Source organism: Dermacentor andersoni, chromosome 5, assembly GCF_023375885.2.
Source record: "Dermacentor andersoni chromosome 5, qqDerAnde1_hic_scaffold, whole genome shotgun sequence".
Classification (NCBI taxonomy): domain Eukaryota; kingdom Metazoa; phylum Arthropoda; class Arachnida; order Ixodida; family Ixodidae; genus Dermacentor; species Dermacentor andersoni.
In genome coordinates, this window is record NC_092818.1 from 205,383,011 (window position 1) to 205,671,368 (window position 288,358).

Genomic DNA, 288,358 nt, shown 5'->3' on the forward strand with positions numbered 1-288,358 from the left:
ACCCACGAAAACGAATATAAGTGCAAATGTAGAAGAAATAAATGGATGCAAACTACAACCTTTTCTTTTTTTACTTGATGAAAATCTTTATTTGAACTTTGCAACTGTTGTTGTTACATCACGTGCCCTAAATAATTTACAATAACCAGCTTTTCTATGGCCAGTTTCGATGTCCTTTTCCCAGGATCTGTATATGTGTCCTGACGTCATGACGCTGAAGGTGTGGTCACATGAAAGCAGGCCATCGTTACGTTTTTGCAATTACTCCGGCTCATTCGGGCATCCACAATGCTGCCACTCATTGCATGGCCCGATAGAGTAGCATGATGGGCGGCCGCGCAGGTGCCATAACGTCACACCGTGCTGCTCTCACGTGACGACCATCTGTGTTATGACGTCACAACACATACATCACCTAACCGAGCCTGGCCATAGAAAAGCTGTTATAGTATATTTAGGGAATTCTGAGGCCTGCATACTTTTTCTAGGGTTTTGAGTTGCAGAACTGTCACACAATGCAAAAAATTAAGATACTGTCAGCACCCCTTTAAGTTATAGCAAGTTGAGCAGAGTATTTACGTACAGAGCAAAATAGTTACATACAAGCCTGCCACTGTGTGACATGCTTGACATTTTTGAAGAGATGGCTCTTTTACCTAATACAAGGAAAGGAGAAGCTGCACTACGAGGAGCAGGATCTTCAACTGGTGTAGAAGCCTGGATTCTCTGGCAAAAGCCTGGATATAAAAACTAGGAATGTGCACAAACTGAATATAGTTCCTGCAATTCGATTTGAACTCCATGAACGATTTAATATTTAACAGCTTTTGATATTCCAAGTTTACAAGGCAAGCACAGATACAAATGATAACTGTGTGGTAGGTCTAAGAGTCTGCTGTTAATCTTTATCTCAACTTAGCTGGTAGTGCTTACCCATTTGTGCAAGTTGTTTCAGAGATGGTTAATTTTTCAAGTGCTTCCCATTCATATGAGCTATGAAAGTCCGTTGTATTCAATTGAAATCAACAGTTTCATGATATTGGAGCATCTGGCCCTAGGAAAAACTGATATAACGAGAGTGTTGGTCTGCTGCCACTTCTCAGTGAAGCTACACAACAGATTTCGTAAAAGGCAGTCAAAGCTATGGATGAGTGAGCATGTGTCTTCCAAGACCCACTATCATCATCTTCTTGCCTGCAGTACATTGACAACGAAAATTACATTTCCACATGCTACTCATTTGAAGTCCTTTCCTTAAGTAATCTAGCTGTTCTGCACCTCAAAAGTTTAGCAGCGAGCAATGCACTGTTTGAGCAGTATCAGTTTAAAATTATGCACCGACACTACACAGAGTTTACGTCTATTGCTTCTTTTATTTCACTTAGTATTTCCAGCTTCATTGTAATGTCAATCTATTAGCGATGTGTTAATGCACATGACGCACTTTTCAGGTGCATCCGAAATTGTCGCGGACCAGTGCTGTCTGGTGTGCCTTGAGCCCACCGTCAACTTCACGACAGGAGAGACCCAGGTCGTCGCACAGCATCTGCACATATGCCAGTTCCTCCTTGCTGAAGTCGTCAACGAACGGTAGCTCGGTGCCAGGTTCTGCAGCAGCCAGTGCCTCGACTGCCTTGCGGATCATGTGACGGGTGAGTGGCTCCACAGCCTGTTCAGTGGTCAGGCGCAGGCGCCTCCGGTTGGCCTTGCGCTCCTCACAGGCTCTGCCGTCAGTCCCCAGTGCACGCATCATGTCGCTGCTCGAAAAGGACGGATCACGTGATCACCTTTTCATCCAAAAATGTGTCTTGGTGCGTGACATGCCTCAAAGCATTTCCTAAAGCAGAAATGGCACTCAAAAATTGAAGGCACCTGGCGGTGTGACATCTCCATAGTGAAATTACCGCATGCACCAACAGCCCTCTTTAAACGCAGTACCAGTTTCAGAATGACCAAAAGGCCCCTATTTTTCATGACTCGGCATGTGCATTAGAGATTCTCGTCTCCTACAGGTAAAAAGAAAGTATGATGCATCATGTCCCCAAAACTACGCCTGGATTGGGAGCCAACATGCTGCTAACAAATGCAGTATTGAGAAAGCATGTCCCACACAGCCTTTCCCCTTTTTCTTTCATCAACAGCTTTCTTTACGATCAGCTAACAATTCTCATTTGGCTGATTTAGCTTCTTGTTAACCCTCTGCGGCACTCTGTCCACAGCTGTGCATACTAAGTCGATATATCAGAATCATATGTACTAATGTCAACGATGACTTCTATGAAGGGGGTGTTCAAATACTGATTCCCCAATCGAATTGAATACAGTAGATTTCTGTTATTTGACTTTGTTCAATTTGATTTATCAGTTAATTCAACCCTGACTGAAGGTCCTGGCTTGGCACCCAGGCATTTCTATGGACCCAAAGTTTCGTTATTTCGATCCTAAAATTTGACTTCGCTGGATAATTTAAACTTGACCAGTCAGCATGCATGCACCTGACCCATACGGTGACCCCGATAGTGACTCCTTTAGTGGCAGTGTCTGTCTCGGTGGACCTTAGAGGACAGTGAATGCATTGAACATACGTAATCTCCCTTCGAAAATATTTATTTCCAGCCTGCCCCAGGAAGATTTTCAAGCAATAACCATAGCTCATTTACCAGATTTTAATGCACACTTTTCTTTCTTTTCCTTTCAAGAAAATTTGGCCGGAAACTGCCCCGCTTGGTGCAATCAAATACAAAACCAAAACAACAGTCGTGGTGTCTGTATGCTTTACTGCATAACAAAAATTTACTGCAGTGAAACTAACCTTAAAATCTAGGCAGCCAAGCTGACTTTTGCAAACTGGCCACCATTCTTCAAAACATTAATAATTAGACTCTCACCCATATGTCTTGCTAAAAAATTGGGTGCACGTTAGATTTCTACTTTGTTTAGTAGCGTAATATCATTTCTATGTTAGTTTTCTACTTCAGACACATAGAAAGTGGGCGGGCATTTGAGTTGAGGGCATGTTAGACTCGACCAAATATACTGCCAAATGAATCGGCAGCGTGTTCTGGGTTTTCTTTTTCAGCATCTTGTTTAATTCGAGCCACCGGATAATTAATCAATTCCATTGGTTCCGTCAGGGTCATATTAACAGAAGTTGACTGTACGAATATTCGAGAAGAACTGCCATTGAACACCAAATATTTTCTCATTTCTAAACAAGGCAAAGTATAAAGTCAGCATGGGGTTCATTTTATGTGAAAGGCTTGTTCACAATATTTGATACATACATGTAATGTCATTCACAACTGAACATTGGTTCAACTGAGGAGCTTATACAACTGCATTCAGTTATATCATGCACCATAACAACAGTAATCTGATGCATGGCAAGCACAATGTTCATTGAAGGAGATAATTGTGCACTACTACAGCACTGTGGTATAGGGAGTTAACAGGTCCTGCCCCCTGGTGGGTGAACTTGATCATTTGAGAGCTGTGATGCAGCTTGGTGTAAGTAGACGGAGATTAAATAAACATCATTGTAGGTACATGTGCAAATACATTCTGATATAGTAGAGACAGACTATTATATAGCATACGACAAGCACCACATTGTTCTAATGGTATGCACACATAGCAACTACCCAAGTAATGAATTGTTTCACTTGAATCAAGACAGCAGATTCAAAGATTGCTTATAAGCAAGGCATTGTTATTGAGTGAAGGAATGCAGGCCAATTGGTATTGGGGGTGAGCTCCACCACTGGAAAAGCTTGCACCATCGTCGGCGTGTAGTGGCATGAGGGATCACGTGGACACAGCAGCCGCGTCGGCTGCTTCGGAAGTGCCAAAGCGAGCTGAAAATGGAAGTTGAAAGTCACACCTGCACTGCAGTTCTGATTAAGCAGTGAGGCTTTGCCGCCTTGAGTATCTGCTTGACAACATTTGAAAGCACTATATAATAGGTAGTGGCTGCCTTTGGAGGCATGCAGCATGGTAGACTGCTGCTCGGTGCCACGGTGCCAGACGTACGCAACGAAGCCCGGTGTCAGCCTTATTCCCACGTAGTTGTAGGGCAAGAAGCTGTGTGTAGTTTGGCTCGCCTAACTTAGAACCGGCAAACAGCCATCAGCTACAACACGGGTATGCAGCAAGCACAGATGCAAGGAAGATTTCTGCTACGGCGTCGGGACTGTGATGTTCGGTGAATAGCATAAGACGCGCACTGAGACACTTGTCCGCGCCCACTGTCCAGCTAATGTTGTGACGCTTTGGTCTATGAACTTGTTGATGCTAGATAGTGGCAAGTTCACTGGAATGGAAAGGGAGCGGTAAGAAGCACATTAAAAAAAGGCATGGTATATGGTCGTGTTTGTGTTAAGAATTAATGTACTGTATTACAAAAAAGAAGCAGTTGTAAATCGCACACTGAGAAGACCAACACACATACAGTGTGACGCAACTTGAGAACTAATATTGAAATGTCCAAAAATTTAGAAGAAAAAAAAAATGATTGAATCGTTGCGACGGCACATCACAGTTGTCGTAGGTGTCGAAGTCTCTATAACGAAATTATTTTTGAACAGCTCTGACAGTGCCTATGCAGCAATGGTTGCTTGTGTACTGTCAAATGCTCTGCTTGGGAGCACTTCGGCGCCAGTTCTGTGCCAATACGGAGGAAGAAGTTGGCGTTCGTGTGTGTCTCACTCTGTTGGTTTTTCGGGCTGTGGCAGCCTTGTGTTAGTGGCCCTTTTCCAGAGGCCGTGCCCATGCTGCTGAGATGAACACGTCTGTTACAGCTCATACTCTGTGGCCTAAAGCTCACAGCATGGTGTGAAACGGACATGCATGCAGATGTGCAGTCGGCTGCTGCGAACCCATGCGATCGCTGCATTGAGGCTTCATTCTGTTATGCTCCATTCGGTTACACAGACAGCCCACTATAAGAACATATTTCACATAGTTTGCTCTCAGCATTTGCCTACCTTTCACGCAAGAAGCAGATTTGGGAGACTCCATCGCGGCGACCGCACGCAGTGGCGTTCACTGTACGTATTCGGTAAATAGATAGTGTCTGTAAAGGATATTGTGCTTTCAGTTTGCCCAAGATTATTATTTTGACAGTAAAAAACTTCCCTCGTTTTGGGAGTACTTACAGAACCGTCCAGGAGGGCTGCCGTGTGGTGTTTTCATTGAGTGCCGTAAGACAAATCTATGAGGAGCGCACCACATTATCCCTCCTACTACACAAGCGAGGCGCTTCCGACAGACGGCGACTCCACAAGTCCTTGCCCCCAATAGCATTGTCAGGTACAAAATAGCGCAACAAAAAGGACAGACAGCAAGACGAAACAACACAAGCGTTAATTTGCAACCAAATTAATGTACAATGGGAAACATTGGCTTTGTCAAACCATCATACACACATACATCAAGCCTTCTGGCAGATTTCCTTTTTTTTTCTGTCTAGTAGTAGAAGTCACTGCTGCAGTGATATCAGCAGATTATTTTCAGTAACACAATTTCACCGAAAGGGGAATAAAATATACACTTTTATTGCACTTCCCTCCCCCTTTTCCCCCCCAGTGATAACATCTAACAGGCAGCTGATTGAACGTGAGAGCTAGGTCATACCACAGAATCAGGGTCCTTACCACCTCAGATGATAGAGACATCCTTTTTACATCAAAACCACGGAAGGTGCACTTACACAAATACCACAACCTAGCTTTTCTATTTCAGCTGCCTCCAATATTTCCCATTGCCATCTTTTATCAGCACAATGTAAAACATTGAGTCTCGTGGTATGGGGGGCGACAGCCCCAAAAATTGCAGTGCGAGGCCAAATGGTGCTCCTCAAGTTATGGTCTAGGAGACGGCCTGTTTCCTTAGCTCGTCATTCAGGCAAGCTGGCAAGCAGGCTGACATACACACGTCCATAGATGATTAGGTATTTTTCAGCCAGACAGAGCATTGCCTGAACAACAGTTTAAGAGAACATGCTGCCTCCTTGACGTATTGTTTAATTCAACCAATTTCGTCAGTCCTGTTACGGTCAAATTAACAGAAGTAGACTATTTATATACAATTTAACCCAATTATACGGCTTTCATAGATTATGAAAATTCACTTGATTCAGTAGGAATACCAGCAGTAATATAGGCATTACCTAATCAAGGAGCACAGCAGGCATACATGAATATCTTCAGAAATATCTACAGATTCCACAGTTACCTTGGTTCTCCACAAGAAAACTAGAAAGTTACCTATCAAGAAAGGGGTCAGGCAAGGACGCACAATCTCTCCAATGCTATTCACTGCATCCTTTGAAGAAGTACTATATTCAAGTTATTAAACTGGGAAAGCTTAGGAGTGAGGATCAACAGCAAATATTTCAGCAACCTTCAGTTCGCAGATGACATTGTCCTGTTCAGCAACACTGCAGACGAATTACAACAAATGATTGAGGACCTTAACAGAGAGAGTGCAACAGTGGGGTCGAATATTAATATGCAGACGACAAAGATAATGTTGAATAGCCTGGCAAGGGAACAAGAGTTCAGGAACACCAGTCAGCCTCTAACGTCTATAAAGGAGGACATTTATCTAGGTAAATTACTCACAGGGTACCCTGATCATGAGAAGGAAATTTACAGAAGAATAAAAATGGGTTGGAGTACATACGGCAGGCATTACCATATTCTGCCTGGGAGCTTACCACTACTATCATTGAGAAGAAAGGTGTACAATCACTGCATTCTACCGGTGCTAACATATGGGGCAGAAACTTGGAGGTTGACAAAGAAGCTCGAGAACAAATTAAGGGCCGTGCAGGGAGCGATGGAACGAAAAATGTTGGGGGTAATGTCAAGAGATAAGATGAGAGGGCTGTGGGTCAGAGAGCAAACGGGGATAGCCAATATTGTAATTGGCCTTAAGAGAAAAAAATGGAGCTGGGCAGGCCATGTAATACGTAGGACGGATAACCGGTGAACCATTAGAATTGCAGAATGAGTGCCAAGAGAAGGAAAGCACAGTCGAGGACAGCAGAAATCTAGGTAGGGTGATGAAATTAGGAAATCTGCAGGCTCAAGTTGGAATCAGTTGACACAGGATAGGGGTAATTGGAGATCACAGGGAGAGGCCTTCGTCCTGCAGTGGACATAAAGATAGGCTGAGGGTCATGATGATGATGATAATAATGAAAAAGCTTATGTGCTAAAAATAGTTCAATTACTATATCAGATAATTCGATATACTCAAGTTCACCTATAATGAACTAAAATTAGCTGTTATGATGAGTGTTTCGCTCCTTACTGTGAATGGCGTCGTTAATTGACCGCGCCTCGAATGCTGCGTTGCAGGAGATTTATTACCTAACAATGAAGTCTTCCAGTGCATTATTGTATATCAGCATTTGGTCGCCATGTTGGAATGGCGGCTGCTCTGCGGCAAGACTTGGTGCTTGTTTTCCCGCATCGCTTCAGTGTAGCGGCGGTGTAGCGCGCTGCGGCTGTAGCAAACCGTGCGTGTTGCCATGCTACGCAATGCGTGGATGGTAAAGATCTTTGTTTAAACTCCAGTCTTTATGTTTATCTTTATGTCACTCATGTTCGGTTGCGGGTCTTTTTTAGGGATCAGAAGGGTGATTAGTTGCTATCCTGAAATTGCCGCGAGTATCGAGATGATGATCGTCACTGCGTGCTGCCGTTTTCCAGGTTATTTTGATGAGCTCTAAACTAAGATAAGTGCATTCGTCATCGCATTTGTAAATCTTGCCTTGTGTTTATAATGCTTAACAGAATAATTAACTAGATCTATTCTGCGCATATATATTTCTTTTGCAGTGTTGATGTTCAAATGCATTGCTTAAAAAGAGCACAATGTTTGCATTGCTGGGCACAGCGTCGAACTGAATATATAGTAAGCCTCAGCAGCCGAGGCTAGGCGACTGCAGACAGCGTTTTTGATTATAAGCGCCTAAGGGCTCCATGCAAGGAACAATCATGACGCAGTATTAGCATTCATACATGTCTATTTAAACTTGCTGTTTAACACCAGAATGGCTGAAGGTGTAAGGGAATGGCACATTTGAAATTTAAACTAGAGGTGCAGAATACTTGTTCATGAACAGTGACTGTAATGAGGCACATGGTTATCATATTGATAATGATGCTAAAGAACGTGACCTTTTCGGTAATGGAGAGGAAGACATTCTTAGAAGACTGCTTAACCATTACTGCAGCCTTCTGGACATGCTGAGAAAAATACGGACTGTGTGCAGAGGTGCACCCACAAAGTCAACTGGATTGCACAGTTGGCAAATGCTTTATCAATTGACAGAAGTATACAAAAATACTTCAGCCTGCAGCAGTAGCTCAGTGGTGACAACAGCCTTTTGCTGCTAACATAACTGAGTCAAACAGCCGAATAGATGCAAATTAGATAAAATGGAACATTTACCACCGGGATATTGCCTTTCTGTAGTTACAGCAGATACTTTTGAAGCGTAACCTAAGAAGTAGCCAATATGCTCAACTGAAATATTACTTAAGCAAGGTGCAGAAAATGCCCAAGTCTGGTCCCCTTTCTTCTTTTTCTCTTTTATTCCTGTCTCCTTTTTCTTTCACTCTTTCTCCCCTTTATTATAATGTGCTGTTAGTGCAAAATAGGTGCCACTGGAGCAACTGTAGCATCCAGCATCACTGCTGTTGTACCATTTCGTAGTGCAGTGATTACATAGATTTTGTTGGTGGGTAGGTACTTGTAGAGGTAGGATGAGCATCCGCCTCGCATGCAAGAGGACCGTGGTTCAAATCTCGGTGCTGCACAATTTTCCACCGGATTAAAAAAAAATCCACGTGTTGATAAAATTGCATAAACAGGCCTGGAGTGCAGCCTGATCCCAGTGACCAGAACCGGTAATGCACTCCCTCACCAGAGCAGCATTGGCCACCCTGGTGCAGTACTTGGCCACAACCTCCTATAGAACTATGTACAACAATCAAACCCCGGCCCTCAGTCCCCAGCAGCTGCGAAGCAACTGACCACGGCGGCGGTCAGACCTGCGATGCTACGCAGCAGAGAGTGCTGAGAATCTCTGGATCTAGAAAAGCCGCCATTGGAGTCCGAACCTGGCAACGTTTAATGCTAGAACGTTATCTAGTGAGGCGGATCTAGCAGTGCTATTGGAGGAATTAGCGGGCACTAAATGGGACATAATAGGGCTAAGTGAGGTTAGGAGGACAAAGGAAGCGTATACATTGCTAAAAAGCGGGCACTTCCTGTGCTACCGGGGCTTAGTGGAGAGACAAGAACTAGGAGTCGGATTCCTGATTAATAAGGATATAGCTGGTAACATGCAGGAATTCTATAGCATTAACGAGAGGGTGGCAGGTCTTGTTGTGAAACTTAGCAAGAGGTACAAATTGAAGGTCATACACGTCTACGCACCTACATCCAGTCATGATGACCAGCAAGCCGAAAGATTTTCTGAAGATGTGAAATTGGCAATGGGTAAAGTCAAAACAAAATACACTATACTGATGGGCGACTTCAATGCCAGGGTAGGCAAGAAGCAGGCTGGAGACAAGTCAGTGGGGGAATATGGCATAAGTTATAGGAATAGCAGGGGAGAGTTATTAGTAGAGTTTGCAGAACGGAATAATTTACGGATAGTTGCAGTGAAGCAAGCATTTTATTTCAGTTCAATAAACAATTAGGCTTTCAACGTTCCACTATAATAAACTAATGAAAACGTACAAAGTTACGCGCTTATAATTTTATTTTTGTCGTTGCTGCCTTATTTAGGTAACAGGGAAAGTTTGAAGTACGAACTATTTGCAGTGTTGCGGAGGAACAGTGGCTGGCGGTTATGAGGGCGTGGGCAGGGCTTCATTGCAGACTTGAGTTGTATCCGACTATAGCTGATTCCAACTTGCATCAGCGAATTTCCTAATTTCATCACTGCACCTAATATTCTTCCATCCTCAATTGTGTTTTCCTTCCCTTGCAACTCATTCTTTAACTCTAATGGTCCACCAGTTATTTGCCCTACGCATTACATGGCTCGCCCAGCTCTACTCTTCAAATGGGTAAGCATTTCTATGCTTACCCGACAAGAAAACTGGATGGTTTTCTTGTCGGGTAAGCATAGAAATGCCAATGAAGCAGCAGAAACAGCGCTCATGGAGCTCTCAGCACACACCTCACTCTGTCACTTTCACAGATGGCTTTCAAGATACAGGCATGCACATCCTCTCTTCAACACTAAGTAAGTGACAACAACACAGTGCCCGAAGCTATGAGCAGTCGACACTCTTTGTCGGCATCGCAGATCACTTCCAAGGTGCAGCCGACGCAATGGTGCCATACTAAGCCGCCGCTTGAGTATGTTTGGTTACGGTTCATATGGTTTGACAAGAATTGATAAGGTGCTAAAGAGTCATAACGGCTTACATTGGTCGGAATATCATCAGTGCACCTGGTACCTCCACCTGCAGTACTTTGCTTGCGTCAGCAATGCTCCTTGCGCTGCCGTCGGCACCAGTTCATGTCACCACTGCGCTGCTATTAGTACTGGCCTCATTAAGTTTCATAACATAGATAATGACATCGGGCTGCATGGAAATGAGCAAGTGGCAACATTCTTACCCATACTTAGACAACTCCCAAAGCAGCTTCTGCATGAATTTGTTCTCTTAATCTCAACTAGAATATCGGCTATCCCCATTTGCTCTCCGATCCACACCGCTCTTTCCCTGTCTCTTAACGTAAGGCCTAACATTTTTTATTTTATAATACATTGTGTGGTCCTTTCCTTGTTCTCGAGCTTCTTTTGTTAATTAACCTCCATGTTTCCGCCCCGTATGTTGGCACTGGTAGAATGCAATGATTATACACTTTTCTTTTCAACGACAGTGGTAAGCTCCTAGTCATAATTTGGTAATGCCTGCCATATGCTCTCCAACTCATTTTTCTTCTGTAAATTTCCTTCTCATACTCAACATACTCCTGCACAGAAAGGCTGACTGGTGATCCTGAACTCTCCTCCCCTTGCCAGGCTATTGACCATTGCCTTTGCCTCCTGCATATTAGTCTTCAACCCCCTTCTTACACTTTCTCTGTTAAGGTCCTCAATCATTTGTTGCTATTCATCCCCAGTGTTGCTGAACAGGACAATGTCATCTGCAAACCGAAGGTTGCCGAGATATTAGGCATTAATTCTCACTCCTAAGCCTTTCCAGTTCGAAATATTCGAATTCACCACCTCCAAAGAAAGCAAAGGCCGTGAATAGCATTGGAGACATTGTCTCCTTGCCTGACCCTTTTCTTGGTAGGTAATTTTCTACTTTTCTTGTGGAGATCCAAGGTAGTTGTGAAATCTTTGTATTTACTTCCCAAAATATTCACGTGTGCCTCCTGTTCCCTTTGATTACGCAATGCCTCTGTGACCAGAGGCATAGCTAGGGGGGGGGGGGGGGAGAGGGGGCTTATGGGGCTTCAGCCCCTCCCCCCTCCCCGAAATTTTTCCGTGCTGTCATGCACCGCTGACAAAAACAACCCCCGGCGCCGGAAATCCTTCTGGATTATGTCTAGATTGTCATTTTCACGCTCAAAAGAAGATGTCAGTGTGAAAATTGTGAACTTGGGCCGGATTTCACGGCGACACCCATGCATCGGGAGTCGCATGACGCAAGAAGCCCCCTCCGAGCACCAAGATTCAAGGGCGTTTTGATGGCGAGCGGGCTCGTCGCGGCATCTCGCAAAGGCCACAGAATCTACGGAGCGCATGGATTTAAATTCCTAAACTTTATGGGTACATATAAAGTTCTCATAAAGTTTTGATGCGAAAGGTGCATTGACGTTTCCAAAATCGTGCTTTAGATTTTCTATTCCAGAACTTTGTGGGTTTAATGTTGTTGTAAACATTTCACGCCAAAGGTGCACTGACTTTTCTAAGGTCGTACATCGGACCATACAACGAGACAAGCCAAATCAACACACTATTAAGCAAATTGACAAAGCACGCAGCAAGGTCCGATGAGACGAAGCGTTGTGGTGGTTCATTTGTGCTGTCATGTCACAGAAAAGAATATTGTGACGCAGCAGTAATCACGGCTTTTATTCCGCGTCACAAGATTAGGCGAACCGACCACGCCCACAGCACGGAGCACACTCGAGAGCCAGCCCCACAAGCGATGATGAAGAAGAACCCCATATAAACCCCATATGATGATGATCGTGTACAGATGACAAAGAATAGCTTATAAATTCCCACACTAATGTCCCCTCGCACGAGAGCGGCCATCCTGGCCGCAATTCAAAGGGGCGGTGAACGTCTCGTGAAAGGCTTCATACGGGAAACGTGGACAATCTCAGCGGCGCGGCAGCGGCGGTCATTAGGAACAATAACTGGTTCCACGCGATAGTTCACTGGAGAAGTCTGCTCCAAGACTTTGTAGGGGCCGATGAACCGAAGCTGAAACTTGTCACACAAGCCAGGAGTACGAACTGGTGTCCGGAGTAGCACTTCCTCGCCAGGGCGGAAGCACACGACGCGATGAGAGGCGTCGTAATGCTGCTTGCGGTCCTGTTGCCGTGCTTCGGTGTTGATGCGGGCGAGCTGGCGACAACGCAGAATGCGGGACACATATTCTTCGCAGGAGGAAGGACATTGATGGACAGTTGGCGCGAAGAAAGAGACGTCAAGACAGGAAGAGGGCGAACGACCATAGACAAGGTAGAATGGCGAGTAACCGGTCGTGCGTTGAACGGCGGTATTATATGCAAAGGTCACGAATGGTAAAATTGCGTCCCAGTTTCTGTGATCCGGGTCAATGTACATGGCTAACATGTCTGACAGCGTGCGATGAAATCGCTCTGTGAGGCCGTTGCTTTGCGGATGGTAACTGGAGGTAGTCTTGTGGGTGGTTCCGGAGGCTCTGAGTACTTCGTCTAGTAGTTGCGAGAGGAATGCTTTTCCACGGTCGCTCAGGAGGACGCGAGGAGCACCATGACGCAGTATTAAGGATTGAAATATGAATGCAGCAACTTCAGAGGCTGAGGCAGAACTCACACAAGTTGTTTCGGCGTAGCGTGTCAAGTGATCAACGGCTGTCACAATCCATCGTTTACCGGTGAGAGTCACAGGAAGTGGGCCATATAGGTCAACTCCAACGACCTCAAATGGTTGTGATGGACAAGGAACCGGTTGCAGTTGTCCGCTTGGAGCTGATGTAGGGAGCTTTCGACGCTGACATAGAGCGCAGGAAGCGACATACCTCGCTACACTGGCGGACAATCCAGGCCAGTAAAGCGCCCTTTGATGCGGTCATAGGTTTTCTGGAAACCAAGGTGACCAGCAGTCATGTCGTCGTGAGAAGCCCGCAGGACATAAGCACGTAGAGAGCGTGGCAGAACAGGAACCCAGCGTTGACCGTCAGGGTGATAGACATGACGGTATAGGACGCGGTTGTCAATCTTAAATTGCGTCAGCTGCCGACGAAGGCGGGCGTTAGGCGGGCGCGAAGCTCCTTGAAGGTGGTCGATGATGCGCCGACAGTAAGAGTCGGCAAGTTGATGAAATTGAAAGGATTTGTTGTCGTGTGGAGGCATCTCGTCGACAGTGGCCAACAAGAAAGCATCTGAGGAGGGATCGAGCGAAAGCTTGTCACGGATGGTAGTTGGAGCTCCATTGCATGGTGTCGTAGGAAGCGGACAGCGAGAAAGTGCGTCTGCATCTTGGTGTTTTTTTCCGCACTTGTAGGTAATGGTAAAGTCGTATTCTTGCAAACGAAGAATCCACCGACCAAGTCGTCCAGACAAGTTCTTCAGCGTCGAAAGCCAGCATAATGCATGATGGTCTGTAACGATCGTAAAGTGGTGGCCGTGAAGATAAGGTCGAAACTTCTGCACAGACCAAATGATAGCTAGACATTCCTGCTCCGTGATGGTGTAATTCTTTTCGGCGTTTGTCAGAACGCGACTTGCGTATGCGACGACCCTCTCACCTAAAGTGTCGTCTCGCTGTAGGAGAATGCCACCAATTTCGTGACCACTAGCATCCGTATGCAGGAGGGTAGGAGCAGCTTCATCAAAATGGCGTAGTACTGGTTCAGATGTGAGAGCGCGCTTCAGATGGGTGAACGCAGATTCACATTCGGGAGACCACACAAAGGGAACATTAGAACCCAGTAATTTGTGCAGAGGTGACGCTATTGAGGCGAAGCCCTGTATGAATCGCCGAAAATAGGAAGCGAGGCCTAAGAAACTACGCAAATCTTTGGTCTTTTCGGGACGAGGGAAGTGCTGAACTGCGGAAACCTTGTCAGGATCAGGACGAATGCCATCTTTGCTCACAATGTGACCTAGAACTTTGATTGTCTTGCTCACAAAATGGCATTTCTTAGTGTTTAGCTGAAGTCCAGCGTTGGCAAGGCACGTGAGAACTTCATCCAGACGTTGCAGGTGCTGAGAGAAGGTTGACGAGAAAACAACAATATCGTCGAGATAGCACAGGCAAGTCTTCCACTTTAGGCCACGAAGAACGGTGTCAATCATGCGCTCGAACGTTGCGGGCGCATTGCAAAGGCCGAATGGCATGACATTAAACTCGTAGAGCCCATCGGGTGTTGAAAACGCTGTTTTCTCCTTATCGTCCTCATGCATAGGTATCTGCCAGTAGCCGGAACGCAGATCGATGCTGGAGAAGTACTCGGCACCCTGCAGGGAATCCAAGGCATCGTCTATTCGCGGCATAGGGTATACATCCTTGCGTGTGATCTTGTTAAGTGCTCGGTAGTCGACACAAAATCGAACAGAGCCGTCTTTTTTGCGAACCAAAACAACGGGGGAAGACCAAGGGCTAGCAGAGGGGCGTATTATGTTTCGTTGGAGCATGTCGGTGACGTTCTCGTCAATGACTTTCCTCTCGGCTAGCGATACGCGATATGGTCTACGGCGCACGATGGATGTACCATCTGTCTCTATCCGATGCGTCGTAATCGAAGTCTTTCCCAACGAAGATGAATGCGCGTCAAAGGAAGCTTCATGTTTTCGGAGCAAAGCAAGCAATTGTTGTGACTGCGAAGCTGTCAGGTTGGAACTGATGGCAGCTGCAAGAGCTGAAGGAGATGCGGCCCGTCCGGTACAAGGACCTTCAGAGGAAGCTGGTTTAAAGGAAATAACAGATATAGACTCTGATGCAGTGGCGCAAGCCAATGTAGTGCCTTTAGGGATGAGAATCTTTTCGGATGTCGGGTTTGTAGCGTAGAGAAGTGCAGCGCCATGATCAAACCTAACGAGCCCTGATGCAAAGGCTATCCCTCTTGCAAGACAGCGTGCAGATGGTAAGACGAGCACGTCGCCGCAGTCAATCACATCAGACGTGATAGTAACGATGCTTTGATGGCGAGGAGGTAACGCGGTATCTTCTGCAGCAACGAAGTGAAGGGGTGTGTCATCTGCATGAAGTGAATAGGTCGTGTCGGTCATGTGGAGAACGCGTTGTCCACAGCAGATGGAGGCGGAGGCCGTAGAAAGAAAATCCCATCCCAATATGAGCTGCTGGGCACACGAACTTAGCACTGCAAATTGTACGTGATGTAGAAGTCCATCGATGGAAATACGAGCTGTGCACATAGCGATAGGTCGAATGGAGGCCCCTTGAGCAGCGAGTAGCGTAGGTCCATCATAGGGGGTCGTAACTTTCCTAAGTCGCGAACACAAATCACGGTGAATGACGGAAACACTAGCACCAGTGTCTATTAAAGCTTCTACTTGTACACCTTCTACTACAACCAATATCACATTGTACGGACGCGATGGAGGAATTTCTGTCCTGTCGTTCGATGCAGCTTTTCCTCCAAAAGCTGCATAATTCAGTTTTCCGGACGACGCTCGGCGAATTGAGAAGCAGGTCTCAGTGGGGACGTAGAGCGGCGAAGGGGTGACGGCGAGCGGCGTCTCGCAGGACGGTAAGCTGTCTCGGATGCTACAGTAGGCGATGGAGAGCGTCCGCGCGGTGGACCATAAGGACGGCATTGGTCATGGAAGCTCCCTAGACGTTGGAAAGTAGCTCCGGGCGAAAAGTCATCCCGTTCGTATACGTCATATCCGCGACGCTCGTCTTGCTGGCGCTTGCGGCAAAAACGCGCTATGTGGCCACAATAGCCGCAGTAGTAGCAGATGGGACGAGGAGGACGCCACTGCGGATAGCTGGTTTGGGTAGGTGCGCTGGTAGTCATGGAAGCGATGTGAGCCGGTGTTGGTTTTGGAGGCATCGGTGGGACGATGACTGGAGTAGCTGCAGCTACTTGTGCGTACGTCGATGGGGCCCTAGGTGTTAGAGGGTCCGTGTACGCTGCACCAGCCATGGATGCCAATTCCTCCTTGATGACATCTCGCAGATTGGTATCGGAGGCATGAGAAGGCATAGGTCCTGCTGCTAAGCCAAGATACTGGAGCTCTTCTCGAATTATTGCGCGTATCATTGCTCGTAACGTAGGGTCGTCGGCGCTAGTGTTTGCAGTGGTGTCCGGCTGCAACCGTACTGATTCGAGTTCGTCAAGGCGCTGGCAAGTAGCGACGATATCAGCGACGGTAGCGGGGTTCTGGATGGCTAAAGCATTGAAAGCAATAGCTCCGATGCCTTTGAGGATGTGGCGAACCCTGTCTGATTCGGTCATGGCCGTGTTCACGTGTCGACAAAGAGCAAGCACATCCTCGATGTACGACGTATAAGATTCACCGGGTTGTTGCTTGCGAGTGTCGAGCGTCTTTTTTGCGAGGGCAGAACGAACAGCCGGTGTACCGAAGATTTGGCGGAGCTGCTGTTTGAAAGCGCCCCAGTTCGTGAAATCAACCTCATGGTTGAAAAACCAAGTCTTCGCTACGCCTGTCAGATAAAAGGCGACGTGACGTAGCTTGGACGCATCGTCCCAACGGTTAGCCGAACTCACTCGGTCATAGTCGTCCAGCCAATCCTCGACGTCTTCACCGCGAAGTCCAGAAAACAGATGGGGATCACGCTGGTGCCCACTGACAACCCAATACGGAGAGGCTGGGGTAGTCGAGGCCGAGATGGCGGAAGTAGAAGTGCCTGTTGGCTCGTCCTGCGACATGTTGGCGGACAGCTGGCACAATCGGCGACCCGATCGAAGCTCCAGGAGGTTGAGCGGGGAGTCAGAGGACGGGGGACCGAAGAGCACACTCCACCACTTGTGACGCAGCAGTAATCACGGCTTTTATTCCGCGTCACAAGATTAGGCGAACCGACCACGCCCACAGCACGGAGCACACTCGAGAGCCAGCCCCACAAGCGATGATGAAGAAGAACCCCATATAAACCCCATATGATGATGATCGTGTACAGATGACAAAGAATAGCTTATAAATTCCCACAATATCAACATTTTTTCACCTATGCCAAAGCATCCATGTCAAGACATTAAAGCCAGCAAAGGTAACTACATTCTTATTTATTTTTCTACTTAGACTTTTATTCACGAGGACACATTGAGCCTTTTCAATTTTCTTGTTCTCGCTACCCGCAGGCTGCCAGAGCCAGCCGAAGCGTATGCGTTTTTCTCGTGTTGCCCCGGCCACTGCACAGAGAACTTCGGTGCGCATTCGTTTTTCTCTGGCCGAGTGGATTTTCGCCTGGCAGTTTTGGACGCTTTCTGGTTAGCAGATGAGAAAAAGAAACAATAACGATGGTACGTCGCTCGCCAACATCACTGTGGTGACTCGACAGATTGCAACGCATCCGCTTGAGAGCAACCTCTCCGGAAAGTGTTGTCTCGCCGGTGTAGGATAGCGAGCAGTATGCGCATGGCTCTCGGTGGACCAAGCGTCTCACGTTTTCTTTAATATTCCTTCCGTAGCCACATTAGATGCCCAAAGTAGGCCCTCGATTGTGGCCAACATGCTTTCCTTTACGTATCTTCTTTTTGTTCATTTCGGTGCCTCCGCCCCACAAAATAAAAGGATATTTTGAGCGGCGCAGTGAATTGTTGCAAATGAAAGTTCGATTTTGTTACTTCTTTTCCGGGAAGAAATGGGCCACGGGACACTTCAGCTGCTAGATACTCTTATCATATTATTGCGATAGCAATTATATGGACACTTAGGCGAAGTCCCTGCCGTCGCCGTCACCCTTGTGGTCCGTATGAAGTCCAAGGGCGATAACATCAAAACCGCGCACCACATGCTATATGTGCGAGTGAAAGCCTAGGAGGGTGGTGGTGACATGGGTGAGCCGACCATGGTGACACAGTATTGCGTGCTCAAGGAAGAAAAGCGGGGACGAAGCGCGCCACCTTCCGTCACGCACGATACATCAGGGGGAGTGGAGGGAGGGGCGACGGGCCTTAGGATTCTGTAATCTGTGAATCTGTGATTGCGCAACATGTTTATTTGCCTAGTTTGACCCATTATATACCAAGAGTTTTTCTTAGATGCGTAGATTTATTGGATACTTATACGTATATTTAAATATCTTGTTGCAATGTTTTGTGTATACGTGCAGTGAACCTTGTTTCCAGTGAGATTATTCTTTTTTTCGTTTTATCAACTGTATCATCACATTTGTATATTGCATTGTATCTTTGCATTTCGAATGCACGAGGCCGAGTGAAACGAAAGCGAGCCAACCCAGCCCGCACAATAATGGTTCGGCTCATTATCTCTGAGGCATGCGCGTAGCACATAGACATCTCTCATTTACAGAAGTGACACCCAGGTGTGAGGATAAACGTTCTTTAATGCTCTCATACATTGGGCTAAACATGGTTGCGTGACATATTGGATGCTCCAAAGTTCAACAGTGTGGTGTCGTGAGGTTTTTCACAACTGAAGGTGTTTCCCAAAAAGAAATTGGTCATCATATGGCTGCTGTGTACACTGAACACGGCATTTCATTTGCCATTGTGAAGCGTTGGAGCAAACTGTTCAAAGAATGATGTGAAAGTTGCAAAGACGATCCAAGACTGGGCCAAGGCCACCGTGCAATCACCCGCAACACAACTGCATATGTTGATGAGCTGATTAGGCAAGGACGGAGGATAAGCCTTGATGAACTGGCGGAGCATGTGAACATAAGTCACGGTTTGTTTCACACCATAATTCATGAACATCTCGGTTATCTGCTCTTGTGCGCGCAATGAATGCCCAAGGTTTTGAAGCACCGCCAGAAGACGGAGAGGTTCGGCGCTGCCTTGACTCATCTGATCCGGTACCACAATGGAGGTGACGACTTCTTGTATGCAGTTGTATGCACTCCAAGACTAAAACAGGACACAAAGCTTACAGTGGAAACATTCGAATTCACCACTCCAAAAAAAGATTTCCGCCGGAAAGGTGTTGTTGACTTTTTTTTCGATCGTCAGGGGCCGTTACTGATCGAATTTGATAAACCTGGAGAGACTATTAATCGCTTGTGATATTGTGAAACACCGAATCGGCTGCGTGTCGCAATCAACAACAAACGATGTGAAAAATTGAAGAATGGGGTCGTGTTGCTCCACGACAATGTCCGTCCCCACGTCGCTGATGCGGTTAACACAAAGCTGACAAGGTTCAAGTGGCAAACGCTGCAACATCCGCCATACAGCCCAAACCTATCGCCTTGCGACTTCCACATTTTGGGGCAATTGAAAAAAACAGCTCAAGGGAACCAGATTCGTGTTCGACGATGGCGTGAAAGAGTCAGTTACAGACTCTTTGAAGCAGCAACCCATGGAGTTTTATGAGATGGGAATCACACGACTCTTTAGTCAGTGGGACAAATGTCTAACTGCTCATGGAGACTACTTTTAAATAAAGTACCTCGTTTGTCATATATTCACATTTTCTCACTTTCATTTGACTTGCCCTCGTATATTTTACAGAACTGCTGCTTTCTTTATGTGCTTCGCTGCGACTATAATTTCAGTGCAATTACTCACAATACACAACCGGAGACAGCTGCTTCTGCACAACACATTGAAACAAAGGACAGCGTCATTGAGATATTTCCTTGGCGGTTGCATATGTACAAAAATGTAAACAAGGTTTTTGAAAGAGAAAGTTTTAATATATTTGTCCCCAACTTGTTCATTTCATGACCTCTAGATTTATCATATCAGCGGCATGCACTGCTTTGCTGGTTTCGAACTGATATAGTTAGTTCATGTGATATTTTCTTTACCTATTAAATCTTTGCAGCATCTTTGGCAATGAGAAAGCAGTTATTATTCGTGTATTTTATCCATTGACAAATTTTATAAGAAGGAGGCCGGGCTGCAACACCGGTTCACCCTTACCTCCAAGGGTGTTCGACTCCCACCAAAGGTTGAGGGTTTGATTCCCACCAAAGGTAGTAGGTTCAACTCTAAACTTTCATGATGATGATTGGAATCCAATTTGGAGATACGGTCGCTTCGCCCATATCTCCATGTTCAGTTGTGGGTTCGAGTGCCTTGGTCAGCTTCGCTTTAATTAACACCAAAGGTCGTGAGTTCGACTTTCACCAAAAGTCATTCGTTGGACTCTCGACCTTCACAATGCCAATCGGAATCCAACTTGGAGAAATGGCCATTTCACCCATATCTCCAAGCGGGTTTGACTACCATCGAAGGTTGTGGATACGAGATCCTTAACTATCTCCATCTTGATTATCTGCCCTTGATTAACTTTGCCTTAATTAACACCAGAGGCTGTGAGTTCGACTCCCACCAAAAGTCATGGGTTCGAGTGCTTTAATTCAGTTTCAGTTTCAGTTTATTGATGCGCTTGAAATGTTTTACAGAAAAAGTAACTCTAGGAGGTCCCATAGTCAAAGACTGGGGAGGGACCTCCAACAGTACCAATTAAAACCAAAAGCCGCGGATTCGATTGTAAATGGTGGCATGATCAATTTTGGTGCCATTGAATTTTGGTCCCACCAAATGTCGAGGATTTGACTCCAACCAAAGGTCGTGGGCTCGGCTCCCACCAAAGGCCATGGGTTCAACTATCAACGGTGGCACCATCAATGTTGGTGCCATTGACTTTTGGTCCCACCAAAGGTCGTGGGTTTGGGTGCCATAATGAACTCTATCTTAATTAGCTTCGCCTTAATTAGCACCAAAGGTCATAGGTTTGACTACCACCAAAGGTTGTGGGTTCGACCGTCAGTGGTGGCTCTATCAATTTTGGTGCCATTGAATTTTTGTCCCACCAAAGGTCGAGCATTCGACTCCCACCAAAAGTCAAGGGTCTTAAAGGGAAGCTGAAACAGTTTTCAATTTCTATGAATTGCTGGGATTGGGAAGAACAGACCTAATAATTTACGGTTCCGAAATTTTTTTTTTCGTTTTGTTAATATAACGGGCGGAAATCGCTTTCTAAATCACCCGCGCGGACACGCCCCCATCGCTTCCCGGAGCGCCGGGTGAGGACGTTGGCAGAGGAGAGAACCGGCGAGAGTGACGTCATGGGCGGAGACCGAGCCAACCGAGCTGCGGACCGGCGTGCTGACATGTGCTGGCATGCCTCTTTCCGTCCTGCGCTTTACTGAACGACGCTACGAGAGATCTGCCGCCGCCGCCGCCGCTCACGTTAGTTTTGCGATTTTCGTAAACTGTTCTTTCCTTCTGTGCTGCGTGAGTGCCTACAGCCAAGGGCGCCCAACATGCCCTCGTTCTGTGCAGCATTCGGCTGCGCGAACACAGGCGGGCGAGACGATGTGGTGTTTCACAAATTCCCGAAGGAAAAGAAGCTTGCAGCGCAGTGGGTACGTGCGGTGAGGAGAGATAAGTTCGTGCCGTCGAAATCAACTGCGCTGTGCTCGGACCATTTCCGCGACAGTGACTATCATCGGAGCTTGACAACGATGCGGGCAATCGGTATTCTAATTAAATCGGCGCGACTGAAGCCAGAACAACTTCAAGTACACAGCTTGGCAGAATTCGACGGTTCTTCTTTCCCAACTTTTTCCATACTAGCCAGACAAACTGGCGGTATGCTGCATACCTCAACTGCCTGTAAAAAAAAATTGCTTTTGCATCACTCTTTTTCCATTGGCCATATCATTTTCACACCTGTGTGTAAACTTCTTGCCTTGTCCAGCCGGTTCGACTCCTTTCTGGGCAAGTGCCACTTCCAGTACTGCCCTGCTGAGGCACACAGTCCTGAATTGTCTTGAACTTGTTACGCACTGCGTGTGCTTCTGTTTTTTCCTAATCTCTTGCACCTCCTGGCAGCACAAGCAGTTCTCTTCATCTTCCATCAATACGCAGCACATGCAGGTGCACCTAGTTTAATGAAAGCGTGATTAGGCCCACATTGATGCACTGGAGAAATACGAACATTTGCAGCCATTAACGCCTGGTAACAGAGTTTTAGCCTAGCCGGATAGCCTTACGACAAATTCGAAAACGCGTTGTTGCTAGCGTTGCTATACTCCGTTTCATACATCAGGTGCAACGCTGTGGAGGCTTGAGATACTTCTTGCAGTGGCTGCGTTCGCACTTAGAAAACGTTCGGTGTTTCTTGACCCGATTTTTCAGAAAGCTTTCCATATATAAGCTCAGTTCGGAAAGAAAAAAAAAAAGAATTTACCCATAGAAACCATCCGTGTACTTATACGACTGCTAACACGTTCTTTAAAAAAAAAATTCTTTTTGGTATTATTTAATTGCAGCCCGTCGCGGCAGCTTCACGTGCATGCTCGCGCGAGCAAACGCCGCTGGCACGCTGCGAAGCATAGACGGAAACGCGCGCAGTAATAAATTTTGGTGACCGGACTTCGAGCGTAGCTTCCACAGCGATGCACCTGAGGTATCAAATGGAGTGTAGGCTTGCCTAGTGACATTCGACGTTTGGTTCAGTTATCGTGTTTACCACACGGCGGTGCTAAAATTGCCTAATATCTTTATGTCAACACTAGCATGGAGCACGCATACCGATTCTTGATCGAGCCACACTCGCAAAGCCGTCGAACCATAGTATGAATATTGCACATATAATACCTCTGGTCATCTCTGGATGTGTATGATAAGCAACTTCCATGACTGTACCTCACAGCACTGCATGTGCGCGCTTTGAAACGCGGCACTTATGTTCGCGATCGTGTATCAACGCTGAAAAAACCACGGGACTTTAGACAAGCAGCGGCGAGGTGCTTGACATCGCGGAATTGCACCCGTGTAAATCTAACGAGAAGTTAGTGCTTCGGCATTCTTCCAGCAGCATGTTCCCAGTGACACATTAGCGCATTTTTTCTCCCGTCATTGCAACGTGCAGCTACATGAAAAAAAAAAAAAACATACGTGCCAGCTAAGATTTTCAGCGCGCGAGAAGGTGCACACATCGCTCTCGCTGTTGGCACACTCAATATCGTCGTTGACTCTGTTGCCGCCATCGTTTTCCGTATCGGCTGTGGGTTCAAACATGTACGGGGACAATACAAGCTATCGGAGACAGCGAGAACGTTCCATCTTGCAACTCAGCTATGAAGCCAGAACAGCAGAACCACGTGCTACCAGAGAGAAAGGAATGGTGCTACACTCTGAAACGGAGACATGCAGCGGCGCCGACCGGCGACTACCGCCAACGACGTCACAGCGGCCCCGACCAATCACGGGCAAGAGCGGCGTTCGCGCGATGCCCTGAGGCGCTGGTGCGCGTTTTCTTGGAAAAACAGCCGCTTGCGTTTGTTTCCGCCCTTTTTAAACCAGATATTCGTGTTCAGGGGACTCAAAACTGTAGAATGCCGCAGAGAACTCATTTTTTTCGAAAAGTGTTTCAGCTTCCCTTTAATTAAATTTGCCTTAATTAACACCACAAGTAGTTGATTCGACTCCCACCAAAGGTAGAGGGTTCGACTCCCTATGAATTTTGGTGCCATAACGCCAGACGGTGTAACACCGGACATCTGATTTTTTGTCCCATGAATCATCTAAGACTTTCGCTTTAATATGTGTTTGTATGATAACACTTGTACCAACACAAGACATCAGATTTAACTTCATTCCTTACACATACAGCAACCAGCACTGTGGAATAGAACAAAAATTTTGTTGAACGTTACAGACACAACACTGCTTCTGGTGGGTGCTCTTATGTAACAGAAAGCCTCTGCTGACACGCAAAGGGCATGCAGCAAGTGAGCATACCGGCATAGCTGAGCGACCTCCTGCTTCTGGTTGAAGAGGACTCTGTTGAGAGCACAGAGCTCGCGCTCTATCGGCAACGAGTTGGGCATCAGAGCATAGGCTCGCCGCTGCAGCTTAGCCGCCTCCTCAAACTCTCCGAGCATGCGCAACCCTACCGCGCACCGGTACAGCGCCTTGGCAGAATCGGGGTCCAGCTGGAGTGCACGCCGCGCACTGGCCACTGCCTGCAGGCGATTGAGGAACCGTGTGTCTTTCCAGCGTGACAAACACTCAAAGAGTACACGTGGAGCTAACCTGTTGTGCTCTCCATGTTTCTAGTGACAAAGGATGCAGAGCGACTAAATGCCAACAGGTCCTACCGCCAAATGTGTTACCGGCAAGGCCGTCTTCACAGCTGCTTGACCTCAATTGCAAACTTGGCATCGGGCAACGCCGCAGTGTTCAGCGAAATTTTCCATGCCACTGTAATAGTAGCAAGGCAAGGAGCTGCTGGTCCACACAACCCTAACAATCTCTGGCTGTTGTGATCAAGCACTCAATTAACACTCTTGCAATTCAATAGGCTAAAGTGGAGCACCTTGTCTTGTTACTTCGATGGCAGCACTTATTTTCTCTTCGTATTTATTGCTGGGTTGCTCTAAGTTACCTGCACTGTTAGAGACAGCAGCAATTCTATGTGCATGTGTCACAAGAATTCCCAGGCATGCCACTCTGACTGTGGAAATCATTTGCCACATTTAAAGGCAGTACGAGAATGACTTTCAGTTCAGTGTCTTTCAGCCTAAGCACCTCCAGAGTATTATAACCACCTTGGGTGCTGTGCATACTGTTGCACACTTCAAGATGACATTTCAAGACCAGAAGTACCAATAAAGATAACGATGTCTAAAATGCATCGCATACATCTTCTTGTACAAACCTGCATGCATTACATGCTTGCTCACTTATAGAACCACACTGGGTAGCACTAAGCTTATTTCTCAATCTTAGCTGGGCAACTTCTCTGTTTCAGTGCCAGCTTTTTAGCTTTAACCAAAGTGAGAGTTAAAGCAGCCCATGGCAGAGCACAGAATACATGATTATGAGACCAACAGTTTTAAGTGATCAGTTGTGTTTTGCCACGAGAATGTTTGTGTTCTAATTACATGGTAATTAGAAAAGAATATTTGAACAAGTATTACCTAAGTTTAGAAGTTACAGGGCATGACTTCCCATTTTAAAGCCGTTATATTTAAACACCTCTTTCAGTCATTTTCAATATGCTATGTCATATATAATTATTTGTCATATATAATTATATAAATATATAAGTACTTTTGTTCGCTATACTAGAACCGTGTACGCAAAATGTGGAAAGTGCCGCATGATTTAGTGTGCCACGACAGCAGTGGCCCAAAAAGTTGTTTCGACGAGTTAACACCACGCATTGCCTGACTCTGCAATTGTGTGGTCATTGTGTAAACTGCTACTGACATTCAGAGGGCGCAGCTCACAATCAATGGAAGCCAGCACCAACACTGACAACTGCACACTTCAAGGCGACTGCTGAGTCAGGCAATGAGCGGTGTTAGTTCCTTCAAATAACTTTTCAGGCCTTTGATGCTGTAGCTAAGGGCGCTCAAAGATGTGGCACTTTTCATATATTTTGCATGCTACCAGTAAAGCATGGAAAAAAATTGGAGGACGCTTAAGCTTCGCCTTCAAGAGTGGAACGCGACAGCGTTCCCGTCGACCCGCCAAGGGGTGTAAGACAATTGGCTACGGCGCAACGATCACTGACGAGGCGCCCCGCATCGGACGCGGTGAGCGTCGAGCAACGGAGCGTTCGGTGCGGCAACGAAACGTGCGCCTGAGCAAGCGGAACGAACCAAAGAACTCGTTGTCTCGGAGCCCCGGGGAAACGATGCACGCCAGCCAAACGTCGTGATCGGCATGGGCAGAGAGACAGACAGATAGTGATCTAAAGAATGGAAGGACGCTTGATTCTGCAACCCGTGAGGGAGCAAGGAGAAACATCGTCAGGGGAGAGGAGTCCGGGACGCGACGCGCCTCGCACCTGTCCCCGCACAACCCCAATGCGCGCGTGGCGCGCCACCTGTCGGGGCAGCGCCGTACATTGAGAGGAGGGGGTCTTCTGTGTTTGCCGCAAGATGGCTCTGCGTGTGCGGAAAGCGCTGAAGAAATGTAGCGGAAACGCACTTCGCTACTCGTGTAACTGCGACTTCTGTAAGTTACAGGTTCATAATTACCAATATACACCGCAGTATAACTTTCTACGGCTCGTTTCTAAGGCAACACCGCATTCACTAGAGGCGCTTTTGCACCGCTTTGAAGCATCGAACTCGTGGCTGAGTGGTAATGTCTCCGTCTCACACTCCGGGGACCCAGCAGGTTCGATTCCCACCCAGCCCATCTTGCAAGTTGTTTTTTATTCATGAAGTGCCTGCCGGGATTTATCGCTCACGGCCAACGCCGCGGACGCCGACACTGACACCGACGCCGACGACACCGGCTTTTCTGCGACATGAGCTCCTTAACGCTGTCGCGCTAAAATAATTACGCAGGATGCAGTGCAGTGGTGACCACTGAATGGGATGCTTTAAGAAGCAATAACAGCTTTTCGATCAGATAAAAAGAATGAGAAACTTGTTTACATAACCTTTTCTAATTATAAAGGCAATCAGTACACAAATATTATCTTGGTGGCAGAGGAGACCTCCTGAAGAAGCATTATTTATCCCAAAACCGTATACTGTATTAGCCTCTTCAACAACTTCCCAGTGACAACTATGACATCCCATGGATATCCTATGGACCTTCAGTGCTGGGACATAAATATCCTAGGGATGTGTTGAATATGTCCAGCGGGCATCCCTCACAATTGTTTGGCCTGTTGGATTTCTGAAGTTGGAAGTTTCTTCCAGGACACACGGTAGTTTCCCCTGCCCAGGTCGCTGTCCAGAAACCTCCAATGCTCTCCGGACAGAGATGCTGCATACTGAAGAGCGCTGATGCTTGGTGAAGGAAAAATTAACTTGGTTTATTTCACATCTTTGCCGGCATTACGTCAAGAAGGAAAATAAATAGGCAAAGGAATATGAGACGGCAGCAAAACGCACACAGGGCTTAAAAATTTTCAGGAAGTACCTCCTCACACCTTCGCGCTGCAGCTTTTTATGCCCTTTTCTCCCGCCGGAAGGAGAAAGGGCTTTTTCTCTTTGGGGTCTCCACCCACTCCCCCGCACGTGACATCAGCCCAGCAGTCATGGTGGCCTCCAGCTCTCTGGGTGGTTCTTGGAAGGCAAACAACAGAGTGGGGTCGACATTCAGGCCACTTATCCAAGAGCATATGCACTTAGGGGGATGCGAGCCTGACAAACCACACAAGCATAGGTTGCTGATGAACAATGGTGCGCAGTGCGACGTCGAGTCATTCCTGGCCCCGAGCAGTGGTAGTAAGTGCCCAGCTGTCACTTGGCTAGCCATGTCAAATACCTGGGAGTGCGGTTGCGACAGCGGGTGATTCCTGGCCAGAAGCAGTGGAAGCAGATGCTTGGCTGTCCGTATCTAACAGGCCACATTTTCTGTGTCCCATGGACATCCCTAGCATGTCTGCGAGCGACATTGTGGGGACATGATGTGTACTATCGGCCAAAAAAGTAAACAAACCACGGCTTAGGTGACCGGAGCGGCTGCGGGGCCACACTGGGGCACTGCTATCTGCAGCGTCATGCAAGCGTGTCATCAACCGACAGCAGGAAGCATATGTCGTGACGACACCTCGAGCAACATCATACTGCCCATCACCGTGACGTCACCGTAGTAGCATATAAAGATGATGCACGCAAAATAAAAAGGCTTTTTCCGCTTATGTTACCGAGACGTTACCTGGGAGCACAAGAAATCACGGATACAGCAAAACAACGAGCACTGCTGGTGGCCGCTCTGTCCAACACCGCTGTCAAGATACTTCAGGTATGATGCCAACCAAAAGCGTGAACGACCTCACATACAGGGATGTCGTCAAGCATCTACAGGGCCACTATGAGCCACAAGTCAACGAAACAGCAGCCAGTTACCGGTTTTTTTATGCACACACGAGCAGAAGGTGAAAGAGTTTGGAATTTCGTAGCCGCACTTCGTCGCATGGCCGAAGACTGTAATTTGGGCAACATGCTGCACCGCATCATGCTGCGGGACAGCATAGTATAGAAGCATAGACATAAGACGTCTATTGTTGACATGTAGGTCCCTGTTGTTGAAGGAAGCAGAAGACTTCGCAATTTCTGCTGAGGCCACAGCAGGAAATGTGCAGCACATGCAGAGACTACCCTCTCAGGAGGCAGGCATAGCTAATTTTGTTCGGTCGGTCCACTCACGTCCGCAGTCTAGGAAACCAAGCGGGCTACCTCGCAATGAGCACCGGCCTTGCACCCGATGTAGTGCATCCTCGCACCAAGCAGATGATTGCTGTCATCTCAGAACAGTGTGCCATCGGTGCCGGAAATGCAGCCACTTAGCTCGAATGTGCAGAGCGTTGGACAAAGGCATTAAGGGGAGACGACAAGCGTATGCGCTTTCTCAAAGCCCAGAAGATAATTCAGAAAACTGCGAAGCTTTGTACACGCTGATTGCACATCAAGCAACGAACAGCTCACATTTAAGCCTATTCTTCGACAAATAAGTTGGAACGGAGTGCCGCTCACAATGTTGGTAGACAGGGGGTCACCTATGAGTGTGATTCCACGGGCCGTGTTCGAGCAACATCGAGGCAAGTGGGCACATCTGCAGGCAACAACAATGAAGCTGTCGTGTTTCAAGAACCCACTTCCTATCACTGGGAAATTACAACTCAATGCGACCATGGGTGGCGCGACAATTCAAGCAGAACTGGTCTTCGTTGATTCTTTGGGACCGACGCTTTGCGGCCGTGACACTACCCAAAGCTTCAATACAGCAGGTGTACCGGTACTCACTGAAAATGCTGTGGCATGCGTACAAGCAGACAATACAGACCGAAGGTTGGACACCTTGTTATTGCTCTAAGTCGTTGCTCTAGGTCTGGGTTTGCTTCGAGGGCCACCGGTCCACCTGACCATCAGACAAGACGCCAGGGCTCAGTTTTGTAAAGCTCGGATGGTGCCTTACGTGCTCAAGCAAATGGTGTCAGAAAAGATAGATAGGCTAGTCAACGAAGAGGTGTTATCACCGATGAAATCTTCTAAATGGGCCACAGCTGTCGTGCCTGTAGTCAAGAAGGATGGGCGGCTGCGGTTGTGCGATGACTTCCATCTTGCGGTGAATGCTGCGACCCCTATGAACCAATATCCGCTGCCGCGGGTAGACGATATCCTTGCGAATCTCAACGGTGGAGAAGTTTTCAGCACCTCGGATTTGCGGAACGCCTATAATCAGCTGCCCCTAGACGAAGAATCGAAGAAGCTAGCCATTCTGAACACTCACAAGGGTCTATACTGTTTCAACAGACTGGCCTTCGGGGTGTCGTCAGAGCCGGCAATCTTCCAGCGTCGAATGGAAGCCATGCTCAGCGGGATCCCAGGGGTGCAAGTGTATCTAGACGACATTATTGTAGCTGAAAAGGCGAACGACTACATGATCCTGGAGCAAGAGCTACAGCGTCTGAGGGAACACGGCTTGCGTCTAAGGCGTGAGAAGTGCAAGTTCCAGCAAGAGCAAGTTGCGTTTCTTGGGCACTGCACTGATAGCAACGGCCTACGCCCTAAAATCAATAACATCACAGCGCTGCTTGACGCCCCACGACCCACCACAATAAGTGAACTAAAAGCATTTTTGGGCCTTTTAAATTACTATGGCAAGTTCTTGCCACATGTGTCAACTTTACTAGCGCCCTTATACGCATTGTTGGCAAAGGGCGTGAAGTGGTTCTGGGGCAAACAGCAGCAGACTGCTTTCGAAGCAGCCAAGAAGGCAGTGAAGAATGCAAAACTTCTGGTGCATTTTGACCCAAACAAGCCCCTTCGTTTAGAGTGTGACACGTCAGCAGTAGGTCTGGGAGCAGTGTTGTCGTATCGAGTTGGCGGCGTTAACTACCCTATAGGATTTAAGTCATGAACCCTAATGAAAGCTGAGAATAACTATTCCCAGCTAGAGAAGGAGGCCATCGCTCTCGTGTTCAGCGTGACAAGGTTTAGAGACTACCTGTATGGGAACCACTTCGAGCTGATAACAAACCGCAAATCAGAAACGGGACTGTTCAGCCCGGACAAGGTGATTCCGCCAATGGCCGCTACCCGCATTCATCGTTGGGCCTTGCTGTTGGGCGGATATCGGTACAGTCTGGCCTACCATAAGGGATCCGAAAACGTGAATGCCGATGCCTTCAGCCAACTCCCTATTCCCCTGAGGCAGCCCGATAAGGAACAAGAAGATGCACCCGAGTATGTATTCTACGCTGAGACTGTGAATGTGGCACCCATCAGTGCCAAAGAGTTGGCGGCTATAACCCTCCGTGATCCTATGTTACAGCAAGTGTAAAAATTAATCCTGCAGGGTTGGCCAACCTAGCTGACAGAGACAGAGGGGAGGTTCCGGCCTTTCTTTCAGAAAAAGTGTGAGTTGACTGTAAGTCCTGGGGCGCTATATTGTAAAACTATTCCAAACTTTTCTATTCCATTTCTGCAATCGGCCCTCCGCGATTGGTTAAAAACCTTTTTGGACCATCCCCACTTCACCTGTCCATCACGCGGCATCACGAAAACCACAATAGCTCCCCATCTGATATGACGTGTACACACTGATTATCATGATTTGACCGAACCAAAGAAACATAGTTATTTCTGATTCAACACCTTTTCGCCATTAGCCCTCGGCTATTGGTAAAAAGTTTTCAGGCTGCACGCACTTCACCTGCCTGTCATGCGATGTAACAAAACCGCAAGAACTCACTGCGTCAAAGTGACGTGTACGCATTAAAGAAGCATTAATACGCCGAACAAAACTGAATTTTCTTCTGAATAGCCTCAGGTTGCCCCGTTCCAAAAGGAATAAAAGATGGCTGCCGCCGATCGCTCAGGCACTGGCTATTCGCGCCTGCCGGAGAGCATCATTTTATTTTCGTACAATAAATCTTTCTGCATGGCCGTGTAACCTTTTCGAGCACTTTCGGCAAGTTTACGACCTCGCTCTGCCAACTCTTCTTTGCTGAGGATCCGTTTTAGTGTCATTCTTAAGCTTCCGTTGCACGCCGCCGCGATTTTCGACCAGCCACCTCAAGCTCAGTAAGGGAAAGCGGACCAATGCGGATGCCAGCATCACCCTCTTAATCCGGTTATCGATTTTCAGTGCAGTGGCTCGGCCCCATCGAATCCCTCTCCACTTGAGCATGCTCCTCGCCTCTTGTCAGCGAATTAGATAAGACAAGCCGCTCAGTGTAGGCAATCTTATTCATTTTTCAAGGAAACAAAAGTGACCTCCTATGAACGAGGACAGCATTTGATTGGTTTGTTCAGACAACCCTGCGGGTGACTGCCCGATGCTTGCGTTGGCGGTTACGCATATATGACGTCAGGAGATTGGAATAGTTTTACGTTATAGGACCCCTGACCTCATTTACTGGGGACATAGAATAGTAGTGGCGTCAGTGGCTGCTGGAGGTCTTCTGAGGCTCCTTCATGAAATACACCCAGGAATGGCTGTGATGAAAAACCCTGCACAAACAATTTTTTGGTACACAGGGCTGGATGCCAACATCAAGAGGATGGCACGCGAGTGTTAGACATTTGCGCAATCCAGTACGATGCCTCTTGCGCAGATACTAGCACCGTGGCCTGAAACAGGCCAGAAATGGTCTTCGGTACACATTGAATATGAAGGCCCCATCGAGGGACACATGCTGCTGGTGATCGTGGATGCCGAGACCAAGTAACTAGAGGCCATACCACTGCAGAGTACGCCGTCTGAATCCACCGTGGAAGCATTAAGGGCCATATTTGCCAGGTTCGGATTGCCCCATACACTGGTTTCAGATAATGGGCCTCAATTTGTGTCAGCAGAGTTTAAGAAATTCGTAAGAATGAACGGGATCAACCATGTGACGACGGCGCCTTATGATCCGCAGTCCAATGGCCTGGCGGAAAATGCAGTCCGCACAATCAAGGAAGGCCTTCAAAAAGCTCAAGGGGCAGCTTCGTTAACTGCCTCAGTCAGCTTTTATTCCGCTACCGACAGACACCTGTGAAGGCTGGGAAGTCTCCATCCGAAGTGCTGTTGGGTTACCAGCTACCAGGCTGGACTGTTGCCTTCCGAGTGCAGGTGGTGAACCGCACTTTGATGTGCGCTCGTCTACCATGCCGTTCTTTGCAGGACAGCCAGTGTGACTCAGAAGCTTCCACTGCCACTGCCAGCCGAGATGGTTGCCTGAAGTTGTCACAAGCACCCAAAGGGCTCAGATGACGATTGTGTCCTCACCAAACGGCGAGCAACGTCGTCATGTGGACCAGCTGTGACCACACAACCCCAAGGACTCTGACACAAAGCAGCCAGCTTGCACCACAGCAATCACCACCACTGAACAAACCTCACCCAAGCCAGCCGGCATGGTGAACCCCGCTCCGGCAAGATCGCCACCCCCAACCCACCCACTGTAGCTCTGAGCCACAGCCGCTTCGCTGGTCCATCAGGCAACGATGGCGACCTCAAAGGCTTAATTGGTAAAAGGGAGAGATATGCTGCGTCATGCAAGCATGTCATCAACCGACAGCAGTAAGCATATCTCGTGATGACACCTCGAGTGACAACATACTGCCTATCACCGTGACGTCACCGTAGTAGCATATAAAGATGATCCACGCAAATTAAAAGAGGCTTTTTCCGCTTGTGTTACCGAGACATTCCCTCGAAACACAACACTATCTCGCTCCGCATGCTGATGACGAGCCCAAGTGACACCAGACTTCGCCCTCACTCTCACACAGGGCCTCATCATGCTTGATAAATTTCTAGTGCACCGTTCAGTTGCTCTGCTGCTGACGGTCGCGACGAAGGGGACCATGTATCGCCGGTAGTCCTGCACATGGCGCTGTCGTGCAGTAGCAGGTGGCAGCACGGCATCAAACCACGGCACTGAGAAGGAACGAAGACCTGTTCTGATTGTTGTTTTGCTTATATTCACCTTATCTTTCATATTTGTGCATGTCGCCAGCGTCCACTGTTGCTCGGTTTTAAGCTCTCGATGCCAAGGCGAGTAAGCCAAGTCATCGCGATCATGAAAGAGCGCGCATCACCGTAGCCGCCGTCGCAGCTACTTGCGTTATGTTGCCTGAAATCGAGCAGCAGTGGACACTGGCGACATGCACTAATAAGAAACATAAGGTGAATATAAGCAAAACAACAATCAGAACTGGTCTTCGTTCCTTCTCAGTGCCGCGGTTTGATGCCCCGCTGCCGTCCGCTACTGTTGCTACAGCACCACATGCTAGACTACAGGCAATGCATGGCCCCCTTTGTCGCACCAGAGCAACCGAACGACGCGCTAGAAATTTATTAAGCATGACAAGGCCCCACATGAGAGTGAGGGCGAAGTCTGGCGTCACTCGGGGCACTCTCGCCGTCAGTGTGCGGAGCGAGATAGCAGCGCCCTGGTGTAGCCCCACAGCTGCTCCGGCCACCTAAGTCGTGATCCGTTTACTTTTTTGGCCGACAGTACATTTGATGAACATAAGCCAGAAAGTCTTGCATATAGTTTATTATAATGTATATTTCAGTCGCAGCACAGGCTATGTACAGATGCAACAGGCAGAGTGCCCACGCATCTAGAACAGGTATATTGTGCGCACATGTTATGCATGCACACACAAGTGCGGCAGTGCAGTATATTCTTCATTCTTCTAGGCTTTCCACCAAGCGCAAGTGGCTTATTCAATGAACTGAAGTTTCCAAAGTAAATTGCACCAGGCAATTCGTAAAATACAATGTACACACTAGCTATACATGATAGCTTTGGATTGTAATTTGAACATGTGAAAAAACATAATTCTGTAATGAGGAAAAAGTCTCAAAATGTCTCAATTGGAGGATAAACATTCATGTGTGTGGCGAAAAAAGGTGTCTGGGGGATAACGTTCGGACAGGATATCCAAAACAAGTCTATGTGCAATATTCTTGGGACATCCGTGGTAGGATATCCAATTCTAGACGTCTGGCAGATCTCCTATTTGCCTCCGAAATGGTGCACAGGCATTGGGACATGACTTAGATGTCCTATGGACAAAGTGTTTTCAGTGGGTTGCCTAACACTATTTGGTGCACCCTGTATACCTACAATGCACACACATATTCCCACTATCCTGAGTGAATTAATGTTACCGCAACCATCGGAATGAGAAGTTCGAAGGTCATAAAGACTTTTGTCTGCAAGTTCCTCTGGTGTCCACCGAATGATAATCCAATGCAGCACTCCCCTTTTCTTTTATCTCCAAAACACAGCTGGTGTGGCATAGTTTGTTTTGCTAGCACCAGTCAGAGCTAAAACATTGTCGTCCTCTGAACTGTAGATGGTGCGATGTATGCGAGATGTATGCGATGCATTTTAAACATCACTATCTTTATTGGTGCTTCTGGTCTTTAAATACTACCTTGAAGTGTACAACAGCATGTGCAGCACCTGAGGTGGTTATAGTACTCTAGAGATGCACAACACAAACACACAATAGCTGTGCAATTGCTCGCCTGGCTATGACACGTGGCCTTGCTCTGTGGTCATACCGATCCATTGAATTGGTACTTCACTACTACATGCTACAATAAGTAGAATGCCTTGCTTATCTCAGTTGTTAATAGGTATTCCATTCCATTGTAAGCCCCCATCTCCAGAACCTACCAGTTTTGCATTACGCATCCGCAGTGCGCACTGTGCTTGGTTGGTGTAGAGCTTCAAGAGCAGCTCACGCTGGCGGTCCATGCTGTCCGCATTCTCCTGTGTCCACTCCAAAACTTTGGTGGCCGCAGCATAGCAGCGTGCTGCACTTGCATATTCGTCAGCATCATAGAAGCGGTTTCCATTTCGGTGCTTGCGGCAGCACATCTGCACTCAAACAGGGGCAGCAATGGGTGTCCAGTCATTGAACAGGCTCTGTCTAAAATTGCAAGGCGTGCCTGTCAGAGGAGCATGCTTTTTCTGGTTATTTCATCATTACTCTCCCAAGATCGTTCAGATCTCGTTAGTTTTGGTTCATTGCACAGATCAATGTCTCTCCTATGTGGCTGCCAAGCATTTTTTATTATGTTGAGCTAAATTTACGTTACAAGTGCTGGCACGCAACTCACATTTGTCAACAATTTTTGAATAAGGAATTTTCACATTTTTGTACACATTCTGGTATAACACTTCAATTTGCCTAGGAAAACGTGCTCTATAAAGTAGATTATTAATCGTTATTATTACTCTTCTCCAAAAACATTTTCCTGAAGCAGGCATCATATCTTAATTGACATAGACTAACCGATAAATCTTTTCTGCGTCTAAGTGGGGGCAACAGGAACTGTCTTTATTCGTCTGTTCATTGTCTTTACACCAAGTGTTTGATTGTAGAGTGCAGATCTTAGGTGCCCGTTCCTGCGGCAAGCATCAGCGTCGGTCTCAGCATAACTGAGCGAATGAGCACAACAGCTAAGGATAAAAGAGCAAATGCGGAGTGGCAGATGAAGAAAGACGCGAACCACAAATGGCAGACACCAATGAGAGCGGCCCTTCAGTGATGTGGGCACAGGAAACTGGTTTCATGCGGACGCGGCCGACCGCTCGATGCATACTCATATCTGGTCTCAGCTGGACCACTAGTTTAAAACTATCGTCTGCTCAGGTCAGCTCTCGCACAAGCTTGTTTGGTTTGCTTGGTCTGGTCTCGTTCGCGCTTGTTCAACTGTCATGGTTTGTGATTGCTTTGTAATCTGATTGTATGCGCAACGCGAATTGTGTAGAACATTCTGGAACCCAAGCGGCACCAGCATTTACACTGGAACCTTCGACAAATCACGTAGAAAAGCCAACGTGCTTGACCCGAAGATCAGATTTCCGACGATTGCCGGCTCTGCTGCATGTCTCTCTCAAATTCTTTGCCTCAATATATCGCGAAATGAAAACACACATAGAGCTGCACTCAAATTTCGCATTACAGAGTAACATAATCATCAGCAAATTCTTTTACGAATAAGATTAAGCAAATAACACCTGTAGCATGTATATATATATTAAAACTCATTTACTTTCACATGCTGACCACATCATTACAGTATACAGAAAACCTGTTCGTTAAGTGATGTATGATTGGGTTGTAAACCTCTAACTCTTTTTGCTGCCCTTGGAAAATTGTCATCTCTAACACGTAAAACAATACACTGTGTTTTTCTTTGTGGTTGGTGTTATAATTGAATCACACATCTCTTGCAATATGCTTGCTGAAAGTAAAAGTATGCAACTATAAACTATTTGAAACTATCACTGCTAATACAATGAATAAACATTTAGACAAACACAGATGAATCATGTTTAGGGTTCGATTTATTCTGTCGATGTGAATCATTCATGCTTAATTAAAGAGGTGCCACAAATACCTGAGAGAGAATGCTATTACATGTTATCATACATTACAGATGACCTTTTCTTCTTTTCCTTTAGAAAAAGTGAAGGTATGTCAGAGAAGGCTGTTGCCCTTTGCCCCACCCACCCTTAAATCTGCCACTGCCTTGACAGCAGGTCGACATCAGTGGGGGATGTGCCTGAAAGTTGTAGACCATGTACCAATTTAATTTCAGTTTCTTAATTTTTAATAGAATGTATTTTTTAAAGAAACTTTTCTAGGCTAGTACACCAAGCTACAGAGTAAATCAGTATGGCTCTCTCTCTAACCAATACAGAAAGCAGAACCGGGAGCCCTACAAACCCACTCCAATCTGAAACAGGTCAACCTGTACTGTGATGCTTGTGGCTTTGCATGTCCTTGCTTTGCCTCATATTTGTGTACACACGCTTGCTTTTTAAAGCAAGGCTTTCCCAGCCTACCCCACGGCCTATTGCATCTCGGCCAGGTTTTATATCAAAACAGTGCAATACAAGTGTGGCTCAAGCTCAGGATACAGAAAAACACTACTACATGTTTCTAAGCACTACATGCAAGAGTGACTAAAATGCATGGGCAAGAATGTGAAAGGATGTTGCAGGTTGCCAACAGAGAGAAACTCGTGTGCTTTATTTGTTTTTTGGTGCATATGTTTCCAACCACTATGCATAAGAGTTGAAGGGATCTGCAGTTATAGGTGCGGAGGGGCACCAAGTGAGAGAAACGTGCACGCAATTTGTGCTTTGTAGGCTGTAACGTGGATGGTGTGGCTAGGTGAGGGATAGTGCATGGTGACAGGAAGGGCAGCTTTACGTCATGCACACATTCTATAGCCCATACAAAACTATGTGCCTGAGAAGATGCGTCAGATACCTCACACAGATTGGTACCAAATACACATAGCATTGAGCATTCACAAAACAGTCCATTTCATTCACAAGGCAATCTACTGGGCTCCTAAAAGACCATGTAAATGGCTTTGAATGTGACCTCGCATTATCGTTGAGTAAGGACACAGCCATAAACACTGGTTTCCACACTCTTTGTCACCCAAACAAAGCTCTGCTTCACTTAGATTACAACTGCAGCGGATCTGCCTAATATCTTTCTTTTGGCTCCTCCCCTAGAGCACACTCACTTTCTAGTCACAACTCCCTTCTAATTAATAAATACGATGAACAGCTAGCCCCTACAGTTATACAAGAAAGGCCTATTGTGCAGCATGAAAAAGCAGAAAGACAATAATTTTACCTCATACACAACATTAAAGGGAAGCTCCCTGTAGTCTTCACGCTCCAAACCATCCATGTCGCCATCAGACTCGATCTCTATGAAATTAAGCAGCGTCAACTCATAGAGCAGAGTGGCATGTGGCGGGATGCGAGGTCGGCAACCCAGATCACCAAACCCATATTTAGGTGAGATGACTACACGGCACTGTTCACCTCGACGCATACTTCGTACTGCCACTGCCAAACCAGGGACCATCAGCTCTTCGAGACTGTTGCAGAGAGAGAGAGAGAGAAGAGAGAATGGCATGTTTCACGGCTGTGCCAATGATTGATATCAATAACCCAATCCAGCACTTTTACTTAGCAGTAAGCAAATATTCAAAACTTCAAATATTCTATTCGAATCGGTTAGTATATTCGATTCTACAAGGGTCATTTGATGTATGGTAAAAATACAAGAGATGGCGCTACAATTCCGTTTGCTTCTAGGTGGCATGCGAGAAGCACTCTTCATATGACCACAGAGCTTTGCTTACACTCGTACCGACAGTTAGTAAGCTTTTAACAGCCATTGGCACTGCGCTGTGTGGTGGTTCCCGCCATAATGGCAAAAGGTAGATTTTGAGCAGCGATCAAACATTTTTATTTAGAACACTGGACGGCTGCCCAAATTACAGCCGAGTACAGCTTAGTTCACGGAGGCTCTGCGCCATCACTGAAGACCATTTACTACTGGATAAATGAATTCAAACATGGCTGAACTTAGACGCAAGATGAAGCACGTCCTGGGTGTTCAGTGGAGGTCGCCACGGCAGGAATGGTATAAAAAATTCATGTAACTGTCATGGAAGACCGCCGGGTGAAGGTACGTGAGCTGAAATTCTAGGCATCTCAGCAGAGAGAGTTCACAATATTCTTCATAAGATATTGCAGATGAAGAAAATCTGTGCACGTTGGGTGCCGCGAATGCTGACGATTGGCCAAAGGCACATGAGGGCAGACATCTCGAAGCAGTGTTTATCGATGCTTGATTGCAATCCGCAGGACTTTTGGCATTGATTTGTGACAGCTGACGAGATATGGATGCATCATTACACTCCAGAGTCTAAACAGCAGTCAAAGCAGTGGACTGGGCCTGATGAAGGTGCTCCAAAAAAAGGCAAAGACTGTTTGTTCAGCCGGAAAGGTAACGGCGACTGTTTTTTGGGATTTACAAGAATAATCTTTGTAGACTGCTTACAAAATAGCAAAATGATAACAGGACCATATTATTCAACACTCCCAGATCAAGTGAAAAAAGAATTGCGTGCTAAATGACCTGGGTTAGCACGGAAAAAACTTCTCTTTCAACAAGACAATGCACCACCCCACAGATCACTTGTTGCAATGGCCAAATTGCGCGAGTTAGGCTTTGAGATTGTGCCTCATCCACCCTATTCTCCGGATTTGGCTCCATGCAACTTTTTCCTCTTTCCAAACCTGAAGAACTGGCTGGTTGGAAAGACATTTTCTTCAGATGAAGAGGTTATCTCAGTGGCAAATCACTACTTCAAGGGCCTCGAGCCATCCTTTTCTTCTGAAGGGATAAAAAAAATTTTAGCACTGCTGGAAGAAGTGTGTGGAGCTGGAAGGAAACTATGTAGAAAAATAAAATATTGCTTCCTGCAAACATGGTATCTTAATTGCTTTTTACTACACTTATCAAACGACACTCATAAAGACAGTTTTACTATTTGAAATATTTGAACTCCTCAAAATTGCTGATGTCGATTTCTTGTCCGCTTCGCTGCATACAACTATGTTATGCGGCAAAGCATATAAATTGCATTGTGTGAAACATATCTGCCGTACAGTGAAGCATATAAAAAGGTAAGAATGGACACACTCAAGGGTGCTGGTGCTTATGGCTACCTGACACTATCAGCTATCTGCCGTACAGTGAAGCATATAAAAAGGTAAGAATGGACACACTCAAGGGTGCTGGTGCTTATGGCTACCTGACACTATCAGCTTAAGTACGCACACTGTGCTGCCTCTTCATGCATTTGGACAATACCAGCCGCTAAGTAGAAACTTCTGTGTCTGCTACTAATCTGGCTAAGTAGCTAAAAACACAGTTTTCAAACTACAAATTTGACCAAGTAGCAAGCTTGGTGATGTATTTAGACCCTCATTCTAAATTAATTGATTACGCTTAATTGATTAATTGGACGCTTCAGTGGCAAACAGAATTAAAAACCTGGCTTTAGAAGAAGCAAGGAAACTTTCAACAGCAAGGAACCCAGCTATGTCCTCAGCAATGAAAGCTTCTGAAGAGGCTTCTTCCACATCAGCACTTTGGAAAGATATTGATATCAACCAGCAGCAAATTTCACTTGCTTGTAGCATCAGTTTTATCTGCCACAAGCACAGGTTAAAAGATAGCTGCATTATGAAATTTCAGGCCAAAAAGAAGATCCATGTGATTGGTGGTGCAAGCATGGCGCCCACTGTTGGCTTGGCTTGCGAAGAAATACCTGCTGATACCAGACACTACATATTGTCACGTGGTCGTGACGTCAAAGAACACAGTAGCAATACTGTGAAAGGCAAAACTAGCTTTTACTGGGTGAATCTGTGCCCACAAAATAGGCTACACTTAAAGCACAACGAGAGCAGTGAACACAGTCGGCGACCGTCGGAAATCTGATCAACGGGTCAAGCGCGTCGGCTTTTATACATCAATCGTCGAATGTTCCAGACTAATCGCTGGGACCCGCGTGCCTTCCACAAAGTTCTACATTATTCGCATCGTGCACACATGCAAACAGATTACACAAGGTTCGGTCACAGACAGCAGATGGAAGCATCGATAACATTCCAGAAACTTCCGATACACGCAGGCGCCTCCTGCGCTGTGCGATAACATTTGTTAGGGGCTGAAACATGCCGCCCGATATCGACAAACAAATACACGTGTCAATACCCTCCTGTTAAAAAGCATCGACCCAATGCTGCAAACAAACGAAAGTAATAAATAAATGCACTCGTAGCAAAGAAAACAAAAATAAGGAAGTTCGTCAGCGTGCGTAAAAGGGCTTCAGACGCACTACGTCGGCCACTTCAGATCGCGCCCGGCGCCGCTGTGACTGCGAATTGCCGTCTGGCACGACCTCATAGTCCAGTTCGCCAACACGTCGGATGATCTTGTAAGGTCCGAAATAATGTCGCAATAGTTTCTCACTGAGTCCACGTCGACGTATTGGGGTCCAAACCCAAACACGGTCACCGGGCTGGTACTGGACGAAGCGTCGTTGGAGGTTGTAGTGTCGGCAGTCGGTACGCTGTGTGGTTCTTAATCCGTAGGCAGGCGAGCTGTCGGGCTTCTTCGGCGCGCTGGAGATAGGTAGCGACATCAAGATTCTCCTCCTCAGTGATGTGCAGCAGCATGGCGTCGAGCGTCGTCGTCGGGTTCCTGCCGTAAACCAGCTTAAACGGCGTGATCTGTGTTGTTTCTTGCACCGCCATGTTGTAAACGAATGTTACGTACGGCAGGACGGCATCCCAGGTCTTGTGTTCGACGTCGACGTACATTGCTAGCATGTCGGCGAGGGTTTTATTCAGGCGCTCCGTAAGACCATTCATCTGTGGGTGGTAGGCAGTTCTCCTCCTGTGCCTTGTCTGACTGTACTGAAGAATGGCTTGGATGAGCTCCGCTGTAAAGGCCGTTCCTCTGTTGGTGATGAGGACTTCTTGGGCGCCATGTCGCAGCAGAATGCTTTCAACGAAAAATTTTGCCACTTTGGCTGCGCTGCCTTTTGGCAGAGCTTTAGTTTCAGCGAAGTGGGTGAGGTAGTCCGTCGCCACGATTATCCACTTATTTCCAGACGCTGACGTCGGAAACGGTCCCAACAAGTCCATTCGACTCCATTTCTCCTCTGGACTAGAACGGCACCGAGGCCTAGGCTACTGGCGTCAGTATGGATTTCTGTATCGGCGTACTCGTCGAAGTGCGCAAGTACCGGCGGCGACTGCATGCGTCGTTTGAGTTCTTCAAATGCGTCGGCCTGCGGCGTTTCCCATTTGAACTCAACACCACATTTAGTTAGACATGTCAACGGCTCACCGATGCGTGAAAAGTCCTTGACAAAGCGCCTGTAGTAGGCACACATGCCAAGGAATCTACGCACTGCCTTCTTGTTGATGGGTTGCGGGAACTGTGCGATGACAGCTGTCTTTTGCGGGTCTGGACGGACACTACATTTGCTGATTACGTGGCCTAGGAACAGAAGCTCATCGTAAGCGAAGCGGCATTTTTCTGGCTTCAGAGTAAGCCCTGATGACTTGATGGCCTCTAGTACTGCCACAAGCCGCCTGAGGTGATTGTCGAAATATCCGGCAAAGACGACGACGTCTTCCAAGTAAACGAGACAGGTCTGCCACTTCAATCCTGCTAAAACCGTGTCCATCACGCGCTGGAACGTTGCAGGCGCCGAGCACAGTTCGAATGGCATAACCTTGAACTCGTAGAGGCCGTCTGGGGTGATGAAGGCCATCTTTTCGCGATCTCTTTCGTCGACTTCTATTTGCCAATAGCCAGACTTGGCGTCTATCAATGAGAAGTATTTAGCGTTGCAGAGCCAATCCAATGCGTCATCTATTCGTGGGAGGGGGTATACGTCCTTCTTCGTGATCTTGCTCAGACGACGATAATCGATGCAGAAACGTAGGGTTCCGTCCTTTTTCTTCACCAAGACTACAGGAGATGCCCACAGGCTTTTCGACGGCTGGATGATGTCGTCGCGCAGCATTTCATCGACTTGGTGCCTTATAGCCTCACGTTCTCGTGTAGCAACTCGATAAAGGCTCTGGCAGAGTGGTTGAGCACACTCTTCAGTTATTATGCGATGCTTTGCGACTGGCGTTTGTCGAATCCTTGATGACGTCGAAAAGCACTTTTTGTATCATAGAAGTAAGCTTCTCAGCTGTTGTTGCTTAATCATGGGAAGACTTGGATTTATGTCGAAGTCTGGTTCGGGAACTACGGTCGTCGGGGTACGTGGGGCGGAATCCAAGAGGACAAACGCATTGCTGGTTTCCAGAATTTCCTCTATGCATGCGATCATCGTGCCCTTGTTGATGTGCTTGAACTCCTGGCTGAAGTTTGTCAGCAACACTTTCCTGTTTCCTCCATACAGTCGAGTGATTCCTCTAGCGACGCAAATTTCACGGTCAAGCAGTAGACGTTGGTCGCCTTCAATGATGCCTTCTATGTCAGTGGGTATTTCTGTGCCGACCAAAATAACAATGCTCGAGCAAGGCGGGATGCTCACTTGATCTTCGAGCACACTCAAGGCGTGGTGACTACGAGAGCTCTCCGGCGGTATCGCTTGATCTTCCGACAGCGTTATCGATTTTGACTTCAGGTCTATGAATGTGCCGTGTTGTTTCAGGAAGTCGATGCCGAGAATGACGTCTCGTGAACACTGTTGGAGGATAACGAAGGTGGTAGGGTAAGTCCGGTCATGAACGGTAATTCTTGCCGTGCAGATTCCAGTCGGCGTAATGAGGTGTCCTCCAGCGGTTCGAAATTGAGGGCCTTCCCATGCAGTTTTAACTGTCTTCAACTGCGCGGCCATGGGTCTACTCATGACGGAGTAATCGGCTCCTGTGTCCACTAAGGCCGTGACTGCGTGGCCGTCGAGAAGCACATCGAGGTCGGTGGTTCTTTGTCTGGCGTTGCAATTAGGTCTTGGCATCGGATCACGGCTGCGTCGTGTTGAACTGAAGCTGGAACGTCACGTCATCAGGTCGTCTTTCGTCGTCGTATTCTTTGCTTCCAGACTTCGTCGGGACGACGGCGTGTCGTTATGTCGTCGAGGAAGTTTCTTCGATGTCTTTGTCGGCGGCGGAGGATCTTCATCAGTTCGACGAACAGCAACCGCACCTCCATCGGTTGCTGCTTTTAGTTTTCCGGATATGGGCTCGCAGACCGGCCCCGGGCTGGGCCTGTGTATGGTCGGCGCTGCGGCGACAGGTAGTGGCCTGGTGATGGCGAATGCGACGGTCGTCGAGAGCTCCACTGAGTAGCGGCGAGGTAGTCGGCGATATCGCGAGGGCGTTGCTGTGGGCACGGAGTACGGCGAAACCTCGCAGTCCCATCTCCCAGTATGGGCATCGTCGGCTCGGTCGCTGTGCCACGATGCACTCATCTAAGCCGTTCGCCTTCGCTGCGCAGGTGTCTGCCCATCTAATCATCCGGATACTCATCCTGGCCCTGGTTCCCGCCGCTTCTGATGCCACGGCCCCCAGCAAACCACTTCGCTGCGAGTGGCCCGCCAGCCCTTGTCTGCTGTCTGCTACTACAGATAGCCCGGCAGCGCCACCGCTGCCGTGCCTCAACTGCCCCTGGATTCACGGACCGTCATCGACAACAACCGAAGAGCCATCTATAAAAGACCATCACCAACGCGCGGCACTCTGTGGGCTCGGTCGCTGTGCCACAATGCACTCATCTAAGCCGTTCGCCTTCGCTGCGAAGGTGTCTGCCCATCTAATCATCCGGATACTCATCCTGGCCCTGGTTCCCGCTGCTTCTGATGCCACGGCCCCCAGCGAACCACTTCGCTGCGAGTGGCCCGCCAGCCCTTGTCTGCTGTCTGCTACTACAGATAGCCCGGCAGCGCCACCGCTGCCGTGCCTCAACTGCCCCTGGATTCACGCACCGTCATCGACAACAACCGAAGAGCCATCTATAAAAGACCATCACCAACGCGCGGCACTCTGTGGGCTCGGTCGCTGTGCCACGATGCACTCATCTAAGCCGTTCGCCTTCGCTGCGCAGGTCAGTAATCAGTATTGTCTTTTCACAAAAAAATCAAGTAACTACTGTCTCCTGCAGCTACCGAGCCCACAGTGCTGCCTTTCGATTGTTGTTGAATGTTATAATGTAGTACGTACCTTGTTGCTGTTGGCTGGTGATATCGAGTCAAACCCAGGTCCCGACACTGTACTCGCAGAACTAAAGAAGCTGTCTACTGGTCAGTCACAACTACTCGCCGAGGTTCAAGGCCTTAGAAACCAACTAACAACTACTGAACAGGCTATATCTGACCTCAGCAACAGATTATCCAACCTAGAAACTCGCTATCAAGACCTGGTAACACTACGCACCGACATGAATGCGATCTGCACTAACACCACCCAAACAGCCAAAGATATCAGAGGAATAGAAGCCCGCCTGGATGACGCCGAAAATCGCTCGCGACGAAACAATTTAATTTTCTATAATATCACAGATAACAATGCATTGGAAAACTACGCCCAATCTGAAGAAACTGTCCTGCACCTCTGCCGTGATCACTTAGGTCTAACCATTGACCCAAAAGAAATTGAACGGGCTCACCGTCTTGGGCGCCATTCTTCTGGGCGCTCTCGCCCAATAATAGTCAAACTGACATTTTTTAAAACCAAACAGCTAATTCTTTCAAATGGCCGTAAGTTAAAAGGGACTGATTACAGCGTCGGGGAGGATTTTTCACGCCCTGTCCGAGATGCGCGAAAGAATCTAGTTAGATTTGCCAAAACTAAAAACACAATATTTTCCTTGCGCTACAAAACATTATTCATCGGTCCTAAACAGTACGCATTCGACGAATCATCGCAGACAGTAAAAGAAATCTCATAGCATACGGTTCATCGTCGTGTAACTAAACTTCCTGGTAGCAGCCCTCGTGGTAAACTTCCAAATCTTTCTTTTTCTATTATTTTCACAAACATACGCAGTTTCCTCCCCAAACGTGAACACATCTGTAATCTTGTTTCATCATCTTCCAGCAACATACTTGTACTAACTGAAACGTGGCTAACAGATGACGTCACTGATACGGAAGTTCTTGCCAATCTACCTAATTTTAGAGTTTTCCGCAAGGACCGCAAGGGCTCCAGAGGAGGAGGTGTTCTCATTGCCACTAACCAACAATTGCCTTGTTCTGTTATTAATATCCAATCAGAACTTGAAATACTATGGATAATCTGCCGTTCCGCACCTCAAACCGTCATACTAGGTGTCTGCTACAGACCCCCCTACAGCTATCCACAATTTTCTTATTACCTAAATGATAGCCTAAATCAACTTACTACTACACATCCCAACGCGCGCATTCTTCTTTTTGGCGATTTTAACTTCCCGTCTATTGACTGGCAGAACTTCACACCAACAAGCAATGAAGAAATAACTAACTTCCTTGACGTCTGTCTAAATTTTAATCTCACCCAATTAGTAAAAGAACCTACACGCGTCGTACGTGAGTCGTCAAACATCTTGGACCTTATACTAACTAATCACCCTGAAAGTTTAGCGAATCTTACTTATCTCCGCGAAGTTAACGACCACAATATTATACATGCAACTTTCACCTTCGTCGCGGAATCGCGCCAAATGTTCCACAAAACAATTCGCCTTTACGACAAAGGCAATTACAATGAAATGAACAACCAATTGCTTGCTTTTTTTCCAGAATTCGAAAGAGATTTTCACGACCGATCAATTGAGGACAACTGGCTCACTTTTAAAACCAAGCTTGCCGAACTAACATCCAAATTCATTCCCACCATTACATTTCGTGCCAATCATAATAAACCATGGTTCACAAAGTCCTTAAAAACGCTCGAGAACAAGAAAAAACGACTTTTCCGTGCAGCAAAACTAAACCCAAGCAAATGCGCATGGAATAAATACTACGAGGCCGAGTCAACCTATTTGCGGTCCATTTCTAATGCCAAACATGCATTTTTTCATACTGACCTGCCGAAGATCCTAAGCAATAATCCCAGAAAGTTCTGGCAAGTTCTAAACCCTGATTATGCGCCTATCATCACACTTACCGACACGCATGGCGGGGAAGTGAGCGACGTTGAGTGTGCAAATATATTTAACACTGCATTTTCATCTGTCTTCACAAACGAAACTGATATGCCAACATTTGTCCCAACTTCCCAACCAAGATCGCTCATGCCACCAGTCACATTCGCTGCACACGGCATCACCGGTATCATTGAAAATATTAAGATGTCATCTTCTGCAGGTACTGACGAAATCACCAGCAAACTCTTAAAAAACATTCGTCATGCTTCTTCAGTGTACTTATCATTACTGTTCACACAATCACTCTCCACAGGTAGCATACCCAGCGATTGGAAGGTGGGGAAGGTCGTTCCGGTCTTCAAATCAGGTAACAAAGAATCGCCCCTTAATTATCGCCCCATCTCTTTAACAAGTGTGCCATGCAAAATCATGGAACATGTAATCTATTCTTGCATAATGAACTTTCTCGACTCTATTAATTTCTTTCATCCTTCTCAACACGGCTTCCATAAAAACCTATCTTGTGAAACGCAATTAGCTATTTTTGTCCATGACCTGCACATGGCCCTTGATTCTAACCTTCAAACTGACTCAACCTTCCTAGATTTCGCGAAAGCCTTCGACAAGGTTCCCCACGAGCGCTTGCTACTAAAACTTTCTTGGTTAAATTTGCATCATAACATACTGCAGTGGATAAAAGAATTTCTGGCAAACCGTACCCAATTTGTTCACGTTAATAATCAAACCTCTAGGTCTCTTGCAGTAACATCAGGCGTCCCACAAGGATCAGTCCTTGGTCCCCTTCTATTTTTAATATATATTAACGACCTACCAACACAGGTCTCCTGTAACATTCGCATCTTTGCCGATGACTGTGTTATCTATCGCACAATCAGTAACCCCTCTGATCAGCTAACTCTTCAAAGAGATTTAACTTGCGTCCAGGACTGGTGTACCCAATGGCTCATGGAACTAAACCCCGATAAATGCAAACTCACGATAGCATTAACACAGTCTTACAAATACCTAGGCGTAACATTGTCTAACGATCTAACCTGGAACGCGCATGTCACTAGAGTGATATCATCTGCTAACAGAAGCCTTGGTTTCCTAAAACGTCATCTACGTCTAGCGCCACCAAACCTAAGATTGCTTGCATACAAGTCACTCGTACGCTCTAAGCTGGAATATGCCTCTGCCATCTGCAGCCCTAACCAAAAATATCTAACAAACTGTCTAGAATCAATGCAGAATCGTGCCACAAGATTCATCCATTCATGCTATTCATATAATGTCAGTATATCATCGTTAAAAGCAGAATCCGGCTTAACAAGCCTGACTTGTTGGCATCGTATCGCTACTATGTACTTATTTCATAGGTTTTTTTACAGCTCACTTCATCATCCACCCTACATCAGTCCTCCTGCACGCATTTCACTCCGCATTGGTCATCCCTTTCAAGTCGCCCGTCCACGTACGCACACTACCACTTTTGCCACATCATTCTTCCCACGTTCAGCCTCGGACTGGAACGGCCTTCCACACGACATCGCCGCAATCACCTGCCCATCGACGTTCTTGAACTGTATAATTAACATATTTACCAGCGAGCAAACTTGTACCTAAACATCTTTCCCTTGTGTATATAATTTATTTTAATAGCTACCCACCCTTTATGTGATAACCCCAATCCTGGGGGCCTTTAAGGTAATAAAGTGAAGTGAAGTGAAGGTAGACGTGACCCGCTTCTTCACAGTGGTAGCAGAGCGGGCGGTGGTGAGGAGCACGCCAAACGTCTGTCTTCCTCGGGTAGCTGCGCTGGGCGACGGGTGGGCCTGCTGGCGGCGGCGGTGGTGGTCGACGGAATTGCGGCATTACGGGGCCCTGGCACGGTCGTGGAGGGGGACCTTGACGACGGGCGAAGGCGGCGTAGGTCATCGCTTGCGGCAATTCAGGGGCTACTCCGAGTTGTTGTTGGAGCTGCTCACGTACGGCGTCGGCAATCGAAGCCACTTAAGGCTGTGATGATGGGAACAGCTTCTGGAGCTCCTCCCGCACGACCACTCGGATAGCCTCGCGTAGGTCGTCGGTTGCCAGTGACTGAGCTCCGGCGTAGTTTGTCGAGTTCGTGCGGCGGTCGAATTGCCGGTTTTGCATCTCGAGCGTCTTCTCGATGCTGGTGACCTCGCGAAGAAACTCGTCGACGGTCTTCGGTGGGCTTCGTACCATTCCAGCAAAAAGTTCCTCCTTCACACCACGCATGAGTAGGCGGACTTTCTTCTCCTCGGGCATTTCAGGGTCGGCGTGGCGGAATAGATGGCCCATTTCCTCCGTGAAGATCGCGGTTGTCTCATTAGGTAGCTGAACCCTGGTTTCTAATAGCGCTTGGGCTCGTTCTCAGCGCATGACGCTTGCAAATGTCTGCAGGAAGCCGCTTCAAAACAGTTCCCAGGTCGTTAAGGTGGCTTCTCGGTTCTCGAACCACGTCCTGGCTGCGTCTTCCAATGCGAAGAAGACATGTCACAGTTTGTCGTCGCTGTTCAAGTTGTTAAATGTAGCAACTCTCTCATACGTCTCAAGCCAGCTTTCCGGGTCCTCGAACGTTGAACCGCGGAACGTCGGAGGCTCCCTGGGCTGCTGCAGCACGACGGGGGACGCTGGAGCTGCCATTGGGGTGGACTTGGTGGCGATCTTCCTGGTCGTCTCAGGCAAAAGTCCGTGCTCCAGGGGCAGTCCTTGCAGCCGACGGCTACCTCGCTGGTTCTTGCCGACGTTGGTATTGTCTTCCGCGTGAGGGCTTGGATCACGGCTTTGTGGGGGCGTCCAGTACACGAACGCAAAGCACCTCCACCAGATGTCACGTGGTCGTGACGTTAAAGAACACAGTAGCAATACTGTGAAAGCAAAACTAGCTTTTATTGGGCGAACCTGTGCCCACAAAACAGGCTACACTTAAAGCACAACGAGAGTGGCGAACACAGTCGGCGATCGTCGAAAATCTTATCAACAGGTCAAGCACGTCAGCTTTTATACATCAATTGTCGAATGTTCCAGACTAATCGCTGGGACTCGCGCGCCTTCCACAAAGTTCTACATTATTCGCGTCGTGCACACATGCAATCAGATTACACAAGTTTTGGTCACAGACATTGGATGGAACCATCGATAACATTCCAGAAACTTCCCACACATGCAAGCGCGTCCTGCGCTGTGCGATAACATTTGTTAGGCAGTGAAACGTGTCGCCCAATAAAGACAAGTACATGTGTCCATATATAATGTGTCCAGTGAGGGGCTCTTTTTGGTGTCTGAAGGAATTGTGACATGCAGATAGGTGTCGCTGCTCCCCAAACATGTTGACCAGCTATGCTTCCTTCATGACAACATTAAATAATTGCAGTTATGATATTATCAAGCAAAAGTGTTGTACTAGATAATTTTGTTGACCACAAAGCATAATTTTCCTGTACATCATTTACTGTGCAATAAACTTTCTTTTTTTTTTTACAGCGAAGCTGCCTATGGCTAGGATCTAGCGGATTGCGTCTGCGCATGAATCAACCATTTTTCATACGTGAGCTGATCCCAAAGATAGTGCAATACCAGGCCGATCCGCAGCACAGGTGAAGCAGGCGTTAAGCACTCTCCATACATGGGCCGGTCTCGAAGATAGCGCAATACCGGGCCCACCCACGGCAGACGTGTAGTTCGCCATTAAGGAGCCCATATTCTACATAACTTTGCTGGTAATCCTTCTTCACAGAGTGGAAAGGCACTGAGTTTTCTTTTTCTTCTTTTCATACCTCTGGTTGGTGGAAAGTTTTTGCAATATGAATACTGTTCATATTCGAAAAATATTAAATTCAATTCGCACTTGATTTTTGTTATTCAAGTTCACTTCGAAATAGAAGATTTTACATTTGCACACCTACTTTTAACTGATTAGCTGCATGACATTGCATGTTCCACATAATAAATTTCATTTGAAAAAGGCATGAGACTATGCATTTTGCATTGCACAATCATTTTAAGTCAGAGACACAGTGGAGAAGTAAGTGTATCAACAAAAACAAATGCAAATTTGTTTTATCTCTTGTCCAGCAATTTAGATTCATAAGTATTGAATATTACATCCCCTGAAAGTATTGATGCAGGCAGACCATAATTGCACATCTCTGTTACAATGAGAAACCGGGTATTTTCAATGCAGAAACTCTGTTCAGGCATAAATGTATCAATCCTTTCACACAGATGACATGGTTATCACAGCTAGGCCTTCCAAAATGAGAGTGTTGGCATAAAGGCAAAGAGCATTAGCCATAAAGACAAAAGACATGGAAGGAATGACAACAATGATGTTATAGCCTTATTGTGGAAATGTATCACATTGAGAATAACAAACATGTACACATTTAGAATTCATCCATCACTCTAACAGTGGAAGAAATATCATTTACTGAGACATTTAATTCATTTCAATATGTCTAAAGGATGGCTGCAAGTGAATTGATGGTAATGCAGTACTTCCTCTGTTGAAACTTTATTTTTTATGCACCAGTGATAAATGTAACCTACATGTGATGTTCTGTGTCCAGTCAACTGTTCAGTTGTGAGTAAGCATTGGTGCATATTCCTGTATTTTTCTCTCTCCCACCATATTTTTTCTGTATTGTTCTCACTAAGATATCACAACAGCAGTAATCCAACACTTATTAAAACAATGTGAAGTCATCAAAAAAATCTCATCCATCCCATCCCATTTTGCAATGCTAGCTCTGCCATAGCATTAACTTTATACTTAGGATACCATGGTCGCAAAACCATGACCGATGGAAAAGTAAAACGAAAAGAAATGTCCAAAGCACTTATCCTTCCTACAATAACGAATATCAAAGCAGTTAGTTGCAATCAGCTAACAGGGCATGAATGTGAAGAAGAGCAAGAGGTTAGCAACAATAATGTTTGCAATAGTGATACCTTGCATGCACATAACACTTTTCAAGCACAGGCACGCATTGTGTGCAAAATAATCTGTGCAACCGAAAGGAAATCACAACTATGTATTTTCCCCACCTCAGTAACAGTGGCATCACTCAATGCTTTTAGGAGAAAGCCATACTTTAATTTAGCCATTGATTGTCCTTCACTCGCATGAAGCTGTACACAAATGAGATAAGCTTTTCTATCCGTGTGCATTCCATTTAGGCAAACATAACTAGTTCATTTGTCATCGAATATATTACAAAACTGGTGATACAATTGTGCGTATGTAAAACATTTTGAAGCTTTAACAGTGCAAGCAATTATTACCGTATACAAGCATTACCATATTTTCTGGACAATAGTCTGCTCCTGGTGTATACGAAACATTCTATGTTAAAGGCAAACCAGGTGTATTATTACAGGTTGCTGCAATACATTAAACAAAACAAATCGCAGTACATCTTGAATGTACCCACCAATCCGCATTACAGCCTTCGACAACATAACATGAGAACACCAAAAATAAGAACCAATTACGGAAAACAACTAGTCAGTTACCAGGCACCTTCACTACTAAATCGCCTACGTGATTTTGAAGATGCAATTATAGAATATTCGAATAAATCATTAAAAAATTTTCTCATCCTGAACAATATTGAGTTCGTCTGAGTAGAACCCCAATATAAATTGTCAGTCTTTTGTTTTTTTGTTCTCTGGTTGTGGTTGGTCTCAAACAAAATGCATCGTACTTTGATTATCATGTTGGTTTCTCATATTTCTTGTATACATGTTTTGTTTCACTAAAACACTATTGTCTCGCGACTATCCAGTTGATTTCAGTATGTATGTATGATACATGTTGCTGCGTACGGCCTGCGCGCCGTATTGCTGTGGGAGCAGAAGCCTTCGTCAGGCCACATGGCCTTTAGCTTCTGCTTCCTTTCTGTTGTAAACAGGAGAAATAAATTCATTCATTCATTCATATTCCACAGGGACAAATCTGGGTGTAAAGTAAAAAAGTTCTTCAGATAGTTTGCACCTGCTTCCTTCCTGGGCAAGGAGGGCTTTTGTCTGGAAATATGTATACTTTTAAATAGATAGTCAACAACCAGCTATACAGTTAACTTTCCTATGTGTATAGCACATACCAGCAAAATTTTTCAGAAGCAGTTGAGCCTGGGTCTGTTTTAATGCGAAAGCATTATATGCCCACATTACGCGAAAATCCATCGGTGTCTGCGTGACTCAAAGATTGTACCAAAAATGGCCGACGGTGCAAAGGGTAAAAACACGTAAAAAAATACTCGGGTTGAGCTAAACTTTCTCAGGAAAGTTCTAGTAAACAAGGTAAATAAGTGGCTTTGAAAAGAAAATTTGGTACATTACGCTTGCTACAGACACACACCTACCCTAGCCCCGCTATCTTACACCAATGCTATCCGAGTCTGTATCCAACAGACGCGTGTAAAACATGCGGACAAGAGCAACGCTGCGACACATGCTCTGGGAGTGTGCCGGCAACAACGGTAATCAAAGCAGCTCCGTTGGCGACGCGTCCAGAATCGCGGCTGTTGCCAGAGTAGGAGAAGGCTCGAGCTCCGTTCTTCCTGACGCCGCCCCGGATGCGGGAGCCGCCGGGGACCTTCTCCGTAGGCGTCGCCGGCGCTGGGAGGCGGCTATCAGAAGTTCAGAGCTGGCAGACCAGCTCTGGGCCGTCCGGCAAGCCAAAGATGCCGCTCGAGTCCAAGAACTTCGAGCCGTCACCTGAGGCCACCACATCAAGAACTGCCGGACTATTCTTTACTAAAGTTTCTTCTTCTTCTTCTTCTACATTTTGGTCTGGGTGGGAACCGAACCCGGGCATATGAGGTGTGAGATGAGCACATTTCCCCAACGCCATGGCAGCTCCACAGTTCTGGTCGACAAAAGGTGTGCCTAATGCGTGTGTTTATGAGCGCGTTGACACGTGCGATGAGCGTGTTCATGATGTTCCGAGGTCTACAAACGGTCTAATGCTTTCACATTCCCACACATAAGCAGTCTTAAGTGTCTATGCTGAATGTTTTATTCCAAGTGTGTCTATAATCTTAAAAAAAATTAATCAAGTACAGCCTACAGTGAGCAATAGTCTGCATTATGTGAAATTTACACTTGTAAACACATATGTCCACGGACTAGAGTCCAGAAAATATGGTATTATGAGCATTGAAGAATACAGAGGAATGTCTCACTCGGGGGTTAGGTGCAGTCAGCAGGATGTGCTTCCAAGGTTACTTTGAAAAACTTTTATAGCAATCCTCTGATAGTCACAGTTTGCGCATGGTTGCATTATGTACGGATCTTCATGTACGCTATATTGCTGCTGATTGCAAACTTTTATTTACATGCAAGCACCTGCTATTTCTGTGTTTGTGTTATAATGAGGTGTCCACTCGCAAGCCTTCAGTGGTGGATGATAGAATGTGTAAGCACAACTGAACGAGGCCGTAGAAAGAAACCAACACACAGAGACAGCGCTTTCTTCAACTATAGATATTTATTTTCGCCTGAACCGGTAAGTATATACCGACCGAGCAAAAACAAAATAGACAAAAAAGAACATACAGTGGTGCATATCACTGAACCGTACATGTGCCTGATGCATGATCAAAACATACACTGCAATAGCTACAGCGATAAACCAAGGAATCAAATCTCTTCTACAGCAGAGCTGTCTTAGGTTAGTTTCCAGCATTTTGTGATGTGTGTGTGCAAAAGCTATCATCATGTGAGCCACATTTACTGGGGTATGAGCCATGGCTTGAGGGGGTATGAGCCTGTAGGGGGTATGACTCTATAGCGAACAATGGACAGATCATGCACAACTACGACAAGCCATTCGGTTGTCTGCGACAACTGCCTCCGGTCTTTATAGGCCTTCAAGCGGTGATCACAACAAGGTGTTCAGCCCAGAAGTGAAGTGGCATCATCTCTCCTACTTCCAGTTGCAGCAGGTTGTGCATCAAAAGTATGCCGCATTCTCGGCAATCCTCACGAAAATTAGGGATGGGAGGGCCCTCCAACCGGAAGAGGTGCGCGTCATCGAGAGTCGGTTTGTCAGCGCTGATCGAGCCTTGGTAGTTGTGCCCGGTGCTGTGCGAATCTTCTACTCCAATAAGGACGCCGATGCGTTCAACAACGATGTTGCCCTATAGGGTGTGGGAGACGTACACAAGGCTAGAGCAATTGATGTGTACTTCAGATACAGATCCAACGACGAGTGTGTTCGGGCATAGGCCGAGGTGGCCGGTATGACGAATGTCGAAATGGGCAATTTACCCCGTGCGATAGTGCTTGCTCGGGACAAGCCCTACATGGTCACATCCAACATTGACATGAAGGTCAAACTCATGAACGGTGCCATCGGTGTACTTCAAGAGATCAATTACATAGAAGGTGACTCGCGCGATGCAGTGTGCATTTGGGTAAAATTTGATGTGCCACATACTGGCCATCTGGCTTAGATCAAAGCCAAGCCCCTCGCACATGCTGCTCGGGGTGGGGGATCAAGGTCATGACTCACTGGGTGCCCACCGAGTTGCATACCTTCGCCTCACCCTGGATGGAAAGACTGCACTGAGTTGCCGACGAAGGCAGTTTCTGGTCGTTCCAAGCTAGTGCGGTCACCATACATACTGGGGACAGAATCGTTGTTGCCACCGTATACATTCATACCGGAACCTCAAAGAGGGGCCTTGAAGAATTCATGAATGACACAATTGGGTGGATCCTCCCGGTGGACCCCAATCCCAACACCATTGTGGGTGAATTTAACATCAATGTGTCTCCTCCCGACAGAAAGTGGTTCTTGGCGTTTCTCTTGGGAAGATTCAGCCTTCAATGTTACCCCAAGACCAATGTCTCCATAACGCACTATCAGTCGTGCATAAACCTAACATTCGGTAAGATTTTCAATGTTGTCACAGAGCCCACGGCCGTCTATCATAGCGACCATAAAGCAATAATTACTGTGGTCACGAGATAAACGTTAATACAAATAAGCATAAAAGAAGTGCATACTTGTGCAATATTGTTTTATTGTTTTATTTTCTTTTCTTTATAGTTATATAGAGCTCCGCTAGTCATCCACCTTCACATAGTGGAGTGGCTATGAATTTTTTCAGATAGCAACACTGAAGGCTTGCCTACACACCTTTCTTCTAATTTTGCAATTTCATAGGCCTCCATAATCTCCCTTGTCATCCTACTATGGGCTCTATACAAAATGAAAGTACTTTCAAACATGGAATCGTAGCCACAATCTCGGCAATGAATGCCCAAATGGCTCAAGATTACTCTAGTGATGCTATATTGACACTTTTTTAGTCTCTGATCGATGTATCTGCCAGTTTAACCATCACACATTCTTTTGCGTGAAAGCGTAATGGCATAGACAACGTTATGGACGCAGGTTACAAAATGTTTGCAATGTTGTGCAGAACATGTGTTCGTCTTGTTATTCTCTGAATTAACCTGTTTGCATAGCTTCTGTAGACGCTCAGGAGCAGAAGAGAACCATGTCCACTCCAGACTTCCCTGCTATTCTTCTGAGATTAAGTGAAATACAACGAATTCCACAGCAACTTTCCTTGCTCTAGCAGTGCTACTGCTCCCTTTTAATGCGTTTTTATACTTCCTGCTCAAGCCCTCTGCGACCAAGGTGAGCAGATGCAACGGGTAACCAGAATCTGCCAGGTACTTGGCCTAATCCCTGGAACTTGTTTCCACTTCATGGTCACATGACTTCATGAGAAAATTATTGAAACAAGGAGCTACTATCGCACATTTTACAAGTTTTGAGTGAGCTGAAGAAAATGGTAGGACTGGCTTGTTGCCTCTTGGCTGATGACTCCAGCAGACCTTTTGTGGTGAAAAGTACAATTCCAAGTCTAAAAACGTTATGAAATTGCCTACGGGGAGACTTCATGCATCAACGACAAAGGGGAAAACACTTCAGTGAATGAGGTTAGGGCTTTTGAAACCACTGAGTCAAAATTACCCAAATCATTATTCAAAATATAAGGGACGTTCCGAATGTAAATTTCATTGTCTCTTTTTTACAAGAAGATGGTACACCAAGTGAAACAAACAATCGCCATAAGAATCCATGCCCGTTGCTGGTTCAAGGACGGAAGAAGCACCAGCGGAGGAGGAATGACGCATGCACAGAGCGCCAAAGAGAGAGTAGCAGCAGACCAGCGTGCCCAAGGTTATTCGAGCACAAAATACAATGGCAGATAGACGTGTCCTGACAACGTGGTCGCTAATGGAAGTGCGTGCTGTTATCTGGTATGAATGGGCAGGTAGGACTGGTGTGTCCATCATCCATGAATGCCCACAGATCACGTATGATGAAGAGATCAAACCTGACGCCTTGCATCGCAGGGCACCAAGTTTTACCAGAGTGGTTTCTTAAAACTGATTGCATGCTATGACTAATGTCTCAATGTCGGTGGTGACTATGTGGAAAAATAGTGCAAGGGGTATAGTTAATGATGCCATGGTGTATCTTTTTTTTGGCAATAAAGTTTCCAAGTGAAAATAAATTATGAAACTTACTTTCGGAACATCCCTCGTGAATAAAAATATCAAGACATCAGTTGAATACTTTCAGGACATCGGTGTTATTTTTCAGGTGTTCAAGATCACGGTCATGGTTAGCTAGATATAAGTCCCAAGCAGGGAGCAATACATGACATTTGAGTGTTCATTGCTGAGACTGCGGCTGCAATTCCATGTTTGAAAGTACTTCTATTTTGTATAGGGCTCATAGCAGAACGACACGGGAGATTGTGGAGGCCTATGAAATTGCAAAATTAGAAAAAAGATGCATAAGCAAGCCATAAGTGTTACTATCTGAAAAAGAGATACAATTCCTCGGTGTATTGCTGTAACTATTGCAGTGTATGTTTTGATCATGCCTTGGACACATGAACAGTTCTTTGATATGCACCACGTGGTGTGCTTTATTGTTTCCATTCGTTCGGTATATATTTATCGGGTCATGCGAAAATAAATATCTATAGTTGAAAGTAGCACTGCCTCTGTGTGTCTGTTCCATCCTACGTCCTCGTTCAGTCACACTTGCACATTTTATCATGGATTCTAAGCAACTAGCCCACCAACGTGTTTTAACCTTCAGTGGTGCTTTCACATGCAACCCTCAGCACTTGTGCAGATATAAAGTGGGAATCACTTGGCACGCTGTGACCTCCACACAGTACTTATCACGCTGTCTAAAACTTGCTACTTTCAGATTACTGCCAGCTGTTCAATTGAAGCTATCGTAGTTATTCGGATGATTCAATGCAATTGCATCTCTACCTACAGCACAAACAAAATCCCCCTACTATGATGTCCAATGGGCTTTTAGAGGTTGGATTGCGCAACATTTTGACGAGACACACAGAAGAGAAACATGCACCACAGAGCACTACTTGCAACAATAGCTTTATTCCCCTCTGACATGCTATACCAACAAGCCCAGTCTTCAACCTTGGCAAGTCCAATGGGCACTGTAGGTTTTGAATATACATAAATTAATTAAACATACTGGACACTAATAAAGGACAACGCAATGTGAGTGTTGACTCAAGTCAAAGTTTATTGCTAATAAATCCAATATAAACAAAACAACTCACTCGTGCACACAAACGAAATTGAAAGTGGCAAAAAAAAGTACTCGAAATATGATAAAGACACCCCAGAGACACGATTGCAAGTTCACCCTTTATAGGTATCCAGGAAGTGTATTTATTTGCAGTGTAGCACTATCAACACCTCACTTATGTGCTTGTCGCATGTTTTAGATTCGGTATACATCTGCTATGAGGCAGGCTTTTTCGCCTTCCTTCCTCCAAAGCACACAAGTAGAATAAAATACAGGCGAGCAACCAAACACTGAGAAATGCGATGCCAAGGGTGCCTGACCTGCATTCTTCAATCTGGATTCTAAAAGAATGCTCTTACAACCTCTTATGAAACATTGACCCGTTTGGCCGATGTAACACAATCCGTATGACAGCAGAATCTCATCATTAATATTATTGCAGCACAACATAAATCTTTACCTGTCTAATATGACCTGCCCAAATATTAGATGAATCTTAAACAGTAATACGGAGCGACAGTTCAGCTATAACAAACTTCTGATATATGGAACACATTTAGTGCAACGAAGGTGTTATATCTGGGCTCGACTATCAATGCTAATCACTTTTGATAAATGTCGATATGTCAGCTAATTTCAGTAGGTCCCAAATGGAATCCACTGGATAATTAATGCCATGAAACAACAAAATAGTTCATTATAAAACACATAAATAATAATAGCAGAATTATAGTATGAGTCTTCCATTTCATTTCATTTATTATCACCTTGAAGGCCCGAAGGCATTACACAATGGGGGGGGGGACAATACAAACACATGTAAGAGTGGTTACGTACAAAACAACCAGGAAAAGAAACATTGCTGATTTTGTATGACTTTAAACAATCAAAGAAAAATTTCGAATTTAAAGAGATAACACCGCAATACATTCGCAAAAAAAAAAAAAAAAACTAGGTGGAAGGGTTGACAAGAATAGACTATTCCAAGTGGTTTATGATGGGTTCATGAACGATGTACACTGGGAACAGAAAGTTATTCAAAGTGATTTGTTAGGTATTCACAAATTTTTTTTCGGTCAGTACAGGTAACAAAGTTGTCAGGGAGCGCATTCCAATAAGCGATTGCATCAGGAAAGAAGGAAGTGGTCATAAGAGATCTTTGTAGTTTGGCATGATCAGTAATGGGCAGTATTTAGGTTTTTATTAAAGGAGCCTTGAACCCCTTTTTATCGAAGTGGAGAAAGGCATTTGAAGTGAATTAAATAGGCTATGTTAGAAATACCTTGCCGCAAGACGTACTTCAATGCTTTGAGCAGAAGTGGAGTTATTTGCAATCAAACACGGCTTCCGCTGTGCTCCTGTTCCTTCTTCAATGCCTTGCACTGCGAAGGTTACGGTGTGGTGGGGCGTGCCCACAACGCTTCACCTCCTAGATGTCACCGTGGCGAGCAGTTCAAATTTCATTTTGGATGTTAACTAGATGTCACAACTTCTGTCTTTGGTGCCTACAATGCGCTAAACACAAGCCAAACGCGGTTGTCCTCAGCGAGCTGCAGTGCGCTTAGCCAGTGGGCTCATGGTGGCACCCTGTGGCGGCCACGGTATCTACCCATGTAGTCGACTGCAGCTTCATGTAAGCTATCGGCCAATAGCAGCCGTCTAAAGGAATGACGAAATAAAGTGTCTGATGATGAAATAAAGCATATAGAAGAGACTGAGGACGGGGCCTTCTGTTTAAAAGAGAGCGTTTGAGAGAAAGGCGACTTTGCGATCTGCTTGCGATCTCCACGCACCGCGTACGACTGCCAAACTTATATGCAATTGGCCGAGATATTCACAGCAGCGTATGCTACCCGCAGGCTATGTTATTTCACCAAACCCGATGGGGTGGTTCAGGGCTCCTTTAAGTTGAAAATCTGCCATAAAACTTATTTGTCTTGCACCACTGGCAGTACTTGGTGACCAAAATTTAACTTCCATATATAGCATGTGAGAGAGAGTGCACATAGGGAAATGGTGGGTAAGTCGCTGAAGCAAATTGCCATAATGTGTTCATGCATATGAGTATACAAGCATCTCAGATTGGGTGTCAAACATCTGTTGGACCATTTGGGGTCAGTGCGTCCAGTTGTGTTAAGAAAACCAATTATAAATCTCGGTGTTTTCTTTGACTGGGCTATTGACTTTCAACAAGCAAATGGACTATTGGTTCTCCCGTAGCAACTTAGGTTCTCCTTATAACGACTTGTTAGTAAGCTCTTAGTTGTCATTAAACTTAGAGGCTACTAGTATTTCTATTGGAATTTTCACTAGGGTAGAAGATTGCAAGTGTATAACAACATGGTCATCCAAACACTGCTTTTTTTTCATCGCCCTTCAGCTACAATTCATATGTGCACTACCTGTTGGACATGCCCACAGCACTTACTGGATGCGCAAGGTCTCTGAGGACACAACTTTGAATTCCTATAAACATGAACATTTGTGTTCCATCTGCCTAGGTGCTTTACTCCGTCCACACCGTGAAGGAAAGAAACAAAATAGGAGAGGCCCTGACATCACGTTTTTGACGCCGGAAGTGCAGCCATGTTGGTGTGCCATCTCTCTTTTCACCTCCAATCAGCTCGCTGGAGCAGATAGGTATGAGCTTTGAACTTGCATTGCTATGAGCTGTCCGAAGTGTCTGCTGCTGAAGCGCATCAGAAAAAAGCCTACGAAAGTTCTGCAACAATTTTAGTGAAGCAGACGCAACCCCATGTTTTTCCGCAGCACATTGAAGATGATGACGAAGACCCACACTGTGGTTACTTGAGTGTGTGTGTTGCTAGCTGACACTCGCACTCACAGGCCCAAAACACAACGTTCAAGCTTACACACCACACTCCAAAGTCAGTTTGGCTCACGAACAGAGTGTCCTGAGAGAAAGACACAAGCCGGAAAACCTTATCTCACTTTTCAGAGGCTGAGAGCGGCAGCTTCAGGTGCGCTATTGTTATGGCAACGTTGATGTTTGGCACACCAGTCTCAGTGCCCCTTTGCGAAAAACAGCACGTGACTTCTGCCACACTCTCTTCAACTGACCCGTGTTAGCCAGGGCCTCTTCTACGCTTTCTTTCCTCCATGGTCCACACCAACTCCTCTGTCATCTATCTACCACATTTATTCCAGGGTATCAACTTTCAGTCTGATGCTGGAGATGAAGCAATGCATTCCAGTAGCCTCCTTACACACTGACCACGGCGACTTGGAGATTGCGACTTTCTTGAATGTCACAAAGTCCTTTGTTTTTGATGTGAGACAAGAGCTTTAGGTCAATATAATCTGTTAAAAAGACAAATATGCCCTACCACTGGTGAGATTCAATAGCCATACAGGCTACTGAGTTTCTCCAGCAGGTGGAGGTCGTGATGAGTGAGAACCTTGAAGGATCGATTACAGGCATTTCGAAGCGGCTTCAAGTGCCAGAGTCAATATTAAAGCTTCCGATGCACGATTTCATTAGGCGCCACTCCTAAGTAATGGGTTTGCTTTCTCCAACAGTGCCAGCACAATCCAAGGATGTCTGGTTGTGAACTTCCGCGGTCACATCACCCTTCATGTACGTAAGCTTCATACAGTTCCGAATTCCGAATATCTAAATGTGTGCTACTATGTATGCCAGGTATCACTGAAAGGGAGACTAACAAGCAGCCACACAATGATAAAAACTCAAAGAAGGCTGTGATTGCGGAAGCGCTGCCCAACATCAACATGCATTATTTGATGTGGGCATGCAGCTATTATCAAAGCTGAATTGGGTCAGTAATTGAGGCTAAAGATTGTTTTATTTAACAGTCTACTAAAAAAGCAGCAAAAGAAGCACTGTAATATATTTGGAATGAACATATTTAATCTTGCCTGAACTATTGTTGCTAGTCCTAAAGTTGTCATTATGTCCTGAAATAAGTTGTGCATAGAAGAAAAGTAGACTAATATAGTATGTATGCTAAACTAGTAGCTTATTGGCGTCAATAACCCTGACGGGCTATTAGCTTTTGTATTGGAATTATTGCTGGGCTTATTTAATAACATCGTTCTTTGGGACCAAGCTTGAAAACTGACAGTGACAAAAACACTTCCACAATCAATGCACCAACTCAAAACGTTTCCACTCAATAGAAAAAGGATTTTATAGTGACTAATTAATGCAAGATGATTGTGAAGTACTGAAATAGCACAAGCTAAAAGCTCCTGGTTAGTTCCCTGCTAGCAAGTAAAATACAGCCATCGGTACTACAGTCACTATGAATAGTGGGCATCATTTACTGCTGGGACACAAAGCCAATGCAGGGTAAAAATTAATGCCTTTTAAGCGCATGATAAGTAGCCACCAATGCACAAGTTTTGCCGTCTATAGGCAGTGGTTGGCCAGATGTGACATACACAAATGAGCAAGCTAGTGTTTTATGATTAAGGAGATTCTATGTGGAATTATGATGTGCAGCAGGTGTACTGACCTGCATCTCTGAGGCTGGTTCCGCAGCCAGGAAGAGTCGAAGGGCTCACTCTCATTGTCACTTACATAGGCATTGTAGTGGAAGATGATGGTGCAATTTTCAGGGATCAGTAGGCCCACACCAGGTTGAACCACCTGCACAAAAGTATTGCATTTCATTTATCTCTGCCTTAAAGGCCCGGAGGCATTACATATGGGAGGGCTTCATTCCATGTGAAACTGTCAGAACAAATGAACACAACACCAAGAATTGAAAAAGAAAAACAAAACAGAAAAGAAACAATTGCAAAGAGGAATACATTGTGTTGGTAGGGTAATGTTGCAGTAAGGAAGAGGCATGATCTGAGGATTAGGCAAGATGCAGGGGCGTAGCCAGCGGGACAGCTTACGGGGCTTCAGCCCCCACCCTTCCGAAATTTTTTCGTGCTGCCATGCACCGCAGGACAAAACAACCCCCAGTGCTGGAAATCATTCTGGATTTTATCTAGAATGTCTTTCTCGTGCTAGAAAAGACATAGACATTTCAACTCGAACATTGCAAACTTGGGTTGGATTTTGTGGCAATGCCCATGCGCCTGGAGTCACATAATGCAAGGAGCTCCATCAAAGCACAAAGTTTCAAGGGCGTTTTGATGGCAAGCAGGCTCGTCGTGGCATCTCGCAGAGGCCGCGGAATCTACGGAGCGCGAGGATTTAAATTCTGAAACTTAATGGGTATAAAGTTCCCATAAACTTCTGATGTAAAAGGTGCATTGACTTTAGACTTGTGCTTTAGATTTTAATTTCTGGTACATTGGGGGGTTTAATGTTGTTATAAACGTTTCACGCCGAAGGTGCATTGAGTTTTCTAAAGTTGTACGCAGGCCCATACAACGAGACAAGCCAAATCAACACACTATCAGACAACTTGACAAAGCACGCAGTGAGGTCCGATTAGATGAAGCATTGTGGTGGTTCAGTTGTGCCGTCATGTCACAGACAAGAATATCAACATTTTTTTCACGTGCGCCAAAGCATCCATGTCAAGACATTAAAGCCAGCAAAGGTAACTACATTCTTCATTTCTTTTTTTTGTAGTTTGACTTTTATGCGAGAGGACACGTTGAGCTTCCTAATTTTCTGGTTCTCAATACCAGCGGGCTGCCAGAGCCAGCCAGAGCGCATACGTTCTTCTAGTGTTGCCCCAACTACAGCGTGGCCACTTTGGTGCACGTTCGTTTTTGTCTGGCCGAGTGGATTTTCGCCTGGCAAAGCTTTAGATGCTCTCCGGCTAGCAGACGAGAAAAAGAAATAATGGTCGCTCACTGCCATCACTGTGACGGACAGATTGCAACATGCTTTTTTGAGCGCAACCTCTCCGGAAAGTCTTGTCTTGCCGGTGTAGGATACCAAGCAGTATGCATATGGTTCTCTGTGGACCAAGCATCTGACGTTTTCTTCGTTATTCCTTCGGTAATCACATTATGTGCCCAAAGTAGGCATTTGATTGTGACCAACATGCTTTCCTTCAGGTTTTTTTCATTTCGGTGCTCCCGCCCCACAAAAGAAAAAAAGAAAGAAGTCGTTGCACGCAGCGAATTGTCGCATGGTCAAAGTTCAATTTTGTTAATTATTCGAACGACAGAAAGCTGAGCTAGTTGGTAAGGATTCATTATGCAAAAAAGAGGTGAGGCTACAGACAGGACACAAGAGTAGAGAAGTGGACAACACAAACGCCGACTATCAACTGAAGGGAGCACTGAGGCGAAAAAAGAAAAAAGACACAAAACTCATCTGCGCAAGATAGGAATGGTATCACCACGTGTCAGTCGGGTACATGTGCCGGTCTACGTGAGAGAACTGTTAAGGCACTTAATCTCTTCCTTATGTAAAGTAATCGAAGGCTGACTCACGCATGCACTTCCACCATTATAGATATGCCATGCCTCTACCATAAGACGCGTATCTTCATTCTTATGCCATAAGGCATAAGAATGAAGATATCTGCCCTCCCGATATCTGCCCTAGCGGCCAGATATCGAGAGAAAGTACCCCATAAAAAAAAAAATAGAGACACACGGACGCTCACTGCAGAGAACACTTGTGCTGTGTACCGCGTTGAAACTTTACTGGTAGCTCGACGTCAGCGCGGTGCAGAAAACATGCGTAGCGTAAGACTGCAACTCCACTTTAAAACAGAAAAGGGCAAGGGCTTCGTCCAGACTGCACCCTGAAGTACGTAGTTGCCGCCCTGCATTGACGGCTGTCAAATTTATCAATAAATCCCTGCATTATACTTGGGCGACACTTCATAAACATGTTGCTGACACAGCTTTCTTGCAGCGTCAGCACACTCTTGCTGGTGATGGCAGCGCATGCCTGATTGCACATACTCGTTTAAGGCCTGGTAACACTCGGTCGATACGAGGCCGACAAGACGCTGACTGCGACGATTGGATGACTATTCAGCACTGTGTCACAATAGAGAAAGAAATGTAACAAGAGGAGTCACTCGGCAAAAAGCGGCAACAGGAAATATGTCACGCTATAGTACTAACAACGACCGTTTGCTGCCGCGAGCATCGAAAAAAAAGAATGTGAAATGAGATTAACAGAAATTGTTTTATTTTTTTTTTATTGTTTCCTGGCAAAAGTAAAAATATCTGCAATAAATTAAATTAAACTTTGCAGCTTACTTCCGTCGCCTAGCAACAGGCAAATGACTAGACAGGCATAGTGTCACTGAGAGCATCTGATCATAACAGGCCGACAACAACGCAACAGACGGGTGCAAGTTGTCATACAGCGCGACGGGCTTTCTTGTCGATGGCACTGACAAAATCAGCATGCCGACCATATGATAGCTTGACAGAACCCTACGCGATCAGCCGTCGAACCGACAACGCGATAGCTGCAGCACTCATTCCCTTGTATATATAATTATTCGCCCTCAAAATGCGTCGACATGCCTTCGAAGTTGAAATGCACGAGCTTCAGTCCTCTCAAGCCATGCACATGAAGTTTGAGCCAAAGTTGATCCTGTTTAGCGAAGGTTAAGTTAGGCCTCACCCCGTCGAGTTCATGCACTCGCTACCGATGGACCTGAACTTAAAAAATAAGCAGTCAGGATGAAGAAACCACTCTCATAGTTCAGTTGTGGGATTTAACAACTACTCTTCACTTCACACGGCACGCACACAATAAGCGACAAGCGGCGACAATAAAACATCTTGTACTTTGGTCACCGTCCCTGACGTTGCCGGTCGCAGTCGCGCAGATTGTGAGTCTTTGTGTGTTGTTATGCTGACACATTTCTTAATTCCAGAGAAGCACTTTTTACCTCTACGTCAAATGGGAAATAAAAAACGGTGCATTCAGTACAGCGGCATAAACTCGCTCAGTTACCAATGGTGTCAGCGATGGCATCCACGTTTCGGCGAGAGAACTACATGGCCTATAAATGAGGGCTTATGCCGAGCACAGTTTTCTCTAATAAAAGGTTATGGTACTCGCAAACTGTAAGTTTGATGAAGTTAAACAAAAGCGAGAATCAGTATTAACAGCCCGTAACATATATGTGTCCGGATGACAGTTGCAGTTGTTTCAGTGGCCCGGCTGCTCATATTGATTCGTCTCAAGGTGGAACAATACGCCTCATATGCGCAGATATGTATGTTTTGCTATGTTTTGAGAAAGTGGTGCGCCGTTTCTACAACATCCGAAGCTAACAGCGATTTGAAGCTGTAGATCTAAACAAATGCACCGCTTTGGCAAATCCGACGTGGAAGGCTGCGCTCAAAGGCTTCTTGAATATGCAAAATGTTTAGTGAATGTGTAAAAGGAATACAGAAAGCGATGTGCAAGCGCTGACATCAGCAACAATGAACTCTAAGGCAGCCGCGTCGGCAGACGAAACTCAGCGTACCTTTATCGGCCGCACTGTTACCACAACAGTGCACTCGGGCCTGTTCACCCAGTATAGTCGATGGGTGAACGACATGCTGCCCCGGAGAAGCCATGAATAATAAATCGCGATCCACGAAATGCACAACCGACGTACACTCAACATGGGCAAAATCCCCGGCACCCTTCCAAAACGTTTCCAGCGGCGTGCAGCACAGGAACGTGACAGGTAATGAAAGAGGCAGATTGATTACAAATGACTAAAGATGCTTAGTAGTGAGCAGTAATGACTAATAATGACTGAAATGACTTGTAATTACTACTAAATGGCCAATATGTCTAATGACAACTTGTAACGACTACAATTCATTAAAAACAAACTAATTGAAAAAAGATTATGGGGTTTTACGTGCCAGAACCACTTTCTGATTATGAGGCACGCCGTAGTGGAGGATTCTGGAAATTTCAACCACCTGGGGTTCTTTAACATGCACCTAAATCTATGTACACAGGTGTTTTTGCATTTTGCCCCCATCGAAATGCGGCCACTGTGGCCGGGATTAGATCCCGCGACCTCGTGCTCAGCAACCCAACACAATTCATTAGGAATGACTAAATATGTTTAGTGATGACTAGTAATGACTGAAATGACTTGTGATGATTACTAAAATGACTATATATAATGATATGACCAAAATGTCTAATGACGGCTTGTAAGTGATCACAATTGATTACAAATGACTAAAAATGCTTAGTAGTGAGCAGTAATAACTAAATATGACTGAAATGGCTTTTAATGACTTGTAATGGGTATGAAATGACCAATTGTAGTCAAGTACACTCTTAAGAAAAATTACACCCTTTTGCCGCAACAATAATCGTCATCTGTCTTGTCCGCATTTCCTTTCTTTAACGCGGCGAACCCGGTACTTCCCAGTAACGAACGGCATGCGCGTTATCAGCATAACGTATCATTTACCACAGGAAAGTAGCGGGCGCGGCGTTTTCAAGAAAGGAAGCGCAAGCAAGGCAGATGACGATTACCGTTGTGTGGCAGGGATACACCCCAAAGGGTGTAAATTTGCTTAAGAGCGTAGGCTTTCGCCGTTCACCTGTTAAGAGGGATCTTAAAAGACCCTGTAATTATTTTTTTCATTCCGCCAAATTAGATAACTAGTCTAATTAATTAATCAACTTCTCAATTATAATTGGATGAAAAGTGTCAATGAGAAACCTGTGGAACATGAAAAACTCCCGATCCAGCTTTCTGTTGCAAGATATACGCGCTACATGAAAGTGTTCTCCGCATTCTTACACCTGGGTTTTCCGAGCGTGAATGAGGCCCGCGAATACACGCGAGGTGCCTCGAGCCAATGTAAAGGAGGCAGTGCTCGAGCGGCAAGTGGCGCGGCGATTTTGCGTGTATTTGCGATTGCTTCTTTCGCGCTCGGAAAAACACTTTTATGTAGCACGTATTGAGCAACTTAAAGCTGTATCGGGAGTTTTTCATGTTGCTCTGCAATTTTCTCATCGACACTTTTATATAATTATAATATTTGAGAAGTTGATTAATTAAGGCTAATTATATAATTAGGCGGAATGAAAAAGAAATAATCTGAGTATCTCCAAGCTACGGCAAACGACATTCCCTTAGTTATGTCCAGCTACGTGGCATTTGCATATCTTTAGTATTTCGCTCAAGTTACGGGGGACAAGTTACGTGGGGCTGAAACCGTACGGTGACGCGCGCTTTGACTTTGCCGCCTTATGATGGCTTATTGACCATCACTACGTCAACCAACATGGGCAGTCGCTGCAGTTTAAAAATGAAGCAAATATGTGCTCTGGTTGTCGAACCTCGAACGCCGATCGGCGTTTCTCGGGTAAATCCATTTTGTGGAGCGTTGTTTCACAGTTACAGCGTTTAAATGCGACCTAGCTGCAACTACCCCTGCATGATAGTAAAAATTCTCATTTAGTTGTAATAAGATGACATCAATCCTCCTTGCCACATGCATTTAAATCGACTATGTAGAAACCACAGCGAGAAACGCAACCTGAACGTATACGCTACGACCGCGCCGGACCGAGCTGCGTGTATAGTTGTGCACGGCGCGTAACGATAAAAGGACAGCACGTCGGCACCCACCTCCTTCAGCACCCCGCCGTCTTCTGTCAACTGTTCCATTGATTAAGCACCTCCACCACTCGCAGCTACTGTAAAAGCACTTCTTTTGAAGCAGTAAGGACGTAAGTCTCGTCCTTCGCATTCGTTGTCTGTCGGTTCTTTTCGCGAGCGAGGAGGAAAGTGAGAGGTACACGATAGAGGAGGCACTGGCAGGAGCTAGCAGGCGCGCGTAGCTGCCATTGGTCGCCGCTTTCCTCCTCTCACTGGAGTGTGCTGCAGCAGCTGAAGTGCGCTTAGTGGCTACCAAGCGTCCTTCCTTTCTTTAGATCACTATCATCATCGTCTTAGTGCCTAAGCGAGAGCACGGCCGACCGTGCCAACCATGGACTCGACTCTCGAGTCCGTCCGTGCCGAGAGCGGCAGGCGCTTCGTAACCGTCGGGAGATCGTGATCTGGCGTGGCTAAATGCGCGTCGTGGTGGTGGTGGTGAAAAACTTTTATTGCTCTCAGAAGAGAAGCACATGGAGGTATGCATAAGCCGGTCCTTAAGGGCCCGGCCCTTAAGATACTAGGTGGGATACCAGTACGCGACCCCAGTGGCTTCGGCTGCTGCCCGGGTGCGCTTGACCAAGGCCCTTTGGGCCTGCAGGTCATAGCAGCCGAGCAGGGTCGCCTAGAGCCCAGTCCTGCCCAGTGGGCTTGGGGTGAGGGGCAATAACTGCGTTGCATGGGCAGGCCCACAACATGTGGTAGCTGTCCGAAGACTTCTCCGCACAGTGCGGACAACTGCCCGTGAAGGAAGGATCAAAATGTTTGAGTGCTGCCGGGCACATCAGAGTGTTCGTGTAGAGACGGAGTAGAAGCCGCTCCTCCGTCTTCGATAGTCCCTTACTCGGGCGAGGGTAATGGCTATGGCCAGATTGATAATGCAGGACAATGTCTTTAAAAGAATACGCGGGATTGAATTCGAGATCCTGATCTAGGGGGTCGAGAAAGGAGGCCCGGAGAGAGAGCGTGCGGGTGGCGGCATCGGCTGCCTCGTTCCCCTCGAGACCCATATGAGCAGGAGCCCATACTATCCCATACTATGTTCCGGTGAGCGGGGTCCCCGGTGTAGGTGCAACTTTGAAGTAGTCGGTGGGCTAAGTATGGAGCCCAGCCTTGCTCGACGTTCCGACAGGCCCCTCGCGAGTCGGAGATAATTGTTTTGTAATCAGAGTGGGTACCCAAGCAACTCTAGCCGACTGCCGATGCTTGGCCGATTGTTGAGAAATAGTCGGAAGTCGGCTTCACTGGCCGCCCGACTTCCGAAAACAGTCGGCCCGTTGTCTACTTCCAGCTACATCGGCACGCGGCCAGCCACATGGGCCGAGCCCCAGGCCGGGTACAGCGGGGCGTGGCGCTCGACGTTTCTGCGCAGGCGCGAGTAAGAGAGGATGCGAGAGAAAAAATCTGGGGGCCTTTGCTCCTTGAATATGTGACTCTGCCTAGGCACTACGGGGGAGAAGTTTCCTTGCGCATGTAACGTGCGTTTGACCCTACGCGTGCCGACATGGCGGGGAGGGGGGGGGGGGGGGGGGGCGTCGAGTTTCTTTACGCTCCGCCGCTGACTGCCCGCGCGGTGAGGCAGTGGACACGGACGCTCCATTTGGTGATCACTGTTGAAGGGGCAAGGTTCTGACTGTGGTGTATAAGACGCGGGTCACTTTGTTAGTCGCGGACGATAGATTGCATTTCTTTCAAGCACTGCTCCAGGAGGGCACATGTAACCGGCAAACCGAGGCCTCAGGAGAGCACCTGAGGTTATATTAGAGAATTTTTGTACGTCCGGTATCCCGGCAAGCTGGGCGGTTTGCCGGTTACATGAACCACACAAACACAAAGCTAATCACTATATTCTGCTTAGCTGCTGGTGTAAATTTTCGACAGTGGCGTAATCGTGTTCACAATTACGCCGCTGCCAAAAATTTGCACCTGCAGCGCAGCGGAATATGGTGGGTTAATGCGTAGTTTTAGCTCTGTGTTTCTTTGGTTGAACTCTACGCCACCAGGCGGCTGCACCGCTCTGGCCGCTCACGTTTACGCCCCCACAAATCCTGCAATCCTCCGCCCAAACCACCCCTATTTGCCGGAATAGCGGACAGGCTCAATGTCTCTGTTAAAGCAGGCGGCGCAGGATCTCCGGGACACCCAAGCGGTAGCGGGAGGATCAAAGCTGGAAGCAGGGCGGCCCGTGGGTTGGGGCCGCGGAGGCCAAAGCGTGCCAGGGGGTGTTCATAGCGGACAGCCGATCTTATACTCCCCTGGCACGCGCCGGTCTCTGCGAGCCCCAACCCACGGACCAGTCCTGCTTCTATAGCTTTGATGTCCCCGTTGCCGCTTTGGTGTACTGGAGGCGCCGCCAATAATGCGAAATAGTGACACGTTGTTTTAATGAGCAAACAACACGAGTGAATCAATATGACTGCGTCGAGCCGCTAACTTGCGATGCTAGGTTAAGCACTACCGCGCCCCGCGACTTCTGCTGGGGACAAGCGCATACACCACGCGCTAAGAAACTTCTCCGTAGTGCCTAGGCAGAGTCGTATATTCAAAGAGCAAAAGTCCCCACATTTCTTCTCTCGCACCCGCTCATGCTCACGCATGCGCGCAAACGTCCGTCGTCTCCACAAATGCCACGTCCCGCTGTACCTACTAGCAATTGGAAATACGCTGCCGGGCTTCGTCAGAGCACGATGGATGGATGGGTGGAAGGTAGGAGCGCCCCCTTTGAAACGGGGTGATGGCAGTTTCCACCATACTCAGCTTTTTATTTTTGTTTAACTGTGTTTTCAGTTATTAAAATTCTCCATTTTGTTTAAATAGGTCTTCCTACACTTTTAACCTTATGTCACCTCCCTGCTTTTGAGCCACCAGTCCTCCAATCGCTTTTTTCTAATTTCCACCGCATATTTATTTACATGACTATTGTTATCTCTGAACCCTAGGGCCTCAGGAAGCGTGACTGTGCCCGCATCGACATCGGGATGGATACCATCACATTTTAGTATGAGGTGTTCTATTGTTTCTACAGATTTACCACATACAGTACACGTGTCTTCTTCTTCGTTAAATTTCTTTTTATAGCTCCACGTTCTAAGATATCCTGACCTAGCTTCAAAGAGTAGAGCATTGCCTCTTGAGTTATCATAAAACGCTTCCTTCCTGATCTGCTGTTTCAAGTATCGATATATAGTTCAACACTATGCTTCTTTACCATTGAATTTATCCCATTTTTACCTTCCGCATTTTTAACCTGTCGTTTAATGCTCTGTCTTTCTCCGTCCTCGTGTCTGGCATACTTTCTGGTTAGCTTCCTAGTTCTTTTCCGCCATTGTGAGTCAACGCTCTTTCTGTATAGGTACTTAAATACCTTAGCTGCCCACCTGTTATCGTCAAATTTTTTCAGGCGTTTTTCGTATATATGACATTTTGTTCTGAGCTTCCCGTGCTTCGAACGATGCCCAGCACGACTGGACGCTGTTAAGAACGGCCAGCTAGCTGCAGTGCAAGTTTGCCAGCCATTTACGCCAGCGGTGGCAACCTCATCTTGGAACGCCGCCGCCAACCTCTAGCCACGGCGTGATTAAGTCGACTTTGTGTCGGGAACAATACGCGCATCCTCCACTCTCCGTCGCTTCAGCTAGGATGCGTTTGATGAAGCAGGCTTTGTGCTGAAATGGCCACCGTTACGCTCTAGCCTCGTCGCCGTTATGACTGAAGGAGTTCGACGAAGCAAGCTTTGTGCGCAACACGACAACGCGGACCTGATGTGCTATACGGGTGGGGGAGTTGCCGCGGGAAAGCCGACGAAGGCTCCTTCCCACGCGCCGACCACGACGCAAGACAATGTGCTACTCGGGCGCGCTACCCGAAACGGCTCCGAGTTCTACGAAATTCGTGTGGTGTCGATTTCAGACCGTGAACATGTGTGTGTGCTCGAAATGTACTCGTGAGCTGTGTGTTCGTAAGCTGTTTGCTGTATGCTCGTCTTGCGGGCTCCAATTGGGAGTCACGCTAGACTGTCGATGTATCTCATGTTCAACTGTAAATAACATGTAAATAAATCCTGCTCTCCTAAGTCCCGACGAAGAGTCAAGCTCCTTCCTACAGCTACGACTGCCAAATCTTACATCTGAATGGCAGCGGTGAGATCGGCCTACAGCTCGTAGATCGTCCGACAACTCTAACAAATGGTGGCAGCGGCGAGATCGTCCGAAGGTGCAGAAGGCTCTTCTTGGTCACGTTCGGCTAGCGGCAGAAGCCAGTGGAGCCCTGAACTTGGGGCTCCACCCATCAAGCTCCTAATCCCCTATCCCCCTTTCCCCAATTCAATAAAGTTATTCTCTCTCTCTCCGACGAATCTTACAACGCCGAGCGCGCCAAACGCTCGTCGGTGCGACAAACCGGCAATGCATCGGGCCGGCTTTAGTTGCCGACTGAACTTTGGATCCACGCATTTTTTGTTAGACAGCATAAAATATATTGCACTATGCACATAACTGCAATAATAACAATCATTTCGCATGCTGCCACAGCTGATGAAGACTGCAGAAGCACCAGACTGCGACTCTGGACTTCTTTAAATTCTTGTTTAATGACTTTGTTCGTACTGCTGCTTGGTTCAACTCACGTTTCGCTAAAAGGTCGAATTTTTTTGTTTGTTTGCGTTGGTAAAACGCTTTGCATTGCTATTCAACTGGTTCGTACGCAGCTGGTCTGGTTCGACTGGGTAGGAGGTGCCTTTTCGCATGAACCATGGAAAGCAGAAATACTAATTAAACGCTCTGTGAAAAACACAAGAAGAAAGAATACGACTTCATTGCGAAATTCGAGTGCGAACGAACAAGCCAAGCAATGTAAAGGACTATCTTAAAGCTTGTTAGAGCAAACGCGCATGCCTACTTCCAACGACAAGCTGATATACCCTCTGGTGGCTCGGGCTAAGCGAAAATAAAAAAAAGGAAGTAAAGGAAAACAGTCCAGCGGCGGGGAAGAATGCGGGGAAGAATGCGGGCAAGAGGAGAGAACCGAGCCAAGGCCGGGTAGCGTGGCCGGGTAACCGCAGTATGGAGCTAGGAGGGGGAAAAAAAGAATAAGAAAAAAAAAGGTGCGCCACTAGGGAAGGCAGGCGGAGAAGCGCGGGAAACTTTTCTTTCCGGCCGTTTTTCTTTCCCTCCATGTTTTCGACCAGTCTCTGCAGCTGGGTGACATCGCCTGGAATTGTACGCTGCGCTTGCGGCAGAGAAGCCAACGGTGTCTGTCGTCAGTAAATTTTGAACGAACGGTGCGATCTATCTGAGCCCAAGATGAGAAATTCAGAAACACGCCCAAGGCAGCACCACAAAAGCACTTGCACGCGGAAAAATTAACATGGATGCATACGCTATACTGCGTCGCAATAAATGTACAGACGATTTGGAGTATCTTTTTCTATTCAGTATAGTTTTACCTATACAGCTTTACCTAATATTTGTCTCAAAGCATGGAACGGCTTACAATAGGCAATATTATTTAGGTTCCTTTTTTCTTTTTCCTTTTTTCCCGCCCATGCCACCACTCCTCACACACATATTCCTTACGCGCCGCCAAATCTAGGTTGAGACTTGACAGCTTTTCGACGGTCAACAGTTTGCTGCCTATTTCACTCCTTTTGGATGGCGGTAGTTATTGACATCTGCGCTGTGAAGGCCAGTTTCTTCACCGATTCGGTGCCCGAGCGATTAACTCGAGATGCGTTCAGTTGTCACCATCTATTCAACGGTCACGTGCATCGCCGTTGCTTCGTTAGTTCAACCTTCTTTGTTTAGACTGATCCAGAGATTTAGGAAAGGGATTCGGTTCGTGATCAGCTGGTCTGCATGCTTGAGAAACGAGTTGCGGCAGGAGAAAACGCCAGTTGCGTTTACCTTTTGTCAAATACTGATGCAACGCGCGGCTCCCCAGATGATCCCACACAAAATCGACTCCTGGGGCCGAATCTTATAACGGTTCGGTTGGGGAACCGTTCCTTTGGCCTCACCTGATTGGCCGAAATTTTGATACGTCACAGGTCGTCAGAGGCAGCGGGGCGGTATCGCAATTTTTGAATACGTCACGCATGTGTCAATCATCTTCAAAGCGAACCGGTCGTAGGAACCGGCGAAGGGGTAGTCCGCTTTGGGTTCCGTTGCTGTGGCTTGGCTTTGGCTTGTGACCCTGGCCGCGCGCGCCGGTCGCGCGACCCCGGAGACACGCGGGCGTCGCGCGCGCGTGCGTTGGTTGCTTCGGAGGCTATTACTTGCCTTCGTCGTCTGCTTGGCGTTCCTCTTTCGGTGTCAACCACGGCTGGAAGCGCGATACGCGTTCGAAGAAGTGACGGATAATGAGTTGCACCGCCCTTGCTGGCTTTCTAAGTAAACCTTTTGCAGGCTACGCTATCAAATGGAGGGGACTCGGGTGCAAGCGTACGAGTGGCCATTCCACGCAGAGGAAGGAATATTGCGCGCTGCGGTTCATCGCCACCGGCCTGCAGCTCCCAGAGGTCGGTCGGACGTGAAGCATTCATCGGAATGACCTAGATCTCTGCTGCCGACACTGTCCACAAAGCTGCTCTCGCAATTACTGTGTTGGCCGGTTGAAGGGCTGGGTCAGCTTTCCCGTGACCTCAGCTTCAAAGCCAATGCGAAGGAGATATTTGCATGGTGAGATCGAATTCTCAGTGCTATCGCCAGCGTGAATAGCTCGCAGATCGCCGTTCAGCAGTCAGAAGGGTTAAACCTAGGCTGGTTCAGCACTTCCTTCGTTCGGCTGATGAAACTACACAGTCAGGACGGGAAGATATTGTGGAGATCTCTTATTTGGCTGCCTTCTTTTTCTCTGGTTCGGGAGTGCCGCACTTTGTTACTCAATTTTACGGCACAGCGCGCACCGTCAGCACCACACTCTTCGATTTGACTTCGCGCAGGCAATGCAGGGCCCGTGTATCGTAATGTTCGATTTCAAGTTCCATTGCTTTTATCATGCGACGCGCCGTAGGGCTTATCGCAGGGACAGCGGCAGCGCGGCGGCGAGTGAGTCATGTCCGAGCCGATGACGAAGGGCGAAAAAAGAAGGAAAATTGATATGGTCGGCTAGTAAAGGTGTCCCTAAGAACCAGTTCACGGTTTTGTCGCGCTCGCTACTTGAGAAGTGCCGGCAGTGCGTTCCTGTTGCGTGCATCGTGCGAGCTCCTGGTAGCAGACGACATAGCTTTAACTCATTTAGCTTGCGATACCACCTGTGGGCTGAGAATAAAAAACAATGACATTAATAGATTACTTCTGCATTGCGTAAGCGCCCGGCACCACACGTTTATACTTCAGAACTTGGCGTATAATATTTAATTTATATTTTACATTTATTTAGCAAGCAGAAACATTCTGCAATTCCTCGATTAGCTCGTCATATAATGACGTACACTTCAGAGGTGGCACCCTCTCATCTATTGGTCGCGTCCTCCCCTTCTTCCACGGCCGGCTTGGGAGTGGCACATCTAGTGACGTAAGCGGCGAAGCGAACGGTTCGTATTCCGAACCGTTATAAGCATAGAGAAACTCTATGGTTATAAGATTCGGTCCCTGCAACGCACAGAAGTGACGTCACTAAAAGACAACATCGCATGCATGCGTATTTCCGGTTTTTCGAGGGCGCGTGGTTTGATTGAGTGTTCGCACGTGACATTCATTACGCACCCCGTCAGCCGCGCTTGCGGCTTGTGCGTTTCTGCTGCAGCTGGTCCCAAGGCCTGGTTCTGCTGCATCCTCGCAAGCCTTTAACTTTATCCTTCTATATGCGTGACAGGTTGGAATGGTTGGAATATATATGGTTGGTATATAACCAACCATTATATGTAGCTTTCATTGATTATGAGAAAGCATTTGATTCAGTCGAAACCTCAGCAGTCATGGAGGCATTGCGGAATCAGGGTGTAGACGAGCCGTATGTAAAAATACTGAAAGATATCTATAGCGGCTCCACAGCCACTGTACTCCTCCATAAAGAAAGCAACAAAATCCCAATAAAGAAAGGCGTCAGGCAGGGAGATACGATCTCTCCAATGCTATTCACAGCGTGTTTACAGGAGGTATTCAGAGACCTGGATTGGGAAGAATTGGGGATAAGAGTAAATGGAGAATACCTTAGTAACTTGCGCTTCGCTGATGATATTGCCTTGCTTAGTAACTCAGGGGACCAACTGCAATGCATGCTCACTGATCTGGAGAGGCAGAGCAGAAGGGTGGGACTAAAAATGAATCTGCAGAAAACTAAAGTAATGTTTAACAGTCTCGGAAGGGAACAGCAGTTTACGATAGGTAGCGAGGCACTGGAAGTGGTAAGAGAATACATCTACTTAGGACAGGTAGTGACTGCTGATCCAGATCATGAGAGTGAAATAATCAGAAGAATAAGAATGGGCTGGGGTGCGTTTGGCAGGCATTCGCAGATCATGAACAGCAGGTTGCCTTTATCCCTCAAGAGAAAAGTGTATAACAGCTGTGTCTTACCAGTGCTCACGTACGGGGCAGAAACCTGGAGGCTTACGAAAAGGGTTCTACTTAAATTGAGGACGACGCAACGAGCTATGGAAAGAAAAATGATAGGTGTAACGTTAAGGGATAAGAAAAGAGCAGATTGGGTGAGGGAACAAACGCGCGTTAATGACATCTTAGTTGAAATCAAGAAAAAGAAATGGGCATGGGCAGGACATGTAATGAGGAGGGAAGATAACCGATGGTCATTAAGGGTTACGGACTGGATTCCGAGGGAAGGAAAGCGTAGCAGGGGGCGACAGAAAGTTAGGTGGGCAGATGAGATTAGGAAGTTTGGAGGGTCAACATGGCCACAATTAGTACATGACCGGGGTAGTTGGAGAAGTATGGGAGAGGCCTTTGCCCTGCAGTGGGCGTAATCAGGCTGATGATGATGATGATGATGATGCGTGACAGCTCCTTTGCAGGGTTATTGTATATTTGCTAGCGTTATTTATATCTATTCTAATAAGTATTTTGATGGTATTTTGATTGTGTTTGTCGCGTATTTGCCGATCTTGCTGTCCTTGTTCGCGACCGCTTGCTTTGTTCAACCTTAGCGCGGATTTCTCGGATTCAACGTATACAGTGCTGACTAGAAGGTAGCCTCCTTTCGTTTGTGAAAAAGCTCAGATTTATCCGCCGTTGTTGCTCAGTGGCTATGGTGTTGGGCTGCACGAGGTCGCGGGATCGAATCCCGGCCACGGCGGCCGCATTTCGATGGGGGCGAAATGCGAAAACACCCGTGGTACTTAGATTTAGGTGCACGTTAAAGAACCCCAGGTGGTCGAAATTTCCGGAGTCCTCCACTACGGCGTGCCTCATAATCAGAAAGTGGTTTTGATACGTAAAACCCACAATTTAATTAAAAAGCTTAGATTTATTTCCTCGCAGTATTTTCCTTTTTCTTCATTATTTCCTCGAGTGATGGTTCGCCGCGACGCTGGCATATCCTCGGAACCATATACCCGTGATATGAGTTAGACAAGGTGAAAAATAAAATAATGCGAGACATCGTCCATAATCAAACCCTGTAATAACCCTTAAACCCATAAGCAATATGACTGTCACCCATCACCTCGTCTGGTTTTTCCCTTATTGTACAGCACTTTTCGTGCAAAATTGGCAACTGGAGTCGCAAGTAGTTGAGAAATTAAGCGATCTAATAAGGGAGAGAGCCAAGGCAAAAGCCAAACAGGAAGGAAAAGTGAAAATTAACAAATTTAACCGTTATTTATGAAATAATTTATGGATCAACTTCTTTTTATTTAAATAGGATGTAGAGAAAACGCTGCCGGAAGCGGAGAACAATTCCGTGTGTGTTCATAACGCTTCTACAGTTATCAGTCAAGCCGCCTGACGTATCCACTTCTCTGCTGCGCTTATGTAGGTGTTTTTGTAACCTTCTGCGGCGGACGCAGTACGTCTAGAACCGCAGCGTTCTGCCTCTACGCGGTTGTACCGGACTATCGGCCACGCATCGTTACGCAACTTCGCAGATAACAATCGGAGTAGGTTTTGGCACTTGGTAGAGCAGTAAACGAGGGATCCAAAAGAACTGCAATTGTTCCGCAAATACGTATATCTATAATTCTTTCAGAGCCAATTCAAAAAACGCTACTATAGTCGGATACAACTTAAATCTGCAGTGAAGCCCCGCCCACGCCCTCATAACCGTCAGAATCGTTCCTCCCGAAGTTGCAAATAATTCGTACTTCAAACACTTCCTGTTACATAAATAAGGCGGTAACCACAAAAATGGCGGTAACCACAAAAATTAAAATTTTTAACGCGGAATTTTAAACGTTTTCTCTCGTCTATTATAGTCGAATGGCGAAAGCTTAATTTTTTATTGAACTGAAATAAAATGCTCGCTTCTCAGAAACTATATTTATTGTCAAGTTTCACTTGAGTTGGCAGCGAAGTTTCATGAGTGGAACGGGTTAAGCGGTGAAATGAACTGTATATCGCAGACTTTTGAAGGGTGAAGTGCTCAGACTCCATACACTTTGTCCATGTCTGTTGCACACCTCATTGCTTCCGCCGATGAAAAGACTCTTCAAGAACAGCAGACGCTCCGGAGGTGTCAAGTACGGCGCCATTTTCAAAAGGCCGCATGACGACGATTTTGTGTGCTTCTGTCAGTGGCTGGCGGAGTAACACCACCTCGCGCGGTTTGTGCGCCTTGGTTGCAAACTGCTGTTTTCTTTTTTTTTAAGTTGTATTCTACTACAGTAATCTTTATTTTACACTTTCGCTTGTTTACTTGTTGTCGGCAGTGTTCTTTCTGCGCGAGTCCGTTTGATGTGGTTCCTTGTTTGCCAAGTAAAGGAGAGGTGTATCTCACAGGCGTATCTGTGAGATACACCTTATTTCATTTCTCTTTTGCGGGTTAACGCGTCTTCATGGCGAATGATGGGCTCTATTCACATTTGTACTAGTAAAGGTAACCTCCCCTCTTAATTTGCATAAAAAGGTTACCTTTTGTTGCCCCCCCCCCCCCCCCCGAAAAAAAAATCCTGGGTACGTGCCTGCTGCAGGCACTCGTGCTTTCACTGTATTTTGCGACGGCAGTTCGCAGTAACGAGGAACAAATTGCGCCTTGCGAGCACCCGCTTTTACGCGTCATTTCCTGTTTCTTTGCGGCATCACATGGCGTAATATATACACGTAACAATATATATATATATATATATATATATATATATATATATTGTTACGTGTAGAAAGACACAGACGAAAGAGGCTATTTACACTAATTTACACTGGACTGGAGCCAGAGCACCAGGCCGACATTCGCTCGCGCCAAGGGCACAGACCCACTTCATCGTCGTTCTCGCGGAAGCTCGGCTCTTGAGCATAGCTCGATGATATCATAATACTACCCTCCGGCGGCAAAAGCACTGTCACTGAGCATGCATTGCAGTTGGTCCCCTGAGTTACTAAGCAAGGTAATATCACCAGCAAATCGCAAGTTACTAAGGTATTCTCCATTAACTCTTATCCCCAATTGTTCCCTATCCAGGTCTCTGAATACCTCCTGTAAACACGCTGTGAATAGCGATGGAGAGATCGTTTGCAGAAGGGAAGCATCCTATTTGATCAACGAGAAAATCAAGACAAAAGGGTCCCAATAGCTGTCAGAAATAAGCAATAAAAAAGATAAACAGGCAGCTAGGAAATTCTGGCAACATCTGAACTCCTTGGGTAATAGGACAGGCCTAGAGCAGAGGTATATAGTAACAGCTTAAGGTACTCGGTTAGAAGGAGAGGAGGCAATGGAGCATATAGGAACCATGATGAGGGAAAAATTTACAGAACGGTACATGCAGTATGTCGGAGAGGGATAGCCCGGTCAATCCACTGCTTTCGCTTGGACAAAGAGAGTGAGAAAGGGCCGAGAAGAGGGTACCAAGTAGCACATCGGCAGGCCCCGATGGTATTCCAATTATGTTAATAAAGAAATTGGGCCCGAAATCTAAGAAAGCATTAAGGGAAGTGGTGAGCAAAATGCTGATGGATGGTAAAGTACCTGACGAATGGAGGCTAAGTAGGATGAGAATGATATATAAGGGAAAGGGGGACAAAGCTGACATAAATAACTACCGGCCTATACTGCAGTGACGTCAGTGGTTTACAGGGTGGTTATGCAGATTATAAAGGACAGACTGCAGGCATGGGTAGAGAACGAGGGGGTGCTTGGAGAGCTACAAAATGGGTTCCGGAAGCATAGGAGGCTAGAAGACGATCTGCTCTCACTAACACAGTGCATTGACATAGCTGAAAAGGAACACAGGCCCCTATGGCTGGCTTTTTGGATATCAAGGGAGCCTATGACAGTGTACTTCAAGAGCGCTTGTGGGGCATTCTGGAAACTTTAGGAATGCAACATAGAGTAACCAATTTCTTAAAAGAAATCTATAAATGTAACCGGGTGATTATACAATGGGAAAAGCAGGTTTCGGAGCATGTAATGATTCGGCAGGGGCTTAGGCAGGGGTGTCCATTGTCACCTCTGATGTTTATGCTGTACCTACAAGGTTTAGAGGCCAAAATACTGCAAAGCGGACTCGGCTTCAACCTATCATTTTTCAAACAAGGAAAACTGATTGAACAGTCCCAGGACTGATGTATGCGGATGATATTGTATTAATGGCTGACAATACAGAAGATCTGCAGGGATTGATGAACATATGTGGTACAGAAGGAGACAGATTAGGCTTGAAGTTTAGCAAAAAAAAAAAAAAATCAGCAGTCATGATTTTTAGTGATAACATTTGCGGCGAGTATAAGATACAGGAGGCCACGCTGGAGATAGTCGATAAATACAAGTATCTTGGGGTGTGGATAAATAATGGCATTGAGTATCTGACAGAGTACGAAAAATATGTAACGACTAAAGGTAACAGAAGCGCAGCGATTATGAAGAGTAGGGCACTGTGGAACTAAAATATATATGAGGTAGTACGAGGAATATGGATGGGGGTAATGGTTCCGGACCTGACTTTTGCCAATGCAGTTCTACGTATGAGAGCAGAGACCCGGGCACAGTTGGAAACTAGGCAACGTGTTGTGGGTAGGCTCGCTCTGGGAGCACATGGCAAGACACCAAATCATGGGGTGCAGGGGGATCTGAGATGGTCTTCTTTCGAGGGCAGAGAGGCTAGTAGCAAGATACCATTTGAGGAGCGATTGAGAAAAATGGGGGAAATGCGGTGGGCTAGGAAGGTTTTCAGTTACTTATACCCGAGGAATGTTGACACAAGGTGGAGGAAGCGAACTAGAAAATTGTCAAGCAAATACTTGGCCAGCAGTGGGGGGACAGGTAAGGAATCATCCGTCAAGAAAAAGGTTAAGGAGACAGAGAGGGACATGTGGAAAGCAGAGATGCAAACCAAATCAGCATTAGAGACATGCAGGACGTTTAAGCAAGAAATAGCCAAAGAAAATATTTACGATAACTCTAAGGGAAGCTCATTGTTGTTTGAGGCCAGGACAGGTGCACTGCGGACTAAAACGTACGGAGCCAGATACCAGGAGATAGATTTGTTGTGCGGAGCGTGTGGAGAGGAGGAGGAAACGGCTGAACACCTGATGCTTGCTTGCAAGCAACTTCACCCTGCAGTTGAATGTAACGGGGAACTATTCAAAGCTTTGGGTTTTAAAGACAGTGAAAGTAAAATAGACTTTGAACAGGTAGAAATAACTAAACGGAGGCTATCTGATTGGTGGATAATATCAACGCAAAAGTAAAGGAGTAAATACATAGGTATGCATATAGTACCATTCAACGCTAGGTGGCGCGTGCCGCCGCCGCCCGATTCAAAGGGCTGAGCCTCATTTATCCATCCATCCATCCAGATAAAGGGGAAGCGAAATGCAGCCACAATGAAGCACAGAGCGCTATGAGGATACAATAGGTACGAGGTGCTCCGGGGTATGTGGGAGGGTGTAATGGTTTAAGGAATTACTTTTGGAAATGCGGTTGTTTGCTTGAAATCATGGGTACAATCAGACTCGATGTCAACCAACGGTCAGTGGGACGCCTCGCAATGAGCGCTCACGGGAAGACTACAAATGAAGCTGTGCAGGGTGATATGGGCTGGACAAATTTTGAAGTGAGGGAAGCTCACAGTAAAATTGATTATGAACAACGGCTGATGAATATGGAAGAAAGTAACTGGTATGGGAGAGTGTTGAGGTATTTGTACAGAAATTAACATTGATTCACAGTGCAGGAAAATAACTAGGAAGCTTACCAGCAAGTAGGTGACCTGTAGGGTGAGCAACACCGCAACAAAGAACGTCAAGCGGAAAGTCAGAGAGGCTGAAATAATCTCGTGGGTGGCGGTAATGGAAAAGAAACCTACCAAGAGGAAAAAACGAAATCAGGAAAGAAACAATTTATGATAACTCAAAGGGAAGCTCATTATACCTTTCGAAGCGAGATCAGGATGCCTTAGAGAACGTGCACCTATAAAGCGAGATATAAGAAGGAAGAAGAATCATGTGCTTGCTGCGGTAAATCTAGGGAAACGATGGAGCATGTTTTATTAGTATGTAAATATACCTGCCCAGAAGTCGATTTAGGCAGCACTGGACTCCTTGAAGCCCTTGAGTTCAGCGAGAGCAAGGGGAAATTAAACATGTCCGCAATAGAGATTAGTAAGAGGCGGTTGGAAGTTTGGCGGAAGAAAAGTAGGGAGACGACAAAAAACGGAGACGCTAAAAAACAAAGTTCACAATAGGGGGTCAGAAAAATTGGTTATGGGAATTCACCGTGCGTTTTTTCTTCTTCTTTTTCTTTTTTAACCTAAGTAGGACATAAAGCAGTATAATAGCAAGAGCTTGGTGGCACAACCCACCCCCCGTTCCAAAGGGGACGCTCATAACATCCATTCACCCATCCATCCAGCCTGGTTGGCTAAGGAGGCATCCCAAGGGAGCAGCGCGCCGCCGACTCAATGCCAGTTCTCGATTTTTTTTTTTTTTACTGCTCTTTGTGGCGCTAAATATTTAAAGAATAGCCTTTTGCACTGTGCACTCTTTAAAAAGCAGCTAATAGGTGAATGAAGAGAAGAGTGAGGCTTTTCGTTTGTGGCATGCTGTTTTATGTACACATGAAAAAAAGAAACAAAAGAATAGGACCGTTACAACGCCGGATTGATGAATCTATAAGCATGCTGCATTGATATTCACAAAAGACGCGCTTTCTTGGTTGCTACAGCTACCTTGTGACTGCTTTCTAGTTGACAGTTTGTATCCCTGGAGTAAAAAGGCATTCGTATAACAAAATAATGAAGAAATTCAGTACTTCGCACGTGAACGCGAACATATGCTCTGGACAACCAAGAGGGAGATCATCTAGCTAAAACCTTCCAAAATATCTCTCCGTAAAGGCCTCCGTCATCCAGGGAAGCTGACACACTTTTGTTAGCAGCGTTCATAAAGCCCAGCATCTTCGGCGTCGGGTGCTTTAAGGAACCTTGCTTGAGTCTTCTGTACTCAATTAAGTAACTGTCGCAGCCAACTGCTGGGATTTCAGAGCTTATGTCCGCTATGCATAGATCACATGGTGCACCCTTTCTGACTTCATGAATGACATATCCACACAGATAATAACCAACATTGTCCCCTCGAGCAGAAGTGTGCTCATTGCGAGCACATATGGTGAGCTGCTTGGCTCCACGCAACTTATCGACATCGCCTCAATGGCATTTCGAAGACTGTTTTGACTTGCAGGCTTCTCTGGTCTGCTTGAATGTGTCGTTGACGTCGACGAGCACAGGGCCTGGCACACCTTCCACACTCCCACGTAGCGCCGTTTTAACAAGTGTATACAGGCTTAGAAGGCGGGATATCTGCGTGAAGTTGATTATAGTTGGATGGGTCTCATCTCCACCGAAGAAACGCACTAGTCCAAAGTGTCGCTGAAAAAACATAAGAGTGAATTTCCTAGCAAACAGTGCAATGTGAATGCAGTCACAACAAATGTGAACAGTGTACCTTACCTCCAATGGATCTTGATTTAACTTGGCTGTCAAAACACGGAGCGCACCTCGACGCAGCAGATTATCGATAATGTCTAAAGTCGACATCAGAGTTACTCGCGGCAACTCTGTCGTTTGGTGTGATGCAAAAAGCTTCAGGTTCTTTTGAATTGCATTCTGTTCTGTCAAGTTTAGCAGTTCCAAAAAATATTTGATGACCTGGAATGATTATAGTGTAACAAGTTTATAGCCCTTAGGAAATGCGCACGAAGTTCAAAGACGGTGGTCTGGTACACTATTTCGCCGTAGAACGCTCCCAATGTATTATTAACACAAACAAAAAAGCAGGAGTAAAAACAGCCAAAGTGATAGCTATAGGAAGGGCGCTGCACCCTCCCTAGCTATCACTTTGTCTCTTTCTCGTGGTTTTTCTTGTTTCACTGCCGTTTCATTGTTTTATTGCAGACATGTTGGCTCACAAGGCGAGCAGCATTTTCCTGGCACACAAATAAAAAACACGAGCAAAACGTGGCACGCTGCTGCACGCATCGGCGTCTCTGTCCGCCCGCACCATGCCCGCACCATGGAGGGCACCGACAGTGTCGCGCGCGCCGCCCCGCGGGCGCGACAAAAAGGGGCCAGGTGCCGCGGCCGGAGTATGACAACTAAAAATAATAGTAACTTTCGTTCACCCGCTCTCATTGCAGCTCCCGTAGACACTAGCGCCAGAGTTCCCTCTAGTAATTGTTGTATGAAACTCTATGGTTGGACCAGTGCCCACTGGTTGGACCCACTCTCCCAATCTAGTACACTCCATAGAATAAAAGGCTCTGGCGGAGGTACGCGGCTGTGATTGTGTAGGGAGAATGAGCTATAATTCTTGAAGCATTATCGGATAACTTGCGCTGTCCTTCGTGTTGACGTGTTCATGAAAACAAGTTACCCGCCGTGCCAACGGGTTGTGGTGCAAATAGTTGTAAATCACATGACTGACCAACTGCTTTCCGGACGGTTTTTGTGTACAAACCATCCAGCGTGAGGCATACCCCATGGCTGGAGTCGACAGCCAATGACCTGCTATACAACGTAGGGCCTCTGCGTTGTAGCTTGAAGTTAACTTGCACTGTGCGTGTTTGCGTTTGCAGCGTGTTGTCATGAGTAAGCAGCTGTGAGTTGCAGATACTGTGATGGATACCAGCTTACTAGGTAAGTCGGTGGGGACTACTTGTGATGCTTCCTGTAGCTTCCGCATCAGAGAAGTGCTGCGTGCACTTTGCTAACGATCAATGCTTGCTCCCTGCACTGTTAACATGGTGTAGCAGATTAATGCCATTACCGAAAGGGAGGCCAAATTGTGTCGCTATGCTTATAGTTTTATTGGATCCGCATGCTTCTACCATTGCATACTGTTGTGAGTGCTTTTTTGTGCTGTCAGTGTTGCACGTACAGCCTACAGTAACGTTTGCTTTCCTGGGGAATACGTAGTATGTGTAACAACACTGAAACGCTCTTTTTTTTTTCGCCTCACTGGTGTGCCTGTTGAACAGCAGGTGCTGCATAAATGTCATAAAAAGAATTATATTGAATCTAAATGTAGCAACTATGGCAGTAAACTTCGTCGCGAAACAAGGCTTTTGCTTATATGTGTGTGTGTTCGTGGTTCTATGAACCGATATGGAGGTCTAGCCATGTAACGACCATTGTACTGTGTCAACCGCGTTTACAACGCGCTTAGGATAGGGGGGGGGGGGGGGGGGTAAGAAAAAGGCAACGTATAACCGAATTATGGTATTCAGTAAAATTGCGACGTATCGCATCTGAAAGACTTTTCTTATTAGTTATTTTTTTATTTAGTACATACTGCAGACCTTTCGGTCCAAGCAGAGGGGCAATAGAACGTATACAAACAAAAGATAACCAATTAAGAACAAACAAATACAAATTTGTACAAATTTTAGTCACACATTGTCTGTAAACTGTCGTTCCAGTCTGATACTGTTCTGGGAAAAAAAGAAAATTTAAACGTGTCAGTTTGAGCATAATAGGGTGTTTGTGAATCCGGATGATGCTGTCTTGTTTGCCATGTTATTGCAGGCGTTATATAAGTCGATGGTTTAATTTCAAGCCTGTTGTTGAGAAGAAGGGAAAGGAACTCAAGTCTTAGCAGCTTTCGGCGTGATTTAAGAGTAGTTACGGAGTTTTCTGTCATAATTTTAGAGGTAGAGTCCAGTTTTGCGAATTTATTATATATAAATCTGCCTTTCTTTGCATTTTTTCAAGACGCACGATATGTGATTTAGTGTAAGGATCCCATGATATACATGCATACTCTAACTTTGGTCTAATAAATGTAAAATAACACAGTAATTTCACATTAGGAGGGTTTTTGTCTTAGGAAACAGAGTTTGCGGAAAGCAGAAGAAGAAATATCATTAATGTGCATGTTCCATGACAATGTGGAAGTCAAAGTAACACCTAAGTATTTGTAATTGTTAGTTTCACGCAGAGCTGAAGAACCTAGCGTATAAGAAAAAGTTAGTGGGCCTTTTTTACGAGTAACACGAAGAAATACGGATTTATCAGCGTTAATAAGCATACCCCATTCATTACACCACTTTAATATGTTATTTAAATTCTTTTCGAGGACAGTCTGATCATTCTGACAAGTTATACCACTGTACAAAATACAATCATCGGCAAACAGTCTAATTTGCATACCAGGAGTTATGGTTTTAAAAATGTCATTTATATACATTAAAAACAGTAAAGGCCCCAAGACACTACGTTGGGGCACCCCTGATGTGACTGGGAGAGTGGCCGAGCTATGTTCACCTATCGTAACGTACTGAGTGCGTTTGCTCAGGTAAGCAATAATCCAGTTTATGAAAATGTCAGGTATGCCAATAATTCTAAGTTTGAAGATTAATTTGTCGTGCGGAACCTTATTGAAGGCTTTTCTGAAATCTAAAAATATTACATCTATTTGGCCATTATTGTCTAGAGATAAAGCAAATGAATGAATCACTGATACCAATTGCGTTACAGTCGAATAACCCTTTCTGAAGCCATGCTGAAACTCCGTGAGCACATTGTTTTCAGCTAAGAATTCTTTTATATAGTTTGCCACGATGTGCTCCAAGAGCTTGCAGCATTGTGATGTCAGAGAAATGGGACGATAATTTTCTAATCTTAGTCAATCTCCTTTTTTAAATATTGGAACAACTCGGGCCACTCTCCATTCATCGGGCAGTTGTGCCGACAGCACAGGCGCTGAAAAAATTCGTACAAGAAAGCTGGCAATAAGTTCAGGATAACTTTTTAGAAAGGTGTTTGGGATTTCGTCAGGGCCACAAGAAGCTTTGGTTTTTAGGTTTACCAACATGTTGACAATTCCAGCATAAGAAATAGAATCCACATCAAATACCTGTTTCACTGGAAGCATAGTAATGCAATCATCTGACACTGCAAAGACACTTTGAAAATACTCATTAAAATGTTGTGCTACGTCTTCGTCATTAGTTATTGATGTGCCCTCAATTATTATCTGTGAAATCGGTTTCTTTCTTTCCTTCATATGGTTCCAAAATTTTGTAGGATCATTTTTAATAAAGTTAGGCAGAGAGTTGCTATAATAGTAACTCTTTGCAGCAGTCACCTTCTGTTGAAGAGAGTTTTGCACCTTTTATTTTAACAGGATTACCATGCTTTCTTTTTAACCTTTTTACCTTGCGCCTAATATGAATAACATCGCGTGTCATCCAAGGTGTGTGTTTGCGAACTTTCTTTTTTTTACTAGGGATGAATTGGTTCATGCAAAAGTGGCACATAATTTTGAATCGATTCCACAGAGAACAGGCATCAGTGCTGATAAAATCAACAAGACAGTTTTCCATGTGCTCCATGATGGACACATCATCAGCATGAGAATAATCTTTGTAGCTAAGCACTGAGGAATAGTTTTGCGTCATCTGTAGAACTGGTAGGGTAATGCTCACTAGCCGGTGGTCGGAAAGTCCTTCTTCAATACAAACAAAATATTCCGAAAAATCCTGGCCAAGAAATACCAAATCGAGAATGGAACTGCAAATGCCCTGTATGCGTGTCGGCTCGCGTACCACCTGTTTCAAGTTATAACGCAGCATAATATTGAAGACAATGTTGGCGTGCTTGCTGAACGCGTTTCCAGTATTAAGGCGCTCCCAGTCGATGTTCGGTAAATTAAAGTCACCTGCCAATATAATCTTATTCTTTCTGTGCCTGTTCATTTCATCATCTAATTTTTGTAAGTATTCGGGAGAAGTATCTGGTGGTCTGTATATGGTGTAAACAATAAAGCTGTGACCCCAAGAACTTATCTTGACGCGCAAACATTCAATCTCAGGGATATCTTCCAAGAGATGGGCAGAAATGCCATTTTTGATCAGGACGGCAACACCACCCCCCCTGGTGCACCTGTCTTTTCGGAACACTGTATAGGAAGGAGGAAATATATAGTCACTTATTTCATCATGTAGCCAAGTCTCAGTTAAGACAGTAATATGAGGATCATGTTTCAGTAATAAGATTTCCAATGCATCAGTTTTATTTATAATACTGCAGGCATTGACATTAATCAGTCTGAGCTGCTTATGTGGCCCTTGGGGAGTGCGCCAATCCTGCGAGTTTGTGGAATGGTTTAGCTTGTTTGCTGTGGGAGTCCGAAGGGAGCTTTGGGGAATTTGTACGCGTCTGTTTAGGCATTCATCCCAATAAAAAGTATCCCTGCCAATCTTAAGCTTATCATGGATCAATGAAGCTCTTTTTTTAAGCAGCCGGTCTTCTTTACAACTGTCCCAGAGGAGTTTTCTCTTTTTCAGTGTGGAAGGGGAATAATCGTTCTGAATGCAGATGTCAGACCCTATAAGTTTCTTGCAGTTTGCAAAAATTGCTTTCTTTTCTCTGTAATCCTGAAGGGAAATTATGTCGGGTCGGTTTCCTTTGTTTTTTCCTAGCCTATGTATTCGACCAAGAGACTCACATTTCACACCCAGCTTGTCTTGGAATACTTCCTTGACGATCTTTTCCTTCATCATAGATTCGGTTTCGTCGGCTAACTCCTTTATCCCGTAAATAATCACGTTGGAACACCTGCTATGGTCCTCCAAACTAGTCAATTTTTTTGTCTGAAAAGTCATCACTTTCTCTAAGGATTTCAGCGTGGTTTCTACTTGACCGGTCTGAACTAGAGTTGCAAAAGAATCAGGGAGTTTAGTTTGCACGTCCTCCAGAGTACGTTGTAAACTGGCAAGTACACTATTTATGTTGCATAACTGCACTTTCATTTCAGTTACATCTGTGAGGATAGCTTTTTGGCCTTCAAGCAGTTGGTCATACAGTTCCTTTTGTGTCGGTCCAGGATTTGTTTCTATATCACCACAAAGAAGTAACTTGCACACCTGTAAACACTCGTAAGCAAGGCTAATACACTGTTTGGGGCACGGTAGGACCACAATGCAACGATGGTCACTGCTAATTCTGCTAAATGTCACAGAGGGGCCAACCTGCACAACGAAGAGCAGGTGCCTGGTCAGCATCGTTGCAGTGCCGGGTCCCCCGTGCCCACTGAAGTTCAAGCAGCAACAAACGGCAAACGAAAAAGAATAAGCAAACATTCGCAGCTAACTTTAATGCTTTCAGTGTGTTGCATTGCTATGGCATATCAATAACAGTGCAAACTAGCTCTGCCTCTCAGTATTCATGCAATAGTGCAAGCTCAGGGATGACCTTTACATGGTCCTGTTTTACAGGCTCACTCTTTGGTAGGGACATCTGTAATAACTTTAGATGTCTGCAAGGTGTTGCACAGTCTCGCCAAAGTCATAGGTTGTTCACTGTTGCGCCATATGCAGTAAAACTCAGAAATTGGAACAGCTTCATGCGCACAGCTGTTGTCACATGGAGCTACAAGAACATAAAATATTCCTTCGGAGCAGCATGTATACTTCACAACACAGTACCTCGCATAGGGGCTCTGGAAGTCTGGTGTTTTGCTGCCAAACACAAGGTATTGGTTTCTATTTAAGGCCACTGTGGCTGTCTCTTCAAGTGGGATTCACAAACGCCTGAAGCATATGAAATCTATACCCGCCGGGGTGGCAAAGGCGTTGCCCTGCATAGCACAAGGATATGGGATAAAATTCCGGCCGCCACATCCACACTTTGATAGGGGCTTAAATGATGCGCATTCTACGCTGCCTGCCATTATAAAACCGACGCAGTGGGACAATAAACTTAGTTGAAAGTTTGCGCTTGGTGTGTCGTCTTCTCTCACGTCCGTGTCATTTTTTTGTCACGCAATATCATTTAAGTAATGCGAATTCATGTAACATAGTTACGAGTCATGTGATGCCGCGTCCAAGAAACTTAATTCTTTTTCTGTGAGAGCCAGAGATGGGAAGCTAACACACGTATCACCTAATTTCGCGATCATCTGCACTTCAGATATTTCACGGATGAGCTGCGTGCTGCCACGGGAAACAATCGTGCATTGATCCTCAAGAGGTTTGCATCCATGATCGTGACAGTGGATTGCCAAGAAACCACCAGAGCCGTTTTTTACATTGTTGCTGTGTTCGCGGAGCCAATCATTGAGGCAACGCCCAGTTTGTCCGATATATTTCTTCCCACATGAAAGCAGGAGGTTGTACACCACCCGGTGGACACACTCGGCAAACTTTTTGCGGTGATGCTTTCTGCATTTATCGGAAGGGACCGCATTTGGATCCGTCAGCCTGCAAAGCCTGCCGAGCTTGTTGGGAGCAGAAAAAAAACAACTCTTACATTCGCCCTTTGGGCCATCTTTTTCAAGTTGTGGGATATCCCGTGCATGTAAGGTATGACACTTACTTTAGGGTGTATGCCGGGAGAGGCATCGGCAACTGACTTCTGCGTGCTGGATCGTGCTTCTCTTAAAATGCGTTCCGCGACAGACACTAGCACCACCCTAGGATATCCAGCCAAGGACAAACGTAGAGTTTGCGTTTCAAAGCTTACGTCCACAACATGACAGCAAGACTTGCTAAGGGCATTCTTGAAGCACAAACTGATAAAGGCCCGCTTCAAGAATGCCCTTAGCAAGTCTTACTGTCATGTTGTGGACGTAAGCTTTGAAACGCAAACTATGTTACATGAATTCGCACTGCACTTTCTTTTAAGCGCATGCGCGGTCTACGCTGCCTGCCATGTATAAAATCGACGCAGTGGCACAATAAACTTAGTTGAAAGTTTGCGCTTGGTGTGTCGTCTTCTCTCACGTCCATGTGGTTTTTTTTGTCGCGCAATATCATTTAAGCAATGGATTACCAACTTGCGCGGAATGCTGCTCTCATTTGATAGGGGCCTTGCACCATGTGCATTGGGTGCATGTTAAAGAACCCTAAGTGGTCAAAATGAATCTGGAGTCTCCCACTACGGCAGGCCTTATAATCAAATTGGGGTTTCCACCTGTAAAACCCCAGAATTTTTACCTAAATTTATGTGCACATCAAAGAATTACAACTCTTCAAGATTGATCTGGAAACTTCCATTACAGTGTCTATCAGTCAGCCATTATTGTGTAAATTAATGTTGGACTTCATTTTTTCCTGTCCAGAAACTGCAAATCGGTTGAAGCTTGCTTTCTAGAATGTAACTTTTTGTCTGTGCATGCCATAATGACACATTGCGAATGTATCTTTCAGGTTTCGATTCCTTAGACACATTTTCCAGCCACTACACCAGCAATGGCTTCAGAGGAGCAGCTTCAGAGGCCCCTCAGACTTGCTCAAAAAAGTACAGGTATACAATGCACTAAGCCGCAACTTGTAGAAAATGAAGTAAACTTGTAATAAGTTAACCATGTAGTTAATAAAATAAGTGCATTAAAAAGTACAGGGTCCTAGGGTATGACTAAGTAACCAACTAATCATCAAAGCTTTGTGGGGAAAGGGCCAGAAGTGACTGTTTCATAAAGGTGGGAAACCGCTTGTCAGAGCATTACATTAACTGTATCGATGTGTAAAGCATGTGCTTATATAAAAAGCATGTAGCTGAAAGCTCATCAAGAATTAGTGCATGTACAGCTGACTTGCATTGATTATTTAAATCAATGGTTATTGATTATTTAAATCAATTATTTAATCAAAATTGATTATTTAAATCCTTTGGACCACATATGTGTTTGAACTATGAGATTTATGAATTACTTGAAATTGAATGAGATGGTCCAGATCAAAATTATTAGCTACTATACAAAGATATACACACTAAACAGTTTCATACAAAATACAAGAATGAGTGTTTGCCCATTTTCAAGTTACATGGTGAAAAAAAAAAAGATTTTCTCTGCACACAGAGGATATCTTAATAATAAACATGCAACCAGGGCAGTGGCATAACTTTTTACTGCTGCCCATTAGCACAGAGAGTAGCTTGGGCACTAGTAAAGGGTTCTTTTTGGCTGTTAAGATCTAATCAATGTCTTCACATTGGCCATTTATTGCTTTTGACATTCTACCCTCGGAAATAAAAGTTCTTTGATTAACAGTACACCTCATTTGAATGAAGTGGCTTCCGAATGTGTAAAAACTAGTTTGTACTTGCAAACATTTACGATTTTATCATAAGATGCCAGTTTTCTAGTGATTGCTTATGATTGCTGTATTGACACCAATGCAATTTTTCGTTCGCGCCCTATTTAGGGTGAAACTGATCTTGGCAGAATGAAAGTGTAGTTATCAATCAATTTTTCAAAGCTTGATGTTTTGGATCTGCTTGATTATTCAGACCTACTGGCAGCAATGCCACTGGCAGGAGAAATTTCGGCTGCCGTTGCATCAATATTTCATGAATAAATATCACAACTTTTTCTGTTTTTCTGTGACACATCTTTCTTGCTGCAGATATAGAGCAGCATACCCTTACATGGTGTTTCTACAGAACAAAGCAAATCTTTATGAACAGTGTACATCGTGTGTAGAAGATTAATGTTAGTATTTCTCTTTTAATTCTTAGTTTTCTTTTTCTTTTTGGCTTTGACAGTAGCACTTTTTTTCATATTAAGGTTGGCAGGTCTGCATAATAGTTAAACCAAGTTATAATATTTGTTTGCATTAATCAGAAAATTGAATTATTGCAACTCACTTGTTATTTGTTGCTGTTCTGTGTAGCCTTTAAAATTGCCCATCCCTTTTACTTGCATGAGTGTAGAAAAGTTGGTCTATTTCAATTAAGAAACAATCACAATGAAGGCAGCTGGTGACATTAATAAAGGTGCATGTTGGGACAAAAATAGCAAATCTTTGTAGCTGGTCATAACAGTCAAGCACCATGTGTACATCTTGTTTTGGTATCAATGATAGATGATGGTCCTTGCTTTTCCTGTTATAACAGTTTCGATTTTGGTGCTAATTTTCTTTTCCTAATGCTTCAGTGAAGAGTGGTTCTCACTCTTTGAACAAGGGGATATCGCAAGAAGGCTGAAGGAAAAAGCACTACGTCTGGAGCTTGCAGATTGTAGGTTCAGAAGCATATGTTGGAAGGCAAGTGATGACTGCATCTTTACGGTGGTACATGCTGCATGCTCTTCTTGCATGGTGCAAAACAGTTTACTTCAAAGGATTTGCATCTTCTCGAGAGCTTCTGATAAAGTTCTCGAGTTCTCGAGAGCTTTTGATAAAGAGTGCCATCAATTGTTGCTTTACAAATTAATCTTAATCTTGATCCACATGTCTTTAGATGGATTCAATCTTTCCTTCTTAACCGCTGACAGTTTGTTTTCACTAACGGCACAACCTCGCCACTTACTAACAGCCTAACTGGTGTACCACAAGGATCTGTCCTTGGACCACTTCTATATTTAATTTAAATTAATGACCTTCCCTCCACCCTATCTTCTGCCATCCACCTTTTTGCTGACGACTGTGTAATCTTCCGGGAAATTCGTAACCTCAATGACATTAGTACTCTCCAGACCGATATTAATTAGGTCTCTAACTGGTGTGTAACGTGGAAAATGCAATTAAATATTAACAATTGTAAGTTCATTACGTTTCTTGCTTCTCTAACACTTCCCCTTCTTATTTTCTTAATGGCGTTCCGCTTGATTCCATAGCAACATGTAAATATCTAGGCATACATATATCACAAAACTTAACATGGAATGCCCATGCTGAATACGTTACTAATAACGCTAATCGCATGTTAAGATATTTACGTCGCAACTTCTTTGCTGCACCATCGTCCTTAAAACTCCTACTTTATAAATCACTAATACGACCTAAACTTCAATACACGTTATGTATATGGGACCCTGGGCATGAAAATCTTGTATCTTCTCTCAAACTTACCCAAACTAACTCCATTCGCTTCATCTGTTCAAATGACAACCATACCGTAAGTATCACAGTCATGAAAACTAACCTTTCTCTCCCACCTTTAAAACCTCGCCGGAAAATCAGTTGCCTCACTCTAGTCCACAAGATATATCATCACGTCACGCTCCACGACGATTTTATTTCGCCACAGAAATACATCTCCCATCACATTGATCATTGGCACAAGGTTGGCATAAAAAAATGCAATACTAAAACTGGTATAGTGCAACATACAAAGGAAGAAACAAGCCGAGCCGGCCAGATAAAGGAACAGAGGCTCGGCTTGTTTCTTCCTTTGTATGTTGCGCTGTACCAGTTCTAAAATGCAATACCAACTCGCCCAATCCTCAACCCTAGCAATACTAAAGCTTTTTTTCAGAACGATAGAAAGCTGAGCTAGTTGGTAAGGATTCATTATGCAAGAAGAGGCCATACCTCAGTCATACCTTCCCCAGACATCTGTTGAATGGAACCGCCTCCCTCCCTATATTGCAACCATTGAGGATAACCAACGTTATTGTGATGCACTGACAACCTTTGTTTATTTTGGAGAATGTTGAAATAATGTTCTAACAAAATTTACTGTATTGTATTGATTGTCTTTGTAACCTATATTACCCACTCCCCTCTGTAATGCCGTTGGCCCTGAGCGTATAATAAATAAATAAATAAAGAAATAATCAATCAATCAATCTTCAGGCAGCGGCAAGAGATATTGACCAACCTTGATTGCTGGATTTACCATGCTGCGATAGCCGCCACATAATCACAATTCCTGCATGTTCTGTTTTGGGACAGTAACAAGCTGCATTGCCCATGTGCTGTGTCGAATCCTGTACATGACACCAGCTGTTTCTAGTTTGACCAATTCTTGCTTGACTCGCTCGTGCAAAGCGTATGGCACTAGTTGCACGTTCATGAATACAGGGCACGCATCATCCTTCAATTAAATGCTGCATTTGAATCCTTTAATGGCACCAGAACCCACGTCAAACACTTTGGGAAATTTCTCAACAAGCGATGCCTCCTTATCAAACGCCTTTACAGGCAAGACTTTAGGCCAACTTATTTTGATTTTGGAAAGCCAATCTCGGCCAAACAATGTGGGCATTCTTGCCCCCTGCGCTTCTTTCGCTATGACCAGTGGCAGTTCGAAGCATTGGTCTTGGTATTACACCTTCACATCCATGACACCTGCTGCAGGGACTGCCGTGCCATCGTACGTGGCTAATTTGAAATTTGCTTGTGTGCAAGAGGCATTTGGAAAGTGTTTAGCACACTCTACCTCTGACATTATTGACACTGCTGCACCCGTGTCAAGTTCAGTGGGTACCACTTTATCAAGTAAAATGGTAGGCGTGCCTTCCTTCTGGTTCAAGTGACACAAAGTGAATAGATTGTTGTTGCACTCTTCACTCTCTACATTGTAGACAAGCTTGAATTTGCACATTTCGGCAATATGGCTCTTTTTCATACACTTATAACAGGTACTGTTCAGAAATTGGCAACTCGAAGGTGAATGCTGTCCTCTGCATCGATGACACATTAGTTTCGTTTCTTCTTTCGCTGACCCCTTTGCTTTTGCGAGGCTGGACTTGGCCGGCGTTTCTCTCATTGGCGCTTTGCTCTGTTGCGCGACTTTCCGTTTCCAGTGGATGTCTTCTATTTCTGCAGGCGCTCCTTTGTCGTTGGGTTGCAGCATTTCTGTCGTGTCTTGCGTTGCCGCTTCCATGGCTATTGCTATGCTGCACACCCGTTACGATGTAACTTCGTCATCTGGCATTGCCAACAGTCTGCACCATACAGCCCACCACCACCACCTTGGTACATATCCCAGAAACGAGCCGGTCCCGCAGAGCTTCGGTCAAAAAAGTGCGAAATTCACATGTTGCAGCGAGTTTCTTCAATTTGACTGTGAAATCTTCGACTGTCTCATGTGGCTCTTGCTTTTGCTGGGAAAAGCGATACCGTTCCATGACTAAGAAGTGCTTAGGAGTGTAATGCTTCTTCAGAACACCTACAACTTCCGTGAATGACAGCTTAGCTTGTGTTTTAGGCAACAGCAAGCTCTGCAGCATGACGTATGCCTTCTCACCTATAGTCGTTACGAAGACCAAGAGCTTCTTGTCCATGGCTATGTCGTTGGCCATGGCAAATACTTTGAACTGCTCCAGGTACACTTCAAATTTGCCATCATCTGGTTGGAACTCCGGTAGCTTCCCAACAGGGTAGCTATGCTTCCGTTCAGCCTGCTTGTGGTGGGCATCCTAGAAACCTGGCGCAAATCCCATTCTCGTCGCCACTTGTAGCTTGACACCAGGCACTGGTTACAAGATACTTTATTATCAAGGTGCATCCTGGCAGCCTCAACTCAACAACAAGAAGAGATAACATAACAATGCTTGGGTGCATATATAAGCATACTATTTCTCGGCACATGCGCAGCCAGCAGTAGCTTGTGAGCATACAAATATGCCACGAAAATTACTGGTGATGTCGCAACACTTTTCTGCAGCGGTCGCTCTACAATCCGAGCTAACGAGGAGGTTAGCTGATCGCGGAGCGAGAGGGAATTAATCAACAACTTGAGGCATTGGGACACTGAATAATTTGCCCTCGCTCTGCGATCGGCTAGTCTCCTGGTTAGCTCTGATAATAGAACGACCGCTACAGAAAGGCAATGGTCCTGGGTTCGAGTCCCAGACTAGGATAAATTTTTCAACTGCGAGTTTTTCTTTCTGAGAAGCCCATATGGGTTTCCTTTGTAGCTTCATCCTGCAATTTGGGTGAACGCCAATTTTTCTCTTTCATGTACTTTCCTCCACCTTGTGGGCTTCCGCAGAACTGATTTGCCATATTCAGTGTCCCAGCGCCTCAAGTTGTTGATGGCAGCTTTGAGGGACAGCCTGTGGCTTTATGCCTTAGCACGGATGGAACTAGAGTGTGATACAATTCCAGTACACTCTAGATGGAACCAGCCCCAGGTGGACCAATGGGCTTTCTGAGAGAAGGAATCAATGGAATGATTGGATGCTAATATGAACAACAGCATTTCAGTAATTATTTCTGTTTGAATTTGTTGCATAACAGCATTTTGAAGCCTCGAGGGTGAGCGATCGATCCAAGTGAGCACTGTTCCAAATGATTCCGCAACTGGAGAGTCGCGACTCTTGGGGAGGTATGTGTCGTTCCTATAGCAAATTAATGCATGGAGGTTAATAAGTTCTGCTTAACAACTTCCTAGTTGTCATTCAATATAAAGTCCCAGTTTTTGGGCAGCCTGTAAATCAGCCAACTCGATTCAGGCAAGGAAATTAATTTTTTTTTTGACAGTCTTATCATATTTGCATCCCATTAAAACTGAGTGGTGCATGTGGTATCACACTTGTCTCATTGAACAAACACAACAAATCTACATATATCTCTATGTGTATGTGAGGCATGCCATTCCTTTAATTACTTCATTACTGTCATTATGATAGTGTGCTGGATAACTGAAAGCAGCCGTTTACAATTTACAAGCTGCTCAGTTGAACCGGCATGCAGTTGGGAACAGCATTACATGCAGGTATGAAATATAAAATAAGTGTAACCTGTTTCCTTGGGAAATCAGACTGGAGAACAATTTCATTTTGTTTACACCCCTGGAAAAAGTAGGAGGACGCCTCTACCTTGTTTTTTAGATTAAACAAGTTCTGGCGTTATTTGTGGCAATAGCGCAATTTGCTTATGAGGCACCCGGTTTAGTTTTCACCACTTGAGGTTCTTTAATATTCACCTAAATATAAGTACACTGGTGTTTTTCCATTTTGACCCCATTGAATTCTGTGGCCTGAATTGAATCTGCTAGCTTGAGTTTGGCAGCACAATATCATAGCCACTATAGCTACTAATTAAGCTACTGTGCCGTTTTTTCCTTCTTTTCTTTTTTTTCCTTTTAAGCCTGGACTGGAAAAAAAAACATGGCTTACAGGCCAAGGGTTAGCATTTGGAAAGGACAAATAAAAACTATTTTAGGTGCCTGAAGTCCGACCACAATAAAAGACTCCGTAACCCCCATACCAATTATTCAGCATTGTATTGCACGAGGAAAACACAAATGGGAATGGAATATTGCACTCCGTTATTTTTTCTGTCGGATTACTTCAGGTAAAGCTGTCTGGAAGCTGGTTGGGGCAGATAGGTTTTATTTGTTTAAAACTGCAAGCAGCAAGTTTACATATGTTTTTCTGTCTGCGTTTCGCAAGACATAGTGATAGAAAACTGTATGCACAAAAGTACACAAGAGAAACATGCTGCTTGAAGAACAAGGAACATATCTGTTCCTCAAAGGAACGACAATAACATAGCAGAATGAAAGCTGACACTGCGGACGCAATGCATGTAAGATAACCGTGTGGCATTAAAAAAAAGAAAAATAAAGAAAGGCATTTATTTTTAACACATAAATACGTATGATTGATACTGACACGTGTACTTATCTTTATCGGGCGACCACGTTTCGCCGCCTAACAAATGTTATCGCACAGCGCGGGACGCGCCTGCATGCATCCAAAGTTTCTGGAAAGTTATCGATGCTTCTATCCGGCTGTCTGTTGTCGCCGAACCTTGTGTTATCAGATTTCATCACGTGACGCGAATGGTGTAGAACTTTGTGGAAGGCACGCGGGTCCCAACGATTAGTCTGGAACATTCGACGACTGCTGTATAAAAGCCGACGCGCTTGGCCCGCTGATCAGATTTTCGCCGATCGCCGACTGTGTTCGCCGCTATCGTTGTGCTATAAGTGTAGCTTGTTTTGTGGGCACAGGTTCGCCCAATAAAATTTAGTTTAGTCATTCACAGTGTTGCTACTGTGTTCAACGTCACCACCACATGACATTACTATGCGTTTAACCCTTTGAGGGTCGATTTTTTTCACCATATGCGACCGCCTAGGGTTGATTTTTTTTATTGCAGATTTCAATTCTTAGGGGGCTTATTTCGAAAAAATATGTGCCGTAATTTTTTTAGGGTGACCGTAAAGTGAAAAAAAATATATTTTGCGTTGGTATGTATGTACTCTTCATTCATGAATAACAACAATAAAGAAAGGAAATAATCTTATAAGAATTAAAAATTTTATGCATTTTTATACACATAGTTCAAGGCCTTGAAAATGCGCACACGAGAGTATTTTGCAAGACTCAAATGTTCCTGCTCTTACACTGATATCTAATATGTACATCCATAGCATAATCGAACTGCATAGGTGCGCGCACTCAAGAAAACTGTGTGGTTGTGTGCCCGTGAAAAAGCACAACATGTGACAAACTTCCGCTAATATTCACCTTATCGCCAACCAGGGGCAATTAGTTCTCGCGAGTGTCAAAAAAAAAAAAAAAGCAACGTAAACGCATGCACGGCGGCATCCTTCCTATGCGCACCCTCGTGAGCACTAAACAAGTGAGAAAGAGGCAGTAGCTCTTTGAGCGATTAGTAATGAGATAGCCATCAGTTTTGCAAGCGCAAGAAGCCGAAACTGCCCGCGGAACAAACCCCGAACCGCCACTGCTCGCGCGTGCACCAATGTGCGAGCAGTAGTACGTAGACGTGCGGGAGCAAACTAGTTCTAAATCAAACCATGCAACAAAAATTGAGAGAGGGAGGCGTACGACAAAAAATTCCCGGGATTCCCACATAGTGGCAGCACATGACAGAATAGAAAAAGTTAGGAATTTGGTGCGCTTTTTAAACGTACAGACAGCGGCCTAAATATACGGCATCGACCATTTTTGGACTTGTTCCCGGCGCTGTATATTTACGTCATTGACCCTCAAAGGTTTAAGGCTAGATGCGCTTGGCGTTTTATATGAATTCACAGAAAGAGACAATGGCCAAGCGGGACGAGCGCGAGCAACAACAACAACTGTCCTCCTCCTCTTTGTCTTCTGCTGGCACCCGCATTTTTCACTAAAATCACCCCCCGGCGACAAAGGAGCCATCCTGGCGACTTATGGAACCGGCAGCACTGGTGGGTCGTAGTGCGGCTTCAGTCGGTTGACATGAATAGTTGCGTGCCTGCGACGCCGTTGGTCCATAGATGGCGGAATAGGTTCAATGACGTAGTTGACTGGGGACATCTGTTGTAGAACGCAGTAAGGGCCGTCATTCCTTTAACTGAACTCAGTAGAAAGGCCAGGAGTAGAGGAAGGAGCGCGGATCCGTACCAGCTTGCCAGGTGAATGTGATGGAAAAGTCAAGCTTACGTCACGGCCATGTTTCTGGCTGGCCTGGTCTTGCGCGGTATTGTGCCATACCACGTGCCTATCATCGAGCCGACAGGAGCTGCCGTACTACGTACACTACGTGGCTAACATGAGGCGACGGAAGCTGCCATACTACGTGCATCACGTGCATATCAGCGAGGCGACGGGAGCTCTCACTTATCCACGACGAGTCAACAATTCAACACGGGAGGCGACTTCAAGAAGCACCCAGCCTTCTCCGTGACGAATCAAGAATTCATTAGGGGCAACGTCATCACCCTGCCCCGCCTGGTTCCTGCCGACGAGAACTCTCCAAACTGGTTCCTGCCGACGAGGAGTTGCCAGAGGGATTTAAGGAGAGCCAGCCCATTGTGAGAAGACAGAGTCGCTTCCAGCCGCCCAGTCGGTCTGATGCGCTCTTGCAGCTACATGTACTCTGCCATCCACTATCTGTAAATATTGTATAAAGTTTTTCGTTTCTTCTTCGTCTGCGGAAAGAGTCTGTTTTTCGTCCTCCACCCCGAAGTCACAACAGCGGTAAGTGAGCGAGCGATCTGATGACATTCTTCGGCATGAGGGGTGGCTTCAGATAGGGTCGTAGATTTGGAAGTGTCGGAGTGATACAAAATAATTGTGACCATAAACTAGGAAGGTTTGCGACCATAAAGAAGAAAGAAGGGAGAGAATCCAGTGGTAGACTGAGTGGCACTATTGTAAACGTATGTAACAAAGGGGAGGATACGGTCCTAGTTAGTGTGATCAGTGGAGATATACATGGCGAACATGTCCCCGAGAGTATGATTAAAGCGTTCAGTCATACCCCATTGGTTTGCGGATGATAGGCGCTTGCAGTTCTATGGACAATGTTGCATTCGTGAGGGAGGGCTTTTACAGCTTTGGATGGAAATGAACGACCACGGTCACTCAGTAGCTCGCGAGGCGCACTGTGTCAAAAAACAAGGTTGCGAAGGATAAACAAGCCGACTTCACGTGCGGTGGCCGCCAGGAGCGCTCAAGTTTCAGCGTAGCGCGGGAGGTGGCCCACAGCGACGATGACCCAGCGGTTGCCATCTGGGGTGTACGGTAGAGGGCCGTACAAATCAATGCCAATATGGTCGAAAGGCCGGGAGGGACAAGGCAATGGTTGAAACGGCCCTGTTGTCTTGTGAGGTGGGCTCTTTTGGAACTTAGAGCACGAGTAGACGTACTGTTGTCTTGTGAGGTGGGCTCTTTTGGCACTTAGAGCACGAGTAGACGTACTGTTGAATGGAGAGGTGCATTCCTCCCCAGCAGTATCGAAGCTGTAAGCGTGCATACGTATTTAGCACACCGGCATGGGCGCACTGCGTATCCGCATGAGAAGAGGCACATACGTCGGAACGTAAATGGCGAGGAATCACTAGCAACCATTTACGGCCATCAGGTAGGCAATTGCGGTGGTACAGGAGATCTTTGCGGGTGGCAAAGTGGCGAACAGTGTGACGAAGCGAGCGGTCGGTGGTGCATGGTGACGGTTGATATAAATACTCTAGAAGAGAGCCTATCCAAGGATCCCTGCGATGCCCTGCTGGCATGTCAGTGAATGTAAGAGACGAAGAATCGTAGCTGGAGACAGACGGAGTGCCATGCTCATCAGGCAGTAGTGAGCGCAAAAGAGTGTCGGCATCCGAATGCTTTTGGCCTGACTGGTAGACAGCATGGATGTCGTAGTCCTGTAGATGAAGCGCCCAACGAGCTAGGCTGCCAGATGGGTCTTTTAATGACGACAACCAGCACTGGGCATGGTGAGCGGTCACGACGTCAGATGGACGGCCATATACGTAAGGGCGAAATTTGGTGATTGCCCAAACGATTGCAAGACATTCTTTTTTTCGATGACTGAATAGTTAGTTTCTGCTTTGGTGAGAGTGCGGCTGGCGTAAGAGACGACGTACTCTTCGAAGCCAGACTTATGCTGGGCAAGAATAACGCCGAGGCCTACTCCACTAGCATCCCTGTGGATTTCGGTAGGAGCGTCCAGGTCAAAGTGGCGTAGGATAGGTGGGGATATCAAAAGATGGCATAATATGGTGAACACGTCTTCAAAAGCAGTAGACCATGCTGAAATGCCGGGGCTGTTGGCAAGTAGCTGCGTTAATGGGGCGATTATGGATGCGACGTTACGCACGAATCAACAAAAGTATGAACACAGGCCTATAATGCTACAGAGTTCTTTCAGTGTAGATGGTCTGGGGAAGTCGGCAACGATTTGAAGTTTTGCAGGGTTGGGAAGGACACCATCCTTGCTGACAACATAGCCTAAGATGGTAAGCTGACGGGCGACAAAGTGGCACTTCTTCAAGTTAATGTGCAGTCCAGCGTGTGAAAGGCAAGTCGACGCTTGCGAGGCGGGTCAGATGGGAGCCAAAGTCCTTCAAAAAGACTACAACATCGTCCAGGTAGCAAAGACACGTGTGCCATTTGAGGCCTCTTAGAATGTTGTCCATGAGATGTTCGAAGGTGGCAGGCGCATTACAAAGGCCGAACGGCATCACATTAAACTCATATGGACCGTCTGGGGTTACAAACGCAGTCTTCAGATGGTCAGCTTCATTCGTAGGAACCTGCCAGTATCCAGACTAAAGGTCCAAAGAGGAAAAGAACTCCTTGCTCCTTGCGAGGAGTCAAGAGCGTCGTCAATTCTGGGCAGCGGATAGACATCTTTTTCGCGAGATCTTGTTAAGGTGCCTATAATCAACGCAAAATTTGATGCTACCGTCCTTTTTCTTCAACTGGGGTGGCCCAATGGCTGTGTGAGGGCTGAATAACGCCACGATGAAGCATGTCATCAATCAATGTCGCGGTGTTCAGTGTGAGAAACTCTGTATGGATGCTGGCGTAGGGGTGCATGAGTGCCGGTGTCAATGACGAGAACGATGGTGGATGTGTGGCCTAAGGAAAATTGCCTATGATTGAATGACATCCGAAAGTAGTCAAGCAGCTCCAAGAGTTAGGCACGCTGGGCAGGTGGGAGTTTGGAGCCAGTTGGCGGAAGGAAGGCCTCTAAGGAAGACGAATCGGCGCTGGTCACAGAAGTAAGGCTGTCGACGAGATGACTTAACATATCATCAGGCAGTTGAGTAGAGTAGACGAAATCGATATCGTCAAGCCGACCTATACATTCGCCACGGAATAATGTGGCTGTGGGAGAAAATCAATTCGTGACATAAATGGCACTGCAAGAGTTTTCGACTGCGAGAACTGCAAAGGGAGGAGGAAGTTTTTGCGAGACGTGAAGACTTCGAAGGGCGCAAATAGGGCGGTGGAAGAGGGAGCATAGCTGCAAGAAAGTGGTACAAGAACAGAAGACAAAGGAGGTATGTCAGTGTCCGTGGCGACAACCACTCGAGAAGAAGATGGCTTGTCAGATGAGGCGTCACACATCGGCGACAACTCAAATTCGGCATGCGTACAGTCAATGACATGGTTAGTAGCAAGAAAGTCCCAACCCAAAGTAACATCATGCGAACATGGGGAAAAGACGACCAATTTGACTACGTACAATATGTGTTGAATGACAAGGCGAGCTGTGCATGCCACTGAAGGTTGAATGTGGTGCGCAGTTGTCGTACGCAAGGAGACGTCGGAAAGCGGAATTGTGATCTTTTTTAACTTGCGGCACAGTTCTCCACTAAGAACAGACACAGCGGCTCCAGTATCAATGAGTGCTTGCATGGAAACACCTTCGATAATCACGGTTGTTTCGTTCGCAGGTAAAAATTGAGGCTTTGAAGTTGTCGATGCGAGTGCAGTTCTTGCCTCCGGAACTGCGATGGCTAGTTTGCCGCTTGAACGGGTGGGAGGCGATGAAGCATAGGGGACAGTGAATGGCGACGTGGGGAGGGCGACCGATGTGTGCCGTAGCCAAGTCAATTCAGTGAGCAGGTGTCCGTTGTGTGGGAGGAGATCGGGTGGGGTGGCTCAGGATGTAAGTAGCCTTGATGTTCTTCACCCAGACTAGTACGGAAGTCACGACGACGACAGAAACGAGCGACATGGCCAGGTAGGCAACAGAAGTAGCAATAGTCCTGTTGTCTGGGGTGCGCCAAGGATTAGTGGATGGCAGTGCGGGATTGCGAAATGGTGGCAGGTTCAGGTGGACAGGCGCACGCGCAGCGTAGAAGTCGTTTGCGGGTCGACCAGGATCCGTACCGAGCAGCATTGCTGGTGACTGCATGCGTGCGACTTAAGCATAGGTCAGAGGAGCAGAAACAGGCGGATGCTGGTAGGAAGTTGGTAGTGCCTCAGAAATTTGCTCCTCTATGGCTTGCCATATCGTGGGAGCAAGTGCCTGCGCGGAGTCTGGGACGTGGGGAACAAGGGACAATTGACGTGCCACTTCTTCTCGGACAAACTGCTGAATTTGCTGCATTAACATTGAGGTGTCAATAGCAGCAGTGCTGACAGTTAATGCTGACATGTTGGCCATGTCAGAGCTCGGGAGGCGTGTAGAGATTGCTGTTTCCGCAACTCGTCGTAGCTCGGGCGGTACTGAACAATGTCTGACACTTTGAGGGTTTTAGGCAATGAGCATTTGCAAGGCATCGTCCTTGATCCCCTTCTTGATGTGTCATATTTTATCAGGTTCGGACATAGCAGGGTTGATGCTACAGCAGAGGTCAACAATATCCTAAATGTAGGATGTAAAGTTCTTGCTGGATTGCTGGGTGCGACCGTGTCAGCGCTTTTCTGTGCGGAGCTTGCGAACAGCGGGTTAGCCAAAGACTTCCGCAAAGCTCGTTTTAAAGGAAAACTAGTTGGCAATATCAGCTTTGTGGTTGTGGAACCACAGCTGTGCCAAGCCTGCCAGGTAAAAGTTGTCGTTGTTAAGTTTGTTGCCATCATCCCCTTTATTGTGGGTGCTCACCCACTCATATGGAGTGAGCCAGTCCTCAACGTCGTGCCTGTCGGTGTCGTTGAAAATGACAGGGTCTCGCTGTCTTGGTACTCTGGAGCAGGTGACCACCGGTGATGCGGTAGCACCTAGCTGAGGCACGTTGGCAGGCATGGCCAAGACGGGGGGTAGAGTCCAGCTACGGAGTTCCAGATTAAAAAAGGGAACCAGCACGCACCACCATTTGATAGTACGTGTTTAAGGCTAGATGCGCTTGGCGTTTTATAGTGAATGCACAGAACGAGACAACGCTCGAGGGGGGCGAGCACGAGCAACAACAACAACCGCCCTCCTCCTCTTCGTCTTCTGCTGGCACCTGTATTTCTCACTACTAGATATGTAATTAAATAATCCACTTGACTTCACTCGCAAATACCAGCACGGGAAATAGTACAAATGATCTCGCCGAGCATTGTCACCAGCAGTTTCCAATGGCGTGGCCTTGACGTGGCCCAATTCACTTCGATCGCAACGACGGCACAGTATTTTTCAACATCGAGCACCTCGCAGCGAAGGATGTGCCGCCCCTGCTGCTCGTCCCACTTCACTTTATTCTAGTACAGTCTAGTACTTGCACATTTTGAAATAGGAGAGTCCTGCTTTGAGTGGCACTTTGAGTCAACTCTCCACGAAGTTTGAAAGCATGTAGGTAGATAGCTCAGGATTATCAATAAAAAAGGAATACATTGCATTTGAAAGTAAGCAGAGATCAAACATGATAAGTTTTGGCAACTTTCTCCGACCAAAGACGATCCACATGTCATAGAAATGTGATTTGTAATGTCTTAGGTACAATGGTTTGGGTGTGAAATTCAAGAATGAAAGTTGGACCTTTGTTTTCTCTGCCATTGCTAATCAATATACAGTAGACTTCTGTTAATTTAACTCCCGTTAATTATATGTTTCGGTTAGGTTGATTTTGACTGGAGGTCCTGGCCGGCACCCATGCATTTCTATGGGCCCAGGCTTTTGTTATTTCGATCCTTAAGTTGGTTCTGACTGGATAATTCAAACATGACCAGTCAGTGCACTGGTGCCTGACCCCCATGGTGTCCCCAATAGTAAGCCCTTTAGAGTGGCCGCATCTGTCTTGGGAAAGCTTAGAAGACGGCGAATGCGTTGAACGCACATCATCCTCCGTCGAAAACACAATTTTTTTACCTCCAATGGGAAGCTTTTCAAGCAATAATGGTAGCTCACAATGTCTGATCACAGTATTTATTTGATCCTAACGTGCAACTTTCTTTTTCTTTTTTAGAAAGGAATAAATGTGTTTTTATGCTTTGCCGCATAGCATGGCTGTATTGCGGAGAAGCTGATTTTAAGAACCGTATCTCTAATCGTGACTTTAGGAAACTGGCTGTGACTGTGCAACACATATTAAAAAATTGTGTGCATATTAGATTTATGCTTTGTTTACAAGCTTAATGATGTCTGTACAATATTTTTCTACTTTGAACACATAGAAACGGATGCACATTTGATTCATGGGCATGTTCGAATCGGGCAACTACTGCCAAATCTTGTTTAATTTGACCCACCAGATAATTTGATCAATTTCATCACTTTTGTCAAATTTAAACAGAAGTTGACTGTAGCTGCAAATAAAGCTTTGAAAACGTGTTCCAACAGCTTAAGCTGATTTTTATGTTTCCCTCTAGGCGTCTAAAGGGGTAAATACTCAAAATGGCTGTGCAGGTCATGTGGGGATCTGCTCACCACAATTCGAGGCCTTAAAGCATGATCACATTTTGTTCAGGGGGGGGGGAATTAATTGCGTGTTCTTAAGACACACATATTCCTCTCTCCAAACTTTTGCTATTCAGATATTCTTGGAATGCCTGCCAGACTCCAGAAATGATTGGATCATTGCAACCAGAGCAATGAGGCACAAATATGAATCACTGTTGGCTAAGGTAAGTGGACTTATTGTTTATGCCCCCTACAGTTCACTTTCAGTTTACTATAGCTGCCTTGTTACCATCTTGATAGCTTGTTCACTTACTGTGGATAAATAGCACTGCCATTGGTGAGAATAGTATGGCAACTTATTGTACTGGTGGGCTTGAATCTGACATCTTGTGCTATCATGGTAGCATCCTTGTTGCAATTTTTTCTTCTTCAAAGCCACGTAGTACCTTTATATATACTCAAGTTACCATATTTACTTGCATAATGATCACACTTGCGTAATGATCGCACCCCTGAATTTTGTCGTCAAAATTCAATTTGTCTGCTTTCCTGTGTAATGATCGCATCCCGAACTTGCTGCAGCGATATGTCGTGAGCCAAGTCTAGTTAATAATGATCGCACTTAGCATCTGTCGAATGCTACGCAAATGACTCAATACATACCAAGCGATCTGCACACACCCAACATTCTTAAGCAGATGCCCCATTTCATTCCTTCCATCACTTTCTTCCATCTAAAAAAAAGCTACAACCAAACTTGCCTTGGCTTTATTATTTGTAGGCTTTATAATGGCTGTGGTCTACAACAACAACAAAAAAGGCGCCTTTCGATTCTTTTCGTCTGCACTCGTAGGCGCGCAACAAATCGCGAGCAGTAACAATAGCAGCCACGTTTACACCGATACGTTAGAAGTGTACCCTATTCATACGCCAATGCTGTGTCACTCAGCTAAGATATTCACCTACCCTTAGCGGAAACGTGCCATATTATGATAGTAGTGAAGATGAATGCTGCAGTTTCCGCAGCATGCCCGCCATGTGTTTCTATGTCACTGGCAGCTAAGCGCGCTCACCTCCGTTTCTGTCCCCTCAAAGTGGATGGACATGGCTATGTTATTGCCACAAACTTGCCGATATTAATGACATCATTTATTACTGATATGGAAGAAACTGTTTCAATGCGCGTAATGTACTCATGAGAAGAAAAAAAAACAATTGCATTCGCCTCGTTCGGCTTGCTCCGCCAGCCGCCATTTTTGTTTTGGTGTCTCGCAATGTTACAGCAGCAGCCACCTGTTTGTTGACCTGTTGTCATCCTGCAGCAAATGCTGGATGAGCAAAATTTTTTTCTTCTTGTGGAAAATTTAACCCGCGAAATGATCGCACCCCTGAATTTGCATCAGTTTTTTTGCCAAAAAAGTGTGATCATTATGCGAGTAAATGCAGTATTTTGTAGTTATCCTGCAGCCATGTGGTGGGATTTGCTTTTCCTAGGATAAAGGTACCAGAGACAAAGAAAGCAGCCGTAAGAATCAGCCAACACACTGTTGGCATGCTCCACTGTGCATTATGATGCAGAAGAGCAGCACTTAAAATTAGTGGAAAAAGCTGTTGCCTGGTAATTAGTACATTTAGAACGTGGCTCAGCAGTAGGGGGCTTGTTTCATTTTGCCCAGACATGTCATAATCCAAGAATGGAACTGGAAGACCTTGACTTGGCTTACAACAATCCCCTATCACAAGATGAGAAAAGCCCATGGAACCAATACTTTGAGGACAGCGAATTGCGAATAATGATCAAGCAGGATGTGATAAGAACGTAAGTGCTGCTGTTCTCTGCTTTTTTTTCCCGCCCTTACATTAATGTACGCATCATCTGCTATGCTCCTACTCGTAGCGTGGCCCAACGAGCATAGCAAACACCCAAACAAGCTGGAGAGAGTGCAAAATGACATTATGTTCTGCTCCCACACAACCACCTTCTCTCTCACGATGTCACAATGCATACAGGTCCTGCAAAACAAACAACCTAGTTTATAGAAAAGCAATTATACTAAGTTATTCAGGGTCTTCTGAGGCCTGCCAGTATTTCTTCTAGTGTTTTGAGGTCCAGGACCTTTACTTAATGGGGAAAAAAAAGAAAAAGAAGCATTTCGTCACAGAATTCACTTCCTTAAATTGGAATGCTGACAATTGAAACTCTTTGCTGTAACCATACTATGAATTTCAGCTTGCTGCCAGCATTTGGCAGTGAGCAGAAATTCCATTCACTTACTTTTTTCTCCCTGTAATATTATTTCACATGCGTTATTATATGCTTGTTTTAAGTACCTACTTGGCATTGTACAAAAGCACTTAAAATGTAAATCATAGTGCTTATTGGACTGCACTGCTGTTGCAAGCGTGGGGAATATCAGCATTGTTGGTTTGGGATCTTCTTTGGAGAACTACCTTGAAAATAAAGCATCTGGCCATCAGTGTTCCATCTGTTACAAAAATTTAGTCTGCACCACAGGTCAAGATAACTTTTTTAATAGCGGAAAGTTTTCTTTTTCCTCCGGCCACATTATGTCATGAAGATAAGCCATGTCCCATGCTCTGCTGGCTAACGCAGCTGATGTACCACTTGTAGCAGGCATTTAGTAGCTTTATGAGCTCCACCATGGCCTCCACGATAGCACTGAGGTGCACTGCTGCAAGCATTCAGTGGCACACTCTGCACATATGGTTCATACCCATGCAGTGCTTGGTGTACTGCACCACGTGCTGCAGTTAGCATCGGCTAGCGCAAGACGGGGTAATTGGACATTGCCGAGAGATGCCTTTGTCCTGCAGTGGACATAAAAATAGCCATATGATGTTCTGGTATCACTCGTACAGCATTTTCATTTACTTTCTGTATGTGATTAAAAATAAATGCACAGGGTATTATGGGAAAGTCAAGCATTGTTTTGAATCCCTAATTCCAAGAAAGGTCCATTTGCACAACCAAGACTGTGTTATAGGGCAAGCTGTGTTGAAGACGAGCCAAGTCTTTCATGCCCCTATTAGCGCGATGGCAGCCTCTATAGTGGTGGTCCCAAAAAAGCGGGAGGGGGGGGCATCATCATAATCATCATCAGCCTGGCTACACCCAGTTGAGGGAAAAGGCCTCTCCCATACTTCTCCAACTACCCTGGTCATGTGCTAATTGTGGCCATGTTTTCCCTGCAAACTTCTTAGTCTCATTTGCCCACCTAACTTTCTGCCACCCCCTGCTACGCTTCCGTTCTCTTGGAATCCACTCTGTAACCCTTAATGACCATCGGTTATCTTCCCTCCTCATTAGATGCCCAGCCATGCCCATTTATTTTTCTTTATTTTAACTAAGATGTCAATAACACGTTTGTTCCCTCACCGAAGCTGCTCTCTTCTTACCCCCTAATGTTGCACCCATCATTCTTCTTTCCATAGCTCGTTGTGTCGTCCTGAATTTAAGTAGAACCCTTTTCGTAAGCCTCCATGTTTCTGCCCCGTAGGTGAGTACTGGTAAGACACAGCTGTTATACACTTTTCTCTTGAGGAGTAATGGCAACCTGCTGTTCATGATCTGAGAATGCCTGCCAAACGCACCCCAGCCCATTCTTATTCCTCTGATTATTTCAGTCTCATGATCGGGATCCATGGTCACTACCTGCCCTAAGTAGATGCATTCCCTTACCACTTCCGGTGCCTCACTACCTATCGTAAACTGCTGTTCTCTTCTGAGACTGTTAAACATTACTTTAGTTTTCTGCAGATAAATTTTAGTGCAAATGGGTGCAAATAGCCTGCTGCTCTTGGGAAAGAGCAGGTATACAAATGCTCCTCGGCACACAACAAAAGCAGGGGAAAGGTCTGTGGAGTGTGGATGGCCACAGCTTGGGCAGAAAGAACCATTCATGAAGCCGGTGACAGAGACCAGCAGGTAGGGTTGGTGCCTTGCAAAGGCTCCCACCAGGTCACACCTGCCTGAGCAATGTTTGTGTTTGGCAACACAAATGATATTCTATTTAGTGGGTATTACGATTCACCAAAGGACGATGCGTTGATGACGAATGGTGCTATGGGAGGGTATTGATCAACAATATTGTCATGTTGTAGTGGCAGTGAGCAACCACAGAGCAAAACAAGTAAAACTCGGCATAAGGATAGTGGCGAGCACACTCATCAATCGTCGAAATCTGATCAGCGGGTCAAGCACGTCGGTTTTTAGTATGCATGAATTGTCAAAGGTCCCAGCGTAATCACTTGTGCTCGCATACTTTCTAGAAAGTACAACACTATTTGCGTTGCACGTACGCTCTGATTACAAGGTTTGGCAACAACACATGCAACAGATAGAATCGACTGCAATAAATTATAATGTTCTGATACATGCAGGTGGCATCTTACACTGAGCGATAATACTTAACATTTGTTAGCTTGTAAAAAGAGGTCACTGGGAAAAGGAAAACAAAGTACGTGTGTCAATATGCCAAGTCCTTTCGTTGTCCGAGCGCTTCAAGAAGCAAAGAAGGTGCCCTGCCTCTAGCAGCAGAATGTTGCGCTCCCAACTAAGGCACCTCTGTCTTGCATTCCGGATTGTGTTTAACAAGCTGCATTGTGTCAGTCACGAGTTGCCTGTTGGCAGAACTCTGTTAAGTGAATAATTGGAGGCTTTGCGACTCCTCATCAAGCCGTTGTTGCTATTTGTGGCGCAAAAAGTTTTGCACTTTTAACACTTGACCTAATCATTGACCTCGCTGTGGAAGAAAGGATTCTGAAAATATTGTAACTTGCCTGTATAGGGCACTTAGAAACATTCTGGAGGCCTTGAAGTATATAAAGCACCCTCGCTACCATTTATTACTCACTCTTGTGTCTGACATTCATCATGTAAATAAACTTGCTAAGGAGCATCTCGTCACTGCCTGCTCCCTCATCACCAGACGGCTGCGACCAGTCTTCTGTGCTCCTGTTGCCAGGGGTCTATTGCCATAGGCTGTTATTTATAACAGAATGTGGAGTTTCCAAGCTTGACAGGTTTGCAACGCTGTTTTTCAGCAGAAAACTCATTCACAAGCTGCATTTCTCCCCCTCATCCGCAGGAAGGAAGCACGAGTGCAAAGGCTTTTTGAGAACGGCCGAGAAAATTGCACGCCTTCATAGATTTTGCTCTCTCTCTCTTTCACATACACATAAACACACACACACCTTGTTTGCTTCTGCTCCGTCCAATAGCAATGTCCTGGACTGCCACTGATCCTTTATTAAACTCTTGTGGACAGCAGCACTAAATTTTCTTCTGGGTAATATTGTAACAATCTCAATGATGCAAAACAAATTCTATAATATTTTCTTGTGTGCTTTGTTTTGCATTGCTTTTGTGCTTGTTCTGTGCTATCATTGTTACACTTACACTTCTCAAGCTCACAGTGCTATTACACTATTCTTTTGTTGGTGATATTATAGCTACTTCTGGCAAGCCAGACCTATTATATAAAACTGCTGTCTGCCTGTATTAGTCTTTTGAATTGTCAAGATTACAGCCAGTTTAGCTTTAAAAGTATGGCTTCACTTGATATGTAGAGGCCAAATATAAGAAACATTGGTCAATCTGACAGTTTTCTCACTTCTGGGATAAACATTCGCCCTATAAAAAGCTGTCTGGTTTGTCAAGCATTCATGGATGCAGTGCATGTAATTCTTTCTGAGGAGAACTTCCTTTGTTTCTACAGATTTCCAGAAATAGAATTTTTCCAGACATCAGATGTCCAGGCAATGATGGTGAACGTTCTCTTCCACTATGCAAGGCAGCATCCACAGATTTCATACCGTCAGGTTTGTGCTGTTCTCACAATCATCTTTAGTGGTTCACCATGATTTTCTTGGCAATTTCCTCACTAATTTCCTACTACTTTCCTCAGTTAGTCGCAGCTGCAGGTTTAGAGCTGCACCAGTGCATTAGCCTCTGCGATTGGAACATGAACACGCCTAGACATCTTTCGCAACCTGGCGCCGAAATTCTGACTCAAAAGAAAATCATACAGTTATTGTAATGTTCTCCAGAAAACATATTACAACTAAAGAAATCAGTATTTCTATATGTAATTATTGATGAGGGTGAAAGATCACGTGGAGTGTTCATAAATTGTGCGAAGCGTCTCATTGTGCTGGCTTGCACACAGAAAATTCTTAAGAATGTTCTATTCCATTTACCGAGGCATTAATTAGAGGATTTAGCTGTTATGCTAGAGGTACTCGGTTGAAATCCTGCCGTTGGACAATTTCATTTATGTTTATTTATTAAAAGCAGTCTTTCTTACTGACTTTAGCACCGCTTTTCTGTGGTGGGTATTTTTCAAACCTCTTTCGTGGGCTGATCCTGGAGATAGTTTAAAGCCATGCCCGTACAATTACAACACTTTGAGGTTTGAGCTCTGATATTCTTTTGCACTTTTAATAGTCTGAGAACAATTAAGATAAAAGACATGCGCGGTAAGTGTTATGTTTCATGACATTTTCGGCCTGCTATTCTCAAAATTTCGAGAAATAATTTGGTAAAGAATTTAAGACCTGGTATGTTTAACGTTAGTGATAGAATAGAGTAGCAATAAAATCTGCATATGCAGCATGACATGTAGCATGGCATGGCATACAGCATGCATACGAGGGTTGATCCGGAAATAAGGTTCCTAAAGAGGTCCAGCTACACGGGAAGGTGTGAGGTGAAATCTGGCAACACAGCTGTGCATGGCTGTTCCCCCACTCTCGACTCCCCCTGGCCGCGCTTTGCTGCGCCACTCATTCTTGATTCAGCAGACGTCCGATAGGGAGGTTCCCATTGTTGATCCCGCCAAGTGCGAGATTCATTCTGTAATTTAATTTTTGGCACGCCAAAGGGACTCCACCCATGGACATTCATCGTCGGTTGACAGAGGTGTATAGCGACAAGTGTATGTCCATTCAACACGTCCGAAAGTAGTGCAGGGAGTTTAGTGCCGGTCGGAAGAAAGTCCAAAATGAAGAACGCAGTGGAAGACCGTCAGTTTTGGAGGCGGTTATCGAGATGGTCCAACCTGAAGTGCTTCAAAACAGGAGTATCACCGTCCGTGAACTTGTTGCTCAGATTCCTGAGAGTTCTTATGATACAGTGGAGAGCTTTGACTGAAAAATTTGGGTATCACAAGTGTTGTGCTCGATGGGTACCGCGGCTATTGACATCAGACCACAAGGAGGAACGCCTTGGCTGTGCTCGCCAGTTCCTTCAAAAGTGTCAAGAAGATAAGGAAGGATTGTTGGGCGCCATTGTTACGGGACACAAAATGTGGGTGTTTCATTTCACTCCTGAAATGAAACAAAAATCCAAACAGTGGCGCCACCCAGATTCACCAGTCACAAGGAAGTCCAAACAAACTCCTTCTGCTGGCAAAGTCATGGCCAGTGTTTTTTGGGATCGTAAGGGGATACTGCTGATCGATTTCATGGAATGTGGGACAACAATCAATTCAGACAGTTATTGTGCAACACTAAGAAAACTCAGGCGAGCTATCCAGAACTGCCGGCGAGGACGACTGGTAGCCGGTGTAACGGTGCTTCACGACAACCCCCGACCTCACGTCTCCCGTCAAACCCAGGAACTTTTGACAAACTTTGGGTGGACTGTCATGCCCCACCCAACGTACAGTCCGAACCTCGCACCTAGTGATTTATCACATGTTTCCCAAGTTAAAGGAACATTTGAGTGGCCAACACTTCTAGAGTGATGATGAAGTCAAAGAAGAGGGGAAACGCTTCCTCAACAGGCTGGCAGCGGAGTTCTATGACATTGGGATACAGAAATTGGAGCACCTGGAGCACCATCTACAAAAAATGCATAGAAAAATATGCCAATTATGTAAAAAAAAAAAAGAAAGTTTCATCTTTCCAATGATGTAAATTTCTATGAGAATAAACAATGTTGTCTATTTCTAAAATTTGTGGGAACCTTATTTCTGGATCAACCCTCATATATACCTAAATATATGTGGAGCCTCATGGCAACACCAACGACAACGACGAAGATTCACTTGGAATGCCCATATAATTGCTATTGCAATAGAACTACATTGGTATAACCAATCCGGTGCCAAATTTCGAATTTTTTTATTCGTTATACAAGTAAAACTCCCATTGAAACAAAGCATGGACCAGCCAAACTTTGCTTTTATGTCATTTTACCATATACAGTAAACTCTCAGTTGTACGAACGTCGGTTTATCGAATATTTAAGAATAACGAACTTTTTAAAAATCCCCGGCAGTTTTCTTATAGACTCTATGCCAAAATGTTTCACTTAAACGAATTTCGGAACAGTCAATATTTCAGTTTAACGAACTCGCTCAGAGGACCAAGGCCAAGGAACAGCGCGACGAGATGTGGACAGAGATCTGTCATCAGCTGGAGGTCGATAGCAATAGTACTTCGTTTGAAGACTATGCACAGTGTGACAGTGCACTGATTACTTGTGCTGGACAGACGGATCTGAAGATTGTTTTCAGTTTTCATCCTGAAGAAGAAGAAGAGTGCGATGAAGAAGAGGCAACTGCCGAGCCAGTTTCAAGCCCTATAACTCTAGCTGAGGTTGTAGAGTACATTGGAAAGTTGAGAGACTTTGTGTCTCAACAGCAAGCAGTGCCAGAAGAAGTGTACAAAAACGTAGACTCTTTGGACAGTTTTGTTACTTCCTGTGCTTTAAAAGTACAAGTGCAGAAGAAGATTACAGATTTTTTTTCTAAGTGAGAAAGGCAGCATTACAACTGTTATGAACCTTGTACTTGTTGATATGTACAAATTCCATTTCACACATTTCTAACACTATGGATGCCGTGTCTTTTGTTCCATGAAGTGCACTTCAAATTTTTGACTCTGTATGCCATGTCTTATGTTGGTCTAGTGAATATTCAGTTTAGTGAACTTTCAGTTAAGTGAACTATTTCCTTCAGTCCCTTGAAGTTCACTCAAGTGAAAGTTCACTGTATTTCGCTATATTTCTGGACAAGCACAACTTGGTAACTAAGCATCAGTACGTTTTCCAGAAAAATATGTCAACACAGCTAGCTTTGCTTGAACAGAAAGAACTAATTCTAAATAATTTTGAGGAACGTTTGCTAACATTGGGAGTATTTGTCGACTTTTCAAAAGCCTTCGATTCTATAAATCATGATCTCTTGCTTAGTAAGTTAAACCACTGTGGTATACGCGGCATTGCACTTGTCTTGATTAGGCCGTATCTTGGTCATAGACAGCAGTTTGTACAAGTAAATAGCTTTAAATCTGAAGTTCGGTCGGTCAAGGTAGGTGTACCTCCGGGCAGTATATTAAGGCCCCTCCTCTTTAATATCTTTATTAACGAGTTAGTAAACATTGATGTTGATACGCGTTACATAATCTATGCTGATGACACTACGTTACTCTTTTTATCTAACTGCTCTGCCGAATTGATTACAAGAGCTAATGCAGTTTTGAATAAACTATACACATGGTCACTTGACAACGGTTTGACTATTATTTGCAAAAAACTAAGGCGGTGTTATTTCGCGCTAAGAACAGACAAATTACTGTAGAGGAAGATTTGCTAATGAACAATTCTAAAATTGAACTTGTAAATTCGGTAAGATTGCTTGGTATATTTTTTGATCATACTATGACCTGGCATAACCATATAGATTTTCTTGCTAGTAAGCTTTCATAAATCACTGCAATTTTTTATTCTTTGAGCTGTCTTCCTCGCTCTATTAAATGCTTGATATATAATTCACTTTTTCTCAGCCGCTTAAATTATTGTTTCTTGTCTGGGCTACCACTTCTGAAACAAATATCAACAGGCCGTACATACTGCAAAAGAAGGCTCTTCGCGCTATTTGTAATAAACCATACGATTTCCCTTCAGCATATTTATTTCATAAACTTAAGACACTGAAAGTACAGGCCCTTTTAAAGTATCGCTTAGGGCTTGGGTATAAACATGAACAGAAAAAAAAGCAAGAACTACATTACATCTATGGCTAACTTGAAGCTACACGAAACTCCATACAGTACAAGAAAGCCAGAGTATGGCACGTACCAAAATCGCGTGCAAACTATGGATCACAAATGCTGTGCTCCAGGCTACCTCGGTTATTAAATGATCTTATAGTTGATAAAATTGGTATTGCGACTTGTTCTCCTCCTGATATTCTTGATTTTTTCTCTCATATGTGAGTTGTACAGTGCCTATATGCTTATCAAGTGCTGTGAGATCTTGTGCATTTCTTGCTTGCGTGCTCACATCTTGCTTTTGTTGTTTTTTCTTTCTTTTCCTTCCTTGCTTGATTTGCGATGCGTATGCATATGTTGTAGTGCTTGAATTTGTAAGTGCTTGGGAAAACTGTATTTCCGCTCTGCTGCTCCCTTTTCTTTTGTATTAAGGGTATTTTGGTCTGGTCAAGCTGCTACGAGCAGCTTTTTTTCCCCACTATACCCCTGCAAGGCTGTATTTAGTTTTTGTGGAAATAAAGCATACACACATACATATACACGTTCAATTTAATGAGGTTCGGTTGCAATAGTGCGAGTCATAATGAACCTCACTGCCTTGATGACCACTTAATTTAATGCGCTCATCACTGTGAGCACTCTGCCATAGGTAGTAACATTTAGATGACCATCACATTCACTTCACTTTTTTTTTTTTCTGTAGCTTTCTTTACCAGTGGAATATTGTGTGCAGTAAAGTCAAATTGCATTGTCTCTCTATGCATGTAACATTTCATTTTTGTTCATCTAAGGGTATGCATGAGCTTCTTGCTCCAATCATCTTTGTACTGCACAATGATCAGCAGGCATTTCTGCATGCCCTGGAGCTGGACTATATCAGGTGAGTTAATGTCTCGCCTAGGAGCTGACCATGCTGTACAGTTGACTGTTAATTTGTTGAAATTTTAGACATGAGTTTCTTAAAATTGCCATTTTATTTTATTTTATTTAGAAAACACCTGACAGGCCCTGTCGGGCATTGAGTAAGGGGGGCAATGTAACAAAGAACTGTTAAGTACAATGGAAACAACTCAAAAATAAACCTAAGACAACTGTACAGTGGCTGAACTAAAAAAGAAAACAAAGCATAGCATGATCAAGCATAGCAGATATATAAAAGAAAGGAGATTATATAAAAAGCACGCACAGGCGTTCACGAAATATTTTACGATCAGTTATCGTGACGATATCATCAGGAAGACCATTCCAGTGGGATATGGCACGAGGTACAGCAGATAAATTGAAAGCAGTGGTTTTACCGAAAATGTGCTTGAAGCTAAAATGATTATGTAATCTTGAGGACGTACGGCCGGGGGTTTCGAGGGGTAATGTGCATGGTTTATCGGAATGAACATATTTGTGTAATAGACAGAGCAAAGCAATCTTGCGGCGGATGTCTAGGGGCTGTAAAGAAATATCGAGCTTGACCTGCGTTATACTTGACTTCCGATCAAAATACCGAGTTATATATCGGGCAGCTCTGTTCTGGATGCGTTCCAGCATGATTATTAAGTATTCTTGGTGTGGTGACCACACAGCGGATGCAAATTCTAATTGCGGGCGTACGAATGTCAGGTATGCTAATTTATGCACGTCAGCAGATGAATTTTGCAAGTTGCGCCTCAGAAAGCCAAGGGTTTTAGATGCAGTTGCGCAAATTGTAGTGATATGCGGAGACCAAGAAAGGTTACTAGTGAGGTTTACACCAAGGTATTTGTAGGCAGTGGTACGTGACAGATTCGTGTTATTTATGGTGTATGTGAATATGGAGCTAGTGCGCTTGCGTGAGAACGATATATTACTACATTTGGAAGGGTTAAGAGACATTTTCTAAGTATTACACCAGTCGGTAATAATGTGAAGGTCATCCTGCAAGGTGGTATGATCGTTAATGGAATTAATTGGTCGGTAAACAACGCAATCGTCGGCGAACAGTCGTACGCAGGAGGAAATGTTTGAAGGTAGGTCGTTAATAAATATTACGAAAAGCAGAGGCCCCAACACACTCCCCTGTGGTACACCAGAGGTGACCTCAGTGATAGCAGAAGAACAGTCGTTAACAACGGTAAATTGGCGACGAAGCGATAAAAAGTTTCTAAGCCAAGAAAGCCAAGTTCCATCGAAAGATTCGCAGCCATGTGACTAAAGCAGATATACTATAAACATTTCATTAAATTGCAGCTGTAGGAGCTTCTGTAGTGTGGGCTAGGGATATAACTTACAGTACATTATCACTTTTCTGACACTCATATAACTGAGACAGCAATTTCATGTATAAACTACAAATCAGCATGTTACTTTTGCACACTTCAAATACTCTGCTAGGTTCAGTTTACAAAATATCAATACATACTTGCTTTTGTGTGAAATTAGAGCTGTAAACAAATTTAGGTTTTTTTTTTTGTTTCTCCCATTTTCATAATTTTTTTTTAATATTTGAAAGCCTGAATAGAAGGTATTGCCAGAGAGCTCCTAGAAAGTGTTTTCTGTGTGCGTGTGTGTGTGTTTTGTGTATGTAGCAAATTGACATGTTGGGACATATAAGGTTATGCTTCATTTTGTTTGGACGTTAACATACCTCATGCGATTCGACAGTTGCCACTCTTTCAATATTGTCTGAATGAGCAGCCGTGCAGCCAAACACATCTGAATCAGCAAGCAGTTTTTGGTGCTGTAGAATGCTGCATGTGTTTGCCAGAATGAGACAGCAAGTCTGAATTATGATGGGACGGGATGACTGAATTTTTGTAGAACTAATATTTGAACTAACATTCGAACAAACCAGTTTTATGACTCTGGCATATGTGTAATTATTGATGTGAATAATTTTTCTTTCCCTGTTTGTTTTCAGGGAGTTCCAAGATGCACTGAGGTGAGTTCTTTGTTAGGCCTTTTGCATGAAATATTTTCTTGTCGCCTACACCATCCTGTCAAAGTCAGTGGACTTTATTTTTATTTCTGCAGGGATGACATCAGGGAGCTTCTCAATCCGGACTACACTGAGCATGATGCCTTGTAAGAATTGCTCCTGCATTTGTCTTGTTATAGGCAGCGCAAGATGAATAGCTGGTCATAATTTCTGGGTAGCTCATGCTGAGTCCAGCTGTGTTCAAAAAGTAAAATCGTTACTATTTGAACATAGTTTTACTCAGCATCAGCTACCCAGCAATTGTGACCAGCTGTTTGTTTTTGTTCAGATAAAAAAAAAAAGGTCTCATGCTAGAACATTGCTAGAACATGACATTTGGTGAATAAATCTGCTAGCTTCAGCACTGGTAAAAATGACTAGCAATAACATTCATTAAGAGGGGCAGGAAACATTTGTTTGCTTCAAAGGATGGCATGAATTCTTGCCTGCAACCTCACTTCTACTCGATAATTCACAATCAGTACAGCGAATCCTGAAATCCATTCTTGCGTGCCTCATAATTCATAATCATAATTCATATTTCCATTGGTTGACATTTACCACATTGCATTGTCAGCAAAATTGTAAAAATCATCCGTGAGTAATTGTCATCAACATCCAGGGTTGCCATAGGTAGAGCTCTGTCTTTCCCAAGAGTTTCTGTTAACTTCAGATGGTCAGAATAGTCAACATATACTTGAGGCTGGTTACCTGTAACTGTAACATTGTAGCAGGACAGGAAACTGGGTCAGTTAACCTTATAAACTCAGAGGAGGTGTGACTACAGTTGAGTCTTGATATAACAAGCACCGATACACATTAGGCGCTGCAGTAGTGAGCGATGATGAGAGGACTGACGAAGACGACGATTGCTGATAGTCACTTGGACGGGCTCCATCCTGTATGCTTGTCTTCTGCCCGTTGTTATATCTTGTAACTATTGTTATGGGGTGTGTAGAAGACGTTTACAGTCGAACCCGACTATATCGAACCCGTTTACATCGAATTATTCCATATATCGAACAATTTCTGGACACGGTATAGTTACAATGAGTATATATAGCAAAAATTACGCTTACATCGAACAAAACTAGTAGCGACTCCCGATATATCGAATGTCAAGCGGCGGAAAGTGCCCCGGAAGTTGGCTTTCCCTCGCAGTGACGGGAAAACCCGGCGGCGCGGCTCCATCCAACCGCTCTCCCTACGTGACCGCGCTATCTCGGAGCCGCCGACACCCCCCTACAAAAAATGATCCTGGCCCGCCCGCCCGCAGCGCTTGCTCAGACAGCCAATCAGAGGCTCTTGTGCCCTCGTCGTGCAAGATGGCGAAAGCAGCGAAAGTGCGAGTTGTCTCGCTGCTTATCTGATTCATTGTGTGCGCCTTCTCCCGCAATGTTGCCGTGATGAAGCGGCAGAATTCGCCTTTCGTCGTGAAGCTCGAAATCATAAATCGGGTCGAACGCGGTGACAAGTCGGATGTCCTCGCAACGTACAAGGTTCCGAGGTGCACTCTCGGCACGATCTTGAAGGGGGAAATTAGGGCTAAAGCGGCCTAACTCGCGACCCGGTGCCCGTAGTTACGCCCGTGGCGCCCGACGCTTACGCACGGCCGTGTACGAGTGGTTCATCCAAAATAGCTTCAGCCGTACCGACTTCCGCGTGCTCGGTGATGACTGTAAATTCTGATTAATGCGACGAAGCCGTTGCCGTTGTTGCCGAAGTTTGGAGCGAGCTGTCAGAATTTCCGGAAGCTGTTGACGAATCAACGGTGGACGAGTTTGTGAGCGCAAATGATGGTGTCGCGACCACGGGAGAGCCCGGAAACGAAGACTACATTGCTGACATCGCGCCGAGCACAAGTGAAAATGTGCGCAACGAGGAAAGCAACGACCGTCTTTGGCCCACATCCTCCGAAGTGATTGGTGCGCTCGCACTATAGATAGTCCGGTGCTTCTGCGCGAATGCGGAATGTTGCGGCCTCAGCTGCTGAGACTCCTTAAACAAAGTGGAAAAGTGCGTGCCTCGCACGCAGCGAAATTGCCCTAGCAGAAGAAAATGCAGGACTATTTCGTGCGAAACTAATTAAGCTAGTTTCATCAATAAAGTGATTTTATAAATGGTATGTGCTTTTATGACATCCAATTATTTAGCAGGCTTATATCGAATTATGCTCTATATCGAACTGATAGGCGTTTTTTGGCGAGTTCGATATAGCCGGGTTCGACTGTATTTCAGGGAGCCGTAGGGCAAGTGGGTACCAGTACTGCACGTTGTCCTTCTCTTCCTCACTGCCCTCTTAATGTTGCAGTTACTGCTGATGCTGTTGCTCCACTACGTTTGACGCACTATAACATGGCTCCTTTCGCAGACGAAGCCCTCCGGGCGAGAAGTCAGTGGAGCTTTCGTTGAGTAAATGGCTTCAGGCGAGCTACGTGCATGATGTTGGTCTTGGATGACCGTCTTTCACTGGAAGTGAGGCCCACAATTCTATAATTCACCTCGCTGAGCCGTTCAAGCACAATGAATGGTCCAACATAGTTGGCGAGCTGTTTTTGACATAGACCACGTTTACGCACGGGAGTCCATAGCCACACTAGGTCACCCGGATCATAAGTTACTTGCCGGTATCGACTATCGTATCGGGATTTGTACTGCTTTTGTGAAGCTAGCGTACGTAATCGAGCGAGGCACCGAGCCTCCTCCACTCGGCGGAGGGTTTCTGTGATACAAACGTCCTCGGGATTACTAAAAGGAAAGATAGTGTTCAATGTGTACCTCGGCGGACAAGCATAAAGAAGGAAAAACGGACTGCATCCAGTGGTCTCACGTTGCGTGGTGTATGCGTAAGTGACGAACGGCAATACTTCATCCCAGTTCTTGTGCACCGAGCTTACGTACATGGAAATCATGTTCACAAGTGTTCTGTTTGTGCGTTCTGTCAGACCATTGATCTGCAGGTGATAAGGCGTCGAGTGTGGCAGGTTGCAGGCGCATGAACGTAGGAAGTTTTTCAACAACATCAGCTGTGAACTGACGGCCACGGTTGCTAATGATGTCTCGAGGGGGACCATGACGAAGTATAATGCAATGCAGCATAAACTTTGAAACCTCGCCTGCAGTTCCAGAGGGTAGTGCTGCCATCTCACAGAACCGAGTTAGGTAGTCTGTGTGGTGACACAGCATACGAGCGCGATGCGTATGCGTGTCGGAAGGAACAGTCGACAAGCCGCGCTCCAGGTGACGAAAGAAAAAGCCCCCGTCTTTATTCAGCTGGCCGATAATAGATAATAGGGGGTCACGTGTTACAAGTAGCTTGGCATTCGCAGTGGTCGCCCAGCTATCTGTCGTGACGTCACATGCCGTACACAGGCAGGCGATAACAGCACATCCCTCTTTTTCAAGCACAGGAACATTGGCACATACATGGTAGAGAATATGTTATAGTACTAGAAAAAACAAGACAGCAAACCACTCAAAGTCCAGTCTTATGGATTTCTTCACTACACAGGAACATTCGCAAATTCAAGGTAGAGAACATATTTTGTACTAGAAAAACACTAAACACCAAAGCACTACTCATCAATGCCCAGTTGGATGGGTTTCTTCACCACTCTACCAAACCGCGTTACAGTGGGAGTGGGGTCACTATTGGCCACAGCGCGAGTTGGAGGCACCGCTGAATCTGTTGCAGTCGTGCCATCTGGGCTATGAGCCAATTGTGCTGCGCTCGGCTGCTCTGCGTTTTCTGGAAATTCGTAAGTTTCCATGTGCACCCTTTCTTTTGGGAGACGGTTAAGCATTCTCCTGTTTTGGCGGAGGTCAACGCCGTCGTCTGTTCATACTACATATGGCCGCAGTTTCGGTGCTCGTGCGAGGACTGTAGCCTTGGATTGCATGTCTGTCACCCAGACCAGGTCACCTGCTTCTAGCTCGGGAAGCCGTCTGGCACGATGGCGTCGGTTGTAGTAGCGGCATTGCCACCGCCTCACCGTCTGGTCGCTGGCCACGACTTTCGGGCTGCTTTTTCCCGGATTTCGATGACGTGGGTAGCATTGGGACTCTTGTCCTCATTCGCCCACCCATAAGTATTTCCGCAGGACTGCCCCCAAGAATGCCGGGCGTCGCCCTGTAAGCCAACAATGCCAGACAAGAGTCTTATGACTTTAGAAGGAGGTGCTTAACCGTCTGAACCATTCGCTCTACTTCACCGTTGCCCTGCGGGTGCCTCGGACTCACGGTGACATGGCAAAACCCATAGGACATAGCGAACTGTTCAAAAGTTGGAATTTCATCGCAGCGGCAGAGCGGCAGCATCGCTTCCGAATGGCCCGCCTCGACACGTGACCAGTGGAGGACTAGTGCAGGAAAGCCTGCGCATAGGACGATGTTTATTTACTTGCTACACGGGGTACGAACAACATGCCCAGAGAGCTTTTCAACGAATTGTTAATTGCTAAGCGCAGCATATGTATTCATAAAATAAAAATTTGAGAGGCAGGGACAAAGCAATGCTTACGTTGGTAGTCGCAAACTACCGAAACTGGCTGAAAGTCCCGTGTTTTTTGCCAGCAACATTGCTATTCGTAGCGGCGGAAAACGCGCGGCGGCAATGCATGTGAAACGAAAGCTCGCGAAAAGCTTCGCAGCACCGCGCCGCTGTTCGCTCCGTTCGCTCAATCGCTTGCATGTGAAACAGGCTAAACTGGGTTGCCACGAACTGAGGTCCGTTGTCGGTCACCACGCACTCAGGGATTCCATGCCTAGAAAAAAATGCTTTTCAGTCTATCAGTGACCGTTCCCGACTTTGTGGAAGGAAGAATGGCTACCTCAGGGTAACGTGAAAGATAATCCACGGCGACAAGATATGCCGGCCGTTGATTACGCACATATTGTCACATGGTGGTGACGTTGAAGAACACAGTAGCAATACTGTGAAAGACAAAACTAACTTTTATTGGGCGAACCTGTGCCCACAAAAACAGGCTACACTTATAGCACAACGATAGCGGCGACCACAGTCGGCGATCGTCGAAAATCTCATCAGCGGGTCAAGCGCGTCGGCTTTTATGCAGCAGCCATCGAATGTTCGAGACTAATCGTTGGGACCCGCATGCCTTCCAAAAAGTTCTACACCATTCGAGTCATGCGATGAAATCAGATAACACAAGGTTCGGCGACAACAGACAGCGGATAGAAGCATCGATAACGTTCCAGAAACTTCGGATACATGCAGGCGTGTCAAGCGCTGTGCGATAACATTTGTTAGGCAGCGAAACGTGGTCGCTCGATAAATGTAAGTACATGTGTCAATATCTACTCCCACTCTCTCCCAAGGAAACGATGGTGTTGCTGTTGCTATCATGGGCTCGGCTAGTTGCTGGGCATGTTGTGCGCAAACAGTGCACTCATTCACGAACTGTGCCAGTACGGTGCTCAATGTTGGCCACCAGACAGAACCTTTAGCAACATTGCGACAACGCACGATACCCTGGTGCCCATCATGCAGTCTGCACAGCAGTTCTGTTCTTAGAGACTGTGGGATTACAAGCCTTGTTCCTTTCAACAAGAGACCATCAATTATGCTAAGACATGCTCTATCTTGCCAGTAAGGCATGAGAAAAGAAGGAACATTCGGTTTCCTTGGCCAATTGGTTTTGCACAGTCTGCGCAGCTGTTTGCAAACGGATTCATTAATTTGACATTCTTTCACTCTTGATAAAAAATTGTCCCCCATTTCCAAGCCAAGCAAACATGCTTTAGAGTACGCTGTGATATCTGACACACTCAAGCCTTTTTCAGAATCGCTGCCTGCTACAGGGGATCGCGAAAGGGTGTCGGCTGTGACTAGCGATTTGCCGGGAACGTACTGGACCGTGAAAAGATAGCGCATTAGGCATAGCCGGAAGCGTTGAATTCGAGGGGGGATATCATCAATGGCCATCTGGCCCAATAAAGACACTAAAGGCTTGTGATCAGTTTTAAAGGTAACGCTTAGGCCACGGATGTACTCGTCAAATCTTTCGGCTGCCCACGTCGGCGCTAGTGCTTCTTTTTCTATCTGGGAGTATCGCCGTTCTGTGTTCGTGAGAGAACGAGACGCGAAAGCTATTGGTCTACGGTGACCGTCTTTCTGCGTTTGAAAAAGAACAGCTCCCAGTCTGAAAGAGGATGCGTCCGCTGAAAGGATTGTAGGAAGCGTTGCATCGTACATGGCCATACACTGCGCAGAACAAATTAGCCCTTTCAACTTGTTCAGCGCTTTTGCTTGGTCACACCCCCAGACCCATTCGCTATCTTTGTGCAAAAGTGCACGCATCGGAGCGGTAGTTTGCGCCAGGTGAGGCAAAAAGCGACGTAGGTGATTGGCCATGCCAAGCAAACTTCTCAGTTCGGCGACATTTTCCGGTGCGTTTAGATTCTTAATAGCGCTGACCTTCGCTGGATCAGGCTCAATTCCATTCTCATTCAGAATATAGCCCAAAAATCTCAGTTTATTAACGCCAAACAGGCACTTTTCATGTTCAGAGTCACGTCTGCGCTAGCTAGGCGTGACATAACATCAGCTAAATGTTCGTCATGCTGGGCTTTCGTATTACCGAACACTAAAATGTCATCCATGACGTTGACAACACCTGGCAGGCCACATAGGATTTCAGACATCCCTTTCTGGAAATACTCTGGAGCGGACGTAATTCCGAACGGTAGTCTGGTAAAATAGTACCTCCCAAATGGATTCAAGAACGTAGTTAATTCTTCAGAATCCCTACGTAGTCGGACTTGATGGAACCTCGAGAAGACGTCAACAAGCTTCAAAAACCATTTCGCACCGGCCAGTAATGCTTGATCGACCGTAGGTAGCGTGAAGCGCTCACGAACAATGCACATATTTAACTTTGTGAGGTCGACGCATACTCTCAGTTCCCCCGGCTGTTTCGTTACTAGGACTATTCCTGCGCACCAATCCGTGGGGCCGTCTACCTTTCTAATTATTCCCATGCGCACGAGCCTCTCGATTTCATGCTTTAGCCTTTCCATGAGTGGAATCGGTACTCGCCGCGGAACGGTTATGGCATGTGGAATTGCGCCTGGTTGTAGCCTGATAGTGTATTCTCCTGGGATAGTGCCTAGGCTACGACCCATGCGCGGAAAAAGTGTCTCGTACCGTTGCTTGTCTGCAGTAAGCGAGTCTGCAAATTTAACGATACCTAAAGCCTCTAAGGCTGGCAGCCCGAGAAGTACATCGCGAAGAGGGCTAACGACATAGCACGTTTGTCAGGCAGTCCTCTGTTTCCACGCAATCTCAGCGACAAATTTGCCTAGAACGTTGAGCTTGTTCCCGCCAGCCCCCTGTAGTACCTCATCTGCGTTATCTAGGTGGGTGGGCAATCCTGGAAATGTAGAAGGTAGAACTGACACTTCTGCACCCGAATCAACTTTAGCAAGGATAGGCACAGAGTTTATCAGAACCTGCACATAGCGCGGTTTCCCGGCCACGTCAATCGCGCCAATGAAAGTTTCTCCGGTACCATGTTCGACAGCCGAGACGCGTACCTTTCTTTGCGCTGATCCAACTTTCTTGAGGCAGGATTTCGCAAAATGTCCTTTGTTACCACAATAGTGGCACTTGGAAGCTTTGGCTGGGCACGTCGACCTCGGGTGTGCGTCGTCGACGCAGTAGGGGCACCGTCCCTCTTTGTGCTGCGGGCGTTTCTGGTGGCCTACGGCGTCCACGATGGCACCTTGTTCCGGAAGTTCTGGCGGGCTCCCGATGTGGATACCCTCCGGTCGAAGGCTCTGCTGCTGCTGACGCACGATTTCCTTGAGGCGAGCCTTGGCCAGCGCCGTAGCCAATGTCAGCTGCAGATCCATCTGCAAGGCCTCGGATAGTTGCACGTTCCAGAGCCCGACGACAAGCCTGTCCTGGATGAGTCTCTTCTTCATAACCCCAAAGTCGCAGCGGTCTGCCAGCACGTGAAGAGCAGTTGCGAACTGATCCACCGACTCTTCTGGCCGTTGCTGGTGTCTGTGAAAGCAGGCACTTTCATAAACAATGTTCCGCTCTTTGATGAAATGACTGTCGAACTTCTGCTTGATGACATCGTAACTTTTTGCTTCATCGTCGGTCAGCTCAAATGTAGCAAAGACTTCGCGGGCTTGGCGTCCCATTGTCTAAAGTAGCGTGCGTACCTGGGCCTCTCCTGAACGCTCGTTGAGAGCTGTGGCGAAGCAGTAGTCATCGAAGTGGTCGATCCACGCCGGCCACTCTGACGTTTTGTCAAAGTCCAGCGGTGGTGGCTGCTGGAGCCCAGGAATTACCGTTGCGGGCTTGTTTGCCATTTCCTGGAAATGCTGCGGTCCACGGCCTCAGCGAAATAGTTGACCACACCCCACTCCTGACACCATGTGGTGACACGGCATACGAGCGCGACGCGTGTGTCGGAAGGAACAGTCGACAAGCCGCACTCCAGGTGACGAAAGAAAAGCCCCCGGCTTTATTCAGCTGGCCGATAATATACACTAGGGGGGGGTGGGGAGGAGAGGGCGGTCACGTGTTACAGGTAGCTTGGCACTCGCAGTGGTCGCCCAGCTATCTGTCGTGACGTCACACACCGCACCCAGGCAGGCGATAACAGCACAGCCTGCACATACAATCATCCAGCGGTTGCCCTTGGAAGAATGTGGGAATTGGCCTATGAGGTCAATGCCTATTTGCTCAAAGGGGGAACTGGGTGGCACCACAGGCTGTAAGGAACCGGCTGGAGCTGCAGTAGGTCTCTTGTGACTTTGACACTCGGTGCAAGTGGCTACGTATGTCTCTGTTGCCTTGTGCATTTGAGACCAGTAAAATCTTTCTTTGGCACGATGGAGTGTCCGCTTGGACCCTAAATCACCTGAAGTTGGATCATCGTGCACGACACACAAAACAGAAGAGCGGAGGGCTTCTGGCACCACCATAAGAAACCGTGCACCTGTCGCAGAGAAATTCTCCTTGTACAGCAGTCCATCCCGAACACAAAAACTACATGATGTCGACTCTTTGGCAGCAGAGAAAACTGGCTCTAAACTCAGATCATCACATTGCTCTCTTGGTGGTCAAAACTGTCGGCGTTGCATTTCGTTGTACTAAGAGGCATCCGGGAAAGGCAATCAGCATCAGTGTGTCGTCGGCCAGGATACAATGAAGCTGTACTCTTGCAGATGCAGGGCCCATTGTGCAAGGCATCCAGATGGATCGCGAAGATTCACGAGCCAGCACAAAGAATAATGATGGGTGATGATCGTAATATGACGACCATACAGGTATGACCAAAATCGCTACACCGCAAAAATAACAGCAAGACATCCCTGCTCAGTCTCCGTGTAGTTATGCTCGGGTTAGCTTAAACCGACTTGCGTAGGCAATGACTTGTTCTTTGTCATCCAAGCGTTGAACCAGAACAGCACCAAGACCTACACCACTCGCATCTGTGTGGACTTCTGTTGGTGTGAAAGGATTGAAGCGTTGGAGGATCGGTCACGACATCAGCAGAAACTTTAGCTGTTGAAAGGAAGCAGAACAATAAGACGCCCACTCAAAAGCAGCGTCCTTGTGCAGAAGGCTTGTCAAGGGATATGCGACATCAGCAAATTGAGGAATGAACTGCCTAAAATAGCAGCAGAGCCCTTTGAGCAGTGCCGCTCAAAGCCTTCATTTCCGCCAGCGAGCATGGGGTATCTGTCATGATCGTCATATTCCTTGTGCCCTCAATAAGTGGTACCGTACCGCTCCGCCGAATAAGAAGTGTGGTGCTGCTGCTCGTTGTTGAAGCAAGGCCGGTTTGTGGGTTCAGACGGAAGCACGGCTCTATAATCGTCCACGTTCGCTGCATTAATAGAGGGTTTCCATGACACAGGTGATAGTCCGGGCTCGTTGCCTCAAGAGTTGCCGCTACCACAACAGCCGATTTCGTGGCACCAGAGGAGCTCTTCCCAGACTATTTGTCGTATCGCCTACAACAGATCGGATGGTGTGCTCACGTCAACGCAGGCCAGTGTCGGCACATTGGTCAAACGGCCAAATTTTGGTGCCACGCAATGTATCTTCAGTGCTTCAAACATATGGCAATGTTGGATTACATCAGCCACAGATGTCAGGTTTTCTTTGGCTATCAAGAACTGGTATACATCTTCAGCTATGCCCTTAAGATGACCCACCTTATCTTCATTGGACATACTAGAATCCACGAGTCTACATAGCTTGAGGACCTCTTCTATGTACATAGTACAAGTCTCGCTAGACAGTTGGGCCCTTTGGGACAGGGTCTGTTCACCTCTCTTTTTCCTCCTTACGAAGTCACCAAAGCACTTCTTCAGTTCTTGGACAAATGTACCCCGGTTGTAAGCATGTTCTCGTGGTTGTCGTACCACCTGAGAGCAGAATTCGTGAGCGAGAACACAACATTCGATTGGTGAGCGGCGGAATCTCGGCCGTTATGTTTGCTCACCCGTCAGTACTCCTTCAACCACTCATCCACGTCCTCACTGCCAGTCCCGGCAAAGCTTGGTGGCTCCTTGTACAGTTGCGAAGAGCCCGTCGGCCTCGGAGCTTCAGTTTCTCGGGACATGCTTGCTGTTGAGGATGGTGGAAGTCCCGCCAGTCGACGACTGTGACGAGGTTCAGGTGGTAGCGATTCCGTTGTCGGATGCTTAGATACCTAGCGCCTCCACCACTCTGTTGCGGGGTGTGTCGAAGGCGTTTATTTCAGGGAGCCATAGGGCAAGTGGGTACCGGTACTGCACGTCGTCCTTCTCTTCCTCGCTGCCCTCTTAATGTTATTGTTGCTGCTGATGCTGTTGCTCCACTACCTTTGACGCACTGTAACAATGCTGTCACGACTAAAGGACAGCAAAGGAAGAAGAAAACGAATTGAGGGACACGAGCAGCAACCGCGCTCCTTTTTGGAAATAAGACGAAATTGGCGCTTTAGCTCTGGTGATCTTTAAATGTAGAGCTGGTTTTGTTTCCTGCATCCTCGTCCTGCGTCCTGTGTTTTTGACGTCGGGACTCCTCTGCAGAACGGCACTTCCAGTCTGAACCCACAACCAGTTCCGGCTGTGGATACTCCTGTCCACCGCTACAGTCGCCGACAGCAAGGTCTTAGCCCTGAGGTAATTCCCTTGGAACTCCCCCAGCCAAGGAGTCCTTTGTCTGAAGGAATGGCAACGATAAGCGCTTCACAGGTGACTGTTGAGCACCCTCGAATTCCCGAGACCTTCCACGGTGATGATTTTGAGGACGTCGAATATTGGCTCGAACAATATGATAGAGTCACCAAGGCGAATCGTTCGACCTCGTAACAGAAACTCTCGCGCGTGTACTTCACCCTGGCGAACAGCGCTCGTACATGATACGGGAACCGAGAAGGCACACTGTCTTCCTGGGATGAATTTCAGCAGCAACTTTTGGATACCTTCGTCAACAACGATCGTCGCGATTCGGCTCAGCAATTCATCAAATCGTGTATACAAAAGCCGAATGAGAGCGTCGCCATGTTTGCGTCGCCATGTATTTCACGGCCATAGCACGACCACTAATCGAGCTTTTGAAGAAAGATGCCCCTTCCGAGTGAGGCGATAATGAGGCCTCTGCGTTCTCGCATCTAATTGACTTTCTCACAACACCGCCCGTTGTGGCCTTTTGTGATTCTTCTGCACCTACTGAAGACCAGACCAATGTCAGCAGCCACAGAATCGGTGCAGTACTAGCGCAATGCTAGTGCGGCAACGACCGTGTTATCACTTACGCCAGCAGCCTCCTCTCAACCTCCGAGCACATCTATTCCATCACTGAGCGTGAGTGTCTGGCCCTAGTTTGGGCGGTTGTGAAGTTACACTCGTACATCTGTCGCCAACCTTTTTCAGTCATCACAGACCATCACGCGCTCTGCTGGTTGTGCGCGCTCAAAGATCCTACCAGATGACTTGGTTCCTTGGCATTATGCCTACAAGAATATTCGTATTCTGTCATCTACAAATCTGGCCATCTCCACAAGAATGCTGATTGCCTGTCTTGCTACCCAATCGATGACGCTGGTGATGCTGACTGTAGCACCGCCAACTGTATTTTCCCTGTGTCTGCCTTCACTAACATCACCAATGAGCAGTCCCGGTGCCTATTGCTGCGAGTAGTCATTGAGTGTCTGCACTCTTCACCTACCAACTCCTCTGTTGGTAGGTGAAGAGAAGATTTTTCTTCAACTGTGAGGCTTTTCTTTTGAGGAGCCCGTATGGGTTTCCTTTGTAGCAATTGCTACAATTGGGCCGACATCTCATTTTCCCTTTATTAATTACTTCCCTCCACTTTGCGGGTTTGCGCAGAACTATTACGTGAAACTCTTGCCTTTGCTTCGAGTTGTCGATAAATACGACTTCGCCCTGCCATCTGCTAGCCGCCTGGTTAGCTCGGATGGTAGAGCGGCTGCCTCGGAGAGGCGGTGGTCCCGGGTTCGAGTCCCGGAACAGGACGAATTTTTCTTCGACTGCGAGGCTTTTCTTTCGAGGAACCCATATGGTTTTCCTCTGTGGCAATTGCCACTATTGGGCGGATGTCTCATTTTACCTTTATTAATTACTTCTCTCCATCTTGTGGGTTTCCGCAGAACTATTATGTCAAAGATTTAGTGTCAGTGAATAAAAAATGTCACAAAGTTATGTGGTTAAATATTGAGTGAATTTAGTAGCATTAGTACTTTTATTTGATTTAGTGAATCCAAGTGACGTCTACTGTGTGACTGCATTTCTTTTCAGCTTTTTGTTTAACCAAGTCATGGATGCAGTCGAATCTTGGTACTCGTGGAATGAGAATTATGTAAAGGTAAGAGCCAAGGGGCTACCTCAAAGGCTTACAAAGTTTCTCGGCAGAAATGCATGGTTTAATTGTAGCCTGCTAAAGTGGCGGTGGCATTTGACTGCTAAGCACGAGTTTGTGGGTTTGACTACAGGCCATATACTACTGGCCACATTTTAATTGTGGTGGAATGCAGGGAGACATTGTGTTGTGGATTAAAGAACCTCAGGTGGTGCACTGAGAGCTTCCTGGCTATGGCCTTGTCATGACAGGTTTCTCGATTGTGAGTTGTTAAACTGAGGCAGAGCCTTAAATCAAGAAGGATTTTTCCCAAAACAAACTGAATGTTCATTACAACTGTAGCAAGTATGTGAAAAAAAAGCAAGAGAATGCCAAACAGCACACACAAAGCACAGAAAAACAGAAGTACAGCTAGCCCCATTAGTTCATGCGAGAAGTTCATATCCCTCTCAATCTAGAACTAGAGAAAAAAAAACTGTTATCAGAAGTCTTAGTTGCTCAGGTGCCGGTATGTTGACAGCAATGGCACATGCATTGATGGCAGTAGTCGCGTGGCAGGCAGTGGTAATGAGGGATGGGATGCACGGTGGAGCCAACCCTAGATGTTTGAGTCCAAGGCCGAAGTCCAAGTGCAAGACTCTCGGGGTTGAAGGCTGTCAGATTCCAAGGCCATCCAAGTGCGATCGCTACAGCTCAGTGGTACCCATGCTGATTCCTTGGCTTGCAGTTCTGCCGAAACGCCTCTCACCAGTGTTGCTCAAGGCCTGTGGTCGCCCCCAGGCCTGAGACCTACACCTCTACACCAGTGATTTTCGAGCCCTCAGTCTCTGAGCGATGTCTTCTCTCTGCGTTCGACTCTGTCCTCTTCGCTCTGCTGGTCCCATGTACCCCTGGTTTCGTGCCAGCCCCTGATTGGGTGACATTCTTTCGCCCTAGTCTGACAACTCTTGTGGTAGCCCACCAACATCGTCTTCTTTGTTGGCCACTTGGGGGTGTTCAGAGCTGCTGCTCTTCTGCTGTGTTTCGTCACCGCATTTTACAACAGTCCCAACTTAAACCCACCCTCCCGACCATGACACCCTCGACTCACTCATTACAGGCATCTCTCCTAGCTTGTGTGTTACTTCAGGGTGTTAAAATTCCATTTTCTCTAACCCTCTGTGGGTCAATTTCCTTTGCCAAACTAAAGGTAACTTGTCTATGCATATGAGGGGGGGGGGGGGGGAGGTACATTGACTAGTACCTCTACTAGTAAATTCTGAGGAATAACCTTGTAAAGAATGAAAGGCAAGGTATGAACAACTTTGGCGGTAGATGAGTGGTTGGGCATGCGTGGTTTGAAACTTGGTTCTACATTCTTTTGCCGAAGCAACATCCGACGCTCGACGCCAACACTGAGGTAAGGTTTTCTGCAGTGCAGGGGCCTTAACGCTGTCACGTTAAAGGGTGTATCTCACAGGTACGCCTGTGAGATACACCTCTCCTTTACTTGGCAAACAACGAATCACATAAAATGGGCTCGCGCAGAAATGAAGCACATGAAGAACACAACCAATAACAAGTAAACAGGCGAGAGTGTAAAATAAAGATTTCTAGTAGCACTTTTTAAATTAGATCTGGAAAAATTATAGAGAAATATACATTTGCAGAACAATCACAGTTCTTTTCGATCCCTCGTTTGCTGCTCTGCCAAGTGCCAAAACCAACTCATATTGTTATTTGGGAAGTTGCATAACGTTGTGTGGCCGCCGGTCCTGTACAACCGCATAGAGCACTGGACGCTACGGTTCTAGATATTACTGCGCCCACTGCAGAAGGTTAGAAAGACAACCACATTAGCACAGCAGAGAAGTGGCTACGTCGGGCAGCTCAACTGATAATTGCAGAAGCGTCATTCTAAACACGCAGAATCATTCTCCACTTCCGGCGGCGTTTTCTTTATTTTTTCTTTTAAATAAGAAGATGTTGATCTATAAATATTTTCAAAAACGATGGTTAAATTTGTTAATTTTCACTTATCCTTCCTCTTTGGGCATTTCCATGGCTCTCTCCCTTAGTAGATTGCTTAATTTCTGAACTCCTTGAGACTCTTGTTTCTAGTTGCCAATTTGCACGAAAAGTGCAAAATTAGGGAAAAGCCAGACGATGTAACTGGTGACAGTCATATTTCCTATGGGTTTAACAGTTATTGCAGGGTTTGATGATGGACACTGTCTCGCATTATTTTATTTTCCACCTTATGTAACCCATATCGTGGATATATGGTTCCGAGGATCTGCCAGTGTCGTGGCAAGCCATCACTCAAGGAAAGAATGAAGCAAAAGGAAAAGTTAAACGGAACTGGCATTTTCTCCAGCTGCAGCTCGTTTCACGAGCATACAGACCAGCTGACTATGAATCGAATGCCTTTCCTGGTCCCTGGATCAGTCTAAACAAAGAAGGTTGAACTAACAAATCAACAGCGATGCGCGTGATCGTTGAATAGATGGTGACAACTTAATGCATCTCGAGTTGATCATACGGGCACTGAATCGATGAGAAAACTGGTCTTCACACCCCAGGAGATGCTGATAACTATTGCCATACAGAAGGAGTGAAAAAGGCTGCAAAATGTTGACTGCCGATTAGCTGTCAACTCTCAAGGTTGCTTTGGCGGCGCTTTAGGAATGTGTGTGAGGAGTGGTGGCGAGGGAGGGGGGATGGGGGTTCTGCCGCTTAATTTCCGGGGGGGGGGGGGGGGGGGGGCGGACCCTCCCAGGCCCCCCTTGGGTACGTGCCTGGGAACTGTGGTATGTGAGCACACACAAGGGAACTCCATGGTTGTGTGCCCATCAGAAAAAAACCATACAAGTCAGAAACTTGCTGTAATCCTTTGTCCCATTGCTAACAATAAGCAATCGGTGTTCGTGAGTCTCAAGAAAAGCTTTCATAGAACATTCAGTGCTGCCATGCAACCTTTTGGGCCAACTTCACTTCCCTCCAGCTAGTCATTCCCGCTTGTGCGATTCTTCTACTTCATTGTCTTTTCCTCCATGCTTCAAGCCTTGACCATGTTTCTCAGATCATTGTCTTTTCCTCCATGCTTCAAGCCTTGACCATGTTTCTCAGATGTGCACCTTCTCTGCTGCTTTCCTTGTAAACCCAGCATCAGCATTTGACTCTTTTTCTTCTACCAGATTGACCAGTTCAGCTTCATGCCGTTCGCCAAGACCAGCACACTTGGTTTGCACAATGGCCTGGGAGTGAAGCTCTGCAGGATCAACCAGTCCATGCTGAAGGCACATGACTTTGCCATCTACACACACCTGGAGAACATGGAGATCCCACTCCATGTGTTTGGAATGTGCGTTAATTTCTAACATTTAGAATTTATGCTGGCTAAATTCTGGTGTAATTCACTCTGACTTTTTTTTTTGCATTGCAGACGTTGGCTTCGTCTGCTTTTCGGACGTGAATTCATCCTACCTGAACTGCTCATACTATGGGATGCCATCTTTGCTGACAGCTTGGCCTTCAACCTGGTTGATTACATATTTGTGGCCATGCTCATTTGTATTAGAAAGCCATGTGAGTTTGCTCAGCTTCCTTGTTGAATCTCATCCAGAACATAAGAATTTATAAAAATTGAATTCTAGAACAGATGAGTGAATTTGTCTTATCATACTGTAAATGAAAGAACTCTTTGAACATTGCCAAGTTTTTTAAACAGGCCATGACATGGCCAAGACATCACATTCTCAGTTTATCATTGTAACTGAGAGTAGCGGTGCCAATATGCTTATACATGCTTTAAAAAAAAGTTACGCTCTCGACATTCATTCACAGCAGAAATTTCTATTTGAAATCTCTGCCTCTACACTCCTCCCACCAACAGCAACTGCTGTTCGGTAAATGCGAAATGCTTGTATTCTGGCATACTTGATCTCTAATAATTGTTTGCATCTCATTCGTGCAAGCCAACATACCGCAATGAAGAAAATGTTTTATATTGTACAAGAAATGCTGCAACTTGTCAAGTGAAGTTGCATGCTCTCTGATGCTGGCATGTGTATTTAGCACAGATAAATATCTTTGTTTCAGTTATAAATTCATGGGCATCTAGCTATACCCTCACACCTCAAAGGACTTTTCTGCAAAAGTGCTTTGTGCCAGCCGTGCCACAAGTTGCACTGTTTCACGCACAATTTCTGCCAAGAATGCCAGCAATGATTAGAACATCTGAGAGGTCATTTGTGTTCTAAATATTGTTTGTGCCAGGCTTTGGTATGGGATACCTTAGAATATGTTGAAGCAGAGCAGAGTGGAGGAGCTCTTGGAACAAAATTTATCACACCCTCTTTGAGAGGCTTATTGCAGCGTGCGTACATGGGGAAGAAGAAAGATTAGTCAAAACTGAGTGTTAATCGAAATCTCAGCGCTCTTACAGGCAACAACAGCTGCCTGCAGCACACCTCGACCACACCTGGCGACAACTTACTGTGGCAGCACGGCCAATTCAACATAGCCAAAACGCACGTGTTTTACTGCGCCCCAACATGTAGTCCCCCTCAGAAAACATCTGTAGACTATTGAGGCTAAATGAAAATTTACCAGTGACTCTGTGTTTTTGTGCAATTTATTTATTGTAGCAAGTATGTGACGCCCCCTCGGACATAATCTTGGTTCGCCCGCCAAGCTCGGCGGCCTGCTATAGCTCGGCAGGCAACACTGGTCACGGCACCACAATAAACACCGACGAGCACGGCAGCTCGCCGGTCAGTAATCATTCAGCACCACCACGCTGCGGAGCGTCCGTCTATCGGAGGGTGCCAGAAGCCCTCCCTTGTTCACAACCCGGGGTGGATCGTGACATTTATCAATTAATCAATAAAAATGTTGCAGAGTAGACGGAATTTCGTTTAACGCTCTTTCAGGTTTTGTGGTTTTCTGGCATCCATAGCTCCCGTCACCTTCAGACGAAGATGACGTCGCCCGGTTGCAGCTCGTTGACGTCGCCTATGGAGGAAAGTTCACCGTACCTCGCGAGTCCATCAGCTTTGCAGCCGTACCACGAGTTCTCAATCCAAAAGCTGTTCGTACAGGCCAAGAAACTGGTGCACAACGTTTACGTTGTGCCACATGTCGAAAGGCCAGCAAGCTCACCAGTGTTAGCAAACGCAGTGTCTCCCGGATTAAACTCGATGTAAACAGCAACACCTTGAAGTCACTGAAGCGCAAGCGCCTGCGCCTCATAGCGGTAAATACCCTTGTGCAAACCGGAATGACAAGACTGCAACTTCGTGACAGCTTCTCTCTCGGAGCTCTACGAAGGAAAGGGCATCAGTACTTTCTGCGAAATGAAATTCCGACAGCTGCAAAACTCGCTCAAGATGTGGCCAGTGACAGTCACATGAACAAGCTTAAAATGAGCGTGTGAATGCTGCAAAGGCTGCTTAATGATATTGGCTTTTCCTTTCGCAAACAGAAGATAAATTTTGCGCTCGACAGAAATGACATCATCATGTAGCGATGGCAGTACTTGCGTACCATCTGAGAACTTCGCACTGGAAAACGGTATGTGCAAGAGTGAGTCCATTTTATAAATTTTGTAGCGTGTAGATGAATAAGTAAGTTTCTTTATTCACCCAGTAACCTATATCACGAAAACATTGCTCTCGTGACACAGCAGACACGATGCACATTTGGTTGCAGTTACATGGGATCGTAGAGGACATGCTGTCACATCCAGCCCAATACTCTTCAGTGAGGACATGGTAGCATCCAACCTTCGATGCTTGCCATCAAAACAAACGCATTCCTGCTTGCCAGTTCTGTGCATGCATTATATCAGCTGAATGTGCAATAAAGTAGAAGTTACCAACACCTCTGTTTTTTGCAGCCTCACATCATGCATCATTGCATTTTGACGTTAGCAATGCCGCTCATGGCACTCACCTCGCCAATGTTTTTATGATGTATTAAACGATATGCCTTGGTTGTTGGGTAGCACGAAAAAGTGGCACCTGCGCATTATTTGATCATATTAGCTGAACAGTGCCGATTGTGTCATTGCTCCTCTATCGTGCGAAAATGCAGTGTTTATGGCTGATGGCATGCTTGAATAAATTTTGATTGTTTGTTTGTTCTTGCAGACCAATATGCTACCTTGATGAAACTTCGGTCAATGCTGGCCACACAAAGAAGAAAGTATGGGAGAACGTGAACGTCGCCACAGAGGAAGATGCTTTTCGGCAAGGTTTGACAACAGGGCTTCGCACATCATGCAAGCAGCAAAGGTGGCAGGCTGATCCTGTTGCACACCGGTAGCGCGGATGGCTTCTTAAATGCTGCGTTCCTCGTTTTCCAAGCAGCGAAAAGAACTGCTGACTACCACAAGGAAATGAATGCGCCGTGCTTCGAGAAGTGTTTCACTGAACAGTTTTGCCTAACATGAAACCACACAGTGTCATAATAATGAACAACGCCCCTTACCGTAGTGTTCGCCTCGAGAAAGTTCCAGTGTCGTCAAACCGAAAAAGTGACATTGTGTCTTAGCTTATGGGGGACCTCACATTTTCCCAGGACCAATTAAAGGCAGAATTATTGGAGCTAGTGAACCAACACAAAGACATGTTTTCTGCCTATCATGTGGATGTTGTCGCTAAGGCTGCCGGTCACGACAGTGTGAGGCTTCCTCCATATCAATGCAAGTTCAATCCTATCGAACTGATATGGAGCCAGGTAAAAGGTTATATAGCTGCTAACAATACCACATTCACCATTGCCGGCGTTGAAAAATTGCTGCATGAAAGCACCAATCTTGTGACGGCACACAAGCGGCTTCAGGCATGTGCTCATGTTCAGAAAATCGAAGAGGAATTCTGGCAATGTGACGGCTTCATTGACTCAAGCCTCGACCAGCTTCTAATTTCACTTGGATTTGATTCAAGCAGTGAGAGTGATGCAAGTGACAGTGAAGTGAGCGGAGTGGAAGAGCTCACGTGAATGTGAACACAGTTGCAGAAGCCACCGCAACATTGTGTTGTGTACTTGTGCATATGTTGCACTACTTTACTAATTCCACGGCATTATAATTGTTTAATTATAAAGTTTTATGTGTTAAAGACACAATATGCTGAGGCACAGTGTAGTTTAGAATTCGACATTTTACCACCCGCCTGTGTTATTAACGTGCACCTAAAGTGTACTGGTGGTTTTATATTTTGCCCACAGCAAAATGTGCTGAAAGCCTTTAGAAATAAAGTGTTTTCATAGAGGGGCTTACTGATAGTCCTTTGCAGTGAAGCGTCATGTGGCATGTTGTTGCGCTGCATTGCAAGTCTATATATATATATATATATATGTAAACACACCAGCAAAGCGCATAATCAAAGGTGTTATCGAAAAATGACATACATATTACCTTTTGCAGACGAAGTCAACTGAACATTGAGTACTTCATTGCCAAAGCCCTAAATTTTATGATTGCTCACAAATTACACCACTATCATAAATTATATATACAGTCGATCCCGGATGTATCGAATTATTGCCTATATCGAACAGTTGAAAAATCCCCTTCAGAATCCCATGCAAAAGTATAGCGCTATTGTTCGCGTATATAGAACTCCCGTGCACTGGCATATCAATGTATCGAACTCCATGCTGAGCTGCGCCCTGGCAAGTGCGCTTCTCCCACCATACCCCACCCCTGCAAGTACACTTCTCCTATTGCATCCCATCCCCGCAAGTGTGCTTCTCACGAAGCTCTCGCGATGTTCTCGCGATCTCATGCGCGCCGCCCTGCACTCTGAGAAAGGGGCATGTGGGTAAAAGGCATGTGATGAGGAGCACTTGGAGTGCAATTGGGTGTAAAAGGGAAGCAGGAGGGAGAAACCACGCTGACCGCAGGTGCCTGTTTCCTGTGTTTTGGTTGGCTGACACCGCTGGCGCAGCGAGACGAACGAGGTCAGTGCAGCTCGGGCTTGTGGTAGTGCAGAGACGCGGAGCGGTGCATCTTTCGATTCACTTTGTTCCTTTTATTCACGATGCCAACGCGAAGGCTTGAGACTCGTGTGGTACAGTGCATTTTCCTTTCTGCTTTTGGCATGTGTTCCGGAGCCATGGCCACGAAAAAACTCAAGAATTTGGATTTTTCAACAAAGGCGGACCCCATTCGACGGGTGGAGGCTGGCGAGAAAAAATTGTCAGTCGCTGCGGCATTCGGAATTCCACGCAACACCCTGAGTACGATCCTCGAGAACAAAGCCGATGTTAGCTGAAGGCAGTACAGTCCAGTCGCCCTGGAGCGTGTCGTGTGCGCATCCCGAAACCTTTGACAAGGTTGAGAAGGCATTGTACGCCTGGTTTTTGAAGACACGTGTCAAGAACATACCTGTTGACGGCCCAATGCTCATGGAGAAGGCCAAATGGTTTCGCTGTGGCCTTCGGAGAAGAAAGCTTCACTGGTGGCACTGGTTGGCAGCAGTGATTAAAGAGGCGCTACAGCATCGTCGGAAAGACCCTTTCGGGCGAAAGCGAGGCGACTAGCACAAGTCACATAGAGGAGTGGTTGTCCGAAGAGTGGCCAAATATTTCCGACCGCTTTTCGCCATCGCAAATATTCAACGCAGATGAGACGGCACTGTTTTGGCAAATACTGCCAAACAAGACTCTGCATCTGAAAGGCACTGCATGCCATGGTGGAAAGAACAGCAAAGTGCGCATATCGATTTTGCTTGCTGCAAATATGGATGGGTCATGCAAACTACGGCCGTTTGTTATCGGAAAGAGCAGGTCGCCACGCTGCTTTAAGAACGTGAAAGGCCTCCCGGTTCGATACGCGTCCAATAAGAAAGCTTGGATGACACGCGATTTTTTTCGTTGAGTGGCTACAGGCGTGGGATGCCGAACTGGAGAAGTCTGGCCGCAAAGTTTGTCTCCTTACCTTCTTGACAATTGTTTGGCCCATCATGTCATCTGCCCATTAAAGCAGATCACCCTCAAGTTTCTGCCGCCAAACACAACGGCAAAACTTCAGCCTCTCAACCAAGGCATTGTAAAAGTGTTTAAGGTTGGGTACAGACGACGACTGGTGCAGAGGCTTCTAATCAACCTTCGATTAGGAATCGAACTCAAGGTGGACCTCCTCGGAGTCATTCAAATGCTGGCTAGTGCTTGGAACGGCGTGAAGAAAAGCACGATTGTGAACTGCTTCCGCAAAGCAGGCTTTGTGGGAGCAGCAGGCGACGGATGTCTTGACAGTGAAGACGATGACGCTGGATGCCTGGACAGCGAATTTCGCGAGCTCTCGGCATTCCCAGGCACCATCCCAGGCGGCGTTACAGCCAGCGATTTCATCAGCGCTGACAACGGCATGCAAGCTGTAGCGGATCGCGCTGATGCAGAGATTGTGGCTGACATCATGGGTGACGAGGACGCAGACTCAAACAGCAGCGAAGGTTCCGACGAAGAGGACCAACCACCAAGCACTGCAGCTGAACTTGCATCAGCTTTCAGCGTCATTCGCCGCTGTTGTGGCACAATGGAAGGAGCTGGCCTTTCTCATTTGTACACTGTCAACAAGGTTGAGGACAGCTTAACGAACTTGATGGTGCAGAAGTAAAAGCAAGCAAAGGTGACAGATTTTTTTCTTCCAGAATAAAGTGCTCTGGTTATCACGCTGTGTCTTTGTATTTTTACGCGCCTTGGAGGCACAGATCGGTAAGTTCCCGTTAGTCACGACATTGGGAAACTGCCTTGAGATGTGTGGAGTTGTTAGTGAAGCTTTTGACATGCATATTTTATATTTCGAATTATCGATATATCGAACTATTTCGCAATCTCCTTCGAGTTCGATATATCCGGGATCGACTGTGTATATCTATATATATATATATATATATATATATATATATATATATATATATATATATCCTTCCCATGATTGTTATACTCATTTGATTAAGCTTTACGCTAATTTCACATGGATCATGCATATTAACTGCATGCTCACATGGCAATGTTATAAACAACACGCTTTCATGGAGTGCGCTGGTGAAATCAAAACTGATGCCCTGGGCAAAACGGTCAGACAACTTGGTGTAGTAACACATGTGCATAGGCTCTGCTCATGTAGCCTTGGCCATGCTGCCACAGAAAGTTGTCGCCAGGTGTAGACATGCCACACATAGCACCAAGTTCTCCATTTAAAATGAACTCATCCACGTATTGAACAGACATTCCACTGACGTATAAGCTTCCAAACCATTCCTAACTCTATTCTGCTGTATCGAAGTGGCCATTATAAATTTTTGTCTATAAATTCATAAATGCATTCATGGGCCTTCATTTAGTACGAGAACAAGAGAACCGTGTGCGCCATTTGCAAAGAAATAATGTAATGCACGTGAAGTGCATGAGAACAATAATAGTAAGCTGCATGCTTTTTAGGCCATTAGCACATGTTTGCTTGCACTGACATAAAGAAGCAGCTAATAGTTTATCGATGTACTATTAGCTGCTTCTTTGTGTCAGTGGCATATTAACCTTATATATGCACAACAGGTAATTCTGAAACGACATTGGGATTGGAGGTGGTAGGACTACCCACAGGCTGTTTAGTTCACATGCACATTAACCCTTTAAGGACGACAAATATAGATACCCAGAAAAAAAATTTCTTTTTTACCTAAATGTGCAAAACACACCAAGAATAAGCATAATCAACCAAAAGAAAAAAATTTTTCAGAAATTTTTTCAGCAACAGGGGGAAAGCCCCAGGCGGAATACTGGAAGTGGGCTTCACCCCAAGTCACCTAAGGTTTCATGTGGAATTTTTATAGGCAGCTTTCGTCATATTTGAACCATAGGTGTTCATTTCATTTGCTTTACATCACGTGTGTGCCACCACTGCAGCCGGAGATCTTGCATTGATCTGTCTCCTTTGACAGTGCTTTCAAAAAAAAGCAATAACATGCCAAACTTTTTCATCCTGTGTTTCTGCTCGAAACCAACAAATGATGCTTGCTGCCTGTCATTCAGTGTTGGCCAAAGACATTTAGCCAGAAACTTTGTTCTCAATGCTAAAACTCGGCAAGACTTTTTTGCTTTTTGCTATGTTGTCTGTAGGCAACACTTGTCAATAAAGGGTTAAGCTGCGGCAGTTTCTTGGCATATTGCCACTGCAGCACTGCTGTCTGTTTGCTTTTCCTTCCATAGATGAAATACACTAAAGGATTTGGTGTGACTGCCACAGCTGAACATCGGCTGTCTGCTTGCTTTTCTCTCCATAGCTGAAAGACGCTAAAGCATTTGGTGTGACTGCCACTGTGGAACATGCAAAAAAGATGCACCCTTTCGCAGTTTCCCCGACTGTTGATAATCTCCTTCCATCCCTTCTGCACAATCTGCCACTGGAACTGTAAACATCCCTTCCTGACCCCCCAGCTCCATGCAACAGGCTGCACGCACCCTTTGTGCTTTGATCCAGTGGTCATGCCTATGCATACTTACAGCTGGTATGCCTGAAGCGCAGGCACATAAGCACTCGTATGCCTCATGACTAACTGGCAGTATGTCTGTTCCATTCCAGTGCTGAACTCGGACTATGCGAAGTGCCTGAGCTTCTTGATGAAGTATCCGGCAGGTCGAAATGTCACCTACATTCTTCAGTTGGCCCTGCACTTAAAGGACGCCAAGGTGTGTTTACGGTGCAGCATTTTCTATCCCATAATTATTGCTTGTATAACACCAGTGGTTATGTAAGCACTTGCGCACAGCCTGTTTGGTGGAACTATAGGGAATAAAAATAATTTTTTTCAGGCTGTAACTTAAATAAGTGGACCGATCATGACTTATAAAACAAGGTATCTTAATAACAATGTTCGTCTTGTTAACGTTGCAAAGGGAAAGCTCTTAAGTACTCTTTAGGATGCCCAGTTACATTACTTGGTTCATATTTTTTAATGCTTGTTTGGCAGCATTAGGACTTGCTTTTCTGCCGTCTTCTTCTTTTTTTTTTTCTTTGGCATATGTAATTATGGCAGCCTTAGTGATGGGATGGCAGTGAGAGAGTGGTGGTGTCATCAAGCTGTTGTCATCCTAAACATTTGCAATGTTACCTGACTGCACAGGTGGGCACTGTTGCCCTCATGAAGGTTTCTTGCCACTTGGTTCAAACAAACTTTAGCAAGCAGTCAGGGCTCCTCATTAGGCATTGCCCTCTCGTTCACTGCGCTCATATTAAGCTGCCAGATTGGTGGGGACAACAGTCGTGTTTGTAAATGTGTTGCCCTACGCCAAACATCCCAGACATTGCACTCAACCCTCGGATTCTATGCCAAAATATTCTGGTCAGTTGTTTTGTTGCACTATTTGACCTCGTAAACAATATCTGCAAGAAAAAAAAATATTTTTCTTTTTTTCAGTCTCTTACAGCTATTTGAATGTAGCCGTGGTGGTCGAAGCCTAGGTTGCGAAAAAAACCCCACAAAAATGCAATACTACACAGAGCACATTAAAAAGCTGCTGTTTGCTAAAAAATGAATTGCGCTTTCCTATTTCTCCCATTGGCAGCTTTACTTTGTCTCAGAATATTCTCTGTGGTGTAGTAATACTGCAATTCTGTGCCAATTGGACAATTTTTACAAAATTGTATGAGTTTTACAGACACTATACAACTGCATTACGGGGCTGGGTAGTTAGCAGTAAATGTGCCAAAAAAGTATTGAAGTTGATGGGGAAGTAGTTTCAAAGTGGAACAAGTGCAAACATTGCAAAATGTGCAAAATGCCTCATGTTCAGGCACATATAGATCGGTGATTTGCTCCTAGTAAAAATTCATGGTTGCATTCATTTTAAAGGGTGCACAAAAGAGATTTATTTATGAAAGTTTAATTGGAAGTAATTCCTGTTTTAGGCGAGAAAAATTTGTTTATATTGAGCTTCCACTGCATCTGTGGGTGCCAGTGTGTAAGTTCTCTTCACTGTGCTGTGCACTTCTATGGGGCAACCGAAAGATGCAGTGGCTGTGCGGGTGGAAAGGTCGTACGCTGCGTTGTGTTTTCATGTTGCTGCCAACTTCGAAATAGTGTGGTTGGTTGGCACGAGGTTTCAGAAGGGCATTGAAGGCTGTGGACTAGTACTACAAGCTGCTACTTCACAGCCACGTTCCTGATTGGTGCAGGTACAACAGATGCAGTAGAAATTAGGTTGTGTGCCCAGTTTTTCCACTTCCTAGAGGTTGCACTTTTTACTGCCATTACCAACATATAGTCTTTGCCACTTGAAACACCTGTAGTTTGTACAGCCTTTTTTTTTTTTATTGGAATCATTCCTATGGCAGCCAGTGTCTCATTTACGTCTTCATCTGCCATTTCCGGGTCACTCAGATCAGAGTGAGCTCCATTTTCCTGAAGAGCACCTTAGAGCTTGTAGCCTTCGGCGTAATGTAGAAGCTACATCTTGCACTTCATGCACAACCTCTCCCCAGGAATGAGTCCCAGCGTAGATTAAGGTCTGCCAATGTCATGGTAATAACGCATATTTTTCACATGCACGAGGAACAGGTTAGAGCACCACTTCGACCCCGTTTAAATTGTGTACCATTTTACAAACATGGTATAGTGATAATAGCATGCAGTAGGGATGTCTTTGGTACATTTACACCTCAGTTACAGGGGATGACGATCAGTTTCACTGAGATCTTGCACATTATACACCTGCTGTTGTTTTGACTTTGTTGTCTTGTGGCAATCCATAGGGCCAAGTGAACATGCAGGCAGTTGACTTCCTGAAGTGCAGGAAGTGGGACATAAATGTGCAGAGAAACTTCCTGCTGCCATGTTCTTAAAGTGCCCCTCATTAGGCCATGTAGAAAATGTTGGCTATAGGCTGGAAGCTGTTAAGTGCCCTCTAGGGAGCATTCTATCACAATAATTTTTCAATTTGGTTCATTAATTGCAGAGATAGAAATATTTCAGCAGAGCAGCAAGTTGGGCTAGTTGATGGAAGTTCATCTTGTAATACAGGCAGCACTGCCCTATAAACACACGGACAACAGAAGTAGGAGTGGACTGTACGCATGCAGTCCTGTGCATGTCCTGTCCACTTCTACTTCTGTTCGTGTGTTTATGCGCAGTACCCCCCCCCCCCCCCTCCCCCATATTGCAAGAAGAAATAGTTCAGTGCCAGGAACCATTATTTCAGAAGGCGAGCGTCACCACCAACATAGCGCTCTCTCCACTTGCTCCATCTAGCCTCCGCAAGTGAAATTTCTTCCCTGCGTTCTCCCATACCAGAGCTCGAGGATTGCATGACGCGTACGTCACAGACCCTACCTTCCTTTCTTTTTCCCTCCCTTTCTTGCTGCATGGCATACTTCCGCTGAGAGTGTTGGGCGCAAGCTGTGGCGTTTGTCTTGTTTAGCGCAGCACACAATTTTGCGCACTGTGTACAGAAACACCTGACTAGTGGGTATAAGTCAGTGCTGCATGAACACTTAAGCATAGACAAGCAGACCACAGAGCATGATCGCATGCTGGAACACCGTAGAAAATGACATAGTTTCGTTGTCTGGGCACGTGACTGAACGATATGGGAACAAGCATACGAAACAGAAGTACATATCTCGTACTACAGTATGAAACAAGAACATGCAGACATTAGGTTTGTTTGTTTTATTATCTTTCTAAACTTTAATTCTTCTATTGAAGCAGCAGATTACACACATAACAGATGTTGCCTTGAATAAGTCTAAAAGTCACGTCTCACTAGAGTGACATCACAATATATACATGTACATAGCAGTGGCGTAGCCAGAAATTTCGTTCGGTGGGGGCTCACATTGCAACTCGGTCTCCTCAAGAGGAAGGTTTAGCTCTGGTGCTCGTATCTGAATACATGTAGAAGGAGAATTCGTTTTTCTCGGCAACCAATGCACCAAATTTGACGAGATTTGTTGCATTTAAAAGAAAAACCTAAATTCTAGTGACTGTTGGTTTCGTTTTTCATTTAGGTTGTCAATTCTTTATTAAATATTCACCAAAATCTCAAATTTTCAGAAATCGAAACTATCAAGTTTAAAGCTATGTAACTCAGCAATGAAAAGTGATATCACAATTTTGTGAATTGCACCTAATAGTACATCTACAGCGGACTAAATTTCTATGTTACGCGTGAATCTCAAGAAATTTAACATTATGGAAATACGGCTTTCGCAGTATCCTGGTACACAACTTAACCAATTCACGTAAGATACCAATTGACACACCAAATTTGTCCGCTTTGACTGTTATAATAGATGCCGTTTACTGAACAGTGACATGTATGCTTGATGCAGAGCTACTAGTTTGTAAACATCGTGCTTCTATTTTTTTTTTTTAACTTTCGAGTTTTTCAAAATATTTAAACAATGTTCAGGCCCTAAATCGAAATTCCGCTTCCAACAGGCACTAAAATTTAACTTTCTCTCTCAAATGCAACAAATTTAATTAAAAGCGATCCGGGGGTTATCACAGAAAAGCGTTTGTGCGTTTTACATGTATTTGAATAGGCCGCGTCGGAGTTGGGCGCGAGCTACAGCTTCCTCTTAAACAATTTGTCTGGGGATCAATTACATGAATAATAACTGCATTGTTATTGCTAAAGATGCTGCAAATGAATTCTTGAATGCTACGCACTGTCAAAACGAGTAAAATATATATTTTTTCATAAGAGAATGTACTTGTATGTGCCAAAAATTGTGCCCAAAATAACCGATATCAATGCTTCCATGTTTTTTTTTCTATTCAATAAGTAAATAAAATATCACATGAACTTTAGAACTATATCAGTTCGAAACCACAAAGCAATGCATGCCGCTGATGTGAAAAAATGTAAAGGCCATGAAATGATCAAGTTGAGGACAAATGTATTAATGAAACTTTGTCATTCAAGAACCGTGTTTATATTCATGTACGTATGCAACAGCCAGTGGAAAATATCAGTGACGCTGGCATTTGTTCCAATGTATTACGCAGGAGCAGCTGTCACCAGTCGTGTATTGTGAGTAATTGCACCGAAATTATAGTCGCAACAGAGAGCACGTATAAAAAGCAGGAGTTCTTCAAAATATACGAGGGCGAGTCAAATGAAAGTGAGCCAGTGCGAATATATGACGAACGGGGTACTTTATTTAAAAGTAGCCTCCATGATCATTTAGACATTTTTCCCGTTGTCTAACGTGTCACGTGATTCCCGTCTCATTAAATTCCTTGGGTTGCTGCTTCAAAAAGTCTGCAACTGACTCTTTCACGTCATCATCCGACATGAATCTAGTTCGCTTGAGCTGTTTTTTCAAATGCTTCAAAAAGTGGAAGTCGCAAGGTGACAGTTCTGGGCTGCATGGCGGATGTTGCAGCGTTTCCCACTTGAACATTGCCAGTTTTGTATAAACCACACAAGCGACGTGGGGACGGCATTGTCGTGGAACAAGATGACCCCATTCGTCAATTTTTCACGTAGTTCGTTCTTGTTTGTGACACCAGCCCATCAGGTGTTTTACAATAACGAAACAAATTGACAGCCTCTCAAGATTTAGCAAATTCTATCAGTAATGGCCCTTGACGATCGAAAAAGAAAGTAAACTACTCCTCTCCGGTGGAAATGACGGCCTTTCCTTTCTTGGGGGTGGCGAATTCGAATGTTTCCACTGTAAGCTTTGCTGTCGTGTTTCAGAAGTGGAACCATGGTTCATCCCCGATCACAATTGGAGACAAGAAGTTGTCACCGTTATTGTGATACCGGGTCAGATGAGTCAAGGCAGCACTGAACTTCTCCGTCTTCTGGCGGTAGTTCAAAATCTTGGGCAACCATTGCGCACACGAGCGGATAACCGAGATGTTCATGAATTATGGCGTGAACCGAACCGTGACTGATGCTCACACGCTCTGCCAGTTCATCGATGCTTATCGTCCGTTCTTGTCTCATCAGCCCATCAACCTTTGCAATTTTGTTAGGGGTGATTGCACGATGGCTTTGGCCCGACCTTGGATCGTCTTTGCAATTTTCATCTCCTTCTTTGAACCGTTTTCTCTAATGCTTCACAGTGGCCAATGAAATGCAATGTTCAACGTACACGGCAGCCATACGGCAGCTAATTTCTTTTTGGGAAATACCTTCAGCTGTCAGAAACCTCAGGGCACCACGCTGCTCAACTTCTAGAGCATCCATTATGTCGCGCAACCATGTTCAACCCAGTGTATGAGAGCATCAAACAACCTTGATATTCACACCTAGGTGTCACTTTTGTAATAGAGAGATGCCTCTGTGTCACGTGCATGCCTCGCAGATAATGGACCGAACAATTATTGCGCGGGGTGGGTTGGCTCACTTTCATTTTACTCGCCTTCGTACATTAGAAATGCGAAGATACAATGGAATATACAAATGCGAAGATACAGCTTGATAAAAGGCAAAAAAAGTGTCACTGGAAACAAAGTTCGCTGCACGTATACACACAACCCCACAACAAGATATTTAAATATACATATACGTCTCCAATAAATCTACGTATCTAAATAAAGTCACGGTATACAATGCGTCAAACAAGGCAAATAAACATGTTGAGCAATCAGAGATTCACAGAATCCTAGATCCCACCCCCATTCCATCCACTCCCCCCGATGTATCGCGCGCGACGGCAAGCGGCGTGCTTGCTCCCCGCTTTTCTCTTTTGCGCACACAAGACTAAGCCACCATCGTCGTCTTACCCATTCCAGCCCCCCATCCCCCTCCCTACACTTTCACTCGCCCATACAGCGTGCAGTGTGCGGTCACAATGTTATCGCACTTGTACTTTATACGAAACATGAGGGCGAAGGCAATGGCAGGAATGCGCCTGGAGTGTCCATATAATTGCTATCGCAATACTATATGATAAGACTATCCGGCAACTGAAGCGTCCCGCGGCCCATTACTGTCCGCAAAAGAAGAAGTAACAAAATTTAACTTTCACCATACAACAATTCGCTGCGCCACAACGTCTTTCTTCTTTTTTTTTGTGGGGCCGGGCCACCGAAATGAAAAAGCACAAAGTATGTTGGCCACAATCGAATGCCTACTTTGGGCACCTAATGTAGTTACCGAAAGAATATCAAAGAAAATGTGAGATGCTTGGTCCACCGAGAACCATACGCATACTGCTCGGTATCCTACACTGGCGAGACAAGACTTTCTGGAGAAGTTGCACGCAAGCGAACGCGGTGCAATTCGTCGAGTCCCCACAGTGATGGCGGCGAGTGACGATAGTTTCTTTTTCTCGTCGGCTAGCCAGAAAGTGCCCAAAACTCTGCCAGGCAAAAATACACTCGGCCAGAGAAAAGCGAACGCGCACCGAAGTGTGCCGCGTGATGGTCGAAGCAACACGAGAAAAACGCATGCACTCTGGCTGCATCTGGCAGCCCGTGGGTAGGGTAGCAAGGACAAAAAAATTGAAGAGGCTCAATGTGTCTTCGAGAATAAAAGTCAAAGTAGAAAAAATAAATAAAAACATAGTTACTTTGGCTGACTTTAGTGTCTTGACACGGATGCTTTGGCGTAGGTGAAAAAAAATGTTGATATTTTTTTATGTGTCATGACGGTACAAATGAACCACCACAACGCTTCATCTCATCCGGCCTCGCTGCTGGCTTTGTCAACTTGTCTGATAGTGTGTTTATTTGGCTTGTCTCGTTGTATGTTCCGATGTAAGACTTTAGAAAAGTCAATGCACCTTTGGTGTCAAATATTTATAGTAACATCAAACCCACAAAGTTCTGCAATTCAAAATCTAAAGCACAACTTTGGAAATGTCAATGCACCTTTCACATCAAAAGTTTATGAGAACTTTATCCCCATAAATTACGGAATTGACATCCACGCGCTGCGTAGATTCCGCGGCCTCCGCAAGATGCCGTGGCGAGCCCGTTCGCCATCAAAACACCCTTGAAACTTTGTGCTCGGTTGTGGATCCTTGCGTCATGTGACTCTCGGTGCATGGGCGCTGCCGCGAAATCCAGCCCGAGTTCGCAAGGTTCGCGCTGAAATGTCTTTTCGAGTGTGAAAAAGACGTTCTAGAAAAAATTCAGAATGATTTCCGGCACCGGGGATTTTTGGGTGGGCGGTGCATGGACAGCACGAAAAAATTTCGGAGGGGGCTGAAGCCCCATAACCCCCCCCCCCCCCCCTTGGCTACGCCCCTGGTACATAGGTACACTTGCGCATATACGTCACCTCCCTGACTGGGAGCACGGCACCCGAAAGGAGAAGGGCACCCGGTGTTTGCTTTGAAATTTCGTCTCTTTCTGCGGCATGTAGCAATAAAATACTTAGCAGACACGATCGTTAGCACGCATTGTATGTACTGCGCTTATCAGCTCAAAATGGCCACACCTGGTGAGGGGCCCTTTAAACAAATATATACCGCACCATCAAAGTTATGCTAGCTCAGTGAATACTGCTTGCGCAGGTGGCTTGGTGGGCAGAATTTTCATTAAAAGGTGTAGTGAACAGATTCACAAATCAAGAAAAATCATAATTTTTTTTTGCGTCTTGCCATGACTTATATACTGATGCGAAGTAAGCTGCCCACTACGAGTGCCGATCGCCAAAAGTCATCTGCCCACTACAGGCACCGATCGCCAGAGAGAAAACGACGAAGAGTGCAGTTGTGCACCGGGTTTTTTGGGTGTTGGCCATCATTAAAGAAGGCTGTTCTGTTTCGGCGAGCCCGTCTTAGTCATCTTCGTGACATTTTACAGGTGGAGGTGCGGGGTACATGCTACCATTGCCAGAGATGCAGCATACCCCTGACACGTTTCCTGTGAGTAGTCTGGGAGATATTACCCCTGTACACGTACATATCAGCAGCCGTCTGCAAGGGCTCCAACCTGAGCACAGTCTGTTGCCCTAGCATATCCGGATGATGAACCTGAGCCCACAGTCTTCTGCTGCAGCTGTTGTGCCGGCACAGTTCATCATCAACCAGCCGCAGACTCTGATTGCATTCCATGGAGATGCTACTGAAGACGTGGAAGATTGGCTAGACCATTTCGAGTGGGTCGCCGAATGCAATGGTTGGAACGAAGAGCGCAAGCTGCGCTACACATACTTCACGCTGCAACACTCTGCGAGGACATGGTTCCATAAACACGAAGCGGCATTGTCTTCATGGGAAGAATTTCGACAGCAACTGAGCACCACATACTCCAACACGGACAGGAAGGAGAGAGTGGAGTTGGCAATACAGGCAAGATTCCAAGCCCCAAACGAGAGCGTCACCACATATCCTGAAGACATCGCTCAGCTCTTCAGACGTGCGGATGCCTCACTGGCCGAAGACAAGAAGGTCCGATATCTGATGCGAGGTGTGAAGCAAGAGATCTTTGCTGGGCTTATTTGAAATCAGCCCACTACACTTGTGGACTTCCTTGCTGAAGCGACAGCAATGGAAAAGGCCCTTCGACAGTGTGCCAGACAATACGACCACAACGTGATGGAACTTTCGAACAGCCATCTTGCCATGACTTCGAGAAACCACCTCGAGGACCTGCGGGAATTGATCAGGGCTGTGGTACGAGAAGAGCTTCAAAAATTGCAGGTAACTGACACGGTGACAGCATGAATTTCTGTGGCAGAGATGGTGCGCGAGGAGGTTATGCAAGTCATCCAAGCTCCTGAACTGTACGAGGTACCACAACGGCGGGAGCCAGTGCGAATGACTTATGCAGATGCAGTATGACGACCGTCGCTGTACGGCCCCTCAAACATCATGTGCCCCACCAAACAAATAGAAGTAGCATTCAGGCGTTGCAGTACACCATTCATTGAGGAGTCGAGGCCCTGGAAAAGCGATGTCTGGCAAGTACCTGACCTCAGGCCCCTATGCTTTCATGGTGGAGAGGCTGGCCACATCTACAGGATGTGTCCCTATCGGCTCGTGGGTCTCCGTGGGTTCCCTCCAGGTGCTCCTCATCCACGACTTGGTGAGCACCCTGTGGAGATAGAGAGCTTCATCTCACGTCAAGATAATTCATTTGAGCAGCAAAGGCACGAGCCCTGTTCTTCATTGCCCACTCGATACCGATCTCCCAGCCCCGTGTTTCCTCGAGACGCTCGTAGGTGTCTTTTGCCCAGCCCTACAAACGCAGAAAACTTAGTCAGGCGACCTCCGGAGGTAAAGCCGCTGACGCCGAGCTCATCGAATATCCTCCATCAAGACGACAACGAACAGATGTTCAGGCGCATTCCGGCGATCAACAATAAGTTGTAACGTTGGACATACTGGTTACCATAGACAACGAAGAACTCAGTGCTTTAATTGACACTGATGCGGACAGCTCGGTTATGAGCAGAGAGCTTGCATCAAAGTTAAAGAAAGTTTTTACACAATCGACTGGGTTGCAAATTGGTACTTCTGGAGGTCATTTACTAATTCCCATGGGCAGACGCACTACTCGAGTAAATATTCGTGGATTTAAGCACGTCAGGGTTTTCGTTATTCTGCCCAGTTGCTCGAAGGACTTGATACTCGGCACGGACTTTCTACAGGCAAATATAGCCATAATTAACCTGGAAAAATCGAGTATGACATTCTCTACAGCAAAAGCCATATCAAGCAATGCTGGCAATGAGAATCACACTGAAAACGTCTTGCGTATCATCGATGACAGCATAACTACCGCCAAGAAGCAGCCTACTGACTCTGGTAATGTGCTACACATTCGATGGCTATGAGGGCAATGCTGAGGCAAACATTTCGTTAGTGCTTGAACGGAACATCTTCATTGCACGGGGCCTCATCTAGCTTCGGAATGGACACTCATCAGTCCTGCTGACCAACTTCAGCAATGAATGTGAGCACTTACCGCAAGGCACAGCTGTCGCTTTCCTCCATGAAATTGCTGCCCTCACGTATGTTGCCTCGCTCGGAACTGCTTCGCCTAATTCATCGGAAGTGGTCAACCTGAGCGATCGCATTCAGATTAAATCCGGCTTATCGGAAGGACAGAAACAGCAACTACTTGACCTTGTCAATGACTTCTCTGCCTGCTAATCTACCGAGTCTAAAGTATGCTGCACCTCCATCACAAGACATCGCATTCCTATGGACGAGTCGGCATCCCTCATTCATCAACATCCGTATTGCGTTTCGCTTACGGAAAGGGAGGTGATAAAGCACTAGGTTCAAGACATGATCAGTATGATGTGAATCAGCCATCCATAAGTCCATGGGCGTCCCCCGTTGTGTTAGTTCAAAAGAAGGACAATACACTGCTGTGTATACTATCGGCGGCTTAACCGCGTCACCAAACGCGATGTTTATCCCCTGCCACGGATCAATGACACTCTGGACCGCCTACGCCACACCAATTTTTCACCTCTTTGGATCTTACGTCAGGGTACTGGCAGATCGAAGTAGATGAGAATGATCGGAAAAAAAAACAGCATTTGTGATGTTTGATGGATTATTTGAATTTAAGGTCCTCCCATTCGGCCTGTGTTCCTCACCTGCCACAATTCAGCAGATGATGGACACTGTTCTCTCTGGACTAAAATGGCAGACATGCGTAATCTACTTAGATCACATGATGTTTTCAAGAATGTTTATGAACATATAGAATTACTCAAGCACATACTCATCGCAATCTGCTAAGCAAATCTGACTATCAAACTAAAAAGATTTTGCGCCAAAAACAACACACAAAAGAAATACGACGACACTAAGCGCCTGTGGTGTTGTCGTCTTGTGTGTGTTGTTTTTGGTGCAAAATCTTTTTATTATGCAAGATCACCAACTGGCCCAGTAGTTAACTGACTATCAAGCGTGAGAGATGTCATTTTGGCTTTCAGGCGCTCAAGTTTCTCTGACATGTAGTAAAAACCACACATTCATTCATTCAGCCCCCGCTGTGTTCAGCCAGACCCCAAGAAGCTAGCTGCCGTCAAAGTTCCTGTGTCCAACTGACAAGAAGGCAGTTCAATGCTTCTTAGGCCTCTGTGCTCACTACCGTCATTCTGTCGAAGGATTTTCAAGGATCACTGAACCATTAATGAAATCAACACGCCAAGATGCACCCTTCGAGTGGACGGACGAGCAACAAGTAGCTTTTACAGAATTGCGGAAGCGACTGCAAACAGCCCCCATACTCGCGCATTTCGATGACAAGGCTGACACAGAAATCCACCCAGATGCCAGCAACATAGGGCTTGGTGCCATACTCGTCCAGTGCAAGATGGCGCTGAACGAGTAGTAGCCTATGCAAGCCGCAGTATGGCAATGACGGAGGTCAACTATTTCACGACTGAAAAGGAGTGTCTCGCCGTCGCTTGGGCCATCGGCAAGTTCCGACCCTACCTGTACGGCCGAACTTTTTGAGTAGTAAGTGACCACCACTCGCTGTGCTGGCTTGCAAATCTTAGGGACCCTTCAGGCAGCCTCACTCGTTGAAGCCTCAGCTTTCAGGAGTAAGATGTCACAGTGGTTTATCAATACGGACAGAAGCACCACGACGCCAACTGCTTCTCACATGCACCTATATCTTTGAAGCCATGTGAGTTAGAGCATGACTTCCCTTTTCTTGGTGTAGTAGACACTGTTGAGATGGCCGGCCTCCAACATGCAGACAGTACATTGTGTCCCCTCATCCCATACCTCCAGGGAGCCCACGTTGTTGTCCCACGACTGATGTCATGAGGACTGACTTCTTGCTGTCTCCGCAGCAACGTTCTCTAGAAAAAGAAGTTCAAAAACAACCAAGAAACGTTCCTTCTCGTCGTCCAAGTTTCACTGCATGAAGAAATGTTGCAAGTGTGTCATGACGACCCATGTGCCGGACACTTAGGCTTCGCCAGGACACCTGTGCGCATACGCCAGAAGTATTGCTGGCCACAGCTGTTCTCGTCTGTTCAGTGCTACGTGAGATGCTGCCCCGATTGTCAGCAGCACAAGGTTCCACCTTTGGAACCTGCTGGTCTTCTGCAACCCCTGGACCCTCCTCCAGCACCGTTTCAACAGGCTAAAATGGATCTTCTCGGTCCATTCTCTACTTCGTCAGCAGGCAACAAATGGATAGTTCTCACAATGGACTACCTAATGCGGCACGCAGAAACAGAAGCTGTACCCCACAGAACCTGCGCCGCAGTCACCATGTTCTTTGTCCATGACATTATATTTTGCCACGGAGCCCCTTACGTCTCAATAACCGGTCGAGGGACTGCATTTACTGCTGACTTAATCCAGGAGAACGTCACACTGACCCACACCAACCATTGGAAAACTATGGCCTATCACCCACAAATAGACTTATGGAGCCCCTCGTTAAAACTATCGCCTGTATGATCTCAATGTACGTTGACGTAGAGAACAAGTTATGGGACCAATTTCTGCCATACCATACATGACATTCGCATGCAATACGGCTGTTCAGGAAACCACCCGATTCACACCATTTAAACGGGTTTATGTGCGCTGCATAACAACACCTTTAGATGCCATGCTCCCGGTAGACAACGAAACAAGAAGCAGCAATGCTGTAGACATCATCCAGCAGGCAGAAGAAGCTCGACAGCTTGCTTGCAATGGTATCCATCTCCAACAGAGTACTGACTCCCGCCATTACAACAGTGGCCGAAGGAACATCCAGTACGAACCCGGCGACTACATTTGGATGCATACACCCATCCGTCGTCAGGGACTGTTGGAAAAATTACTGCGCAGATACTTTGGCCCGCACAAGATCGTCAGGCGACTCAGCGATGTGAACTACGAGGTCGTCCCTCAGAGTACTACTATGAGCTTGAGCCAACGATGGCCACGAGCCGAGATTGTCCACGTAGTATGGATCAAACCATACTGTGCCAGCAAAGAAGTGTCCATCTGATAATATTCACGCCCTCTGTCACCCTTTACTCCCTTGAATCAGCGAACGGGACGGTCTCTTTTCACGTGGGGAGTAATGACGCGAAGTAAGCTGCTCACTATGAATCCCGATCGCCAGAAGTCAGCTGCCCACTGCAGGCACCAATCACCAGAGAGAAGACGACAAAGGGCGCAGTTGTGTGCCATGTTTTTGGGATAGTCGGCCATCATTAAAAAAGACTGTTCTGTTTCGGCGAGCCCGTCTTAGTTGTCTTTGTGACAATATTATAAACTTGAGGACAACCGTAATCAAAGACAACTTCATTTTGCTTTATAGTTCTTAATCGTCAAAATAGCAAGTGCATCTCGTGAAGACGAAGGCATAAGATATAACTCAATAGTTCATTTGTAAACTAAGAAGTATACCGTATTTACTCGCATAATGATCGCACTTCCTTGTAAAAAAAAAAATTGACGCAAATTCAGGGGTGTGATCTTTACGCAGGTTCAATTTCCAGCGAAAAGAAAAAAAAGGCTTTTTTTTTTTTCATTCCGCGTTTGCTGCGAGATGACAACAGTTTAACAAATAGGCGGCTGCCGTTGTATGTAGTGCGGGACACCAAAACAAAGATGGCGGCCGGCGGAGCAAGCTGAATGCGCCAAGCAATTTTTTTTCTTCTCGTGAGTACATTACGTGCATTGAAACAGTTTTTTCCGTATCAGTAATAAATAATATTGTTAATATCGGCAAGTTTACGACAATAACGTAGCCATGTCCACTTTGAGGGGACGGAAACAGATGGGCGTGCTTAGCTGCCAGTGACATAGAAACACATGGCGGGCGCGCTGCGGAAACTGCGGCATTTGTCTTCACTACCATCCTAATACAGCACGTTTCCGCTAAGGGTGGGTGAATATCTTAGCTGCATTACAAGCATCAGCGTATGAATAGGGTACACTTCTAACGTATCAGTGTAAGCATGGCTACTATCGTTTCCGCTCGCGATTTGTTGCGTGCCCATAAGTGCAGACGAGAAGAATCGAAAGGCGCCTTTTTTGTTGTTGTTGACCACGACCATTATAAGGCCTACACATAATAAAGGCAAGTCTTTTTTTTTTTTTTTTTTTTTTTTTTTTGTCATGGAAGTGCGGAAAGTGACGAAAGGAATGAAATGGGGCATCTGCTTAAGAATGTTTGGTGCGTGCAGACTGCCTATTTTGTCTTGAAGAGTCGTTCGCGTAGCATTCGACAGATGGTAAGCGCATTATTAGCTAGATTTGGTACACGACATATTGCTGCGGCAAGTTCGGGGTGCGATCATTACACGGGAAAGAAAAAAATATCGAATTTTGACGATGAAATTCAGGGGTGCGATCATTGCGCTGGTGCGATCATTATGCGAGTAAATATGGTAAGTCCTTTAACCTTCTTTATACTAACCTTCCGAGGTACAAGCTTCAGATGCAGAAGCATTCGCACGTCCACTACAATGTCTGTCTTCCATCATGTCGGCCACACTAGAAGAAGCAGTACTGTCATCTCCTTGCCTCCGTTGCCAACTACAACCTTCTTTAAACCTACGCAGTCAGAGTAAACCCACATGTGCTCTCGCCATCCACGTTGCATGCAACACAGTCAGCTCAGTAATTGTCAGGCAGCACCTTCTTTTTAGATAGTTATCGCCTCCACTTTTAGTTGTACAGACTTGCCTCTTGCCAGTAAGAGGACAGGCACTCCCTGTAAAATATGACAAGACAACAGTATACTCTCCATTCGCAATGCTTATGTTACGTGCTGTCAAGAGATCCGAAAGATGACCCACGAATTCAGCGCGCTACCAAAGTTCGCCTCTGCCGAAGAAAGAAGCAGTCAGCTCTGATGCACTAACGGCACGAGAGGCGGCTCCACAGAAAATCGGCGAATGTGTGTCAAAACGTGAAAACACAAAGCAGCACACAATTTTGCCACCTGCACAGTCGCTGGATACCTCTATATCCCTAGATAAGAAAAGGAATAAGAGAGTGCAATTCCTATTCTGGCAGCCAGCAGCTCTTTAAGGTGCTCTGGGTAGTATTGTATTTCCGCAGGTGTTTTTCTTGTGATATAGAGACACTCCAGGCGCATTTCTGCCGTCGCCGTGAGGTTCCGTATGAAGTCCAAGGGCGAGTAGAACGGTGCAAGGGTGAGTTGGTGATCGCGGCTCAGTCTCTGGCACGCAAGGGAGGGAACTGGGGAGGAAGTTCGCAGTATTTCGTCGCGCGAGGGTCTGTGGGGAGGGTAGGGAGGGGGGACACATTCTACTCCGGGCGGCCTGGGTGGCCGCGCGCACCCGCTTGGGTCACTGTATCTTGAAAGCCATCTGCAATGGCAATGCAGTTCGCCTTGCGCTGTGTTTCCGCTGCTTAGTTCGTGTTGATGTTAGATGCAGCACGAAGGTGAATTCCCTCCCTGCAGCTACCACGCTTCCTCACTCCAGTGTTTTGACAGCGAGTTTCCGCGGCCATGGAGTGAGATGTGTTCATCTTTGCTTGCGCACGCATGACACGATGCTTGTTAATTTAGTTAGTATGCCTATATTTACAAGTTTATACGGCCGATAAAACTGCTACCGTTACTTTGTATAGCTGTGCACTAATTTGCTATCATAATTGATGCTTCGCCTTTCGGGCGAAACTGTTACTTTCTTCACAACCTAGGTTTCGCTCACCATGGCATTATTCAGATTGCTCTAAGAGACAGAAATTTTTTTTGCAGAAATAATCTGCGAGGTCATATATTGCACTAAAATGATTGACCACAATTTTTTTGAATAAATTTGGATAATGAATAATAAGTTATTTGGTTTTACGTGCCGAAACCACCATATAATTATAATCCAAGGAAAACATGAAGAAGGTGGGAGATAAACATTCAAGACGATGAGCAAAACGAGAACAAGGTGAAAGCAGGAGCCAACATTTTGACAAGTGGACTTGTCCTCTTCAAGACCTTGAAGAAGACAAGTCCACTTTTCGAAATGTTGGCCCCTATTTTCGCCTTGTTCTGGTTTTACTCATCATATGATTATAAGGCATACACTAGTGGGTGACTACGGATTATTTTTAACCACCTGTGGTTCTTCAATGTGCACCCAGTGCACTTGTGTTTTTACATTTCGCCCCCATTGAAATGCGGCCACGGCAGCTGGGAGTTGATCCCGCGCTTTCGGGCTTAGCAGCACAATGGCAAGGCCACTATGCCGCTATGGTGGGTGCAATCAAATTGGAGAGGGCCCAGCCCAATGCCTGGGACATTTGGTTTGGAATTACCTAAATGTGAGTGAGCGTGTAAGGTGTGCTTGCTGCTGAATCCATACATGCAGGCGGAATGGCACTGTCCTTTGAATGACTGCTTCCAAGTACATTGTTGGAATGTCACATGCAAGCCTCAAAACCTATCTCATGCCTTTCAGAAATATTTCAAGCCAGGTGAACAAGAATTTGAGGTGTACAGTCCCAGCTTGGTCACAAAAATATCTGGAAAAAGCCTGCTGGCAGTTGATGCCCCAAGGTCTATTGGCAGGTGAGATAAGCAGCTGCAACTTTATGTGTAATCTAAACTTTTAAGCATTGTGAGCTTATATACTTCACTTCACTAAAGGTTCTGATAACTGCCAAATTTACTTCATCACAACTTGATTCTGCTGCAGACTTTAGTGTATAACAGGATTCTTTTGTTTACAGTTTTTCATTCTGGTGCCGGGGGTTGCTGAAATGCTGTCACTCGAAAGTAATTGCAATTGCACGCTGCCAAAAAAGTGGCAATTGCACCCACTCTGCATGGATTGTAGTTGAGATTTTCAGTCTTTCATTCATCTATGTCAAGTTTCACTAATCCTATGGCCTGCCCAGTAGTAATATACAGAGCATGACAAATCACTGTAAATCTTGCTGGTACACAAAACATAATTGATTGAGTACTGACATAATATTTTCTACTAGGGTATTCGTTTTCACATTAACTTGGAGTCCTGGACCTCTGAAGACTAGAAAAAAAAATCTCAGTGCCCTTCCACTCTGTGAAGAATGATGACCAACGAAGCTGTGTATGTGGGCCCCTTAATGGCGAACTGCACTTCCACCGCGGGTCGGTCCGGCATTGCACTATCTTCGGGATTGGCCCAAGTATGGGGAGTGCTTAACGCTTGCTTCACCTCTGCCGGGGGTCGGCCCGGCATTGCACATCTTCGGGATCGGCCCACGTATGGGGAGTGCTTAACGCCTGCTTCACCTCCACCGCGGGTCAACCCGGCATTGCATCATCTTTGGGATTGGCCCATGTATGGGGAGTGCTTAACGCCTGCTTCACCTCCGCCGCGGGTTGGGCTGGTATAGCACAATCTTCTGGATCGAGGGGAGTGCTTAACGCCTGCTTCGCCTCCGCCGCAAGTCGGCCCGGCATTGCACTATCTCCGGGATCGGCCCATGTATGGGGAGTTTTTTGCTTACGGCGACACGAAAATTTCCTTGGACGGTAGATGTATACAGCGTCGCTTTAAAAGTACTGTCAAGCCTCAGAGTGGCCTAAATAATTTACTTGAGCAACTTTTCTACACACATTTTCAGTTTCTTTTCCCAGAAGATGCATGTGTCATGACATCATGATGCAGAGGAGGAGGAGGAGGTAGGAACTTTATTATTACAGAAATCGTTGTGCGGTTTATTCCTGGGTGGTTCCCTCTGACAGGACTACACTGGCGATCGCGGCTCGCCAAGCCTGGTCAAGGGTCGCCAGTTGGCTTCCCAGGTCCAGTTCAGAGAGTCTTGCCTTCCAAGACCACATAATGAATGTGTGTGCTGTGACTCTTGGCGAAATTGGGACGCCCGGATGGTTGGTGCATTCGTGTGTTATGTGCGTGAGTGTTGCTGCGTGGTTGCTACACCAGGGACCTGTCCGGTACGTATATCTGTCTGGGGAGATTGCATGTAGACGAGACAAGTGTGGGTATGTGTTCGTTTGCAGGCAGCGCCAGTCCCTTCCCTGGAGTTTATTGAGAGCTTTGTGTGGGGGAGTGTATTGTCTTCTTTCGAGACGTTGGTCTTGCAGTATTTGTTGACTTGTGGTTAATAACTCGTGGGTTGCTCGTTGGTCTGTCGGGGGCTGAAGAACGGTGTGGTCTGCCATTTGGCTAGTGAGACCTCGAGCTGCGCAATACGCCTCTTCGTTGCCCCGCAGGCCTTCGTGCCCGGGGCGCCAGACAATACCGTATGTCCATTCTAGTGGGCGGCCCAGAATTCGAATGGCTTGTGTAGGGAGTGTTCCATTCATGCATAAACTACATGCCGCTTGTGAGTCTGTAAGGATGGATGCGGACCTTCGCTTGCTCTCGGTATCGCGAAGTGCGAGAGCAATCACTGCTGCTTTTGCTGCTGCGCAGCGTATGGTGCAGATGGAGGCAGAGGCTACCAGGTTCCCCTGATTGACGGCGGTGATTGTGTATTTAGGCCCACAACGTGGTGACGAGGGATACGGGCTAGCATCCGTGTAGTATGTATCTGGGTCTCTGAAACAGCGTTTGTGCAACATGCAGGCACGCGCTGCTCTCCTCTCTTGATTGTGGGTGGGGTGCGTGTTCTTGGGGATAGGGTCTACTACAATGTTCTCTCTAATGTGGTTAGGCAGGAGTAGTGTTTCTTCTTTGCAGTAGTGGGCAGTCAGTGGGTACCCTAGCCATTGAAGAAGGTGCCTTCCCTGTTGTGTCTTGTTGAGGCGCTCCCTCTGCGCTATGAGCATTGCACTTGCTAGCTGTTCAAAGGTGTTGTATACCCCTAGTGCTAGTAGTTTCTTTGTACTTGTGCTTGACGGTAGCTGTAAGGCCGTTTTGTACGCCGGTCTTGTAAGAGTGTCCATGCGCTCGGTCTCGCTTTTGCGCTTGACACGGGAGTGCGTACGTGACACGGCTGATGACGAGGGCTTGTACCAGTCTTAAGGTTTCGTCCTCTGTGAAACGATCCTTGCTGCGTGCTACTGGGGCGATGAGTGATGCGATGCTTCTTATATGTGATTTCATTTCTCCGAGGCTACCTTTATGCCGTAGTTCTCCTGGACTTGCATACCTAGTAAACGTGTTATCGGGACGCGCTTTATATGTTTCTCGGCAATCTCGAGATGTATTAGCGGGGCTCGATGTTTCTTAGCTTGCTTGGGCCAGACTTGAAGGTACTTCGACTTGTGTGGGGCACATCTCATTCCTGCTGTGGTTAGGTATTACTCGATGTGTCCGATAGCTGTGAGTAATGTGTTTTCTCTGTCGCCACATGAACCCTTGGTCGCCCATAGGGTGATATTGTTGGCATAGAAGGCGCATCTGAGTTTTGGGATATTTTCTAGTTGTAATGCAAGTTTTCTAAGTCCGATGTTGAAGAGGAAAGGAGATATTGGTCCTTGCGGAGTACCCTTCTGCGGTAGACCATGTATGTCTGATTGTATGCCTGCTATGCCGATGCGGGCTTTGCGGTGACTGAGAAAAGCCACGATATACTGATATACTCGCTCTCCGCATCCTATGGCAGCGAGACCATCTAGGATGGTTTCGTGTGCTATATTATCAAAGCTTTTTCCACATTGAGGGCTAGGAGTATGTTGTTGTTGCTGCCCGGTTGTGGGTTGAGGACTTCTTCCTTGAGGAGGAGGAAGACATCCTTTGCTGACATGCCTTTCTGGAATCCGTACATGCAATTAGGGTGTATTCCATGTTTCTCCATGTGTTGTTCTATTCGAGTGAGTACAATTCATTCAAAAAGTTTGCCCAGGCAAGACGTGAGCGAGATCGGTCGTAATTGATCGAGCCTGCGCAGTTTTCCCAGTTTGGGTATAAGGACTATGACTACGACTTCTTTTGAGCGATAGTCTATTCCTCGGGTAATGTTCCGCCCGGTGTCCATATTTCTTCATTCAGCTGCTGTGTAAAGGCTCGGAGGGTTTCATCGCTTAGGTTTCTCAAGATGGCGTTGGTGAATCCGTCGGGGCCCTGTGCCATGTTTTTCTTGAAGCTCTGTGCTGCCACGTATACCTCCGCATACGTGATGGATGCATCAAGTCTCTCGTTCGGAGGTCCTGTATACTGAGGGTATGGTGCTGGATGCCCGGTCCGGATTATCGTGTATGTTTGCTGGAGTTCCTGTATAAGTTCATCCTGGATTCCCAGATATTTGCCAACGAGTTATTGTAGGGTTGTGTTTGTTTCTGTTTTGGTGCTTGAAGGATTGATGATGCTGCGGAGTATGTTACACGTCTTTTTGGGGCTTAGCGTGCCTTTAAGCGAATCACAGAATGTACGCCAATTGTCCCTCTGTACCGTCAGGGCATAATTGCTGGCCTGTTTAGTGACGTTTGAAATTCGAAATCTAAGTTTGCGATTTAACTTCTGTTTGCGCCATCTTTTTGTGAGGCCTCTGCATGCTTCCCATAAGTGTATTAGATGGTTGTCGATTGCCGGCGTGTCGGTATCGGTTTGGTACACTTTAGTGTTGGCGTCATATAGTTCTTTGATGCGTTGGGTCCACTCCTTGATCGTGGTTAAGCGGCCTTGATGTTCCGGGAAGGGCGGACTTGTATCGAAGTCGGACTGTTGCCTCTCCCTAAACTTAGGCCAATTTGTAATTTTGGCCTTCCCTAGGGGTCGGCGTAGTTTGGCCAAGGTGCTGGTGATTTCGATAATGTAGTGATCACTACCCAGCTAGTCGTCTAGAGCCCTCCAGCTTGTTCCCACGGTATCTTTGGTGATGGTGAGATAAGGGGTTGTGTCCCTGCTGACGCTGTTTCCCATTTGAGTAGGCGTACCTGACACGGTAATTAATGTGTATTCGTGGCGCTCTATGGCTTCTAAGAGCTTGGTGCCTTTGTCTGCTTTTGAGTAGCCCCACGTGCCTTCTTTTGAGTAGCCCCACAATTGAAATCCCCGGTTATAATTAGGCGATTGTAGTGTTCCAGCATTCCCTGTCGATTCCCGAATAATGACGCGAAGTTAGCCTTTCTGTCGCGGGGGGACTTTATACGTTGCATATGACTTGTTTTGATCTCTCCTTCCTGACAGGGCATATCGTGATGATAAGATGTGGGATTTTCTCACGAGAGAGTACTGTCAGGGTTGTTGCCAAATCTAAATCCATATTCCATGTTCCACTCCCCTGATGGTGCCTTCTCCTTGGGCGGTGTATGCACGCACTGCGTGACTTCTGCCGCTAAGTGTTAAGGTGTGGATGTGTCGTTCTTTTTTGGTGACCGCTTCGTACTGGGTCGATAGGATGGCTATGTTGGATCCTGGGTTGATTCTCAGAGGGAATTTGTCATCCGTGAACTCGTTCTGGCACGCGTCGATGATCGCTCGTGTGAGTGTATGAGTGAGCACGTTTCTTAATGGTAGTCCTTGATTTGGACGAATGATTATTTTGTAGTAGTCATTTTTCAGAAGCGGTGGAGGTCTAGCTACTCTCCGCATTGTTGATGATGTCTTAGTGGTGGTTGCGGGGTTTTGGGGCTTTACACTATCGTGTCACCTCTCCAAGGCTTCTAGCTTGCATTGCTTTCGTGTCTGTACTGATTGCCAGTTAATATCTTCTCTCACGGTGTTATGGTACAGAGTTTCTTCGCTCACCGGTTCGGTAGTCTGGTCCATGCATTCTTCGGATACTCCGGAAGCTGTATAGAGGGGGTCACCGATTGTAGTCGCTTCGTTCACCATGGTTAGGCCAAGTGCCATCGCGGGAATCCCTGTCGGCGAGGCGAGCGGCTGCTGCTGCTGGTTAGGGTTAGCGGCTCACCCGTGGTGACGAAACTTTCAAGAATCTTCCCAGGGTTCTCGGTGGTCAGATTTCCATGGAGGTGGTGTCAATGCGGTCCTTATAACATTAGGAAGCTGGTGAAAGCTTTTCCGGGCATTCTAAGATTTTGGCATTTGCTCCAGCTTGCTCAATTCTATGCTATGCTGCTGCATTAGGCCTCACAAGTCATGTTTCATTGCATATGTGTGGAACACATTCTTGTGCCATATTTCTATGTGGTAAGCTTCCAAAAGTAAAAATAAACGATTTGCGGCACCACTCTTCTCAAGTAGAAAGATAACAATGAGTGACATTATGTAAGACCCCCTTTAGGACTGCTATCTCTAAACCTCATGTGGCATCTTGTACCCATCTGCTAGCAGGCAAGTCCAATATCATGTAATGAGCTGCAGTGTGGAGGAATGCATTCATGCCCACTAGAATGAAATTTGAGAGGTAGGGTCTCCAATGGCATCCAGAAATCTGTCAGACCTCATGTGCACATTTCGGAGAGAAAACATTTGCTAGGACACTTGTTCAGTGCCTCCTTGTCCACCTTGATTTTGAGCAGTAGCAGCCTGTTGAGCTGACTTAATGCAGCAATGTATAGTTAGTAGGCCATACTAGTATGGTAAACACCACCAGAGCCTCACACACCATTTGTCTAGGTTGCTGGACGTGCTGGAATGTACTATAGTAGGCTTGTTACGGCCCATGTTTATTTTGGGGGCATTAATCATGTGAATGGTAATGTAGGGGCTCACAAGTGATGATGCGTTGGCGTATCATGTCTTTCATATTACATATCTGAGTCAATTACACTCCACTAGAAAACAAGCCAAATGCTGGATGGAACAAGACACCAAATAAAATGCACAATTTAATCGTGGCTTGATTCTACTCAAGATATAAAATTATATATTCTTTTTTTTCTGCAGTTTCTCATTTCCAATGCTCCAGGATGCTGTCAATTGAAAGTAGTTGCTGTCGTATCATGCCAAACTGCCACTCTTCCGGTGTCATTGATGGCGTCTGATGGTGCCTTATGTTGCCATTAGCTTGGCAATAGATCATACTGACATTGTGTGCATCCTGCTTGTCTTTCTTTCAGGCCTGTAGGTCGGCCCAATACCTTGGGGATTCAGGCATCGAGCTCAAGAGCCAGCAGTGAACCAACGACCTTGGAGTCCGGCTCTGAAGTTTCTGATGGTGAGAATGACATGAAAGAGAACTAGAAACTTGCATCACTGCAATGGCAATCTGTTTTTCATTGCTATTTCAAGCGGTTTGGAAATTCTGAGGTGAAATGTGTAGTGCACTGTACGCCATTAGGTTCACTTTGAGGATCATGCTCAGGCAGTTCAGTGTTTCTGATGAAATATGCAGTTGCTGTATGGCGCCAATAACTTGGCAATAGATCATGCTCTCCAGCAGTGTGTCAGAATGGAAGCAAAATGACATTTCTAACTGGAACAAAAAGGTAACCAAAACATTATTTATTATTTTGCTTTGGAGTGGAACCAAAATATTTTTTATCGGTTTTCGGTTCAATGGAAAAGTCGGCAATCCAAAACAACCGACGTCAGGCAATGTCAGCATTAGTGCGTATCTCAGGTAGGGATAGTGCGAGTGATAGCCGGTCAAGCGCTCCATTAATCTAAGCTTGCCACTCGGTGCACTAGCAGATCGGCATCGTAGCAAAATCCAGGACTTGCATGCTGAAGAGCTTGTCGTTTCGTTTTCCACGGATACACCGCTTTGTTACCAAAGTTTTATCGTTCATTTTAGTTTTATCGGAACAGAGGTCTGGCATTTTGATGAGTACACTTGATGACGTGCTGCTTCTGGGGTTATGCTCATTGCCTTGACTTTAAATTAATGAAAACAATAAACACTATGTTTTTATCGTTACTTTGCTTTGGAAATTTTTGCATGCAAACATAAACCATTGTGAACCATTATGGATCATCATTTTATTCGTTGTGGAGCAGAACTTTTTTCAGTGGGACAAAACCAAAACGAAAAACATTTTGTTCTGACACCCTGCTCTACAGTGCTGCTAGATTGGTTCATTTGACAGAGTGTGCTCGAATCTTTATTGCTCATGGTATCCCACTCAGAAGACAAATTACTCTGTTTAGAGGAAAACAGCATGCAAAACCCATTTGCCCAGCTCGGTGTTAAGCTCCTAGACAACCTTGGCCTGCTTGCACAGGCAAACAGCAGGCAGCCTATTGATAAGCAGTCAAGCCATTTAGTCGGCAAATCATTGCAGAAGAGAGTGCGGCTTCAAGAGGCAAGGGGCGTGCGGCACCACTGCGATCCCAGCCTAAGCACAACCAGGTGTGGTCATTCCGGGGCATCAAGAAGAACCCCATCACCCAGAGCCTAAGCCTGTTAGCCAGCAGTGGCAGCGAGGGTGACCAGCATGAAAAGGAGATGGTCCAGCTAAATTCCACTGTTGCCATGCGCCATGGCAGCATAGAAGGGAGTGAGGTGCCACCGTGGCAGAGGCACAACTCTGTAGCAGATACTCAAGTGAGTCACCTACTTTGTTTTGCTGTATATTAATTGGTGGTATTTCCTAGAAGAGCTGTACTTGAACTGTACAACATTTCTTGTAGCTTAGCAGTAGGGTCAGCTTTTAAAAACTGTTTCTTGAATATACTTTAAAATTTTGATAGAATTTTGCATGTTCACGGACTTCTCTTGCATCAGAAGACAAATTTTTAGAGGTGACCAGGCAGTGTCTTGCGTGCTTGATCTCTGCAGTGATCTCAAATCCATTAAACTGCCTAGTAGATGAATAATGATTACAGCAGGGGCTCTCAAGCATGTTGGTCCCAGGGAACTCTACTAAGCTCCATGAAGTGTGAAGGAATACTCCCCCTAGAGGCACAACACGTTTGGAGCCAACAGTGGTAGTGGACAGGCAAGTGTAGAGTTGAGGCTAGGTGTAGCGCACAACACATTTGGGGCCAATGGTGGTGGTGGGCAGGCTATTTTGATGGCGACATGCAACCTGCGTGGTGCATACTGGGTGCAATTGTCATCAGCCAAGACAAGACAGCACTGGAATCAAGGCATGCTGATAAAGAATGACGGTTTTCAGTGCATTTTGCACAGCGACACTTATAACATGTCATCACAAGAGGTCTTAGAATTAGTGACGACTCTACTTTCAGGGTGTCTACCAACCGGGAAAACCGGGAATTCTCAGGGATTTTAAGTAGTCTAGAAATATTCAGGGAAAACTCAGGGAATTTGTGCTTCTATTAGGGAAATTTAGCTGTAACTTTAGCTGTAACTTTAGTGAAAGGGAACGAAACTCGCGGTAATGCTGGCTCGAGTAACAAGAGAGAAATCGCCATGAATCGTCTTTGACGCTACATTGTTGGCTGGAGGAGTTGCCAGTGTACTATCAACGGCCGACTTTCCGGACGCCCGATAATTTGAACGGCTTCGCGGCACCACCACGTACCCCATAGAGTCTATGTATAAGAATGTCTCCGAAAATGTATCTGAAATTTCGGACGCAAGAACCCTTCGCCGTCCAATTTTCCGGACTTTTTGCCGTGACCGCGTGTCCGAAACGGCATTAATCAAAGCCACCACCGCTGCCGTTTTGATTACCTCGCCGCCTCGAACCAGCGCTCTCGCAAAGCAGATCCGCTGGCAGCCGTAGCCACCACTGCGGCAACACTAGGCCTAGCTGCTTCTACGTTCGCTATTAAGCTTCTTTCCGTTGGGTGCCGTGTTTTTCATTGAAAGAATTCGCCGCTGTCAGCAATAGCACTGACTCCACCTTTGTGGTCCTTGCGATTGACTTCGAAGCTCGGAAGGCATAATACTTTGCATAATGCCGGTTTTCGAAAGTCAGCTTCGCCTCAATACAGCAGTGTCACGCTGTGAAGCATACGCGAAAGTATTGCGGTGAAGCATAACAAGCATGGGAAGGGTCAATTGTCACGGGACACAAGATTCTTTAGTTTTTATGACGTGCAGTTATAGACGCAGAGGCTTCGGTCTCGAAAGTTTTATCAGTTTTCTACACCTGTCTTGACCCACTTGTCTTGACACATGATATGCCTTCTGAAGGAAATTTGCGTTATTTAGACCTTTCCATGCACCTCAGCGATAGCCGTGTGTGCTGGTGACACGAGCCAAGATGCCAGAATCCCCTCGTGCCTTTCACTTCTGCACATTCCATGCTTGTCAAGCGTGGCATTGCAAAGTTATGTTTTTAAAATGCCCTAGTAAAATCTTGCCATCATTTGATGTAGGACAGTTATCAAAATCAGGTGGTGCACCTCCAGGCAGCAGGTTGCCCAACCGATCTTCTCATTGCTGTATCAGAGAACCTGTTAAGAGATATCATAAATTTAGGCTGCAGCGAAGCCACTGAAAGGCACAACGAAAAAAAAAAAAGAAAGGCTGCGGTTGTCCCTTACCTGCATCGCATTTCACCTAACCTCAAAAGAGTGGGTTCTCGTGCCAATGTGAATGTTGTTTTTCCCGCACCCGATAAACTCAAAATTCTGCCACATTGTAAACTCTAGCAACGCAAGAAAGGAGGGTTGTGCCAAGAAGCACCAAAAACGTTTTGTACCGTGTAGCAGCAATGTTGTGTACATGTTTCCCATATCTTGTGGCAAGCACTACACGGGGCAAACTGGTCGATGCCTTAACGACCAGCTACGGGAACATAACAACAACGTGATCAACGCTGCATCCGGTCATCTGAGCATTCATTGCAGAGACTGCACACAAAAAAGAAAAAAAGAATAAGAAAGCGCCGTGTTATCCCATTTTCAGTCAGTGCAGCATGTTGTCAGATAATCTCACAAAAATCACTAGCGAGATTATTGAAGCCCATGAAATCCACAAATTGAAAGATAAACGCGTAAGCGCTGCCTCAATAGCTCTGTAAGAAAAAGAACTGCGCTTTCTTGAAGATCAATAGGAAACACGTGCACAGCTGTTAATGTGTCCCTGTAACCCTGTGCTCAGGTGCTGACATTCTTGCCAATTTTGTGTTTGTTTTTCATTTGAGATTGGTTGCCACCGTATTTAAGCAGTGAAAATCACTTCAATAAAACTAGTTGTAGGTCAGTGCTGTGTATGCGCACTCATCTCATCCTTGTCCTTTGCGCTGTTGAAAAAGAATGTCACACCAACTTGCCCAAGCTTCCACAGTCTTTGCAAATAAAACGCTACTCCTTACTATTCAAACTAGATTAAGTCATTTTTTATTTTTGTAACATGCTTGATAGAGAGTGACAGCATCTGGCGACATGATGTCAGGCCATCCTGACATAAAAAAGTTCTGGGTTACTCAGGGAATTTCGCAAAGGCACTCAGGGAAAACCTGAAAAGCTGAAAACTCAGGGGGGCGCGAAATCACTGCCGACATGAGCTTACCTCATCTTTTTGCACAGGTGCTTTTCGAAGCCCTACTGATTCCGTGGCCTGGTGACGGTTTCTTCGATGTGGCTGGGAACCTGCCACCGCCTTCAGTTTCTACGTGGCAAACGGACGCGTGCTTCGCCAGACAATCATCGCCTTTCTCGGATATCAACGAACAGCCCCCCACTTTGGGTACATTCATTCATCTGGCCTGGCAACCGTCTATGTCAACTGATACAAGGGGGGTGGAGGCACTACTTAAGCTGTGCTTCGACGGACTGCTGCTGGGGCATGACATCGCTGTCGACATGAGCTTACCTCGTCTTTTTGCACAGGCGCTTTTCGGAGCTCTACTGATTCCGGGGCCCAGCGGCGGTTTCTTCGATGTGGCTGGGAACCTGCCACCACCTTCAGTTTCTACGTGGCAAACAGACGCATGCTTTGCCGCACAATCATCGCATTTCCCGGATATCAACGAACAGCCGCCTACTTTGGATACATTCATTCATCTGGCCTGGCAACCGCCTATGTCAACTGATACAAGGGGGGCGGAGGCACTACTTAAGCTGTGCTTCGACGGACTGCTGCCGGGGGCTACAACGCTGTCAACATGAGCTTACCTAGTCTTTTTGCACAGGTTAGTTACCGAACCCCTGCATCTTGTTACCGGTGTTCTGACCAATGTGTGATTGCGGTGTTGTGCTCTGACAGTCTATTGGAGTACGTGAGAAAATGTATCAGGTTACGTGCTTTTGCCTACCGTGCTTTCTCTGGATTACGTTTACTTCTCTTCGGGGATGTCGAATTAAACCCTGGCCCTGATCCAGATGCTGGTAATACTGGAGGAAGTGCTAGTATTGAAGGCATTTATGCTATTGTCCGCAGGCTTGAGCAAGGGCAGACTCGTTTTTTCTCCGAGCTTGAAGATGTCAAGACAGAACAGTCTGCTTTCGCTCTTTTGCTACAAGAACTACAGAACACAGTCGCTGTTCTTCAAAGTGACCTACTTTCAGCCAAAGAAGAGTCCTCAGAAAATCTGCGAAAAATGGTCGAAATTAAAACGTCCCTTGAGGATACAAACAACAGGTCGCGCAGAAATAACTTGATAGTTTTTGGCCTATCTGATTGCGAAAATGAAAGTTGGAGAGACTCTAAGAAAAAAGCCATCGCGTTTTTTGAAACATCGCGTTTTCTCTTTTAGCTCAAACAGACTATCACAACAGAAGATATTGAACAATGCTCATAGGCTGGGAACGTCTCTTGAGGGAAACAATCCGCCAGTTATTGTCAATTTCTGTAGATTTAAAGTTAAGGAACAACTTTTGTTGTGCGGATCCAAGCTGAAAGATAAGGAATACGCAATTCGAGAGGATTTCAGTCCTGCTATCAGATATGCATGATCAAAACTGGTTGAATATGCTTTAGCCACAAACCTCTCATTTAAGCTACATTTCAATAAACTGCACATGGGCAACAAAATCTTTGGCTATGATAGCGGAAAAAAGCTGGTAACCAAAATAATAAGATAGCTAAAAGTCAAGCATTGTGCAGAACCTAAAACCTTGCGTACTGGCGCGAAAAATAACACTTCTTGTTACCTTACACTTAATCTTTTGTTAGTTAACTGCCGAAGCTTGAAAAATAAGGTAGATGAGTTCGCAGCTTTACTTTCCACTGTCCAACCGCACATAGTGATCGGAATTGAATCCTGGCTTCATGAATCCATCGGCAATAACGAGGTATTTCCATGTGGTTATGATGTTTACCGGTGTGACAGAAACACTCATGGTGGTGGCGTTTTTCTTCTCATTAGTGAGTGTCTTCAGAGTACTGAACTCCCTACTTCTTTAAATCATTCTGAATCCATATGGTGCAGGGTTAGAATGAGCAATGGTGATTCCCTCGCTGTTGGATCTTTTTACCGGTCTCCTAGTTCTTGTAATATGGAATCATTTACTGAGCTATCATATTTTTTAACTACCGTATAATGCGGAATATAGGTCGAGGTGGAATATAGGTCGACCCCCTTACATTGAAGCAAAGAAGTCAACATAAAAATTATAAGGCACGAAACTTCGTTTTATTTAGCGGTGCCGCCAGACTCGTCACCTGCTCATTTGTTTGAGCTGTCTGAACTCTTGTCCGAAGACAACTGCTTTTCACTGGCTGCGTCCCACAACATGTCATCCTCGGTGCCGTCCAAGGAGTTGCTAATGCAGCACTTCTTGAATGCCCGCACCACCATATCGTCGGGCAGCGAGCGCCAGGCCTGCGACACTCATGTGGCCACAGCAAGCCTGTGGCATGTGGCGTGTTTCGCGTTGTCAGGATTGGGGGCTCAATCCCATCGCTCATGATCCATTGTCAAGATTGGAGTCCGGCATGAATTAGAAGGTAGCTGGCCCATGCCGTCGTCCAACTTATCCACGCTAAGGACGTTGATGAAGGGAAGGACTGCTTCTCGTCCAGAACGAGGAATACGGGTTTATTTACAGTATTTACATGCAGTTCATCAGTCTAGCATGACTGCGAGAGAAAGTACGTCAGTCTAACACGACTGCTTGAGAGAGTGTCTCAGTCCAACATGACTGCTTAAGAAAAGCGTGTCGAGCATCCGCACAACAGCGGCTTATAAGCACTCGGTCCCCCCTTGATTCCAAGGGGACGGAAACGTTCATCCAGTCTTTTTTGTTTTAGGCTTTTAGCGCAGCTCGGAAGAGCAATAAAGGAAGGAGGTAGGGGTAATCAAAGTGAACGGAAAACAGAGTAGCGCTCACTCTGTTTTCCGTTCACTTTGATTACCCCTACCTCCTTCCTTTTTTGCTCTTCCGAGCTGCGCTACAAGCCTAAAACAGTCATGACATACCAACTCGCCCAAACTGCCACGCTTTTGACGTTCATCCAGTCATTGTAAACACGTCGCCTCTCCCCGGGACTGCTTACATACACACACGCGCACACACACACACACAGCTGGCCGGTTGGGGTCGTCGGGTTGTCGCCGGCCATCCACTGATTATATTGTTCACGGACACGGTCTTGAAAGGGCTTGTTGAGCACGACGTCCGGTGGCTGAAGTGTTGACGTCATGCCTCCCGGAATGACGGCGAGTTCCGTCCTCCCGTCACGGAGTGCCTGCTTCACACCTGCGCTTAAGTGCCCGCCAAAGGCATCCAAGACGAGCATGCTCGGACACCACAGAAGTGCTCCGAGTCGCTGATTCTGGACAGTCTTAATCCAATTGAGCATGAGGGCCTCGTCCATATAGCCCTTTTCATTCACGCGAACGACAACATCCCGCGGGAAAGCCTCTTTTGGCAGCGTCTTCTTCTTGAATATTATGTATGGGGGCAGCTTTCTGCCTTCTGCAGTACACGTGAGCATCACCGTGAAGCGCGAATGCTTGTTCCCCATAGAAAGAAACTTGACTTCTTTTGCGCCGCGTTCGCACACTGTGGTGGGCAACAGCATGTCGAACCACACCGGCGTTTCATCCGCATGGCCGATCTGTCCCAACATGTAGCCATGCTGCTGCCGGAGACGGATAACATAGCACTAGAATTCGACCAGCTTGTCCTCGTATGCCTCTGGCAGCTTCTGGCAGATTGATGTGCGCCGTCGAAGTGCGAATCCCTTGCGTCGCATGAAGCGACGAACCCAATAAATGGAGCCCTTGAATTGTTCCTTGGGCAGTCCGGACTCTCGGGCGATCTCAATAGCTTTGATGCGGATGAGTTCTGCTTTCACTGGCAAAGATCTGACACGATGCTCGTGGATGAAATCCGCCACCTTGTCTTCGAGCTCCGAGTGCATCGTGCGACGTCCGCGAAAGGACGTCTTCCGCGCGTTACAGGCAGACAGCTTGACTTTCTGCGTTCGCCAGTACCGGACACTTTTTTCCGAGACACCAAATTGTCGCTAGGCAAACATGTTCCCATGCATTTCAGCATATTCGATAACTTTCTTATTAAACGCCGGGGTGAACTGACGTCGAGTACTTGTACTCATTTTGCGGGTTGTCGGGAAATTAGCAACGCCAGGAACGATTGCTGCACAAAAAGGGAAGATGGCGTCGGTCCAACTGCATAAGCCGTGTTAACTTTGGGCCGCGTCGGTCACCATGGAGGCGATAACGATGCAGATGCCGAAAGGTCTGCGCTCCTACATATTGCCAGACGACTATTCATGTTGCGCCAAGGGCCAGTATGTAAGTGGAGGGGTGAACTTTTAGTAATATGTTTTGGAAAAAACCTCGACCTATATTCCGCACTATACGGTACCGTAAATACTGAGTACCTATATACTTGGGGGTGACTTTAACACGCCAGCTGTTGACTGGGAAAATGGCAAACCTGTGTTCACAGACTCGACTGCCCTATCTCTTGCCTTTTCAGAGTTTATTACAACTAATGACCTAACCCAATTCGTCTCCGAATGCACGCGACGAGATCATTTTTCTGCCAGCACTATGGATTGGGTTTTTGTCAGCTCTGAGTCGTTGATCCAAAATGTAGCTGTCATCCCTGGTATCAGTGATCACGATTGCGTTGTTGCCACGTCTAGTGCCGCTTTAGTTAGACCAGCCCATAAATATCCTAGAAAGGTTTTTTTTTTACGACCATGGGGATTACAGGTCTTTATCACGAGAGCTTTCAAATTTCTTCCCTATATTTTATGAGGTCAGCCAGTCAGTGGACATAGATGAAACTTGGATTCTTTTTAGAGATAAAGTAAAGGCTTTAATTGAACAATACACACCTTCCAAACTTTTTCAACTAGGTGCCGGAAAGATAAACCTTGGGTAGATAAGAAAATTTGCTCGCTGATTAACAAAGAACGCCGCCTGTATGCTTCGTATTTAAAGACTCGCAATCAGTCTCTTTTCCATGAAATGCGTCTCGTGAACTACAAAATTAAGCAAGAAATAAAGGTAAATAAACAAACTTATATTTCATCGCTTGACGCAAAGTTGAGGGATAATCCTGAAGAATTTTGGAAATTTGTTAAAGTAAATGGTAAAGTGGGCACCACTGTCCCTAGTTTATCAGTTGGCGAGAAAACGGTGCATGATGATTATGAGAAGGCTTGCTGTCTGAATTCCTATCTTGAAAGTGTTTTTTTCTGAGATGTACACTGGTGAACTGCCTGAAATACAAGAAATAGTCTACGAGAATATGCCTATGGTTACTGTCACATATAACGTGTTCTCAAGCTTATTTCCAATCTGAACAACAAATCGGCTGGCGGTCCTGATGGCATTCTGACACAGGTATTAAAATCCTGCTCACAAGAAATTGCGCATTTTTAGTAGCTCTGCTTAATAAATCATTAAATACCATTTCATTACCTGCAGGGTGGAAGGTAGCCCACGTCGTTGCTATTCATAAAAACGGTCCCAAAAGTGTACTAGAAAACTACAGGCCTATTTCTCTAACATGTGTATGTTGCAAAACAATAGAACACATTATATACAGTGCTGTGATGAAATACTTTCAAAGCAATAATTTCTTTTCGAATGTTCAACATGGATTCAGGCCTGGCCTGTCATGTACGACTCAACTGGTAGAGTTCTCCCATGATCTTTTTTACTCTTTAGGTGTTAGGCTGCTGAGCACGAGGTCGCGGGATCGAATCCCGGCCACGGCGGCCGCATTTCGATGGGGGCGAAATGCGAAAACACCCGTGTACTTAGATTTAGGTGCACGTTAAAGAACCCCAGGTGGTCGAAATTTCCGGAGTCCTCCACTACGGCATGCCTCATAATCAGAAAGTGGTGCCTCATAATCAGAAAGTGGTTTTGGCACGTAAAACCCCATAATTTAATTTAATTCTTTAGACCTTGGATTTCAGGTAGACTGCATATTCTTGGATTTCCAGAAAGCTTTTGACACCGTTTCTCATGCATTGCTTTTACATAAATTATCTTGTCTCGGTATACACCCTGCAGTAGTAGATTGGATTAGAAATTACTTGTCTGGGCAAACACAGCATGTTTTAATAAACGGCACTAAATCAACACCTGTCACCGTAACCTCTGGCGTTCCCCAAGGGTCTGCTTTGGGGCCTCTGTTATTTTTAGTCTTTATAAATGACATTGTCCACAATCTAGAATGCAAAGTGAGGTTATAAGCTGATGATTGTGCCATACACAGGAATGTAGAAAATGATTGTGATGTTAGTAGTTTGCAGAATGATCTAAACGAAATCCATGCTTGGTGCATTAAGTGGGGCATGTCTTTGAACAGGGCTAAATGTCAACTTGTGTCATTCACCTGTAGATGCTTTCCTGTGAGATCAGTGTATAAATTGGACGGACTACTTCTTGAAAAGGTCCAACGCTATAAATACCTCAGGGCCTATTTTTCAGAAAATTTAACATTGAACAGACATATTGAATACTTAACCTTAATATCATCTCGTATGCTAAATCTTGTTAGACGTAATTTTTATAAAGCCCCCCAGAAAGTAAAAGAACTGCTTTACATAAATGTTTGTGTGGTACTCGAATACGCTTGCCAGGTATGGGACCCTCAAAGCTCTAAACTTATAGAAAAGCTTGAACACGTCCAAAACCGCGCTGCAAGATTTGTTTCTGGTAATTATAACTTCCGTAGCAGTATTACATTAGTCAAAGAGGACCTTGGTTGGAAAACACTAGCACATCGCCGATTAACTGCAAAATATAGGGGGGGGGGCAGGAGAGGGAAAAGGTGACGTGAGAAGGCAAGGAAACGGTAGGGCTATAGACATGACGGCAGTTGCAGGCAAACTGAAGGTACCGTACAGTATGTTTCCACTGTTTCTGAAAAATAAGCACCCTGCAAATTTGTCAAGCGGACAACTGACACTGGGCGTGCATACGCAAAGCCCGATTAAATAACCGTAGGATCTAGGCGACACTACGGATCTAGGTGACACTACAAATCAACACTTCTGTTCCCGCTACCGTAGCTTTGGGGCTGTGGCATTGCTCTAGGTAGGGGGTTCAATCCCAACCACAGCAGCCACATTTAAAAAGAAGTGAAATACAAAGAACTCGTGAGCTTAAATATACATGTGTGTTAAAGATCACCAGGGTGTCAAAATTAATCCAGAGTCTGCTTCGTAATCCGATTGTGGCTTTGGCATATACAGCCCCATAGTTAAATTAAAGTTTAACACTTCTGCCACAATGCAATGTGCCATGTGAGGCAATGACAATGCTCAACCCTCTCAATGATTATGAACAATGGCGCACAACAACTCATCAAGCAAACATGTCTCCCTGTGTGTTCTGTGTACTATGCAGACAAACAGCAGTGGTGCACGCAAGGTAACATTTAACGTTAATTCACCATTCTCTTGTTGGACTAAGAGCTGAAGAAATGAAACAATCGCAGTCAACATCATCGCTAATTATCATCAGTCAAGAAAACAACACAGACAGCTTTGCTTACAATGATTCCCACAGTATGTGGGTTACGGATAATTTTCCTCTTAAAGGACCCCTCACCAGGTCTGGCCATATTGAGCTGACAAGTGCCACACGTACAATGCGCCGCGCTTGTCATGTCATAATGCACACTAACGATCGTGTCTGCTAAGTATTACATCGCTATGCGCCATGCAAGGAGCTGAAATTTCATACCGAACGCCGTTTGCCCTTCTCCTTGCGGGTGCCGTGCTCCCAGCCTGAGGGTTGACGCATATCACACAAATGCACCTACGTACAGGGCAGTAATGTGACGTCACTCATAGTGGCATGTGATTCCGAGAATTATTCAAGGCATAAGAGAACACAAGGAAGGAATTTCGTTTGCGGAGGCTAGACGGGGCAAGTGAAGAGAGTTGTCTCTCTTGTCAGTGACGCTCACCTCCTGAAATCTTGAGTTTGCGGCACTGAAATAGCTGTCTCAGCTATTAATGAACCAATTTGAAAAATATTTGCGGCAGAATGCTTCCTAGAGAGCACGTAACGACTTACAGTGTATAAACAAAATTTGCTATGCGGCCTGGCGAGGGGCCCTTTAATGTCAACTAAAATATTGGCTATCCCCATTTGCTCTCTGATCCACACCGCGCTCTTCCTCTCTCTTAACATTTTGCCTAAAATTTTTCGTTTATCACTCTTTGCACGGTCCCTAAGAGGAAGCTGTAGCTCGGGCCCAACTGCGACGCGGCCTATTCTAATTCGTGTAAAAGGCAAAAACGCTTTTTTTTATAGCCCCTGGACCGATCTTAATGAAATTTGTTGCACTTGAGAGAAAAAGTTAAATTCTAGTGACTGTTGGAAGCGGAATTTCGATTTAGGGCCTAAATATTGTGAAAAAGATTTTCAAAAATTTTAAAGTTTGAAAAAGGTAGAAGCACAAAGTTTATAAATTAATAGCTCTTCATAAAAAACAAATATCACGGTTCTCCAAACGGCATCGATTAGATCATTCAAAGCAGGCCAATTCGATATGTCAATTTATATCTTACGTGAATTTGTTACGTTATGTACAAGGGTTCTGCAAAAGCTGTATTTCCATATTACTGAATTTTTCTAGATTCATATGTAACATGTAAATTTTGTCCACTTTAGATGTACTATCAGTTGCAATTCACTGAATTGTGTTATCATTTTTCCTTGCTGACTTAGAGAGAGAGAGAGTGAACTTTAATGAGCACCAGCAGTTCAGTCGGCTAGGCCTAGGCCTCCCACGATGGGACGTCGAGGTCTTGCCTCTTCGTCGCTTCGTAGGCCTGCTGGGTCGCCCAGAGTTGGTCGTCGAGATGGGAGCTGCGCAGGGCGGCGTGCCATCTTGACGAGAGGGTCACGGGATTAAGGTCTGGGTATTCACGTTTACACTCCCATAGCATGTGGGGGAGTGTTGCTGATTCAGTTTTACAGACCTTGCATGTCTGGCTCGGGTAGATGTCGGGGTATATAGTGTGATAGCGTGTGAGGGAGGGGTATGTATTCGTCTGTAACAGGCGTAGGGTGGTTGCCTGTGCCCTGTTTAACTTGCGGTGAGGGTTGGGGAAGGTTCTTGCGAGGTAAAATGATTTCACAAGGTCGTCGTATCTTGTAAGGCGGTCGCGTCCTGCGGGTGCACCAGCACCGTCTCTGGCACGGTTGACTAGTCCTCGTGCTATGGAGTGTGTAACCTCGTTGAGGTTGGTGAGGTGCGGGTGGACAACGCCGGCGTGTGCTGGGATCCAGACGAGGGTGATTTGACTTTCAGGCGAATGCGGGGCTTGTCGTAAGATACGAAGTGATTGCTGAGAAATACGACCTTTGATGTAGTTGTTGATTGCTGCGCGAGAATCGCTCAGTATGGTGTGACAGGCTGGGTAAAGAGTGGCCAGGGCGATGGCCACTTCCTCGGCCGTCTCGGCATTTTTGGTAACGATGCTGGCAGCATGTCGGAGCAAGCCGCCTGCCGTGGTAACCGCCGCAAAGCACCGTCCATCTTGGTACTCAGCTGCGTCGACGAAGGTGACGCACGCGGTGTTGGCATAAGCTTTGATTAGGGAGGTAGGTCGTGCCTTCCTGCGTTCTTTGTTGTAGTCTGGGTGCAGGTTTTTCGGAATAGGGTCGGCGTGTATCCATTGCTGAATGTCGCGTGGTATTGGGTGTTTGTCTCCATGTTGACGGTGGTAGGTGATATTAAGCTTGTTTAGGATGCTGCGGCCCGTTTCCGTTAGGGTAAGCCGCTCTAGTTGGGATCGACGTTGGGCTTCGATTAACTCGTCTAGCGTGTTGTGGATACCTAATTGTAGTAGAAGTTCCGTGCTGGTGTGGTTGGGTAGTCCTAAGGCCTGCTTATAGGCTCCTCTGATGATAATGTCCAGTTTAGTCTTTTCAGCTTTGTACCAGTTGAGAAAGGGCGCAACGTAAGTAATGTGACAGACGATGAAAGATTGGACAAGGCAGATGAGGCTTTCTTCCTTCATACCCCCTCGCCGGTTGGTAACTCGTTTCAGCAGTCTGGATGTATTAGCGGTCTGCCGAAGGATCTTGGAGATAGCCGTAGAGTTAGCTCCGTTGGCTTCTATGGTCATACCAAAAACGCGGATGCTAGGAACCACGGGTATAGGTCTGCCATCCCTCAGGTTGAGCTCTAGTTCCTCGTATTGGCGTTTATTTGTGGAGCCCCGCGGGGTGCGTCCACGGAGTGTGGGGCGGTATAAAAGAAGCTCCGACTTTTCAGGGGAACAGCGGAGTCCCATGCCTTCAAGATAATTTCCTACGACGTGAATGGCGTCTTGTAGGGCAGTTTCGATTTGGCCGTCACTGCCCTTTGCAGCCCAGATTGTAATGTCATCGGCGTATATGGTGTGTTCAATGCCGTCGAGTTTTTGTAGTTCTTGTGCTAATCTGAGCGTAACCAGATTAAACAGTATTGGGGAAATGACAGAGCCTTGCGCTGTGCCCGTGCTACAGAGGGAGAGTTCCTCCCTGACTTAAAGAGTTGTAAACTTAATAGTTTTGTGTGCTGAAAATTTTCAATGTTTGCCAATATTTTATAAAAAATTGACAATATAAATAAAAGATTGGAAACTAACAGTCACTAGATTTTCAGTTTTTCTTTTAAATGCAACAAATCTCGTCAAATTGGGTGCTGTGGTTGCCAAGAAAAATGAATTCTCCTTTTACATGTATTTAGATAGAAGCACCCGAGTGAAAGTTTCCTCTTAACTTGTTCTCGAGCTTCTTTGTTAACTTGCAAGTTCCTGCCCCATATGTTAGCACCGGCAGATTGCAATGATTGTACACTTTTCTTTTCAATGATTGTGGTAAGGCTCCCAGTCAGGATTTGTTAATGCCTGTCGTATGCTCTCCAACCCATTTTTATTCTTCTGTAAATTTCCTTCTCATGATCAAGGTCTCCTTTGAGTAATTGACTTAAATAAGCATACTTCTGTACAGACTCTAGTGGCTGACTGGCGATCCTGAATTCTTATTCCCTTGCCAGGCTATTGAACATTACCTCTGTCTTCTGCATATAATCTTCAACCCCACTCTTACACTTTCTGTGTTAAGGTCCTCAATAATTTGTTGTAATTCATCCCCAATGTTGCTAAACAGGACAATGTCATCTGGAAACCAAAGTTTGCCGAGATACTAGACAGTTGTAGTTAAGCGTACGCTATGATATAGCAAGTCGTTATTGCGCATGCGCAGAACGCTAAACGACCCATAGCGTATAGCGTATGTATGCTATTTCTCAGATTAGCGTTGGCAACTTTGCGTGGTTTGCTTAGTTCGCTGTCAACATGGCGGCGGTCCCCGTTGCCTGCTTCGAATTCAATTTGGCATTGCTTTTGTAAAATTCACTTCGTTCATAGCAAATGACTGTGTAAACGGCTTTCACTTAGTCTCAGGCCGCTTCGACGACAGAGTATTATAGATAACCTTGTGTTGTTTTCGAGATCACTTCTCGTTTTGAACAAGTCGAAGCCTAACGAAAGAAACATTCGAGATGGCAGTGCCACCTATTGCTCCAGTCGGGAGATAGCCCCTACGACGGCATATGGCTTCTGAGATCCGAAGATATCGCAGGGCAACTAAAGCTGTAACAAATGGGCGCTGCTTAGTGTACGCTATACCATAGCGTATAGCGTACGCTATAGTTGCTTAGGCTATATTATAACTGTTTATTTGCCATTGATTCTCACTCCTAAGTCTTCCCAGTCTAATAGCTTGAATAGTTATTTTAAGCATGTAGTGAATGAATAGCATTGCATAGATTGTGTCTCCTTGCCTGACCCCTTTCTGGATAGGTAATTTTTTACTTTCCTTGTGGAGAACTAAGGTAGGTGTAGAATCTTTGTATTTATTTCCCAACATGTTCACATATGCCTCCTGTATTCTTTTATTACACAATGCTTCTATGACTACTGGTATTTCTATTGAATCAAATGTCTTTTCGTAATCTATGGAAGCCACATAATGACCGCATATTTCTGGCTTACCTGATTGATGACATGGATGTGATCCATTGCATAACATCCCTTCCTGAAGCCAGCCTTTCTCTTGGTTGATTGAAGCCAAGTTTTGCACTGATTCTGTTGGAATTTAACTTGGTGAACATTTTATACAATACTGAAAGCGCGCTAATGGGCCTGTAATTCTTCTATTCTGTGACGTCTCCCTTTTTATGGATTAGTATAATGTTGGCATTCTTCCTATTTTCTGTTACACCTAAAGTTCTGAGGCAGGTATTAAGGGCCTCAAGCTTTTCAAGCTTGCGGCTCTTAATCTCCTCCATCTTTGATTAAATCGACTGTTATGCCAGCTTCTGCTGCCGCTTTTCTCCGGCACATGTCTTGCAAGGCCCTTCTAACTTCATCGCAATCTATAGAAGGAGCCTTTGTATCCTGTTCATCACTACTTCCAATGAAGGTAGCGTGGCTGCTCTGGGTCAGTATATAATTCTGCTGCTTTTACTATATTATAGCCTTGTCCTATGTCAACTTTTCTTCTCACTGATTTCATGCTGCGGTGATTTTTTACTGCTTCCTCAATCTTTCCCACACTATAACTTCGAATATCCCTTACTTTCTCCCACTTCAGTTGCTGCTTCTGAAATCAGCCTAATTACAGTTTCATTCATTACCTCTATGTTATCTTCATCTTCCTCCTGTTTTAGAAGGCCCCTAAACCGCCATCGATATTTTTTAAACATTTCAAGTAAACACACGCATCAAGTTCAGAATGCCTTCACGATCAATGATGCCAAACGCTGCAGCGCTACACGCCCTGGGCACATCATGAAATAAAAAAAAGAATCCCGTGCTCCTCTCCGTGCATGTCTCCGAGCCTTTCCGGTATCCCCAGCACTCGTCATGACGTCACCATGGTGCATCTGGTGACGCCACCAGGAGCAGATGCTTGGTCGAACAAGAATTTATCACTTCCGGCTAGTCTGCTAGCAGGTGCACACGCTGCCTTCCTCGTCGTGTTGCCTGCTTGTGCGCACTTTCGAATCGGTAACTATGGCTCACAGCGCAAGTGCCAAATTGCTCACGTTCCAACACAGTCGTGCTTAGCGGTCTGATTAGCTGCACGAAGTGAGTCCGACAGTGTTTTGCAATGGCTAGACGGCGTTTGTGTGTGGCGCTTGGCTGCAAGAGCACTGACTGGAAAAACGAAACAACACAACATCGGCTGCCTCATGATGACGCCCTGGGCAATGCCTGGCTTGAGCACATTGGAACTGTTTCAGTGAGTTACCCTAGTAACTTCGTAATGAACGCATATTTTGCTCACTTGTGTTACTCTCCTTCTATTGCATGCCGACCACCCGGAAACCGTAGTACCGTATTTACACGATTGTAAATCGACTCGAATGTAAGTCGACCCCCTCATATTGCGTGACAGGAAAAAAAAAAGATAGGAGCATACCCGAGGGCACATTCGATAACGAAAATTTATTAGTAGCCCACATGGTCACTGGACTACTCCTCTTCACTAGTGCTGCCATCGTCATCGTTGCTGTGGTCCTACAGCGCGTCGTCGTCCAGCGAAATTTCACATTTGGCAAACGACCGCACCACGACATCTTGTGGAACAGCAGCCCACACCGAATGCACCCAACCACACGCAGCCGCAGGGAGGCTCTTTTGACAGGTCCGGTTGGCGTAATTTCGCGGTCTTCTGCCGCCAGCCACTCGTTGTACTCACGGCGGAGCAGGGCCTTAAAAAGCGAAGGTCCGGGCTTGTTTCATCTGACACAACATCAGTTATAGTGGAGTAAATTTTTGTTTGCATATGACTAAAATTATATATTCTGGGGGCAAAAATGCCAAATACACCTGTGAACCAATTTTTCAGAAGGACAGCAGAGCGAGAAAAGGAAATTTGCAGGGACCAGATGGACTTAGTTTACAGAAATTTCTAATAGAGGCCTCCGTGCTGCTGTAAACTAGGCCAGTAAACATTGCGATGACAGTGGTTATGTGATTTGGCTTGTATTGACATGTTTTCTTATCTGCCCTGCCACTAATCATTTCTTTCTCACCTTATCGAGGTCTTTCTTAACGTGTTTTCGCAAACAAGGCCAGTGTTGCTTTCTCTTTATTCAAGGCTGACCTTGGTCATTCTTTTGCATGCACAGTTCTCATCTCCCTTAAGCCTTAGCTGCAATGTACACTAGATGGCTGTCAAGAATTTCAGCTCCCCAAAAACAGCAAAGTAAACCCACATACCAGAAACTTTATATTCACTCACGAAAACTTCCCGAAACTGGCAATATGCATGAAAATCAAACTAGATATTAGCCACATACTGTTCCTAGTTTGATTAGCCAAGCAACCAGTAGTCCATAGGAATAGAATGTTCTGAATGTCGTCAGTAATGGTGGATGTCGGCTCAGTGTGGCATAAGACGTCGGCCTGTGTGGTTCCGACGTGGCGTAGGCATTGACCTCTGTTGCGAGCGACGGGGTTGTGGTTCTCTCAGAGACCCTCATGGCACAGGACGCTGTCTTGACCATTTGGGCATTGTGCCGCTGACATGGCCAGGCGATTGCCTCTGTGGCATTGGACGGTAGCAAGTGACGGCTTCATAGGGCTGGGCCAAGGTCATGAAGCACTGCCATGGCACCATAGCTGGGGCTCAGGAGCTGGAGGTGTCGCCGGCCGACTCTCAGACGTCCCCTGTCATGTCTGGGTCCCCAATGAATGCCGAAAATGTCACCAGAGCACAGCTGGCAATGCATCTGTACCAGTCCATGCCCGTGTCAGCAGTGCCTGCTCATCTGCCTTCGCCTCCTTTTTCTTCCTCCTCTCTCGTGCTTCATATGCTTCACGCATCACTAGTCCACTTCCACTTCATTTAGCCAATCGGTGTCGTCGTCTTCTTCACATATATTTTTCACCACATGATAACCTTGTCATTCACGATGACTGCACTTCTAATGTAGTCATTCTTCATTTTGCATTGCTCTGTCACTACATACACGACCTTACTATGTTCTTCCCTGAACTTGCAGAAAACACCAACTGAGGAAATCCAGCAATTGCGCAAGCAGGTTTTCGACATGCAGCAGGTGATGGATTCATGCTGTCGCCAGATGAGTGATCACCTGGCGCTGCTTCAGGAGTCGATGCTGTCACAACAACTGCAAAGAGAAGATGAAGTCATGCTGGCCATCGCTCGTCTAAAAAGGGTGGGAAATACATCTTATTTATTATTTATTTATTTATACATACTGCAGTGCAATTTGCACTATAGCAGGAGTGGGTTAAGAAAAGGTACAGAAAATACATTGGAGTATATAGCGGTAAACACAAGTGAAAACTTTTAAAGAGCACTGATGAAAGGAAAATACACAAATAAACATAAGTAAATACTTTTACAAAAGAGCACTGATGAAAGAAAATGAAAGAAAAATACAGAAGAAGTTATACAAATGCTGCCAGACATGGGTGAGCAGGATTATACATCTGGGATGGCGGTTGCAAAAATTGCAATTTGTGACCTTTCATGTTGTCACGGCGTTGTCCATGAAATGCCACTCTCTTCAATTCAGCAGTTTGACACGCCCATACACCAGCTAAAAGAAAATTAGTATACTAAATGATGTTTTACATGCCAAAACCGCAATATGGTTATGAGGCATGCCATAGTGGGGGTCTACAATAATTTCAACCACCTGGGATTTTTTAATGTGCACCTAAATCTAAGTACACGACTGTTTTCGCATTTCACCCCTGTCGAAATGTGGCCACCGTGGCTGGGATTCGATCCCACAACCTCGTGCTTAGCAGCCCAACACCATAGCTGCCGAATGAGAATGCAGTGGCTGCACATGGACAGGGAAGAAGGGTACTGCATGCTAGACTTTGACCTGCGCTGGGTGTTGCTTTTCTTCCAGGTGCGCGATACCCTCAAAGGTGCAGTCGAGTGCATCGATGTAGGAAAGGAGGACGATGATGCTCAGGGGGAATATGTGACTGAAGGTTGGACTTTGTTGTCAAGTGACGAACAGCTAGAACAGCAGCAGCAGCCCAGCCTACTGGACACTGATGGAGACTCGCTCATCTCTTGGGACAGCCAGGAGAAAGCAAGGGAAGGTGACAGCCATCATGCCCTGGAGGCCAAAAGGAAGCTCTTCAAGGCCCTTGTGCACAATCAGAAGCCTGCAACTGCACTCGGGGATGGGATGGCAGCCTCATCACTGAGCTGATTTTGTTTTGAGTGGTCTGTGCCAGACAATGTACCATTGTGGACTTGTATATGACGTCGAATGAAGACAGAAAGTAGCATAGAGCTTGCAACTGTGATGATTTGCTGTGCTGCTTTTGCCTTGATAGGTTGGGGGGATCTGCTTCTCTCAGCGCTTCTGTTGTGCTCAGACTTGAGATGTATGGCTGAGAACTGTAAGTGTACAGTAGCGTAGAAAGGTAGGCTGACATCTTCATAAATGGATGCATCCTTCTCTAGGTAGCATTTTCATCCTTACCCTATTAGTGTCTTGGGGCTAATATGGTCATAGCAGTGTGGCATTGCTTGGATGGTAGCAATCTGAAAGAAAAACGCTGTAATACTTAGAAAGATGTGACACCAGCTCTGCTTTTCCTTTATTTTCGTCTGTTATTTTTGTCTTCCTTTCTTTTCCTTTGTAGGCTTATGTTGCATAAAGCAAATGTCACATGCTGTCATCACATCAGGCCCATTGAACTAGCACATAAAATCTAAAGCATGCCTTGACAAAGAGAGGTTCACTCTGTGTGAATGCTGACTGGCCCTTCTGGAGTGCTTGATTTTGTTCAACCTTGCTCCCCCTGTGCACTTGGGTTGTGATCATTGAAGTTGCAATCTGGACATTGTTTTTAATGCTTTATGTATAGAGACTGTAGGTAGAGTGCATAAGTAGGCATGTACACCAATTCAGGATTGTCCAACCTTACTGTGCCTGTTATGTGCAACACTTCTACTTGTTGGATGTGGCTAAGCAGACAAGTGGTGCTGCTGTAAAGAAAAGCTGTCATAATTGAATTGTGTCACTAGTGCTTACATCGTGGATAACTAGACTGGGAACATAGTAGCAAGCAAATTATTCTCAGTGAAGGTAGAGGGTGCCTGATGGGACAACCTGCTCTTGCTGGGCTCAGTCCTTCGGGAGATCTGTAGGTTGGACGTGAATCAATGTCTTGCAACAAAACATACTGAAGAAGAGGAAAAGAACAAAAAGCTGTTTCAGTACATTGCTTCCAACTTTCATAGTTGCAAAACAACCCGGATAGCTGTTTTTGACTACTTGCTAATTGCTGAAAGCTGCCCCTGTGGACAAATGGGAAAGGGAACACTCAATTTGTCGTCTAATAACAATTTCAGCTGTCATCTATGTTTGCCCTTCTGCTGCCTACAATATAGTTCTCATGATAACAAGTATGCCTGATGGCATTTTTCTGATTCAGTGCAAGAATGAGGAAAACTACAGGCATTATATGTAAATCTGGTGTTCCCTTTCATATTGGTACATGTGCTAATGAGTTAAGAGCATAGTGTAGGTTTGAACCTAAAAAAAACAACTTAAAGAGCTTATTTAATAGCCAGAGGCACAGCTGTGACATAACTTTACCTTTAGCATTGCACAGTCAGTCTTTGTTATGTGGAGTTGTCCTAAGAAAACTTGGACAACTGTATGTGCTCCTGTTACTTGCCTCATAATAATAATGAGTGTGGTTGACAGCAAGGAGCACTTGCATTTCTTCTGGTTTGTTTTATTGAGTAGTTATCCACATGCATTGGCCTTCTGTTCATGCAAGAGAATACTGTGAACTATTCCACTTACTCAAGCTTTGAGCTGCACATAGCAAACAGTTTCCGCAAGGTCTGCTTTACGCTAGCTGTTCCTGCAATGGCACTTTAGCTTCACATGTAGTACTATCAAAGAGTCAGCAAACTTATGGCATTGAGTGCTAACTAATGAATTTGTTGGGTGATGTAAAATACAACTTCAAATAATAAAGAAATGTCCCTTCAGCCCTTTGGGCTTGCTACCTACTTATAGTGTGTGCATATCTGCAAGAATTAATGCATCCACACCACGGCCCACAGAAGCCTGTGATAACAGGCACAAAAGAGTGCTGAATCTTCTCCCTGTCTTGAGGTGAAACCAGAATTTATTCTCTGCGCTTCGTCTTGTGGCCACCGCAATGCAGAGTAAATGCCCAGGTTGTGTGAAAACAGCTTTGCAGCTGCTGTCTCCTGTAGAATGTGTTGATGGCAGTGCATCCTTAGACAAAAGTTATGAAGCCACATGTGTTAACAGACCAGTCATCATGCTAACTATTGGGAATTCTCCAGAACTTTCTTTTTTGCAATACTCTAGACATCAATAGGAACTGTGTTCTGTACTTTCCAGAGTTGTAGAACATGAAATGCACTATAGAAGCCTAGCATCCAGTGCTATCTTCTACATGGCTTGTGGATGTTGGACTGTTAACTTAAACACGTCGAATAGGCCCGCAGCACCAGTGACCAAGGGTACTACAAGGATAAAGGCAAGCGCTCTCTTGCCTATGTTCCATCTTTGTCCTTGGTGATGGAACATTGACCACCACTGTAACAAAGCTTCGATACTACCCAAGTACTGTGCATAAAAAAGATCACTCACATTAAATCAACTTTACCCGCCGTGGTTGCTCAGTGGCTATGGTGTTGAGTTGCTGAGCAGGAGGTCGCGGGATCGAATCCCGGCCACGGCGGCCGCATTTTGATGGGGGCGAAATGCGAAAACACCCGTGTACTTAGATTTAGGTGCACGTTAAAGAACCCCAGGTGGTCGGAATTTCCGGAGTCTTCCACTACGGCGTGCCTCATAATCAGAAAGTGGTTTTGGCACGTTAAACCCCATAATTTTATTAAATCAACTTTGTTCAAGTACAGTTTTATGTCCTGGTATTTCCAAGCGTGGTAGACATCAGGGACGTCTTTTGAACTACGAAGTTTATTTGTCCCACATGCTTACAGGAGTGGGAGCAGAGGCTACATAGCCTGAAAAAAAATTCTTTCTCCTATTTCAGTTCGGCAAACAGGCCAATGAACATGACACAATATTGCACCTCTAGTCATTACAAGAAATGTGTTTTTGTGTTTACATAGCTTATTGATTGGAGCAAATGTTATGTATTTCGTTTCACTAACATTTAGTTGCAGTTTATTGAACTATGCCAACCCGCCAGCCTATTTAGGTAATTATTGACCTGGTGCTGAAGTTCTTGAATGGATGTACCGCTAAAAAATTTTGAGTGTCAACTGCATACATTATTAGCTTGGGAGAACATTTGATGTCACAAAGATTGTTTACATGAATTATGAACAACAGAGGCCCAAGTATTTACTCCTGCACTACTCCTCTGTTTATAGTTGCATAAGCCAATGCATGGTTACTTATGCTAATGTATTGATGGTAGGTTGTTAGTCTTTCATTATCTTAAGAACCACTCCACATACACTGTACTTGCTAAGTTTGTGCACGAGGACTTCATGACATACTGAATCAAATGCCTTCCTAAAATCTATAAACAAACCCAATGTGTAGAGCCTATGTTCAATGTTCTTAATTCATTTATAATAGTCACATGGGCTGCTCCACAAGATTTATTTTTCTGGAAACATTGTACTCATTGATCACATTGTACTTGGCAAAGAGCCTGTACAACTGAGCATTTATTACATTCTCAATACTTTAGATAAAACTGGAAGAACGGAAATTGGTCTGTAGTTAGTTAGTTGACGTTTATCACCTCCTTTGAGAACAGGACGTATTTTCACTATTTTTAAGCGGTCTGGAAAAGCACCTGTTTCAAACACTAATTATGTAAGCCATGATTGGGCCTATAATATCAGCTACATATTTTAAAGGTGTTAACCTCATTGAAGCCAGCCGCTACGCTATTCTTGATGTGATAGATTAATTATGTGGCTTCCTCTAATGTCACGGGTTAAAACTACGTAGTTTTTAAGGCTGAATTAATTTATTGTAGAACAAGGCATTGTGTTGTTATCATTTTTCTATTCTGCAGTGGTCACAAAATACTCGTTCATCTTAGTAGCTGCTTCTCAGTCTGACAAGATGCCTGCACTGGTTTGTATGCATAGCGGGGAAGCCTGTTTTTTTCTCTGACGTTAGGTATTTTGCTTCTTTGCACACCCTCCTAGAGTGATTTTTTATCTTCGCAAACAGTTGTTCATAATGCCTTTACCTCGCGTACCTTAACTCAGTGGTCAATTTACTTCTGTGTTTTTTTAAATTCAGAAAGTGCCTCTAAATTTCTAGATTGAACAGAAGTGAGGTACATTTTATTTTTCATCTCGATCATTTTCAATAGTCCTGCATCAACCCACGGCTTTCTTGCTTGTTCTGGCCTTTGGTTTCTGGAACTCATTTCCAGGTAGCACACAAAGTGCTAAAAACATCGATTGCAGGGCAACGTGGGATAAAATGAATTTCTGACCTTTTTCGACATCCCAAAGGCGCCTCGGACCAGTCAAATTATATCTTATTCTTAAAATCGCATAGAAAGCGTGTTCAAAAATACTATATCTATCGTCTTCTCGAAACCCTATTAAGACTATGTTTTTCACAGGAAAATATTTTTTTCTTATCACGGCGTAGTCATGGCTCCTCAACCGTTTGAGGATTGACAAGATGGTTGCAGCGCGGGAGGCCGAGCGGTATATTGTGGATTGCGTCGAGCGGACAAAGGAGCTTGGAATAACATGGCGATTATCCGCCTTCTGTGAACCTTTTGTGCGGTACGTAGTGAATTTGTTCTTGCTGGTTATTGTTCGGAGATATCTGAATTTGCAAGCGGAGATGTTGGCAGCGGCGGCAGCATCCAGCGAGCATCGCTTACCTTGCTGTTACAATTGCGCAGATACAGCGACTTGCACTCTATCCCGGATCGTCAAGCGCTGCCCGGTGAAGGAGCCATCGGCCATTGCGGGTTGCTGGCCTTTCTTACCGCTGGAACCGTCATGCTGCACAGCACTCCGAGGGCTGTGTCGAACTGGTGCCTAGCTGCGGGCACAGTCACCTCCGCAATCAGCTGCGCACAGAATAGCCTAGCATCGGCTGCGTCTGCGCACCTGACTAAGGAACCGACTGCGGATAAATCACGAGCACCTGGAGGGGTGGTCATTTGGCAGCAGCGGCAGCATCCAGCAAGCATCGCTTACCTTGCTATTACAATTGTGCAGATAAGTACAGCGACTTGCACTCTGTCCCGGATCGTCAAGCGCTGCCCGGTGAAGGAGCCATCGGATGTTGCGTGTTGCTGGCCTTTCTTACCACTGGAACCGTCGTGCTGCACAGCGCTCCGAGGGCTGTGTCGAACTGGTGCCTGGCTGTGTACGCAATCACCTCCGCAATCAGCTGCGCACAGAAACACCTAGCACCGACTGCGTCTCGCACCAGACTAAGGAATCGACTGCGGATAAATCACGAGAACCTGGAGGGGCGGTCATTTGGCAGCAGCGGCAGCATCCAGCAAGCATTGCTTACCTTGCTATTACAATTGTGCAGATACAGCGACTTGCACTCTATCCCGGATCGTCAAACGCTGCTCGGTGAAGGAGCCATCGGACTGCTGGCTTTTCCTACTACTGGAACCGTCGTGCTGCACAGGACTTCCGAGGGCTGTGTTGAACTGCTGCCTAGCTGCACACGGAATCACCTAGCACTGACTGCGTCTGCGCACCTGACTAAGGAATCGACTGCAGATAAATCAAGAGTACCTGGAGAGGCAGTTATTTGGCAGTGGCAACATCATCCAGTGAGCATCGCTTACCTTGCTATTACAATTGTGCAGGTTAGTTTGTTCCTCTATTCTCTAGTGTAATGGTGCTTGTGCTGCTGTCGCTGCCAAAGACTTGTATATCTTACCTTATTGCTCAATTCATGTGGGTTTTTTTTTCTTTTTGCTGTGCCAAAAAGAATGTCTCATGTCTGCTCCACTTGTGATGAGGCATTTCATGAAAATGAAGGGCATGTAACTTGTTTCGAGTGCGTGCACGAATATCATTTTGGAAAGTGTGCAGGAATATCAGAGAGGTCATACAAGGGGAAGTCTGACGCTGCAAAGGAAACATGGCAATGCCAAAATTTCCGTAGCTTGGTATCAAGTGTTAGCTGCGCTGGGGAAAACAAGACAGACATGGAAATAAAAGCTATCCTTGAATCTATTAATCTAAAGCTAGAAAGCCTACCTCCCTCATAGCTCGAGTGGAAGCTATGGAACAGTCTGTGACACACATGTCTGTCATTTTTGAAGAACTGAGAAATACAATCCGTGTGCAAGAAAATGAAATTAAAGTACTTGGAAAGCAGGTGCAGGATCTAGAGAAAAAGGAAGATGGGAGCTGATCAGTTCAGGCTCAGCTTCGGCGAGAAGTGAATGAGCTGGAATTTCGAAATAGGCAGCCGAATTTTGAAATTCATGGGGTTTTCGTGCAAGGTGAAAACTTGCACAAAGTTATAAATGAAGTTGCAGACCAGCTGGAAATGCCTCGTTTGGTTGAGCACCACATTGCCTCGGTACACAGGCTGTGCCCGCACAGAAAGATAAAATACCTGGAATAATCGTGCGTTTCACAAGGCTGGCGATCAGGGAATCGTGGTTGAACAAGAAGAGCAAACTAAAAGATAGCCATCCGCTCATTTTCATTCAGGAAAACTTGACCCGCCACAGCAGAGACCTGCTACAAGCAACAAAAAACTGGGCCAAAGAAGCTGGGTTTAAATATGTTTGGTATGTGCATGGAAAGGTTCTATTGCGAATGTCTGATGGGGCCAACACAATTCGCGTTCGATGCCGTGAGCACCTTGACTGCCTTCAGCCCAGATGATATGCCCAGCCAGTGCTATTCTTGACCAAATAAATGCAGGGATGAATGACCACGATTTCTACTTGCCAGATGACTTGAAAAGCATAGTATCTAAAATTAGATCTCATGCACTGAAATGTGTGCATCTAAACGCCAGATCTGTTTGGAATAAAGCATTTCTTCTTAAAGAATTCTTTATTCAATTTTCTTTCAATTTCTCAGTTATCATGCTCAGTGAAACATGGAGCAAAAATGAGAGTGACGTCTTCAGGATGGATGGTTATAATACACATTATCTCAATCAACCTTGCGGATGTGGAGGTGGTGTTGCACTTCTAACTTTAGAACAAATGAATTGTGAACTAGTAGATGCTTTCAGTATTGTGACGCCCGATTACGAAGTGTTATCTTTATGTGTAGATAAAGTATTATATTCTGTCTGTTATCGACTGCCGAGTGGGCATATCCAAACATTTCTTGAATTTTATGAAAGATTTCTTTCGTTTGTTGTACAGAGCAGGTGCATTTTGGTTGCCACAGGTGATTACAACATTGATATGAGAATCCTCCTGTTAGTACAAATTTTAAGAACATTCTACTGTCAAATGGGTTTGATAATGGTATTAATGAACCAACAAGAATAACAACTGAATGCCAGTCAGTATTGGATATATCTATAACAATTTTTTCGTTGTTAGAGATAAAAGATGGTACCTTATCATGCTCTGTTAGTGACCATTTTCCTGTTTTTTTTGTTTTCCAAAATGATGCCGGCATTCCTAAACATTCACCTGCTGAAAGCTTTCACCAGCCAATAACTGACACAGCTTTTAACGCGTTTAGAAATTAGCTGCTTCAAGTAGACTGGTGCACGGTTCTCAATTCAGACGATGCAGACAATGCCTACAATGCATTTTTAGATATCTTTAAAGATTTTTACCAAGTTTACTTTCCTGTTAAAAGATGCCAAAGAAATAGAAAAATTCGGAAACCATGGGTAACACGCGAACTCTATCAACAAATGAGGACAAAAGATAGGCTCTACAAACAATTTCTCAACACTCGTAATCCTGATGACTTGACCATTTTCAAACAATATCGAAACGAGCTAACCAAGGAACTGCGCATTGTACGTAAAGAGTACTTCTCTTTCATGGATGTCAAGAATGCGCCGAGCGAACTGCTTTGGGACAAATTAAATGCACTACTACATCGTGGTAGTCGTCGTAGCTGCATATCAAAACTTACCATTAAGGGTAATGATTTGCATGGGACGGATCTGGCTGTTGCTTTCAATGCTTTCTTTACAAATGTGAGTACATCGGGTAGTTCCCCAGATGCATTATGTGAACATGAGGAATGATAAATCTTTATTTCTGCAGCCAGTCACAGTACATGAAGTGATTTCAATAATCACAAATTTAAACAGCAGCAGTAGAGATATTGATGAAATTCAAATAAAACCTGTGAAATATGTCGCAGACATAATTGCCCCAGTTCTTGCGAATATATTTAATATCTGTCTGACTAATCAAAATTTCCAATAAAAATGCAAATTGCCAAAGTATAACTACGAGTCGGCCTAGTTGGAACAGATTCATTATTTAAAAACTTTTTGTGCGCAAACAGACAGGGACAAAGAAGGGGAGCAACACAAGGACGAGCGCTTTCTAACAACTGGTTTTATTTTCGAAGAACTTCCTGCTTAAATATCCACAGATCTGCGCGATCTAGTCAAACAGAGCACGCCTATAGCGCATATAACTCTTGAGATAAAATGCCGTGGACCAAGGCCACCCGGTCAACATAAGAACATCAAAACGCAGGTAACAAGCACTTACGATGAAAATACTTTATAGATGTGATGACAACAGCGAATTTTCTTTATCCAGCAATGAAACAGAAGGATGGCTGATGCATTTTTCCTTTTGTTTATCAATCCAGTGCGCTTCCACAATTTCGCGCAGATCGCGCAGATCTGTGGGTATTTAGGCAGGAAGTTCTTCGAAAATAAAACCAATTGTTAGAAAGTGCTCGTCCTTGTGTTGCTCCTCTTCTTTGTCCCTGTCTGTTTGCGCACAAAAAGTTTTTAAATAATGAATCTGTTCCAACTATGCCAACTCGCAGTTATGCTTCAGTTCATTTCTAGTTCTTCCGGCCCTCTTTCTACTTGTCCAAACTATGGCTTAAACAACCCAACAGTTCTGGTACCTATTATTGCGGTCTGTGAGTGCAGAGCACAGGTGTTAAGCTGGTTCCTGAAATTTGGAGAATGCCCTCATGAGGTGTTGCTGGTGACTGGATGGTTGCCCCGTCTGCAGGACACGGGAGAAGAGTAATCAAGATCTTGAGATCAGAGAGCCGGAGACAGGTATTTCAAAGAATGTCTAAAGGTGGACTGTTCGTCTGCTTCCGACGGTCGTTTCAATGTGAACGCTTTTCGGGACTGGTGCAGACAGGCAAAGAATGTGACTGAGGCTATATGGAACGATGTTCGTCGAAAATTGCCGAAGAAGAAGAAAAGGGAAGTGCCAGATGGACGCCTTCTATTACTAGGGGGCGCAATGGTGGAAGAAAGGCATCAAGAGGTACTCAAGTTGGGGCCAAAATTCTGCGTGGAGCCAAGGATCGGCATCGTCGACAGGTTAGCACTTACAAGGGACATTGCCAGGAGTGTACCAGAGAAAGAAAAAGAATGATGTGTGGTGGAATGTGTGGACGTAGTGGCCAAGGCTTCGGTAAGCGATAGATCCAGGCCTAATGTTGATAGGACTGCTAACTATTTGGTTGAGAACGATCTTCGTGTGGTTCAAGCAGACAAGGCTTTCTGGTTGTTGTACCGAATGATTGTTATTTAGAAAAGGCTTTCCTAGTGGTGAATAAGTGCTTTAGGAAATGTGATATAAATGTAGAAAGCGTAAAAAAGAAGGCGGTGGAGCTATTGAAAAAATGTGACCAAGAAAAGCTTGCGTCACATGTAAAGAACTCAAAAGGAATGAAATTGGAGATATTTCTTACGGCAAAGACGCACAAGCAAGGAATTCCTTTTAGGCCAATTGGGTCCGAGCGAGGGTGTTGGCAGGTTCTAGTCTCCGGGTTCCTGCAGAAAATGTTGAATTCCTTAGAAGTACAGGATCCGTACTTGTTGAAAAACTCTGAAGGCCTAATGAATTTTCTAGCATTGGATAGTACGTCACAGCTGGGGATTCAGCATAGATGTTCAAGATCTCTACTATTCCTTACCGCATGGGCCTCTAATGTGCAGTGTAAAAGATTGCATAACAAACGAGAATAACGAGCTGTCATTCCGCAACACGTGCGGGATGGCTATTGAATCCTTTCTTGAAATTCTGCATTTTTACTTAGTGAATACACATGTAGGATTCTGTGGTGAAACGTATCTACAGGCAAGGGGTGTGTGCATTGGGTCAAAGGTAGCTCCCATCCTTAGTAGCATTTTTTTGGGAAGCATAGACAGAGAACTTGCAAAAGATTTGGAAGGTGTATATAAGGTATACAGATATGTCGATGACTACTTGATTTTAGGCTGTCACGTAGACAAGGGTGCTTTCAGGAATAGGGTAGTAGAAGAAGCCTTTAATTCTCTGGGCAAGGGCTTGACATTTACTTCAGAAGTACTGGTAGATAATAAGCTACAGTTTCTTGATGTCAAGTTAGAATTTCTACCGGAACATGTGTGTTGGTCATTCTCGCCCCGAGCTGCAAAACCGCTAATGAACTATGCCTCAAACCATTACAGGCTTGTGAAGAATGAGATAGTCATTTCATGTTTCTGGTCAGCGTTGATGAAGTCATGTCACCACACTGTAAACTTTGCATTTGTTGAGCAAGTTGATAGGTTGAGAAAGCCTGGGTACCCGCTTGCTGTGATGTTGGCGTCGTGCGATAAACTAATGAAAAAAATTAAACAGGATAAAGAACAATGCACAAAGAATCAAAGGCAGAAGGATTTGGCTTCCAAGGTTACAGTAATTCCATATGTTCACAGCCTTTCACATAGACTTAAAAAGGTGGCTGGGAGTTACGAAGTAAAAGTGGTGTTTTCGGCAAAAAAACAAAATAGGTAGTGTGTGTTCTAAGGTTAAAAATAAGTTCGAAAGAAAGGATGATGCAAAGAATGAACGTTGCGTTAGGCATCCGTGTAAGAACCAATTCGTTGATTGCGTGAAAACCGTTTATCAGATTCCTGTGACGTGTGGTCATGTATACGTAGGGTAGACTTTGTGTGACAGAGTGCATGACCGCGCCCCTCTCAAGATGGCCGCCATTGCCGCAGCAGCAGCAACGCCGCTTGAACGGCGATGGGGAAGAGAGCTTCCCATTGTCCCGAGCTCGCACGACCTGTTTGGTCACGTGTGTCGCCTGAGCGCGGCGGAGGGACGAGGCGGCTCGGCGAGCCGGCAGAGCGGCTTGGAAGATGGAGCAGGTTGGTCGGGCACCGGGGGACAGCTGAAGATGTGGTCGGCAGGCTGAGATCTCCAGGCCGAAGTCTTCGCCGGTCGAGCGACAGACGGTGCAAGTCCGTCAGGATCTTCGGCAGCGAGGTTGCAGCAGCCCGACGCTCTTCAGATCGGGACCTCTGCAAGCACGCCCCAGATAAGCCTCGTGTTCCAGCCCGCTCTCAGAACTTTCCGCCGGACTCTCTTTTCTAATCGCGTTTAATCTTTCATTTGTTTATCCATCGCGTGTTAATTTTTGTATGTTCTGTTAGTGTAGTGTTTGCGGTATTTATTGTCGTGTATATTTTTCATTTGTGTCGCGGATTTTTTGTTATTTCGCGAGTGTTAATGGTTCCCACGTGGTGGGCTTAGTGTCGCGCGAGTGGCGTCAGGGCGTGTGTTGTGTGACCCGCACGCCTTCCGCGAGCTAGGACCCACTACTGGAAGTTTGCATGTTTTTTTTTTCCATTATGTCTCGGACATGATTTTATCTTATTAAATTGAATGTGTGTGTTTTACGTCGCCTCCCGTCTCATGCCTTTGGTTCACGGTCGATCAGGCGTGGACCTTATCGCCGGTCAGCAGTCGAACCCTCACTAAATGCACGCGGGGTGGGTTTGTTGTCGCCCCATCCCCTCCGGTTCGGAGAGTGCGATTACATCACCATCAATCTTTGACACTTTGAGATGCATCAACACGAGACTAAGGGAACACTTATCTAGTCTGAAAGGTCGCCTTGGTACGCATTTGGCTATGCATTGTCAAGAACACGATTGCTCACCCTGTCTTAGTAGCACCGTAATTTTGTATAGGCATAGGAATCAAACCACGAGAGAAATTGTGGAAGCACACTGGATTGAAAAACAAAAGGAAAATGCATCAGCCATCCTTCTGTTTCATTGCTGGATAAAGAAAATTCGCTGTTGTCATCACATCTATAACGTATTTTCATTGTAAGTACTTGTTACATGCGCCTTGATGTTTTTATATTGACTGGTGTTAGATACGGGACCTTTTCCTGAGCCGTCTTCGAGTTCACCTGACCACATCGATTCGCGTCACAGCTAATTAAGGAGTGCAGAAGCACATCTAGCACATTCTCGAGGCGCGGCACGTGCAAACAAGTTGGCGTCCCCCACCTCGTGCGCCGCATCTGGAGCTATTCACTGCTTGACTCTTCTCGAAAGTGTAGCGGGAGCCTGGCACGGTTCCGGGTAATGTGGGTACCGAGCAAACCTGCTTTGCAGCACTGAAACGTCGCCCCCATCCACCTATTGTGACGGCACTTGCAAGTCAGGAAGGCAATACCGCAGAGAGAAGTAAGCCCTCGGACAATTGGAGCCCAAGGAGCGACACTCTGCGCCGGGTGTGACACAATCGCATGGGCACCTACCATTGGCCGAAAATTATGCCACCTGAGTGGGCTCGTTGACTGGCCGAACGTGACGTGACTTCGAGACACCAAAAAGGTTAAAAGCCAGAGACCGGGAGGAGCAAGAGGGCATTCCTTCATTCATCTGTTTCGAGCTTCTTGCCATGGGCCGCAGTGTCCGAGTTGCTGCCGGCCCGTAATGACTTTATGACTGTTAATTTCTTTGTACTCTCACTGTAAATAATGTAAGTAAACCTCCAGTTTTTCATCTCAAAGTCCTCCTCAACCTCGGCCAACTCCCGCACCCAACGGCAAGGTTCAAAAATCTGGGGGACAGCAGTTGGGATTGTCCTCCAGATCCAACAACTGGTGGCAGCGGTGGGATGAACCTTCGTCCAGAGAGATCCAACAGCTGGTTGACAGCGGTGGGATCGTCTCCAAATGCAACACCGGGTGGCTTTGGTCCACGGCATTTTATCTCAGGAGTTACATGCACTATAGGTGTGCTCTGTTTGACTAGATCGCGCAGATCTGTGGGTATTTAAGCAGGAAGTTCTTCGAAAATAAAACCATTTGTTAAAAAGCACTCGTCCTTGTGTTGCTTCTCTTCTTTGTCCCTGTCTGTTTGCACACAAAAAGTTTTTAAATAATGAATTGCCAAAGTAGTAGTGCTCTTTAAAAAGGGGAAGCAAAATTGCTTGGGTAATTACCGACCAGCATCTATCTTGCCAATTTTTTCATATGCTCTCGAGAAAATAATTCACTGTAGGGTCTTGAACTTCGTTGAAAGCTCTAATGTTTTAACACCTCACCAATTTGGGTTTCAGAAGAACATGTCAACAGAATTAGCTTTGCTTCACCAAACCGAATATATTTTAACACAATTTGAAAGCAAGAAAATAGTGATTGGCTTATTTGCTGACCTCTCCAAGACTTGATGAATCATGAAGTTTTGCTGGATAAGTTGTATATTTATGGTATACGTGGGTACGGGTTACATTTATTGCGGTCATATTTATCTCATCGGCGACAAGTTGTACAAATCAATAACTCACTGTCACAAGTTCTTCCACTGCTTTGTGGTGTCCCACAAGGCAGCGTATTGGGGCCCTTGCTATTTAACCTATATATAAATGACATTGTTAATATTAATCAGAATGCCTAATTTATTATATGTGCACATGACACTACCATATTTTTTTCTTGTGGTAACATCGATCACCTTATCTCTAATTGTAATGATTCTACAGTTCAGCTACAACGTTGGTCCTTATATAACTCTGTTATCAAGATTAATGAAAATTAAAACAAAAGCAGTTATCTTTTGGGCCAAAAATAAGCCAGTCTTTCCTCATGCCGATATTATTTGAACTCTCACCCTGTAAATATTGTTGACCATGTTAAATGCCTCAGTGTGGCATCTACTGCACACGTGTTCTGGGAATCCCATGTGAACTTACTAGAAACAAATCTTACTCGAATAACTAGAATAATTGGTTGTCTCAGATACATTCTTTCTGCAAAACTTAAAATACTTATTTATAGTTCTCTTTTCTGTTCACATGTTAAGTACTGCCAACTTGTCTGGGGTACAACTACATTCTCGAACCTACAAAATATTTACGTTATGCAGAAACGATACCTACGCCATGTGTACAGTGCTGATTTTAATGCAGCAACTGCAGGTTTTTTCCATAAAGCGCATGTTATCACGGCTCATAAATTATACCACTATCGTTTGAGTACTATATTTAAATATGAAGTGGGATATAGCAGACCTAACCTAGGTAAACTGGCACAATTAGAAAAAAATGAGCACTATTATGCTACCAGACATGGAGGATATTGGAACGTTGTTGAACCCCGCTTGACCTCTGGCATGGAAGGCCTATGTTATTCTTTGCCATCACTGTTAAACCACAGGTGGGCTCGGTGGCTGTCCTTCAGCGCAAACCACTAATCCGTTGCATTTCGCCATGCAGGTACACCGTTTCATCACCGAACTTCTTTTGCCCATAATTCTGGCCTTCCCCCAAGCCACAGCCATCCCAGAAATCCGGCCCAGCATGCCTGGCGCGGGCCCCTTGCCTGCTCCCACCATGACTGATTCATCATGTCCAACAGCGCCGCCGCTACCTTCTTTGCATCCTCATTCACCATGGGAAGCGCCATCGTCAGCAACATTGTCCCCTGCGTCAGCTATAAAGCTGTCCCTGTCGTCCCCCGCGCTCTGTGGGCTCGGTGGCTGTGCTTCAGTGCAGACCACTAATCCGTTGCATTTCGCCATGCAGGTCAGTAGAATGTATCATTCTTTCAGGAAAACATCCAGCAACTATACTTTCTAATACAGCTACCGAGCCCATGGTGCTCCACTACAATTGTTATCGAATGTGTTCATGTCATGCGGTCTTTGTTGCTTTTGTCGAATGATATAGAAGCTAACCCTGGCCCTCCCGGTATTGAGGACGTAATGTCCGAATGAGGAAAGCTAACTTCTGGACAGTCAAAACTTATTATCGAAGTACTAGACCTAAAAAGCAAGCTTCTTGCAACAGACAAAACCCTATTTGACCTAAGTAAACGCATGACTGTTTTAGAAAGACATTACAAAGCCATTTCAACCCTACGAACTGACCTAGATACCATAGAATAGATACCACCGCAAATGGCAGGCCGGGTCGTACGCCTTGCTACACAGATGGATGATAACGAGAACAGGTCACGCCGTAATAATCGAATATTATATAACATCTCTGATCCTAACCCGAAAGAAACATTTGCAGAATCTGACCTGAATTCATTCTAAGTACTCCTACGACATCAGTATATCGGCATTTAAAACAGAATCCAGCTTATCGTTTCTTGCATCTTGCTGTCGCATTGCTAGTATTTCTCTTTTTCACAAGTTCTTTTACAGCTCACTTGGCAAGGCACCATACATTCTCCCCCCGGCACACATCTCCAGTTGCACTGGTCACCCGCAACAAGTCGCGCGCCCGTGTACGCACACTGTCACTTTTTCATTTTCATTCTTTTTCGTGCAGCAACAGACTGGAACGGCCTTTCTAACGAAATCAGTCATAACCTGTCCTAGCACATTTTTAAACACCATAACAAATTACCTTACCCTGTAATAAAAATATGGCCTTCAACTTTTCATGTCTATACCCACCCCTTATGTAATACCCCATCAATGGGGCCTTTAAGGAAATAAAATGAAATTATCAATCTACTAATTTTGATTGATTTATTTGTTCCACTGCTAAACTTAAATCCATGTTTGCAGAAGAAGACTGATATACTTATCGTGGCATTTATTTATTTATTTATTTCATTTTCTTTTTCGAATCATTATGTTTTACTTTTGTTCTGCGCTGATGAAGTGTTTACATTTGTTTATTGACTGTTTTTCATTGCTGATGCCCAAATGCCACTCATTACATGGGGCTGCGGATTCGTCAAGCCACCTACTGGCAGCTTTTTTCCGTTGTCCTCCATCTGTAATGTACATGATGGAAATAAAGATTTGATTTGATTTGACTTCAGAGGCGCAATTACTCATGATTATAGTGTACCGTAAAAGGAAAGTAGCAGGAACAGTCGCATTCATGTCCTACCAGTGCCTCCCCAGTATGCACAGTGTTGATGTTCGTATTTATTTCATACGTGCATTTAAGCATTTTATCGTAAATTTTTGCAGTAGAAATAGGTCATGAAGGCTGGCAATGTTAGTAACTTTGAGTAAGTTTTTGAAGTGGCGTCCACGTGCACACTATTGCCCGATCTCTAACAGGCGCTCGGTTACTCCGACGCCATTGTGCATCTGTAATAGTTGCAACACGTCCTTTCCAAACCTATCTTCGCTAAGACTATCATTATCAGCCATGGCTCGATCGTCGTCGTCGTCTTCTACAGCTGGCTTGCTGCCACCCGTACACGCATGTGCCCCTGCTCCCACGTTCGTTGTCTTCCACAGCTGGCTCCATTGCCGCTTGTCATTCCAGCGTAGAATTTCACTTTTCTGTCGTCGTAATGGGGAGGACGCATTTATGGGGGTATGAGCCATTTACTGGCTTGTGTAATGGACAGGTTTAATTTTGAAGAATCGCAAGCAGCAATGCCGGGCGGATACTGTTAACCACGCCCCCGAGCAAACTCGAGGCATCCAATGCAAGTGACAACGGCGGACTGTGGGCATACAGTCGCTGACATCGTTCTCTCCATTGTAGCCAAATGAACGTATAACCTCATTAAGAAACACAAAGACGTCAATAGTCAAACCAATCCAAGCAATCATCAAAACGATTGCAGCGCCTGCTTCTCCAGTGATGGACTTTGCGCCCAATATATGGAGATTTGGATTAGTGGTTCCTCACATTCCATCCGAGCTACAACTATGGCAAAGCCATGGGGCAGAGTAACCTGCACACGAAAAAAAAAACGTTGCTAAACACAGACACAAACCTCACTCGCAAAAAAAAAGAAAAAGAAAAACACTGGGAGAACTGAAAAAAAAAAACACTCCTAAAGCATGCTCGTCACGCGAAGCATGCAAAAGTCAAAATGGGGTGAAAAAGCGGTGAAACGAAATATTTATAATATAAAATGCTTGCAAAGTTTGACTTGCATGGTGTCACACTTGGTTTAACTAACACAGCTTCCCTGTTTAACCATCTTTACAGACTGGAAGGGGCGGTGATGTTTCTTTAGTTCACTTTCTTGATCACCGCTGCCACTGTTGCTCTGAGTATAAAAGAAAGCAAAATGAACCACACTTTTCCACTTGGTGAATTTCAGATATTAAAGCCGCATTGCACTTACCAGAAGAGAAACGTTGACATCACAGTAGGTTTATTTAAAAACACAGCCTCCGAAATCATGACGGACGTGACGAAACACCGTCATCTTGGAAGCACTTAAAGGGCTCACTAAGCCCCATAGGAAATTTTAGTCATACACGGCAAGTTGTTACATGACCTCTAGGGAGCGTTCTGCCGCAAAAATTTTTCAAATCCGCTCATTAATAGCCGAGATAGAAATATTTCAGTGCCACGAACTCATGATTTCAAAAGGCGAGCTCCACTGCCAAGCAAGACACTCTCTCCACTCGCCCCGTCTAGCCTCCGCAAGCAAAATTCCTTCCCTGCATTCTCCCATACCGGACCTCGAGGATCGTGTGACACATATATCACGGGCCCCCGCCTTCATTTCCTTTTTTTCCTCGCTTTTTTTAAGCGCTTTGCACTTTCGCTGACAGCGTCGCGTGCGAGCTGTTGTCTCGTTCGCGCAGCGCACGCTGTGTGCGCTGTGCACAAGGACACATGACTAGCGGTATAATTCAGTGCTACACAAATACTGAGGCAGTTCGCAGAGCATGATTACGCGCTGCAACACAGTAGCAAATGGCGTAGGTTCGGTACCTGTACACGTGACTGCATGACCGTGGGAACAAGCAGTTGAAGCGGAAGTACATCTCTCGTGCTTCGATGCAAAGTAAAGCAACGAACAAGCAGATATTCCGTTTGTGTGTTTTATTATTTCTGTAAACTTCAGTTTGTCAATTCAAGCAACAAATCACACAAATAACAGATGATGCCTTAAATAATTCTCGAAGTCGCGTGTCACCACGAGCAATGTCACACTGCGGACTCGAGTGTGTAGGCGCAGGGATGCGAGTACGTCACCCTCCAGCTTGGTGTGCTACGGCCGCGAGGAGAAGGAAAAACAGCGTTCGGTTTGAAATGTCAGATCTTTCCACGGCACGTAGCGATGTAATACTTCACAGACACGATTGTTATCATGCAATGGGTGCTCTGTGCTTGTCATCTAAAAATGGCCAGACCTGGTGAGTGGCCCTTTAAAGGTCAACTGTAACGAAATTTCACTTGGGCTAAATTGACTGTAAATGCCTAGCGTGTACTCTCAAAGTAATCTTGGCGAAGCCGCAGGGCTGGTAACTGCCTAATTATGTCACTAGCAGCTATTAAGTAGTGCCTGTGCAGACGACACATGCACCTGGTGGCAGAGTGGTAGCGATGCAGATATGGCGAATATTGTTACGTATGCGACTGTTGATCTCTTGGTTGCGCCTAGGCAGCCAGGCACATTGCTTGCACATCATTCGCTAGTTGACAGGCGTCTCTCTCAGCGTGTGTTCTCCCGGCTGCGCTCATGATTTGAGCTGTTGCAAGAATGCCGATGTGCACCTTGTTCCCAGTTGCTCCGGCGTGCGATAGGACATGTTATATTCCCGTGCCAGCCACACTTAGACTGTAGAGAACCCAATTTGTGGCGATGTACTGTAACTGCACCAAGCGTGCATCGCGTCCGCCTCAATGCGCTCTTCTTCGAACAGAAGCGGAACACATCGAGGCCCTGCTGTTGAACGTCGACAACCAGATAGAGAAAACCGGCTGGACTCGGAAAATACTTCACATTCTCTGTGGCTAGCAGGCATGCGGGACTTGTTCGCTGATACACTGGAACAGAATACAAGCAAGGAAAGAAGACATCATGTTCTCCACATTCTTCACTGTACGCCACTTCTGCTGGGCGATAATACCAGCGTTCTTTTTTCCAGTTTCATTATGAGAAACTTCGATTTTCGCGCTCTCTTTGTGACGCACTGACCTATATTTGAAGCGTAAAATTATGCGCAAAGCCTACTGCATGTCTAAATTATCTGAAACTGGGCTTTTTACGCGGTCGAAAATTTCGTTGCACTTTGCCTTTAAAACCGTTGCGCAACTTCGTTGCATTAGGAAGCTCATGAGAACGTCGTGGAATATTAAGATTTGCATTTCGCCTTCTGACTTACCGTACATACGAGTTAGCTGCAGCAGAATGCAGAGTCCTACATGTAATCACTTTCCCTTACGTCATAGGCTGTATTTTTATTTCAAGCCAGCAAGCATACCAAAGGAATTGCTGAGAATTGCAGCCTTTCTCCACTGACGTGTTAAATGCCTACATTGTACCATGAAAATCAACTAAATGCTAAATCGAAAGTGTCACAGGATACGGACGCCCAGTACACCATTAAGGGCAATAGATTTTCTCATGTCTCGCTGCAAATTTCATTTCATTTTGTTATTTCCATGACAAATTGATAGAAGGTTGGGCATCCGAGGGAAAAAGCCTGACAGCGGTCTTAACAACCTTGTCAACCGTTCATACAGCACTCAGATATATTCAAAATATTATGGGTAATAATTTAAAAGAGCAGAAGAAAATCAGTTTAACAGATTGCAGAGCACCTAATCTCGTGTGCAAACACACATGTACAGATACAATATTGCATAAATAACCTGGGATAACAGAAATGAAGAAGGAATTCAAAAGCAAGGTCGCAACCGCAGCTAAGAAGCTTATCAAGACGACGCGAAGCACACAAGTTAAAATCGCAAGCGCAGCGGCCGTCACTACTTCAGTCAGTTTTCATAAAAAAGCGCTGAAGACGAACCCAAAGGAACACATACGACAGGACTGGTGCCAGTCCTGTCGTATGTGTTCCTTCAACTTCGTCTTCAGCACTTTTTTATGAAAACTGTCAGGATGAACCAACTCACCCAAAGCAAGGTATTGTTACTTGTCACCTGCAAAATCTGGAATAAATAATATTGCTGCTTCAACTACCAATAACAGAGGCTCTGCTCATTGCTCGTCGATCATCAGCAGGCCAAAAGTTGTTGCGCAATTAGTAGAAAACTTCGCATGAGCGTACTGCTTGTTGAATATGTACGCGCGCATGCACACAAATATACACAAAACAAACAAAAGTAATACAACGGGACAAAACCAAAGGAAGCGGCCACACCATGACGCACACTATGAGCGTTGCCAGTTCGAAGATATGACAACACACAATAGAGCAATCAAGAGTTGTTTTCTAGTGCGTATACTCCCAATTATGCTTTCTAGTGCTTATACTCCCGATTATGAAATACAGGAGTTTTTCTTAGTGTCGCGCTTTCTAGAAGAAACACAGTGTCTACACCGACGCAGTGCAGGTAATTGAACGGGCCTGTTGAAATGAAAACAAGTAGGTGTCATCATTGCAATGTTACTACATCTGTTTCGTTTATTTTCATTAAAAGAAATACAGCCCTTCCACTCTCATGAAGGACGAGCAGCGAAGCTGTGGTGTGTTTTCAATCGACGCATATACATCTATATGTATATGTAGGTAGGTATTCATCATCATCATCATAAGCTTGTTTTATGTCCACTGCAGGACGAAGACTTCTCCCTGCAATGTCCAATTACCCCTGTCCTGCGCCAACCGATTCTGACTAGCGGCCGCGAATTTCCTAATTTCATCGCTCCACCTAGTCTTCTGCTGTCCTCAACTGCGTTTCCCTTCTCTTGGTGCCCATTCTGTAACCCTAATGGTCCAACGGTTATCTAGCCAGCACATTACATGACCTGCCCAGCTCCATTTTTTTCTTTTGATGTCAATTAGAATATCGTCTATACCCGTTTGCTCTCTGATCCAAGCCACTCTCTCTCTGTCTCTCAACGTTACCCCTAGCAATCTTCCTTTCATCGCTCTTTGCACGGTCCTTAACTTGTTCTCAAGCTTCTTTGTCAGTTTCCAAGTCTCTGCTCCATATGTCAGCTCTGGTAAAATGCACTGATTGTACACCTTCCTTTTCAATGATAATGTCAAGCTTCCAGTCAGGAGCTGACAATGTCTGTCATATGCGATCCAACCCATTTTTATTCTTCTATGAATTTCCTTATCGTAACCGAGGTTGCCTGTGATTAATTGACCTAGGTAAACATACTCCTTCACAGACTCTAGAGGCTGACTGGCGATCTTGAACTCTCGTTCCCTTGCCTGGCTATTCGTCATTATCTTTGTCTTTTGCATATTAATCTTCAACCCGACTCTTACACTCTCTCTGGTCCTCAATCATTTGCTGTAATTCATCTGCATTGTTGCTGAATAGAACAAGTCATCGGCAAAATGAAGGTTGTCTAGATATTCGCCGTCGATTCTTACTCCTAAGCCTTTCCAGTTTAATAGCTGGAACACTTCTTCCAAGCACGAAGTGAATAGCATTGGAGATATTGTGTCTCCCTGTCTGACCCCTTTCTTTATAGAAATGTGTAGAATTATAGAATTTATAGAATTGTATAGAATTAAGGTAGCTGTAGAACTTCTGTAGATATTTTCCAAGGTATTTACGTAAGCGTTCTGCACTCTTGGATTATGTAGTGCCACTATGACTGCTGGTATCTTTACTGAATCAAATGCCTTTTCGTAATCTATGAAAGCCATATAGAGAAGTTTATTGTACTCCACGGATTTATTGATAACCTGATTAATGACATGGATGTGATCCACTGTAGAGTATCCCTTCCTGAAGCCATCCTATTCCTTTGGTCGACTGAAGTCCAGTGTTGCCCTTATTCTATTGTAGATTATATTCGTAAATATTCTTTATAATAGTGGGAGTAAGCTAATGCCTGTAATTTTTCAATTCTTTAACGTCTCCCTTTTTGTGGATTAGTATAATGTTTGCATTCTCCCAGTTTTCTGGGACCTTTGCAGTCGATAGACACTTCGTATAGAGAGCTGCCAGTTTTCCGAGCATTGTGTCTCCTCTGTCTTTGATTAAGTCTACTGTTATTTCATCTCCTGCTGACTTTCCCCATTTCATGTCTTGCAAGGCTCTTCTAGTTATATCAATCTATATTGTTAGTTAGTTCTAGTTATATCTATTGCTAGTTATAGGAGGAGTCTCTGCAACCTGTTCATTACTGCTTCGGATGGAGGTATCGTGGCTCCTCTGGGTACCGTACAGGTCAGTATAGAATTCTTCCTCTTCTTTTACTATATCTTCGAGATTGCTGATGATATTACCATGCTTATCTTTCAATGCATACATCTTGGTTTGTCCTATGCCAAGTTTCTTTCTCACTGATTTCAGGCTGCGTCCATTTTTTACGGCTTCTTCAGTCTTTCTCACGTAGTTTCGAATATCACTTATTTTAGCCTTGTTGATTAGTTTTGACCGCTCTGCGAATTCTATCTGATCTCTTTAGTTCAACACTTTCATTCTTTGTCGTTTCTTTATTAGGTCCTTTGTTACTTGGGAGAGCTTGCCTACTGGTTGCCTTGGTGCCTCACCTCCTACATCAATTGCTGCCTCTAAAGCCAGCGTAGGTACGGTTTCATTCGTTATCACTATGTCATCTTCATCTCTCTGTTCTAAGGCTGCATATCTGTTTGCAAGTCCAGCCTAAATTCGTCTGTTTTTACACTTACCGCCTCTAAGTTGACTTATTTCTTCTTGACCAATTGTACTCTTTCTCTGTTCAAATTGAGGTGAATCCTAGCCCTCACTAACCTACGATCACTGCACTTCACCCTACTTATCACTTCTACATCCTGTACCATGCTGGGATCGGCAGAAATTATGAAATCAATTTCATTTCTTGTTTCACCATTAGGGCTTTTCCAGGTCCACTTTAAGTTGCTACATTTCCTGAAAACGGTGTTCATTATTCTCAGTTTATTCATGTCTGCGAATTCTACCAGCATCTCTCCTCTAGCATTTCTAGAATCGATGCTGTAGTTGCCAATTGCCTGTTCACCCGCCTGCTTTTTCCCCACTTTTGCATTGAAGTCACCCATTACTACTGTATACCGAGTTTGCACTTTTCTCATTGCTAATTCAACATCTTCATAAAGCTGATCTACTTCCTCATCATCGTGACTGGATGTTGGAGCATAGGCTTGTACTACCTTTAATCTATACCTCATATTAAGTTTGATTACGACTACAGCTACCCTCTCATTAATGCTGTAGAATTCGTCAATGTTGCCCGCTATATCCTTATGGATTCAAAATCCTACCCCTTATAGCAGAGGACATGGCCGTTATTCAGCAATGTATAAGCCTCACCAGTTCTAATTTCACTAAGCCCTATGATATCCCAAACAATGTCAGATGGTTCCTCAAAGAGTCCTGCTAAGCTACCCTCACGCCATAGAGTTCGGCAATTAAAGGTTGACAGGGTCAGTTTCCATTGGCGGCCTGTCCGGATCCAGAGATTCTTATATAGGTATTACATATTATTATTATTATTATTGAAGCGCACTGTCAACGAATACACCTTTTGACTGTGGAGTGATTTATTCTTTTATGAAGCAGTGACGTGTACAAGTGCCATCGCATGATAGACGGGAATTCCACAATATTTACAACTTCACTATGAACTAAGTAATTATGCAAATTAGATGAAACTCGGTGTAATGTTAGAGTCGTCTTAGCGGCTAATTGTCATCTAATTTGTTTCGGGATAGTTTTGACAAAACAAAGAGTCATAGTCGTATTCTGTAACTATACCCCCTCCGTAGACGACCATATATTGACAGCAGACTGGAATCTGTTACATTTACAACGTCACTGTGTACTAACTAATTATGATAAGTAATTGAAACTCAGCTTAATCATAAAGTTGTCTTAACGGCCAATTTCACTATGATTTTTTTCCAAGATACCTACATTAAATTGAGAGCTACAGAGCATTTGCGAGAAACTGGAGACGAACATTTTTTTGTGTCGACGCGACGCGTAGACGGACGGACATCAACCATCGCCTGAATGTAGGTATACAGGGTGCCACTGCTAACTTTACCTGGTGTTAACAGCGCAAAACGTAGACGAGACGAGAAGACACCACAAGCGCTGACTTTCAACAACGTCCTTGTTACTAACAAAAAAAGAACTTGAGCTTTCGCGCGTACAACCACTATTATAACGACAGAAAGCTGAGCTAGTTGGTAAGGATTCATTATGCAAAAAGGTGAGGCGTGCAGACAGGACACAAGAGAAGTGGACAACACGAACGCCGACTATCAATTGAAGGGAGCACTGAGGTGAAAAGAAGAAAGAAGACACAAAACTCATCTGCGCAAGCTTTGGAATGGTATTGCCACGTGTCAGTCGGGTACATGTGCCAGTCTAGGCGAGAGATAGCTGTTAAGGCACTTAATCTCTTCCTTATGTAAAGTAATCGAAGGCTGACTCATGCACGCGCTTCCACCATTATAGATATGCCATGCCTCTACCATAAGACGCGTATCTTCATTCTTGTGCCTGTACAATATCGCGCATTCATCTAACTCTGGCATGCAGTTACAATCTTGGCAATGTAGGGAAAGACTAGAAGGCAATCCACTGGTTAATGACCTTTCATCTTTTATTAGCCTCTGATTGATACACCGCCCCATTGGTCCTACGTAGAACTGGCCAGAGCTAAAGGGAGCATTATAAACCACAGCCATACAACACTCAGTAAAACTGTTGTTCTTAATGTGCTTCACAGGACAAATATCTGTTCTTTTTTTGCCTTTTACCTGCTCCTTTTTCCTCTGCATGGCAGCGCATATCTTACCTAGCTTATTGGGAGCAGTGAAAGCAACACTAACATCATATCTACTTGCAACTTTTTTAAGCCTGTGCAATACTGAATGAATGTACAGAATAGCCCCTACTCTTTTTTTGCTATTACTGCTTTCTGTAATCATGTCCATCCCCCTCGAAATCGATTTCTTTGGAACAGGTTAGCCGAGCAACACGCGGGCTTCCTGTGGAGGATGAAACTTCCTGACACTTCAACAAAGTAAGAGGAAACACCATTCTAATAATTAACCGTCAAATAACATACTGGATCTTGGAGAAGCCATCGTAAGTGATACACATAGAAAAACCCTTGCTTTAGGTCCCAAGCACTGTTTTAAGCCTAACATAAAACCTGTTGACATTTTAAGCATACCGCGCTGCATAACCAGGTTTGTCCTGAAAGAACAATGCTCAGGCTGTATTTCAAATTGCATTGCAAGCATTAATCAATCAAATTCTCATTTTAAGACGTCTGATGCTGTCCGACCGTTAGTTAATTACCTCGTGGAGCATAAACTTAGACTAGTAATATCTGACAAGGAAGGTTATTTCGTAATTATGCCAGATGACATGTTTTCAGAAAATGCAATTTCAGCCATAGAAAAACATTTACAGCCAGTAAAACACAAGCCCTCGGCAGTTAAGCAACGTGCGGTTGACCTCCTGTCAAGACATAATCTTGATAGGGTTGTCTCTAATGTTAAGAAAGCAAAATCCCTCACCTTAGAACTATTTTTCTCGGTGAAGACCGATAAGCAAGAAATTTCTTTTCGTGCTATAGTGTTAGAGAAAGGGACGTGGCAGGTTTGTGTCGCTAGTTACCTACAGAACTGCTTAGCTGCACTAGTTTTCCAGAGCTTGCGCGGATGATTTTTGTGTCTTCTTTTCTTCTTTTCGCCTCAGTGCTCTCTTCAGTTGATAGTCGGCGTTCGTGTTGTCCACTTCTCTTCTCTTGTGTCCTCTCTGCACGCCTCACCTTTTTGCACGACCACTATATTGAGTGCAAAAAAAAAGTGCGTGTTTCACATGATGTGCAATCACGTGAAGACGACATGTGTGGGCAATGGTATAAGAAGCCGTGTTTCTTTCAAATAAACGTTGTTGAAAGTCAGCGCTTGTGGTGTCATCTTCTCGTCTCGTCTACGTTTTGCGCTATTAACACCAGGAAGGAAAACCAACAAGCCCAAGCTGTTATTCTAGCCCTAACTTTAGCCTGAGTTTTAAAATATGGTGATGCACTTTAAGACGACGCGACCAAATGCATCTTGCTGACTATTCTCCGTAGCACACTATATTTTCACGCGATAATGTTAAGCAGCCCGTTTCGCAGAATCGTCCGGTGCCGTTTCGGTAAAAATATTTTCAAACCACTCATACCCAGGTCCGCCATGTGACGCAAGGAATTTACTGAACTAATCAAATTTTTCAAGCTAAAATGCGTGGAAAAATCATAAGCTCTGACTTTCACACAACTTACATATATGATAGCTCTCGGATTGTAATTTGACTGTATGAGACAACATAATTATGTCACGCGAAAACTCGACCGGTCGCGGCTTTCACAGACCGATCGCGGCGTCCGCCATTTGCGCGCGCCGGCGTGATGGATGTCTTAGGGGCCACAGAGGGGTGCGCACGGTTCCTTGCAGTAGTACTTCCAGCTGGCGCTTGCCTCCGTTGCATCATGGCCCATGCAAGAGGCCACATTTCTACGACAAAGCCCGCCCAGCCAACACCACCTAGACTAGGAGAAGGCCTCGGCACTCCTCCTGTGACGTCGCCACACTCAGCCCGTCCGCCTCCACTTCAGGTGCCATCGAAAGAAATAAAAAAGCACAATACTGCAGCATTTTCGAGGGTGTACCTCCGGAATTTATTTGCATCCAGTATAAATTTAGCACTGGCGTGATTTAAGGAACTAAGACAAGTCCTTTCCACGTCAACTTCGCCATTTGGAGCAAAGCTCACGATGGCCCCCATAAAACAAAATGCACTACAGAATTTGGGTCTAGAAAGACAATGCGACGGAAAAACATGTTTCTTTGTTCAGTCTCACAGACAGCTGTACAATTCATATCACACATGTTATTTGGCATTGGATTCCACTATTACAGAATGACATTCGAACACACAACACTCACACCAATAAAATATGACATACATGAACCTCACTAGCTTAATAAGAAAAATCTGCTGAACTTCACAATGCTGAATAATATTTAACATTTCCAGAGAAGTCAAGACAACATAACACGCAGTTCATATATTGTATGTATTGTAGCATACACATTTGTGAAAACAGTACACATAATTTTCGCTTGCGGGTAATCACCTTTCTCTTTTCCCCATCATTCTTTTCTTTGTTTATCTTGTCGTTTTTGAAGGCTGCGTAATTCTTCAGCAGAGTGTTTACTGCTGGATTAAGGATGTTCTTTAACATTGACTCTCGACTGTGACCAGTTGCACAAGTGTCAAAGTCTTCACTGTCACAGAGCAAATACTTCATCACACTTAGAAGTGCAGCTCTCTGATTACTCTCTGCATGAAACATATTCTCATATTCTTTGCCTGTAATATGTTCTAGCACAATCTTGGTGCACAGCACCACATGAACGACACATGGCTGTAGAAATTTCAAGCCGCCTCTGCTCATACTATTAATCAGCACATGCTCACTGTGTTCAAGCTCTCTCTCAGTAATTGTGAATAAATCACAGCAGTCATTGTAAGGCTGGTGCTTCAAAGCAGTATAGTCACAGTAGCCAGCGATGTACACCAATGCCGGCATGTCTTCCCGGGGCTTCTTTAGGTCACAGCTTCTTAGCTTTATGTTATATTTGTCAATCAGCATTTCAGCACACGTCTCTTTGCAAGTGTCAGTGGATGCTGGCATATCTGGCAAGATCAGTGTGTTCTGGAGGTGGACCTTTGCCTCAGCTTCAAATACCTGTGTGATCGACACATTGTAATGGGACCCACACAGCTTCCGGTACTTTCCAAACCGAGCTTCGAGGGGATCGGTTTGAAATTTTCCAAGGGGAACATACGTAAAACTGAGCTCCTCCAAACAATATCTTGACACCTCGATCAAGGCGTATGCGGAAAGCCGGACAGCTGAGTGGGTCTCCTTTGTCAACGCACCTCTATGCACGCACCTACTTTTCCAGTCGTCGAGCCAGGTAACAAATGCGTCGAGGAACTGCAGCTGCTCACCATTGATTTCACGTACTGGCTCTTGCCGCACATCTCTCACTCTTTGTCCCTTATGGGGAGTCTTGACGTTGACGATGCTCCACCATTGCACAATTAGGTCAATGAAATCTGCAGTACCATCTGCAAGCGTCAGATGGTAATTGCCAGATGCACGGTTTCGCCTCTTATCCTCAAGGCGGATAAAACAAAAGAGTTTAAAATTTGCAGAGCCAGTTTCTCGTTCTGCCTCTCAATATTTGCGGGATTTAATGCTTTATACGTTAGCCCAAAAGCCACTTTCACAGTATTCGTTTGTTCAGCCTCATGAAGCTTTCTGAGTGATGTGGATGAAGCACCCTCCATTTTCTTACTTCCTGTGGTTCCACAGGGAAAAGGTGGGTAATATAGACATTTATCAGGATTTTTTTGGTTAGCCAATTGTTTCTGATACCTTTAAGCAAATGCAGTCAACAATATGAAAGAGTGGCTGCTGCGGATTAGCTGGATGGGGGTAAACAATTTCGAGCTTCTGGGCGTCACTGAACATAGCCATTACTTTCCGGTTAATGGAATTATTGTCTGTGATGACTGCAACGATATGAAGGTTCGCTTAAGTCTCAAGACTACTTTCTTTTGCAGTTTCATGCAGTTCCTCCACAGTAATTTTTTACACTGGAAAGACATGCGCAACACCTTTGAACAGTGACAAGAGAGACTGCACCATAAATATATGCGCTGTCTTAGCAGGTTCAGAACAGTTAGCAGCAGCCCCTGTTATGCTGCCACCCTTGCATTCAAAGAACTGCTGCAAGTGTATTTCATCTACCATTAATGTTGCATTTCTTTCATGAGCTTTCAGCAGACTTGCCGTCCTTTTCATATATCTTAGGAAGCCCTCTTCATTTTGCTCCTTTAAAAGACTAACATCATGTGCACCACAGACACGCTTGATTGTTTCAGTATGAGGCAACACTAGCTTTCCGCTGCTCCTGAAAAACTTGTAGCCATGCGGTGAAATAGTGTACAAAATGCTACACAACACCAAAAGTTCCGCAGAGTACTGAACAGCATTATTCCTCTTCATGAGGAGATAACACTGCTCTTTGAGAAACATCACAGCGCCCACCTTTTCGTCCTCCAGAAGGTCTCCACTTGAAATGTCATCAAGAAGTGAGATCACCAATTTCAGTGCAGCCTCTCCTTTGTCCACTTGTGGTTCTCCTTTAGTGCAGTGGTCCTTGACATTAGTCAAGAGCCGAAAAAGCATGCGGAAATCGTGGATATGATCCGGGATCTCAAAACACTTGTCAGATGTAAGACAAGCACCTCTCCAAAACACAGGCATAGACATATCCGACGACACAGTCACTAACACCAAAGGCTCAGGAGCATCTGTTGTCACTTTGATGTGAGCAGAGATAATGCAGCTGTCGCAAGGTACCGCTGTCCAAAACCTTTTCTATCCTAGCTTGTGCAGGCGTGAACTGGTGTATTGAAGGCTGTTAACCTTGTTTTCTTGTTCCTCGTTCTCGTGCGCTAAAGCTGACTGCTTTAAGGCCCTTTGAAGCTGTTCGTTCTCCACACGTGTTCGCTTTGCATCAGGGTCTTCTCTCGACTGGCGAGAATACGAAATATATTGGGGGCAGTCGGGAAAGATCGTTGGATTGGCATCAGGCGTAAGCCGGGTGAGCTTCATTTGAACCTCGATGGTCCATCCGTCGCAATCCGTGTATTTTGATGTTGTACGTAGGCGCTCGGGCTTGAAATGCCATTCACAAACCTGCGAAACAACCAGCGCCATCATATTATGAACACACCTTGACGCCTGCAAAACTGTGACATACGCTTACAAATCTAAGCGCGAAATCTGTGAAAAGCGCATTTTACTTACCCATGAGCCATTCAACAAATTAATATACACACACCATCGCAAACGCACGCGAGCCCACGTGGTTTACTCGTGTAAATAAATGGTCACTTGAAAACGTATTTATATAACAATGGAATATCGTAGTTTGCACTAATACACTTTCATTGTACATTGTTTATATAAATCATCACTGCACGAATTGAAAAGCGAGACAAAACACTTCAGCAGATCTTTCAGTTTTCCAACGTCGACATTGTCCCGTCGCACTGCCCCGTCGCACTGCCCGCTGCCATCTTTTCCTTCGTTCGGGATCACTTGGGAACCCAAACAGCCTGACCTTTGGCTCGATGTCGTAGTTTCCACTACAGTTTGGCACACAACATCGGCCTATGATATCAAACAGATTACACGTGTACACAGAGGAACCGTTGTCAGATGGGAAGAGGACTTGGCACCTTTGAAGGCGCCGCGTCCATGAGCTTTCGTGTACTCATCAACCCAGCATCATTCGATACATTGACCCCAGTTCCCCCCCTCAACCCGGGTTGACTGGGCGGGTGGCTTTGGTTCGGGCCAACCGGCCTTCCCGGACAAGGAGACTGTTGTGGGAGACTGTTGTGGTGCAGCAACACTGAGCTACTGCACTCAACACACAAACAGCCATGTCGGTCTTACAGGACACAAGCCTGTCTGACCATCGGATTGCCTTGACGCAAAAGAGGCCAAGGCATACAACCATGGAGAGCACCAAAGCCGTCCGCGGAGCAGCGCGACCACCCGAGGGTGCGCCACCACCGGTTCCAGCTCTGGGTTCCACTGAGCCAAACAAACAAAACCCCGTAGATCGACTGGCACAAACGGCCGAGTCGAGCGACCTTAGGAGCATGCATCATAACTTAATGGATAGCTTTCCGTCTGACTTATCAAAAATCACGGCAGGACGAGCCCACACTTCGAGAAACTTCTCGCCCTAGCGGTGCCGCTCCCGGGTGAGATGGAACCAGACGTCCTTCCGCGCTTTCGCCAGCACTTCGTGAAAGCCCGGTGCCCGACACCCGAAAACTGCATCGCGGCGTGCCAACCAAACTTGTTAGGAGCACTCGGCGAGGAGAAGCACGAACTGGTTGACCGCCTGATTAGGCAAAGGGTGCAAAAATCGAACTGTCTGATGAGGAATGGCTGGGAGATTAAAAAGACAAGCAATCCTTCGGAGAAGAGCTGCAGGAAGCAAACATTGCGTAAAGGTATGAACCGAGTCCTCCCGAGCGCCACAAAACGGGCACACGCCACTACCCGGGACGATTGTGAAGGGCCTGTAGCCCAACGGCAGGCACCCTCGTGCCAGGCGGTACATGAACGTAGCTCGCCTAGCGTCGAGGAAACTGACCGTGATAAGCTTCCAGTTTGGTCTGTGAATGGACAGGTCACACATTTGGCAATGCGGGGAAAGACCTGGGGTGAGGATATCCACTAATTCTTGAGTGGAGTTGAAACTACGTCGATGTCGGGGCGAACCGTTGTTAGGATTGGGGGCTCAGTCCCATCGCTCGTAACCAGTTGTCAAGATTGGAGTCGGGCATGAATTAGAAGGTAGCTGGCCCATGCCGTCGTCCAACTTATCCACGCTCAGGACGTTGTTGAAGGGAAGGACTGCTTCTCGTCGAGAACGAGGAATATGGGTTTATTTACAGTATCTACATAAGGATGTTGCAGTTCATCAGCCTAGCATGACTGCGAGAGAAAGTACATCAGTCTAACATGACTGCTTGAGAAAGTACGCTGAGCAGCCGCACAACAGCGGTTTATAAACACACGGTCCTCCCCCGATACCCAGGTGAGCGAAACGGCCGACCAGTCATCGTAAACAAGCCGCCTCTCTGCGGGGCGGCTTACACACACACACTTCCGCACAGGTTCACGGTCCGGAGCCGACATCAGCCGGACTTCGTAGAACTCGGGGCTTGTGTCAGGAAAGGTGCCTTTTATTCCCCGAGCTGACCCCCGCAGCGCGGCCGGGTGCCCATTGTCTTGCCTCTTGGACGGCGCGTGGGAAGGAGCCTCGAACTAGGTTCCCGCGAGCACTCCCCCGCTCGCGGCAGACCAGGGCGGCGGTGGCGGGCTCAGTAACAATATTTGGACCGCCGATCGCATTCAGTCACAACTGCGACGAGGCTAGAGCGTAACGGTGGCGTTCCAAGTAAAGTTGCCGCCGCTGTCGCAACTGGCTTGCAAAACTTGCACTTCAGCTGGCGTTCTTGACAGCGCCTCCATGGCCCGGAAAATCTCTACTGTCCAGCGCTGACAACCACTGGGCAGTAAGAGAACGGCTGGTGGCCAGGGCGTGATGCCTTGGCTCGCAGCGACCACTTGTGTAATGAAGTCACCGCCCCAAAACGTCCAACAAGGACAGGCAACTGCAAAACGAACCCCACAACACGGCTCTGCGCCGGAATGACGTACCTTGGATCTCACTTTAGACCCGCTAGGCTTCAAAGAAAACATAAGTGCAGAAACAAAAAATGCTGCATTTCACTATGCCAATTTTTGAAGCAATTTCGTGCTGAAAAATTCAGCAATCATAATGAGTGGGGATCTTCTTGGCTTAACAAAATTAACAATAATCACCCTAAAATTTAGGCGGGACCCTTAAACGCAGAATTCACATTAGCCTGCTCAAGCCATCCGTATTGCTATGCAACTTTCCCTTCTTATATCTAACGGAGAAGTTGTACTCTTGGAGAGTGAGTCTCCATCGGAGCAAGCGACCATTTTTGTGTGACATTTGATTGAGCCACGTCAGAGGACAGTGGTCGGTCTCGAAAATGAACCTCGCTCCGTACAAGTAACACGACATCTTCTGGGCGGCCCCAAACTAACCAAGCGCATTCCTTCTCTGAAACGCTGTAGGCTTCCTCTCTCACATTTAGTTTACGGCTGGCATAGAGGATAGGATGCTCCTCGTTATCGTCGCTGACCTGACTAAGTACCACGCCCATACCTCTGTCGCTTGCGTCGCATTGAACTATGAATTCCTTTGTGTAGTCTGGCGCGCGAAGCACAGGACGAGAAACCAATAGCGTTTCCAAACTTTGGAAAGCGTTCTCTTTGTCCTTATCCCAGTGTACGCTACTCGGTACTCCCTTTCGGAGGGCGTCCGTTAATGGACTTGCCATTTGCGAGTAATTCGGAATGAGCCGTTGATAGTACCCCACAAGTCCCAAAAATGAACGAAGGTCTGTTTTCGTGCGCGGCTGAGAAAATTCTCCAATCGTAGCTATTTTCAGCTCGGCCGGCCGTCTCTCACCCTGGCCGACAACATGGCTCAGATAAGTAACCTGCGAACACCCAAATCTACACTTTTCCGCTTTCATCGTTAAGCCGGCTTCCCTCAACCGTGAGAACAGCTGTTTGAGGTGCGATACGTGTTGTTCCCAGCTGTCCGAAAAAATTGCTACATCATCAAGATATGGCAAGGCGAACTCCTGCAAGTCCTTTAGGACAATGTCCATTAACTTAGAGCAGCTAAACGGCGCGTTCTTCAGCCCGAAGCTGAGTGCGAGAGGGCGAAAAGTGCCTACAGGTGAGATGAATGCGGCATAGCAGCCGGCACTTTCTGAAAGGGGAACTTGCGAGTACCCCCGCACGAGATCTATAGTTGAAATGTATTTAGCAGCGCTAACTCTTTCAATTCGTGCCTCAACGTTGGGTATCGGGTACAGCTGATCCCTAGTGATGGCATTTAACTTCCTGTAGTCAACACACGGACGAGGGTCCTTGTTAGAGGTGTCTACCAGTATTAGCGGTGACGTGTAGTCACACTCAGCGGGCTCAATAACTCCCAACTCTAGCATGCGCTGTATCTCTGCCTCCATAATCTCTCTCTGTCTTGGAGACACCCTGTAAGGCATCGATCTTATACGAGTTCGGTTGATGTCAGCTCTATTTCATGCGTTATTAGTTCGGTTCTGCCTGGCCGATCGCTGAATCTGTCGAGATATTCCCCTAACACCCCTTTTAGCTCATCTAGCTGCTCGGGTCTAAAAGCGTGCGAGCTTACCGAATGTTTTACTACTTCTTCTAGGCCGATTTCAGAGTTGGAGGTTGCCCTATACTCCTTAAACTTGGTACTAGTGCCATCCTGCTCTTTGATGGTATAGTTAACGACTCCGCTCCGTCCTACATACGGCTTCATCAAATCGCAGTGATATATCCTCTCCTCCTTCCTGCTACCGGGCATTTTCAGAGCATAGTTAGTATCTGAAAGTTTGTGCAACACTTTAACGGACCCGTCCCAGTGAACTTCAAGCTTGTTCCTTTTTGAAGGTTTGAGGATCATTACCTTGTCTCCGGCGTTAAACGTACGAAGCCTCGCATTCTTGTCGTTATAGAATTTGGCGTTCTTTTGCGCTACTCCCATGTTCTTTTCGACTAGTTCTTGGGTTGCGCTTAGCCGTTCCAGCAATTTTAGCACGTATTCAACTACTTTTGGATTCTCTCCTCTTTGCTCCCACATCTCTCTTAACATTCTTAGTGGAGAACGGAGTGTCCTCCCATACACTAGTTCTGTTGGCGAGAACCGTGTCGCTTCATGTGGAACCGTTCGCAAAGCAAACAAACTTGCCGGCAGGCTGTTCTCCCAGTCCTCCTTGTGCTCGTAACAGAGCGGACGCAAAACTCGCTTAAGCACTGAATGCCACCTCTCTATACTGTTTGACTGAGGGTGATAGACAGAACTCTGTATTAACATTACCTCACACTTTTGCAAGAATGTGGAAGTCAGTGCGCTGGTGAATACTGACCCTTGATCCGCCTGAATTTCGGCTGGAAACCCAACTCGTGCAAATACTGTCAAAAGCGCGTCTACTACTTGGGTGGAGCTGAGCTCTTTCAGAGGGATTGCTTCTGGAAACTTTGTAGCCGGACACAGCATGGTAAACAAGTACCTGTAACCCGGTTTTGTTTTTGGTAGAAGCCCTACCGTGTCTATCGCAAGTCGTCTGAAAGGATCTGTTATTAAGGGCACTACCTTTAGTGGGGCTTTCTGTGTCTTTCCTGGTTTACCCGAGCGCTGGCAGGCGTCGCATGATCTAACAAAGTTTTCTACGTCTTTGATACAACCAGGCCAGTAGTATTCTATAAGCAATCTTTCCTTTGATTTGTTTATGCCTAGGTGGCCGGACCACCCATTTCCATGACAGAGACTCAAAAGGTCCTCCCTGTACTTAGTAGGTACTACTAACTGATCTAAAGTCCTACCATTTCGATCTCTGTAGTGCCGATACAACAATCCTCCTCTCTCATGTATCGTCACGTTGCGCCTAGCAATGCCTTCTTTAGCTGTGTGATGTAATTTAGCTAAGCTGTCATCATTCTTTTGTTCGGCCTTCAGTGACTCTCTGTCCACACGTAAGAGCTCATCAAAGTTCTTTGAGGCCGGTGATAATAACGACCCTGTCTCGCGTGTGATTGCGTCAGCTTGCTCTTCCTGCAGGCTTGAACTTTGACACTCTAGTGCTACGCTCTCATTGAGCTGGTCAGCTGGCAAGCTCTCCTCAACTGTTTTTTTGTCCCTCGGGCCTGCTCGGATTCGGGTATTGAAGTTATCCCTTTTTCTGCTTCCGCTGGAGCAGCTTGTGCATTTTCAGCTGAAAGCGACGCGATTTTACGAGCTTGGCATCGGGTCAATGCCTGTTCTATGCCCTCTCCCAGTTTAAGCCCTTTTTCACGCAGTAACCGATTTGAACGATTCGAAAAAATGTAAGGGTACTGCAGTGACAAAAATTTGGAAACTGCAGCCCCCGTCACTAGCTCCCCGAATGGTCCACTGATTTTGACTTTGGCCATGGGCAGACACACGCTGTGTTCTTCTACAACCTGTTTGATTCATGCTACTTCTCCAGTGAAGTCATCTACCGTCACGTAAGACGGGTGGACAATGTCCATCGTGGCGGCACTGTCTCTTAGCACTCGGCATGGTTTGCCATGAACTTGCAGGTCGTGAAGATAGGGGCTTAAAAGTTCCATATTCTCGTCTTTTTCATCCACGTAGGAGAAAACTACGCTAGGCTTTCCGCAGTTCACAGCGATATGTCCCAGCTTGTGGCACTTATAGCAACGGATCGGTCTAAAAGATTCGAATTTTCTTTTCTGCTCATTTTGTACAGTTTTGCCGTTAGCTTTCTCCTCGCTCTTTTCTGCGGGCTTTTCCTCCACGTCTACAGGCTCCGGTCGTCTAGTCTGCGAACCCTTTTTGAACGGAAATGGTTTCCGCAGTCCATTTTGACCGTCTCAATTCACGTCCTCGGCGTTCAATTGTCTACGCGTTGCGTACTCTTGGGCTAATTCAGTCGCCCTTTCCACAGTGTTTACATTCCCTCTGTCTTGCACCCACAGTTTCACAGCTTGGGGGATGCTTTTGTAAAACTGCTCTAGACACATGCATTCAATGATCATGTCTCTGCAGTCGTACGCTTCCGCGCTTTTCAGCCACTCGACTAGGTTGGCCTTTAAGCCATATGCAAACTCCGGATACCCCTCGATATCTTTCTTGCCTGTGCTCCTAAACCTTTGCCGAAAAGCTTCGGCTGAAAGGCGGTATTTCTTCAGGAGACTAGCCTTAACTTTTGCATAATCATATGCATCCTGTGCACTCAGTCTGGCGATTACTTCCGCCGCCTTACACGTCAACATAGACAGCAACCGCTGTGGCCATGTACTCGGACCGAAGTTCATCTTCTCGCAAGTCCTTTCAAAATTGCCCAGGAACAAGCATATGTCGGTCCCGACCTCAAATGGCTTTAACAGCCTGTCCATGATGTATGATTCAGCCTCACTTGATTGTCCCAGAGCCCCTTCACTTCCTTGAGACAACTCCAAACGTTTACTTTCAAGTTCAAGTTGCATTTTTAACTCGCGATCTTTATCGCGTTCCTCTCTCTCTCTCTCTCTCGTTTTTCTCTGTCCCGTTCTTTCTCTTTGCCGTTTCTCTCTCTTCTTTAGAAGTGCCAATTCCATTTCGATTTCTTCCTCATTGGCCTTTTCGGAAATTAGCTCCAATAATACCGACTTTAGCATTTCCTTGCGTACATCTAGGCCCAGTTCCTCACCAACAATCAACAATTCGTCTGTCAGCAGTGTCCTTAACTCCATGATTGCTGCTTTAATGCCTTGGTCCTGCTCGCTAAATCTACCTTGGAAAACACAACCTAGCTAACAATCAACAATCTAGCTTCCCTATAGTTCTAAACAGAACAACCACAAAATGAAGCCTAGAGATTCAAAGCAAGAACCAAGCACTCACCGCAGACACAGCACCACGTCGAAAAGTTCATCCCACCGCTGCCAGCCAGTTGTTAGGATTGGGGGCTCAATCCCATCGCTCGTAACCAGTTGTCAAGATTGGAGTAGGGCATGAATTAGAAGGTAGCCGGCCCATGCCGTCGTCCAACTTATCCACGCTGAGGACGTTGTTGAAGGGAAGGACTGCTTCTCGTCGAGAACGAGGAATATGGGTATATTTACAGTATCTACATAAGGATGTTGCAGTTCATCAGTCTAGCATGACTGCGAGAGAAAGTACATCAGCCTAACATGACTGCTTGAGAAAGTACACTGAGCAGCCGCACAACAGCGGTTTATAAACACACGGTCCTCCCCCGATACCCAGGTGAGGGAAACGGCCGACCACTCATCTTAAACAAGCCGCCTCTCTGCGGGACGGCTTACACACAGACACTTCCGCACAGGTTCACCGTCCGGAGCCGACGTCAGACGGACTTCGTAGAACTCGGGGCTTGTGTCAGGAAAGGTGCCTTTTATTCCCCGAGCTGACCCCCGCAGCGCGGCCGGGTGCACATTGTCTTGCCTCTTGGACGGCGCGTGGGAAGGAGCCTCAGACTTCGTTCCCGCGAGCACTCCCCCGCTCGCGGCAGACCAGGGCGGCGGTGGCGGGCTCAGTAACAATAGTTGGTCCGCTGATCGCATTCAGTCACAACGACGACGAGGCTAGAGCGTAATGGTGGCGTTCCAAGAAAAGTTGCCGCCGCTGTCGCTACTGGCTGGCAAAACTTGCACTTCAGCTGGCCGTTCTTAACACCTCGCGTAGGCTTACCAAAGAGCTAGCAGCCGCCGCATAAATGGTGGACGGGGAGCCTGAGCGATGAACACAGTGGGAAAATGTGCTCTGCGAAAACAAGCGGAGTCGGGTGCTAAGGAAAAAAGAAGTAAAGCTTTGAGTTAGGCGAACCACGTGCAGCGACGTTCTCCTGCTGTGTCTCGACGGTGTAATTAGTTATGCGCGTCACGTGCGTCGCGCAGCACCTAGCGTCATCTGGTGCTCAAGGGCGACACCACGCGCAGTGAAACGGCTATGGCAGGGTGATGTGCCTTGAGAGGATAGGTGCGGGCAAGTGCGGAGGCCTCCTCCTCGTCTAGGTGGTTCTGGCCCAGCCCGCGTTCGCGGCCAGCGTTTCTCGGTAAACATTACGGTTACATGCGCTCCAGTTGCCGGGACGCGTGAGAAGCAGTCAGGGATCTTTGAATGCTATCGCGTTTCACTCTGTAGCACGGAGGAAGGAAACTAAGGAGAGGCCCTGACATCACTCTTTGTGAAGCTAAAGTGAAGCCGGAAGTTCACGTTGCTCATTGCGTTGCTCCGCCTATCGGGCCAGCTCTCCTCTCTTGTTTACATTTTTCTCGAAACCACGCCGCGCTGCGCGCAACCGTGCTGCTCGGACGCGCGCGCTCCCCAGCAATACTAAGCAATCGTTAGCACGTTAGCATGATTCCGCGAAAGAGGGCAAAATTTTCCGCGGATATTCCTTCGTCCGTAGCCATTGCCGTGGCGCGGTACATTGCGTACAGCGTTGCATGAGCGTTCACTTCACAAACTTTAGTTCCTCCTGTCCCACCTGGCCACAGCAACATCCGGGAGAGCACGGTCCAGATAACACAGCGCAACAAAACACGGAGACCAACGCAAACCTGCCCGCAAGGCGCCTTTGCCACGGTACGAAACCTACGGAGCAACACGTGTGAGCGCACAGAACCAAAACAAAGCCGCCATTGTGGCCCGAAAGGCGTGGCCGCTACGGCAAAGAAATAAAAAATCAGCAAAAAAGAGGAGAACTTACTACGTCACTTCCTCCACACTTTTCTCCTAGCGCGCGGAGGGGGTAGGGCCTCTCCTCAGTTTCCTTCCTCCATGCTCTGTAGTAAGCTTAAGCGTCCTCTAATATTTTTTGTATTCTGCTTAATTGCATAAATAGTCGAGATTAATTATCTAACTTCTGAAGCAACGAAATTAGGCAAACAATTACAGTCGAAAAGTTGTAGAGCGCTTTGCAAAACGTCCGATTAAGCAGTTTGTAACTTTCTATCTATTAGGCATTCGTGTTTCTGCTCTTACTTCAGATACCCGCGAAATAATAATAATAATGAAAGCACGTAACTTGCCCGCATGCGCGTCGTGATTGCAGCGCTCTCAAACATTTCTCGTGCAAACGAACATAGCATCTAGCGGGGTGTGCTGCTGCTTAAAAGGCGACAGGACAGCGACGAAGACGTTGGCTGTGCGATATACTTCACCTGTGAGCTTCCCACGCGGCGGTTCATGAAAGCGATAAGCAGGCGCAGCGGCAGCAAACCCGACTAAATGCTGACTTCTTTTTTTTTTTTTTTTTTTTTTGCACGCGGAGCGTTTGGGAGAGCTGAAACCAAGGTGCGCATAAAATTAGGCGCTCAAGTGGACATGTCACGTGTGCCTGATAGGAAGTTGGAAACTGTTTAATCAGACGTTCTGCAAAGCGCTCTACAACTTTATAATTAGAAATTTTTGCCTAACTTTGTTGCTCCCGAAGTTGGTTAATTAATCTTGAGTAATAATGCAACCAAGTAGAATAAAAAAAAAATAGTGTGACTTACTCGACACAATAGTCGGCAACGTGCATTTGGTCGCGTCGTCTTAGAGTTCATCGGCATATTTTTAAACTCTGGCTAGTTAGCTGCAACACCGTGTATACAGCCTAGCTGTAAAAAGCAAAAAAAAAAAGCACCGATGTAGTGGAAATATTCATCAATCAAACAGCGCCACTGTCACCATCAAATATCTATTACTTCTGCCTCTTCGCGCCAAAATCACCTTTTTTCCCGCCTGAACGATCGAAAACGCGCGGAGTGTGCCTTTTTCCGCCAAAACCGACACAGCTGGCGCGGACACGCGCCAGCTGAACATGCGTAATATTGCCGCTTAAAGGTACGTCCTCACTTGTGGAAATAAGCGGCGCGCTTAAAAACGCGCGCCGCGAAAGGCGCCAGCAGCGCGAGGATGGGTCCCCCTCTATGATGGGTCCCGAACCCATTTTTTTCGCGGCGCCTCGTTCGCGCAAACCCGAGCTAGCCAATCGCAGCCGCCGAAGTCATCACGTGTGCGGTGAAGTAAATTCTCTTGCCTGCGCCGACCGACCGGTGCGCGCGCCTTGTCCCAGCAGCCGGGGGGCGAACACGAGGAACGACTAAAACGCGCGGGAATTCTCGCGGGCTCCCGTGGCATCTCGAAAGAGGGCGACAACTCTCTCCTTTTTAAGCACGCCGCCTTGCGCGCGCTTATTTCCGCAAGTGAGGACGTACGTGCCGTATTTTCGCGATTCTAACCAGCCCCCGATTCTAAGCAACCCCCCTCTATTATCGCGAAAAAGTTAGGAAAAAAGTTTGCATTCGAATCTAAGCACCCCCCTATTTCTTAGGAAGAGCGCGTAGCCAAGGCCACCAAACGCGCTTGCTCACTCTGGAATCATTGCTCGGCAGACCTGCAGGCACGCGGCTGATGCTTCTGTTGGACGCGTTTCGCGGCCATCGGACCCCGGAGGTAAAGACAAAGCTTCGGAACATCAATAGCGACATGGTTGTGATTCCGGGTGGCATGACGCCAGTGCTGCAACCCCTCGACGTTTCAGTCAAATTAACAAGCCCTTCAAAGCCAATCTCCGACAGGAGTACGAAGAGTGGGTGCGAAACCCTGACCGGAAGAAGACGCCGACGGGAAAGCTGCAGAAAGCGTCCCCATCAACCATCGCAAAGTGGATTTCGGACGCGTGGAAGAGGGTCCAAGTGGACGTTGTGGTCAAATAAGTTAAGAAGTGCTCGATCACAAACAACTTTGACAGAACGGAAGACGACCTGCTGTGGGATACCGAGAGCAGCGGTTCAAGCGGTGCGACGAACTCGAGTGGCAGTGATAGTGACTGAGTATCCTACACAAGCGGTGGGTGTACTGTCTGCACCGATTTTTCTTTTGAATGTTTGCAAAATAAAATGTTATTTCAAGTCAAGTCAAGTCAATTTATTTCAGCATTTCTTTTGCACAAACTTCTCGCACCCATCTCGTCGTGATGTCGCAGAGAAAAGAGGGAGGGGGGAGTCACTCTAGATTTTTCGAATCTAAGCACCCCCCCTCACTTTGGCATCGCGATCGTGAAAAAAAGGGGGTGCTTAGAATCGAGTAAATACGGTACCTTAACTGTCGCAAGCAGCGCCTTCCTCTATCATGTCTTCGTCCGGCTAGCGAACCGGCAGATCACGTGGCTCAACGAAACCAATAAGACAACACCTGCACGCGGCACTGAAGAGCCAGGACGATGACCTGGCGTTCACCTAGTGCTCGCAGTAGCAGCGGCGTAGACGGCGGGCTTGATGGTTGTGCCCCTCACCCCGTCCTTGTGTGACTGTGGTCTCTTGGGGGGAAACGCAATGTTGCGTCGTGTTGTGTGGAAGTGGACCGGTTGGACATTTCGACAAGACGAGCTGCTTCCTGTCCTTCGGAAGCGTACATATCGATGTGTCACAACACTGCGTTTCTTGTGGTGTTCATCGACGAAACGTTGAGGGCACGCCGTGCGGACAGTTGAGACGCCTGCCCGGGGAAAGAAGGAAAACGGTTCGCCTCTACAAACCTTGAGAAGGCACAGCAGGGCTTCTAAATGTGAGTACATATGAAACTAATAGGTACACATCGCTCTATTCATTGCATCTTCGAGTATAAAGCGCATGAGCGCTTAAACAAAAGAAGAAAGAAAAGGTATTGCGATTTTTTCATCTACGAATTCGCGCCCAATTCGTGCCTCATGTAGACAAGAAGCGGATATTGTAGCGGTTTTCGTAATTATGCGCGACCTCGGCAAACAAATACTGAGAGCTTGTTGATTCGATAAACCAAAGCTTGACGCCGTGCCCAGTACGCTCGCAAGCTCGAGCGTGATATAGGGGAAGCGACGACAGTACTACCGGAATCGCCTGCCTCGCCGCCATTTTTTTCCGCTTTCTTGGGGTGGGAGGGTGCTATATTGTGATCTGCTGCCAAAGAATATTTCGGAGCAACTGTTTCGAGCAGCGGTTCCTCTTCTGCAACCTTCCCGCCTTCTGTAACTATTTATTTTCTCTTTCTTAAGGGACGGCTATAGATGTCTGTGAAAAGGACTATTTATTCATTTATTTCGTTTATTTATTTGATATGCGTCAGAAGTGTAGGTAATACCGGGAGGGTGAGCTCGTTTGCGTTGTACAACCGTGCGCTGCGTTTTGCGTTTATACTCTGGTCAGCGATAACTTTCGTACTGGGCCTATCACTCGCTTGATTTTGCCAAAATTTGCTGATGTCTTTTACACATTGCGCTTGACGACTATTCATTCATTCATTCATTCATTTTTATTTCCTTAAAGACCCCCGATGGGGTATTACATAAGGGGTGGGGTTTTTTTTTGTTAGACAGAATATTGTTGATACCGATCAGTGCGATGTTATATTTGATATGCTATGCATAAGCTTGATGGGCAGGTGATAATGGCGATGTTGCGAGAAAGGCCGTTCCAGTCTTTTGCTGCTCTGGGAAAAAATGAAGCAGAAAATGTTTTAGTGCGGGCACGTGGGCGAGAAACTTGCAACGAATGACCAGTGCGGTGAGATATGTGAGCTGCAGGGATAATGTAAGGAGCGCAATTAAGTAGCGAGTGAAAGAACTTGTGAAATAGAGAGAGGGTTGCAATGCGTCGGCGACAGGACAAAGGTGCTAAGTTACACTCGGCTTTGAGGGACGAAGCACTGATTTCATATGAATACGAAGCATGAATGAATCTAGCAGCACGATTTTGAACGGATTCTAGGGTATTAGTGAGACCTACTTCGGGTGGGTTCCAGATGGGAGATGCGTATTCCAACTTAGCCCTCACTAATGATTTATAAGCAAGTAGTTTTACGTGTCTCGGAGCGTTACGTAAATGACGTTTTAAGAAACCCAAAGTTCTGTTAGCTGATGACGTGACTTTAGCAATGTGCGTGTTCCAAGACATATTGTTAGATAAGGTAACTCCAAGGCATTTATAAGTGGTTACTGATTCAACAGGAATGTTAGCTATGTTATAAGTGAAGTGAAAGGGAATTTTACGACGAGTGAATTGAATGAGCTTGCATTTAGTAGGGTTTAATGACATTAGCCAGTCATCACACCATTGTAGTATGTGGTCGAGATCTTGTTGTAGAATCATATGGTCAGATGGGCTAGTAATGGTTCGGTAGATAACGCAGTCGTCAGCAAACATGCGGATATTAGAAGACAGAAGAGGGCCGAGGACAGAGCCTTGAGGCACCCCCGATGGGACTGGAAGTGGGCTGGATAATTTGTTATTTGTAAACACTACTTGTGAACGGTTAGTCAAGAATTCTTTTATCCAATTTAGTACATTCGGGTGCAAGTTTAAGAAGGACAATTTTAAAATTAGACGTTTATGGGGTACTTTATCAAAAGCTTTCGCGAAGTCAAGAAATAAGGAGTCAGTTTGTACGTTAACATCAAGGTTAGCATGAAGGTCATTAACAAAGATGGCAAGCTGGGTTTCGCAAGAGAAACCCTTACGAAACCCATGTTGAGAATGGTGAAAAAAGTTATGAGAGTCGAGGAAATTCATGATGTAAGAGTAAATGACGTGTTCCATGAGTTTGCAAGGTACGCTGGTCAAGGAAATTGGTCGGTAGTTCAGAGGTGAGTTATTGTTACCGGATTTGAAGATGGGAACGACCTTTCCCACTTTTCAGTCATCTGGAATGATACCTGTTGAAAGAGATTGCGAAAATAATAAGACAAGATAAGCGGAAGCAATGTGGCCTATATTTTTTAACACTTTAGCGTTAATGTCGTCCAGTCCAGATGCCAATGATAACTTGGTCTTTTCGATGAGGGATGAAATACCATCAAGAGAAAAGCTGATTTCAGGCATGGAAGACGTGATACGACATGAAAACATGGGTAAGGAAATGTCAACTTCTTTAGTAAAGACAGATGAAAAGGCCTTGTTAAAAGCATCAGCACATTCAGCTTCTGAAATAACCTCTCCAGAGTCGTTAGTAAGAGTGATAGAAGGTGCTGCTTGGGGGTTAATAATCTGCCAAAACTTGCGGGGGTTATTAGTTAACATATTAGGGCAAATCATTGTTAAAGAAAGTGAATTTGGCGTTACGGATTCCTGTGAGATAAGCTTTTTCTGCTACATAATACTTCTCCCAGTTTTGGGCGCCCCCTTTAAGCTTGGCATTCCGGAATAAACGTTTTTTCTTGTTATCTAGGCGGTGCAAAATTTTGTTAAACCATGGCTTTTGGCTGTTTACACGGATAGTAGTTTTAGGGATGAACAGGTGTGTTAGCTCGGTTAGTTTCTGCTTAAAAGTAAGCCAATTTCGCTGAACGGAACAGTGGTGAAAATTGGCCTCATATGTCGGGAAAAAGGTGCAAAGTTCGTTATTTATGGCCTCATAATTTCCCCTATTGTATAATGTTATAGTTTTCTTGTGCGAGGGATTGGCAGTATGGCAAAAACTGAAATCTACGTGAATAACTTTATGGTCACTAATTTCATGCAGATAGTTAATCGAAGATAGGCTATTGGGATGGGTCGTCAGTATTAAATCCAAAATGTTAGAGGAATCGCAAGTGACACGCGTTGGCTGAGTTATTAACTGCGTAAAGTTATAATCAAGGCAAACATCAAGAAAATCTCTAGCTTCAGCTGTGTTAGCCGTTGCAGTTTCTTCGCTCCAATTAATACCAGGAAAATTAAAATCACCAAAAAGAACGAGGTCGGCTTTAGGATATGTCAAGGTGAGCTGGTTTAGATTATTATTAAGTACGCGGGAAAAGTTAGGATTGTTATAGGCGATATTGGTCAGATATAGCTTAGATTCTGGGTCTCCATCTCTTGTTATATGTTAGTGAAATGTACTGGCGTATATTGTAGTACATGGACATTTTACAAGTTTTACTTTCTTCGCACTACGTAAGTTGAAGGCTTACGTACTTGTTTAATTTTGAACTGCACTGCGAGAGCGGATCTTTTGATAAGTTTACTCACCTGAACAAAAAAAGATAACAATCCGTAGAGTCTCTCCGCGCAAGCAGAAACGCTGATATCTTATCCATTTTCCATTAAACGTTGATTAACTTCCTAGTTTCTCTTTCTTCTTTTTTTTTTTATGCGAGGGTTAATGCCTCAGGGCGTACAGGGGTACGGGATGAATAAATGAATGAAAAAAGATTAACTTACTGGTTAGTATGTTGTATTCTGCGACTGGGGTCTTCTTCCCTCAGTGCTTTGAGTGCATGGTCGCACTAACAGCCTTGATAGATTTTGGGCTGTGATTCTGCGAGGCATTTCCCGCGGGGGCTAAGTATGGCATTTTTCTGCTCAGGTAGCTGGCTTGATTCCCCACGACCGCATTCCGATGGAGGCGGAGCTTTCAAAGGCTCGTGTACCGTGCTTTTTGGTGAACGTTAAATAAGCTCCACCGCTAGAAATTTATCCGCAACTTCCCACACCTGAACGATAACTGTCGGTGACAGTTTCTTCGGCGACAGTTTCGTCTTTCTTCTGACAGTTTCTTCGGTGGCAGATTTTTTTTTCTGTAAATCTTTTTTTTTTTTTATCAGCATACCTGTTTGACATGTGCACATTAGCTGTCATTGTTGTTGATTGGGAGAGGTGTGCTTTGATGTGAGTAATAAATGTACTTGATGACCATGCTTTCATTATCGGTCAGTTCGGTTCATTGAACCCTTCTTGCCCCTCAGTCTTATATTTTGGCCCGCACTTACCTCGGCCTTAAAATCGGGGTGCCATTGTGCCGTACAAACCAGTACAGTGACTCATTCATCCCTAGGCAGGCACGTACCCCAGGATTTTTTTTCGGGGGTGGGGGGCAACCCAAGGCAACTATTCTATGCAAATGAGGGGGTACCTTTATTAGTACAAATGGGAAAAACGCCCACCATTCGCCATAAAAACGCGCACACCCACAAAAGAGAAATGAAATAAGGTGTATTTTACAGGTACGCCTGTGCGATACCTCTCCTTTACTTGGCAAACAAAGAACCACGTCTAACGAACTAGCGCAGGCAGAACACTTCCAAGAACAAGTAAAGAAGCGAAAGTGTAAAATAAAGATTACTCTATTGAATAGAAATTAAAAAAAGAACAGCAGTTAGCAACAAATGCACACGGACCGTGCGGAGTTGTTACTCCACCAGCCAATCACAGAAGCAAACAAAATCGTCGTCATGCGGCCATTTCAATATGGCGTCGTACTTGATACCTCCGGAGCGTCTGCTGTTCTTGAAGAGTCTTTTCATCGGTGGAAGCAATGAGGTGTGCAACAGACATGGGCAAAATGTACGGAGTTTTTGCATTTCACTCTTCAAAAGTATGCGGGGCAGTTCATTTCACTGCTAAGCCCGTTTTACTCATGAAACTTCACTGCCAACTGAAGTGAAACTTCACAACAAATAGTTGTAGCCAGGCACGTACCCAGGATTTTTTTTCGGGGGGGGCCCACCACCTCCATCATCATCATCATCATCATCATCATCAGCCTGTTTTATGTGCACTGCAGGACGAAGGCCTCTCCCTGCGATCTCCAATAACCCCTGTGCTGTGCCAACGGATTCCAACTAGCGCCCGCGAATTTCCTAATTTCATCGCTCCACCTAATGTTTTTTCGTCCTCGATTGCGTTTTCCTTCTCTTGGTACCCATTCTGTAACCCTAATGGTCCAACGGTTATCTAACAGGCGCATTACATGACCTGCCCAGCTACATTTCTTCCTCTTGATGTCAATTAGAATATCGTCTATACCCGTTCGCTCTCTGATCCAAACCGCTATCTTTCTCTCTCTTAACGTTGTGCCCAGCATTCTTCGTTCGATCGCTCTTTGCGCTGTCCTTAACTTGCTCTCAAGTCTCTGCCTCATATGTCAGCACTGGCAAAATGCACTGATTGCACACCTTACTTTTGAATAATAATGGTAAGCTTCCAGTCAGGAGCTGGCAATGTCTGCCGTATGCGATCCAACCTATTTTTATTCTTCTGTGAATTTCCTTCTCATGATCAGGGTTCCCTGTGATTAATTGACCTAGGTAAACGTACTCCTTCACAGTCTCTAGTGGCCGACTGGCGATCCTGATCTCTTGTTCCTTTACCCGGCTATTTATCATTATCTTCATCTTCTGCATATTAATATTGAACCCCACTCTTACACTTTCTCTGTTAAGGTCTCCAATCATTTGTTGTAACTCGTCTGCTTTGTTGTTGAATAGAACAATGTCATCGGCAAACCGAAGGTTGCTGAGATATTTGCCGTCGATCTTTACTCCTAAGCCTTCCCAGTTTAATAGCTTGAATTCTTCTAAGCACGCAGTGAATAGCTTTGGAGAAATTGTGTCTCCCTGTCTGACCCCTTTCTCTATAGGTATCTCCCTGCTTTTCTTGTTTAGAATTAAGGTAGCTGTAAAACCTCTGTAGATATTCTTACGCGAAGGACGAGTCAGTAAGACGAGAAACTATTTACAGATTATATTTACAACAACGGTTGCAGCGCTGACTGGTTAGATTCACAGCGCGAGCCCAGTTCGTTCTTCCTCCTCTTTCCTGGAGGGATGGCGCCCACGCGCATCGGTCAAACAAACGAATACCAGACGCATGTAGCAATACTTTCCCAGCTTTTTACGTAAGCGTTCTGTACTCCTTGATTACGTAGTGCCTCTATGACTGCTGGTATCTCTACTGAATCAAATGCATTTTCGTAATCTATATAAGCCACATAGAGGGGCTTATTTTACTCTGCAGATTTCACGATAACCTGATTGATGACATGGATGTGATCCATTGTAAGGTATCTCTTCCTGAAGCCAGCCTGTTCCCTTGGTTGTCAAAATCCAGTGTTGCCCTTATTATATTGGATATTATTTTGGTAAATATTTTATATAATACTGGGAGCAAGCTAATGGTCCTATAATTTTTCAATTCTTCAACGTTTCCTTTTTTGTGGATTAGTATAATGTCTGCATTCTTCCAGTTTTCTGGGACCCTTGCAGTCAATAGACACTTCGTATAAAGAATACGAATAAGTTTTTCAAGCATTATGTCTCCTCCATCTTTGATTAAATCGACTGTTATTCCACCTTCTCTTCCTGCTCTTCATCGTTTCATGTTTTGCAGGGCCCTTCTGACCTCATGGCTAGTTATAGGAGAGTTTCTGTATCCTGTTCATTACTGTTTCTAAGTGAGGTATCGTGACTCTTCTGGGTACTGTATACAGGTCAGCTTAGAATTTTTCAGCGGCTTTTACTATATCTTATGTCTTACTATATCTTATATCTGATGATATTATCCTTCTTATCTTTTAGTGCATACATCATGGTTTGTCCTATGCCAGGTTTCTTTTTTACTGATTTCAGGCTGCGTTCATTTTTTACGGCTTCTTCAGTCTTTCTCATGTTATAGTTTCGAATATCAGTTATTTTCGCCTTGTTGATCAGTTTTGACAGTTCCGCGAATTGCGTAACGCTGTGCGGCCGCCAGTCCCATACAACCGCGTAGAGCGCAAGACTCTGCGATTCTAGACGTACTGCGCTCACCAGGAAAGGTTAGAAAAACACCCACATAAGCACAGCACAGAAGTGGCTACGTGAGGCGGTTCGATAACTGTAGAAGCGTCATTCAAAACAAGTAATTGTTCACCACTTCCGGCGGCGTTTTCTCTACTTCCTTTTTTAATAAAAAGATGTTGATCCATAATTATTCTCATAAACAACGGTTAACTTTTTTATTATTCGCTTTTGCTTGCAGTTTGGTTGTTGCCTTGGCTCTCTCCATTAGTTGATCGCTTAATTTCTCAACTCCTTGCGATTTTTGTTTCCAGTTGCCAATTTTGCACGAAAAGTGCTATACAATTAGGGAAAAACAGACGAGGTAACGGACGACAGTCATCTTGCTTATGGGTTTAAGGGTTATTGCAGGGTTTCATGATGGACGCTATTTCACATTATTTTATTTCCCACCTTATCTAACCTATATCACGTGTATATGGTTCCGGGCATCTACCAGCGTCGCGGCGAGCCGTAACTCAAGGAAATAATGAAGCAAAGGGATAAGTTAAATGCAATTGGCGTTTTCTCCGGCCGCAACTCGTTCCATGAGAGTACAGACCAGCTGAGTAACAGCCGCATCCCTCTCCTAGTCCCAGGATCAGCCTAAACAAAGAAGATTGAACTAACAAAAGCAACAGCTATGCGCGTGACGGTTGAATAGATGGTGACAACTGAACGCATCTCGAGTTAATCGCGCGGGTGCGGAATCTATGAGAAAACTGTCCTTCACATTACAAGAGATGCCGATAACTACCGCCATCTAAAAGGAGTGAAAAAGGCAGCATAATGCTGACCGATGAACAGCTGCCAAGTCTCAACATTGATCTGGCGGCGCTTTAGGAATGTGTGAGGAGTGGTGGCGTGGTTGGGGAGGGAGGGGGGGGGGGGTATGCCACTTGATTTCGGGGGGGGCCCGGGCCCCCCCGGGCCCCCCCCTGGGTACGTGCCTGGTTGTAGCGAAGCAAGCATGTTATTTCAGTTCAATAAAGAATTAAGCATTCGCCATTCCGCTATAATAGGCGAGTGAAAAGGTATAAAATTACGCCCTAATAGAATAATTGTATTTTTGCAGTTACCGCCTTATTTGGGTAACAGAAAAAGTTCGAAGCTCGAAATATTTGCAGCCTCGCGGAGGAACAGTGGCTGGCGGTTAATTATGAGGGCGTGGGCGGGGCTTCACTACAGACTTAAGTTGTATCCGACTATAGTAGCGTTTTTTGAATTATCTCTGGAAGAATTATACAGAAATATATATTTGCGGAACAATCAGAGTTCTTTTGTATCCCTCGTTTACTGCTCTAACCAGTTAAGTGCCACAACCGACTCGTATTGTTATTTCATAAGTTACGTAACGATGCGTGGCCGCCAGTCGCGTATTGTGCCCACCGCGAAAGGTTAGAAAAACACCTATATAAGCACAGCAGAGAAGTGGCTACGTTAGGCGGCTCGAATGATGACTGTAGAAGCGTAATTCAGAACACACGGAATTGTCCTCCACTTCCGGCTTCGTTTTCTCTACGTCCTTCTTAAATAAAAAGATGTTGATCCATACATTTTCACAAATAACGGTTAAATTTGTTAATTTTCGCTTTTCCTTCCTGTTTGGCTGTTGCCTTAGCTCTCTCCCTTAGCGGATCGCTTTTAAGGAAAAATCAGACCAGTTAACGGGTGACAGCCAAATTGTCTAGGAGTTTAACGGTTATTGCAGGGTTTGATGATGGACGCTGTCTCGCATTATTTGATTTTTCACCTTATCTAACCCATATCACGGTTATATGGTTCCGAGGATCTGTCAGCGGCGCAGCGAGCCGTCACTCGAGGAAATAATGAAGCAAAAAAAAAAAGTTAAACGCAATCCGCCTTTTTTCACGGCGCGACGGCGCACGCGCCCTGCCCTAGCGGATTAGTCGCGAAACTTTTTGGATGGGACGCGCGCGCGGCCGCGCGGCCAGATATCGGCGGAAAGTACCCCGAGGAAAAAAAAAGCGCACGGACGCTCACTGCAGCGAGCACTTGTGCCGTGTACCGCGTTGAAGCTCTACTGGTAGCTCGCAAATGCAACTCCACTTTAAAACAGAAAAGGGCCAGGGCTTCGTCCGGACTGCGCCGTAAACCACGTAGTTGCCGCCTTACATTGACGACTGTCAAATTTATCGATAAACCCCTACGTTAAACTTGGGCGACACTTAAAAAACGCGTTGCTGACGCTGTCTTCTTGCAGCGTCGGCCCACTCTTGCTGGTGGTGGCAGCGCTTGCCTGACTTCACGTACTCATTTAAGGCGTGGTAACACTGAGTCGATACGAGACCGACAAGACGCTGACGCCGATTATTGGCCGATTATTCAGCACTGTGCCACTGAGACTATTTGATCATAATAGGCTGAAAATGACGCAACCGAGGGGTGCGAGTTGTCACAGCGCGACGGGCTTTCTTGTCGACAAAGACACCGACAAAATCGGCGTGCCGACCGTAATCGCTCGACCGAACCCTACGCGATCAGCCGTCGAACAGACAACGCGATAGCTCTAGCTCATTCACTTATAAATAAATTATTCGCGCTCAGAATGCGTCGACATGCCTTCGAAGTTGAAATGCACAAGCTTCAGTCCTCTCAAGCCGTGCACTTGAAGTTTGAGGCAATGTAGATCCTGTTTAGCGAAGGTTTGGTTACGCCTGACCCCGTCGAGTTCGTACACCCGCTACCGATGGACCTGAACTTAAAAATTAAGCCGTCAGGACGAAGGAAACCGTTCTTATAGTTGTGGCCCTATAGCGATTTGATAACTAGTCTTCACTTCGCACGGCACGTACACAATAAGCGGCGAAACAGCGCTGCAGTGTGCCAACATCTTGTACTTTGGTCACCGTTCCCAAACGCCGCCGGTCGCATTCCCGTAGATGGTGGGTCTGTGTGTGTTGGCAAGCTGACACATTTCTTAATTGCTAGAAGCATTGTTTACATCTGCGTTAAACGGGAAAGAAGAGACAGTGCATTCGGTACAGCACCATAAGCTCGCTCAGTGACCAATGGTGTCAGCGATGGCATCCGCGTTTTCGCGAGAGAACTACACGGCCTATAAGTGGGGGCTTATGCCGCGCACTGTTTTCTCTAATAATACTTTATGGCACGCGCAAACTGTAAGTATGGTGAAGTTAAAGAAAAGCGAGAATCAGTAGTAACAGCCCATAATGTGTATGTGTCTGCATCACAGTTGTAGTTAAGTGGCTCGGCCGCTCATGTTGAGTCGTCTCAGGGAGGAACAACGCGGCTCATACGTGCAGATATGTATGTTTCACTACGTTTTCATTTCACATCAGCGATGGGCCTTTCTACAGTATCCGAAGCTAACAGCGATCTGAAGCTGCAGATGTAGTAGTAAACAAATGCAGCGCTTTGGCAAATCCGGCGTGGAAGGCTGCGCTCGAAGGCTTCTTGAATATTCAAAATGGTCTGTGAATGTCTAAAAGGAATACAAAAAGCGATGCGCAAGCACAGACATCAGCGACAACGAACTCCAAGGCAGCCGCGTCGGCAGACGGAGCTCGGCGTGCCTTTATTGGCCGCGCTGTTACCACAACAGCGCAATCGGGCCTATTCACCCAGCACAGTCGATGTATGAACGACATGCTGCCCCGGGGAAACCATTAATAATTAATCGGGACCCATGAAACGCACAACCGACGCACACTCAACATGGGCGCAGGTGCACAAAGCAATTGGCGAAATCCCCGGCACCCTTCCAAAACGTTTCCAGCGGCCTGCGTCAGACGGCAGCACAGGAACATGAAAGAGGCGGATTGGCATTTTCTTTGGCCGCAACTCGTTCCACCTGCATACAGACCAGCTGACCACGAACTGAATCTCTTTCCTTGTCCCTGGGCCAGTCTAAACGAAGAAGGTTGAACTAACGAAGCAACAACGATGCGCGTGACCGTTGAATAGACGGTGACAACTGAACGCATTTAGAGTTAATCGCGCGGGCACCGAACCTATGAGAAAACTGGCCTTCAAACCCCAAGAGATGCCGATAACTACCGCCATCCAAAAGGAGTGAAAAAGGCAGCAAAATGTTGACCGCCGAATAGCTGTCAAGTCTCAACATTGATTTGGCGGCGCTTCAGGAATATGTGGTGACGTGGGTGGGGAGCGGGCCCCCCCTTGGTTGCGTGCGTCCCTAGGACAAGCACGAACTGGAATCGCCTTCCCGCATCAATCGCACTCATCACCGACTCTACCAACTTCAAGACTGCTGTTCAGAATGCCGTTTAATATTTTTTGTTGATACTTTTTGTTTGTATTATACTGCATTACTTGTTTTGACTCCACTCCTTTCTGTAACGCCTTCGGGCCTTGAAAGTACGTGAAATAAATAACCCGTCAGTACAGAGATAAACTCTGAAAAACTTTAAAACTCTTTTAAATTATAGTGATATTGTACTATGTGTTGATTGAAACTTTGCTTGCTTTTTATTTATTTTTTTAAATTTAATAATCACGTGTGGGTATTTTCATGCTAAGAACCGGCTTGACTTAACCTGGCGATGCTTTTGTCTATTTGATGTGACTGTTTCGTCTCACTTCGACTTACCTTTTCTTATTCAACTTTTGTTGTTTGTCCCCTAGTCATCATCATCATCAGCCTGGCTACGCCCACTGCAGGGCAAAGGCCTCTCCCATACTTCTCCAAGTACCCCGATCATGTGCTAATTGTGGCCATGTTGTCCCTGCGAACTCCTCACTCTCATCCGCCCACCTAAGTTTCTGCCGCCCCCTGCTACGCTTCCCTTCTCTTGGAATCCAGTCCGTAACCCTTAATGACCATCGGCTGGGATTTTGTTGCTTTTTTTATGGAGGACTGCGGTGGCTGTGGAGCCGCTATAGATATGTTTCAGTATTTTTACATACGCCTCGTCTACACCCTGATTCCGTAATGCCTGCATGACTGCCGAGGTTTCGACTGAATCAAACGCTTTCTCGTAACCAATGAAAGCTATATATAAGGGTTGGCTATATTCTGCACATTTCTCTATCACCTGATTGATAGTGTGAATATGGTCTGTTGGGTAGCCTTAACGAAATCCTGCCGGATCCTTTGGTTGACAGAAGTCTAAGGTGTTCCTGATTCTATTTGCGATTACCTTAGTAAATACTTTGTAGGAAACCTACAGTAACCTGATCGGTCTATAATTTTTCAAGTCCTTGGCGTCCACTTTCTTATGGATTAAGATTATGTTGGCGTTCTTCCAAGATTCCGGTACTCGGGGTCTAATCACATCATCTACAGACAGTTTCAGTTTGATGCTGCGTTTTCTGTATTTCGTATTTTCCATGCGTCTTAATTTAAATTCTGGGGTTTTACTTGCAGAAGTCATATGAAAATATGAGGCACGCCTTCGTGCGGGACTCCGGATTGATCTCGGCTACCTGTGGCCCTTTAACGTGCAATAGATGCACGGCCTAATAAACACATTGTTGCACTAGCAGGAAAACAAAGCAGGAATGTTAAAATATCACGTCATGCTGTTATCGTTCAATCATTGATCTCTATTTCAATGATCTATTTCTTGTGGGGAAGCCAGCGACAAAGTAGTTGCTAGCACATCCAGTGACACAAATCTCATTAAAAAGAATAAATAAATAAATTGTCAATGCTACGGTGGCATTACGGTGGCAGCCGTAGCGAAGCTACACCTCGCATCCGCTCCAAAGGAAGGCTCCATCGTATCAAAAGCCCCTGAAAAATAAACCGCGGTAAGTTTGCCGCGCGCTTTTGTGACTTTACATGTTGAGAAGCTGGGCTGACTTAGCCGACGTATGGCCAGCGTCACTGTGTGTGGATCCACGGCCATGAATAGAGTCGGGTTATCACTGTGCCCTGGAGATCTGGCCTCGTAGTACACGAACTTGCGAACCGATGTTCTTGACGCGCTAACGACGAGGTGGGGTCGATCCCATTCCAGTACCAACTCTGTGTTCACGAGCAACGAGATACTTGAATGAGTAAAGAGCAAGGCGCAATAGACCAGGACTAGAGAACACAAGCGACAGTCCAGGTCTATTGCGCCTTGGTCTTTACTTATTCAAGCATGAACCAACTAGCCCAAGCAAGAGTTTTACTTCAACGAGATACACCGCTGGTTCCAGCTGAAAATATTTTTTTTCTGCGTTCGAAGCGCACCAAGTCTCATGGTTACCAGCAACGCGAACTTGACAGGGACATTGATTGGATCTCCTTGAGTTAAGGTTCTTATAGACGTAGATTCGAGTGCCAAAGTTTAGAGGCCATGGAATCGTAAAAAAACTACTACCATTTTAGCACAGCCGTGCAACGTGAAATCATATTAATGCATGACGCTGGTCAAACAGGCGCACGTAGGCAGTACCATTTATTTCAGCTTTTATGCATAGTGTACGAAGAAAAAAATTAGCAGCATTTAAATTTTTGAACTCGACTGTACATTGACACAGAGCTCAGTCTGGTCATGGTAAACGCAGCCACAGCTATGAGGATCTTCTAAAGCAAGCCTTGCACTCCGTGTACATGTGGCATTGCTTAGGGGCATGTTTTCTCGTGCTTCGGAACTGAAGTCGTTTTGATACTGAAGTACTAAAGCGCCAAACAGACGACACAAGAAGAGACACGGACGAGCGCTTACTGATGCTTTATTGACAGAAACACACAATATTACGCAAATCTTGCAGCGCAACTCACACGTTGTCGAAAATCACATGGTAACCAGCTAAAAGGCGATACAACAATTATAAAAGGTTACGAAACTCGAATAAAAGATGACGTTCGCGACAATGACACTTCGTGTATGGGGCCAAAGGACGCGATACACAAAACACCGCCGTAAGAGGAGTACCCATTAGAACCTAAACGATTACGATTTTTCGCCAAGCGCAGGCGGCGCACCAACATGCCTAAGTTCTAAGGGCTTCTAAAAAGGACATTTCGCTTTTATACAGTATTCTTGACGGTTCGCTGTCGCATTCCAAGCCCTTCCTTTTAATGTGGAAGGCTTCCTTCAGCTCACGGGCAACGCTGCCTCAATTTCTGTCCAGAAGAATAACCTCTCTTAGGCGAGGCTTGCACCCGCACTCTTTGCAATGGATGACCATATTGGAACCAGTCCCTTTTTCCTGTGAGCGTTCACGTTCTGTTCATGTTTTGACACGTAGCTTGACCAACATGTGTCCCTCTTAAGTTCGCGTTGCCCTTAACCATGGAATCGTAGCAACCGTATCGCAATTATTGATTGATATGAAATAACTAAGCAGATATTTGCACCAATCATATCCAGCTTTTCTGAACACGTATCAACTAGCGCCACCAAGCGGACGCGGCGCAAAGCTCGCGCGTTTTCAATGGAACGAGCTGGTTTTTCGTGAATAATTCGAAGTACAAGTCTGTTATTGAAAAAGGCATGTGTCAGACAGATTCTAGAAGACAATCCACATGAGACAAATACATTGAGCATGCTGTGGAAAGCTAGAATTTTGTTCCCAGAGCTGTTAAAGATTCAGCAATGGAAGTCTATGGAAACGACGAAAACTTTATTTTCTAGACCAAAATGGTCGCTGTGATGAAACTACGGCTTCTGTCGTATAGCCACTACAGTCGTACGTAGTCCACAGACTCAGCTTTTGATTGATATCTGTCACGACTGTCTATACATGGCGCAACACTCTTCCCAAAAGCGATTTTCGAAACACAATCGTGTAAATTCACGTGGCATCCTGATGAACTCAAGCCTGTCATTGCGGAATCGGCGGAAGCCGTAGCCGAGTGGTTTAATAGCACGCACATGACTATAATAGCATATAATAGCACGCGCATCATATAATAGCACGCGCATGACTGCCATTCGCTGTTTTAATGCAGACGCTATTTGGACGCTTTCGCTACGTATATCCTGGCATAGCCGAGCTAAGCCGCTGCCAATTTTTTCTCTCGCTCCGTAGTCACTACTGCTCATGCGCCACTAGTAGCACCGAGCCACAGGTGTTCCGCCGCTGCGCAGCGTTGCGCCTTTCCGCCGCCGCCGCCGTTTGGTATGACGTCACACCACGTTCCTCGTCGTTGCGCTCGCCTCCGCTCGCTTCGCCAGCGGCGTCGCATGCCTGAAGCCTGTTTCACATGATGCAATTTTCGTCGCACTGGAAGTGCGATTTCCGTCGTTTGCGATGAAAATCGCAGTCGCAGTGCCGACCCCCCGATTTTCGGTTGCGACCAACCGGTTGGTCGCACCGTCGCAGTGATCGCTGCGATCGTCGCAGTGATCGCTGCGATGATCGCTGCGATCGCTGCGTTGGCAGCGTGCTTTCTTAAGCGAGGCGACGGTTTCTGTAGTGTGTTCTCCATATGCTAAGCCTTTTCGCAATTGTTTTTTTAATGACATTTGTCGGTATGACAGCCACGTGGTCTACATCCTGGGAGATCGATGCTTAGCGCCTGCGGAGCATTGGCAAGCCTGAAGCGAGTGAGTACGGAAGCCTCGTGGTTGGTCCGAATTTCTTATGTAAATAGCTTCTTCTGCCTCTGATGAAGTCGCGGCTCTGGGAGCCGGGTGGCCGCGGGCCACGGGTGCCGCTACGGGCTGACTGGTATTGCGGCTTGGCACCGGGCGCTCCGACACCGTCTGGGACTGTGGGCGCCGTCAACTCGGATGCTGTGTGCACCGAGCGGGGTAGGACCACCTAACACAGCTGACGTCGTCTCGCGGCTGCCTGTTTTGCGCCCATTTTGGGTGTTGTTTTTTGGATACCGGTTTTTGTCAGGGTCGGAGGAGCGTTTACTCCTTCGCCTCTATACTAAAACACTGTTGTGCACGGCAGTCCAAAAACATTTCGACCCTGCGTGCACAGGGAAGTGCCCGCACTGCGAGGAAACATATTCGGACATTTTCCACATAGTGTGGGCATGCCAATCAACCCTGCACCTTCCCCTTATACCCAACCCTACCCGGGAGGACTGGGAGGCGGCCCTGCTCGGCTGCTCCGACCTGGCAAGCCAGAAGGCCCTGGTCGGCCGTGCCCGAGCCGCGGCTACAGCCAATGGGCTCCTGTAATGAGGAGCCCACCTAGTCTTTATAAGGAACGGCCCCTTAAGGACTGTTCCACCCACTCCCTGTAAATACTTCGACCAATAAAGTTTTTCAGTCAGTCAGTCAGTCAGAGCTGCTGCTGTGACCAATGGACGCCTGCGGTGTACCCCAAGGACAATGTCGGCTCGCATATTTATTTATTTATTTATTTATTTATTTATTTAATTTGTTTGTTTGTTTGTTTGTTTGTTTGTTTGTTTGTTTGTTTGTTTGTTTGTTTGTTTGTTTGTTTGTTTGTTTGTTTGTTTATACAATACTGCAGGCCCAAATGAGGGCCCAAGCAGGAAGGGCAGAATACATAAATATTTACGTATGCACGTAAAGATACATACAGACATGAAAAGAAAATACAAAAGCAATGCAACGTATGGAAATATCATAAGGAAACAAAAAATGAAAGCGACGACTAATAAGATTAAGAGAAGGTACACTGAAGGAAGGCAACTTGACAAACATTAGAATAGTATCACACGCATATTTGAGCAATGGCAACCGCTATCGAGAGAGGAAAAAAAGGGGAGAAAAAGAATACATCAGAAGTTGAACGAGCGCTCATTGCAAAATACTGAAAATAATAGAATAAGGATGATGTGGAAAGTATTATACAATGTTCACGTGCAAAAAAGAAAACAGTAACAAGGCTTGCCGATATGGAAACACCCCCAGTATCAAAGACACAAGCGGTCAATAGAATCGGTGTTTATTAATTGTGATAATGGCAGGCTGTTCCAATCTGTTACAGTGCGAGGGAGGAATGAAAACTTAAAAAGGTTACTTCGGGTGTTATAAGGCGTCAAAGAATCAGCGTGACGATGCCGTGTTCGGCGCGCTGTAAGTGGTTTAACATAAGCCTGTGGCTGGAGGGACAAACAGTTGTTTTTAAGCAAGAAAAGAAATTTCAGTCGTTGTATTTTCCTGCGTAGTTGTAGCGTTTGGATATTATGTTGATTCATTAGGCTAGTAGGAGAGTCACTCAGTCTATATTTAGAAAAAATAAACCTGACAGCTTTAGGTTGGACCATCTCTAAAGTGTTAATGTTAATTTTCTTATAGGGATCCCACACAATGCATGCATATTCCAGTTTCGGTCGGATGAGAAGTGTAAGCCAGTAATCTAGTACTAGAGGGAGCGTGCTTTAGTTTGTGCCTGAGAAGACAAAGCTTCCTGAAAGACGACTTACATACGTTAGAAATGTAGCTATTCCAGCTGAGGTCACTGGTTATGGTGATTCCAAGATATTTATATTGGCTGACCTTGGTCAGCGGTTCAGAGCCGAGGTTATAGACAAACGATTTTTTTTTTTTTTTTTGTTATGGACATATAAACAGTTTTTTCTCTGTTCAATTCCATACCCCACCGACTGCACCAGGAAAGAATGTTTTGAAGGTCAGAGTTAAGCATTAATTGATCATCGTGGCAAGTAACCTCGTTAAACAACACACAATCGTCAGCAAATAGTCTAACTTGAACGGGATGAGAAATTTCGTTAGTGATGTCGTTTATGTAAATTAGAAATAGTAAAGGTCCTAGCACGCTACCTTGAGGTACTCCAGAGGTTACTGAAAGTTCGATAGAAGAGTAATTATCAATTGAAACAAACTGCTTGCGATTAGACAGATAAGCCGCCACCCAGTTAATAATATAGGCTGGAAGATCTATTGACTGTAATTTTTCTATAAGTTTATTGTGAGGTACAAGGTCAAACACTTTCTTAAAGTCTAAAAATATTACGTCAATTTGGCTTGACTTGTCAAGAGCACTTGCAAAGTTGTGAATAATTGTGGTTAATTGTGTCACAGTAGAGAAACCTTTCCGGAAACCATGCTGATGAGGAGACAGTACGTTGTTGTCACTTAGGAATTTGGTTATTTCATTAGCTATAATATGTTCGATTAACTTGCAACATGATGAAGTTAATGATATAGGACGATAACTAGTTACTAGGGTTCTGTCACCTTTTTTCGGTATGGGAACGACACGTGCAGTTAGCCAGTCTGTAGGAAGATTTGCCGAAGATAACGAGGAACGAAAATAACAACAAAAAAAGGGGCTAACGCTTCAGCATATCTGCGCAGAAAAGCGTTCGGTATGTTGTCTGGTCCTGGAGATGATTTAGCTTTGAGGTTCAGCAGCATCGACACTACATCCGGTTGCGATACAATATCAGAGGTCGAGTTGCATGACATGCGGTTAACGTTTATACCACCATCAAAATGGGAAAAAACACTCTGAAAATAATTATTGAAGTGCTCCGCGATGCGTTGTTTATCGACAACGACATGGCCCTCGTGAACAATTTGGTTAATTGACTTGGTTTTTGAGCTTAGAAAAGCCCAAAATTTTTGGGGTGCCGTTTGAATGAAATTTGGCAATGTATGGTGAAAATACCAGCGCTTAGCTTGCCGTACTTCTTGGTTTAGTTTATTTTGGATTTCATGAATTGAAACACGTGAAGCACATCGTCGTCTTAAGCGCTTAACTTTTCTTTTAAGGTGCAAGATCTTTCTCGTTATCCAGGGAGTAGTCTTGGAAGTTTTTTTTAGTTCTATTAGGAATAAAGTTGCTAAGGCAGTGAGCGATAATTTCTTTAAATTTATCCCAAATCACAGTAGTATTGTTACTGTGAAAGTTATCAAAGCATTGCTCAAGATAATCCAAGACACTTTCGTCTCTGGCACGAGAAAAATCTTTAACAGTGGTTGTTTTACATTTTTTGGTGTTAAGCACTTCCAAAGAACAAGAAAAATATGCCAGACTATGATCAGAAATTCCAGGCTCAACCGAAACAAAAATGTTTTCTAATGAACGGCTTACAAAAACGAGGTCAAATATTGTTGCTGACGTACCATAGGTGCGCGTTGGCTGTCTCACAACCTGGTGTAGATTGTGAGACAAAATGATGTCATGCAAGTAATCTTAAGTGTGAATTAATCCCGGTGCAGAGAAACCCGTTCTCCCAATCAATATCTGGTAGGTTAAAGTCGCCTATAAGTAGCACTTTATCGCTTGTGAATGAAACCATGTGTTCAAAAAGATCACGAAAGAATTCTGGGTGCGAGTCAGGTGCTCGATAAACTGCAAATAGCAAAAATGATTTATCCCAGCAAGTAAGCTTCATTGTAACAGATTCCAAGTTATCGGCCTGACATAACAGAGTAGCGGATATAGTTTCTTTTATCAAAACTGCTACCCCGCCCCCTCTAGTACACCTGTCACGGCGATATGCTTGATAAGATGGAGGAAACACAACAGCATCATCAATATTGTCACGTGGTAGTGACGGCGAAGAAAAGCAGCAATACGGTGGAATACAAAACTAGCTTTTATTGGGCGAACCTGTGCCCACAAAAACAGGCTACACTTGTAGCACAACGATAGCGGCGAACACGGTCGGCAATCGTCGGAAATCTGATCAGCGAGTCAAGCGCATCGGCTTTTATAGAGTAGTCGTCGAATGTTCCAGACTAATCGTTCGGACCCGCGTACCTTCCACAAAGTTCTACACCATTCGCGTTACACGATGAAATCAGATAACGCAACGTTCGGCGACAACAGATAGCCGGGTAGAAGTATCGATAACTTTCCAGAAACTTCGGATACATGCAGGCGCGTCCCGCGCTGTGCGATTACATTTGTTAGGTGGCGAAACGTGGTCGCCCGATAAAGATAAGTACACGTGTCAATACCCCCCTCTTAAAAAAAGCATCGACCCGATGCTGTATACAAACGAAATAAGGAAAACACCCGTAGCAAAGAAAACAACAAAATAAGGAAGTTCGTCAGCGTCCGTAAAAGGGTTTCAGACGCACCACGTGGACCACTTCAGATCGTGCGCGGCGCCGCTGTGAATGCGAAATTCCGTCTGGCACGACCTCATAGTCCAGTGCGCCAATACGTTGAATGACCTTGTAGGGTCCGAAATAGCGGCGCAATAGTTTCTCACTCAGTCCTCGTCGGCGTATCGGTGTCCAAACCCAAACACGGTCGCCGCGCTGGTACTCGACGAAGCGTCGTCGGAGGTTGTAGTGTCGGCTGTCGGTCCTCTGTTGGTTCTTGATCCGCAGGCGGGCGAGCTGTCGGGCTTCTTCGGCGCGCTGGAGATAGCTAGCGACGTCAACATTCTCTTCTTCAGTGACGTGGGGCAGCATGGCGTCGAGCGTCGTCGTCGGGTTCCTGCCGTAAACCAGCTTAAACGGCGTGATCTGTGTTGTTTCTTGCACCGCCGTGTTGTAAGCGAAGGTTACATACGGCAGGACCGCGTCCCACGTCTTGTGCTCGACGTCGACGTACATTGCTAGCATGTCGGCGAGGGTCTTGTTGAGGCGCTCCGTGAGACCATTCGTCTGCGGATGGTAGGCAGTTGTCCTCCTGTGGCTTGTCTGGCTGTACTGCAGAATGGCCTGGGTGAGCTCTGCTGTAAAAGCCGTTCCCCTGTCGGTGATGAGGACTTCTGGAGCACCATGTCGCAGCAGGATGTTCTCGACGAAAAATTTCGCCACTTCGGCTGCGCTGCCTTTTGGTAGAGCTTTAGTTTCAGCAAAGCGGGTGAGATAGTCCGTCGCCACGACGATCCACTTATTCCCGGATGTTGACATCGGAAACGGCCCCAACAAATCCATCCCAATCTGCTGGAATGGTCGGCGAGGAGGTTCGATCGGCTGTAGTAATCCTGCTGGCCTTGTCGGTGGTGTCTTGCGTCGTTGACAGTCTCGGCATGTCTTGACGTAACGGGCGACGTCGGCGGTCAGACGCGGCCAGTAATACCTTTCCTGTTTTCTCGACAGCGTCCGGGAGAATCCGAGGTGCCCAGCGGTTGGATCGTCGTGTAGGGCGTGCAGTATCTCTGGACGCAGCGCTGACGGTACAACAAGAAGGTAGCTGGCGCGGACTGGTGAGAAGTTCTTCTTCACGAGTAGGTTGTTTTGAAGCGTGAACGAAGATAATCCACGCTTAAATGCCCTAGGGACAACGTCGGTGTGCCCTTCCAAATACTCGACTAGGCCTTTTAGCTCCGGGTCCCCTCGTTGTTGTTCGGCGAAGTCTTCCGCGCTTATTATGCCAAGGAAGGCGTCGTCATCCTCGTCATCTTGCGGCGTTGGGTCAATGGGGGCGCGTGATAGGCAATTGGCATCTGAGTGTTTTCTTCCGGACTTGTATGTTACAGTGATGTCGTATTCTTGTAGTCTGAGGCTCCACCGCGCCAGCCGTCCTGAAGGGTCCTTTAAGTTAGCTAGCCAACACAACGCGTGGTGGTCGCTGACGACTTTGAATGGCCTGCCATAGAGGTAAGGGCGGAATTTAGCTGTAGCCCAAATGATGGCGAGGCATTCCTTTTCAGTCGTAGAATAATTGCTTTCCGCTTTTGACAGCGACCGGCTAGCATACGATATCACCCGTTCAAGTCCTTCTTTCCTCTGGACTAGGACGGCACCGAGGCCTAGGCTACTGGCGTCAGTGTGGATTTCAGTATCGGCGTCCTCGTCGAAGTGTGCAAGTACCGGCGGCGACTGCATGCGTCGTTTGAGTTCTTGAAATGCCTTGGCCTGCGGCGTTTCCCACTTGAACTCGACATCACATTTGGTTAGATGTGTTAGCGGCTCCGCGATGCGTGAAAAGTCCTTGACAAAGCGCCTATAGTAGGCACACATGCCAAGGAATCTGCGCACTGCCTTCTTGTCGGTTGGCTGCGGGAACTTTGCGATGACAGCTGTCTTCTGTGGGTCGGGGCGTACTCCTGATTTGCTGATGACGTGGCCTAGGAACAAAAGCTCATCGTAAGCGAATCGACACTTTTCCGGCTTCAGAGTGAGCCCTGATGACTTGATGGCCTCTAGTACTGTCGCAAGCCGCCTCAGGTGATCGTCGAAATTTCCGGCGAAGACGACGACGTCATTCAAGTAAACGAGACAGGTCTGCCACTTCAATCCTGCTAAAACTGTGTCCATCACGCGCTGGAACGTTGCAGGAGCCGAGCACAGTCCGAATGGCATAACCTTGAACTCGTAGAGGCCGTCTGGGGTGACGAAGGCCGTCTTTTCGCGATCTCTTTCGTCGACTTCTATTTGCCAATAGCCAGACTTGAGGTCCATTGACGAGAAGTATTTAGCGTTGCAGAGCCGATCCAGTGCGTCGTCTATCCGTGGGAGGGGTATACGTCCTTCTTCGTGATCTTGTTCAGACGACGATAATCGACGCAGAAACGCAGGGTTCCGTCCTTTTTTTTCACCAAGACTACAGGAGATGCCCACGGGCTTTTGGACGGCTGGATGATGTCGTCGCGCAGCATTTCGTCGACTTGGTGCCTTATAGCTTCACGTTCTCGCGTTGAAACTCGGTATGGGCTCTGGCGGAGAGGTCGAGCGCCCTCTTCGGTGATTCTGCGATGCTTGGCGACTGGTGTTTATCGAATCCTCGATGATGTCGAAAAGCAGGCTTTGTATCGTCGGAGCAGACTTCTGAGCTGTTGCTGCTTGCCCATGGGGAGACTTTGATTAATGTCGTAGTTTGGTTCGGGAACCATGGTCGTCGGGGCAGATGCGGCTGAATCCGAGAGGACAAACGCATTACTGGTTTCCAGAATTTCCTCAATGTACCCGATCGTCGTGCCCTTGTTGATGTGCTTGAACTCCTGGCTGAAGTTTGGCAGCAACACTTTCGTGTGTCCTCCGTGCAGTCGAGCGATCCCTCTTGCGACGCAAATTTCACGGTCTAGCAGTAGACGTTGGTCGCCTTCGATGACGCCTTCTACGTCAGCGGGTGTTTCGGTGCCGACCGAAATAAAAATGCTGGAGCGAGGCGGGATGCTCACTTGATGTTCGAGCACACTCAAGGCGTGGTGACTACGAGGGCTCTCCGGCGGTATCGCATTATCTTCCGACAGCGTTATTGACTTCGACTTCAGGTCGATGATTGCGCCGTGTTGGTTGAGGAAGTCCATGGCGAGAATGACGTCTCGTGAACACTGTTGGAGGATAACGAAGGTGACAGGATAAGTCCGGTCGTGGATGGTAATTCTTGCCGTGCACATTCCTGTCGGCGTAATCAGGTGTCCTCCAGCGGTCCGAATTTGAGGGCCTTCCCATGCAGTCTTAACCTTCAACTGGACGGCGATGTGTCCACTCATGACTGAGTAATCGGCGCCTGTGTCGACTAAGGCGGTGACTGCGTGGCCATCTAGAAGGCGTCGAGGTCGGTGGTTCTTTGTCTTGCGTTGCATTTGGGTCTTGGCGTCGGATCACGGCTGCGTCGTGCTGAACTGAAGCTGGCACGTCGCGTCGTCAAGTCGTCTTTCGTCGGTGTAGTCTTGGCTTCCTGACTTCCTCGGGACGGCGGCGTGTCGTTATTATGTCGTCGAGATGGTTTCTTCGGCGTCTTCGTCGGCGGCGGAGGATCTTCGTCAGTTCGACGAACAGCAACCGCACCTCCATCGGTTGCTGCTTTTAGTTTTCCGGATATGGGCTCGCTGACCGGCCCCGGGCTGGGCCAGTGTATGGTCGGCGCTGCGGCGAGAGGTAGCGGCCTGGTGATGGCGAACGCGACGGTCGTCGAGAGCTCCACTGAGTAGCGGCGAGGTAGTCGGCGATATCGCGAGGGCGTTCACCTTGCTGCGGGCGCGGAGCGTTGACGGCGAAACCTCGCAGTCCCATCTCCCGGTATGGGCATCGGCGATAAACATGGCCGGCTTCTCCGCAGTGATAGCAGAGCGGGCGGTGGTCGGGGGCTCGCCAAATGTCCGTCTTCCTCGCGTAGGTGCGCTGGGCGATGGGTGGGCGTGCTGGCGGCGGCGGCGGCGGCGGACGACGGAATTGCGTCGTTGCAGGGCCCCGGCGTGGTCGAGGAGGGGGACCTTGACGGCGTGCGACGGCGGCGTATGTCATCGCTTCTGGCTGGGGCTGCGGTAATTGTGGTTGCAGCTCGGGAACTCCAAGCGATCGGTGCACCTCTTCTTTCACGATGTCGGCGATCGAAGCCACTTGGGGCTGCGACGAAGGCAGGACCTTGCGCAGTTCTTCACGCACAATGGCCCTGATTGTCTCCTGAAGGTCGCCGGAATCCAGTCCTTGGATGGCGTACTGCGGCGTGAGCCCCTGGCGGTTATATTGCCGGGTGCGCATCTCCAGAGTTTTCTCGATCGTCGATGCTTCTGCAGAAAACTCAGCTACGGTCTTCGGCGGGTTACGAATAAGTCCTGCGAAAAGTTCTTGTTTGACGCCCCGCATCAGGAAGCGGACTTTTTTCTCCTCTGACATTTCCGGGTCGGCGTGCCGGAAAAGGCGGGCCATCTCCTCCGTGAAGATCGCGATCGTCTCGTTTGGCAGCTGCACTCTGGTTTCTAGTAGTGCTTGGGCTCGCTCTTTTCGCACGACGCTTGTAAACGTTTGCAAGAAGCCGCTTCGGAACAGGTCCCACGTTGTTAAGGTGGCTTCTCGATTCTCGAACCAGGTCCTGGCGGCGTCCTCCAGTGCGAAATAGACATGCCGCAGCTTGTCGTCGCTGTCCCAACCGTTAAACGTAGCGACCCTCTCATACGTCTCGAGTTAGGTTTCCGGGTCCTCGAATGTTGATCCGCGGAACGTCGGAGGTTCCCTGGGCTGCTGCAGCACGATGGGGGACGCTGGGGCTGCCATTGGGGTTGCCTTGTCCACGATCTTCTTGGTCTTCTCAGGTAGAAGTCCGTGTTCCGGGGGCAGCTGTTGAAGACGGCGGCTTGCTCGATGCTCCGGGACTACGTTGGTGTTCTCTTTGCGGCCCGGGCTTGGATCACGGCTTGTCGGGGGCGTCCGGTACATGAAAGAAAAGCACCTCCACCAGATGTCACGTGGTAGTGACGGTGAAGAAAAGCAGCAATACGGTGGAATATAAAACTAGCTTTAATTGGGCGAACCTGTGCCCACAAAAACAGGCTACACTTGTAGCACAACGATAGCGGCGAACACGGTCGGCAATCGTCGGAAATCTGATCAGCGAGTCAAGCGCATCGGCTTTTATAGAATAGTCGTCGAATGTTCCAGACTAATCGTTCGGACCCGCGTACCTTCCACAAAGTTCTACACCATTCGCGTTACACGATGAAATCAGATAACACAACGTTCGGCGACAACAGATAGCCGGGTAGAAGTATCGATAAGTTTCCAGAAACTTCGGATACACGCAGGCGCGTCCCGCGCTGTGCGATTACATTTGTTAGGTGGCGAAACGTGGTCGCCCGATAAAGATAAGTACACGTGTCAATATTGTCATGCAACCATGTTTCTGTTATCACAACTACATGTGGATTGTAACCCATGATAGTTGCCTCAAGGCTTTCCGATTTATTAACGACACTGCGGGCGTTGATGTTTAAAATTCTCAGTTCTTTAGCTACTAAAGTTTCTTCTTCTTCTTTAGCACCAGGGGAAGTATCAGCGGAGGCAAGTCAATCATTTTTCGAAGTATTTACATGGCCGTCAGTTTGATCCTCAAGTTCTTACTGTCATCCCATGTGAAAAGCTCATTGTTAATACGCATCTTATCATTAATTAAGCGAACTTTCTTGCCTTGTTCTCTTTCACTTTTAGCACTATCCCACAAGAGTTTACGTTTCCTTAGTGTGCTGCGCGAGTAATCGTTTTGAATCGATATTCGACTACCTTTAGTTTGTACGCACTTTTTAAGACAAGCTGTTTTTCGGTAAAATCCTGGAAATAAATGATTACTGGTCTCTTGTTACCTTTGTTACCAAGACGATGAATTCGGCTGACAGATTTGCAAGGGACAGCAAGCTTTGGAGAAAACACCTCGTCAAGAACTTTATTTTTAAGAATAGGTTCAGTTTCGCCGGCATCCTCCGGAATGCCAAAGACTACCAGATTGGATCTCCTGCTCCTATCCTCCAGATCAGCCAACTTCGCCTCCAGTGACCTTACTGTACGTTCAAGGTCATCTACACGCGAGGCTCGTTTTTCTAATTCAACGAATCTGGCTCTCCAATCAGCTATAACGTTTTCCACCTTATTCTGTTGCTCCCTGAGCGCAGTCACGTCAGCTGCCAACTTGTTCTGACCAGACAGCAGCTCTTTCAGCATGGATTCGATAGAGGCCCCACCACCGTCAGTGGGGCCGGGATTTAACTCAATGTCGCCGCACATCAGCAGCAAACATACGCAGTACACATCATGGACAATAGGAGCACACCGTAGGGGGCACGGCAAGACCAAAAGACCATGACAATCACTTCTAATCGTGCTATAGCAGTTACTAACCTGCACAAGGTAGCAGAACGGTTTAAGCCACATGCTTGTCGATGGTCCGCCGTGCCCACTGAAAGTGTAGGCTTGGAGCTGTTCCTTTATAAAGCGATGCGTTGACGTCACGTGAAGAATAGGCGGCGCCTCAAGTGACTCATCTCAAAACAGCGAAGGGTTGGCGTCATGAAAGCAGTGACGTGGCATCGGTGTTGTAGTTGTGGTCCAAGTGCACGTGGCGAAGTTTGGTAGATGCGGACGGTCGATTTCATTTCTTGAAGACTGGTCAGGCTGCGGCAGTTGTGGTATCGTTGGACCGGCCAGGCCATGAGCAAGCACAAGGTAGCAGAAGGGTTTAAGCCACATGCTTGTCGATGGTCCGCCGTGCCCACTGATGGACAGCGTGTGGACATTTCCTCGGCGCGGCCACTGTTGCATGTACTACCTTGTTCGCGAAGCACGCGTTGGTGTTAGACCTTTGTGACATGTTTTCCCGGTATATGTAGTGATTTAATTGGGGGCATGTGGGGATGCGTGACTCTCACGCGTCCCCTGATATGTTGTTTTCCCGCATAGCTCCCGTCTCCTGTAATCCGACTTCGCCGCGTGGCCTGATGCCCGCGGCAGTCGGTCTTGTTGAAGCGCAGTACGAGAGATGGCGCGTGTTGCGCTGCTAACGCCGCCTAACGGCGGGGTTACTTGGGCGCGGAAAGAAGGCCTTCTCTTTGGCTCGGGTCCAGCGCGTGCGCCGATCCATGCTTCTGTGAGAACGTCTCACGAGGCCTCGTTGGAACGTGCCACCGTTCGTGTGACTGTACGCGCGAACGACCAGGCGTTGGAGTCCAACATGGGGCGAACATATTCGCTCGTTATCCAGTCGCGGTGAGTCGGACTTCCTAGATTTGTCGCGCGCCCATCGGCATGTTTTGTGGATAGCAACTCGGCTAGCAGGCATTGATCTATTAAAGGTGCAATAAATGCTCTTGTGGTTGTTCGCGCTACTGTGTTGTCGTTCCTTTGTCCCAAGAGCACGGGTGAGAACCCCACAAGACAGAGTAGAGTTGCAGCCTGCAGCAGAAATTCTTTGCCTCAAGAGCGCAGAACCTGGTCCCAAGATACTATGCCAGCTGGTATATGAGATGCAAAGATCACTACCCCGCCCTTCAGAAACACAACCTTAGGAGCACCTGAACTTGAAACACAACAGGCCCATACCATATGTAATATGGGGGCGAACAATTAGGCCAGGAGGCTATATGCAACTGCCAAACACACAGAGGAGGTTGCTAATCGTGAAAGTGCAAGCAAACACCAGGCACATATAGTCCACTGATGTGGCAATAGCAGTGTAACAGTAGTGTGACACTACACAAAATTAAACCTCATACAAGTGACTACCATTCCAGGTCATCCTACACCTAGAAAAGCTGAACTGAAAGCAATCAAAGCAGAACTTTAAGTGCAGATTTGCAGACTACAACATCCTGCACGCCGCCATGGATTCACCAGAAACTGTCTGGGCCTGCACTTCACACAAATTATCGGGAAAATAAGGAGATTTACATACGACTTGCAAACACATGGCCAAAAATTAAATTACAGGATACATAGCCATGCAGACATTCCAGGACACAAGCAGGCTTACGATCCCGACATAAGAAATGAAAACTGGACGAGTTAGTGTGTATTCATTGTTAACTAAAACTCAACAAATATACAACGGACAAGAACGAAGTGCTCTGTGTGCTCACTTCGTTCTTGCCCATTGCTGTTGCACTATAGTTAATGAATTCATGAGGCTGCACAGGAGAAAAATCATACCCACGCCCAAGGCACCGATTTCACATCCAAATCTACGTGCGTGCATGCACACATACACACATATATGTTTCAAGGGTGCATAGCATGAAGCAGTATGAAAGGATGACGCTACGGACGGATGATGGCTAACTTGCAACTAAGGTTCGTTGTAAAAATGCGGCGATTTATACAGTTTACCAGAAAAAAAAAGACAGCTTTGAAGGCTAGATAAAAACTGGTGCTTGATGCAACCAAAATAAAAATGATACAGAAGGAAAATACAGAAAAATTCCAAGTGCAGGAAAAAAGTCATTGCAATCGCCAATCGGGCATGCCAGCACCTTTCAAGAAACACTTTTATTATTCCGATAAACACACTGACAGCTTGCTTATGCAAGCACTCTTCCAGTTCCATGCCATTGGAAGAAAACAGAAAACAAGTTTTCTGGAAGGTAGTGCACTAGTGCTCGTGCATCACCAAGTGCCGTATGTGCACTTGGTGATCACAATGTTTTTTTTTTCCTGGACTTGTATATTTATTCGTATTTTCTCTATTTCCTATTTTTGATTATGTATGGTTTCATCAAGTACTAGTGTTTATCAGGCTTTCTTGCTGTACTACTTTATGGTAACCTTTATAAATCACTGCATTTCACAATAAACCTTTTAATTAGAAGTTAGTGTACCCTGGTCTTACTGCTTCACACTGTATGCTTTGCAACATTGCCCAAATAATAAATTGTATAAGGTACACAGAAGCACCATAAGGGCCATTAAAGTGACTTGTTGCAGTCTAAAAAAATAAAGAATAGCCTGGCTGTAAACGGCACCAGAGAACACACAAGACGAACAAGAAAACTGAAATGATCTAACAACCAAAAGTTTAATGTACACGCCAAGTAAATGCTGGCCCACAAACAATAAACCAAGAACACAAAAAGGAGACGCAACAATTAATGTGTATTTGCTGACAGGAAATGCATCCATTTCTAATGTAGGCCATGCTGACAAGATACTCCCAGCGTTTTTAGATCTATAACTTCCATAATTTGTCTAGGCAGCCAATCAGCACAGAATGCTAGCTTCTTCCTCTATAATGCACGCTCAGAAGTCGAGAGTGCATTGTAGAGGAAGAAGCTAGCATTTTGTGGAGACCGGCTGCCTAAAGAAATTATGGAAGCTGTTGATGCGAAGACACTGGGAGAATCTTATGTGAGCATGGCTTCTGTTACACTTTCAGAGATGGATGCGTTTCCTGTTGGGATCTGTATGGACACATATCAGTTCTTGCTTCTACTTTTTGTGCAACTTCGATTTATTCCTTGTCAAACAGCATTTACTCGGCATGCTCAATAAACTTATTTGTTAGTGCGCCTTATGATTGTCTTGGTCTCTAGCAGAAGGGTGTTCATTCTTTTCACAGCGAAACTGCATATACCTACAGAACTGCTTGTTGGCCTAGTTGGTGCTTGCTAAAAGACATGTTTTTTGCCGCAATTGAACACTCACAACAGGAAGACACATAAAGACAACACAGGCGGCACTTCCAACTGATTTATTTTGGGCTGTGACCCAAGAATATATATATACATACACGCATGCGCTGGCTGTTCACAGATCTACGTTACCCAGCGGTCAAAAAATCTAGTTTATGATTTATAGAGCACGATAGATGTATCACTAATGCAATTTGTTCCTTTCTTTTTTATATAGTAGGCTTCCATCAGCTCACGTGCTGTTTGAAATCTACTTCTGCCAAGAATCCTAATCTCAGAAAACCGTGGTTTGCACGTGCAGGCCTTGCAGTGCGCAGACAAATGTGCCACGCCATCTTTCATTAGATTTAGTTCGTGTTCCCTAGCTCGTTCATTTATGCAGCGTCCAGTCTGTCCTATATAGGACTTGCCGCACTCAAGGGGAATTTCCCCCGCAGGGGCGTCTGCGTCAGCAGGCGTTTGGTGTGTGGCGACACCACGTACCCGAGCACACGAGGGTTGGACCCTCCCGCGTGTAGCCGTGCGCGGCTTAGCCATGTCTGGGGAAAAGGGGATCCTGGGGGTTGAGCCGATGCTGGGTGCTTGGACCTTTAAGGCCCCCCGGCGGAGGCAACACACCTCTTCGGCCTCGGCTTCACATAGACAGCACCCCCGGACTGACCCACCCGGGGGAAATCGGTAGTCGCCTCTTCCTGTCTCTCTCTCCCCAAACCTTCGTCTTTATCTCTCCCTTTTTGATCTTTCCTGTCTTCTTCTCTCTTCCATTTACTTCCTTTCTCCACGCCGGCAAGGGTTAACCTTGTGTATGTGCCCTCCCTTGGGTATAATATATTAGGTTATAGTGGCAGTGTACGGTTGTCGCCGGCAGCCTTACCCGTTAAGTCCTGCAGCGTCCCCAAGTTGGGCTCCATGTTGGGTGGCCGCCATTGCTGCTGAAAACATACCAAATTACTATGGGAACACCCGCATTTCCTCGCCTACTTGATCGTCACCCTCAGAAGAGGGGATGCACCGAAGACTTAAGCACTTGTTTCAACCGATCGAAAGAGACCTACCAAAAATACCACGTAGTACACAGTGAGAATCCTGAAAAACAAGCTAGATTTACTTCTCCTTTCACAGTAGCAAAATCTTTGACCGAAGCGTTAGGGTCAGGTTATAAGGTAACGAAAATGGATAGCGGAGACCTTCTCCTTGAGATCCCTCAGAAACATCAGTACGAGAAGCTTGGCAGTCTTGTGACATTTGGTAACATACCGATTTCTATTTCACAACACCGAACAATGAACAGCTCACGGGGAGTCGTGTCAGAGGCAGACCTCCTAGGCTTGACAGAAACTGAACTCCTGGAAGGGTGGAAAGAACAAAATGTTACTGACGTAAAACGTATTATAATTAGACGAGACAACAAGGAAATCCCCACTAAACATCTTATCCTAACATTTTCATCCAGCGTACTGCCAGAAACAATCGAAACAGGTTACATCAGGTTAAATGTTCGACCATTTATCCCCAACCCTAGACGGTGTTTCCAATGTCAGAGGTTCGGCCATGCCTCGCAGAGCTGCCGTGGTCAAACAGCTTGTGCAAAGTGTGGAGTCCAGGGCCACCCCTCCGACAACTGCAGTGGCACACCTCACTGTGTGAACTGCAGTGGTGACCATCCAGCCTACTCACGCTCTTGTCCGAACTGGAAGAAAGAAAAAGAGATAATCACACTTAAAGTCAAGGAAAATATTTTGTTTAAGGAAGCCCGTAAACGGTGCTCACCTTTCCACAACACACCTTATGCTGATGCGGCGCGTCAAGGGGCAGCGTCGCAGCGGCTAATGCCAAGTACCCAGCCCGCGTGCAGCGAGCAGGTACCTTTGGCTCCTGCCCCCAGGGTGGAAGTAGGTAAGCCTACTCCATCCAACCAGCAACCAGGCCAGGCTACCCTTGGGTTGCCGGCCCCACAAGAGTTATCTGCGGCAACCTGCGCTACACGCAGCGATCCCGCAGTACCGATAGCGGCCACGAAGGTAGGCGCAGCCGAGGCTGCCTCGACCTCCCCGGCCCCTCCCAGTGCTGGCAACAGCCGGCGCAGCCTAATTCCACAGGGAGCCCCATCGACCTCCGGGCTCGTGGGCGCAGAGGTCTCGCCTTCCGAGGTGAGACTCTATCGAAAAACTTCTCGCTCTCAAGAGCGCGTGTCCGGCGCCTCACAAGAGGCAATGGACACAATACCTATCCCCACGGCGCACCAAGCGCCTAAGGAGCGGCGGGGCTCCCTCGAACGCTCCAAAAAAGGCAAAACCCCGGTTACAGGGCCTCGCAAGAGCTCTGTAATCTAACTCATCATTTCTGTTCCCGTATACACAGCACCAATTCACATTAAATATGAATACACACATCATACAATGGAATGTCAGAGGTCTTCTGAGAAACCTTGATGATGTACAAGAACTCATCCACCAACACAATCCAAAAGTGCTGTGTTTACAGGAACCACACCTAAAATCAAAACACACAAGCTTTCTCCGACAGTATATAACCTTTCGTAAAGATCGCGATGATGGTGTCGCATCATCGGGCGGTGTTGCCATTGTCATCCATAAAAGCGTTGCGTGTCAACATTTACAGCTACAAACGCCTCTTGAAGCAGTGGCGGTTCGAGCTGTTCTCCTAAACAGACTTATTATCATTTGTTCACTTTACATACCCCCACATTACAATTTAAACAAACATGAATTTCAGTCCTTTATAGACGAATTGACTGAACCTTACGTTGTTCTTGGCGACTTCAATGCGCACAGTTGCCTGTGGGGCGACTCTCGTATAGATGCGCGAGGTCGTCTTGTTGAACAGTTCCTTTTCTCTTCTGGTGCGTGCCTTCTGAATAAGAAGGAAGCCACATATTACTGTCTTGCAAACAAAACCTTCTCTTCAATTGATCTCAGTATAGTTTCTCCATCCATACTGCCCGAACTCGAATGGGGAGTCACAAACAATCCTTACGGGAGTGACCACTTCCCCATGCTGAAAGAACATGTAAAGAAAACGAATATCTTCCACAAGCTCCTAGGTGGAAGATAGACACAGAGCCGACTGGGAGAAATTTCGAACTCTCACCAGCATCTCATGGGCCGACATTCCTTCTTTAGAAATTGATGCTGCTGTGGATTATCTTACATCATTCATAATAGATGCCGCAGCAAAATGCATATCCGAAGTAAGTGGTCTGGCATGCAAACGACATGTACCGTGGTGGAACAGCGAACGTAGGATCGCCCGTAAGAATCGGAACAAGGCGTGGGGGTTGCTACGCGCTTCTCCCACAGCAGAGAATCTTATGAACTTTAAAAAAGTAAAGTCCCAAGGCAGGCGAACCCGCCGACAGGCCAAAAGAGAAAATTGGCACAAGTTTATATCGAGTATTAACTCGTTCAGAGATGAGGCCAAAGCCTGGAACAGTGTGAATAGGATTAGAGGGCGCCAAACATATTCACTCCCTCTGGTAAACACACAGGGCGATACACTGCAATACCAGGCAGACTCACTTGGGGAGTATTTTGAGAACGTGTCAAGTTCAACAAATTATTCACAATCCTTCCTCAAATACAAACAAATAGAAGAACGTAAGCCTTTCAACAGAAAATGTCGTCAAAATCAACCATACAACCGTCCTTTTAGTATTGCAGAGTTTAGAGCTGCCTTGAGCGCATGCAAGAGCTCTGCACCGGGATCTGACAGAATCATGTATGAAATGCTGAAAAACTTACACAATGACACGCAAGTTACACTACTTACACTTTTCAACACTATCTGGGACGCAGGGTACCTTCCGACCGCATGGAAAGAAGCCATTGTGGTCCCTGTTTTAAAGCAAGGCAAAGATCCTTCCTCAGTGGCAAGCTACCGCCCGATAGCCCTCACAAGTTGCATGTGTAAGGTATTTGAAAAAATGATAAATCGGCGCCTCATCTATTTCCTTGAACAGAACAAAATGCTTGATCCCTATCAGTGTGGTTTCCGAGAAGGGCGCTGCACAACCGACCATCTTGTACGTATTGAAGGAAATATCCGGGACGCACTTATACATAAACAGTTCTTCTTATCGATATTTCTCGATATGGAAAAGGCGTGTGACACAACGTGGCGATACGGGATCTTGCGAGACTTATCGGAAATGGGCATTCATGGTAATATGCTAAACGTAATAAAAAGCTGCTTGTCCAATCGCACCTTCCGGGTAAAAGTTGGCAATGTGCTGTCACGTCCTTTTACACAAGAAACTGGTGTACCTCAGGGTGGCGTGCTCAGTTGCACACTTTTTATTGTTAAGATGACAACACTTCGTGCATCCTTACCACCGGCCATTTTGTATTCCATCTATGTGGACGACATTCAGATAGGTTTCAAATCCTGTAACCTCGCAGTGTGCGAGAGACAGGTACAGCATGGTTTGAACAAGGTGTCAGGGTGGGCAGAGAAAAATGGATTTAAAATCAATCCTCTTAAAAGTTCTTGTGTTTTGTTTACAAGAGAGGCCTGGTCCCGGATCCTTGCTTAGAAATGTGTGGACAACAGATACCTGTAAACAAAGAGCACAAATTTCTAGGTGTTACACTTGACAATAGACTCACTTTCGTCCCACACATTAAACAACTCAAAGAAAAGTGTCTGAAAACAATGAACCTAATGAAACTTCTATCCCAGACTACGTGGGGTAGTGACAGGAAGTGCCTAATGAATCTGCATAAGAGCCTCATCCGGTCACGATTAGATTATGGTGCCGTGGTATATACCTTTGCCGCCCCAAGCGCGCTAAAGATGCTAGACCCGGTTCACCATCTAGGCATCCGTTTAGCCACGGGCGCTTTCAGAACAAGCCCGATTGAAAGCTTATATGCCGAATCGAATGAATGGTCTCTCCACCTACAGAGATCATACAACAGCTTTACATATTTCCTTAAAGTACGCTCTAATCCTGAACATCCATGTTTTGATACCGTTACCGATATGACGTGCGCTACACTTTTCAGCAATCGCCCCTCTATAAGAGAGCCTTTCTCGCTGCGTGTGAAAGAGCTTAGCGATGAAATGCATGTCCCACTCCTCGAGCATCGCTTAATCCACCTAACCAAGCTCTTACCTCCTTGGGAATGGCAGGTGATACAATGTGACATATCCTTTATAAAAGTTACAAAGCACGCTCCTGAGGCAGAAATCCGGATGCATTTCCTAGAACTACAGTACAAGCACTCCTGCGCAGAGTTCTACACAGACGCTTCGAAATCAAATGCCGAGGTATCCTATGCAGCCGTCGGCCCATCGTTTTCGGAATCCGATGTACTGCATCCGGAAACAAGTATCTTTACGGCCGAGGCCTACGCATTACTCTGCTGTGAAGCATATAAGAAAATGAAAACTTCCAGAAGCAGCGATCTATACTGACTCTCTAAGCGTCGTGAAAGCCTTAATGTCACTCAGCAAACATAAAAATCCCGTGTTTAATGAACTATTTTCGGTCTTGTGCAAAGCGTACTCATCTAACCAGAATATCATAATATGCTGGGTCCCTGGCCACAGGGGAATCGAAGGTAACGTTCTGGCGGACGAGATGGCCACGTCAATCACATTGCAAGCTGTTAACCCTACCGCTGCGGTGCCTGTCACAGATCTGAGGCCTTTCTTGCGAAGGAGATTGCGAGACCACTGGCAACGCATGTGGGACGCGGAAACGGATAATAAGCTCCACCTAATAAAACCACAGTTAGGATTCTGGCCCTCTACTACAAAATCGCGCAGAACAGATGTCCTATTCTGTCGTCTCAGAATCGGACACACGTTTGGTACCCATAATTTTCTAGTCACCGGAAGTGAGCCTCCAACCTGTGGTAGATGCGGGGAGAGGCTGACCGTACTCCACGTCCTCCTGGAGTGTCGGGAAGCCGAATCTGAGAGAAAGTCATTTTTCATTAGCATACCGACAGCACATTCCTCTTCATCCTGCAATGCTTCTTGGTCCAGAACCGCTTTTTAATACAGACATAGTGCTACGTTTTCTAAGAGATGTGGTCTTACATGTTATTAGTCCCATGAATTCGTAGCGCCTCCTCTCTCGAGAGGATGCCACTGCGATAATTGTTTTGCATAGCGCATGCCTCCAGGCCCTTGTGTTTCATGGGCTCTAAGGAGGCAGTAGTGCTCTCGCATTTCTCATAATCTCATATATTTTACCTATCGTATCATTCTTTTTATATGCATCTAAATGTTCATAGTACAAGTCATACGTCATCACCATAATTTTATCATACAGATTTCGCGCACTTTAGAGCGTATATTTTTAAGGCCTCTTTACAGCCACCTCACACGAACTTCATAGTAATCATAATTACACTGCAAACTCATTAGCACAGACATGGCGCTCTTTGGCCATACCTGGCCCTTGCGCCACAAAACCCCATACATCATCATCATCACCAGATAAACCAGTAAGAACTATCTCACCCTTCCTTGTTTCCAAGTCATTGACTGAAGTCTTTGGTCCTGGTTATAAGGCATCGAGAATGGCAAGCGGTGATCTTCTCTTTGAGCTCCGCGATCAAAAACACTATGAAAAACTGTCAAAACTAGAGTCATTTGGAGAAACCCAAATAATTATAACCCCGCACCGCACGATGAACACCACTCGTGGTGTTGTCTCTGACGATGACTTGATGGAGCTCACTGAGGCTGAACTCTTGGAGGGCTTCAGTGACCAGACCGTTATCAATGTTAAACGAATTAAGATGAGGCGAGATGGAAAAGAGATCAAAACGAAACACCTGATACTCACCTTCGGCTCAAGTGTCCTTCCCGAGTCCATCGAGGCCGGTTATATCAAACTTCGTGTTCGGCCATACGTTCCCAATCCTCTCAGATGCTTTAAGTGCCAACGTTTCGGCCACAGTTCACAGAACTGTCGAGGCCGGCTGACTTGTGCCAAGTGCAGTGACAAAGAGCATTCCTCCGAAACATGCCAGAACACTCCACATTGTGTCAACTGCGATGGCGAGCATGCCGCATACTCGCGGTCCTGCCCGTCCTGGAAAAGAGAAAAAGAGATTGTGACAATCAAAGTCAAAGAAAACATATCTTTCAAGGAGGCACGGAGGCGGGTGTCATACCTGTCTAAGAGCAGCTTTGCCGATGTGGCGCGTAAGGGGGCAGCGCCACAACGGCCTCCGGCGGCTGTCCGACCCACAGGCAGTGAGTCAGCAGTTACGCCATCTGCCCCCGCGGCGGTTGCAGCTAGCGCTGCTCCGTCAACACATCGACCCCGAAAGGGGGCGCAGCCGAGGCTGCCCCAACCTCCTCGGCCCTTTTCAGCGCTGGCAACAGCCGGCGCAGCCAAATCCCTCAGGGAGCCCCATCGACCTCCGGGCTGGTGGGCGCAGGGGTCTTGCCCTCTAAGGTGGGACCCTCGCTGGTAACTTCTCGCTCGCAAGAGCATGTGTCCGGCGCCTCACTAGAGGCAATGGACACTACACCTACCCTCAAGGCGCACCAAGCGCCTAAGGAGCGGCGAGGCTCCCTCGAACGCTTCAGAAAAAGCAAAACCCCGGTTACAGGGCCTCGAAAGAGCTCTGTAACCTAATGCATCGCTTGTGTTTCTGTTTACACACCACCGATTTACTTCAAATATGGATTCGCAAATAATTCAATGGAACATCAGAGGTCTTCTTAGGAATCTTGACGATGTGCTAGAGCTTATACAAAAACATAATCCAACAGTGCTGTGTCTACAGGAAACACACCTAAAACCACAACACACAAGCTTTCTCCGACCGTATGTCACGTTTCGCAAAGATCGCGATGATGCTGTCGTATCATCAGGCGGTGTTGCCATTTTTATTCATAAAAGCATAGCGTGTCAACCTTTACAGCTACGAACGCCCCTTGAAGCAGTGGCGGTTCGAACTGTTCTCCTAAACAAACTCATCACCATTAGCTCTCTTTACATACCCCCACATTACGAATTAACGAAACATGAATTCCAATCCTTTATAGATCAATTGCCAGAACCTTATGTTGTTCTTGGCGATTTCAATGCGCACAGCTCCCTGTGGGGCGACTCTCGTATAGATGCGCGAGGTCGTCTTGTTGAACAGTTCCTTTTTTCTTCTGGTGCGTGCCTTCTGAATAAGAAGAAACCCACTTATTACTGCCTTGCAAACAATACCTTTTCTTCAATTTATCTGAGCATAGTTTCCTCGTCCATACTGCCTGAACTCGAATGGGAAGTTATGAACAATCCTTACGGAAGCGACCACTTCCCCATACTATTAAGAACACTTAAAGAAAACGAATATCCACCACAGGCTCCCAGGTGGAAGATTGACACAGCAGACTGGGAGAAATTCCGAAACTTAACTAGTATATCATGGGATAACATGTCTTCTTTAGAAATCTATGCTGCTGTGGAGTACTTCACAGCCTTCATAATAGATGCCGCATCTAAATGCATACGTGAATTAAGCGGCTCGGCATGCAAACGGCATGTCCCGTGGTGGAACGATGAATGCAGAATCGCACGTAGGAATCGGAACAAAGCGTGGGGGTTGCTACGCGCTTCGCCCACTGCAGAAAATCTTGTCAACTTTAAAAAAGTAAAGTCCCAAGGTAGGAGAACCCGCCGACAGGCCAGAAGAGAAAGCTGGCAGAAGTATTTATCGAGTATTAACTCGTTTACATATGAGGCCAAAGTCTGGAACAGAGTAAATAGAATTAGAGGGCGACAAACATATTCACTCCCTCTAGTAAATACACAGGGCGATACACTGGAAGATCAGGCAGACTCACTTGGGGAGCAATTTGAGAGCGTATCAAGTTCAAATCATTATTCGCAATCCTTCCTGAAACATAAACAAATAGAAGAACGTAAGCCATTAAGGAGAAAGTGTCGAGAGAATGAGCCTTACAACCGTCCTTTTAGTATTGCCGAATTGAGAGCTGCCCTGAGTGCATGCAAGAGCTCCGCACCAGGATCTGATAGAATCATGTATGAAATGCTCAAAAACTTACACAATGACACGCAAGTTTCACTACTCACACTTTTCAACACCATCTGGGATGCAGGGTACCTTCCAACCGCATGGAAGGAAGTCATCGTGGTCCCTGTTTTGAAACAAGGCAACGACCCTTCCTCAGTGGCAAGTTACCGCCCGATAGCCCTCACAAGTTGCATTTGTAAGGTGTTTGAAAAAATGATAAATCGGCGACTCATTCATTTCCTTGAACAGAGCAAAATGCTTGATCCTTATCAGTGCGGCTTCCGAGAAGGGCGCTCCACAACCGATCATCTCGTACGTGTTGAAGGGAATATCCGGGACGCATTTATACATAAACAGTTCTTCCTATCGATGTTTCTCGATATGGAAAAGGCGTATGACACAACGTGGCGTTACGGAATCTTAAGAGACCTGTCAGAAATGGGCATCCACGGTAATATGCTTAACATAATAGAAAGCTATCTGTCAAATCGTACCTTCCGGGTAGAAGTCGGCAATGCACTCTCACGTCCTTTTACGCAAGAAACGGGTGTACCCCCAAAGAGGCGTGCTCAGCTGCACGCTCTTTATCGTGAAGATGAACACGCTTCGTGCTTCATTACCACTGGCCATCTTTTACTCTGTCTACGAGGACGACATTCAAATAGCTTTCAAATCTTGTAACCTCGCAGTCTGCGAGAGACAGGTACAGCATGGGCTGAACAAAGTTTCAATGTGGGCAGACAGGAATGGATTTAAGATCAATCCTAACAAAAGCTCTTGTGTTCTTTTTACAAGAAAGAGAGGACTTATCCCAGATCCTTGCATAGAACTGCGTGGACAACAGATACCTGTAAACAAAGAACACAAATATTTAGGTGTCATACTTGACTACAGACTCACTTTCGTCCCCCACATTAAACATCTTAAAGAAAAATGTCTAAACACAATGAACATAATGAAACTTCTATCCCAGACTACATGGGGTAGTGACAGGAAGTGTTTATTGCATCTCTATAAAAGCTTCATTCGATCACGACTAGACTATGGTGCCGTGATTTATCACTCTGCCGCCCCGAGCGCACTAAAGATGCTAGACCCAGTCCACCATCTAGGAATCCGACTGGCCACTGGCGCTTTCAGAACGAGTCCCATACAAAGTCTATATGTAGAATCAAATGAGTGGTCACTTCATCTGCAGAGAACCTACATCAGCCAAACATATTTTCTGAAAGTCCACTCAAATCCTCAACATCTGTGTTTTAATACCGTTAATGACATGACATATGCTACACTCTTTCGCAATCGTCCCTCCGTAAGACAGGCTTTCTCGCGGCGTGTGAGGGAGCTTAGTGAAGGAATGCATGTTCCGCTCCTCGAGCTCCGCCTAATGCATCCAGCCAAGCTGCTACCTCCTTGGGAGTGGCAGCTGATACAATGCGACACATCTTTCACTCAAGTTACAAAGCACGCTTCAGACATTGAAATCCAAATGCAAACACTCCTGCACGGAGTTCTACACAGACGCATCGAAGTCACACGACGGGGTGTCCTTTGCAGCCGTCGGTCCATCCTTCTCGGAATCCGACGTACTGCATCCGAAACTAGTATCTTTACGGCTGAGGCCTACGCAATATTGTCGACCGTGAAGCATATAAGGAAATCAAAACTCAAAAAATCAGTTATATATACGGACTCCCTAAGTGTTGTGAAGTCTTTGATATCGTTCTGTAAGCACAAAAATCCTGTTATAATTGAACTCTATTCCGTGTTATGTAAAGCATATGTATCTAACCAGCATGTGATTATATGCTGGGTGCCTGGCCATAGGGACATCCAGGGTAACGTTCTAGTGGACCAGATGGCCACATCAATTTCATTGCATGCAGTTAATCCTGCTGCTTCGGTCCCTGTCACAGACCTGAAGCCTTTCTTAAGAAGGAAACTGCGAAACCAAATCATTCAAATACATCAAATACAAATTTCTTAACACAATACACATTATTCCGGAAAGATCGCGATGATGGCCATGCCGCGTCTGGTGGCGTGGCTATTATAGCTCAGAGGTCAGTTGCTTGCCAACACCTCCACCTTCAAACTAATTTTGAGGCAGTAGCGGTTAGGGCGATTCTTTTCGACAGGTTGGTTACGGTCTGTTCCCTCTACATACCACCGGAACATCGCTTGCAACTAAGGGATCTTGAAACACTAGTCAATCAGCTTCCGGAACCATTCATTTTAACAGGTGATGTGAACGCCCATAATACGCTATGGGGCGACTCGCGCTGTGATGCAAGAGGGCGTACTATAGAAGACTTTCTTTTATGTACCGGTGCAGTTCTTCTGAATAAAAAAGAACCCACCTTTTATAGCACTACACACAAATCATATTCTTCAATAGACCTAACCATAGCCTCTCCATCTCTAATGCCGTACCTTGATTGGAAGGTCCTGAAAAACCCGTACGGAAGTGACCACTTTCCTATTCTCTTAAATTTAACAAAACGCGCTGAATGTACTCCACAGATTCCCCGATGAAAATCGACTCGTCGGATTGGGAAATGTTTCAGGAGATCACATATTTACAGTACGATGATTTGAGTTCTTTAAACATTGATGATGCTGTGGCATATTTAAGTTTTTATTATTGACGCCGCTGAAAAATGCGTAAAACAAACTAACGGACTTGCTAATAAGCGTCGTTTGCCTTGGTGGAATGACGCATGCAAAGAGGCACGGAAAAAAAACAAAATAAAGCTTGGAGCCTGCTTCGTGACTCTCCAACTGCGGAGAACCTCATTAATTTCAAGAAGGCAAAATCACAGGGCAGAAGAACACGACGACGTGCTAAGCGAGAAAGCTGGGAAAGGTACATATGTAGTATCAATTCTTACAAAGATGAGGGTAAGGTATGGAACAGGGTGAACAGATTAAAGGGCAGGGAAGCACAACCGCTTCCTTTAGTAAACGCTCAAGGCAACACCATGAAAGATCAGGCAGACTTCCTGGGTAAGCATTTTGAAAATATTTCTAGTGCATCACACTATGCGCCAACTTTCCTAAAATTCAAGGAACGCATAGAGCGAGAGCGCCTTCAACGAAAATGCGCAGCAGATGAACCTTACAACTGTCCCTTTAGTCTCGCTGAACTGACGGCTGCTCTCATTTCCTGCAGCAACTCAGCACCAGGTAGTGACCGCATAATGTATGCGATGATCAAGAATATGCATCCAGAAACATTGAACACACTTCTGTCCCTTTACAACTCTATGTGGGTATCTGGGCATATTCCATCCTCATGGAAAGAAGCGATTGTCATCTCAATTCATAAGCAAGGCAAAGACCCCGCATTAGCCAGTAGTTGTAGGCCAATAGCACTAACAAGCTGCATGTGTAAGTTATATGAAAAAATGGTAAATCGACGTCTAATCTATTTCCTAGAAAGCAACCGTCTACTTGATCCCCTTCAATGTGGTTTCAGGGAGGGTAGGTCAACAATAGACCACCTAGTTCGCATTGAGGCAAATATTAGAGAGGCTTATATACACAAACAATTTTTTCTCTCTGTATTTCTGGACTTGGAGAAAGCCTATGACACAGCAGGGCGATTTGGAATCCTGCGAGACCTATCTGCAATGGGCGTACGGGGCAACATGCTAAATATGATAGAAAACTACTTGACTAACCGCACGTTCCGTGTTAGGGTGGGCAATGCCCTGTCCAGGCTATTCGCTCAAGAGACTGGTGTGCCACAAGGAGGCGTGCTTAGCTGCACCCTCTTCATTGTGAAAATGAATTCCCTCCACAAAGTCATTCCATCCTCAATGTTTTATTCAATATATGTAGACGACGTGCAATTAGGATTTAAGTCTTGTAATCTTGCTGTCTGCGAGCGCCAAGTCCAACTCGGACTGAACAAGGTCTCACAATGGGCAAATGAAAATGACTTCAAGCTAAACCCCCTCAAAAGCTCCTGTGTACTTTTTTCTAGAAAGAGAGGTTTGATACAAGATCCTGATATTATGCTGCATGGACAACACATACCACTCAACACTGAACATAAATTTTTAGGCATAATACTCGACTCAAAACTAACCTTCATTCCTCATATCAAGTATTTGAAAGCTAAATGCCTTAAAACAATGAACATCTTGAAAATACTGTCACATACAACATGGGGCAGCGACAGGAAATGCCTCATGAACCTCTACAGGAGCCTTGTACGATCGCGGTTAGACTACGGTGCCGTTGTGTATCACTCAGCTACACCCAGTGCTCTTAAGATGCTGGACCCTGTGCATCATCTTGGTATCCGCCTCGCCACCGGCGCCTTTAGGACGAGTCCGATTCAAAGCCTCTATGTCGAATCAAATGAATGGTCGCTAGATCTGCAGCGGTCATATTCTACATTTAATTATTTTCTGAAAGTAAATGCTAACAAAAACCATCCTTGTTATCCCACCATAAACAATATGACCTCTGCAACACTCTTTCGTAACAAACCTACAGCCAGAGAGCCATTCTCGATCCGTGTGACAAAGCTGAGCGAAGACATGGATGTTCCTATTCATGAAAATAGTCTCATGGCTTCTGCCAAGCCGTTTCCACCGTGGTTGTGGCGAATTATTGACTGTGACACGTCATTTGTGGAGGTAACGAAACATGCTCCAGAGGCGCACATTCATATGCATTTTCTGGAATTACAATTTAAATACCCGTGTCCAGAGTATTACACAGATGCGTCTAAATCACATGCTGGCGTGTCATATGCAGCCGTCGGGCCATCCTTTTCCGAGTCCGATGTTCTGCACCCTCAAACAAGCATTTTTACAGCAGAGGCGTATGCACTTTGGTCGGCTGCGAAACACATCAAACAGTTAAAACTACATAAGGCGGTCATATACACAGACTCATTAAGCGTTGTGAAAACATTGATGTCATGCTTCAACCACACAAATCCAGTAATTGCAGATCTTTTCTCTCTCCTCTGTACTATTTCTGCATCTGGCCAACATGTAACGATATGCTGGGTGCCTGGACACAGAGGTATTGAAGGTAACGTCCTGGCAGACCGAATTGCTACCTCCTTAGACACAAAAGCTTGCAACATGTCCGTAGCCGTTCCGGTCTCAGACCTAAAGCCATACTTACGGAAAAAACTCAGAACCTACTGGCAGCATAAATGGGACGCTGAAACCCTTAATAAACTCCACATAGTTAAGCCACATTTAGGATACTGGCCATCACTGACCAAGTCCAGACGAAGTGATGTCCTATTCTGTCGTCTCAGAATAGGGCACACTTACGGTACGCATAGCTTTTTGTTGAGCGACGGTGAACGTCCAATGTGTAGTAGATGTGGGGAGACACTCAGTGTTCAACATGTCTTCCTAGAATGCCGCGAAACACAAGTCGAGAGGAAAAAACACTTCCCTTTAGCATACAGTCAGTATATACCACTTCACCTGGCACTGTTTCTAGGCAAAGAACCGCTATTTCACATGCAGTCTACCTTAGCCTTTCTAAACGACGTTGATACGCTCCACGTTTTCTGTCCAAGAAATTCGTAACACGGCCTCTTGCGAGAGGCCACGGTTGCGATGTGAACCTATGTTATAGCAGATGCCTCCAGGCCCTTGTACTCAAGGGACCCGCTGAGGCTGTTCTGCTATTCGTCAACAAGAATCACCTGTTCATTTTTTATTCATCTAACGCTATTACACCGTTGTTGTACATCCTATACTTATAGCACACCCTACTTTAGCCATTCTCACATTTTCATTCCTTGTGTATGTTATGCAACTTATAGCTCTCAGTTTTAGGCCTCTCTACGGCCACGTCACATCAGCCATTAGTCCATTCAGTGCTCATCACCATTGTCTCGGCGCTCTTTGGTCACACTTGGCCCTTGCGCCAATAAACACTACATATCATCATCTGCGAAACCACTGGCAACGTATATGGGACGCAGAAGTAAATAACAAACTGCACTTGATAAAGCCACAGTTAGGTTCTTGGCCCTCCGTAACAAAATCACGGCGAACAGATGTCCTATTCTGTCGCCTCAGAATAGGACACACATTTGGCACGCATAACTTTTTACTCACTGAAAATGATCCTCCAACCTGCGGTAGATGCGAGGAAAGGCTGACCGTCCTCCACGTCCTCCTGGAGTGTCGGGCAGCCGAATCTGAGAGAAGGAAACATTTTTCTCTAGCATACCGGCAGCACATCCCCCTACATCCCGTAATCCTACTCGGCCCAGAACCTTTATTTGACACCAACGCAGTTCTATGTTTTCTGAAAGATGTTGTCTTGCATGTTGTTAGCCCCACATGTTTGTAGCGGGTCCTCTCTTCAGAGGATGCCGCTGTGATAGCTCTTTCGTATAGCAGATGCCTCTAGGCCCTTGTGTTTCAAGGGCTCTGGCGAGGCAGCAGTGGTCCAAGTAATGTTACTATCTTATATATTTTCTATTTTGCATCATTCTCCTACGATGGATTTTAATGTTCATAGTATTCGTCATTAATCATCGCCATAATTTTATAGCACGTAGATTTTACGCACTTTACAGCGACTATTTTTAGGCCACTTTACAGCCAAGTCACATCTTCCATAAAACATCTTCAACATTACCACTTGTCATGGCGCTCTTTGGCCAGACCTGGCCCTTGCGCCACAAAACACCACACATCATCAAGGGGAATTTCGTACACCACGCCTGTAGCACATCTCCCGTAGGACGTGCTATGCTTCTTGCCACAGCCTTGCGAACCGGTCTCCTCGCGTGTGGTTTTCGAACAGAGTCGACCCAGTTTGACGGGGGCAGAAAGGGCAATGGGTACACCATACCGGCCTGCCACCTTCTTGAGGTTATGGGAAACCTTATCAACACAAGGAATCACTGCAGGTCTTACGGTTCTGGCTCTTTCTTCCTCCCTTGTGGCGCTGGTACCTTTAACTTTCCGTAAAAGGCTTTCGGTGACTGAGGTCACCAACGAGTCAGGGAACCGTGCTTCTTTCAGTCGCTTAATCTGATTATTGAACGAGGCCTGCATCGTGTGTGTACACGATTTTTCGAGGGCAGACTCCAGGCAGAGCATAGCAATTCCACGCTTCACAGTTTTGGAATGGCATGAATTATACGGCAGCAACCCTTTCTTGGCACGTGGGAAATATTGCCAACAAGCTTGTCAATCATGAAAGGTTAATCTTAAATCTAAAAATTGCAGAGTGTAACGCTGTGGCACTTCATGCGTAAACGAAAGCCCTTTACCATCGTCCCTAAAAATTTTTAAAATATCATCGCAGCGCTTCAATCAGCCTTGTCTGTTAAAAAGGATTAAAAAGTCGTCCATGTATCTAAAAACTTTTAAAATGTTTAAAGTGCTGTCCCGTTTAAGCCTCTTCGAGCATGGGGTCAACACTAGATAAGAATGTTGCACAGCAGCGGCGCAATACACGAACCAATGCAAATGCCGCGTTTTTGCAAGAAAAACTGTTTGTCAAAGGAAATAAAGGTACTATTAAGATAGGCTTCCAATAATGTTAAAAAGTCCTCAAGCGTAACACCAGCTGAATTTTGAAAAGCTATGATGCCACTTTTTTCTATGCACATCTTTACGGCAACAAAAAGTGTATCATGTGGAATTGAATAAAACAGATCCTCAACATCCACAGAAAACGCACTGCCTATGGATTGTTTGTTTCGTAGAAACTGCACTATGTCTTGTGAATTGCCTGTTGAGAAAGGATCATTTACTTTAACAGTTTTTAGCACCTTTAGAATGTGCCTACTAAGTAACAACTGCCACGTTGCATGTTCGCTCACGATGCTCCTAAACGGCACATTGGGCTTTTGCGTCTTTGCACTGAAAAATATGTTTAGCGCTGTAGCTCTCAGATTGTTAATATCTTTGGCCAACTTGTCCAAGCTGAACGCCTTACACAGCCTGACAGCTTTGCTCTTTACTTTTGATTCACATTTCTTTATCTGTACAAAGTTTTTGTTTACAGCCTCTGCGGCTTTCTCATTGTACATTCCTCTAGGAAGTATCACGAAACACTCTTCTTTGTCTGCTTCCAGAATAACTAGGCTATGATCTCTGCAAAACGTAAGTCTTCCGCATAACAGCAGCATCACGACTTGGCCTACACCCTGAAACGCTTTTTTCTAGACTGTCCACACCATCAAGCAAACATCTTTCTTTGTCCTCCTGGGGAGCTTTCTTAGCCACATTTCTGTTAAACGCTGCAAGTTCATGCACAGGAACGCCGGGCTCAATGCTGTACTTAGGTCCTTTCGTAAGAAGATTTGTGGCATCCTCAGGAATGCTGGCATTTCCCAGCAGCACCAGGTTGTTTGTTGCTACTGTTGTCTTCGTTCCACCATAGGCTTTGCGGAGCTGTCCTAGGGCTTGGTTCCACCAGTACTCCGTCATATGATGGAAGACGCGTCTAGACGTCTTCAGCTTCCTCTCTGCTAGCCAAGCAGTATCTTTGTTAATGGACTATACGAAGCCAATCATTAAGAAAACGTACTTGTCTCCAAAGTTCAGAACGTAGTATTTTGCACAGGCGGTTACTGTGTCCTTTGGACGGTGCAACATGACCAAAAAGGGCACTCACTTCACAGGGCGTCAGTCCTTTCTTCACACAGAATCCGATGTATCTTGCATGGCATGTCGTTGCGACGATATAACTGGCGATTGTGTCGACGCTAGGAAACGAGTTCGGAAAACGCGCACAAGAAGACAGGCCGGCTGTACTAGACAGGCCGGCTGCCTCAGTGCTCCCTTCAGTTGATAGTCGGCGTTCGTGTTGTCCACTTCTCTACTCTTGTGTCCTGTTCGCACGCCTCACCTCTTTTTTGCATTAAGGATTTCGAATACTGCACGTGCGGTGAGGGTAGCTACATGAACTTGTTGATAGGTCGTCTTGTAGATTGTTGCAGCCTATAGGGGTATTAGTCAAGTTCGCGCGTGCGCACCTGACCCTTCTCTGGATCGCACAGCGCCGGCGGAGTGGCAGTCGCTCGCTAGCACTTTCGCAGCAGCCTTAATATTCATAGCTGTGACCCCTAACCTGCGGTTCGCAGTGAGTTGCGACCACGGCGGGTTCAGGCCAGGGGGACAGGGTGAGTCTTGACTTACGGTGTTTATTCACCTTAAAATACAAGTAGCAACTGGACAACAACAGCAAACACCAATACAAAACAAAACCACAGCGGTGGAGCGTTCCGCACGTCTGAGGCGAAATAAACCGCACAGTGTTGGAAACCACAAAAGAGGCTGATAAGAGTTCAGCTCACCCAGAGTGGATCCGCGCTCGGGCCCTAGGGCGGTAAGTCGCTCACGAAGGCCGAGCGCAGCAGGGGGACGGCATGCGGTGGTCTCAGCGGCTGAATTGAGATGCAGCCAGTCGTAAGCTCCTCATCCGAAAGACAAAAATGGCTGTGGCTTAGCTAAGGTTAAGCCCAGGATGCGAAGCATACTAGCCTTTATTTTAGTTGTCGAACCACTGTTTAGCCTGGTGAACTGCTGTTGCTTGGCTATATTTGGTTCGGCTAGACGAAGAAACTCATGCGTTACTCTGCTTCGCCTTCAAGAGTGGAACGCGAAAGCGTTCCCGTCGACCCGCCAAGGGGTGTAAGACAATGGGCTACGGCGCAGCTACTACGCGCCCCGCATTGGACGCGGTGAGCGTCGAGCAACGCAGCGTTCGGCGCGGCAACGAAATGTGCGCCTGAGCAAGCGACGCACGCCTGAGCCTTAGAAACAGCTCGTTTCTAAGGCAACACCGCATTCACTAGAAGCGCTTTTGTACCGCTTTGAAGCATCGTACTCGTGGCTCAGCGAAAGGAGGCAATAATCGGCATTATACTCATTTTCAAGGAAATAGCCATGCAAGGTTAGACAGAGCTTATCTTTCGCAAGAAATCGCCACAATGTGCGGTGACTACAAGGTGCTGAACATAACATTTAGCGACCATTGTTTAGTAGCCTTCACGATAGGGAAAAAGATCACCGCAAAACCTAGAATGAAATGGGAAACATGGAAATTAAACGCGAAGCTCTTAAAGGACGACCAATTTCTAGAAAGTGTACGCACAGAAATTGCCAGAGCAAATAATGACTGTGAAAAAGGATGGGGTGAGCGATGGGAGCGATTTAAAGAAGTCGTAAAAATGAATGCCATAGAGCGAGCAGTAGAAATGCGTTTTAAAGAGCGCCAAGAGGAAAATAACCTTTAAAAAATGCTTCAGGAATTTGTGGATGCGGAAACTGCAGCGCCAGGCACCTTTATGGAAGAAATAAGGGAAACAAAGAGTAAAATTGAGGCTATCGACACGGAAAAATACCGTGGCGCACTTATTCGCGCACGAATGGGAAAGATCTTGGCTGATGAAATGCCAACAAAGCGTGCATTGGGAACTGAGAAAAAGTATGCGAAGAGAAACGAAATAGTTGAGATTGAATACAAAGGGAAAATATCTAGAGATGCCGAAGAAATCAATTGTTCGTTTACGGAATATTACAGGGAGCTCTTCAAGTGTAGAATACCGAGCAAGGCTGGGTATGAAAGCCATTTTCTAACCACTCTACCTAGGTTAGACACCGAAGAAACAGATAGATTATCAGAAGATATCACAGCGAAGGAGATCGAAACGGCCATTGAAGACCTTAACCCTGGAAAATCGCCAGGACCTGATGGCCTAACAGCAGTTTTTTACAAAGCCTTTTGCTCGAAGATAGCCATCTTATTAGAGCGTGTTTTTATGGAGGCGTATCAAAAAGGTCGTTTGCCACCGTCCTTTAAAAGGGCGTATGCAGTCTTGATACCAAAAGCGATGACGCAAATAAACTTAACAAAGTAACAGGCTACAGGCCAATTACGCTGACAAACGTAGATTATAAAGTTTTAATGAAGATATTTGCGCGGAGACTACAAGGGGTTATTGGTGCTATAGTAGGACCGCATCAGACCTGCGGGATAAGAGGGAGGTCTATATTTACTAATATCCATGTGGCTCGCAGCATTCTTGAAACTTGTGATGCATATTTTAGGAAAGTCGCTATGTTACAAATTGATCTAGAAAAGGCGTTTGACAGAGTATGTCACAATCTCCTGTTTACAATTCTTGGCTATGTCGGTGTTGGATCACGGATAACAGAGGGAGTTAAAATGGCATACAGTAATTGTACAACTAACCTCATTGTCAACCATAAGCTAACTGAAAGGATTGAAGTGCGTTCCTCTGTTCGTCAGGGGTGCCCCCTGTCACCTCTTTTGTTCGCAATATATCTAGAGGCTCTCTGTAAAAGAATTATTGATAGTCCGGACGTGCGAGGATTCAGCCTAGAAGGATGTGAGGTACGTTTATTAGCTTACGCTGATGATGTTGTTGTTTTCTGTGACGATAAGGAGAGTGTTCGAGCTACCATGACAATTATGCGTGAGTTTTGTGACATGACGGACAGCAACATAAACCTGAATAAGTGTGTCGGCTTGTGGCACGGCCGGTGGCAAACAACGCCGCGTGTTTTTGAAGGTATGCAGTGGAAGCTCACGCCTGGGATTTACCTTGGTGTACCATTAGGCACACATCGAGACACTAAAGACTTATGGAATGGCAAAGTCCAGGAATTAAAAGCTCAAACTGATAAGTGGGCCGGACGTGACCTCTCTATATTTGCACGTGCGGCTATCTGCAGAATCTTCTTGGTGAGCAAGCTGTGGTATCTCATGCAAGTCCTGAGTTGTTCCCGATTCAACCTCAAGGAATTCCATAGAGTATTTGCTGTTTTTGTGTGGCAGTCTGAATATGAAAGAACAAGCAGGAACAACTTGTTTCGCAAGTTGGGTCAGGGGGGCTTGTCATTACCAAATTTATACTTAAAGCAACTGATTTCTAGATTTTTGTCCTTAGGAGACACGACAAATCCTTTCTTACGAACAGTTATTCAAGTCCGATTGAGCAATGTCTTACCTAACTTTGTTGTCTCGATGAGGGAGGGTGGGTGTTACGCAACGAGTAAATTTTTACGTGAGGTGGTCGTAGCATTTAGATTTTTAAACCACCACTTTTCCATAGAATATTTGGCTGCAGTCAGTCGTAAGCGGATAAGCTCGGATTTAATAGATATTATGTTCCCAGAACCATTATATCGATTAATGTACCGCGAAGGCCAAGGCAAAGATGTCCTAAAACGTGTGAAACGAATGATTGTACCAGGGGGAGTGAAAACATTCTTTTTTAAACTACATACTAATACCTTGCCTGTAAAAACATGGCTAGAAGAAAGAGGGGACTATTTACCATGGGGGACTAACTGTTTGATTTGCAAGAAACCAGAAACTATAGAACACGTTTTTCTGGACTGTTGGAGTGCGGTCTTCTTTTGGGATATTATGCAAAGAACTATTAAAAAAGAATTGCCGTTAACAGCGCATGGTATCCGTTACCTATCCACAGTGCAAGACAGTACACCTTATGACATGTTCTTTCTTCTCGGCCTTCACAGTATCTGGAGAAACCGCATGGCTGTAAGGAATTGTGATATAAATGTGAGAACAGTAAACTCGTATTTTGCTGAGAATATCAGTAAACTGCGGGAAGTTTTTCAGAAGTTAGCGTATGACGATGATCTGTTGTCATTGATGGATGCCCTTGCCAAAATGAAAGTTTTGTAATCTCAACCGCAAGCTTCTAGCGCAGCGGTGGGAAAGTGAATATTGTCAGATGGTGGGAGCAGTATGTATTGATGTATTTGTTGATTATCTGGAAATAAAGAAAAAAAAAAGTACTCCTGGCTCAGTGGTAGCGTCTCCGTCTCACACCCCGGAGACCCTGGTTCGATTCCCACCCAGCCCATATTGCAAGAGTTGAGCCAAAGCCACCTAGAAACAAGCGCAGCTGCTTATATACCGCCGCGAGCGACGGCGCGAGTTGGAGCCTCGTTTCTCCTCTGTCGTGATGTCACGGTGTCACGTGGTATTGAAGGCGACACTGCCGCGCCTGAGGAGCTGGGTTGAGCTCTAGCAATATGCTTCGCATAAAATGCATCGGGAGAATAGCGCTTCTCCCCGAGCGGCGGAGAGGGAGTCTTCCCGGTTCCTAGAAAGGGAAAGGAGGGAACGGGGTGCCTTGGCTTTGGCGTCGCGACCAGGCGCGAAGAGCAGCGGGAGCGGCGAACGTGCTCTCTCCCCGCTACCCTCCGCGAGTGAGCACGTAATTATCGCGTGATAACCGCGTGGCCGCTCCGGAGATATCGAGATACGCTTGTGATCCCAGATTCCCCCCTCCTTAAGATAATAATTTAGCCGCTAAGAGGCCGCCGTCACCTGAGGCTTTCCTGAGAGGGACATGCTACTCCGACCAACGTTTATACTATATATACGTTGACTCCGACAGCAACACGGTTTGAGTCCATATTGGTGAGGGAGTAGCTCTACCTGCAGGCCGCTGTTGTCGCCGTGTAGGTAGTCGCTAGGCAGGCCGGAACATTGAACGATGGTACGGAGCAGCTTGACAGTAACGGGATGTAGTGGGAGGCCAGAAGGCTGCTGGGTCCGGGTCACTTTGCTTCTCGGCGGCGTCACCTGCCTAGTCGCACATGCCGGGTCCATGGTGGCGAAAGGGCCCCTGGATTTCTCTTAGCTGCTTCGATTATGCTGACGCGATCCCCGAACCAGCCTCGAGACAGCGCAGGACAGCTGTCATCTGATGTTCCCGGAGGTCGTTGCTCTCTGGTTTGGTCGAAGGCGTTTCTTCCTGTTCAACCCGACACAGCTCTCTCTGTCATTGCGCCTCCGCTGCTCTCGCGGATTTCGGCGCGCAGGATCAGCAAAGGCCCGCCGACCCACCCCTGGCGATGGCTTGCACCCCGCTGCGCCGGAGGGGTCCACTCTGTTCTTGCGGGCTGAGTCTCGCGCTCGGCCTTGAGGCTGGCTGCTTGGTTTCGGGGCTCGCAACTCGGTCGCGGGGTTGTGCGGCGCGGTTCGGCGAATTCTGCGCCGCTGCGACCATTTCGGAGCGGAAGTCGCTCGCTGCGCTTCTCACCTCGTTGTTCGCTGCCGGAGGGTCCTCTTTTCTCGCCGCCTGTTGCGTGAACTGCATTGCTGACTGCTTATGGCCTGCTCGTTCGTACCCACAGCGGAGACGGTCTTTTCTTCTTGGTTGTTGTTGCGCGGCTGCCGACGGGCGGTGTTGCGTACTCCAGGGTAGCGTATCGTACTGCTGCCGAGTTGTAGCGACGCCTGCCTATCGAAGCTCGACCGACGTTACTATTGGTTAGCGTGGCGTTGTCGGCGGGCTGCAGGCATCCGGTAGCCCATGGCGACCAAGCAAGGACGAGACGATTTCTAGTGCGAAACTTGCACGGTTTGTTCAAAGGTTGGTGAAAGATGAAGAGAAGAGAATGAAGTGTCAGAGGTACATTTCGGAGCCCTTTAAATAGGCTCTCTACAATCGTGGGAGGGATCTTGTTTCCGTCGACGTCACGTGACAGGGACAGAGTCTGATTCGCGGAAAGAGGCCCCTGCCTCTGGTTATACCAAGCCTCTGGGAATTGTAGGCGCTTGTCCTTCTCTTTTGCGCGTTGCTGGTTCGTGAAGTTCTCCTGTAGAGTTCGACAGTTCGAGGAAAGGGTCCCTCTAATGTCGCACACATACACAAAAGAGGCCTGCAAACACTGCGGGGCTTCCGGCAGACACTCGTGATGACCATGGCGAATTAGGAAGTCACGCTTCGTTGCGACGAGGCATGGTGGGCGAAAATCCTTTTTGCACGGCGTGCTAGATGCGCTACAACTACTCTAAAGCAACGCACTGCATTGTCTTTTCGGTGTCGCCGACTGCACCCTCTCCTCTGAGCCATTCCTTCAGGTTTACCTCCAAGGTGTATGGAAAATCTGAGTATGGCTCGCTTTTGGTCTTCTCGAATTCCCTGAATTTTCGCCTGAATGCTTCTGCTGATAATCTATACTTTTTAAGCAGATTTGCTTTGACTTCATCGAAGCCCTCTGCTTCTTCTTTCCCCATGCGGGCAATGATATCAGCTACCTCACATGGCAGTAACGTAAGCAAGCGTTGCGGCCACGTGTTTCTCGCGAATTTTGCCTTGAAAAATACCTATGTCCACTCCTACTGCGTAGGGTGCCATCAAGTCTGTCATTCTGCGCTCGCTTTCGCGTGCCTCTGTGCTATGTCTTTCACTATTTTGGGCTTTCAGAAGTTCAATCTCTAGGCGTTTCATTTCGAGTGCGTCGCGTGCAACACGGTCGCGCTCTTCTTTGGCCTCACGTGCTGCCCGCTCGCGCTCTGCTTTTTCCTCTAGGCGCTTTCGCTCTTCTTCTTTCTCTGCAATGCTATCTAGGCATTCCTTCAGTTCATCGTCGTCTGCCCCGATCGCTTCGATCGCCTCGATGATATCCGGCTTTCTCTTTGATTCGGCAATTTGGAGGCCCAACTCTTTGGCCAAGCTCAAGGCTTCTTTGGTGCCTTCAAGTTCATGGCTGCCCTTAGTACTGCTAACTCTTCACTGTATGACAACCTTGACGTACTCAAAACTTCCGTCAACGGTTAAAAAATCACTGCACTGTACTTTCCAAAAAATACGTAAAGGCAAGTGATATCTTAGTGAAGAAAATCCGTGCACTCACCATATGCAGTCATGAATCCAGACACCTTCCTTCCGAACGTTGTCACCAGGACGAAGAGCCTACGATCTCGTAGTTGTCGTCCAAGTTGGGGTCTCCAGGGTTGCGTATCCCACCGCTGCCAGCCAGTTTGTTGCGCACTCCAGGGTAGCGTATCGTACTGCTGCCGAGTTGTAGCCACGCCTGCCTATCGAAGCTCGACCGACGTTACTATTGGTTAGCGTGGCGTTGTCAGCGGGCTGCAGGCATCCGGCAGCCCATGGCGACCAAGCAAGGACGAGACGATTTGTAGTGCAAAACTGCACGGTTTATTCAAAGGTTGGTGAAAGATGAAGAGAAGAGAATGAAGTGTCAAAAAAGGTACATTTCGGAGCCCTTTAAATAGGCTCTCTACAATCGTGGGAGGGATCTTGCTTCCGTCTACGTCACGTGACAGGCACAGAGTCTGATTCGCGGAAAGAGGGCCCTGCCTCTGGTTATACCAAGCCTCTGGGAATTGTAGACGCTTGTCCTTCTCTTTTGCGCGTTGCTGGTTCGTGGAAGTTCTCCTGTAGAGTTCGACAGTTCGAAGAAAGGGTCCCTCTAAAGTCGCACACACACACACACACGCGCGCACACACACACGCGCGCACACACACACGCGCGCACACACACACACGCGCACACGCGCACGCACGTACACACACGCGCACGCACACGCACGCACACGCACACACACACACACGCACACACACACACACGCACACACACACACGCACACACACACACGCACACACACACGCACACACTCACACGCACACACACGCGCACACACGCCACACGCACACACACGCCCACACGCCCACACACACACACACAAAGAGGCCTGTAAGCACTGCCGGGCTTCCGGCAGACACTCGAGATGACCATGGCGAATTAGGAAGTCACGCTTCGTTTCGACGAGGCATGGTGGGCGAAAATCCTTTTTGCATGGCGTGCTAGATGCCAACCGTAACAGTGGTCTGCTGCTGCGACAATTCGGTTAGCCCCTGTTACAATCGCACCGCTGGCACGAGTTGTTGCAAACTCAGCGCTGACACCCGTTGTTGCAATCGGGTCGCAAGCCCCAAGGGTAGCGTTGGCCTGGCGGCCTGGGGCACTGGAAGCATCCGAAGGTCTCGGCAAAGCATGAGTCGACTGGTAACAGAACAACTGGTTTATTCTAACATCGCAAAAGAGCGGGCGGTCAGGTCGACCGAAGTGAGAGACGGGAGAGCACGTAACTCGACAGAAGAAATCGGAGCCTCTCTCTCGGCGTCCGGGGGCAGCTGCTCTTATAGTCTCGGAGTTGAGGGCGAGAAGGAACGTCTCGGGATGAGACCACGTGACTCTGGGCCCGGACAGACTGAGAGACATGTTGAGACGAGTGTAGTGACGCATCGCCAAGACGGCGCCGATCAGACCTCCTCGCTTCACACTTGGGGAGCTCCTCTCCCCGGCTGCTGCGCTTTGACAAGCGTGGCACAGAAACACGCCTGGACGCGCTTGGCGGGGAGGCGTATCGGCGGCGCTGAACGGGCCAAAATGTCCGCCGCTTTGAACGAAGCCCCGGCGTCCGTTGCATCCGCGCCGGCTATACCGCGCGTTGTAGGCGAAACGTAACACCCCTCTCGCTTCTTCCGAAGAGAAAGCGCGTGCTTGCTCTGGAAGCCTGCATGCTAGACATCGGAGGAGCGTTCCGTCCGATATCGCGTACAATAAAATAGCCTCCGCGAACCGGACAGAGTTAGTTTTGCCGAGATAGCAAGTTGTAACACCGCACTGGGCTCGAACGTCGAGCTGTGCCACCCGATGCCACTGCCTGCGGACACGGGAGAGCGTTCTCCTCGGGCCACTCGTTCTCTCTGTCGTAGTAGGGTTTGAGATCAGACATGCATCGGTCGGCTGATCGGTCTTAACTCTGAACGCACGATCGATGGTCCACTGATTGCAATGGCGATGGTACTGACGGAAACGACGAGTTCGCATGAGTCGGCGACGCGCCCGTAAAGTTGGCTTCGCAGCGGCGCGGATCATTTGACGTCATTTTTCGCGCTCGGCCAATAGCGGTGCGAGCGGCGCCGGAAAAGTTATGCGCAACTCTGCTCCCTGCGGAAGCATATTGACACGTGTACTTATATTTATCGGGCGACCACGTTTCGCCGCCTAACAAATCTTATCGCACAGCGCGGGACGCGCCTGCATGTATCCGAAGTTTCTGGAAAGTTATCGATGCTTCTATCCGCTGTATGTTGTCGCCGAACCTTGTGTTATCTGATTTCATCGCGTGACGCGAATGGTGTTGAACTTTGTGGAAGGCGCGCGGGTCCCAACGATTAGTCTGGAACATTCGATGACTGCTGTATAAAAGCTGACGCGCTGGACCCGCTGATCAGATTTTCGACGATCGCCGACCGTGTTCGCCGCTATCGTTGTGCTTAAGTGTAGCCTGTTTTGTGGGCACAGGTTCGCCCAATAAAAGTTAGTTTTGTCGTTCACAGTATTGCTACTGTGTTCTTTGAAGTCACGACCACGTGACATCTGGTGGAGGTGCTTTTGGTCCATGTACCGGACGCCCCCGACAAGCCGTGATCCAAGCCCGGACCGTAAAGAGAGCACCAACGTAGTCACGGACCATCGAGTAAGCCGTCGTCTACAACAGCTGCCCCCGGAACACGGACTTCTACCTGAGAAGACCAAGAAGATCGTGGCCAAGACAACCCCAATGGCTGCCCCAGCGACCCCCGTTGTCCTGCAACAACCTCGGGACCCACCGACCTTCCATGGAGCAGCA

The 288,358-nt window shown here is 46.0% G+C and overlaps 3 protein-coding genes and 1 pseudogene across 5 annotated transcripts; 3 read left to right on the forward strand and 1 right to left on the reverse strand.

Annotated features, from left to right (window-relative positions):
- Positions 1-1,353: 1,353 nt before the first annotated feature.
- On the reverse strand, positions 1,354-69,157 carry LOC126531857 (inactive peptidyl-prolyl cis-trans isomerase FKBP6-like). The gene is made up of 6 exons (XM_050179598.3): positions 68,966-69,157; positions 62,936-63,069; positions 37,982-38,231; positions 34,993-35,196; positions 24,135-24,358; positions 1,354-1,757 (listed from the first exon to the last, which is right to left on the reverse strand). Exons 1-6 carry the CDS (start codon positions 69,002-69,004, stop codon positions 1,448-1,450), a joined length of 1,161 nt encoding a protein of 386 aa, XP_050035555.1. The 5' UTR covers positions 69,005-69,157; the 3' UTR covers positions 1,354-1,447.
- LOC126531858 (uncharacterized) lies at positions 44,704-45,833 on the forward strand. Its single transcript, XM_050179600.3, has one exon. The coding sequence runs from the start codon at positions 44,750-44,752 to the stop codon at positions 45,626-45,628; it is 879 nt and encodes a 292-aa protein (XP_050035557.1). The 5' UTR covers positions 44,704-44,749; the 3' UTR covers positions 45,629-45,833.
- Positions 69,158-81,036: 11,879 nt separating the features above from the next.
- Positions 81,037-82,799, forward strand: LOC126531859 (uncharacterized; annotated as a pseudogene).
- Positions 82,800-85,737: 2,938 nt separating this feature from the next.
- TBC1D5 (TBC1 domain family member 5) lies at positions 85,738-205,343 on the forward strand. Of its 3 annotated transcripts, XM_050179592.3 has the most exons (20): positions 85,753-86,228; positions 92,741-92,837; positions 94,471-94,579; positions 108,421-108,510; positions 109,963-110,105; positions 114,025-114,127; positions 119,095-119,183; positions 121,194-121,214; positions 121,307-121,357; positions 134,040-134,106; positions 137,277-137,443; positions 137,525-137,667; positions 145,673-145,779; positions 162,409-162,518; positions 168,870-168,967; positions 170,034-170,296; positions 188,125-188,301; positions 189,010-193,901; positions 194,024-194,956; positions 203,786-205,343. In XM_050179592.3, the coding sequence occupies exons 1-18, from the start codon at positions 86,210-86,212 to the stop codon at positions 189,319-189,321; spliced, it is 2,166 nt and encodes a 721-aa protein (XP_050035549.1). In that variant the 5' UTR covers positions 85,753-86,209; the 3' UTR covers positions 189,322-193,901; positions 194,024-194,956; positions 203,786-205,343. The 3 variants fall into 3 exon arrangements, with proteins under 3 accessions (XP_054927542.2, XP_054927543.1, XP_050035549.1); XM_055071568.2 differs by lacking the exons at positions 188,125-188,301; positions 189,010-193,901; positions 194,024-194,956; positions 203,786-205,343 and adding exons at positions 173,197-173,356; positions 173,500-173,800 and having other exon boundaries at positions 85,742-86,228; XM_055071567.2 differs by lacking the exons at positions 188,125-188,301; positions 189,010-193,901; positions 194,024-194,956; positions 203,786-205,343 and adding an exon at positions 173,197-173,800 and having other exon boundaries at positions 85,738-86,228.
- The last annotated feature ends 83,015 nt before the right edge of the window (positions 205,344-288,358 follow it).

What these genes read in the sequence shown, in the direction of transcription:
- LOC126531858 (XM_050179600.3), top strand. Translation starts at nt 44,750, where the DNA reads ATGCACTCATCTAAGCCGTTCGCCTTCGCTGCGCAGGTCAGTAATCAG.
- LOC126531857 (XM_050179598.3), bottom strand. Translation starts at nt 69,004, where the DNA reads ATGGAACAGTTGACAGAAGACGGCGGGGTGCTGAAGGAG. An exon ending in ACGGCGGGGTGCTGAAGGAG is followed by an intron (nt 63,070 to 68,965) that starts GTGGGTGCCGAC and finishes ACTTTTGTGCAG; the next exon opens with GTGGTTCAACCTGGTGTGGG. An exon ending in CCTTTAATGTTGTGTATGAG is followed by an intron (nt 35,197 to 37,981) that starts GTAAAATTATTG and finishes GTTTGAGTGCAG; the next exon opens with ATGTGCTGCCGCAAGCACCG.
- TBC1D5 (XM_055071567.2), top strand. An exon ending in CTGGAGCTGGACTATATCAG is followed by an intron (nt 119,184 to 121,193) that starts GTGAGTTAATGT and finishes GTTTGTTTTCAG; the next exon opens with GGAGTTCCAAGATGCACTGA. An exon ending in ACTCTGTAGCAGATACTCAA is followed by an intron (nt 170,297 to 173,196) that starts GTGAGTCACCTA and finishes CTTTTTGCACAG; the next exon opens with GTGCTTTTCGAAGCCCTACT.